General features: G+C 43.4%; 2 protein-coding genes across 3 annotated transcripts; one reads left to right on the top strand and one right to left on the bottom strand.

Moving 5' to 3' along the window:
- Nucleotides 1-70,309: 70,309 nt before the first annotated feature.
- Nucleotides 70,310-254,641, top strand: FNDC3B (fibronectin type III domain containing 3B). Its single transcript, XM_063167317.1, has 26 exons — nucleotides 70,310-70,463; nucleotides 107,844-107,982; nucleotides 115,658-115,733; nucleotides 161,541-161,617; nucleotides 168,955-169,198; nucleotides 170,490-170,774; nucleotides 189,276-189,334; nucleotides 194,888-195,045; nucleotides 197,203-197,262; nucleotides 199,976-200,114; nucleotides 200,438-200,491; nucleotides 207,800-207,924; nucleotides 210,742-210,916; nucleotides 211,583-211,669; nucleotides 213,292-213,430; nucleotides 213,971-214,042; nucleotides 214,512-214,630; nucleotides 216,023-216,128; nucleotides 216,931-217,103; nucleotides 219,154-219,267; nucleotides 220,286-220,435; nucleotides 224,231-224,511; nucleotides 231,080-231,292; nucleotides 241,106-241,272; nucleotides 244,066-244,193; nucleotides 251,124-254,641. The coding sequence occupies exons 2-26, from the start codon at nucleotides 107,872-107,874 to the stop codon at nucleotides 251,427-251,429; spliced, it is 3,618 nt and encodes a 1,205-aa protein (XP_063023387.1). The 5' UTR covers nucleotides 70,310-70,463; nucleotides 107,844-107,871; the 3' UTR covers nucleotides 251,430-254,641.
- An 8,717-nt stretch (nucleotides 254,642-263,358) lies between these two features.
- On the bottom strand, nucleotides 263,359-267,628 carry GHSR (growth hormone secretagogue receptor). Of its 2 annotated transcripts, none has more exons than XM_063167315.1 (2): nucleotides 266,875-267,628; nucleotides 263,359-263,729 (listed from the first exon to the last, which is right to left on the bottom strand). In XM_063167315.1, exons 1-2 carry the CDS (start codon nucleotides 267,626-267,628, stop codon nucleotides 263,425-263,427), a joined length of 1,059 nt encoding a protein of 352 aa, XP_063023385.1. In that variant the 3' UTR covers nucleotides 263,359-263,424. The 2 variants fall into 2 exon arrangements, with proteins under 2 accessions (XP_063023385.1, XP_063023386.1); XM_063167316.1 differs by having other exon boundaries at nucleotides 263,359-263,681.
- Between the last annotated feature and the right edge of the window lie 3,832 nt (nucleotides 267,629-271,460).

Here is a 271,460-nt window from a genome sequence, read left to right as displayed (position 1 = left end):
ATTTGGGAAGGAGCCTGCAGAGCCCCAGGGGAGGGAGGAATCAGCTGTATCACCCTTGGTGAGATGAGGGTTTACTCTGGCTGTGTGTAAAGCCAAGCTCCAGCTTGGGACACCACCGTGCCTCCTGCACCCTGTCCCCAGCCTCTGCTGAGGATGTCCTGAATACAGAGCAAAGGTTTATTGTGCCCCACAGCACACTGACTCTGAAGCTCCTTAAAACAAAAAAAAAAAAAAGATTTTTATTGTTTTGTCCCACAAGACCAGTATTCCAAAAGGAAAAGGCAGGGTTGCTTGTAGAAATCACATTGTCAAGTACTTTTTTCCTCCTCTTCCCTTCAAGGACCACTATTGTCCTCCTAACGCTGAGGGAACAGGCACGGGAGGAAGTTTTGTTTAAAGGCGCTTCAGCATCAAGTGCCTGACTGGGTCATGGTGCCTCCTGGGAGTTGTAGTCTTGTCTTCCCCCATAAAAACTGTTTTTTCTGGCAAAATTCCTCAGCAGTGTAATACCTCCCATGACACAGCAGCAATCTCCCTGCACAGTCAGGGGACTCTGGGACCCCTGGACTTTGGTTGCTACAAGACAACCCCGGGGACTGCTCAGGATCCAAACCTTATCAGATTTGGCCAGAATATTTCAGGTTTCTTTCACACCCTTCTCCTCTCATAGAATTCCCATGGAAACACAAACAATGCTCTTGCTGTTTGGGTTTGGCTGGGGCTTTTATCCTTCTCTCGGCGAGGGGGGGGTGTGGATCAAAGTGGTTAATTAAAAACTTAACTCTAAAAAAAAAAATTTAAAAAAAGAAGAAAAAAATGTATTGAATAATACATGAGATACCACTTCCAGCTTGATTTTCCCTGCAGCAGCGCATCTCCCCTCTGTATCACCCCTTCAGAGCCTCAGGGTACGGGAATGTGCCTCAGAACTAAAACAATACGTATTTCTGGTATCACAAACTTGCTTTTCGCAGGAAATGCCCGAATCCAAGCTGTCCCGCCCTTCTCCTCGCTGGCGCATCGTTCCGCAGATACCTGGATGCCACCGTGTGGCAGCTGCCCCGAGCTGCGGTGCAGGGACAGGGACAGGGCTGCGGGGAAAGGCAAGGCTTTACGGGGGAAGAAGAAGGGGGAAAATAAAATACAAATAAAATAAGGAGGGTTGGGGTTTTTTGCAGCAATTCACAAAACTTCAAGGAATGCCAAGCACGTCAGTAGATGAAGCACAGGATCTGGAGGAAGGAGAGAGTGCAAACCAGCTCCGTATGGTGTGAGCTCAGACACACTCTCTCTTTCTATTTAAAGCCCAGCAGGAACGTGAATGCCAGGTTTGAGTGAGTTCGACAAGTCCTTCTGAAAACAATTTACGTGGTCCTCTCTATCACGGGGTCTGATTATCTGACAGCTTCTAATGCCTTACCATTCCCACACAGCAGGATACAGCCCACCTTTTCCTACTGGAGGACAGAACTCAGGATTGAAAAGGTATTTAATTAATGACAGAGACCAGTGGGACTTCCCTGGGGTCCAAATCAACTTTGGGATGAGGACATGGGCTGCAGAGTTTAGTGCTGCTGCCTGCCCAGCCCTCCCTTTTCCCTCCACGTGGGAAACAATGCTGGGTGGAACCCTGAAGAGGAGGATTGTGATACCAACAAGGATTGTGCTGGGTCCCCAGGCACATCCTGCAGGCCAAACCATCCTGGCAAGGCCAGAACATCCTTCCTCCTCTACCAGCACCCTAAAACTGTCTCCTGCCAGGGGGCAGCAAGAAGAAAGCAATACACGGGTCAGGGTTTGGGTCTGCCTCATTGTTCCACTCTCTGCCTCTGGGGAATGCCTTATTCTCCCATTGAGTACCTCTGGGGTATGCCTCAGTTTCCCCTCCTCTACCTGAACAGCACTGCTTCTCATTTATTCCAAGGTGCAGTGCACTGAATGGAGAATTACACGTTTTATCATTTGTCCATAGCAGGTTGTCAAGTCGCCGTGTTATTATTAGCAACAGGAAAGGAACTGAGTAAATTATTCTTAAAGTATGTAATGAGCACTTGAGTAAGCGTTAAGTAATGAGCGTTTCTTTAGCAGGAATCCGAGCGAGACACGCTCCACCCATTTTGTTAACAGACAAAGGCTTACATAAGCTGGATGTTACATAAAACCCTAAAATAGGGAGCAGGAGCTCTCCCCCACCTTTGGGCGATAGCTTTGCTGCAGCCCACGGATACCTGAACTGACCCTGAACCAGCTCTGAGCTAGGAGGGAGCTGATGGCCAGGCCTGGAGCTGGCAGGGACAGGGACAGAGGTGTCCTGTGTGTGCTGCCACCAGCCCAGCTCGGGTGGCGAGTCTGGTTCTGCCCTCGCACAGCCCCTACAGTAACGCACTCCTAGCGGATTTATCATCCCTGTGATCATCCAAGAACGTGCCTCTGTTCTCGTGTGGCAGGGCAGGGTAAACACCGCCCAACCCAGGGTGTCATGCCCAGGGAATTATAACTGGTGCTTGGAAAGGAGCATACAAGCAGGGCATGGTCATGGGGAAGCCTCTCTGCAGCTCTTCCTGACTCCAGGGATCCACAGGAAAGGGACTTTCCAAGGCACGAGTTCTGTTTTGTAGTTTCCCAGCTCCTGGCAGCTGATTCTTTCAATAAGTTGACAGGTCAGTTCTTAAATTCTCATGAACTTTCTACTTCTGCCACATCATATGACAAAACCCACCACAATTTACCATAATTCATCTGAAGAGAAAAGGGGATCTACATCTTGCAACATCAATTACTAGAGCTAAAAAAAGCAGGCTTGTAGGGGGTGCAGCCTCTTCATCACATCTTGTGTGCCTGAAAGCCTGTCTGTCTTGAGAAAAATCATCTGTCTCCATAAAGAAATACTTTTCCTCCCTAGACATCTTGCATCACACCTTAAAATGCACAATTCCAACACTCAGACAGCAGATTCAACTGACAGAAGTGGTTGCTTCCTAGACACAAGGTTAAAAAAAATCTGAGAGAAGATAATTTGCAATTCTCTTCATAGCCCAGACACCAAATCCTCCAAATACAGGTATCAAGCGCAGTTGCATGAGAAGTCAGGGACACTTGTCTGGTGGAGGGGGGAGAAAAGGGGAGAGAAAGATCTTCAGGCACAGGATTTTGGGCCAGGCAGAGGAAAACGTGTCAGGAGTTGCTCTCTGGACTACAAGGGAGCCATTCATGGCTGCAATCAGTTTGCTGTGCCGTGCTTGCAGGAACATGCCAAGGCTGCTCTGTGATTCTGCCCAAATGACTTCGTGTTTGTGATTGCCCGACCTTTGCTCTAAATAAATCCCCCACACAGAGGGAATTTTGATGCAAGTCCCCTGCATCCATAGCATCCTCCCTGGGCTGCAACCCACTGGCTTCCTGGGGCTTTGTTTTAAAGGAGAGACAGACAGAAGGCAGGCAGGAGGGGAAAATGAAGAAATTAAATGCAAGCTGTCTGGCCCACACAATTAAAAAAAAAAAAAAGAAAGAAAGAAAAAGAAATCAGAATAGCTTGGCTTTGTTTTCTGTCACGTTATTTATCTTACTTCAGAATTAAATCCAGATGACATAGATAAGACAGGGGTGACCCCTAGTGCCCTCTCCAGCTGCAGCTTCCACTGTTATTCCCTGTATTGATATTAGACCATAAACAGAGGGAAGAAGCAGCACCTTTCAGATTTGTTCTTCATTCACAAAGCCTCTCTCTCTCTTCCCTTTCAGAAACAAGATCTCATTTCCTCTCACTACTGAAACTCTATCACTTCGAGGCATTCAGTGCAACATCCCTTTGTCGCTGTTGTCTGGGAACAAAATTAAACACATTTACTTGTGTAAGAACTTATTATATTCCATTGACTATTTATCATAGGACATTTATATTTATCACCTTACATAAAAGAAAGAAGAGCCTATTTTGCTAACTCCAGGCTTGTCAATAGCTAAGGAACAGCCATTCAAACTCCTGAGAAGAGACCTTTGTCTTACAAAAAGTGTATTTTGCAGCAGCAAGGCGCTGAAAGGAGCGAGTCTTTCCTGTGACAGCCATCAGTATGCACCACTTTTTTTTTGTGTCTTTCAGCAATGTCAAAACTCTCTGTTCTTGTGAATCAGCCTGCACCAGACATACCCTGCCCACTGTGCTGGGTGATGCTCATCACGGGCTTTTCCTTGTGTTATTGCGAGGGAACAGCTCCTCTTTCACAAAATCCTTGAGACACTCCCTCGCGGATTACTTTGGGATGCAGGATTTTTCTTGAGGAAATAAATGATCTTAGGTGCAAGGCTGAAAGATTTTTAGCTTCCTGTAATGTGAGCACTTTGGGCACTTCCTGCCCTGCTGAGGTCGGGGCTGTGCCCACCAGCAGTGTGGGTGCTGTCACATCAGCTGACATCTCAGAATTTCCCATGTTTAATGGGATATCATGAGGTAAAGAAGCTGCCTGCTAACAGTGCCCAGAGTGACCTTTCTATCCTCAAAAGTGCAGCATCACAGCCTGCCACAGACTCCTCTGATGCCTCCTCAGCTCTGGTTTTTTTGCCTTTCAGGACTGGCAGTCAGCACTGCAGCACCAGGGCTCCTCTGCAGAGCCCAGATCCCCAGAGCTGGCACCCTCGCTGCTCAAGCCCCAGGAATGCTCCAACACTTCCCAAAAGGAATTCCCCAGCTCAGCTTTGGGGAATCCTTGGGAGCCACAGGACATGGCATGCTGCTGTCACCCCCATCACCATTCAGCTGGCACCTCCTTCCCCTTTTGCCACTCACCAGCCCATTTCTTCACCAGAAACTATGTCCAGGTTTCAGCCAGTCCTTCCTCCTCAACAAGGTTTTGCTTTCACACAGCCCCTCTGGTCATTCATCCCCTGAGTTCATTCTTCAGCCTCCAGGCTTCCTGCTGCCCCCATCACCTCCTCAGGCAGACAACCACCACCACCCCCCTTTCCTGGCATTTACACCCATGACTCAGCCCAACTGAGGCTACATCAGCCACAGGTGAGGCTGCTTGATGCCTCTGTAACAAATGTTTTACTGTTTGTAGGGCTGGGCTGGCTGAAATTAATCAGCTGCATTTTTTCCTGTTTTAGTAAAAGTTCATAATCTGGTCCGGACATGGAATAATAGAATGGTTTGGGTTGGAAGGGACCATAAAGATCATCCAGTTCCAACCCCTGCCATGGGCAGGGACAAATTCCACTATCCCAGGTTGCTCCAGCCCCATCCTACCTGGCCTTGGACACTTCCATGGACAGGGCAGCCTCAGCTTCCCTGGGCAGCCTGTTCCAGGTTCTCCCCACCCTCGTAGGGGAGATTTTTTTTTCCTAATACCCAATCTGAACATGCCCTCTGTCAGTGTGAATCTAATCTCCCTTGTCCTGTGACTCCATGCCCTTGTCCACCATCCCTCTCCATCTCTCTTGGAGCCTCTTTAGCCACTGGACAGGGCTCCAAGGTCTCACTGGAGCCTTCTCCTCTCCAGGCAGAGCACCCCAAGTGTTTCAGCCTGGCTCCAGAGCAGAGGTGCTCCAGCCCCCTGAATATCAAGGATCTAATACTGCTCTACTTATGTGCCTGTTCTCTGAATCATTTTCCCCTGATCTGATATCTCTGTGTTCCCATGTTCCCTTGTTTACATTAAAAGCAACAGTTTCTGAATTGAAGTTTCTCCTAATGTCTTATTTTTAAATCAGGTTTTAAGCAGGGGGAGGGGGGTTAGGAATTGTGCTAGTCATTGCATAATTTTGGTTTTATCTGGTGTAAATCTCCCTTGCTTCTGAGCTATCCCATGCTTCCCAGCATGACACCAACTCTGCATTGCTCTCATGTGTCTGGATCCAGCACTGCTCCAACCTTCCCCCTTTATTCCTTCCCCCTCTGTTTTAGTTAAAAATATGCAAATATATCATCCTCAGAGCTACTGTTTGCTTCTTTCACAATATTCCATGTTCTTTCTCCTGTGAATTTATTTTCCTTATTTGCTTTAGTAAACACCTCTTTTATTCTTCATTGCTGCTCTGACTGTATTTGATCCCATACAGAGAAGGCACGACAAAATCTCTTTCTGTAACACACATATGTTTCCATAGCTGCATTTTCCCCTATATTCTTATTTTTGCTTGGTGTTAGCCCTGTGTATTCCAGTTATGCTCTGCACCTAAAACAATCTGTCAGCTTACATGTGCCTATAAGCAGTGGGAGTATTAGTTTTGAATATTTTCATTTAAACTCTAGCTTTGTTCCCTCACATTGTTAAAATGCTCAGAATTAGCTCATCACTTAAATATTTCATTATCACAGGAATGAGCTTATTTGCATGCTTTTGCAATATTCCACTTTCCAGGTTCCTCACATCCTGGTTCATACTGTTGGAAAATTACTCTTGTGAAATGAAAATGCTTTCTTGAATGTCACCTGCATGTCAGAATCTGATCCAGGCTATGTTGAATTTGACACAAATCCAAACACTGAACCAGTCCTTCATCAGTTAAAGTAAAATCATCATCATTAAAAATACTTTCAATAAAGACAGGAGGTTATTTCCTTCCAAAGGCTGCACTGGTTCAAGGAAACCATAAATCCTGTGGTTTGCCTGACACTGCAGGTCAGACTAGATGATCAGAAGAGTTTATTCTGGTATTCATGCTGAAAAACTTACAAATATCCGGGCAAACTGCAACTGCATCTGGTAGAGAGATGGTCAAACAAGATAAGGGAGTTGCTGCTTCTGCTCTTAAATGCTCAAAGTTCTCCTACAGTCCTGCTGAGACAGCCACTTCTCACCCACAGGTCAATAATGCAGCTGCTTTCACTTGCTTTCTTTTGTATCTGAGCTGTCTTATAACTTTCAAAACCCTCCTGTTCAAAATTTTGTAAGAAAACTGCACTCAATCCTGCTAGTGATGGAAAAGGAGTGTTTTATCAATGATTATTGCTGCTTTAGTGTCCTCCCAGCTTGTGACTCCTGTAAATCAGAAGTTGGCTCTCTCAGAGGAGTTTGGGAGGCAGAGGCATCCCCCAGCCCTTGCTCCTTCACACACTCAGCAGTGAGGGTTTCTGCTGAAGTCCCCATGCTGGGGCCATGGGTTTTTGGGTTTTGGCAGCCAGGACAGCTCTGTCCCCTCCAGCCACCTCCCTGACCCCCACAAGGCTGCACACACTGTCTACAGGGAGCCCAGGGGCAGGGAGGCCACAGGAAAGAGGATTTTTACGTGGTGGACCATTGGATGGATTGCAATAGGAAAAAAAAAATTGGGTTTGAATGAGTCATGAGACTTTTAACACACCATGAGCTGGAAAAACCCACTGGACACACCATGGCACCAAACCACACAGGGAAGGGGAACATGGGATGGAGCAGATCCCACCCCCAACTCAAGGCCCATGAGGAAAGGTTTTATTTTTCCTGCTGAAAATCCATCAGGAAGCATAAAGCTAGTCTCAGAAAAGTAATTTTCCTATTTGCCAAGCACACACGCAAAAAAGGCAATCAGAAACACTGAGCACTGCCTTTCCAGGGTTTAAACCAAGCTCAAAGCTGCCATCAGCCCCAGTTCATTGCACTCTGCTCCCACTTTGCTCAGGCCCTCCACTAAAACCAGTAGCATAATTCTCTATTCCTCTCTCTTTTCCCCAGCTTCCAGCTGTTTTGCACAGTTCAAATAAGAAATGTAAAACCAGGCTTTGCCATGGGGTGAAAACTGAAAAAGGAAGAACAAGTGAAAAATAAATTCCACAAAACAATGAAAGAAAGATAGAACCTGACAAACAAAGCCCCAGCAGAGTCCAGTCATTCATTTCTCATTCTCTCTTGTTTGTACTCACCAGCACAGGGCTGCACAGCCCTCACAATGCATCTCAGCTGGAGATATATTCTCACCCTCCTCTAACTCCGTCCATAAATCTGGGAAGAGCAGAGCATTCCCAATCTCAGCATGCTCAACAGATTAAAACACCCAAGTGTACAGCACAGGATGAGCTGCCTTCACGTGGAACCTTTCTGAAGGCAATAACTGGACACAGGTGGGGCTGGGATCAGCTTGTGGAGTAATTAAGAAGGGTAATTACCAATAAGAGTGAATCACCCATTGGCACAGCTAACCCATCAGGTCCTCTTTAAGCAGAGAGAAAAGTTAAAGAAAAAACTTTGACAATTTTTGCATTTCACCCAGTTTTTGCACCCCCTTAGCTGCCAATCGGTGTTCCACTGTAGATTTCTGACAATTATGAACAAAAACATGAACAACAGTAACAAACTGAGCAGCATTTTCGGATGGACTTCCACACAGGGGCACACAGCCTCAGAGGTGTTAATCTTTATTAAACCTTCAAATGAAAGTGGCCCTGAAGTGCCAGATTCCCATTTTACCCTCTGCCACACTTACTGAGGGAACATGAACCTGACCCAGAACCGGTTCTTCAGAAATTTAATTGTAAGGATCACAAACAGCAGCACGCCCAGAATGGGGACACTTAGCTTTTACTTTATTTTTTAAACAGTCTGTGGGTAACTTTCTATCAATCCCTAATGCATACCTGGACACCCAGAGAGGCCAGAGGAAGATCACTGCTGGAATTTTCTGGCTCTTCTGCATGTAGGTAGATGCCATGAACTCGAGGGGTTTGGTTGGCATTTGCTCCACATCCCTTGCTCTCCAGCTGAGGACACTGGAGGTTTCTGTGCTCCTAAAGGGGTTGGCATTTATTTGAGGGTCACACTCAAATAAATGAGTCAAGTCACATTCCTGGCATCTCTCCAGGCAGGTCCTTATGCAAATGACCAGCGTTTACTTGAAATTTGCATTAATGTGTAACTGAAAAGCTGCTTCAAAGGATGCCAGATGTTTCCAAATGTTTGGGTTCTCCCCATAACCAAACATCTCCAGGTTGGTTGAGGGGAGCAGAGGCTGCTGCTGGGTGTGATTCACAGCTGCATGTCAGTGTTGGTATTGACTCAATAACCCAAGGGCTGCCGTGAGCAAACTGCCCATCCCAGATCCAAACACCCTTATCTCTGGCAGTGCTGTTCCTCCCCCATTTAAAGCAAAACTATGCTTTGGAGCCAGGCATGAAATCAAGCCAACAAGGCAGAGGACAACTTCACAGCACTTTCTCCTGCTGTCTGTGGGATTCCCAAAACCAACCATGCCATCAAGGAGTACCCCACTGAGGCAGCCCCAGCAAACTCCTGCTCCTAGCAGCCAGCACTTACCTGGATCTGAGCTGAACTCCCTGCGAAGCCTCCAGGAATGATGCGAATGCTCTGCTTGGGCATTAATCCACGGGAAACCTGAGATGCCAGCTGTGCACACAGCTGTCTGTGGAGCCCTCCAGAGAGGACCTGTGAGGCAGCAGCTCTGCTCTGGGCCACAGATGGCCCAGAGTGGGTGAAGTGGGGAGATAAGCGGGCGAGGACACGGCGGTGCAGCGCGGGATCGCTCCAGCTCCGAGGCGCTTCCTCCTTCCAACGTCACTGCTGCTACACGGAAGGACCAACAGCAAGTGCTTCATGGCCCTTCTTCTTCTTCTTCTTCTTCTTCTTCTTCTTCTATAATAAGTAGTCCAATTCTTATTGTTTTAAATGTGGGAAGAGTGACTTTTTATCTCAGAGAAAAAAATTGTATAATATTCCTGCATCTAAGCTTGCTAAATGGAAAGGAAAAAAAAATCTTCTGCAGTTTTCAGAAAACTAGGCAAGGCTAGGACCCTGGCCAGCCATTCTTCATCATTTGTGGCATATCTGTGCTGTTAGGACACTCACACTGCTTTAAAAGTGGGTGAACAGAGGCAAGCAAGTGAGGGACTGCACAGTGAAGGCTGAGGAAAAGGTGCTTCAGGATTGTAAGTGCTGGCTCAGAGCACCCAGTACAGTGTGCTCCTGTGGTATGGAACCACTGGGGTGTTTCAAATTTGCTAAAATATCTCGGCAGGCTGGCTCTGCTTTTCTTCCGCTGTCGCTGGCGCCTGTCTGGTCCCAGGGGAGCCAGGTGCTCACAGCATCTTCTCCCATGGGACAGCCAGTGCCAGGCTCTTCCTAGGAACAAACTGAGGAGGGAGCACACTCCACAATCACTGAGCAAGACAGTTGTGGCATATTTAGGTGTCCAAATAGTGATTTTTGTGCAAACAGGTGGCAAGTGGGATATGTCTTATAAACTCTTCAGAATTGCTTCAATCTAAATGTTGGGAAGGTTGTCTCATCTTTATTCTGAATGGCTTTTCTTTTCCATTTCCTTTTTCTTTTGATGGGCTGAACTCACAGAGCTCTCCTTAAGCTCCAGTAAGGATGAAAAGGGATGCTGAGATCCCCTGGGACAGATCTAAATGAAAAACCACCTGGAAACAGAATAGTGGAGAAAAAAAAAAGGCAAGGGTTTGGTTTATTGTATTCAGGCTGGTATTTGTATCAGTGATAATATACAGTGACTGTTTGAAGGTCAGTATTTGTTTCAGCAAACTTGCTATCAGTGAGCAGCTGAGTCATCCTGCCTTGTGCAGGAGGGAGAAGTGTCCTTGTGAAACACCATGGCTGATTTTTTCATGTTTTCACCCCAAATCCTGCTGCATTTTTAAAGCACTGAACACATGATGCTGCTCTTTACCCAGCCCCTCTGGCTTGCTGAAAACCCATCCTGGCCTTTCTGCACTGCAAACACCAGCCTGGACCTTTTAACCTGCCAGAGACACACTCTGCTGATTTTTGGGAGGCTGCTTGTGACTCCAAAGTTAGGAGCTTGCAATCTTTAGAAGAATGTTGTAAAAGGAACACCTTTGCCTTCTGATTGCAAAAGGCCCAGGGATTCCTTCAGGAGATTACAGCCCCCCATTCAACCGGGGTTGTTTAGGGTCACTATTAATGACTTAGCTGATGGAGACAGCACTCACGCAATGATAGCCTGGGCAAAGGCTGGTTTTAATTAGCAACACTCAGAGTCGTTAAGTGACCAAGTACAGTTCTGAGTCACATCACAAGGAGCAGCACTGAGATTGCTTGGGGCCATGGACTTCAGTCCTTCCTTTAAACATTTTTCCTAAGCCTGTTGCCCCGGGAGGAAGAAGCCACTGGGGTGTTTGGCATCACCGTTGCAGAGGAACCACAAACGTGCCTGATCAGAGGCTACAAGGCAGGATTTTGTGGTCTCTTAAGAGCAGACATGCTGAAATATTACTTCAGTGGAGACACACAGCTGAGGAGGGCATTTCCAACATTCTCAGGCAGTCCCCAAAACACTTAAATTAACACCAGCCAGCCCTTTAATCACCACTTTTGCTTGGGGTGTTGTAGTTCTATGAAAGTGGAAGCAGTGCCCTCAGGCATTGACCTCAGATGCTCTCCCCTAGCTGCACAGAGCTGTGACATGGTAGGAGCTGTGCTGAGAAGGATGCTTTGCCCCCTCCTACATTCCCCTCCTGCTCCCAGTTTGCTGCAGGAAGGCTCATCCCTTCCTTACTCATGGGAGGAGGAAGGCTTTCAAAACATGCAACAGACCCAGCAAGCCTTGGCTCCTGGTTTGGGGGAAGATAAATTGTCTTCTGGGAATTGTAGTCCCAGGAAACACAAATTTGCAGCCTTCCTGGGAAGGTGAGCCAGGAAAGCTGGCAGCCTGCAGCTGTTTCCATAGCCCCAGTGCAAGGGAAAATGTGTTGAAATTGAGGGAAATTTTTACAGGCAACTCTGCTTGGAAATTAGCAGAAATTTCCTCTAGCGGGAAAACTTGAACATGTTTAGGAGAATTAGATACCATGAAAGAAACTCTTTCTGCCCTGATGAGGATTGGAAAAGGGTGGTATTTCTTGGAGTCCCTAGTCATAGGGAAACTAGCCTTGGGGTTCCACGGGAGGTTTGAAGGCTGCTTGAGGAGGGAGCATTGGCTGGCCAGAGAGCCAGGCACAGCTGAGCCTTATGGCTTAACAGGCATGAAAATATTCTGCCAGAGATGAAGAAAGTTTGCAAAATGGAGATGGAGACTTTGAACGCCAGTCTACACCAGCCTGGCAGAGGAGATCTGCTCATCCTGCTGCTTTTGCCTGGGGATGAGGTATGAGGCAGAGCATGAATACGCATACAGCTGGAAGATGAAGCCCTTGGTAGGAACGAAGAATTACTGACAGAAAGTGCACAGCGGTTGTTTGTGGTTTCCAGAAGCCACCGCAGTGTTTGTAGGCTCAAAGAGGCAGAGGAAGTGTTTCTATGGACAGAGAAACAAGAGCTGAACCCAGCACGGCTGTCAGGCTGGTAAATCAGAGAGACAACACTGCTCTTGCCCACAGCTCCAAATGCTGTTACAGGGAAAGTAATTTATATTCTTATTCTAGAAAAGGCTATTACGTCCTTGTTTGTGAGAAGAAATGCCGTCCTCTGGCTATGCAAAATTCTGCACAGCATGTTCTGTGGAAAGCCTAAATGCATTATCCAAAAGTCCTGGAGCCCACAGGGACAGCCACCACCTTCCATCCCTCTTGCACAGCTGCAGCCCTGCACTCTGTCCCCCTCCCCTGGGGCTGTCCTGGCCTTGGCCTGGTGCCCCACATGTCCCAGGGGCCCAGGCTGTTGCTAGAAAGTGATATTCTGTACAAACAGCTCAGCTGGGGAGGGCTTGGTTTCAATACTGACCTTGGCTCAGTGTGCCTGCTGCAGCGCATCCTCTGAGCTGGGTTAGAGGGCTTGCTTGAAAAACTGCCATAACTTATCCTGCTCTGGTGCTTTGGGGTGCAGCATCAATGGGAGTGCTGCTCTCACCAGCTGAACACTAAATAACTGGAAATAATAACCAGTGAAGACATTTATGAGCTGAGTGAGGCCCTAGGACAATAAAGGAAGCTTGATGGTAGCTCATTCATTACCATCTGCACATATTGGCAGTAAAGCTGACACCAGCAGTCAGAACCACAGGCCTACAAAGACCTCTTAACATTATTTTCCACTTTTACAAATTTAATTAGCTCCCTCCCCCTCAAGCAGCAAAATAAAAAAAAAATTTTCCAGGTAATATAGCAATTTTCTAGGTAAAGAGGCTCAGGGAACACCAAAGCAGAAAAAAAAAACAATATTAGAACTGTTATTCTCATTTTCTACATGGACATTTTGGCAATCATTTCTTCTCTGAAAGGAACAGTCTTTTTCTTCAGTGTCCTAACTCATGGTCTTCTAAACCAGAAAGCTGATGGATGGAGTCTCAAAAGGTGCAATTTAATCTGATTTCCCACATCTTTCTCTGGCTCCACTAGGCTGCTGTAAGTTTAGATAGGAATAGTCATAATTTCTGTTTCAAGAGTAGGACTCAGTGATCTCTGGTTCTCCTTCCCCACAGCTGGCACTTTCACAGGGCTCTTACAGTTTTGGGAGGGCATATTTTGCATTGTAGGAGAGCACTGAGCAGAACTGTAAGAAAATCTTATCAGAACGAGATAGCACCTCGGAGCCCAGCAGCACCTCCCCAGCAGAACTGGGCTGGTTCATTCTCCAGTAATCAGTGCTGGCCTGAGCAGCCTTGTCCAGCTGCTGTTGCCACGAGGGCTTTGGGACAGCTGTAGCCAGCCCCAGGGTGTTCCCAGATAACAAACAGATAGCATGTGCTGCTGGAGCCCTCAGTCAAGGTCTGGGTTTAGCCAGCAGCTCACGTTGGTATGTGTTGATTCCTGCAGGAAGATAGTTTTTGTGCCACTAAGGCAGATTTTGGTTTCCAGACCAACCTGGTAATGGAGATGTTCTTTTTGTTAGTTATGCTGTCCAAACAGAACCTTGTGGACCTGATTTTCTGCCTTTAGAAAGAGAAAGGTAATCATACCAGCACACAAATGATAAGATTGAGTAAAGTCTCAGCTATTGTACCAGCAGTTCGGCCTGTCCTTCCCAGAAAGAAAATGATTCACTTATCCCATGGCACCATCCCACCTTGCAGTTTGCCTGGGATCCTGGATTTCCTAACACTGTGACGTCTGATCCCAGTTTGTGGTGAATGAAGTGATGTTAACTGACCAATTATTCAGTCTATCATCTCAGGGGTAGCATTACACCTTCCCTGTGCAATGGTGCAGTATCTTGTGCACAAAATGAACCTTAGGCTCAGTAAGCCTTACCAGCCTCACTTCTGAGCCTTACAGAATCCTTACTAGGATTTGGGAAAACCAGCAGGAGGAGAGGGTACCAACCTTTCACCCATAATAAGCTTTCAAAGATGAATATTACTATTACAGCACACTCTGGGGGAGTTTGTTATGACTTCCCCAGCAATACAGGATGCACTTGTGCCATCAGATACCTTTTTGACCTGGAAACCCTGCTCATCCCTGCTGTCCCCTCACCAGGCTGCATTTGGGAACAAGTCATTGCTGTATTTAAACTGAAAGCATGGCCATGTCCCGTGAGATCCCTGGGTGCAGATGGGACAAAGGGGAACAGTTTTAAACCAAAAGAGCAGAGATTTAGACTGTGTATTAGAAAAAGGTTCTTTGTGAGGATGGTGAGGCCCAGGCTGTCCAGGGGAGCTGTGGCTGTCCCATCCCTGGAAGTGGCCAGGGACAGGTTGGATGGATCTTGGAGCAGCCTGGTCCAGTTGTGCTTGGAATGGGAGGATTTTTAGGATCCCTTTCAACCCAAACCATTCCATGATATCCAGAGTGAGCAGGACTGAGCAATAGGACAGCTATCAGCAGCTCATCCCAGGCTGCAATCACTTCATCCTGGGAACACCCTGGGTTTGCCTTCCAGCAGCACAGGGCTGGAGAGCACACGGGCACGTTTGCTTTACACAATAAAACAACAACCAAAAGGCTCCAGCTCTGCCTTTCTTCGACAGAAAGGCAGCCAGAGAACTGCCCTCTCCCACGAGCCTGGTGCTCAGCCTATGAGATAATTCAGGCTGGCCTTTTCTTTGCAGCTGTATTGTTTTAGTGCTTGGAACATAGCAGCAGGCTGAGCAATGAGTCATCTGTCACTAGATGGGGTTAAAGTAATTTCCGTTTTCTGTTGCCATGGGGAAATCAACGTCCCAAGATTTGTCCTTTCTCCCACTCAAACACGTGGGAGTAGAAAGCCTGAAACCCAGCAGGACTAAACTTTTTTTTTTCAATTATTTTTAATATTTTTTTTGTCCCCTTATAAACAAACGTCCCTCCGTGGCCTTGCAGCTGTCAGTCTGTTCCCGGAATTGTCCGGTTAACAATGTCATTCCCCTTGGATTGCAAAAAATCCAGAAGCAGAGTTAAGTAAATATTTGACATTCATACAGGAGTTGCTTCATGTTGTCACTTGAAGAGTCTCTTTATCTTGTAAAGTTTTACATGTGCATTCGAGGGGGAATCATAAACTTGATATTATCCAAATAAAGTTGAAACTTTGAAGGCAAAGTAAATTAAAGTTGCTGCTTCCGCAGCATATAGTGTCAGGATATAGGGACTAACAGAAACAGGAAAGAGGAAATTGCAGTAAATACCATTTAAAACCTTGCTAATGTATAGTTTATATGAGTAGCAGCACAGCAACATCTAGTGTTGATCAGGAATATAGCTGGAAGTTATCGCATGCTTTGTTAATGGTATTTCGAAGAAATTAATTGTTTCCTGGACCGTGACACCACCGGCCAGCCTCAGCTCCTTCTCCCCTGTGTTCCCTACTGTGTCAGCTCCTTGTCACTGCCTGGGTTAGCTCTGCAGAAGTGCAGACACCTGGAATGCTCCCAGTCTGCCTGGATCATCAGGAGAATCACTGGGCTTCTACTTAAGCACCAGTTAAATAAAGCTACAGACTTAAACGCAATTCAGCACTACCGTGGCCAAAACTTTGGACATCTGAACTGAAATAAGGAAAGTGACTCCTACCTCCGAGCTGATCCCTTTACCAGTAAATGCTGCTGTCAAACTGGCAAAGCACTCAGTTATTCCTTGCCCTAGAAATGAGTGTGCAAGTGTAAAGTGATGTCTTAGAGCAGGTCCTGCTTTCACCCTCCTGTATTTCCCACAAATGCAGGGATTACTCTGTTATGCACAGTTTAAGACAGTCTATAAAAAAATATAATTATTGAGGTGCATCTCTCATGCAGACACCTCTTTTTATTTAAAAGACACTTGAGGCTCAATGTTAAGTTCTTGCTACTTAGCTCCTCTGTAGGTATACATAATGGATGAGCATTCATTTAGTTTTGATTACTTAAAATTGACTAAGCTAATCAAGTCTAACTTAACATTAGTTTAGTTTTTTAGTTTAATTTTTAATGACTTTGTTAAACTCTCATAGAATTTTTTTTTTTGTATAAGCAAACCTTTACATCAGGATTCACTCACTGTGAACTATTTAAATGAAATAATTTGTCTACAGCTCCTACTACATGAAGTTTGCTTCATCTTCAGTAAGATAACGTCCTTTAGGTTTTCTCAAACAAAACAAAATTAATCACTGGCTGCTTTCCAAGTCCAGCTGTCTTGCAACCCCCTGTGAACAGATTTTTTGCCACATTTAAGTTTATTACATGATCTAATTAGCGTGACTGCGTAGGTGCGTGGAATGCACTGGAGGAGAGGAAAAAATACAAGTGTACAAAATTCCATTATATAATTTGCTATGGGAACGTGATTATTACAGAGACCTGGATCACTCTCTGGATTCTTTTGGGGAGGATTTTGGGAGCAAGCAGTTAGGCAAGGAAAAAGAAAGGACATTCAAGTCTATCACAGAGAATGGGGCCAATAGCAGGAGAGTCTGGCTACCACCTGACTTTTGTGGCTTAGAAATACAATCACAATTTTAAAAGGTATTAATTCTATGCTCTTATTTTCTGCTTTTGTCTCAAGAAAAAAACAATTCAGCAGAATTCAGTGCCTGACTGGAAAGGAAGACTTCAAGCTTTTCAGCTACACTGCAAGGCAAAGTCAGTATGAAATACAGCTTATAATTAACAGCAAGAAAACACAGATTGTTACCCACTCTGGCCCTGAAAAAGGCATCAGGGTGTCTATTGGAAACACACAGCCAGACCAGAGATCAGAGCTCTGCTTCATGTAATTAAGACATTCACAGCACCCTAACAAAATTAAACGGGCAGCTCAGTAACACGAAGCAAGATCAGACTCTCTTTCTTCCTGCTGCATGCATGAAATGACATTTTAAAGTGATGTGTGATCTTTCAGAGCCTCTAAAGGGGTCAGGCACCAAGCACATCTGGCATGCTGATCCTCTCATTCAGGGCCATGAAGTCATCCTCCAAGCTGCATTGCTGAGTCAAGAATGTGCAATTTTCCACGTGTCACTTTACTGACTTGCACCCTGAACACACATTAATATTAATTTCATTGAGGAACAGGCACATTTAAGAACTGCAAGCCCTGCTGATTGTGTGTTTAATTCAACTAGAAATAAAACAGTGCTTGGTAAAAGGGGCTGGTATTATTTGAACAAACACACTCCACCATAAATCAGCTCAGTGCTGGATTCCTCCTGACGGGGTCAATTTGGTATAAAGGGATCTTCAGAAGTGTGAGTTTAATTACAAAATTCCTACTAAATTTGTCACCCTGCCTTCCCCAGCATGCAGAGGGGGACATTGTCATCTCAGCAGCCTGAGGTGCCACCACTGTGCACACAGGCTTGGCCTGGAGCACAATTATCCCATTCCAGTCTGTTTAAGAGAAACAGGATCTGCTCTGGGGCACGTGGCTGTGCCCAGTGTCACCCTGGCTGATGGCAGCACCCAGCTGCAGCTGACGGGTCTGGAATGAGTTTGAGGATAGGATTGCAGGTGATAAAGAACACAATTGCATTGGATCCTGCAATCAAAATATTTGCTGTGGCAGGTAGGGAGAAACAGTGTTCCAGCAATGGGAGGGGCCCTGCTCTAATCCTGCAAGTCCTAATCAGCAAGTCCTGTCCCTCTGCACTGAGAAGCAGTCTCTGCTCTTGGTTAAAGAGCAATCCAGAAATCACAGGATGGGCTTTCTGCAGCTGACAGGGAAGAACAGCACATTTAGGGAAAAAAAAAAAAACAAAACCAAAAAACCACACATTTCTGGGTGTGAAGGAATATTATTTACCAGAGTGTAAAACCTCGTGTTTCTGTAGGAACATCTGAGGACAAACAGAATAGTGCTGGTGGTGCCAGGTAAACAGCTCCTGCATGCCATGGCTACGGTCTCTAAGGAGCTGCTGTTTATTGTGAGCCATCCCTGCCTCGGCCTTAGTGACAAACCCTCCCTGCAAACCCAGCAGGGAGAGGCTCACAAGGAAAGGAAGAGCTTGCATGGAGTTGCCAGAGGGATTTTCATTACCTTTGGGATTATAAGGCTTTTTTTTTCCCCCTGGATTTTTGCCTTTTCTCCTGTGTTTTTTCATGCAAGCTCTGGTTCTTTGGATGCAGTCTCAGCAGACCCATTTAGGATGGACCTTTGCTAGGCAGAACAAAAGTGTTATCAAAGATGTTAGTGATCCTACAGAGGCATTAAAAAGTCAACTGTCTGAATTATCTATTTTCTACTTTCTGTGAAATATATTTAAACAGAGAAATGCTCAGAATTACATGAAACTAGAGCAATGGCCTCCCTTGGGACTGTTGATAAGATTTCAATTTTCAGTAAATATTGGCATATTGATTATTATCATGACCTGCTGATTTTTGACTTCCCTTCTCAGAGAACCTCCAAACTTTCACTTTCTTACCCTGATTTGGATTGTTAAAAAGGTATAAAGGTAAATTAGGATCCCTCTGGCTGTGCTAGCTGTTAATGTGATAATTATTTAGTGCTTTTCTTTGGTCCTTTGCCTAATTTTTTTGCATTTCCAAAGGGATGCTTTAAGTGATGCAGTGGGACAAGCACAACAAGTTTAAAGCAGTAAAAGCTCAGGTGGGCACCTGGCTGGGGGATCCTCATCCTCCTCACTGAGGCTACAACACACACCTGGTGCCTCCTCCTGGACATTGCCTCTTTCCCCAGCATGAAACTGGTGAGGTTTTTGGGATGAGGCCCCACAGCTGCAGGAGCTCAGAGGGGCTGGTGGCCCTGTGGCAACAGGAAAAGCCCTGAGGAGGCAGAATCAAAGTGGGGTTGAAGGAAAGGTTCATCTTCTCCACCTCACCCCAACAGCTGGAAAAGGATCTCCAGGGGAATCCTACTCTTGGTTTTCCAGGGCACTTGAAGTTATTCTTGTGGTTTCAATGCAGTGATTGAGCCAGAGGGTTTTATACGCATGTACGCCCACCAGCTAACTGGTGAGCCTTGACACAGTTAATTCTTTTCTTTTTAACCCAAAAGGACAAAGAATTAATTGTCATTGCTGCTGCCTTCTTACCAAGGAGATCACTGCAGTACTTTATGGCTTCCCTACCATTCCATCAACCTTGGGATGTTTATTTTTCTTCAAACATAGCTGTTTGCAGCATGCTAACAAGAACTGAAGATCTTTTAACACCGCTATTTGTTTACTGAAGACATCAAAGCCTTTTTTCCCACGAGCCTCCTTTGAGCTGGTACGATCTGCAAACAGCCGTGCAACACCGAGGTGTGCTTTGTGCCTCCAAAATAAAACCACAGTGCACTGTGAAGATACAGGTATTTTCTTATCTCAGCTTCTAAATTTAGCTCTGCTTCATCCCTCACCCCTCAAACTGTTTTCCCCCAGCCCACAGCCCTGCAGTTCCAGCAGACCTTCCAGTTGAGTGGAGGGACACAGCTGCCAACGTGGACTGTGGCAGGGACAGCAGCTAATCTAAAGCAAATATTTTGCAACAGCCATGGGCAGAAGCATTACCCTGTTTCACTTTGATGGCCGAGATGCTGAGGGGAAGCAGCACTCCATTATTTAGTGTTAGGTCCTGTCAGCTTTCAGTTCAGACACAGCCTGTGGGTGCTGGGAAATAGTGCAGGAAATGACAGATGTTGGCAGCAAAATAAATAACAAGAGCTGCTGAAAATAAAGTCCTAAGAAATGCTGGTGTATCCTTTTTATGGATTTCCTAGATACATTGAGGCTATTTTAAGGCAGATTGAACTCCCACTCCTTGCAGTGTAAACAGGATTATTCCCTCTGTGGGACATATGGCAGCCCAAACGTCATCATTTGTGCATCACTGGCATTCCCAGTCATGTTTCAAGTTCTGCTCACCCTAAATGTGTGTGCCACCATTCAGAGCCTCCCAGCAGCCTTCAGGGAGCGTTAAGCAGTGCTTAAAAACATCTCCATGCAGGACAACCTAAAGCCTGAGCCTGGCCCCATGTAATATTACATGGGGCCATGTGACATGGAGTAATATTACATGGCCCCATGTAATATAGCGAGGCCCCATGTAATATGGCGTAATATTACATGGCCCCATGTACTATAGCATGGCCCCATGTGATATGGCGCAATATTACATGGCCCTATGTAATATTACATGGCCCCATGGAATATAGCATGGCCCCATGTGATATGGCGTAATATTACATTGCCCCATGTAATATAGCATGGTCCCATGTGATATGGAGTAATATTACATTGCCCCATGTAATATAGCATGGTCCCATGTGATATGGCGTAATATTACATTGCCCCATGTAATATAGCATGGTCCCATGTGATATGGCGTAATATTATATGGGGCAATGTAATATTCCATGGGGCCAGAGATATGGCGTAATATTACATGGCCCTATGTGATATGGTGTAATATTACACGGCCCTAGGTAATATACAATGGCCCCATGTGATAAGGCATGGGGCCATGTGTTATGGCGTAATATTACATGGGCCCATGTAATATAGCATGGTCCCATGTGATATGGTGTAATATTACATGGGGCCATGTAATATTACATGGGGCCATGTGATATGGCGTAATATTATATGGGGCCATGTAATATTACATGGGGCCATGTGATATGGCGTAATATTATATGGGGCAATGTAATATAGCATGGGGCCATGTGATGCGGCGTAATATTACATGGGGCCATGTAATATTCCATAGGGCCATGAGATATGGCGTAATATTACATAGGGCTATGTAATATTACATGGGGCCATGTAATATGGCGTAATATTACATGGGCCCATGTAATATTACATGGCCCCATGTAATATGGTGTAATATTACATGGGGCCGTGTAATATAGCATGGGGCCATGTGATGTGGCGTAATATTACATGGGGCCATGTAATATTCCATAGGGCCATGAGATATGGCGTAATATTACATAGGGCTATGTAATATTACATGGGCCCATGTGATATGGTGTAATATTACATGGGCCCATGTAATATAGCATGGTCCCATGTGATATGGTGTAATATTACATGGGGCCATGTAATATTACATGGGGCCATGTGATATGGCGTAATATTACATTGCCCCATGTACTATAGCATGGTCCCATGTGATATGGCGTAATATTACATTGCCCCATGTAATATAGCATGGTCCCATGTGATATGGCGTAATATTACATTGCCCCATGTAATATAGCATGGTCCCATGTGATATGGCGTAATATTATATGGGGCAATGTAATATTCCATGGGGCCAGAGATATGGCGTAATATTACATGGCCCTATGTGATATGGTGTAATATTACACGGCCCTAGGTAATATACAATGGCCCCATGTGATAAGGCATGGGGCCATGTGTTATGGCGTAATATTACATGGGCCCATGTAATATAGCATGGGGCCATGTGATATGGTGTAATATTACATGGGGCCATGTAATATTACATGGGGCCATGTGATATGGCGTAATATTATATGGGGCCATGTAATATTACATGGGGCCATGTGATATGGCGTAATATTATATGGGGCAATGTAATATAGCATGGGGCCATGTGATGCGGTGTAATATTACATGGGGCCATGTAATATTCCATAGGGCCATGAGATATGGCGTAATATTACATAGGGCTATGTAATATTACATGGGGCCATGTAATATGGCGTAATATTACATGGGCCCATGTAATATTACATGGCCCCATGTGATATGGTGTAATATTACATGGGGCCGTGTAATATAGCATGGGGCCATGTAATATTCCATAGGGCCATGAGATATGGCGTAATATTACATAGGGCTATGTAATATTACATGGGCCCATGTGATATGGTGTAATATTACATGGGCCCATGTAATATAGCATGGTCCCATGTGATATGGTGTAATATTACATGGGGCCATGTAATATTACATGGGGCCATGTGATATGGCGTAATATTATATGGGGCCATGTAATATTACATGGGGCCATGTGATATGGCGTAATATTATATGGGGCAATGTAATATAGCATGGGGCCATGTGATGCGGCGTAATATTACATGGGGCCATGTAATATTCCATAGGGCCATGAGATATGGCGTAATATTACATAGGGCTATGTAATATTACATGGGGCCATGTAATATGGCGTAATATTACATGGGCCCATGTAATATTACATGGCCCCATGTGATGTGGCGTAATATTACATGGGGCCATGTAATATTCCATAGGGCCATGAGATATGGCGTAATATTACATAGGGCTATGTAATATTACATGGGGCCATGTAATATGGCGTAATATTACATGGGCCCATGTAATATTACATGGCCCCATGTGATATGGCGTAATATTACATGGGGCCATGTAATATATTGTGGCCCCATGTGATATGGCGTAATATTACATGCCCCATATAATATAGCATGGCCCCATGTGATATGGCGTAATATTATATGGGGCAATGTAATATAGCATGGGGCCATGAGATATGGTGTAATATTACATGGGGCCATGTAATATTACATGGGGCCATGTGTTATGGCGTAATATTACATGGGGCCATGTAATATATTGTGGCCCCATGTGATATGGCGTAATATTACATGCCCCATATAATATAGCATGGCCCCATGTGATATGGCATAATATTATATAGGGCAATGTAATATTCCATGGGGCCAGAGATATGGTGTAATATTACATGGGCCCATGTAATATAGCATGACCCCATGTGATATGGCGCAATATTATATCGGGCCGTGTAATATAGCATGGGGCCATGTGATATGGTGTAATATTACATGGGGCCATGTGATATGGCGCAGTATTACATGGCCCCTTGTAATATTTCATGACAGAACCAAGAGATCAGCTCCCCCAGGTCAGCTGTGGTATGGACAACACGAAGAACAGGACAGCAGAGGAGGAGGATGGGACAAGGAGTGGCCAATGGGCGTTTTATTCCATAATGAAGTAACTCACCCTGAGATGCACTGGTTGAAGATAGAGCAGGCAAAGATCCAAGGTTTTCCAGGAATGGGCAAGGGTGATGGGAAAGATCTGCATGGGCAAAGTCCAGGTCAGGAGAAGCTCTGGCTGTCACGTTTGGGAAGGGTTCACGTTCCAGGGGCATTTTCAGGAACATGCAATTTACCTTTTATTCCCCTGCCATGAGTGTCACTCACCCCATCACAGGGAGACTTCCTGCACGGCCTGGGGCTGGTGGCAGCTTTGGAGACCTGCTGCAAGGAGGAGACCCACAAAGGAGGGGCTGGGTGGCAGAGGCTGTGCTGTTCAGCAGGTTCTAATCCTGAAAACTTGAAAAGGAGATGTAAGGGGAGAGGAGTCCAAACTTTTCTGCATCCACTAGCTTTAAACCAGGCCAGCAGTGCTGGTTCAGCAGGGTGCAGCCAAAGAGGCTGCAAGTGTGTGGGACGCAACAGTTTTGGCCGCTTCCCCGGACTCTGGGTGCTGTGACACTCAGGTACAGCACATGGTTCAGGATGGCAGGGCTCAGACTCTCAGAGGTGAGGGAGAAGGGGAGAAACTGTTCCCCCATAGGGTTCCCATGGAGATGGGAACAGGGCCAAGGCCCCCTTGGTGACACAACTGGGCTGCCCCTCCAGCCCCAGCACTCAGGTGCGTCCTGCAGAGCACTTCCAGAGTCTTGCCTTCAGAAATAAAAAAATGGTAGACTCCTAAAATAAAAACACAAGAGTTTCAAGCACATCCAACTTTGGGATAGAGCGTAAAATTTCTTGCCAGAAAAATTTAAAACAAACTGGAAACTGATCATCTACTCATTTAAACGATGTGCCTGGAGCTAAACCAGCAAGACTGAATAATCTCTGCACCCCTTTCATCTTCCTTCAACTTTTCCTTTGTTCCATCAGCCACATGTGTGTTAAGTGTAAATTGAAGGGCTCTTTGCTGGAAAAGCAGATTGTGTAAAGGGCTTGGCCCTCATCTTATAATTCAGCTTCAGTATTACAATTACTCTTAATAGCACTCTTGTTTTGTTGTATTATTTATCCTGGCTAGAACCCTCTAGGATCCCCTGAAGGGTTTTGTTTTTTTTTCTTTTTCTGGTGGATTTAGCCAACATCCACTCATGAATCCAGATGTTTCTGCTTTTATCCACGGGAATTTAATGGTATGGACATGCCAAGATCATAACTTCAGGCTCAGCCTCAAGACAAGTATTTTTCAAATTCCCTAAATCAAAAATGGAAAGTGCCACAAAAACCCCCCTGGGTCTTGCTGCATTTTAGCATGCCAGAATGGAAAACAACCACAGGACAATGCTGTCAATGCTCTCTGTTGGTAGAGTCTCCTACACTGAACCAGAAATCACAGCCCAGACTGTGCTGTTCTCAAAAAACAAAAAAATTCAACTCTTCTTCCCCTGCACAGCCTGAAGTCAGGAGCACAGACACACGTGGGTCCAAGATGCTTTCACTGGGAAAAAGATTCCACCCCACCAGGCAGAGCCAGTGCTGCTGTATTTAAATGAACAATTCCCTGAGTTACAGATACTCTCCCCAGACAAAACTGGCTCTGAAGTAAGGACAGGGATGAAACATACCCTGCCCTGATGGGGACCTAGTAAATAACACAGTGTGTCTGCTGGGCCTTTGGCAGCATTCAGGAAAAATAACCAACCCCAAACTCACTCCTTGCCCAGAGTGAAAAAAGCAGCATAAAGCAGAAATTGAAATAACCTAATAACCTTCCTTCTGCACTGCCCGGGGTTTCCTTCAGTTTGTGGCATCCTGAATTTCCTTCCTGCTCCCAATTTGTCAGCATGAGAACTAAGGTTGGTGTGTGGTGATGGTCAGTGCCAGTGTGGTGGTGCGGGAGGTGTCCTGTAGGGGATGGCTGTGTCTTTCCAAGTCCCCTGAGGTTCCTCAGGGTCAGGACACTCAGGAGCATGGAATAGCAAAGGCAGGAGAAGCACAGGACAGTTCTCAGTGGCCTTTTGGCAGCCAAGAGTAAACACCCTCTCTGTGACCACAGCAAGGACACAGTGCCATGTCAGAGTCCACAAAAGGTGAATTTCAGCCTTTCCTCCAAGGCTTTGAATGCTCCCCAGCAGAACCATGGTCCTGCCTTTTCTGTGCTCAATCCAATCCCTTTAAAGGCCTCCCTGAGCCCTGGACAGGGGAGGAACAAGGGACAGCCATTCCAGCTTGGCAGAGAAGAGCCCCTTCTGCTCCCCAAGGCTCCAGCACAGCAGCCAGCTTTTGCCTGCTCCAGCAGCACTAATGTTCTACCTGCTGGATCAAAGCACATTCAAATTATTCCTAAAAGCTCTTCTGAGGCTTCCCCCCGCATGGAGAGGCCTCTCAGCTGGCACAAAGGGTGGAACTGGCTCCATAGCAAACCCCTCCGGGGCAGGGATGTGCTGGGACAAGGAGGAGGCACAAGAGCCAGGCAAGCGGAGCACCCAGCAAAGCTTTTCACCCACCCAGCCCAGAGCTGGGCTCAGCCACCCCAAAATCCTGCTGAGGGCAGGGGAGGGGTGCCACCATGCAGGGGGACAAGTCCAAGAGTGTCACATGCAGGAGGCAGGAAGGGAGAAGCAACCTGGATGATGCATTTGAAAAGAAAACAACTTTTTTTTGTTAATATTGTGGGTCACATGCTCTCTGCAGGCCTCACTGAGGCTGCACATTAAATGTCCCACCAGCATAGTCTCCCACTTCCTATCACATCTTCTGTTTTATAACAAGAATTTTTTTTTCCATTCAAGTATGCAATTTAAATTTTAAAGGCCACCCATTGTCCTTAAACACTATATGACAAGCTGCATACCTGTTCTAACTTATTCTTCTGGTATTCTTAGTAAAATATAGTTTCAATGATTTGGTCTTCCCTGTAAAAAAAATGTTTAAATCTCCTTTTTTTTTTTAAATAAGTTCATGACATTCAAGCTACTAATTTTCCTTACCCTCAAATCCTTTTTTTGGACATGGAATAAAGAAGATTAAATATATTTTTTAAAAGAGGGTTCATCCAAGTTGGAAATGAAGAAACACAAAAATACTCTTTAAAGAGGTTGTTGTTTTTTGGGTTTTTTTTTAAAAATAAATAATCACTCAGCAGGTCATAAAAGTGATAAAATGCTTTTGTCTCCATTTCAGTGGGAAGCCAGCTTTGCCTTTAATATCCTGAGCATCATGGGAGCCCCAGTGCAGTTTGCTCCTGCTGTTACTTCCCTTCCTTGGCCCATCCTGCTACTGCTCCCTGGTTGGGATCGGCCCCTTAGGTTAGAGTCCTGTTTCCTTTTCCCTGCACTGGTTTCCCAAATCTCTGCAAACATTTTCATGTTGTGAGTGGTGCCACCTCACCCTGCAAACACTGGACCCAGCTTGAATTTGGCTGTGTTCTGTGCAATTCTGGGGTTTGTGAAGCTGCTCCAAGTTGCACATTTAAAGATAAGAATCAGGTTGGGAAGGTGGATTGCCAGGAGAGTGGCATGGCTGGGCCAGGACAGGTCCTGAATGAATTCACATTGGGATCAGAAGTACCCCTGAAGCTTGTGGTTCATTCCCTCAGATCATCTTATGAACCTTTAATTTGGCCCTTCAGCCCCATTTCACCTTTTGCATGCATAGCCTGGGCTTCTGAATTTAAAGGCTTGGCAAAATTTTATGGAAATGACACAGTTTGCTATTGGCATTACAGAAAGCAGAATCTGAACATTTTCCTTTCTGCTCTTCCTTGCGACTGTCAACATTGCTCTGCCAGTAACACCCAGAGCCATCCAAACCTGCACAGAGCTGGCTCTGAGGTAAACACAGCCACACAGACACCAACAGCAGGAGAGGTGTGAAGAATAACCACAATTCAGCCTGTGGCACCTCTGCTCCAGGCAGAGCCTTGGGCAGGAGCACCCTGACAGTGCAGGAGGAGGAATGGATGAGGCATGGCACTGATCCCCAGCCCTGTCATTCCTGCAGCCCACTCACCTTGGAGGGCTTGTGGTGGGTCAGATAATGACAAGTTTTGCTGTGCTGAGGGAAATCTCACCTTCTGTGCATGCCATCACTCAGGGCTTTTCTTCCTTTTAACCTTTGTTTGGAGCCGGTCTGGAAAACCCCAAAAATAACAGTGTTTCCATGGCAACAGCCCAGCAGTGGCCTCCTGTGGGACACCTGAGGAATCAAAACACTGCCAGGGCTTTCTCTGCTCCAGCATCACACCCGTGGCACCACAGCCACATCCTCTCCCCTCTGGTGCTGCAAAGGGCTTGGGGCAGAGCTCTGCCTGCTGTGGCAGCCCTGGCACAGTGAGGATGTGACAAGTGACACTGCACAGGGGCAGGTATGGCACCACAGAAAGGCCACAAGGGCCTGCAGCCCAAAGGCCTGGGCAGCTGTTGCATTTTATAATCCCCTAAGCTTATTAATCATATTAATCATTTTCATGCCCTCCTTGGTGTTTTACAGGGGATATGAAGGGATTCTTTGTCACTCAGGCCCTGCTTTGCTCCCAACACACAACATTTCTCTTGCCTACACTGAGCAAAGCTCTGGACCGATGGTCCAGCAGAGCACCCTGGTGTCGCAGACATCTTATAATGAAAAATCCTTTCTTTAGGATTTTTCCTCCTGAGAAGCTGAGAGGCCTCAGGAACAAAATGTAAACAATGGTTATCTGCTGCTGTGGAATGCAACAGGTGCATCTGTGATTGTTGTTTCTAATTAACGGCCCATCACAGTGAGCTGGCTTGGACTCTCTGTCCAAAACAGAAGCTTTTGTTATTTTTTTTTTTTTTTAATTTTTAGTTTAGCTAGTTTTATGATGAGACTTTTTCTTCTATTTTTCTAGTATAGTTTTAATATATATAATAAAATAATAAATCAGCCTTCTGAAACATGGAGTCAACATTCTCATCTCTTCCATCATCCAAGAACCCCTGTGAACACTCTCACACCCAAGGACCTCACCAAGGCCCAGAGCATCCCCATCCCTGCTTTCTCCCTGAGCAGGGCAGGGGATCAGCCCTTTGCAGGACCAGGCCCTGCTTAGCCAAGTGTTTATCCCAGCCCCTTCCCCAGAGACTGCCTCCAGCCCCATTGATCCACCCCTCCTGGGGCAGCTCCAAACCCTCATGCCTTCCCTGCAGCACTCTGTCTGCCCTCAGACCAAGATTTATGAGGCCAATCCATGGATGTGGCTGCAAGAGGAGCCCAAAAAGCTTTTGCTGCAATGCCACAGGCAGCACAAAAGCAGCAAAGTGCTCTCTGCATCCCTGATCCTCACCAGGATTTGAGCAGGAGCCTTGCCCGGCCAGCAGGCCCTGCAGTGGCACCCAAGGAGGCAGAGGGTGGATGGTGCCAGCCTGACAATGGGGTTTCACTTAACAAGCACAGATTGAAGTGTGGAAATCAAATGTGAAACAGTCATGGCCAGCATTGTCTGCATTCTTGGAGGGGCATTGAAGGAGCAGAAAGAAAGGAGCTGAGACACTGGCCCAGACATGCTCCAGCTGTCTGTGACTACCTCTTCCCTCCTCCACTGAATGTAACCTCTCAGCTTGTTTTCATTTCATTATTGGATGTTATTTTTGCAACCTGGGAAAAGAATAGAAAAATGGAAGGGGGGAAAAAACATCCTTCAAATGCTTTTAGGTTTATTTTTAAGAACTAGATCATTTCTTTCCTATCAGAGATAAGTACAGACTTTTAAAAGTGCACAGGGCCTGGGGTACCATTAGTTAAGCATTTGTTTCTCAAATAAGATCCTTTATCTCAGAGGCAGCAGCAGTTGGGTTGCTGTGGTTGTTCATGAAAGTCTCACTCATTTAGCACTGAGCAACATGCAATTAAATAGCCATAAAAACACCCCAGGCTGAGCAGCAGCTGCCTACAGGTAACCTTCAGCTCTGTGCACTCACTTGCCAAATGTTTCAGCTCTAGTCCTGAAAATCCTCATCTGCCTGTGTGAGCAGGGCAGGCCCTTTCCTCCATCACTGTGGGCACAGCTCAAACCAAGATTTTAATGAGCTGGTTTAAAGCCTACAGAACCCTGTAACACAACTGCTGCTCAACTCACTGCCCTCCCTCCCCTTCTCTGCCTGCCTCCCAAAAAGACAGGTTATCATCTTCAGTGTTCAAAATAATTCCCACACAAGATCTGATGATAATTTGTTTTCCCACTTTTTTTTTTCTTTCAGTTTTGCTCAAGGGGACATGGCAGCACACAGTGTCCATGCCTCAACTGGGGACACCCCCCCTATGAAAACATCAAACAGCCATCAAGAGAAGGGCCAGGTTATAAAGTTTCCCATTGGGGGCAGTGGGAATGCTCATTTGTGCTGGATTTCACTGGAAGGATCTTTCCTCTGTTTTGATGCTGACACATTTCAGCACAGCAGTGGTGTTCCAAGGGAGAAGCAGGATTCAGAATGTTTTCTGCCATTTAACTTTCTCTTCAGGACATCCACTAACCCAGGAGCTCCCTCCATCTCAGCTTTTGCACACTCCTGCAGTATTCCCAGCAGGATAAGGTCAGGTAGGATTCAGAGTGAGACATTGTCTCTCCATACATTGTTTTGCAACATCCAAAGCAGCTCTGTAATTTTAAACCTGGATATTTTAAGTTCCAACAAGGTATTTTGAAGTGCACGTGCAATAACTTCTCCCTACATCATTCCCTCCTAAAGAATGGCATTGTTCTAAGGATCTGCATGGAAAAGCTTTAACCTAATTTTACCTTATTCCATCTAGTTTTTCAGCACAGGAAGTGTTTTATATTTTGTTAATAAAAATTAATACTCCTACTAGAAACTAATTTCCACTCATTAAAAGTAAAAGATGATGATTTCAAGCAAGTTTTACCTAATCCAGAAACTGTAAACATCTGCTGAACACCAAGCCCAGAAGCAACTTCATTTACCTTAATGTGTGTGCTTATCTCTAAGCAGGCGCTTAAGTGGTTTGTTGGCAAGAGCTGGAGTGCTTGTGCCTTTCCAGGTGACCCTATTTAATAATTACCAGTATTAAAATGCTCAATAGCTATAAACACAGGCAAAAAACACCAGCATGGAATCAGCTCTACACAGAGCTTTCCCAAACATGATTTCTGCATTAGTCACGAGGGTCAAACTGTTCCATGCTCAAAGGCTGACCCCAAAAGCCACAGGAATCAGTGGAAGGGTGTTGACCAGTTACACCAGTTTGGGGATGGGATCCCCTGTGAGCAGAAACACCTTTCTGTCCTGGCACTGTGACTAAAGGGGACAACAAAGGCTCTGTGCTGACATTAAGAAAAGGCTTTCTATGGATTGACATCCTCTTAACCTCCAGCTCCCTCAGAGGAAGCTGTTAATTTAATGGTTGCCTCAGGAAGATGCAGCAACGAGGGAAACCTCACAGCCTAATGTCACTATTGACACCTGCACAGGGCAGCACTGACTGTGGCAGCTCTGTACAGGGCAGAAATTGAAATACCCTGCCCTTGACAGGGAGAACATCTTCAAATCTGTGATTGTAGCTGATACAGACTCTAGAGACAGAGCATGTCCTCCACAGCAAGGCCTAGATCCTACAGGTTCTTCCAGTTGAATTCAATGCAAAAATGGATGGATTAATCCACTCCCACCACTTGGAGGTAAGATGCTGCACACAGTTATCTCACCCTGATGCTAAGGGTTCTCAGCAGAAAAACTTATTTTACTATTTGATTTCAATGCTGTTAATTTGACTGTAGGCGGTGTCCATTTTACTGAGTTATCAAACTTACATTATGCAGATATGCAGAGGTAGAAGACACTTAAATACACTTAAGTGGTAAAACACCTAAAATTAGATGCTTGGCCTAAAAATAAGGGTGTAAATGCCCTGACTCCACAAAACTCTTCAGCACAGACCTGTAGCAGACACAGAGGTGATGCTGCTGGGCTCAGCATGACACAAGCGCTGTAACAAAAATGGTGACAATCAGGATGCAAGGTGGATGGGATTTAAAATGCAACTGTGCTGTAAAACTGTGGGTTTCATCTGGGAATGTCAGTACATCACTTCAGTAATGAAGTTACAGTCTTCCCATTGCCTGCCCAGACACTGGCTTTTTTATACACCAGAAAACACCTTAAGTTACAGCAGCAAAGTAGAGAGATCTGGGTTGTTGCATTACTTTCAGGAAGAAAACCTTTATCTCTGGGTGTAAGGTTGGCACTTGGACTCAAGTCCCAGGTCACTGCCTCACATTTTGATGCTTCTACACCACCAGATATGAGCATCACCTTCCAGGCATGAGATCACAGACTTGTGTCCCTGACTCCTGCAGCTCCAAACATCATTCCTGACCATGGGTTCCTCCCAGCTCTGACTCATTTTCTGTGAAACAGCCCATCACCTTCATTCACCCTGTCTCCCACACAAACATCACCGTCCTCTCCCCATATCTGCCCTCCCTGACTCTTCAGCCTGTGGCTCAGGGTCAGCATCACCCTGGAATCCTTTATCCCACTACTTAGATTTTCCATCCACCAGCTCCTAACGAGAAATGCAAAGGAAAGTTCCTTGCAGCTTCAGCCAGCCTCACCTCCCAAGGTCTTTTTGCCCAGAGGGACAATAACTACAGCTCAAGCCAAGATACTATCTCAGCCAGACAAGGGAAGTCTGGAAGCCCTGATAGCTAATGACCTACGTAAGCCTGTGTTACAATTTCACTCTCCATAATTCAGCTGCAGTTTCTAAACTGTGAGGAAATGCTGTGTGGTGTTTATGGAAACATTAACGTTACTTAGATTTTGGAAACAGCAATGCTCTTTTCAGTGGTCTTGGTTAACCACAGTCTTGAGCTGTCATAGTCACTGGATAAATCTTAGATCTGCTGAGAGACATTTCTACCAAAACAGAAAGGAGGAATTTGTGATGCATTTTAGGAAACAGAAACCATCCCTGAGTGTGGGTCCTGCTCCAGCAGCAGCCAGTGCAGGTGTCCATCTGCACACAGAGCAGATGGCACGGTTAAAGCCTAAACCCATAATCATTAGTCAGGCAAGATTGCAGCAGGTGATGGTGTGCAGAGCTGAGGGGAGGGTTTATGGCAGGTAATCAGCACACCCTGCCCCATAACCTCTGCTGTCCCTGGGGCTCCAAGTCAGCAGTTCTGCTCCTGGGGCAGCAAGCTCACAGAAGCCATTTTCTCTGCAAGTGTTATAATGTCCATCTCAGTTCAGCATGCCTCCTGATTGAGCTGTCAGTGCCCACAAATGGGGTTTCTGGGTAATTAATACCACCAGGGCTCTAATGAAGATGCCACAGCAGCTCCAGGTGACATGACCAGCCTGCCACCCTTTTCCTGCTCTTCAAAAACCTGATTCCTGCTTAGTAGGACAAACCAGAATCTAAATAGTGCTACAGCACTGAGACACAGGTTATTTTGCTTGCTTAAAAAATACCTTTGGCACTAAAGGTGTAATTCTTGACAATAAAATCCTGTTTATCACATCTGGAGGAAATCATTAGCACTCCAGCTTTCCACTGGATGCTCGAGTGTCTCTGGGTGGTGTTTTCATGAATTTAATGAAAACTCATGTTTTCATGAATGCCTCATCAACCGTGGTCACCTGTGTTGGTAGCAGGACAGTAAAAATGAAGTGCTGGCAGCTCCTGCTCTGGTCAGAGCAAGAGAAATGGAAGAGGCTTCTGAAACATCCCAGCGACTGTATGAATGCAAATGGCAGAGCAGGAAGGGTAACAATTGTTTATGAATGGAAGGGCTGGATCCAATTGCCATGACACATGTCCAGAGCAGAGCAGTGACCTGAGACTACTTGCTCCTTACACAGATGGAGAGGTTTAATTCTGATGATACAGCATGTATATGAACAAAGCCAAATAATCCTTACACAGGAAAAGCACTAAGGAAGCTGTCGTCAGCAAACAAGATATTTTACTGAAGACTTGGAAATATTGGCCATGTTTTCAAGTGTGTGAAGTGCAGTTGTGTTTCCTTGTGTGCAGGGAGGTTATAGGAGCTCACATTCCCCTGTGGTTGTGCTGGGGATGTGGGGATGTTCCACCACCAACCCCTCTGCCTGCTGAGCACACCCCAATGCTTCCATCCACTCTGAGCTTTTACACTGGACTCACCTCAGAAAACACCACACCAGGCATCAGTCCTACTGTGCAGGTACTAATAAGGAGACAAAACACCACTGAAGGCCCTGTCAGCTTTTCCTCCTTGGGACAGCTGATTTATTATTGACAAAGTGCTTCCTGCTCTGTGCTAACATCCGACTGCAAATGCCCGTCAGAACTCGGGAGCAGTTCATCTCCTCATCTCTTACCTTCAGGGCAGTGCAGGTTAAAGTCAAACCACATGAAAGGAAACAGTGTGGCTGATTTTACAGCTCTTTAAAAAAATGCCTTTTTATAATATTGGATGGAAATTTTTATAACTGCCTCTGATAATTAATTGGGAACCAATTGAAGAACAAATAAGTGTGCATGCCACAAGCTGTACATGGGAGAATGACTACACAAGAAATTCAAGAAAAAAAAATTGCTGGCAAAGATCAAAGAAAAGTAAAGGCATTAGTTAATGGCCATATTTTCTTTTAAAAAGAGAAGCCCTGTCTTTGGAGGCAATAGCTGATGAATAAGAATCCAATGAGCCAATTCTTATAAAGTTCCTTTGAAACAAGATACTCGGGCACACTCAGAAAATAATTTCAAAACAATGGCATTATTATATAGATCTTTTATAAACTGTTACAGTAACTTCCCTGTTTGTGAAGTAGGTGTGTGTCCCTCTCCTCAAAGGCTACAGACACAACAATATGATGGCAAAGCTGGCTTAGCAATTTCTATTTCCTGAAAGTTGCCAGCTGAGAGATTGAGCTCAATCCTGCTGAAGTCTTCCACTTGCCTTCCCTGAGCTGATGATTTGCCCAGTTATGGAGGGTCAGACCCATCAGAGGACCAAGATGCCAACATGAGTGATGCCTGGCTGAGGGGTGTCTGCTTCCCAGGGCAAATCCCCACTTACACCAGTAACACCAAGTTGCTGGAGTCCCCATGTGCAGCAGAAGTCATTTAGCTCATAGAAAGCCCAAAGCCCCAAATGCTGAGCCACAGGAGCAGGAGGATATTCTCCTGGTTTCAGCCACAGTAGAGTTGTTTTCTTCTCAGTAGCTGAGCCCCACACAGACTCCTGGTCTGAATCAGAACCTGCATTTTTGGTGTCTGAGCCTTTCCCTCTGTTCTGGCTCCAGCACTTGTCTCTAAGGGTGTCACGGTGTACCTGAGTCACTTCAACATCTCAGTGTCACCCGCACAGCTCATGCTGGTCCAACTCAACTGTTCCTACCACTTTGCTTTCACCTTGCCTGTCTGACCCCTGGGTGAGATGATTCAGCTCACAAAACCATCCAAACTATTCATCCCTGTGCTTTTGGAGGCTCCTGCCCATGCTCTGAGCCACAGCACAGAGGTGTGTGACGTGCACAGCCCGTGGGCCAGCTCCAAAACAAGCACAGCTTGGCCAGGACCTGGAATATAAAAACCTAGACAAATAACACAGACCTCAGGCACATTTTCCTACCTTTGGGGGATTAAAATGCCTCCCTGTGTGTCCAGTCCCCTGCCCTGAAGAGTGTTCCTCTATGTGCTTAGGAGATCCCCATTAAAAAAATGAATGCTCGATTATGAGGGAATTCCTGACTCTTCCTCCCTCACCTGCCTGCTTCTCTTGGAAAGATTGTGAGCCTTTTCTTGCCTTTCCTACAAATACTTCAGAGAAAAGCCCTTTTAATTTAAAAATCAGCCTCTCAACCCTTTCATGCGGGGGTCAATAAAGAGCTTAAGGCGAGCCTGGCACCCTTAGCCAAACCTCAGCACCTTCCAGCAGTTTGGTGACCCCACCCAAGGAAATCCCCAAAGGTTAGGGATGCTTTTGTTACCCTGTGCCAGGTGCAGCCTTTTCTCTTCTCTTTACACTTCCAGGGAGGGCACAGAAAACAGAAAAACAAGCCCCAGAACCCAAAAGGAGTTTGAACTTGACATGCCTGCACACACCCCTGTTAGTGAGCCCTGCCAAGTGAGGCTTCCCAGATTATCACAGGAGGCTCATACTGGGAAACCGAGCCCAAATCTGCTTTTATGAGGAATCCTCATCCTTCTTCCAAAGTGGAAGTTTGCACTTGGTGGGAATGTGCTAAGTCTCACACATGCTGTTGTTATTGTGCGGCTTTCCCTTCCTCTCACAGCTGCTAAGCCTTACATTCAGGTAATAAATATTGTGGAATGACTGCAGTCAGCTACGGCAGGGTATTAGAAAAGCCTCAGATAAACCTCCAGTGTCAGACATCTGTACTCACTGAAGGCCACAGAGAAAGACAGGCTTGGAAAAAGTGAGCAGAAAAGATGAATATGCTGGATTTTATTAGACTACACACACCAAGAAAGCACCAAAACACTGATTTCATGAGACTGTCTAAAAACAGACATGCAGGAATAGCTCTGAGCTGAAGGATTCCCACAGATAGCTAGACAAATACCTTATAAAAATACCAGCAATAAAATACAAGTGAAATGTCTGTGTTGATACACAAAGCACACATCATTAAGTAACAGTGCTATGAGGTTAGTGGTAAAGTGATTGTCTTGTTTAAATCTAACCTGGAAGATGTCTTTCCAATTTTAAAAAGCCTGAAGGACTCTTGAGGAGACTCGGATACCAGAAATGTCACTGCTAATTCTTTGCTGTGCTCAAGGCTCTGACAATATTGTTAAAGGATCAAAGATGACATTTATCCAGGGCACTCCTGTGGTTAACTCGTGGGTTTAGCGGTCAATATTCAGATTTCAAGCAACTTCTGACAAATCTGAAAGCTTTGGAATTTGGGGTAATATCCATGTTAGGGCTGGGAACAACCAAAACATGAATTCTGACTTCAAAGGCCATTGCCCTTCTCCCTCTCCATGGCAGTGTTCCCAGCTGAATAGTGACAGATACATAAATTCCTGTGATAATTTAAAAAGCGAATCTCAGAACACAGCAAGCACCAGGAGCTGCCATTATTGTGCTGAGCTTCTCTCTTCTTCATTCCCAATTTGCACAGACTGGAGCCAAAGGACTGAGGGGCAGCATCCTCCAGAATCCTGGGAATTGTTCTGGTGTTCACAAGAGCAGAGACTCACCCCATCTCACAGCAGTCAATGTTATAACAGTGGAATGCTCACAAGGCTGCAGAGACAGTTATTCAGAATTTCACACCCTCTGCAGGGCTGTTGTGTCCCACCTGGTGGGTTTGCTAAAGCCCTGATGCTGCTCTCTGCAGAGCTCCTGAGGTGAGAATTCCAATTTGGCTGTTGGATCAACGCTGGCCACCAATATTTGGCAACCACGAGCCCTTCACTGCCCTCAGCACTGACTGAGGGGGATCCCTGCTCCCAGCTGGAGCCAAGAGCTCTGGCTCTGGTGCTGGGGGCTCATCACAGGCACAGGGAATCCCACAGCAGCACTTGTTGCACAGTAGTCTCTGAGCACAGCTAAAATGGGAGCTGTGTTTTGCTGGGGATTACTGTGCTGTTAACTGCTTCCCCTGATAACATCAACTCCAAAGCATGGATATGGCCATGGGGAATGCTTAAAGGATCCAGATGCAGCCCTCAGCCTTAATGCATTTTCCTTTCCTCAAAGCACTGCTACACTTTTGCTACAGTGACAGCCATGACTCAGATACCTCAGCAGCAAAGAGGAAAAGGCATTTATGTGGTGTGTGCTTGCAACTGAACCCCAAAACCATGAGTAGAACACTTAGCCCTCAGTTCACCTTTTAATGAGAATTATTTTAATATACTGATATGGCATGCAGCAGCCTCTTGCCATCAAGAAGGCAACTTTTCTTAAAAGTCATTGAATATTAAGTGGAACAATAGACATCTTTCCCTGCTAACAAGCTTTACAGAGCACAATGATAAAGTTTTCTACAAAGTGTGACTCTGGACTAGTTCAGACAATTTTACATCTCAGCTTTAAGACCCAAAATGAGCTTCCACATGGACATGGGGGTGTCATAGGAAAAACAAACAGAGTAGGAGGCATTTGTATGAAAAGCACTTAAATAATCTAATCTCTGTAGCTAATTTAAGAACTCCCAGGGAAAGAGAAGGTAGAGATAAGGAATCTTAATGAGGCCAGGCCAAAAATCAACACATGAGCAGCAATCAAATGCTTGCTGACTGCTGGCTGTTCATTATACGTGATGAGTTTGACAGTTTCTCAAGAGGAGAGACCATTACAAAAATAGCAAAGACATTCCACTAAAAAACCCACTGAGCCACTATTAAAGACTTAGTCAACAGTAAAAGCCTCGTAGAGCATTGTTAGTCACTGCTAAAGTATTGCTAAGCAACCCTTTATCCTCCTCAGGACTGGGTTAATTTCATCACAGCCACAACCAAGAGCCTCCATCCTCACTCTCAGCTCCCAGTTTGTAGTGCTGGGCAATTTTCTTTCAAACTCAAGTGAGAGTTGCCACTCCAGCTCCTGCTGAAGAGCGAGGGGGTTGCACATCAGCAGGGGAACCCGTCTGCAGCCCCAGGGGCTCCAGAGCACCAGTTTATTCATTTTAAGGAATGAGCAATATTTATCCGCTCTCACACTTTAGTTCTTTGCTGATTGCAGTAGCAGCTGATATCCTGCTCAGCACTGATTTTAAAAAGGCCAGCCTTCACCAAATCCAGACCAGCTGCCATCAGGATTTCTGCTGAAATTCGATTTAACTGTAGGAAGAAGCTGAAACCAGGAAGCTCCAGGCACAGACCTTGCTGGATTATTGCTCCCAGGTAACAGCTCTCTGCCAGGCTTTGCCTCTGTCCTCATCTCTGTTTTGTACACCATTTGCATCATCTCTGCAGCACCTCCAAGAAGTTCTTTCCATGGATATTAGGAATAATTCACTCAGCAGAGCAAATTCAGCTGGGTGTTAATTCACCTAGTTCAGCCTCTCAGCAGCTCCCAAAGGAGGATGAGAGTGAGAAATAAGGGACATGAGCTGCCTCAACATTATCTGAAACTCAGCACATTGAGGGGTCAGCTAGACCCTGAATGAATCAAATGAGACTTCAGAAAAGCCAAGGAGCCCATGAAAAACAAATCAGAAGAGTCTTGTCTAGTGCTGGAGTCCCAGGTGTTGGAAAAACAGCATCCAGCAGCCACCCACTTCCCCAGACTACAGCCAGGAAGAGGGAGGACTTCCCAAACACCTCCCATCCATCCTCTGTCTGTCTCCCATTCCACTCTTAGGCTGGCACACACTCACAACAGCTCTCCCCAGCCTGCATGGTGCTTTAGCAGGGGAACAGACACTCCTTTGGCGTGACAGATGTGGTTTGTCGCCAGCCAGACCCACAGCTAGGAGTCACTCATAGAGGTGTGTGCTTCAGTTGGGAAGATGAGGACTTTCCTATGAACTAGAATTATTTGTTCACTCCAGAATTTAAAGTCAATGCCTACAAAAGCATTGTTTGCCAACAGTAAATTTTATAACAGAAAAAAACCCCAATTAGATGGTTAGAAATGTCACTCATCGGTGAAAGCAGGGTGACAAGTCACAAAAGTGTTCAGAGACCCTGCCTGTGCCAGAATGACTCTCTCAGAGCAGGAATGAAGGGCCACATAATCCAGAAATCATTATCTACTAGTTTTGGCTCACAGTTAAAAAAATTATGCCCCTTTCAGAGCTACTTACAGCAAGAGCCCAAGAATCACAGACAACACCCAAACTGCAGCACAGCTCAGACACAGGAAAAGGCCTTGGGCTGAGCTTAAATAGGGCCCAAGGTGGGGCTGAGGTGCCAGGTGAGGCTGCTCAGGACATCATGTTCACATGAGGTTCTGACAAATAAACCTGGTGATGATGCTGATTTTAAACAGCATGCACGAAACCAAACCGATTGATTCCTGTGTGAGACCAAAGGCAGACAACAGCCACATATCAGGACCTCTCCCAAAATGATCCCATGATAAAGTCCCATGGCTCTGCTGTACCACTGGGCTCTGGTGGCAGCTCCCTCCCAGATTACCCAGGATTATCAGCCACTCTGTTGATGGAAATGCTCAGCTGGCAACAGACAATAGCAGTGTGGTCAAACTTAGTGATTTAAAAAAAAAATTCCCAAATTTTCCAGGTTAATGTTGCCTTTGAAAACTCACATCACTTCTTTTAAAACCCAAGACTGTTTCAGTTGGTTTGGTTTCCTCACATACCAGTTCCCCTGGGGCAGATATCAGAGGAAAAGAAATGCCTGGCTTTAGGCAGTCAGATTTTTAAAAAGGCACAATAAATTAATTTTTCCTAAAACCCAGCATGTATAGACACTGTAGCCCACCCTTCCTTCCACATCTTCCCTGTCTGGGGCTGAGCCCTCTTCCTTATCTTCAGCCAGCAGCTCTGACATTCTCCAGATACACTCATGAGGTCAGACAGAGACTTTTTGGCTAAGTACCCTCCTTATCCATGATGTTTGCACGTAAAGGAGGTTGGGGACATCTTCCCATATTTGAACCAAAGGCAGAGTTTTATCTCTGCGGGAGCCCCAGAGACACAATACAAGTGTTTGCCTTGTGCTGCCCTGCTCCTTACAGCCTTTACAACAAGGTCCTTACAGCTTTCAAGGGAATAGATTGCGGGGCTGTGCCAAAACTGGCAGCTTCCTGCAGAATTTGCAGGAGATAGCTTAAAACTGGTTGAAGGTGAAGAAGACACCCAGGAAACCACGAGCTGCAGCGAAGTGGAATGCTAAAACACAGGACTGGGAAAAACTGTGTGCTAAAGAGATGGTTTTCAAACAACACTGATTGCTAATTAAACCGCTCCTACTCTTTGTCTTTTCTTTTTACAAACTTGCCTCTCTCTGGTATAGAGACAATAAAGAACAAAGCAAAAAGCCGATGTGCCAAACTGTGATCTCAGTGAAACTGGTGGAAAAGCACATAAAACATTCCCTTAGGGGACTGGGAATTGTGGGGTTCGGAAAAGAGCCCCGGTCACACAAATGGAGTTTCATTATTTGGTATGTGAGTTCATTATAAGTGGGCTCAATTATATTTCATCAGTGAAGAGAAAATGGCCTTTTCATCCAATGTATCGAGTTGAGTTGAATGCTAAGCACATCTGACGCAGCTTTTGGGAGAAAAACAAAACAAGAACAGTAGCCATGTGAAAAAACAAACAAAATGACTAAGGCATCTCGGCGCCTGGGCGAGCTCCGTTTCTCACGGAGCCATGGGATAAAGCAGTGAATGAAGTACAGTAGCTTAACATGCACCACATGAGTGTGTGCTGTGCCACATTTGCTGATTTACTAACTCGTTTTGTTTGAGGGGGCACTTGAAAGGCTTTGACATTTACAGCTCTGTAGGCAAATGTGAAAGGAAAGAATGGATGCTGTATCTCCGAGCTCCCAGCTGCTGGTAAATGTCTGCTCAAAGCCTCAGCAATCCACATGAAATCAGGAGCACTCTGCGCCCCCGAGCTTCCCAGGTCTGTCTGAGAGCACTATTAGAGCAAATACGTCAACAGTCAGTGGGGTTAAAAATGTAAATGTGCTTCTCAGCGAGATGTGAAGTCTCTCAATGGAAAGCTGTGATGCTTTTCCCAAGTTTTCTATTGGAGCACTGAGCAGGCTGGATGCACAGAGCAGCCCAGTGCCTGCAGTCAGCAGCATGGATCACTCATTGAGCCTGCACTGGGTATCCTGAGATGCTTAAGTCAAAGGGATTTAGGATGCTTTCCTGGGCTTCAATTGCAAGGACGGTTTTGTTTCTGTGTGAGTCACTCTCTATACAAATGTTTATTCTGCCCTGTGCCTCCTGCTTCACACGGGCCTCGCTGTTTTCAGGGAGGTGACACACACAGAGCCCCAGGAGCAGGGCAAGCAAAGCCTTGGGAAGTTCCAGACGCTGCACTCAGCCTTGTCAATTCTCACGGATGTCTCTGTGCAGTTTTATTTGTCAAGCCTGAGAGCTTTTTGCCTTTCTGAATCATTCAGTGGGACCCCTTTGATAGCGTGGGTGTTCTGAAGCTCTTCAGTTCAGCCTTGGCAGCCTTGGCTGGGATTCATGGGTACAGCATCATTTTCCTGCCCTGCCATGAGATGCAGCCCCTGCTTCCCTGCCACTCGCTGACAGGCAGCACTGTGACAGCCTGAAGTTGTCTGTACATCCAGTTATCCTCTGCCAGTTCCTCCTGCCTCTTTGGCAGCATCCTGCCTATTCCGTCAGGATTTTTCACCCATGTGAGGAGTGGAGTAAAGACTGAGAGAAGAAAGTGAAGGAGCAGGGTGGAGCAGGAGGGAAAATAAGATGGATAAGAGGAAAAAGCAGAGATAATGATGGAGTAGGAAAGCAATGGAAAGGTCCAAGGGGAGAAGGCAATGATTAGGGAGGGAGTGACAGAGAGATGATGATGTCTGTTGTCACCAGAGGGATGGGGTGGTGCTCATTCTGGTAATGTGTAGACTGTGTGTGAAATACTATTTAAAGATTTCTTCTGGGGTCTTGTTCAGCTGGAACCCTACCTTTCCTTTCCACGGAGATTGGAACACAGAGGAAGAGAGTAGAAAGCTGCTGGATGTAGCCCATAATTGGAAAGCAGCATTGGCCCTGTAGTTTGGGCATAGTCTGTCTCAAATCCTCTCACATGGACAAGGAATGCAAGGCAGCCCTATCTTCTGCCAAGCTAATTTGGAGACTTAATCTGAAAGCTGCTTTAAGGATGCTTTCAGAGGTCACTAATAGTATCCATTCTTCCAGTTACACTTGGTCCTCTCCACCATCTCAGAGGCTCATGAGCAAGACAAACCCCTGGTGAATGTACAGCGCAATTTCCACTTCTGCTCCTCCAGGAAAAGCTCAGCTAAAACCACTCAGCTACAAAACTCATTCAGCCTCCCATGGACCAGGCATTATTAAGATTCATTACTTTCTACATTCAGAGTCACCATCACTACACAATCAGTGTCAGAGGATGCCACAGGGCATATAGGCATTTGTCCATTGTCCTTGGATTTTTTTCCCCCTGATTTTTCTTTTTCAGCCTCACAATTTGTTCCCTGGTCCCTGCCCTTCCTGTGTGCTGTGGTCCTGCAAAGAAAATTCACCTTAACTGTTTACTGGGGAAGAGGCATCAAGGAGAAATTAATTCCCTTCCTCAAACTGCTAAAAGAATCCCTCATTTCTCACCCTGTTGCAGATGAGGACAGTGCAAGTCCATGGCTCTGGTAGTGCCAGGTGCAGCGTGGCCAGTTGTGACAAGGAAAAGTGTTACAGATTTCATCTCTATTTCTATCTAGGTTGATATTTTTTTAAAAATAAGGATAAATTCCTCAGAACTCTTTGTTGAATAACAACTCACACTTAGCTTGGATGATTATTGAAATATTCACTTTTTTTCTCTCCTTAGAGGTTCATATTTATCACATCTCACTCTCAAAATACATTGAATTAAGGAACAATGCTGTCACCATGTCCTTTTGCAGATTGACACGATGTGACAGTGTTCACAGAGGTCTTAGGATGAGGGAAGAGACGAGGATCTGACTCCATGTTTCAGAAGGCTTGATTTATTATTTTATGATATATATTATATTAAAACTATACTAAAAGAATAGAAGAAAGGATTTCATCAGAAGGCTGGCTAAAAATAGAAAAGGAATGATAACAAAGGTTTGTAACTGACTGAGAGTCTGGACAGCTGGATTGTGATTGGCCATTGATTAGAAACAACCACATGAGACCAATCCCAGATGCACCTGTTGCATTCCACAGCAGCAGATAATCATTGTTTACATTTTGTTCCTGAGGCCTCTCAGCTTCTCAGGAGAAAAAATCCTAAGGAAAGGATTTTTCAGAAAATATCATGGCTACAACATGACACAGTGGCAGGAAGGCTGCTTTTCCCTTGCAGATAAATATCCCCTAATGGCTAATGCTGAGGATGCCTTTTGAGCACACAGCTGACCAGTGCCACCCACCATGCACAGCTCAGCTCTGGTTCCCTCCATGCACAGATCAATCCTTGGGCTTTATGTTTCCTGGAAATCTGTGTGACATCTTTAGATTGCACAGAAGGTCACCACTGCATTTCTTGCCTCAGATGATGAGTTTCTAGGCTTGATCCATGTTGACTTCTATTAAAAGGTAATATAAAATAGAATTGTAACTGGCCTGATAGGAGAAAAAAAAATAAATTAAGTAAAACAAATCATTCTTTTCTTCTGCTCTGATGCTGGCAATAAACATCCCTGTAGCTGTGAAATGCAAATGAGTCAGGGCTTTCAGTCCCTGACAGCAGACATCACATCACCAGAGAGATGGCCTTGAGATCCCTGCCAGTCGCAGGCACAAGGCATCCCTATGGCAACTGAAGCAGAGAAACACTGGGAAAAGGCTTGTTTAATATGCTCCAGCAGCTGAAAATCAGAGAGGAGTCAGCACCACGGGAGCAGCCTGCCTTGTGCAGATCACATCAAGGGCTCTGTCCCCCACAGGCAAGAGGGGCTGCTGCTACCAGGTGACGATTCAGCTGAGCTGTGTGTGTGGGGATACACTCTGCGTGTCCCCTGGGCTTGGACCTTGATTGTTCTGCCCCAGAATCTGATTGCACCACTCAGTGACCTTAATCTGGCCCAGACATACAAATTTCCTTCCCATGGAAAGGAAAATACAGAGAAAGGCCTGGAATTTGGGCACGGAGCTGACAACACACCCAGGCTGAGGAGCTGTCTGAATGCTGTGAAACGCTTATTCCTCCTTCCAGGCATGAAACTGCTCCCAACGTGTCCTTTTGCAGCCTGCCTTCCACCCCACTGATACAGGCCTCTGCAGAACAATGGCAAAAAAAAGCTGAAATGCTTCAGAATCTCAGAATTTATTTTCCTGAGCTGGAAAAGAGTATATATGGGGTCAAGCAGAGCAGCCAGAATCTGTCCTGGATTTCACATTGATAGAGGTTGCTGCCAAGAGAGCTGGAAGAGTGGTCCCAGCATGTGATGCCACCACTCTTCAGAGAATAAAGGATTGCCATTTTTCCTCCCAAGATCTTGCAGCCAGCAATTGCCCTATGGATTGCTTTTTCCATAGCTCCACTTGAATATTGAACAACAGGTACCTGTAAGGAACCACTGTTTTTTCAACATCCTCCCCTAATTTTTTGCTATTGCTCATTACCACTGATTGTAGGAAATGTGATCCTCATGAAAAGCAGGAGTAGGATAGCAAAGCTGATGTGCAAAAAGGAAAAATGATGGACAAGAATTAATTAAACTCCCATAGGAAAACTGGTATTTGCTCTGGATATTCTTAATGGAGGCTTCAAAAAGGCAGGGGCTTAAATTTGCCATTGTGTTTCAGTGCCAATAGTCATATAAATTACATTTCTATTAATAATGAATAATTACAATATTTATAACAATATAATGAATATAGATTTAATTAATATAATTTTATTATAATAGATAACAATATAGTAAACATTAGCAGGGAATTAGCTGTATAGAAGACAAGTTTAATTAGGAGAAAAAGCTCCTAAAGAAGAAAAAGAAGGAAGAAAACAGAGGGGGGAAAAGAAGAAAAAAGAAGCAAAAAAGAAGACAAAAATAAGAGAAAAAGAAGAAAAAAATCCAGCCAGCGGCAGTATTTGTAGCAGTTTAAAACAAAGCAGTGAGATGTGATCAGCAGGGCAGTCCTGGAGCCTCCCCCCTGCTCCCAGCTCAGCTCCACTCTCTGCCAGCAGCAGGAAATCCCAGGGAAATTGTGACTGCCCAATGACAGGAGTGGTGGAGAAGAAAGAAGTGAGTTGGGTGAGGAGTCCAGACACATTCCACAAGGAAGTGGAGAACCAGTGTAAGGAATCTGCAGTGAATCACCAGCCAGAGCCACCTTGGAAAGAGTTTATTATCTGATAGCTGCAAGAGCTGGGGAGGAACTGGATCACCAGGGGACATCTGCACAGTGTTTTCATCAGCCTCATTGTGCCAACATCAACATCAGCCAACAGGAACTGAGCTCAGTGCATTAAATAAACTTGCCAGTGTTAACCTGTTGAAACTCTGGGTGCTCGGTGGAGCCAAGTGCTCCCTCAGCCCACCTGGAGCAGCACAGGGCACCAATGGCCAGATTAATCCCCCTAATCCATACATTGGGGTAACTGCTAATGAGATTCAGAGTTTTCTGCTGTTTCCCATTCACCCCTTGTCAGTGATGGTTTTCTGTCCTTGCTGCCTCATGGAAAGCTTTCCTGAAGTTGTTCCAGTGACTGTTGTGACTTCATGTCCTGGCAGACTGGAGATTACCAGTGGCAATGCTGGCACAGTGTCCCCAGCAGGGACAGTGGCTCTCCAGCCTGTGGGCCCCAGGTCAGATCACCAACACAGGGCACCAGCAGATGAAACTCCGGGGATTTTTCCCAGCACTGAGTCCTGGGAGAGACTCCAGTGCACCTCTGTGGCTTCTTCACGTGCACCTGAAGGTGCCACGGTGACCAACCCTGCTCTCGTTCCAGTGAGCAGAGTAGATGTGCTCACAGAGAGCAGAGAATGGAATTAGCCTTTCCTGGGACTGTGGTTTTTCCTTTTTGTCTCTAATTGTTTGTCTATAATAAAGATAAAAGAGGTCTTTCTTCCAATGGCAGACAAAAGAGCTCTGCTGTAGAGGGAAGAAGAAAATTGAGCTTCTCTGGAGGAATTATTCTCGCATGTCATGTATACCTGCTAAAATTCAGTTCAGTGAGCCACACACCATTCACAAGGCAGCTTTGGTCTGAGGACCAGGTGAACCAAATTTGCTGTCTGAGACCAGCTTCATTGTCAGGGACATTAAGTAGAGAAGAAAGATGACGAGGAGGAGAAGTAAATATTTAATCTGACTTCACTGTCCTTCCCAGAGAAACAGCCTCCTCCTCTGTGGCCAGGACTGGCACAGGCAACTTCCTCCCTCAGTCTTGGTTTTCTTGGCAAAAGCTGTTTGTTAGATTGCGTAATTTCTCTCCCAACAGGCCCAGTCCCTGACTTGTTTCAAAAGCATTTGGCAATCCCTTCCTCGTCACCCTCTGGGTTGCCTCTGTGTCCTGTGGCTCCCGTGGGCTGGTGCCTTGCTGCTGGGTGACATTTGCACACACGTTCCTGTCAGGAACAGGGAGCCACAATGATTTCCTGATGTGGAACTCCCTGCTAATCTGTGTGTCTGTGTTTGTGTTTGTGGATGTGTTGTCTCTTGTTTTTCTTTGTCTTTCATGTGATATCCGAGCTGTCCCAAATTACATCACCATCACGCTGATATTAATTCCAGTTATTCCCACTGCAGACAGCCCTGCTGCTCATATCTCAGGGCTGGGGCTGTGGAGTTTTCAATAGTCTTGCCCCAGATTTGAGTACTTGATTCAAGACCATGGTCTCTTGAAATCAAGGATTATCTCTAAAGATGATTTTGACAAACAGTAAGAATACAGAAGCAGCGGCATCTGCAGGTGACAAATTTCACAGTTTATTTAATCTCTTTAAATGAGGCTTCAAGACACAAATTTCATTTTCCTTGAAAAATGTTCCTATAAAGGATAGCTTTTACTCCTAACTTGACCAGTGAAACAAGGGTGATGCTGTGGGAGACTGAGATCACATAACAATGGGCAAAACCAAAGATTTTTTACATTGTGTGGTGTTCAGCAAAATGCAGAGATTGATGGATGCACCATGTGAACACTGCTGCTGAGCTGATGAGCCATCCTGGAGACTGCCTTCCAGAGCAGCTAACCTATAAAAAGACTTTAAATTGGATGAAAGACTCAGCTCCCAGCAGGAAAATAAGAGGTCCCTTTCAGGGCTTGAGTCATTGGATGTATCTATATTTAATGGTAAATATAGATACAAATCAAGATTACAGTATTTTATATTTATGCATACCAGATATTATATGTGTAATTTACACAAATTCTAATATGGGAAAAAATGGTAAAAACAATGAAATTTTATTTTTTTATGTTTGCAACTTACCAAACTGATAAAACCCAGTATCCAATGCTCTGCCACTTTGCCCCAGATCTCTTCCCATTTGACCTCTTTAGTCCCCACAAAACCCTACATGAATCTCCACAAAACTCCTTTTCTTAGCCATAAACCTGAGGAGCCCCTGAGGCTCATTCCAAGACCCAGATTAAGTCACTCACGTACCAGAAGTCACCTCCTTGATGAATTATCTAGCTGAGACACTCATGCAATTAAGACAAGTTCTATTAGTAAAGCCAGAAAAGGGTCAGGTTTTGAAAAGCCAGAATGGAGATGCCCTGGTTTTATGTTATTTGACCACAGTATGGCTGCAGAGTTTTGAATGTCTATGAAACTGCTGAGTCCTAAAGAAAACACTGAGTTGATGGCTGGAAGTGGTGGAGGAAGAATGGAAAACAAGTGGTACCACTTTTTTTTGCCACAAGTGTATAAAACTATTGTCAGAAAATATATTGACAGTATTGACAGAAGAATTTTGAACTACTGGTGGACAGAAAGAGTAAGATTGGATGTGATGCAAGGTACAACATGGTGTGTATGGGAATTATCTGCATAATATATTTTTTTTTTAATGTGCAGACAGTCTGGCCCAGAATTAGGAAAGTAAGTTGAGATGTTCTAGAATTAAGAAAGTAAGTTGAGATGTTCTAGATGATATTTAAGGCCCCTTCCAACCCAAGCTGTTCTATGACACTGTGTTTGACTCTGCCAGGGTGAGCTGGTAGTAATGTGATGAGGGATGAAAATTGCCTTGGTTAAAAATATAAACTGCATTTCCCTGTACTCTTCCAGGAGCCAAGGCAGGCTGGGGGAAAGCTGCAGTGATCAAGTGCAAGCTAACAAGAAGCTGTCGAATGAGAGCTGATCCATGGCCATGCTCATTTATAACTCTAGTTTCATAGCTTTTCTTTTCTATGGAGGTACAGTGATTTTTCTATGGGAAGAACACATCAGCCTGGAACAGAGAGCCCAGAGAGCTGCAAACACTGGGGTGACAGCACTGACTGCTCCCAACACAAACCACATTTTTTTCTTTGATTGCAGATCAAATTGCAAGTAGTACTTCAGGTCATTTCTTTTTCTGTCTGGGTGAGTCTTCCATCTCCAGCCAGCAGTTGGCCTTGCCATTTCCACGGGGAGTTGCTGGGACAGCAATGTTTCCTGCAGCATTACTTTGGGCTTGCTGTCACTGCTGCCCCTGCAGTGTGTCACTTGCAGTCCATCGCTCCCATTTCTCCCTTCCCCATTCTGAGACTTTTCCTAACGGAGATGAAGTGCTGGATTTGATAAGCCAAATCCATTTTCTTACAGACACCAATGTCATGACTGTCATCCATTTCTGCTGAGTTTTATAGAAACCCAGGCATTTCTTTAAATTCTCAGTCCTCAGACCTTTCTATGCACTTTGTTTATCCCAGTCAATAACACAAAAAAAGTCTCAAAACCCTCAACTGCCATTATGGAAATGGCACTTTTAATTAAGAGAGGAATTCAGTTCTGCATCAGCAGGAAAAAAAGAAGAAAAATACTTACTTTTCTTAATTGTATATGTATGAGGGATTTTGACATGAATTAAGGCCAATGAGCTCTCCTTTTTTTCAAGCAGAACTTGCAACACTTACTCTCTATGATTCTCCTAAATGGAAATATCATACAGGTAATATTCAAAACAAAGATGTTACCAAAAAAAGGCATGAAGCAAGTATGGATTTTTGTTAATGCTCTTAATTAGAGCCATAAAATTTCAGAGTAGAAAATTTCCATTTGAATGACTCATGTTATTAAGTACAGTACTGTATGTTCCCATGGCTCAGCAACCTTAGTAAATATATCATTAGTGGTCCACAGAGAGAGAATGGATAGTTTGGTGCTGGTGGCCTTATTTTCAGCAGCTTAATTCTCCAACGATACAGCTGCCATTATTTTTCCATAAATGTTGCTATTGTCCCTGCCAGACAAATGTTGTGTGATCAGAGATGCAAGGGGAAGGGATTCACGTGATTGTCCATGATTTCCATAGACTGGCTTTCCACAGCCTGTTAAAATCCACATTGTGGAAGGCTGAAAACAATTCATACAACACACATTAACCTTTAGCATCCATAGTATCCTGCAGCAAGGAGTTTCATATTTGATGTGAAGAACATCTTATTTGGTTTAAACCTCATATCTGCTCCCTCTGTGTGACACCCATTGCTTCTAAAGGTGATATAATGTGAACAATTGGGTTTTATTTTCCTCCTGTGTGTCACTTTACACTGTAAACCTCTACTGTACGCCTTAGTCATCTCTCTTGGGGCCAAAGAGTCACAGTTTACTTAATTAATATCATTAATTATTATAATATTTACATCACAAATGGATGCAGGCACAAGCATATGTGCACACACTCTTCTGCTTATTAGTATTGTCATTAATTAGGAGTTGAGGGATGCTGGAGAACTTGTCCCTCTGTGGCTGTGGGGATTTGATATCCAAAATTATCAGTTCATTGGTGTGGGTTTAAGCTCCTGCAAGCTCTCTTGTGCAAAGCAGAGTGAAAAAAGCCTTATTTACATCTGCCTTGGCAGCCCTGGGAGCAGCATTTGGGGAAGCACCAGCTTCTCCCCAGCCAGCAGGGAGGCAGCAGGGAATTCCATCTCTCCTGTGGGATGTGTGCTCCCTCCTGCTGTTACTGTGTAAGTGAAAATTTGGAGGAGGAATAATGCAAAGTCTTTAAACATTAATAATTAATGCATAAAATGTAGAGTCATTGTTTTTGTTAATAATTTGTTAATAATTTCTGGGCTCTATAAAGTCTTCTCTAAGTGAGGAACACACTGGGTATGAAATCAAATCTAAAAAGGGCATAGAGTATCTGACAAATCAAGCTCAAGTACAGCTATTCGATTGTGTATCTATATATATTTTTTTTTTTTTAATATGTGTAGATGGATAGATATAGACCAGGTTTTGGCAAATGCAACACAGACCAGACTTTGAGGTTGGATACTGAATTGGTTGGAACAAATACTGCATTGGGAACTGCTGTATGCTCAGTTCTAGAGGATTAATGAGAAGAGTGGAATCTGTGCTGCCCAAACTGTTCCACATGAACCCACACCTTGGGAAGGAGGGGATGGGCAGTGGGTCAGCATCAGCACTGTGCTCCTGCTGGGGAAAACACCACTGCTCTTTTCCTGCTGGCGCAGGACAAGGAAAAGCAGCACAGAGCCCTGTCAGCCTCTGCAGCCTGTGTGCCACAGTAAATATCCAACATTCCCATTCCAATGGAAAAATAAAGCCTCCCTGACTGAGGAGAGAACTTGTTGGCAGCTGTAAATTTGGTTTCATGACTGAGCTGTGTCACAGCAGCTCAACGGATCTTGCAGCCTGAGGCTGATCAAAGCCCCCCTTTTCCCAGTTACCTTATAACTGTGCGAGTTAAAATAACTTCCTATTCCTGTCAGGGGTGACCCAAGGCTCCTAAAACGAGGGGGACCTCTTGCTCTGCTCCACTCCTGGCTGTGTCTGCTGCTGCCAAGCTCAGACTATTAGTCTGTCTCCTCTAATGAGACACTTCAGAGGAAGGAGAAGAACACAAAGCAGCTGCTAGCATGAAATAACTTTGCAATAGCTGCTTCCTGACCCTGGTGAGCAGAGCTGGGTTTGAGGTATCCGGCAGAAAATCCTGTGGATCTGGGAGAACTACTGCTTCTGCATCATCTGACCTGCATCCATCTTTCAGCAAAAGTAAAATTCTCTGTGTTGTGCCCCACCACAGCTGCTGGCAGTACCTGGAGGTCAGAGCCATGGGACAATGCTGGAGGTGAACTCTTGTTTCATGGTATTTCATAGTAGTTAATAATGAGGGAAAAACAATACTGTAAACAAACCAGCATCCATGGCAACACAGCCATTCGCTCTTGAACCTTTCAAAACAGGAATAATTAATTTAACCTTTTTTGGTTTCATTTTATGCTTTTGGGGGTTTTTTTTTGGGCTTTTTTATATGATAAAAGCTTGCACAGAAAGATGTGGGTGTGTTCTGGCAATTAGTAATCAGCGGAGTCAGAGTTCTTCAAGGGAGCTTGTAGAGGACCTACCTCTTTTACATTTAAGTTCCTGTATCCAGAGTGCAACCTGGATTGCTCAGCACAGCAGCTTTGGCTTTAGGGGGCTGTATCAAACAGATCCATGCAATTGTTTCTAAGGAAATGCTTTTCCTATTGCCTTTGACGGTTAAAAATGAGGCAGTGGAGTGTTCATTTGCTGGAGTACCTGAGTGTGGAAGTCATTCAAGGCTGATCTGGTGGCATTTTCCCCAGGGAGGGAGTTTCCTGTCTGTTGATATGGTCCCTACAGCTAGAGCTGCTCAATACATTTGTGTGCTGGTTTTGAGTAACAAATGAGCACAAAGATCAACGAGTTCATGCTGGGAATAGGAAGTGAATAAGCACTCATGGGTCATAGCCTAATTCCCAAAACTGCATCCTCCTTTCCAAGTTTTTAGGTAGGCTCCTTGGCTGCAGACTAGATAGAAACATAAAAGGGAAGGTTTTGTTGCAAATGCTCCACTTCTGTGGCATTTTATCAGGACAATAAGGGTACAAGACTTTTCAAATGAGGATTTTATTCCAAGAGACCTGTGTTTGGGGTTCATGATGTGGATTCACACTTCCAAATGCACTAATATCACAATAACTCATAGTGCTGGCACAGCTAATGGCAATACTGCAGGTGTCTGAGACTAATTTGAGGACTCCACTTTATTGTTTTGGGGGTAAAAGATCTCCAACCCTGGGTAAAGAGTTATGGAAATACACGGATTAAATCAGGGCTCACGATTTGAATCTTGCTCTGCGCTTCACTGACCTGAATAAGGTAAAAGACAGTGTGATCAAGTTCATCACTTGGCTCAAAGAGCTTACACGGTTCCTTAGAGCCTTTATCATCCAGGCCTCCTTATCTTGCTCCATCTGCTCCATTCCAGTGATATTTTTAGCATGCATTCACTGTACAGTTTTTCCAGTCTGGCTGCCTGACCCTTTGGTTTCCTAACAATGCAACTGCGATGGAAGTGGTGCATGAGCAAAGGCTGCCACTGAAGTGGGATTTTTTCCAGCTCCCAGAATAACTCCCAAATTTGACCAATCCTCTCACCTTGGAGCTGTTTTTAACGAGTCAAGCTGGGAGGTTTTTTTTTTTTTCTGTAAGGTTCTGTTAACCTAGAAATGGCTTCAGCCCTGCTTTGAAGTTAACACTTCATTAAGATTAATTGGGGAAGTTCACACCTCTGCTGGGAGTTTGTCTAGCAGACTGTGAGACAGGAGCCGGCTGATTTACACGCCGATGCCTGGCTTTGTAGCCGTAAAAGGGAGGGCAGTCACTGCCTCCAAGAACAGTGCAAGAGCTGAAAAATGACCCTGCTTCCACAGCTGGGCTCCTCCTGCTGCTGAGCCCACCGCAGGGAATGGATGCTGATCGCAGCTGCCTTGAACTTGCGGCGCAGATTCAGGTGCCAACCTCGGGACACCAATGATTAAACCTTACATTACTGGTGGTGGGTAAACCAAGAGGTAAAGTTTTCCATTTGTCTGCTGCTGCCCAGTATGAGCTGGGGGTTATTCAGCACAAGGAGGAGGAGAAGGGAAATGGGGCTGGCTGCTGCTGGCACATGGGCCAAGTCCAGGGCTCTCTGTCCATGGAGAGGTCTCCAGGAGGATGTGGGGTAGGAGAGCTCTGTGAATGTCTCTTCCCCTTGTGTTAGGAAGACAGAACCCTGCAATGTGTCAGATCCATGAGAACCAGGAAAACTGGCATCCTTTTAGCTTCTTGGGTTTGGCTGGGTTAGGTTTAGAGGTGGACTCAGTGATCTTAGAACCGTTTAGACTGGAAAAGAGCATTATGAGACTGTGGCAGTGCAGGCAGGTGAGCTGAGTGGCCACAGCAGCAAGGTGCACATGTTCTTGTGTTTCCTCAGCTCTGTCTTCTTTCTCCTTGTGAGGATTCTCTTGGATAATCATCACAATGTAAATCATCTATGTTTGTTCCAGGTCACATGGTCACTTCTTTATGATTTTTAGGAGGCAATTAAAGTTGGGCTGATCCCAAGGGAAATAGCTTTAAGCAAATGGATGCTTCATCTTTATGTTGTATCTCATGTGCAGGGAGTTCACAGAATCAGAGAATATGCTGAGTTGGAAGGGACACACAAGGATCGTCAAGTCCAAGTCCTGGCCCTGCACATCACCATCCCCAAGGGTCACACCATGTGCCCCAGATCATTGTCCAAACACTTCTTGAGCAGACAGCTGTGACCAGTAATGTCTCAAAATCAGATCCCTCTGCTAGAGCAGCACAGTGTTAAGGACGTTGAGGAAAGCTGTGATGGAACCTTTTTCCCTTGCCAAAGGATGGAGGAACAGTACATCAGAGTATGGCAGTGTTACTTGTGGCACAGTAAATGAGTCAGATCTTTCAGTCTGTCAAGGTCCATGTTCAGAATAGTTTGTGCCCTTAATCAGGGCACAGCCTTAGCCCTTAACCTTCATCCTGAAGATGAGATGAGCTGCAGTGTCCTGTACAACACAGCTGAATCTGGAGTGAGCTCTCCCGTTGGGCAGCTTTTACCCTCTGCAGTTCTGACTCCCTAGAAGATGTGCTCAGTGTTTTAAGGGGTTCTGATGAGCTGGGATAGGACAAAATAAACAATGGTGTGTAGAGTTTGCACAAGGGCTCTGAGGTACTGCTATGTGCAAGATAATCCTGTGGCCTGAAGCCTGGAGAAACCTCCCTTGGAGCTCAGTGAGCTTCTTTGATACAGCTTTTATCTCACCCTTTACTGTGTTTATTGCTGGCAGAACACAAGAGTAAATGTATAGATAAACTTGAGGCTCTTATCATCTTGGCTACAAGGGTAATCCTGGCTCCATTCATGTAAACAGCTAAATTCCTTCTGATTTCATTTGTACCAGGGTTTCATCTCTTTGGGTGCGTTTTCCTCCCTCTGTTTGCAGTCCTTGAAGCAATCACAGACTGCTGTCTGCCACCTGCGTTCCACCAGGCACTGGGATTGCTGCTGAAGGCCCAGCACAAGGGGAAAACCCTCCTTGGAAACCCTCAGATCTTTAGACAGTTCAGGGACGGGGAGTGAGGTGGGGATTCCTGGACCAGGGGCTGAAAACCCATCAGGTGCTGGAGGGAACAGCTGGGGAAAGGGGCAAGGCTGCAAACTCCCCCTCTGGTGCAGCTGCTGAGATAGGCTCCATTCCCTGCACTGCCAGCAGAGCACAAAGCCTAAAATCTAATATTAGGGAGACACTGATGGGCATTACATCTTGAGGTTTTAGTGGTTTAATGTTGTTTCTATGGTACCAGTACCTGGAATCTTCAGAAAAATAAAATAAAATTTAATGATAACAGCCAGAGAGTCACTGCCCTACTTCTATATATAGAAGCCCTCTGCTGTAATATCATGATTTCAAATCTGATAAGGGTATTTCCAGTTCCATGAAATGTTTTTTGCTGTCTGTGGCTCATACAGGTGGAAAAACAACATGAACATTTGTAATTTAGTTTCTGAAATAAATATTCTACTTCACTGGACAAAGTAAAGCACTACTTTACAGATGAAGGTTCAGATATTGGCTGTCCTAGAACTTCAGATCTCCTGTTTGTTATAGGTCAGATATAGATCTGACCTATATATTTATATATTTACAGTTCAAATCACCCTAGCATTGACCTCAGCAACCAACCATGATCCAGTCCCATGGAATCTGGGCTGATATAAGTCACTATAAGTTTGCCATAGGAGTCCAGAAGCACTGGAGACCACACAGTTTTATCTGTATCTCCATCACTTGGAAATTGAAATGCAGCTTATTTTAGAAACAAGTTAGCCAAGTGCTGCAGCAGGACATTGGTTAAGATAAACAAAAAGTAATGTCCTGTGTGAAATAACATTGGAAATGGAAGTTCAGCTGCCCAAGTCTGAGTTCATGGGAGGCATCTGGCTCTTGAAAAACTCCAGTCATAAATGCATGAAGGTGAACCTGTGGGATTCACTAGCCCAGACTGGGCTAATCCAATGGCAAGGTCTTTCCTGACCTGGAGAAGACTTGGTGATTAAGGAGGAAGTGTCCTGTGCTACACACTCCATCAGAAAGACAGTAATTCCCCAAACATAATACCCCTGGCAGCATATAGGAGAACATCTTGGGTTTAGACTGTGGTGAGAAGAGTCTCTAGGGTTACTGAGAGATGTTCATCCCAGAGCAACAACAGATGCATTTCTCCTTAACTTCTTGAAAAGTGTCTTTCTGTGCCTTCTGACCAGTGGGCAGCAGCACATTTCACTCCAAAAAATTCTTTCCATTTATGAGGCTGCGGCAGAACTCAGAAATACTGCAGACAAGTTAACTGCTCTTGAAGATCAGACAGGAGGGAAAAGTATTCCCTAACTGACATGATAGGCTGTCCCAACAGAGGCTTTATTCTAAAATAGTTTCATCTTTCCAAATATAAAAATCTAAAACAGTGGTGAAGGAGGCTAGGGTTTCTTTTTTGGCTCAGCCAGCTAACCTGGAAAGGTATATCTGTGCAGTCGGTCAGGAAAGTAGCAAAAATTCCTGGTTGCAGCTCTTGGAAATCATTGCAGAAGCAAAGCCAGGTTATTTGTTATCATCAGAAACAGTCTGGAAAGAGCACGTTAAGATGTGGCTTTGATTTATTCTAGGACCTAGGGTTCAAGTTCAAATCCAAACCAGGATTAAAAAAGACTAGAGTATTCAGCAGGAGATTTTGGCTTCAAATGATAGAAACAGTGAGGGATCTTGCTGGCTTTGGTGATAGGTCAGGTTTTTAAATTACCTTGATTTTTGCACACCTCCTCTTCCAGATAATTGAAACCACATTGTGTTACATGTATGCAGCATGAATTTCCATTGGTAACATGTCTTTATCTTGAGACATTACTTCTTTTTTCTCCTGTAACTGAGACAAAGAACCTTCTTTTCTCTACCCCTGTCATCTTCCAGCTCCTGTTGAACAATCTGGGCCTAATTTGAATTCCAGTGATGAGGAATAACCTGATATTTTGCTTACCTTCATGAATGAAAGGTTAATTCTGTACATCCCAGATTTATACTGCATGCTAGTTTAAGGGCATTTCACCGCACAGCTGGTGAGGGATTTTCACAAATACAAGAGAGGACTGTATGTTATTTTACTTTTCCTTTCAACTAGATTTTTTTTTTTTTCATGAAGTTCCCAGCTGACTGCACACTCTTGAATGCAGCAATCTGTTTAATCTAGTTTTAGCCTTCCTTTTCCTGTTTTGCTGTTTACTTTTCTTCCCATGCCAGTAGCGATTGAGGCAATACTGTGGCTCCATTATTTGTTTCAGGCATCTTGGAATATATGTGTTGGCTTTGCTCTGTGTGTGCATGCATGAGAGAAAGGGAATGAGCATACATGTGCCCAATTAGTTAGTACACTTAAATTAATGAAGAGTAATCTGTGATTTTTTTTTATTTCTGAGAATTTGGAAATGCTGGGATCTTTTGCCATGTAACTTTCAAAAACTTCAAAAGCAGCTATAAGGTCACAGTCTAATACTCCCTTCTGTATACTCATGTCTTTTCTGAAAATATTTCCCAACTTAATCTTCAGTGTGTGGAGCAGGAGGGCAGAGGGGGAATGGCAGTGTTTACGACCAAAGTGCAAAGATGAGGAAGAAAATTAAATCCCCAACAAAGGGAATCTTTTGATCTCTGCTTCATTTTCCTCATTACCAACTTAACAGTACCAGCAGTTATGGTTTAACTAAACACTGAGTTTATGGACCCATGTCTCTGTCTACAGATAAGGGAAGGTCAAGGGGAACTAAGCTAAAGCTGTCTTTGCTTTTTGCACATTTTCCTTGAATTGGGACACCCAAACAAGTCAGTGGGAGTCTAAACACCACCAATGATTTGGGTGTGTTGCTTCTTGTAGTAGGTGAAATACAATCAAAGATGATTGCACTGGATAGACACACTCCTGAGAAGAAAGAGTCTCAGTAATATCACAGGTGAAGAGGCCTTTAGGGTCCATGAAACTTGAAAGAAAATACCACAGTAAACTGAACAGCAGCAAAATTAACCCAGCCAGAAGAGTTTGGAAGGAAGTGTTAAAATCCAGGCTTTATGTCCCTCTTTTTTTTTTTTTTTTTTTTTTTTTTTTTTTTTTTTTTTTTCTCTCTTTGGTTCTTGAATTGTGAGAAACCCTCAGGGGTCAGAAAAGCTGCAAATGAGAGGAGGAGGGAGGTGTATGGAGGATGTCTCTGTTCTCTAGGAAATCTGTCAAAGCACCCTCTGGAGCAGTGACAAAAACTCATTTCCAGCAATGTTTCTGCCTCTCATTCCATACAATAAAACCAAAAGAGAGACTCAGTTTCACCCCATCTCTCTACCTTCAAAACTAACCTTACTGACTCCTGCCCACCAAAGGAGGTCCTGTCAGGTTGATAAACACCCCCATTGTTTGAGAACTCAGAGGGATCACATCCTCCTCTTCATCACTGTCACTGTCCTGGCTTCACTCCTGCCCCAAACACCAGGAGAGGTGGTGAGCTGAGCCTGCACACTGTGTCTGTCTGGCAGCCCCAAGGGATGCCTTGAATGGCCCTTCCAAAACACTGACCTGCCACAATTCATCCTCCAGCTGGGATGAATGTCCTCAGGAAACCCATGTGCACCAGGAAGGAGTTTAGGTGTGCAAGGAAGAAGTTAAAGAAAATCCACAGGTCCCAAAGAAGAAATAAAATATGAATCAGTCTGCTACTAGCACCAATACCATCTGAGGAAAATGAAAACCTTTTTCTTTCTGTGCTTTCTTCCAATGTACAGAAAATTTACGTAGCCAGATTCTACCCTCCTGAAACTACTGAAACACATAAACAATAACCTGGGACTGGACGTTAGGGAAAACTTGTATTAGGGCAATTCCCAGAGGGAAATAGCACCCACAGGTGTGTGCATTGGAGAAATAAGGTTTGTCCCTTTTTCCTGGCATCATTTATGACTTTAGGTCTGAGTACACAGCTAATTCTGAAGTAGTTCCAAAAAAAAAAAGGCAAGAAAAGAATAATGACTCCTGAGAAGCCAGTATGCTGGCTCTGGCTGATGCTGGCTGCAAACATGTCTGGGTGAGCTGAATCTGGAGTTTAAGCACAGGCAGATCATTTCAGACTGTCCTGCAGCTAAGTAACATTTCACCCTGGGGAACTCTCCCTTCCAAACGCTTCCACTGTTCCACACAGGCTTCCTTTCAATGGTGTTGTCTGTTCTCAGTGGGTTTTCTTCACTTCACTCTTTCTGAAAATTTTGGGATATTCAGAGAAGCTGCTGAATTAATTTTTTTCAGATGTTTTGAGTTCTGAAAATCTTTACCTACAGAGGATTTCTCCTGATAAGGCATTAATTACAGCTTTACTTGAAGAAAGAGAGCTGTTCACAAAATGAAGGGTGCTCAGCTCCTTCTTAGACACTAACGGGAGCAATTCTGAATGGAGATCTGTTCAGGTGTTCTGGGCATTTGCATGTCAGCGTGCAGAAAAAGCAAGCAAATGCAAATGAATGTTCCTGAAACAGCAGTGGAAAGAAAATATTTTTTTACATAGCCTAAAAAGACCTTGTTATAAGGATCATGATAGCAAGAGCCCAATGGCAAGAGACAGCAGTGCTAAACTTCCAGAGCAGGAGATGAGAACTGGCTGGCTGACAGCAATGAACTGGGATTCACTCAGACTTCACCGAGATCCTCAGCCCAGTGTTTTATTAAGCATCCAGAAGTGCTTAAGCCCTAGAAAGCTCCTTTAGGTGTAATTTGGGCTGCATGACTCTGAATGCAGGAAGCCTTCCTGAACCCCAGAGTGTGGTTTGTGCACTTGTGCATGTGAGTGCAGGCATGTGCTCACCGGGGAAGCAAAAAGGAGGAACTGAGGCAGCAGACACATGACTCAGGGTGTGTGGAGATTGGTAATGTAATGTAACCCTGGCACTGCAGCAAGTGTGGATCCTCACTCTGCAGCACCTGGGCTTCCTCCCAACAGAAAATGCTGCAGGCTACACTTATGCTGAGCAGTTAATTATCTGTGGGAGCAGGTAAGGGATTAGTGACCAGGTAGAGTTTCACACCTGTCAATGGGGTGAACACTGTAGCTGCTCAGAAATATTTGGCAAGAGAGGAAATAATGGAGCTTTTCCTATGCTAAACCACAAGCCCCTTCCACATGAACTGAAGGGGAATTTTCTCCTGTTGGTGGAATTTGGTATGAGACGTGCCTGGATGAGATCTGCTTCCAAGTCGTGTTGCTGCATGAGCCTGGCAGTAATGCTGGCTTAATAAGTATCTGTCCTCCTCTTACAGCCATGCCTGCCTCTGTGCTGCAGCCCACACCCCTGCCTTTGGTGCTGCTGGAAACCAGCCATGGAGATACCTGGTTTGAACAGCAAATATAAACCCAAACCATTTAGGAATGCTGGCTCACAGCCAGGTCAATATCCTGACCTGAGTGGCAGCACTGATGCAACCCCAGGAGGGCCAGCAGGACGCAGAGGGCAGAGCACAGAGGTACCAGCCAGCAGTGAGGGGCAGCAATAGCTCGAGCCTAAATCCCTGCCCAAGGCTTTGCATCACAACCTTGGAGCTGGAGCCACGGTTTGGGGAGCAAAGCTCAGCCTAATCCAGTCTCTGTTCTGAACAATGCAGGGATAGCACAGGTTTAACCCAGATTTCACCTTTGCCTTTGAATTAAGCAGCATGAATTTAGGTTTGCATCTTACACCCAAATAAATCTTATTGAGCAGCTTGTTTCTGCCCAGGTAATTAATCAGGAGATGGCAAAAGATCACTTTGTTTCATCCCAGATTTCAAACCCCATTTGTCTACTGTTCCCTGGCCTGTCAAGGTTTTCCCACATGCTGTGTGTTCTGGACATCATATGGTCTCTTGTTTTTAGCTGTAGGTGATTGCAATACAGCCCCTTCAAAGACATCCCACTTATACTGTCTGTTAGTATTCAAAAGCAATCAGGTGTTAAGAGGCTTATACAAAAGTTTACCTAAATTTTTTTCTGCTCACTTGCTTAGCTTTCATTCTCATAACCTGCGTCCCAAGTGAAAAGACACCTGCTCACTGGATTGACCTATCACAAAACCAAAAAAAGGGTCTTGTTTTCACCTTCTTTAGCATTATCTTTTGGCTATTGAATATGTAGCACTTCTCTCAGCTCACTTTAACTGTGTTTCCTCCTTTCCCTGATTAACACATCTAAGTTTAAGTGTTGGCTGCATAATTTACAGATTGCAAGAGTTTACTCTTTTTAGATTCAGTAAATGGTATTTAAAGTACTCAGGTGTCATTTTTTTGTTACTAAGATGGAGTCACAAAGTCAACTGATGAACGGAACTGAGCAGTTTCCAGGGTCAAGTTCAAGCTTGTAAAAGATGAGTTACTAAAACTTAAAAATTCTCTGAAGCTCCAGTCTTTCCCTAACAAGAATAGAATCATAGCTCTTTTTCTCTCTTTCCATATGCAGCATTATGCAAGAAATGCAGAGTAAGATAGGGGCATCTCTTGAGCATTTGTTGAAATTAGCATTCTGGTCATTGCTGGATGTTCTTTGTGCCAGACAGGACTATGCTTTTTCCAAATAACTCCATCCTGGCCCCTGATACTGCATGTGCTCACTCGATTATTCTGAATACTTCAGAGTACTTTTATAGCTCTCTCATAATGAACTGCCAAGTCTGTTTTGAATATGTTAATCTCAGGATTAAGTTAAATATAAATACATGCCCCCAGCACTCTGAAGGATTGATGCATTTTCAGTTTAATCTCTGAGGATTTTAGTGCCATTCAGAAGAAATGTTCAATATCAATTCAGCATTGCTCCCAAGTAGGTGCACGCTTTCATGATGAATTTATATGAATCCCCTTATAGATATGCTGGGAACCCTATTTTATAGTTACAGAAGAACCAAAACACCAAAGGATGAAGGGAGTGGTGTGACAACAGAATACATTTATTTTTTGGACAGGCCAGGATTAAAAAGGGCTGCCATATAAGATCAAGTATTTACATGGTCTAAACTCTCTGCCAGTTCCAGTTTATGTTAAAAATTCTGATGGATTAACCCTGAACAGCCAAGCTGTATGCCAGACCAGTGCCTCCCTGCCACCCCAGCTGTAGGGTGAAGCTCAGGGCAGATGTGGGGTGAGCACAGAGGCGACACGAACTGCACCATGCACTCTGACAAGTTCAACAGACGTGCCTGCTCCAGGAGAAACGTGCTGAGAACAAATTTGGAGCTACACAGATGCAGTTTGTTTGCTCATGTAACCATGGCCTTGCAACTGGGACTGAGAAGAGCTGAGGGAGACCAGGGCTCCTTGGGCACCTGCGCCCTTTGCCATCCTCATCCCGGCAAGCAGAGCTGAGAGAGACCAGAGAAATTACAAAAACCACGGGCAGACCGTGAGGCCCTGAGGATATTTGTGAATTTGGGACAGTAAAACAGCGTTGGTAGTAAAAATGGACCCAGTGAGCAGCAAATGGATTGCTGAAGGCGTCCCAAGGGTCTGCAGCCCAGGTGCTGCAGCGCTGCTGGCTGCACCGAGGAGCAGGGCTGGGCTGGGGTCAGGGATGAGAGGGGGGCTGATGTGCCCTGCCCCAGTGGAGACTGGCTCTGGGCACTGGGAATCAGCCCTGCAAATCTCAGGGAAACAGAGCTGCAGGCTCTGTGGTGAGGAGCTGGTGAAGAGTGTGACCTTGCTCCTTATTTTGTGACTCATTTTTAAAGCTGAAGTAGTGTGGGGGGGGAGAGGAATAAGAAACATCCGAAATATGTGTATGTGAACTTTGTCAATCCTTCTAAAATGTCTATTATATTTCTCTTTATTGTATATGGAATAAGATTTATATTATAACTGGCATTTTTATGTCACCTTTCCTTCGTAACAACTTTCTTTCAGAAATCACAAAGCATATTTACAAATGCCCATTAATTAAGCCTCACACAATCATTGTGTGGGTAATGGAAATTATTATTTTTGTTTTCCCATCCCTTCTAGATTTGTTTAAATCACATGAATCTTTGAGACTTAAGAAAAACAGCAGCAGAAACATGTCAAGAATCCACTGTTTGGGTTTTTCTTCTCTTCCTTTTTTTTTTTTTTTTTTTTTTTTTCTCCTTATTTTAACAGGCTACAATCATTCCTCCATCCCTGTATCAGCTCTGTGGTCAGCTTTCAAGTGAGATTTAAGTTCATGTTTGACTTTTCAGCTGTGGAATGACTCGGGACTGATGCAGACACCACTTCACATCCCTGTGTGCACACAGGAAAGCAGGAGCTGACACAGCACACAGCCTGTATTACTTCCCTTGTTGCAGTTGCTCCTCCCTTAATAAAAAAATGATTCCAGGTTTCGTTGTTTTTTAGGGCATGTTGCTAGATCTTAACTTTGCTATTAAAAAAAAAAGTTTAAATTGTATAGAATTTAGGTGTGATAATGCATGTGACAGGGCATGATGGAGAGGGTAAGCCTGGCTATTTATTGTAGATAAAAAAGTAATAGAATTGTAAAATATGTATTATTTTTTAAATCATTCTAGCCTGAGGCAGGGTTAGCTGAGGAGGTTTTTCCAAGGCCGTACCAAAACGTTTATATTCCAGACTCAGTAATGTATCTATTTCATGATGATAAACAATCTCAGGCATCACCTTTGAAGTCTGGAAAAGTTAGAAGCTTGGTAAATAATTTTCAAAACGTGACTGCTTTTCAAAGTAACACTTGATGTATTTCCATGCAGCTCTGGGGAAGCTCTTGGAAAAGTCATTGATGAAAAGGAATCTGATGTGAAACTCTTAAATCGTTCAGTGGGCTTGTTTTTCTTTTTTCAGATAATGCACTTGAAGTTGGTGATATTTTTTTCATAGGGACCTTACACCTGGTATAAAGATTGTTGGTTTATTGAAGATACATAGAGCTTTTGAAGAATCTATCTTACTTCCATTCTGTTTTGGAAGAGGACTTGCACATGGGCATGACTGGGCATCTCCACCCAAAAGCACTGAGCCTTCTGCTTCCACACTGCCAGCCAGGCACTTGGAGATGCTCCCCGATGGCTAGACAGGAAAAAAAGGCATTGTTAAGTTTATTTTTGCTGCTTTTATGACTAAAAACACACTTAGCAGAATTCTGAAAGGAGGAAACCACAAGTGCACGCAATGTGGCCGAGGCTCCCCTGGATAAGAAGTGTTGGGAGCAAGGCTGGGCTGGCTCTTCCCTCTCCTCTCCCTGGGATTTATGGTCATCCCGTGATCCAGGGGCTGGAACTGCCAGCACCAGAGGGGCTTATGACTCCTGTTGTTTTAAAGTTATTTGTGCATTCACTGTAGGCATTATGAAATTGCTGTGGGCTTTTTTATCTCTGAAGAGCCAGACTTGTGAGCCACCGGCGTAGCTTCCTAATCACAGGCACAGAAACTCCTGAACTTTAGCTGGAAGTGTTATCTGGGCAGCCTACTTTTAAGTTACTTTGGGGAAAAAATCAGTAATTGTGATTGTTTAAAAAGCTTATATTGAACGCTTTGCCATTGCAGAGCAAAACCTGCTGAGTCACTGGTAACAGTTTAATTCCAAAGTTGGCAACATTTCTCATGGATTCCCCTGTACACAAAAATCTCTGTACTGCACATGTGTGTAGTTAACAGTAAATAAAGCTGTTGGACTTAAAAGATACATTATTATGTCTAGAATATAAGTGTTTTGGTATGGCCTAGCAAAAACATCTTAAGCTATGAAAAGAAGAAAAATCCTTCAGGTAGTACCTTGACTGAGTTAAAATGAAGATGAATTTTGGACAAAATGCCATTTGTAGCATGCAGTATGAAGATTTCCAGTGTGTGGCAAAATGCTTTCATGATACCACTAGAGAAATCGAACTAAAGAGCAGAAACTACTTAGGAATTCACTAGAAACCTTGGTGGGAGCTAGGAAAAAAGCCCCCATGTCTGGTGCTTCCACTCAGCAAGAAAAATAAATGTTTGCTTATTAAAGCATTTATTTCTAAATTGTTCAGGTGTGGCTGCCCTTTACAAGGGTGCATGACTGGCAAGGGAAAAGAAAAAATTAACTGGAAAAATAAATACTGTGAAAAGGAAGGATATATAGCACAGAGGAAAACTACTGTGATAGAAAAGGGCAGTGGATCAGCAGAAGTTTGCTGGTATGTGCAGAAATGACAACATCTGATTTATTCTTTTTTTACAGGGAGAAGAAGCTATTAAGCATATTTCAAGTCATTCCTTCTTGTATTTTCTCCCCCTCTTCTTTCTTTGTAGTTGTGGGTTTTGTTGTTGGGTTTTTTTTTCCAGTGACAAGAAGATAAACTGCTGGTTGTAAAGACTGCTGCAGGGGAAACACTGGGGGTACAACCACCTAATTATGAATTTCCTGAATGTGCAACATGACCAGGAGCAACTGGACAGGATTAGTGCTCTATGTTTCATCTCCAGCTGTTTCATGAATGCCAATCTCCAAACTCTTCCAAGAAGAACATTTATTTTTTTTTTGTCCATGGCCCTACTTTTGGATTTAACAATGCCAGCAATACTGCTTTGTTTTCTTTAGAGCCTGAACTGAAACAAGAGCTTTCAACAAAACAAACCCCAAGCAAACCTAACGAGCCAAAGAGCTGCACAGTGTTAAGGAGATTTAGCTGAAATATTTGCAAAATATCAAAAGGAACATCCTTCTTGTTGGCAAAAATGGAACTAGCACTGCAGAGATGCATGATTACGAGACAATAAATGAGAGTACTTTCTTCTGGTGCAGTGGTCAGAAGTTATTGTTTTGAATAAGCACCACTGGTGTGTAATCTTCACAGCAAGCTTCTTGAATTGGTGTAGTGCCAACCCTCTTTGGAAGCTCTTAGCAGACAGGAACTTATTTAAACTTATAAAACCAACGTAGACGAAAAAATGTAAAAAATGCCCCGTGTAAGGCCTCAGCTTGCAAACAGACAAATTGTCAAGACAATGGTGCTTCTCATGGAAGAGAGGGCAGCAGGAACCTTTTTTTACCATAATGCCTTTGTAAAGATTAAAAAACAGCTTAGAGAATAATATCCCTGACTAACAATAATGTCTAGGGTGTCAGAAATCATGTCTTTACAGTAATGGCATGGGTCTTTGGAGAGCTTCTTCTAGCTGCTGGTGAAGTTCACTGATCTCTGTGACTTCTAGTAGAGTTTGACTGGGCTTATTTGTTGCTTAGTAGTATCTGCATTTATTGCTTGGTAAAGTCTTTGTGAGATTCAAAGGCCAAATTAAAGACTTGTCCATTAAATGTAATAAAATGATGTCCAATGAGTAATTGATTTTTATCACACCGATATGCAGTGCAAAGTTACCATGCACTGCACGAACAGAAGAGGCAGAGGAATTTTATTTCGGAATCATACAGAGGTTACTTCTTTGATCTTTTCTTAACAATAAGATTTTTGGGGCTTAATTTCTTCACATATTATTGAGCATGAGAAATCCTGACCTGTGTTATCCTAAAAAGGAAAAAATCTGCTAATTAATAGCATGAGTACAAACTCAGTCAATTCATGAATGCAAACCTGTGAATATATGCTGAGTGAATAACTGGCATTCATTTCCTCCAAATAGAGAGGTACAGACAGAAATCCTGCTTCATTCTAATGTTTACATGCCCTACTTATTTAGAAAGACTGTCCTGCAGAATTTTGGATTCCCTGCAGTAAAAGTGACCATTATAAACTACACACACTTACCCAGATTTTTTCTTGCATGTGCCAGTCTCCACAGGCTCTATATTGAAAATAAAGCCTTGTAAGGATTGAAGGAAATTATCCTGTTTTAATCTGTACAATCTAATTTGCCTTTAGCTTTCCTTTTTTATTGGGTCACATAAAAGAGTGAGAAAAAACTACCATGACCAGATTGTACAGTGTGATTTTGAGTACTGTGTGATTTTGAGTACTCAATTGTTTAAGTTGCACTAACTTTATCCCTTTGTGGGGCATACTCACAGAAAAGCATTTTAAAACAAGAACAGATTATATGGCCTTCTCTTTATTCTGTGAGAGGAGTAAATTATGTCACCACAAGGAGGGGGAGGAGGGAGGAGAGGTGAGACATCATTTTGTTCTGGGTGTTTTTGTGAGGGGATCTTCCACGTGTGCTTTGAGCATCCTGCCAGTCCCACCTCTCAAGTGGCAGGGTGAGGTCCAAGTAAAGGATGCTTCAGGGCCACGTTCTCAGCCTGAGGGGTCACCAAAGACAATTTTGCTGAGTTCTTCTGTCTTTCTTCATCCAAGTTGCTGCTGGGGAAAAAAAAAAAAAAAAAAAAAAGAAAAAAAAAGAAATAAAAAAAGAAGTGTGAACCTGGAGCTGTTGCTATGGATGAATGTGAACTGTTAGGACACTGAGTCCTGAGTGCTCACCCCACAGCTGCTCAGAGGTGTGGTAATGCACATGGAGAGAAAACTCCTGGGGCCACAGTCCATCCAGGGTTTGGGTGGAAACATCCACACTCTGTGCTGGTGCTATGCAGGGTTAAAACTGACTGAGGGCAGTATATCCCAGGTAAAAACCAACACAGAATTCTGCAAATAAATCAATCAAAGCATGCTCTGTGTGCTGTCAAACAGCACCAATGCCAATATCTCTGCCTGCCTGCCCTCCAGAATTCAGAAGATGCTGCCTGTGGGAATAGTCACAGTTAAACTCAAATCCCATCAGAAATGTGAGGGGAAGTATCCTGAGAGAATAAAGACTGTCTTCACAGCCTTGGCAATGATGTCTGACCTCCAAGGCCACATCCCAATTGTACAGAGACATGGGCCCCTCTCTGGGTTTTGCCACAGAATAGGAGGGAATGGCTGATGGAGATGATGGCAGGATACAGGATTTGGAACTGGTTTGGATCCAGCCTCAGTCAACAGTGCCAGCCAAAATTGTTACTGTGTGATGGCTAAACAATTCCAGCCTGAAAGGAGCTGGGGGTTCTGCTGCATCTGTGTGACTGTCATGGGGACAAGAATCCAACAGAAAGACCAAAGGACAGAGCTCAGCCCCTGCACCCTGCTCCTCTGCAACAGCACATGAGGGAAGAGACTTTGGTCTGTATTTATTTGGATGATAGTTGATGTCAGTCATTTTCTCCAGTGTGGCTTGTCTGTCCCTGCTGTGTCATCACTTAACCTAATCCTTTTCCTTTTTCAGTGGCAAGAGACATTTCCTCTTGGTCTGATTAATGCTCTTCCTAGATGAGCTGGCTCAGGGAGTAAGCTGTTAAAGAAATAGTTTTATCTGTTATTTATGTAGGAACTCTCTGATGGAAAGCAATCTTTGCTTCACTCTCCCCTGCCCTTGGTTCCTGAGCCATGCCCTGGCTCCATTGAATCACTTTGTTGTTGCTGTTATCCATCTGCTCTTCAGTTCATCAGGGCTGTGGGGATGAACAGAAGGAGCTCCGAGGAGAAGGCAACATTTGCTCCAGGTCCAGGCTGACCTTGCTCTAGTTTTTGTGAGTCTGCCCTTCTGCAGTTTCAGGTGAGACTGGAAATGTCCCCATTCCTGAGGACCCTGTTCTGAGTTTCTGGATATGGACCAGACTTTTAGATAGATAGAAAAGCTATAAATCAGCCCTACGGTTCCATTTCTTTCCTCTTCTTTATTTCTCTTAATTTTGCTTTCTCCAGGTTTATTTACTCTTCAATTTAAATTTTATCTTTTTTTCATCCTTTTCCAAGTTGTGTCAGTGATTTTTTCCCTTCCAAACCAATGCCTTCACTGTCCCTTCTCTCTCTCTTTTTTTTCCCCCCAAAACTGTCTATGAGGCCAAGTAAAGTCTTTACCACCCCAGTAAATAATTAATCTCATCTGGTCTGTAACTCTATCCAGGACCATCAAAAACTTTGCATGTTTTGGGTCAATAGTAAAACAAAACATTTTTCTACTTTTAGATTTTATGCATTACAAAAGTTTTTGCAATTAACAACGAACAATACTTAGTGCTGGCTGACCATTCCACAATGAAAAATCTTTCCCATGGGAAAATTGCCTATTTGTTATTTTCGTAGGAATTATCTATTTCAGATAACTTTATTTTCATTTTTCTGGGTTTTAGTCATGTACAAAAAAGCCCAAAACCCAGCCTATGTGGCCATGATGCTTTTACTCAGCCTTGATGCCAAACTGATTTTTCTTTAGTGTGTGTTTCAGCAAGAAGCAGAACATCAAGGAGTCCTATGGGAAAAATGTTTGTGTTGATATTTTAATGGAAGCTGAAGAAAATACACCTGGGCTGCCTCAGACTCCTGAGGGTTGTAGGGGCCTGAGTGAATGTGTGTCTGGGGGCCTGAGTAAATGTATGTATTGTAAATATATGTATGGCAGTAAAAGATCTTTGTATTGTATTAGTGACCCTGCCCTGATTCTAGTTATTGTAAATGGGCTGCAGCTGTGATGTCCTTGATTGGGCATCAGCTGTAGCCCATGGAGGTAACTGAGATAAAAGGGGGCGGGGTGGTCAGGGAGAGCCTTGGAGAGGAGCCCTGACTGAGAAGCAACAACACCACTGCTGTGAAGATCTGCCGTGAGATAAACCACGCAAGAAGGTATGAGACTCAGGAAATATAATTATACAACAATATGAATACAACAGAGGGTTTTTCAGTTTCTGAAAGGAAACCTTGCTCTGGTGGATAAAGCGGATCAATCATTGATAAAAATTGTTGGGAAAAGTAACAGTGAAGAATAGAGTGATGGAGAGAAGGCAGAGCACAGGATGTGTGGGCAATGAGCTCCTGCAGAGGAAGGTTGGCTTCCCCAAGGACCACGGTTAAATCAAAAGACCCTTCATAGCACGGCTGTGATCTGTGGTGGGGGAAAGGCCAAGTCCTATTTTAAGCTTTTCCTGTAACCAGATTACAGCTCCAGTCATGATTCCCCCATGGCCTGGATGCAGTGCTGGGAGGTGAATGACCACCACCGTCCCTCCTCAGGGCTGTCTTCCAGAGCCAGGGCATAAACTCTTCCTTAGGGCTGCACAGTTTAATAAGTCAGAGCATTTCTTTAGCCCTGAAAACATTGCCTAGAGCTTTTCCTCCTGGCTCCCAGCTGATGGAAATGTAGGAATGACCACACTGATGGGAGCACAGGCCTTGGCATTGCAGCAACCTGCAGCAGGCACCAAGGGGAGGACACAGACATGGATGGGGACGTGCACTGATCTCATCCTCGAGCTGCTTGGGCAAAGGGCTACCCTGTCAGAAATGGCATTTTGGTGACAAGTTTCCAGCATCCATCATAACCACACACCCCTGCTAGGGCTGGGTGGACAGGAGGCTCCATGGGTGATGTGTGATCTAAGGATGATATCTGGCAGTAAGTGAAGGGTTTACAAAACATATCTTATGAGGAACAGCTGGGGGAGGGCTTGTTTAATATGGAGAAGAAGAGGGTCGGGTGAGAGCTCATCCCTCTCTACAATCCTGAAAGGAGATTGTAGCTAGCCGAGGGATGCTCTTTTCTCCCGCATCTGCAGTGAGAGGAAAACAGCCTTAAACTGAGATAGGGGAGATTCAGATTAGACATTAGAAACAAATGTTTTACTTTTAGGGTGGTCACACACTGAAACGGATGGAGGTGGAGTCACTGCCGCTGGAGGTGTTAAAGAGGCGTTCGGACCGGCCGCTGGGCGATGCTGTTCAGGGGTTATAGCGGTGCTGCTGGCCGGGCGGCTGGACCGGCTCATCTTCAACCCTGACGATTCTCTAACTCTATTATTCCGCGGTTCCAAGGAACGACGAGCGGATCGCGGCGGGCGGACGAGGCGGAACGGGAACCGGAGCGGCTGGGGCCGAAGGGGCCGGGCGCCGTGCCCAGCCCGTGCCCGCCCCTCACGGAGCGCCCGCCCCGGCGGCGCGGGGCGGGGCAGCAGCGGGGCTGGCCGGCGTCCCACGCCCGCCTCGGCCGCCTTTTCGGCGGGAGCCGCTACTCCAGAGTGCGCGGTAGCGTGGGCCGGCCGGGGCCCCATGTGGTGCCGACATCACTGACATGGCGGAATCCCCGCCGAGCCCTCCCGGCACTCGCTCCAGCTAACCGGGACTCGCCGCCCCGCACCGCCCTCCCGCAGGTAAGGACGCGGCGGCGCTGCGGGCGAACGGGTGCCGGGCGGGGAGACCCGCGGCTCCGCCGCGCTCCGAGCGCCGGGCAGCTGCGTCCCCCGCCCCGCGGCGCCTCTCCGGGTCCCGGCTCTTTTGTTCGGCGGCGGGACGCGGCCGCACTCGGTGGAAAGTTTCTCTGCCCGCCCCGCCGGCTCCGTCCGCCGCGGGGAGCGCCCGGCGGGCGGGCGGGAGCGGCCGCGCTCGGGGCTGGCGGCGGGACGGGCGCTCCAGCACCGCCCGGCTGTCCCTGGGGGCGGCCGGCCCGGCCGCTGTCATCGCCACCGCCCTCCCCGCCCGCTGCGGCTCCCGGAGGAGAAGTGCGGGAGCGGTCGGTGCCGGCGGGGGCCGCGGGCACCGCGGTGTGTGCGGGGCGCCCGCCCGCGGCACCCCCGAGCCGCGCCCCGCTCCGCAGCCCCCTGCCCGGCCGGGGCTGCGGGCAGGTGGAGGAACCGGGGGCTCCTCCGCCTCCAGAACGTCGGGATCCAGAGGGCATGTTGGAGAAAAAGCTGGAGAAAGGCGCGACCGTCTTCTCTTGGCCCCGTCCTCCCCGCCGGGCTCCTGGCAGAGGCGGCTTGGGGAAGGAAAGCCCTGGAAACTTTTTATTTTTGCTTGCCAGACACCTTTTTAAAATGGCATGCGACCAGCAGACGGAGTAAAAAAGAACAACCCTTTTTAAAAGCTTAACCTCTCTTAGGTTAAGACCACAGCTGCATCCCCCCCCTTCCCGGTTCTCAGAAATGTTCTATTTAAATAAGGTTTTGGCGGAGGTAGTGCGGCTTGGAGTTAAATGTAACGAACCATTTATCCCATCTATATTTGTAGAATAGAAGGCGCGGGCAAGCCTGCTTCTCTCCATATTAGTAATTTTGTATTTCATTTGCATTTCTTTGTGTCCTTTGAGTGTATAAAAGTACTGGCCTTAAAGGGGTAGTTACCCCATCACAGAGTGGGCGGGGGGGGGGAACTGAGATATGTGGAGATTAGAGTTCCTTGTTGGTGTTTTTTATTGTGGATTTTCTTGTTTTCTATTCGGACTCCGTGCTGGGTCTGTGAGAACAGGATTCACATATCCCAGTTACCTGTGCCCTAACCACAGCTGCTGTATCCCTTAACCGCTTACCCTGCAGAACACACAGTGCGTTCCTGAAAGGTGCCAAACCAGTCTAACTCGAGTTTAACAATGTGCTGGGTAATGGCATTTCAAACTTCCACAGATTTTTTTAAGCGTAGACCACTATTTCTCAACTTTTTTTTTTTTTTTTTTTTTTTTTTTTTGTGGCAGCAGAGCTTGCTTTAAAAGAGTTTGGGAGTGCCAGGCCTGGCAGTGCCTGTCCTGGTCCGGGTCTGCGCTTTGTTCCGATGGGGAGCGGCCGGTCTGGACACGGGTGACACAATGTGTGCTTGGCTGGGAATCCAGATAAAGGCATGGCTTCCATGGAACTCAGGAATGGCCGAGGGCTCCTCCTGAGTGGAAGCATCTTGCTCCCCTTGCCCCGTTCACCTGCGGCCCGTGTGTCTTTCTCAGCAGTCGCTGCCGGTGCTACCAGTAAGAAAATGATTCTTGGCCGAATTCCCGGGGTCATTTCGGGTCTCGCACAGAAGCGGTCTGTTAGTGCTTTTCTCTTAATCTTCAGCACTTCTGCGGTTCCCTCTCGTTAATTTCAAAGCTGTTGTGATTTGTGGTTGTATTGGGACCCTGCTGTGGCAGAAACGTCTGCTGCCCCAGAAGTATTGTGTATTGTTCCTCCCAGTTCGGTATCTTTCAGCTACTTTATGCTTATAATGTAGCTCGGAGATGAGTCTGTGTGGAAGGTGTTATATTTTACTTATTTTTTTTTCTTTTTTAAAATTTTGTGCCTTTGAGACTCATCTGGTTTGGGTTTGAGGTTTCTGCTGGGACAGCAATGAGAGGGTTTTTTCATACTGTTAGCCTATAGTTGGCCAAAGGATAAGAAATGAAGGTAGCTAGCAGCCAAAATAAGCTGATATTCTGCTATAGCCAAGAAGCTCAGAGCTGTAACTCCATACTGAAAGTATTTTATCTTTAGTCTCAGAGAAGTTTGTAACTTTCGATCTGAAATGTGTTTATCCTGGCACTTTTTTCCTACGTGTAGTATTCGGGGAACTAAAAGAAGTTTTCTCCATCATACCTGTGTCTTAGCAGAGAATTTGGGTTTTTCTTCTCCTCGCTTTATAGTTTTCTTTATGTCCTCTGAGAAAGAGAAGCAGTTAAGAGCAGTCAAACTTCTGCAGTTCATAAATCTGTTCAAGAAAATATGTACAGACCATGCAGCAAACTTGTGCATGTGTGTGGTTGTATTCATGAACTTTCTAATAAGTATAATTGACTTTTTCCCTCAAAAAGGTAGGCTGTCAGAACCAACCTTTACAGTGAGAATAAATGTTTGTAGCATGAGGATAAATGCCTGCTAAGCACATGTAATTAAATACAAGGCCCAGAGCCTGAAAACACCTGAATCAAACAAATTACTCTCCACAGTGCTTTTTTCTTCACTGTAGTCTGCCACTTCCATCCAAAGAAAAGACCTGGGGGGAGATGGAGTGGGGTGGCACTTTGGGACACACTGGGACAGCATCCTGTCACTCCACCAAGGCTGTTTGGTTTAAAGTCTGGAAATATTGTCACTGGAGTTGTTTTGAGCAACATGCCGCAAGTTATCGAAATTCCATTTGTTTGCGGCAGCCTTTGGTGCGCAGCAAATAAAATAAATAGCAGAAGAAGCCAGCAGAGCCCTGTGTAAATCTCAGCTGTGCAAAATAACTGGCGAGACAAAGTTTCCCAAGCGTTGCCCCGAGGATTTGTGCCTCGGCGATTGTCTCCGTGCTGCTGAGCGGTGGAGGATCCTCTGGAAACAGCAGGATCAAAACCCGTGTTGTTTACGGCCAAGGTTTGGTGTCCCTGTGTGATCCGTCCCTGGAGATGGAAGGTATGTGGGAAGAGGGAAGTTCTTCAAACGAGGCGGTGGAAATAGGAGCCGCTGGATGCACGGCGGTGAAAAGCCATCTACAGGCAGGAATGCTGGTGTGCCGGCGAGCAGATAACTCCGAGCAGCTTCCAGCGGGGACGTGGTGCTTGGCGTTTTTATCAGTTTATTCTGAGCGCCTCTTTGCAAAATTAAAGTTGGAAGCCTGCTCGCTGTTGGGTTCCAGACAGCCGGGGAAAAAAAAAAAAAAAAAGGAAAAAAAAGCACAAACTAATTAAATGTGATTTATTGCGGAATTTGCAACAGTGTTGGAGAGATGAGTTGCCTTTCAGAAATGCTGCTGTGGATGTTAAATCTGTGCTTTGCTCTGGATGAAAAATGACGGTGCTGTTGAGCAAGTTCTCAAGGAAAACGTCGTCTGTGTTAAAGTCTGTTCTCGAGCAGGAATATTCCCTGGAGGTCCCAGGTAGTGCAGCTTGGAGCAAATCTTTGTGGTGCTTTTAATTGGGAAAAGGATGGGTTTCCTTGAGCTTAGAAGTTAAAATGCAGGGCTTCTCCAGTGACATGCTTTCTGCGTTTCATCTGAGGAATTCTTTGTTTACAAGTAAATTGTGGTGTTTGTTAGCAGATAACAGACAAAAGCCAACAGCATATGAAACACTCTCTATTTGTTTTTCTAATGGTGACAGTTTATAATGGTGATATACTGAAAATTGCTGTGTGGATGCTCTGTTTAGTAAACTGCAGCTATGTATAGTGTTAGTTTTGTAATGTGAAGCAATAAACAATTCCTAAGTAATGAAATACATATTTTATAATTTCTTTTTTCGAGAGGATGAAACTACAGCTAATACTAATATGTGGCATTTGCTTGTTCTGGCATCTGCTCCTCATTCTATAAGATACTCAGTGCAATGACAAGATGGATTCAGGAGAGGGGTTTCTGCTCTTGTGGTTTTGTTTATCTTGTTATTTTTTAGATTTAGAATAACTGAGAGCAAACACTTGAATTCTCTGGAGATGAAGGTGATAAGCCTGTCTGATTTTTCTGTGTGGATTTAGTGTATTGCAATTCTGTGGCAGCAATGCAAATACCTTAAAACATGCTTTACATCCTGGTCTCTTATCATTGCCTTATACAAATTATGGACTTCTCTATTATTAGGTCCTTGCAGAGGACTCTAATAATAGAATGTGTGTATACATGTATTTAAACCTCTACTTCATGCTTCCAGGAATGCTTCATATGGAATGCCTTGGAAAGAGAGAAAGAAATTCCTTTCAAGAGGCTAATAAAAACGTCAATAAACAACAATTTTAGATGACCCCTGCCACCCTCAGAGATGCTTGGGATGTTGTGGACAGATTTCCCCATGCTTTTAATCTGAACTAGCAAAGCCAGTCTGCTCTTAGTTTGTAGGTTCTCTGGGCCTCTGTGCAGCTGTGTCAGTTTTACATGGTTGCTCCCCATTTTCCGTCACCCACTAATAAAAAGCCAGTGTTTATGACCTATATCTCCATGTTACCTTTTACCCCAAATATTTCTGCACAATTCTATAGTCAAACCCAGAACTGTAGTGAAGTTGGAATGATTATTTTGGACGTTGATGGAAGAAGCAGCGTTGGAGTAGAGAGTTGTCCTGATTGTTTCAGGATGACCTTACCATTTTCCTTTAGTTAGCTGAAAGAATTAATTCCACTTTATAACTTGCCTTTGCTGTAGAAGTATGTCCCTATTCAATGACAATTCAGGTAACATAAGTGACCTTATGCTTGCAGACTCTTGAACTGATCTGGGTATGTTACTCAGTGCTGGGTATTGCTCTGCTCCTCATTTATTTATTGATGTGGAATAATGCAGCAGAGAAAAAAGGATGAAAGCATTTGTGGATAATGAGAGCACTGGGTAGGTTTCTTCTGGTCAGCCTGTGTTTTTTGTGGACTCGTGTGATGTCAACTTGCAGAATGGAAAAAATTGCCTTCAGTGTCTTGTTACTAGCAAATGTGTGGCAACCAGAAGCATCACTTCATTAGAATGAGTTAACAGAGCAGAAGACATCCAGTGAGAACTGCAGAGCTTGTGGAATATTTTGGGGTCTGTAATGCCTGAATAGTGTGTTGTTTTTTTTTTTCCTTTGTCTGTAAGTACTGATGGAAATGGTGAGTCTGAAAAGCAAAGGCACAGCTTTGGCTTGACTGACTCCATCAAGGGTGTTGCTTTACTGGAGGACTCAGTATTTTGTCTTTCATATGATGCTAAAGTATCAGGAATAATGCCTTATGTTGAAGTGGGAAAAGTTCCTCCTTTTGTGACAAGACAAATCGGAATATACCATGTATCTGATTTTTCTAGGTATATTTGAACTGGATGGAAGTTTGGGACCTAGTTGCATACATGTTTGTGTGTTCTGTTCTTGTAGCAGATGGTAACTGGTGTTTGACTTTGAGGGGTGTGTTTGGCTTGAACAGTTGTAATGTTGGTCTTGTTTTCACCAGTTCTTACTTCATTTTGCTTAGAGCACACTCACGTCCTGTTCTTTTGTACTACTCTAAAGCTCTGAGGAAATGATTTTATAGGCTTGTTAGGAGATATATTTTTTATTAACTGTATTAAAAAATTGTAAAAAGGGCTTGAAAATAAGCTATAGATTTCCCCCAAAACCTGTTAGTGATCCTCTATTATACAGTCCTGTATTGAACTGTGGCTACCTTGGGAGGCTTGACTTTAAGGGTGAAGAATTTGTTCCTATTTGGTTGCATTGTCTGAAGGGTGGCAACATGTTTCTTGAGGGCTGATTTCCACTGAGTCATCCCCTGAGCAGGGCAGAGGGATGTTCAGCTGCTATCACATCTTCTGCTTTGGCAGGTTAACTAGGAAATTTGTTCTCAAAGCCTGCCTTGGGGAGGAGAGAGCAACAAGTCTTTATTTTCGAATGCTGGAAAGTGTTAGAAGCTGTGGCAGCTCAAAGAAAAGCAAATGAAAGAAAACAACGTTTCTTACTCTGGATTTTTATGGAATTGGCTTCTGCTTTAGTGAGGTTTTTTTTATTCCAAGGTCTGCTTTTCTCAGTGTCCCACTTGCCCATCCTTTCTTTTACATGCATATTCATTACCCACCTGTGATTCTTGATACCACAGTAGAGTTTTCCTTCTATTATCTCTCAGTATGATTTATATTCTGTTGGTTGCAAGGCTGTTAAAGGTGATCCTTAGCATGCAGTGAGGGTTTTTATGCTCCTGTGCTCCAGGCTGGAGGTTTGGGGTGCAGCATTTGGTCACAGGAGCAGCATTCCTCTTGAGCAACCCATCTGACAACCCCCGAGTCTGGGGAGCTGGGCAGCCAGAGACACAATCCTGAATTTGGCACAGCGTTTGCTCTTAGCCGGCTTTTCTTGAGCGCTTCAGATGTGGGTGAGGGAGGGGCAGCGGATCTGTGTTTGTGGTGGAACGCTGCATTCCCTTCTGTGCTCTTCCCTTTGGGTTCATGCGCTGCCCGTGGCGTGCGGCCTCTGCGTGGCCTGTGGACGTGGGGAGTGTGTCCATCCACACGTGCACTGGGCTGTGCCCAGCACTGCAGCCCAGGTGGAAGTGTCCTGGCCCCAAGGTGGCTGCAGGTGACCCGGGAGGGCTGTGCTGTGTGGTCCTCGTGTGCTTCACGGAGCTGAAGTGGCCTGGTGTGACAGGACCACATGTGCTGCTCCTTGGATCATTGGCTGAGGCATTGCTGATGGTACAGGTCCCAGCCAGGCATACTAGGAGGGAAAATCCATCTTAAAGGCTGGTTCTGAGGAATGGGTCAGAAGTTTCCTGGCTTGGTTGGCAAGGGTGTTATTACAAGGAAGGAAATGAGGGATTGGTGTAGTGAGGTGGCCTTGTGCTTTGGCTGTTGTGTTTAACTCCTTCCACCACTTCCACCTCTGAAACTGCACATGGTCTTTGGAGAACTCAGGCTTGGAGAATAACCCAGAAGCAGGATGAGCTGCAGAAAGTTGGTGGTGCTATGGAAAAGAGAAAGGGATGGTGGAAAAAAAAAAAGCTAAATTCAGTATAAATCATAGTTAAATGGTGCTTCAGTATGTCTGTGTTGAAGTCTGAAAATGTACATATGTTGTCTCCTTTTAAATGAATGACCTTAGTGGCTTGGAGGAGTGCAGAAAATGTCAGTGTCACAAATAATCCCCTGTAGAAATTGTGGAGTGAAACAACACTTACCCTTCTGGATCAATTGAAAATGATTCTGTAGCCAAAAGACTGACCCCCTGCTCTCTGTGTGCACTGTGACCCTGCAGGCTGTCAGCTCTGCTCTGAACAGTTCAACCTCCTTTTGTACTGGTAGGAAATGTAGGATGTTCTGAGGATAAAGGGTTAATTTTATGGCATTTCAGGGTGTCAGTTTGTATGTTTATAAGTCAATTTGTTTGAGTGTCAATTTCTTGCTGTTCTATAATCAGAAGTTTGTTATTTAGGCTGCTGTAGGTACCTTCCTGGTCTCTAATACTGACAAAACACCCAGAATAAGCAGAAGTGAAGCCTGGTTTTTTGATACTTCTGTGTTTTGCTTGCACTTAAGCAGGTAGGTGGTTCATTCCCACAGTGTTTCCTTGTGTAACTTCCTATTTGTATGTTGTCCTTTTGGTTTATTTGTTATAAAACTAAATTACATTAGAGTTCAGCAGGACCTCAAAACAACAACAGAAGTCAACAAAGAGAAACCTTAAAGGACCAAAGCAAAATGACTTTGTACTTCCCATTGTGGTTAACTTAGATGTTGGTGAGGTAATAATGTCATGTTCAGGAGAAAGAAATATCCTATGGATTACACCAGAGACCCAGTTAATGTTTTGTTGGATGTCTGTTGTGGACTACTGGGCAGCACTCATCTGTTTTCACCATGCTAGGAAGTTAAATAAAGTTCATTGAGAATTTTAGTACTAGATCATAGGCACCAGTGGTCTGGGGTCACACTCCTACCTGGTATTGAACATGCAGGTTACATTATTCTTAGCTGGCCATAACCAATGCACAAGAAATCTTACGGCTAAAGAGGAATTCTGAGATTTTTCCACAAAGCAAAAGTTCTGTAGAGTTTGATATAAAAGTGGAGAGAAGTGATTGAAAGGATAGATTCAGCTTAGGAAGAAATTTCTTAATAAGATTTCTTAGGAAGAAATCTTTTAATATGAGGGTGGTGAGACTGGCACAAGTTGCCCAGAGGAGCTGTGGCTGCTCCATCCCTGGAAGTGTCCAAGGCCAGGTAGGACAGGGCTTGGAACACCCTGGGATAGTGGAAGGCATCCCTGCCCATGGGAGGGGGTTGAAGCTACATGGTCTTTATGGTGCCTTTCAACCCAAACCATTCATGAGTCTGTGATCTGAGCCTTAATCCTTGTTCCTTGTGTGTCAGCTGGTGGTGAAATTAACTTGTTTCTTTCTGCTCCACACATGTTTATTTTTGCAGCTCCATATGCTGCCCTAACAGATCTTTATTACTGCTTGTTAAGTTCAGCGGTGCTTTTAGTGACTGCACAAAACATAAACATCCTCTGTGACTTCGTTAGGCATACAGTGCAAACTCTTTGTGGCCTTGAAGGCTGTTCCTCGGGTCAGCGAGTGCTGCGAGCAGCAGTCAGGGCACTGTACGCCCACGGCTGCGGGGAGATGAGGAACAGAGAGGAATTGTCTTGTTACCCAATTTAAGTGTCTTCTGCCTGCAAGCTCTCGTGTGTGTGTGGTGTTTTATCTTTACCCTTTCCCCTCTGGGTTAGCAGGGCTGGACGTGCTCGTCCAGCTGTTCCAGCTGCCTCGTTCAGTGGGCAGGAAATGGTGATGTGGTGGAAATTAGGCAATTCTGCCGAGTGCAACCAAAGGGATCTCTGATCTCTTCCACTTCTGGCTTCTGGGTAAAACGAAAGAGTCAAGTCATTCAGATACTTCTGTAACCACAATCTGTGTAAGGAATGAGGTGGCTACACTTGAATTTTTATGTGCCTCTGAATGGGTTGCTTCAGTGGATGTGTGAGAGCTGCTATGTTACTGTAAAGGCAATATTTGTGGGTCTAAAACTCTGAAGTTGGACATCAACGGTTTCACTTCCTTTTGGCATTTTGCGATCATTCAGTCCAACAGGATGATATTATGCCCGAAAATGCTGCTGTGAAAAGTTTTTTCAGTTTCTCAGAGCTTCTAGACTATTCCAGTCCTGCTCTTGCTAGCACATCTGAGTCCTTTCTTGTCTGTCCTACTAATTCCTTATTTGTCTCTTTCCGTTTTCCTTTGTTAGGTTTTTCTAGACTACAGTGTATTGATTTCAGTGTATGGGTTGGTGCAAGGGGAGGAAGGCGAGTGAAATGTGAGAATTGGGACAGAGAAAATAGGGATATGTGAAGACATGGAAAATAGTATTGACTGGATCAGTTTGCAAGTAGACCAAGTGTATTATTATTATTGGCCCTGCTATAATCTAAGGTTCCGTGACGTTCTCTCTCGATGAAGCACAAGGAAATACAGGAACACACTCGTATGTGATTGAGTTGACTTGGACAGTGATAAGAGCCCCTCTGGGCAGACCTGGCCAGCCTGGCTGGCAGCAGTGCGGTGGTGCAGCTGCAGGGCTGTGGGCAGCGCTGGCTGGGATGAGGTGCAGCTCCCTGGCAGCTCCCTGGCTCTGGTGTGGGCAGTGCTGGCTGGGATGAGGTGCAGCTCTCTGGCAGCTCCCTGGCTCTGGTGAGGGCAGCGCTGGCTGGGCTGAGGGGCAGCTCCCTGGCTCTGGTGAGGGCAGCGCTGGCTGGGATGAGGGGCAGCTCCCTGGCTCTGGTGAGGGCAGCGCTGGCTGGGATGAGGGGCAGCTCCCTGGCTCTGGTGTGGGCAGCGCTGGCTGGGATGAGGGGCAGCTCCCTGGCTCTGCTGTGGGCAGCGCTGGCTGGGATGAGGGGCAGCTCCCTGGCAGGGCTGTGGGCAGCGCTGGCTGGGATGAGGGGCAGCTCCCTGGCTGGGATGAGGGGCAGCTCCCTGGCTGGGATGAGGGGCAGCTCCCTGGCTGGGATGAGGGGCAGCTCCCTGGCTGGGATGAGGGGCAGCTCCCTGGCTGGGATGAGGGGCAGCGCTGGCTGGGATGAGGGGCAGCGCTGGCTGGGATGAGGGGCAGCTCCCTGGCTCTGCTGTGGGCAGCACTGGCTGGGATGAGGGGCAGCTCCCTGGCTGTGCTGGGCCACGTGGCAGCGGCAGATCTGTCCTTGCACTCGGGAGGGAAAAGCAAAGCCTTGGCCTGCTGCCTGGACTAACCTCACATGGCAGGCAGAGGACTTGGGTTCAGGTTAGGAAGTGTATGGGGATGGCAGATTGGATCTGTCAGCTTCCCTCCTCTTCTGTCCTTGGAAGAGTTATTTTCCATTATTATGGATACGTCGATTTTTATTTTTTTTTAAGTGTCCTGGCTCTGTGGAGCATGTGAGATGTAACTGTGGTCTGCTGGCTCCCTGAAGGGTTCCCCGGCATGGCTGGCTGGGCAGGAGGTTTCTCTCTGCTGAGGTCCTGCTTGTGCTCCCTAGACTGTTCCTCCTCCTGCTCCTATTGCCTGGCAAGTGCAAGACCATTTGAGGAGCTGTATGCAAAGTGTAGGTGATTCACATGAAGAAAACTTCCTTAAAATTTTTGAAGAAGATTTAACTGGTTCTTCAGTGAGTATTTTATGTTGGCTGCATATTGTATAAAGTATCACTGATTTACTATTTTTTCATATCCCTACTTTTCTCAGAAAATGTTTTGCAATATTCGACTTGTGCATTTTATGAAAGGATTTGGCAGATGGGAAGGGGAAGCAACAACTCTTCTCTCATCATACACAGAATACACAGTTGGAAAGAAGAAACAGATAAATACCTTTTTTATCTATTCTAGTATATTAGACAAAGGTTTTCTTTGTTTTTCTGCCAACAGCAGCTCTTCCTGACCTTTGTGATCAATATTAGCAGTGAAGTTTCTTTGAGCAGATGTGGAGACTTTGTTGTGCAACTGCTCAACCAGAGTGTGAACGTGGTCTGATAGTGGTTATACAGCCATGAAGAAAGGTATCCACCCAAGAGGGGAATCTTACTTTGCCTTTAATAGAGATGGGAAGGGAGATTAACAGTATTTTGCAAGTCCCTCTGGGATTTGTTTTGGAAAGTGTATGCTTTCTGCTCGCCTTTGTTAGTGAAAGATGGGTAAATTGGAAGTGGTAGAGTTACAGGCGAGGGTTACAGGCATGACTGGAAGTGTGGAAAGCCTTTCTCGTAAGATGAGATGGAGAAATGTTTAACAGGAAAGAAGTTCCAATGAACTTTACTATCTCTAAATCCATCAGAGAGGTAAACATGGGATGCATACAGGACTGTTTAAGCAAAAAGCTGGTGCTGGCAGATGATTGTGTAGGCACAAGACGTCAATAAATAAAAACTTATTCAGAATTTGATTGAGCAGCTTAGTCCAAACCCAGCCCAGCTATCTAAACAGGAGCCAACTCAGGGCATGCAATAATACCTCAGTACTTTTAATGTACAGGGCTTAATGCAAGGCTACTAAAGAGTATATGCCTGTGATATTCCCATATATGAATAAGGAGTTTACCAGTGGCAGATGGATTTCAAGGGAGTGGGAGAACAGAGAACCTGGAATACAGTCTGATGAAAGTACTGTGGGCATTCAGTGCAGCTGCAAAATTTATAATCTAATCCTTATTTCTTAATGAACTGGCATTCAGCTTCAACTGGCATCTTCTTTTCAATTCTGCTTGCCCCTGAAGTTGTGCAGAGCTGTGCAATGCTGGTGGTGCAGCTCCAGTATGGCTGCAGTCCTGGCGGAATTTCGCTTTCATGTCCTGCTACTTTTACTGGTAGAAGGTCCTGATGTAACATGGTTCCAGGAAAGGAGATGGGCGGCTTTCAAAGAGCTTTGAACATCAGGTCAAACAACAAAGGTGCTTTCCAGAAGTGGTGGATCGCTTATCAAAGTGGAGAGGTTTGTATCCAAAACTTTACCAAGGATAATCTCTAGGAAAGAGTATGTTAATTCTTCAGATAATCACAGGCTTCAAAGCAAAATCAGAATGCAAGATAAACTTTTGTTTACACTTTATCTAGGGGGAAAAGAATGTAACAAGGTCAGGCTTATACAAATGTGAATTTAAATATTTTAAAACGCTTGAATTTGTGTGCTGGTAGAAGATGGAAGCTATACTGAATTACAAGATAAAAGCTTTTTATATAAGTGAAATCAGTGAACAAATGTGCAATGCCAAAGTAGAAATACTTTCAGTGATAAGGAAAGGAAAATTTAAATTTGGTCATCTGCAACTTCACAAGTGGCTGTAAAAGCAGCAAATTGCTAGGTCTGCTTGCACCAGAACTCTGGTAAAGGAAAAAGCATGTAGAGAAGGCATTATCCAGCTAATTGCTTGGTAGCTACGCTGAAATTTCTTGAATACTGACCTATGCTGTTCCCCTTTCCCAGCAGAAATGCTTTTGTGTCAGAAGTTAATGTTTCTTTGGAGAGAGGAGGATGCAGTGAGTCCTGCACACTTTCATCTGTGCCTTTTCCCCTGCAACAGGAGTCACAGACCTTGTTGGCAAAGGTGTCTTCTGTGATACAACTGAGATTTTGGTTTGGGGTGGAACTTTTTTTTTGTTTTAGAGGCAGGTTTTACTTAAATATATTATCAACACTCTTATGTAAGCTTGTGACGTGCTTTTTCCTGAGCTGCTTGGGGGGTACAAGTTGTTTTAATTATCTTTATGCGAATTCAGAAGAACTGGGAGCCTTGTTTCCATCCATCAGCGCTGGAAAGTGAAACAAAAGCCAAGCAGACTTGCAGATGGTTGCAGGTCCTGGATCCCAGCCACTGCCCAATGGCTCTGTCATTTGCTGCTTACAAAACACTGTGCTGGGTGTGGGAGTGTGGGCTTTGCCTTGCCTGTGCTGTGAGCATGGACTTTGCCTTGAAGGTGAAGCGCTGAAGGTTCCCCGTGGGGTCCCCAGCCTTTGGCCAGGGCTCCCTGCCAGCCACGTAAGGATTGCCTTGGGAGTTCTCCAGGGTTATAAAACACCCAGCTGTTGAACTTTCAGGAGTTGTGTGACTGGGCAGCTGGGAGCTCGGATGGGCTGGAGGATGAGCTGTATGTGACGGGGGAACAATGGTTTCACAGGCGCGCACACGTACTCCCCTCACCCCCTTCTGGGGCCATGGGTGTGCACTATCTGAAATCCTGGTGCTAATTAAAAATCACAATAAGGCAGGGCACTAAGTGGCTTTTGTTGGTTTCTTTTTTTTTTTTTTTTTGAATTTAAAACTGCTCTGACTGGGGAGTTAATGAGGTAACTGGGAACAGCATCTCGCATCGTGGCCACTTGCCTTGGTGAGAAGTATGTTGGAGCTGGTTTTTATTGTTCCAGTGGGATTTCAGCCTGCTGTGGCAAGGGAAAAGTTAACGTGGGCAACAAGAACTAGCTTCCAGAGGGGAAAGTGCTGGTGGGAGGCCAGGAGCTGACTGGAAGAGCCTGGCTGGGAATGGGGCAGAGGGAGCATCCCCGGGCAGGTTGGCAGGGCCAGGAGCACAGCAGAAGTGATCAGTGGGGCTTTATTTAATGCTGGCTGGGTAGTATGGTTTAGTTTCAGTCTCACTCACAAACTGCTAAGCATTTCCTGATTTAGGAAGGTCAATATGAAAAAAACTTGCAGTGTAAAGCTGTAGTTTTTTTTATGTGGACAGTCAAACAGATCCCATGAAGTGATAATTAGTGTTACTGGCCAGGGCAGGCTGTCAATTTTAGTAGGAAATCATTAAATAAACACTGGTGAATAACCAGTATGCTGGTTCTTCTTCCCTTGGAAGAGACCAGGGCACTAACAGAAGTGATGTGTTTCATTATCCCCATTTTGCAGCTGAGAAAACAAGACACAGAGGTGAAAATACTGGAGATACTTTGTCTGGGGCTTGTTTCAGTTGAGGCTGGACTAGAAATCTTACTAGTGCTCTGTAGATGTGCGGGGGTTTCCCTCCCCAAGGCAGCTCTTGGGGAGTGCCTGTGTGCAGTTCCTACCTCTGAAAGCCTCTCCCAGAGCAGGTTTCCTTGGCAAGAGGGCAATGACTACTTGCCTTCTGCTCAGCAAATTATATTGTATCTGTAGGAAGCCTTTGTACAAGGGTGACTTGCCATGGATGGGGGGGCAAGGACAGTTCCCTTACAAATGCCAACTTTGCAAACTAACACAATTGTCAGCAGGCAGTACAGCCTACACTTGGTTTAGTAAGGTTATAGTTCTTTTTTAGAAAGGATAAAGTTATCCTGGCTGACTTGTAATTTGTATTTCTGGTGGGTGCATGAAGTCTTACTTCCATAAGAGGAGGGACTACTACTCACTTCCCCTGCTGATTCCATCTACTTCAGTAGCTAATCTTTGGATTTTCATTTCTAATGTTGTGCCCAATTCTGACTTTCCTGGCTCCTGCATCTGCTCCTGTTCATTAGTGTCCAATCCTTGTTGGCCTGGGACCACATAAAAATACCAACCCTTTGAGAGGGCTGCGGTGCCATGTGTTGGGCACTCGCTGTTATCAGCTCACAGATTAATCTGTGGTCACTTGGCTGGCCAGCAGCTCTTGATACACTGAAGATATTTCATGTTGATTGTGTAGAGTGAGCTCTTTTATCAGTGTTGTGTGGTACCAAGTCAGAGGCTGGCTCAAGAACACACATGTGCTAACACAGCTGTCTCTCCAACCAGAGGTGTAATCTCGGCCGAGAGCGCCCTTGGATTTGTTTGACAGGGCCTGTTTTATAGAGAATGACAATTCTGATTATGTTCCTATCTTTGCATTCCTTATCACTGGAATCCTTCATTGACTTTTGATTGTTTTATCTGAAAGCTGTGTCTTACTAATGGGATGTAATTGCGCTGGGCAGCCTGCTTCCCTCTCAGCTGCTGGTGCAGGGCTAACACAGTATCTCTCTGCTCCATCCCTCTGCATCAGTGTGTCCTGTTGTTGGCAATAGGTCAGGCATTTCTTTAAAGGCTCGAATCAAAACTTAATTGAAACATTTTGGGCCTGGCTTGCCCACTGGGGTAAGTCAACAAGTGCATTTTGTAGCTCTTCCAAATACCAAACAGAAGAATTCATTAAATTCTTTTCCTTTGCATCATTAGCCCTTTTTTCACTTCTGTTTTGCAGTGGGGTTATGCTGCTGTTGGAGTTCAGTCCTCCTTAGTTTATTTTAGAATGCAGCTCGTTTTCTGTTTTCTTGCAAGTCATGGTTATTTTTCTTTGTCTGACTTGTCTTGACTTCAGCCTTGGTTTCACTTACCAAATTTTTGTACTACTTTCACTGGCTATTCTTAGCTTCTCTCTTTTACCCTTTTTTATGCTGCATTACATTTTTGTCTTCTTAGCATGGTATCAGGATAGGATTTTAGTTGAAGTGTCCCTCTTTCTCAAACAAAGGAATCAAAATTTTTCAAGTTGCCTTTTGTGGAAAAACAAAAAAGACCTTACAGTTGTAGATAAAGTTTTTCAAGTCTGTTTTCCCCCCTCAGTTTTGGGAAATGAGCAGTTGTTGTTCTAAACCTAAACTGCACGTAGTGACTCCAATTAATCTCCCTCTAATAACATTTGATTGCTGTGGCGACTCAGAAGTTCTCATGGGATGATTCTGACTGGCTCTGTGAAGATGAAACTTGCAGCTGTTGGGTATTGAGTGCAACACAAGTCACAAGGACAATGAAACACTGAGGTTTTTTGTCACACATCTCATATAGGTTGAGTGTGTATGGTGCAGGAAGTTTTGTTTGCTCTTGAGCTATGTTTGAATTCCCTTTGTGGTGTAAATCAAATAATTCTCTAAGTGCTGTCGTCAGTGGGGGAAGGAAATGGTTTCACAAGTGTTTGCTGCGCAGAACTTTGCGGAATAGTTCAAGTAGTTAAACAAAATGATATTAAGGAGCTGCTGGGATCCAACTCCATGTGCCTGTCAGTAGAAGCAGAGTGTGAGTTTGTGCCCTGATGACACAGCCCTGCGTTGGTGCTGCTGCTGAAAGGTCAGTCCTGCCTCTCACTGCCTTTATTCTTGTTTTGGCTCAGTGAGTCAAACTCCCTGGGCTGCTCTGGAAGTCAGCCTTGAATCTGCCTCTCTTTGTTACTGGGTGAGGACATCCTGGCCCAGGCAGTGAGGGTCCAGTGAGGCTCCTGCTGTACCTGAATTGTGCACAGTGTGTCCTGGGGCATCTCCTGCACCTGCTGCCCCAGGGATGTTCCTGCTGGGGTGGACTGCATCCTTGTTAAATGGACAGAAAGTGCATTGGGCTTTGCCTTTAGTCTTTTGGTACTGATGCTGTTTGAAATCAGTGTCAGTGGTTGCTCTCCCTGAGCACCACCTCCCATGCTGAAGGAGAAGGGAAGTGCAGAAGTGCTGCAGGTGCTCCTCAGTGCTCTGCTGTGTGTGTGGGGCAGCTTGCTCTGAGCTGTGCACATCCTTAGCAGGTGATGTGCCAGTCAAAAGAACCAGCTCAACTACCCGGTTTTCATTTAAATTACATGTTCTCCTTTTAGCTACCTGTCCCAAGAACTAATTTTCCCTCCTTTGAAGCTGTCTCTGCTCCTGTTTCTCATGTTTGAAGAGGCGGGCTTGCACATTCCCTGTATGAAAAGGCATCAAGAAAGATCTTCCCTTTCTCCTCTCAACAGCTTGAGGCAGAGATCTGTGCTTTTTCATATTTACTCACTGCAAAGCAGGTTGCACTGGGTAGCAGCCTGGCTGTGACCGTGTGTGCAGCAAGAGCACATTGAGCCTGTAAAAAGGGACAGGGCTTCATCTTGGATTCTCCCATGGACAGGGCATCCCTGGCAGCCCCCATGACCTGCATCTCCTGCTTTGTTTGAATTCTGCATTAACTCTGTGTGGTAAGAATATCTCCTAATTACTCACCGCTAAAACTTGGTGTTTAATAGCTACTCAGAGGCAGAACTTGGATGGGAAGAAAGAGTTTATAGATAAAAGTTGGTCATTGCTTGTTAATTAAAGTCTGTCTTTTCTCAGGGATAATTAGTGCAGCATTGGCAAGAGAGAAACAAAAGTTCAGACAGGACACAGCTGAGCTGTAATCTGCTTATGTTGGAGCCTGAAATAGCAAAGGGTGTGTTTGACTTGAAGTGCTTGTCCAGGGATCTTTTACCCCTGTCCTTATGGGGGAAGGGATAGCAAGCTTTGAAGTGCAGGCACAGCTCTAACGCTGGAATTCCAAAGTATGAATGGATAACAGAAAGGTAACAGGTACCTTAGAGCTGTGTCCTGGATTCCAGGTAGTGGAAAGAAATACTGGGTTATTGACATATCCTTTAATATGCTGGTTGGAAATCTCAGCTACTGGGACACATCCAAAAACAAACAAACAAAAAAAAAAGAGTGCTGAGATCTGGGGCAGCAATTAATGAGATGTGTTTGGTTTTCCCACCCGAGAATGTGGCTCTGGGTTGTGTTTCCCTCTCTCTGTGTGTGTGTGGAGTTCTGTCCTCGCAGCAGTGGCTCAGCTGGGGTGCCCAGGTCTCCTGCACCGGGGCTGCTGTGCCCTCCCTGTCCCCTGTCACATCCTGGGACGGGGCTTTGCCTGCCCAAGGCTGCCTGAAGGAGTGCAGTGCAGGCACGAGAGAGGGCTGGGATGCCAGACTGCAGATGGGAAGGTCTGTGTAATGCAGAAGGAATTCCAAGCATCTTTTTGGTTAATTCTGTTTTTTAGAGGACTGCTAATGTGGCTTGATGGGAACTTGCATGTTGAGTGCAGCTTAGGGCTTCTTGAGTATTTCTAAAAATGGTTTTCTAAAGTCTCACTTAAAATTTCTTTAAATTGACTATTATTGTACTTAAGGCAACTCAAAAAAGCCCAATCTTTTAACCCTTATTAATTTCCATGAAACTATTGATAATACCTTGGCAAATAATCTGACATTTAATCTATTTTACTCCTAATGAGAGAGACCCCGGAGTCCATCTGATTCAATTAAATTCATGTATTCCTACTCAATAACTGAATTTTACTGAACTTAGTATACTGTACTGAAAATGCCTTATTGTTAATAACAATTGCTTTGATTTTATAAGGAAAGGCATTTCCATTGTATTTTAAAATGCTACAGCATTTCTCTGCAGAATGTGCTGGTGCTGCTTCCAGGACACCTGGGAGGATTTGGGATGCTAAGTGTTGCTGCTGAAGTAGTGATGGTGACATATAATTAAAAAGAAAACAACTAAAGCCAGCCTATCATAAACAAACTTCAGACGTGTTCATTGTATTTGGCACTTAGTGTTGAAACGGAATTTGGACAAATGTCTGAGGGGACTTTATGTCCTCTGAAATGCTCCATTACCTGTTTTGTTTCCCTCACTTTCCTACAGATGCTTGTTTTCTGTAGTGGTTGCTCAGGTTGGAACAAAAATGGGAATTTGACAGGCATGTAGGTGGCCTTTTTCTCTGATGCATATCAGCAGAGCCTCATTGTTTCCAAGATATTTATCCCTAAAACACTTAATGTTTCTAAGCTGTTAAAGTTGTCAGTGATCTGATCAGCTTGGATGGCTCGTGTTCAGATTGTACAATCATGACTGAGGATGTCAGTGCTGGAGTGTGTTTGAGTGGCAAAGAAGTGCAGTAATGGGGATGAAGGTTTTGAAAGGAATTATCCCCCGATGAATTATTACCTGTCCAATTTCTCAAGAGGCTTAATGACTTTGCAGATTGAGATGCTGCTGTGAGAGTAAATGCTGCGTATACAGGAGAGTATAGAATTTCTGTGGATATTGGAGAAAACCTCAAAAAGCCTCTGTTTTTTGGTATAATGTCTTCAAATGAATTGTGTTGCATGAAATTGTCTTGAAGGAGGCTTTGAATCTTGTCAATTTCGTTCAAGTTTGTCATTTAACTTCAATGGACTAAAAAGATTTCAGTGAAATTCACTGGGAAGACTTTAACCATTTTGTTACTTTCCTAACTTTTTCTCTTCAGTTTTACTCAGCAGTGGTGCTTAGTTGGATTGTTGAGATTAAATTAGCAAGTGGTATGGTTTTTTTATAGGTTTGTAGTGTGTTGTACACTTGAACTGGAGTTATATAATTAGATACTTCATTTTGCTTCCATTCTACATCTTTTAGCTAATTAGCTACTTGGGTTGCTTTATTTTGCATTACGTTGTTTTGATTTGATTAAGTACACTTCTCTGAGGGTACAGAATTAAGAACATACTAATTGCACAACGATTTTGGCATGTGTAGATTGCCTCAGTGTCACCTAAGGACAAAGATTTCTCTGCTCACATAGTTGGCTCTATTCTTTTTGTGCCCCGTGGGCAGATGTGTCAGAGCAGACACTGTGCTCTCCAAAATCCCTTCCTTGCTCCTGCAGTCTAGTCAGAGCTTGTTGGCAGTGTCTAATGCAGCTACTTGCCCTTGGAAATGTCTTGATTTCGACTTTTAAATGTTCAGACCCACTAGTTTGGTGAAGTTTGGAGGGTTGGTGGTGGGATGGAAAGGTGATCTCAGAGCACAGACCCAAAGGTGGTGTGAACCCAACACAGTGAGTTGTGCCTGGAGAAACCAGCAAGCTTCACCTGCCATGAGGTGGAAGGGCAGTAGTGATGCTTTATGCTGGCTGGGAGTAAATTTTGATTGTGGGCATTGCTGGGACTACAAAACATTTGAGCACAATATTTCTAGAAGCAAGTTTCCCCCAGGCACTGAGTGTTCCAGAATAAACATGACTTTATAATAAAAAGTGCTTGCTCTGTGCTTGTGAGCAGATCAAGACGTCCTTTTTTTGCATTTTACTTTGAACATCAGTTATTGATGTGAGGCACCGAGTAGGCTCTAACCTGTGCCAGCTAACAAGGGGAAGCCAACAGAAATGAGAAACATTACAATTAAACTTTTGTTGCTGCAGTGCTGACTGAAGCCTGAGTGTGTCCAAGCATGTGGTGTTCAGACAACATACATATTTCTCTCTGTGGAACTGCTTTTCAAAGGAAATACTTGCTCTTATGAAAACTCTGGCCATAGTCTAGTAAATATCTTTAGGTGTGCTCTGCCACAAGAAGAGGTGCAGGTGGTATCTCTTGTGAAAGTCATGATTTCTCTCTTCTCTCCCATATTGCAGTTTAAAACTTTGCTGTATGTTTATATTTGGTCTCAATTAGTCAAACTCCCTTGAATATACTTACACCTGTGTCAAGGTTGGTGTCCAGGTGTATAGTGGGCAGTGTTGCTGGATGTTGTGGTGGTCATTGGGTGTGGAGTTGAGCATTGCCCTAAGGCAGAGTTAGGAGAGTCAGCACCTCCGTGTCCATGTGCTGACACCAGGGCCAGTGTGCAGGGACCTTCCCTTGGAATGGATCTCCTCCACCCATGAACTTGTCAGATGTTGCAAGTGTAATTAATTGGAATGAGAATATCCTTTGGCTAAGGCTGTATTAGGACATTCCAAGAAGTTCATAATTTTTGGCATTATAAAAATGGTAGCTGGCTTTGAGGTCTTCTCCAGGAGCACTAGCCTCTTGTTGTCTCCAGTAAAACCACAGTTATTTGGTGTTCTTGTAAAGAAAAGATATTTGAGTAGAGACTGGGGAAGATGTAAAGAGTAAGCGTGTTTTATTACTGAGGCTAGATTTGGATGCCTATTAAAAGAATAAGTGACACTTAAAAACTTTCAGAGAAATGTATTTTAGAAAGGTCCAAATGTCATGGCTGCAGTTTCGTGCTGTCAGAATTAGTGCTTTTATTTCTTGAAATGCTTTCTCTTTTTTTCCCTGTGGAACAGATGCCCTCATTCCCCAGTTGGCAGCCTTGGCTCTACCTCAACTGCTCCTTTGCATTTAGCTTTAGATGTTGCCTGTTCTCTTCATAGGAAGGGACAGAAAGCTGCTCAAGTGTCAGAGTCCCTTAAAGAGATTGAATCCTGATTTAGTGGGTGTTTGTAAGGATTTTTCTGCCTTTGGTTATGAGATGTGAGCTACTGACTACTGCAAAGATGTTAGATGTGAATTGTCAACTTTGATATTGTTTCATGGAGCTTACAGGTGGTCAGGCAGGGAAGAGTTGCTCAGCAGGTCGTGGTGTGACTATCCTCAGTATCTATGTTGTGTAATTTAGGTGATTTCATTAAAAGCTTGAGATTTCTGTAGAGTTGCTGTTGCCCACAGAAGCGCAGTTAATGTGTTCAATCCCTAACTGGTCTCATGGGGATGCCAGTTTAGGGGTGGGAATGCTTGAAAAGCTGTCAAACTTTCCTTTACAACAACCTGGCCCATTCCAGTGGGTGAACTGGCTCTGTAACACGACAGTGGTGGGGCTCCCCAGCATGAACTGGATCCTTGCTGCTCGTCCCTTGCAGCTCTCCTGGTGCCTGTGCTGCTGGCAGCTGCCTGCCACAACCGGGATCTGGCTCTGGAAGTGGGACAGGATGTTTGCTTTTGTGGAGTGCAGTTGTTGAGGAAATTGAACGAGGGGATCTCTGAAAGGGCAAGCCACCTACATCAGATTAGGCCATTAAGATGAGGGTTGTGGGCATACTTTAAAGCACCTTATCAGGAGACTTTTGGGGAGGATGTGCTCCTTCCTGATAGCCAGCGGTGCTTGGAAAGCTGCATTACATCACATCTCTTTGGGGCTGAGTACACAGAGAAGGGAAATCTTGAAGAATTCTGAAGGAGCTGGTCTGTCCAAAGCTGTGATGCTGGAATCCTGGGGGGAAATGCAGGGGGAGGCCCTTCCTGGCCACCCCAAGGCGTTGCACAGGCTCTCGCATGCCGGCCGCTGGCCTGGGCAGTGACAGAGCGGGAGGAATGCGCAACATTTCAAGTGTCATAAAGCTGGATATCCTTTGCTCGGGATATTTCCTGTCCTCAAGAATTTATTTTTCAGCAATATTATTGCCAGAAAATCCACAAAATGGAAGTGGGGGAGGGAAACTTGTACGCTGCAGAAGATGAGCTCCTAATTTTCCCATCTTAAGTGAAGAGATAAGCTTTGGATAACAGAAAAACACACACCCCTTATGTAGAGGTAAACCACCAGCATGCCCAGTTGCACATGGAATATTCAGTGAATTCTGTTTATTGCTGTCAACAATGTACAGCAATTAACCACTAGTTCCTTATAAAAAGGGGACTTTTGAACACTGTTGATGAAAATGGTATTTAATCCCAAAGAGGGCTGAGCCTTGGGGCAGGGACAGCCACAGCAAAGCTCTCCCCACTGACTTCCACCAGGCTCTGTTGCATGTTTTACCTTTGCGTTGGTTAATGAATTAAAGCCTAAATCATAAAGCAAGATTTAATTGGTGATTTGTGATATGGTTAATCCCACAGTGAAAGTAAAGTGTGTTTAGCACTGCTGCCACGGCTCCCCCATTGACGGCGGGGCCGGAGCAGCAGAGAAGTGCTTGTGGCTTCCTGCTAGGAAAATACCTTTGTGAGGCTGTTTGTATATGCTTCCTTCTGTAAACTTCAGATAGAATTCACTCGATCCCATGAATGTGGCTGTGTGTTCTGGGGTAGCTGTTGTGAACAAAGACCTTCAGCTATTAAGTACAATGAGAATTTATTGTTTACCGTCTATTTTCCTGTTTGTGTTTCTAGCAACGAGTATTTTCATAAAGGATTCATTTTCCTGTAAGTTTCTCAAACTTAGCAACGCGTATTTGGCAATTCAGTAGAATTTGTGGGAGGAAGGCAGTGTAATGAAGAGGTGAGGCATTAGTGAAGTACCCTGTTCCTATCTTCCCCGTGCTAATAAAAAGAGAGAAGAATTTTGTGTGGCATTCTTAAGGTTTATAGCTGGAATTTGGTTTTGGAAACATGAGGATTATGGTGTGTGTTAAATTTAACCCATTCTCCCTGCACTCCTAGCACCCCAGAGAAGGTTTAAAGAAAACTGAATTTATACTATGCTGAGGTTGCACTTTTTGAGGCTGGAGCAACGTGTTATAACAGAAATCCAAGTTGATGAGAACGTTTTAGTCGTGATGCAAAAATGATCTGGAATCCTTGGTATGTGCCAGTGGCAGGAGCTGTGCTCCCTGGAACGCCTGTGAGGCTCTGGCATGCGGGCGTGCTGGGAGTCAGGGCTCAAGGACACCCTGGCAGCCCCACGGGATTTGGTACCAGGTTAAATCCAGGGAAAAAGGGAGGGAGAACTCGAGATTTTTTTCTCGGCTGCTTTAGTGGTTCTTTGAACTTGCTGATTTCTGAGCGCGGCTTAAAGCATTCCAAGGGTCTTAGGATAAATGAGGTATTTGTACCATTATGTAGGTGAAGGTGTATATATGTGTGTATATGTATGTGCCTTGTGACTTGTGAGGTGATAGCAAACTGCTGTGATTAGGTATGGGAAGAGCAGCACCCTGAATGATGCCCACAGGAGATAAAATTGCCAAGGGAAGCTGCAAAAGTAGTTACCAGATTTTATTACATTGATGGAGAGTGGCCTGACACCTTTGTACTGAGCAGAACCCACCTTGATTTGGTTTTGGTTCCACTGGAGATACTGAGTTTGGAACCAGCTGTGATTTCTGTGCACCTGTTCTGCATGTTCATATCTTCTTGCCACTGATTAGGTTTCTTGAATTCATGCTCTAAAAAAACCTTTGTGACCTCTACCTTGCGTTTGACTATGTGCTATACTGATTTTCAAGTAAGTGCCTAAAATAAAGACTTTATCCTTTGTCTGGCATAGCTATTTCTGTTTGGGATGGGGAGCTCACTTGCTGTAGTTCTGCATTACCAGTTTGCCAGTGACTGAGTAACTTGATGACAAATGTAGATCCCTGTTACAGTATCAGTTTCAGGTCTGACAGCTGGTGCATAATGTTTTACTGCACTACATTTCTTTTCCTGTGCTGATTCTTCCTTGAGGGAATGGTGACTTCTGAGGGTGAAATTCCAGTCTGTTAGCTGGTCTAAAAACCCTACTGGCTCACCAGCTGAGTATCTGTGATGTTAGATACCTCCACATTTCTGCGTTTTTTTGAAATCAGCTTTCTGTTAATCTTCAGGAATTCTTAATCCTCAGTGATGCTTCAGTATTAATGCTGTAAGCAGGATGCAGTCAGAGATTGTACAACTGCCTTTTCTTTGTTTATTATTAGCCTAAGTACTCTGTCTACAGATAGGAGGCTCAACCCACTACTGTTTGTCATAAGAAGTAAATTACTAGTAACAGAGTGACTTTCCTTAATTTGATCAGTTCAAGAAGTGTTCAAAAAAAGCCTTGAAGACTAATGTACCTTGACATGTTCTTAATAATAAACATGTTACAATCTGCTCAATTTAGATTAATATGGGTAGCTCATCTGTTAGTTCAGACCAAGTACTCTTTTGAGATTTCTGTCCTACTAATGTATGTCCATGAGAAGAGGGGAAAATCACAGCATCTCTTCAGCTTCAGATTTAAAGACAAAAGTTGCAACAAGCTGAGGTTCTGATGGAATTAGTAATAAATCTTGTTCTGCACTTCCTTGAATAGAGAATATGCTAAGGGTAAAGCAGCTGGTAGTTGTGCTGAATTTCACAGCACTAACTTGTGAGTATTTAAAACTGTGGTGCACAGTGATGACTTTGTGCAGAGCTGTAGCACTGATTTAGGTGTGCTGTGCTCTGTCAGGCTCTGCGAGCTGTGAGGTACCTCTGGCCCCTGTGGGATGGTGAGGGGCAATCTGTGATTTAGATTGTTCATAGCAGGGCTTGATGCAGCAGCACCTGGGAACGCAGAGCAAGACTAGAGAAAAATCAAACTGTTGAAGTTGCATCTGGGGTGATGGAAAAAAATAGTCCAGATTCATTAAGGATGAGGGAATTTCCTTAGTGAGCACTGGGAGGAGGATGAGGCACTGAACAAGTGTTTGGTTTTGTGGGTTTCTCTGCAGCATGCACCTCTGCTCGTGTTCTCACCAGCAGGTTAAACCTCCCCTGAACACCCAGGCTGTTCTTCTGTACCAACCTGGAGGTATGATTAGGGACCAGAGAGAGAAATGGGAGGAGGAATATGTTCACATGAGAGAGAGTGTGGGAGTGCATTTTTTTTTTTTCAACATGGGTCTATTACTTTTGGGAACATTTATAAAAACTGTTGCATGGACATGTCATCTTCCTCCCCTGCCCCGAGAGTAATATGCCATGGTGTAGGTAGAGAATAATATCAGCTTTACTTATTTTTTTAAACCCGATATTGGCATGTTAAATGATGACAAAGTGTCCTCCCCGTGGAAATGGGGAACAAATGTAATCTGCTTGAATCTCTGGATCTGTGAAGCCTTCAGCTGGGAGAACAACTGGTGTTAATGGGTAGGTGTTTGCCACTGATTAACTGTGTACTGCATTGTTAAGGTGGGTATCTGTGTGGGCTCTGTGCTGCCAAAATGTGACTGAACTGGGTCAGAATGTAAATATTAAAGAGTTGAGATTGTGCCGTACTTTTGGTGATAACACCTGGGTGTTCCAGCTTATTCACACAAACTGAGTTTGCCTCCATAGAGCTCCCTGGGAGTAAAACCTTGTTGGGTCATGTGTCAGTTAGATCATTCAGGTAAAATTGAGCACAACTAAATTTGACTGGGAAAGCTTTTTTCCTTGCTCAAGTCCTGTGCTAATGTGGTCAAAACCCTACAGGCAAACTCCTGCATTTGCTGATATTCTGATCTTTCTGCCCCCACTGTCAAAAAAGAGCTGCTGTCAAGCCACATCGAATTTTTCAGATTTATTTATATACGTTTATACTATATTTGACCTCGACTCAGTGTAAGTCTTTGCTCCATCAGGATTTCTATAAATTTTTCTTGCAGTAGGCAAAGTGAGATGCATGTCCAATGAAATGCAAAGGCTGTCAGGGCATGTGGTGGTAAAATGCTTTATATTTATGAAAGGTACTGTAGGGAAAAACCTCCAGAGAATTAGCCTTTCTTGTCATTTCAGTGTTTTTTATCACTTGGCTTTCTTCCAGTTGAGTTATGAGATGGGTTTTCTTATATTTGGAAGACTTGGGTGTTTTGTTCTCACCTGTTTATTGAAATTCTGTGGGTGAAGTATATATTTGTATCTTTTCCCTGACCCCCCCAAAACTGCTTGCTGTTAAGGTAGTTTTCCCCACTCCTGTATGCTAACCAAACTCATTTCTTGAAATTCAGCTTTACATATTCTGGGATGCAAGGCTTATGTTTTTCTGTGCCTTTCTGAAATACTTTAATTTTTGAATTCTAGCTAGAATTATAAATGAAAAATTCATCAGTGAACATGGTATAGGGGCTTTTAAAAATTGTCTTCCCAGAAAGCTGAAATCCTGTGAATGGTTATTGCTAAAGATTTTGTGTAACAAGACTCAAAGATAAGCTCTGCTTTATTAATGATGAATTCATTGCTGCTGGTCTGCCCTGAGCTTGTACAATGGATCCTACCCCATGTTATAAAGTGGCAAAGAGGTTGTTTATGCCAGCCTGGGAAACAGGTGAAGTTGGAATGGTGTGGTGCATCCGTGGGACTGGGGATGCTGTTACAGAGCCAGGGAGAGGGAAGGACGAACTCTGGTGTCTCACAGAGCAGTGATAAAAGTGCATCTGTCTTAAAAAGTCACAAACTTTTTTTTCCTTGTGACAAACCTCAGTAAGACCAACCTCTACAGAGAACAGCTTGGAGCAGGCTGCCCAGGGAAGTGGTGGAGACACCAGCCCTGCAGGCACTGAAAAGATGTGTAAATATGGCATGTAAGGACATGGTTTAATGGTAGAAGTGGAACTGCTCAGTTAGCAGTTGGACCCAGTGGTCTTAATGGTCTTTTCCAACCTGAACAATTCGTATTTTTCCTTTCTGTGGTTTTCTTTTCTGTATTCGAATAGACTCTCGACTCCTGCACCTCTAAAATTTTGTAACTGGTTACAGAAATTAATTTCTCTAAGTGTAACAAGGGCAAATGAAACCTCAGGTACGTGTGACATGAAGCTTGAAAGTTGGTTTGCTTTCTGCTGCTTGTCTATTTAAGTTTTTTTGCTTGACTGGAATTTTGTCATCTAAAGGATTTGGAAAGTTCACTTGAGCTTCAAGGGTTTAATTAGCTTCATTGGAGCTGTGTGTGCTTGTATCAATAGGGAAATATAAAAAAGCATGACTGTCCCCTTTTTGATTAAATACAAACTTGGCATTAAAAAAAATTCAGTCTGCAGGAATTTACGTTCCTTTACTTAGCTCACCTTGGTTCTTATTATTGGAAATTATATATATATATATATATATATATATATATATATATAGCTTGACTTTCCACAGCTTTCTTTGAAGCCCCTTAGTATTACTGCTCATACCTGAAAGCTGTAGTACCAAAGTCAGTAGGTGAAATATTAGGAAACTTTAATTAACAAAGACTTGTAACTTATTAATGAGTAACTCCTGTAAGTGGTGGGATTGGGGCTGCTCTCTTTTGACTTCACCCAGGGTGGGAAGAGCATCTGTCCTGCTGGCACCATGCCTTGAGCCTGCCTTTCAACCAGCACCTCTGGGTTTGGTGTAGGTTTAAGTGCTGTAGGTTTCCCAATTCATAAGACAAGCTGTTCAATACTTAAGTGTATTTATTGTTATCAAAGACCAATACAATTTATGGAGAATAATTTTCATCTTTCCATTGCCTGAATGATTTGGCTGAGTATGGGAATGCATTTAGGAGGGTGAGGATTAACAGTGAAAGTGGATATGGACCCCCTGAGTGCTGGGACACCCCACTGGATTCTCCTTTCTGTATAAACAGAACTTGGTTTCTCCTCCAGTCTGGGTTACAAACTGTGCCCCACTTCAGACAGGTGGCAAACCCCAAAGGTTTTCCGTTTTAAACCATTTAATCAATAACCTGAGCTTTCTAGCTGCAGCAGGTGACGCATTCAGCACAGCATTTTCTGTCTAAATAGAGACTCATTGTCTCCCCACCCCAAAGAAAGCAACCTGCCTGGTATTGTGCATTTAGAGATTTAGGGTTTTTTCATTCATTGATGGTTTATTATCATTGGAGATAAAAATCTGATGCCTGGAGTGGGAGAGACTTCTTTCCTGTAAGGTCCTGGATACCAAAATTACTTAGTCAAAAATGGAACAATGACTTGACTTTGTGAGTGTGGTTTCTCTTTTGCTGGTGAGTTTCAGGTCTTTGTTTAATGTGAATTCCTGTCTATCTCCAGTTAGAAGAAGCCTTCATAGGTGGCATACTGTCTTCATTTTCATGAAGCAGTTCAGAAAAGTAGATAAATCCTGATAAATGTACTTAATGCTGTGTGAAAGTGATGGTGTATTAATATTTTTTCTCTTGATGCTGGAAAGTTATGGCGTGGTAGAGTTTGGGTGGTGGGTCTTGGGTTGGTTTCCTTGTTACTGGTGTGGTTTAAGCACTTGGATTTTTCAGGTCTTTGTTTAATGTAAATTCCTGTCTCTCTCCAATTAGGAGAAGCCTTCATAGGTAGCCTGTTGTCTTCATTTTCATGACACAGTTCAGAAAAGTAGATAAATCCTGAAAAAATGTGCTTAATGCTGTGTGAAAGTGAGGGATGGTGGAGTAAAACTTTTGATGCTGGAAAGTTATGGCATGTTGGAGTTTGGATGGTGGGTCTCAGGTTGGTTTCCTTGTTAGTGGTGTGGTTTGAGCACTTGGGTTTTGTGAGCAGGATGACAACGAGGGGCTCAGCTTTCCTCCTCCATGAGAAAGCTCTGGGGCAGCCTTGCAGAGGTGCTGCCCCGTGTGAATGCTGCTCCTGACTCCCAGGGAGGAATGGGAGATCTCTGTGGAGCTCTTTCCCACAATAACACAATGAGCCACTTTGTCAGCCCGGAGTCAGGTTAGCGGGGAATGGCGACAGCAGCCCAGTTTGTGTTGCACAAAGGTGTGCTGAGACCTTGTTGGAAATGGGATTTGGTATGCAGGCTTTTCAAGAGCTGCAGATTGATATGGTAGATAGCCTTTTTTTTTTTTTTTCTCCTGCCTCGTAGTTTAATTAGGGGTAAAAAAAAAAAATAATCCCCACCCCATTGATTCCACTAGATTCCCCATTGCACAGGAACTCCAGGAGAGATAACCAAGGTCTTTGTGGTATTATTGCAGAGAGATTATTATTTGAGAGAGCAGACTGGAAGGGGAGGGTATTTATCGACAAATGCTGTGCTTATCAACCTGTAACCATGATTAATACTTTGGCTATTAAGTGGAGGAAGAAAGCAAATAGATGAAGCATACCTGTGCCTTATCTGACTTTCACCTTTGTGCAAGAATGTCTCTTTGCATAGAGGTTCTGCCCGTGTCCCTGGGCACGTTCCTGGGCTTGCAGCCCTGATCTGGGGGAATTCAGGACTTAATAAAAGTATTATGAGTGTAAAGATGTGCTCTAGTGCAAATGTTTGCAGGATCAGGGCCCAGCTTGTAGACAGGTGTAGGTCTGGGTTGAAGGGAGTTTCTCCTCCTCACACAAATTGCTTCAAGCAAATAGAAGGTTATTCCAAATGTGTTTAAACTTACTGAAGATCTTGCTAGAGCGTGTGAATTTTACTTGCAAATTGCTTTTGTCAGAAGCAGTGCAGAGTACAGAGAACCTGGAAGGGGTGATCATTTCGTTAGGAAGTGTGCAGTTTGTCTCTGCTGCGTAGATTGGCTCTCTGCACTTAGGGGACCAGTTTGTGTGCTGGGTGTCCCAGTTTGTGGAGGGAGGGCTGCTGGGCCACTGTCATCCTCCTCTCCTTGCCCTGGCAATGGGGCACCACGGCTGGAAGAGCTCTGTGCTTTCCTGACCTGTGGAAGGGCAGATGTCATCAGAGAATCACAAGAGTGGTTTGGGTTGGGAGGGATCTTAAATCTTCTCATTCCACCCCTTGCCATGGGCAGGGATGCCTTCCACTATCCCAGGTTGCTCCAAGCCCTCTCCAGCCTGGCCTTGGACGTTTCCAGGGATCCAGGGACATTCTGTGCCAGGGCCTCACCACACTCAGATGGAAGAATTTCTTCCTAATTATATACTCTAGGTCTACTCCTCACTTGTGATCTGGAAAAGCACAGATATGCTGAGTGTGGTTGGGAGAGTGTGTTGTACAGTTGGCAATTAAACAGCTCCCAGAACTCTCTTAACTCAACTGTCTCTGAGGGTGGACAAGCAGCAACAAATAAGCTCGAAATGTTAATTGCTGCTTGTATTTTTGGAAGTGCATAAGATAATTTCCCTTGAAAAGAGAAAAAAGTTTGAAGTAGTTGCTATTTTAAAGCCGAGTTGTGCCAAAAACAACACTACCAAAAATATTGGGGGGAAAAAAAGGAATTGGCTGCTATTGTGCAAGAGGAGTTAAATTCAGCCTATGGCTGCTTAGAAGAATTAGTGTGAAATGGTGTGAGAATTGTGTGCTTGAAAACTTCGCTATTTTTGCAGCTACATCCCTCATGAGTCCCTTTATCCATTGTGATTAATACGGAGGAAGGTGAGGAAAGAAAGGTGTGAGAACAAAGAAGGAAAGGAATATAAATAGCAAATACGACTGACTTAATTTTCAGATTGAAGAAGCAGCACAGAAAACCCCACATGGTGAGAGTGAGTTGTACACAAGTTGTCTCTGCAGCTTGCTGTAGCCGTGATGTGTTTGCATGTTTTAGAATTGATTTTTGAGCAGCAGATGAATTTGCTGCTCTGATATTATTTGCAGAAGTGAGAATGCTGTGGAACCATTGGATTAGCTTGTCTGCCTGTGGCTTTCTGCTCAGCCATATCTAATATAAGCCTAATAAAAATTTTGAAGGTCTGTTTCACCCGTGGTGTATTTTATTCCCTTAAATGTAGTTACACCAGGTTTGCACATGGATGTGATGGCCCTCTGGCACTGCACACCCCAGGCGTGGGTGGTGCTGGGAGGAAGGCAATCTTGCTTTTCCTACATGAGTTTTCACAAGGTTTCCCCCTGGAAAACCAAGGGGGAAAACCCCTAGTGGGGTGAGGTTTTCCTTTGGTAAAAGACTCCTTTGTGTGCCAGGTTGCTTTATACCAGTTGTTTCATCAGAGCTATTATCTGCTGATTAGTTGTACTTGCCTTGTGAAATAAGACACTGCTGCGTGATGTAGTTTGACCTGATATCCATATTCCTGATGCTCATTTCTGGTATGTATTTCAAGTTATTTGGTTATTCCATTTCTTCCTAGGGTTAAGCTAGGAACAAATTCTTAGTAGTTTTTCTGTTCCTGAATGACAAACATTTCCTATGAGGGGTGTGCAGCTGGTTACAGCACAAATTTGTTGTTCTTTAAGATAAAGGAGTTTCAAGCCTGGAAAATTTGAGGTCAAATTTTAGGTCTAAATAAATGCAAACTACTGAAAATCTTCTTATCGTTACCCTCTGGATTGCTGCCTTGGGAATCTAACCAGTGTGGGGAAAAAAACAACGTTAACTTTCCTTGATCCTGCACGGAATTGAACGCTGCTGATAATTCCATCTTCAGAGATGGAATTTACCACGCACATTGAAATCTGTTGTTGTTTAAGTAAACTAGAGGGGAATAAACCCACTGATTAATGACAGTGGTTAAGTTTTGAGAGGATGTTTATGCTTTTCAGCTTGCTGGAGATAGGCTCCAGCTACTGTGGCCTTTTTCTGTGAAATGGCACAGAGAGCAAGCAGCAGGCATTTCACTACCTCTTCATAAAATGCCAGTGGACTGTGTGTATGTATTCCCTCTAATCTGTTTTCTTTTGTCATAACAGATTTTTAGAATTGCATGTATTTCTTCAAAATTGTTATGAAGAAGCCCGGCTGTTTGGATGCTTCCAAATTAATCTACCGTGTTTGTAATTAAACAGAGAAGGAATGTGTTCAGGTTTCAGTGGCGCTGCAGGCGGATGTGATTTAACTAAACTAATGAAGGCACATCAGACAAGACAAATTCCAGACTGTTTGTGCCTTGACCAACCATCTGTGCACATACCTCCAGGTACTGCTCATGTCTCAAGAGGCTTTTCTACATGAACAATTATTACCACTCCTCTTTGAATTGGAGTGGCAAGCCATGGCAGGAGTCTCCTGAAAGCAGCTATATTTACCACTCTGCTTTTCAGTGAAAAATAGAATTGTGATGTGTATGTTTTAATTAATCCTGAGTTTCAACTTGTGCTGTGCAAAATACAGTAGGAAAATGGGGCAGTGTGTGAGTTTTGGCATCTCTTGCACATGAATTCCAGCATCAGCAGGAATGTGCTCTGGAAGGAGCACTCCTCATTCAGAGCCTTCCTAGTGGGTTGTAGATCCATATTAAATTCTTAGTGTCTGGGAATATGTGTGTACAAATAAGACTGTGTATACATATTCTCCTTGTACTAGCAATTTTTTTCCTAGTTATTTTTCTTTCTTATTCAAAAGGTTATTCAAAATTACTCTGGACAACCAGCCATTTCTTCAGCTATATAATAACCAGCAGTAACATGATTTGACATGCCAGACTTTGATAGGATTCTTCAATTGCACATATAATGTCCTGGAAAATAGCAAATAATTTCAGGACTGTTTCTCTTTATGGAAGAAGAATAAGATATGCTGCAGGTAATGGCTTCTGTGAATATTCAATGACTTTTTTAAAAAAAATCTCATTATGTTTTACTGTCTATGTTTTCCAAAGTGAGTTTTTGTCTAGAAATATGAGTCTTCCCTATTTTCAGGGCATGTGTTTCTGAAGATGTATTTAACTTCTCGGTGTGCCAGGTGGGACTCCCTCTGACACAAACCAATGATTCCATACACATCTTTTCACCATGGCAAAGCCCTTTTTAGCAATTCCTCCTTCCTCTTGTCCTGGTTATAACAACACAAGTGTTTGAGGGTTGGTGCAGTGCAGTGGATGGGGACCCCTCCTGTGTTCACATCAGCTGTGCTGGCCGTGCTGGAGGTTTTGGGCTGGCCATGCTGTCAGGATGTGGTTTGGAGGATGCAGATCAGATGTCACAAATCCTTTTCCTTTTGGGTCAGAGAACTGGCAATTTCTGGGCATCCTCCCTGCAGAACCTGCTCTGCCAATGTCTGGCTGGGGGGAGGAACAGTTGCCTTGTGGCTGCTGGTCAGCAGGGCACTTATCAACAGACTTTGGCTTTTGATAACACCAGAACTGGCCTGGCCCACGGCTGTAAAGGGCTAAGTGGGTTCCTACAGTACGTGTATTAAAGCAGAGGTAGAAAGGAGTATATTGGACTGTGTAACGCTGTGTGTGCCATCTGTGTGTGAACTTTGTAATGGGGAAGTGGTAAGGGTTTTTTTGGTTAGTTTTTTTTCAGGCTGGAAAGAGAAAATTCTTCTATTTTAAGTTTATACTTGTGTGTGTTTCAAGTATTTTTTTTTAATCAAGGCTAGGATTGAAGGTGGTGTAGCTTTTTACTCTTTTTGCAGTGTGTTCTCTTCTATTCAGGCAGAATACCCCTAAATATGCACTGCAGGAGTAAAATGTGTGTTCAGCACTGAATTTTAGTTGTATATTAAATAAACCTGGGTATGTGGCTCTACTTAGTATTGAAAACTCTGTCCTTGCCGAAGTACAACTTCTGTAATTCCAGATGATTGTGATAAAAAAGCAGAACACTTTGTTCAGGAACTTTTAATGGTCTGCTGCAGGGAAATAAAAATCCAGTCTTTGCAAAGAACAGTCACAGGACTCAATATTCACAACTCCTCTTGCCTCTGCCAGGTTCTCTGCATTCGTCTGCCATAGCTGGAATAGGTTCTTTGGCTTTGTAGAATACAGAAGGTAGGAAGAAAATCACAGAAAGAAAAATGTTCTTGGCTTCCAGCCCTATAAATAAGCATGGGTGAAGAAACCTTCTAGGAAAAGTAGCATTGGGTATCTTGATGTGGTTCACACTGCTTTAGGAATTTCAGGAAAACTGACGTAACCTGTTGGGTCACGTTGTTTGACCATACATGGACATTGGGTTTCAGATAGTTACACTTCATTCTTCTGTGTGTTTTAATTTTCTCTCTGGTGTCATGTGCAACTAATTTGTGTATTGCTAATTCACATATTGAATTAATTTAAGGAAATGGAGTCATCTCAGGGATCAGTAGAAGGCTGCGGTACTGAATTGAAAATCAAGTTTGCAACAGTAACTTGCAGACATCAAAAGATTTGGAAGTTTTGTTTGGGGGCAGAGACATCAGACTTGGATGGTTGTTTCTTCCTTGCTCCACAGCAAAGTGGAAAGCTGTGATTTCCATATTCCTGGAGGAAGCTAGACAGGGAGATGCAGCCTCTCACTCCTTGTTGGCGTTGTTGTGACCTGTCCCAGCCAAACCTAGGGAATGTAGACGCACAGGAAATATCTTTTTAAAATTTAAATATAGTCATCTTTCTAGACAAAACCCCAAATTTGAGTTAGTACCTGAAAAAAAGGGCTGTGGGTTAGTATTTGGCAGTTCATATTTTAGCTAAGGAAGAATTCTCATATCCTGGAATGTGACCTGGCTCTTTGAGCCGTGTCTGGTGTTTTCTTCTATCGATGTTCCCAATTTGCAGGGAGAAAAAGAAATTCATTCAGACCTCACTTTCTTTGTATTAATCAGCTTTGCATCCCCGGAGGGAGGAGGAGCAGTGGACTTCAGGAGGGGTGTGAAAGCACAGCTAATAAATCTGTTTTAAGTAGGATGGGTGAACAAATAAGCTCAAGAAGTGTGTGAGGCCCGTGTTTCCAAAGGGTTTGGCTTTGCAGTGATGTCTGCCAGCCTCATGGCAGGTGTCCTCACTCTGCCTGGAGTACATCTTTGTGAAATTCTGCCAGAATTCCTGCCAGTGGCTGTGCCTTGTAGCCAGCCCTGCTGCTGGTATCATCTCTGGTGGGGTGGTACCGGACCTGACAAATAGAGGAAGCCCTTTTTATTTGTGTTTTCTTTTTCTTTTTGTTTTCTCCTTTCAAGTGAAGCAAGTGTAGACACGGCTGTAGTGACAAACCATTAATAAAGCAAAAGGAATGTAGCTGCAACACTTTAAATAATGACACGTAGCAAATAAATGTCAACATATCCGTTGTTGTGCCTGGAATGGAAATATTACTTGGAAAATATGTTGCTTCAAGCTACAGTATGGGTTTTTTTCCTCAAGAAAATAGTATCAGTGTGATGTTTAAACTGTTAAAGCTTGGCTTTTGGATTCAGACTAAATGAACGTGTCATTTGTTTGGGGATTGGGGTTTTGTTTTATATGGGTTTAAAATGGTTTCTATGAATGTTTTGTTCTTTACAAATGAACTTTGAATGTGAATATATACATTTGCACACAGGACAACTATAGATGCATAAATAACTGCATGTATAGCCAGAATAGTTGGAGGTACATCTGGCTATTGACTAAATCAGTCTGTTTCCTGAAAGCTGTTCATTCATGTGCTCTCTGGTGTTCATTACTGGGCTCTTTCAGTCCTTTTCTTAATCTCAAGCAGTTAAGAAATGGCTCAAAATCTCACATACTCTCTTTTTCCTTGGTAAACAAACAGAAACCCCAAAAAGTGAAGTCACACTGCCCCGCTCTCCCTCTTCTACCCCCAAATCCCAACACCCGTGAATATTGTTGTTGGACTCAGATGTTTCTCAAAATTAAAACCTGAAACTGTGGAGTAATGAGAAGCAAAGGCTTTAGGATGTACCATTCTAACAACAGCTGTGTCTCAGGCTTCTGGAGAGCTTCTGTTCTGTAATTGAGTCTTGGATAAAAGGAGGGATTTAATTTAAAGGTGGATGAAAATACATTGCCTCTGTTTATGTCTTGGTGAAGTGATGATTAGAACAGTGGTGTTTTCTCACAGATGAGAACAGTGGAAAGAGCTGTGAGAGTTGTGCTAAATTTGGTGCTGAGTTCAATTAAAATGCTGGTCTTGAGCTGTGTGGCTGGAGGTCACATTGCTGGGTTTGCACACCTTCTGGAAAATAAATGTACTTTCAATCTTCTGGTTCCCCTTTGATGTGAAGGGGCCCATTTGATGACAGTGAAAGGATAAGACACGTGATTCAGTCTGTGTGGGCACAAGTGCTTTTCCTCAGGAGCTGGAGGAGCTGCTCTTGGTCAGGCTGGTGTTTCTGGTCATGAGGCTGTGCAGGTGATGGGATTGCAGAGAGCTCTGGAAGAGGTTGATGAAAATGAAGACAGTGTATTTCAACTAAAGTAATAATTTAGTTGTTAAACTAAAAAAAAAAAAAAAATTAAAAAAAAAGTTCAACAGTATTTGGGGCCAAGGAGATATAAGATATGCAACATCCAGCATCCATGGAATGGGATGCTCCAGCCCTGGTGAGGCTGGCTCAGTCCTTCATCCCCTCTGAAGCAGCTGAGTTAAACTCCTGGTTTATGGCTCTTTAGTTATGTCCCATGCTCTTTGCCAAAAATTCCTCTTTCTGTACTCTGGAGTACTCTGATCATCTTGTGCCAGCTGATCACCTATGCTGCCACCTAAGCCACAGCATTTTTTTTTCTAACCTGAGTTTGGGATGTATATGAAATGGTTCAGGATGACATTGGGATTCTCTGGCAGGAGGTGTACTAAGGAGGCTGCTCACCCCTGGGCATGTGAGGTTGCTTTGCTTTAGGAGCTGTTGTGCAGAAGTCGAGATAAGCTGTGTGATGAGATCATCCATGTTATTCACTAGAGCTGTGTTATTGCCCCATAAACCAGCATGATGATACCCTTAACACTGAATTAAGACTTGTTTTTACAGGGCAGCTTCTCATGGCTTTACTGATGCTCGTGTATCACATCAGTTAGCTGTGAGAGGGTGTGCTGGAAGTGATGTGTGATTTTTCACAAATCCTTACGTGATGTCTTCATTTTCTGTTGCCCTTCCTGGAACGGGGTGTTCAGAACATTGGGATGTGCTGTCCCTCCTGCTTCAGCAGAAGCCTTAATCCTTTTGGGTCGTGATTAAGTGCAAGTCAGGTGTCTGGTCTGTGTTTTGTAGTGGCAGTTCCCACTGTTTACAGGGCCCTAGAAAGAAAATAAAGATGTTTGGCTTTGAAGTGTGGCTGTTGAGTGAAATTGCTGTAGCATCTTAACCCGTCTGGGTAATTCCAAGAGCTGTGGCAGCAAGCAGGATGGTGATTTAAGAACAAAACTCTGCGTCTTAGAACCTGCCTATTTCAGCAATGAAGGCTGAGGTTTATAACTGTGGGAAAGAGTGGAAATCTGGCTACTTGGTTTTTGGAATTCTTGCATAGAAACTTGACTTTCCATGCTCTTGTTCTAACAGTTAAAACCTGCATTCAGAGCCTTGAGCTCCTGTTACAAAACCAGGGCTCCTGCTGAAGTTCCTGAATGGCAGAACGACCTTGTGAAGGTGCAGCAGGGTTTCTGCAGGGGTTTTAAATGCTGTTTTCTCTTGCAGGAAGTCTGTTGAGGAAAATTCTCCATGAATGTACGTCACAATGATGATGACCGACCAAATCCCGCTGGAGCTGCCGCCGCTGCTCAACGGGGAGGTGGCCATGATGCCCCACATCGTGAATGGCGATGGATCTCAGCAGGTCAGAAACTGCCTGCCTTAAATTAACTTATTTCTGGCTCAACAAGACACGTTCAGTGTAGGGAAGATGGTTTTCCATAGCACTAGGGAGTGCAGAGTGTTTCCTGGGATGTAGAAATCTGCTTTTCCGCTGAAAAGACTTAAAAAACAATGATTAAGGTGTACCATTAAATTGAGTGGTTTTGTTTGCATGTGTGTTCATTGAAGTAAAAATAGTGGAAAATGGCTATAAATGCTGCATATTTGAGGGCTTTGCAGGAAGTTAGTCTTATCATTTAGTTGTGCTCACTCTTGTCCAGACATCTTACTAGCATTTGTGGTGAGATTTTAAGATTTAAAAAATGCTGATCTGAGAAAAAAATGGAAGTAAGAAAAAAAGTGGGGAATAGCAGTGATGTCTGATATTCTTTGCTTACCTCACTATACCTTTCCCAGCAGGCCTGTGTGCTACCCTGTGCTTCATTGAAAGAAGCAGGTGTGAATTTTGAGTGGGTTTTTGAACAAAGGCAACTTTACAGTTTGCTTTTATTTTTTTTCCTGGGAGATGCTCTCTAATAAGCTTGATCAGAACTTGGTGGAATGATCCTGAGACCACAGCAATGCCTTCATGTCACCATACAGCCTGGAGGTTCAAGCTGGCTGGGTGGAACATGCCCAAATGTGTCATCTGGGGTCAAGGAGTCTCTTTGGAGAACATCTATCTACCCTGGCAATATTTTTGTGCTGCTCAATTTGGTTCTCCCCTTAACATGAGAAATTTCAGCCAAGTATTGTAACAAAGGTAGAAGCAAGCTGTCCTTCTTGAATCAGTATAAGAGGTCATTTTGTTACGTCTTGTTCCCTGGATCATTTGTTCCTCCTGCCAAGCTGTGTTTTGAGTTAGACCAACCTCAAGAGGAAGAATAATTTCTGCTTTCCTGCTGAGCTTCTAAGTATTTTTAGTTATCTGAAATCTCATTATGATGTAGACTTTCATTGTTGTGATGAGTTTAGTTTTTAAGTCATTTTTGCGAAGTGTGCTTTGATTTGAAAAAAACCAGAAAAGAATGCTTTCAGTGGCTGTATTTACCAAATCCAATATTAGTACATTTAGATGAAGGAACAATCTCATTCGTACAGAAAGGATAATTGTTCTTTAAGTACACACTTTCCTCCTTGCTGGAAACCACTTGCCAGGTCAGACTGTCCTGTCAGTGTGTCCTGTGTTCCAGAAAGAATAAGTGAAATCTTTTGAGCTCTCCTTTGAGATGGTGCTCTAAGCCCAGTCTTTCCATTTCCCCATCTTTGGTGACTCAGCAGCCTGGCTGGGCAGATGCCTCTGTTGCCTTTAAAGCAGTTTCTCAGCTAATGTTTTGCATTAAAAAGAGTTGCAGGTGCACTGGAAGCAGATTGCTTCTTGCTTTTGCTGTGTTATGCAAGCACCACTCAGTAGAACAGTTCTGGGCTGGGTCCCTCTTCTGTGTGTTTGCTGGATGATGCTTTTAGATCTCATCTCCTTATCTCTTGAAGTACCTGTAGCTGAAATGCCAGTTTTCCATGAGACTTTTTTAGATTCTAGTCTGGATGTGCCCTTCTCTGTTGCAAAGCTTAACTACCTCTATGCTTTGTCATTTTCATCCTACTCCTGAACCTTTAGGTGATGTCTTTGCTTTTTAAAAGTACAGTTCTAGAGATGGAATGAAGTTGGAATAAATGCTTTGTTTGATCTTTGCAAATGAACTATGTTAATTGCTCTTAACGTGGTTGTAATGTGGAAACAAGTGATTGTTGAAAGAGATTTATTTTAGGTACTTGTAAGGTGGGAAGAGGCTTCAGGATAGATTCACACAGGGACGACTTCCTTAAGAAAGATGGTTTGTATCACTCCATAAATAGGTCCTAGCTTTAGGAGGACACCCATTTACAGGGCGTAATTACAGTCTCCATTAGAAGCTGGTGGTGAGAAGGCATCCTAGCAGAGCTGGGGAAGGATGAGGAGTGTGGGGTTTTGCAGGCTGCAGGTAGCTCAGTGCCCTGTGCTTTGGGGCTGACAGAATGGAGGTTCTGATGGAGAATGGAGGCTCTGGGCACCCTGAATGTTGCTCACCCTCGTGTGTTACTGGATTTGTGGAGCCTCAGCTGTGCCAGCACCACAGAGCTGCATCAGGAGCTGTGCCTGGAAATGCTGAGCTCCAGGGAAAAGCCTTTCCTCAAAGGACCCGTTCTTACACACAGAATAAAGCAGACTGGAGCTGGTGAAACACCTTGGCCTTGCCAGCAGCCAGCTGGAGAGTGATGCAAAAGGCAAATCTGCCAGTGAACAGGCCTGCAGTGTAAGGCAATTGCATGGGAACATTCCCTTTCTTTATCTTCCTGAGAGTGAGGGCTGCAGAGCTGCACAAGGCAGGGCAAGGAATGTCTCTGCCTGCTTGACAGTAATCCCTCTCCTCTAGACTACCCAAAATGGCGTTTCTAGCACTGACTTTTTTTCTTTTTAGTTTCCCACACTTTATTTCCACTACTGCCGACTGTGTTTAATGCTTTCATGTTGCTTCCAGAGCTGTTTCTGCTTCTAATCCACTTGTAACTCCTTAGGGGATTCAGGGAGCAATTATTAACCTTTTGGTCCAAGAATTTCAATGGTTTCCTGTAGGTAGTACTCCACTACAAGCTCTAAAAAGCTTGGAGTATAAAGTGAAGGGGCAGCTAGCTGTGCTACAGCACATCTGTACAGAATGTTGGGCTAATTAATGGGGAGGTTTTATTTCAGCTTGGTTCACTCATTGCACCTGCAGAGGTACAGCAGGTTTTCTGCTTGCCTGCTCTTTGTGAAGCTGTGTTTACCTGCCCTGTGGTTTTACCACTTGGCTTGAGCTTAGGCACTGTGCACAGTGCTGTGTGTGCTTGTTCTTGTCCTTTAGGGTCACAGGCTTCAAATGAGGGAGACAAGAGTACAGCTGAATGAGGAACAAGATTTGGTGCTTTCCTGTGCACCTTGCAAACAACTGAGGGCACTTTAGCTGGGTTTTGTACTGAGCCACAGCATCTGAGCTGAGTGAATGAACTTGCTGCCAAAATTTAGTTACTTCTTTGTGGTTTCTCCGTTTATTAATTTATTTTTACTGCTTCTTTGGTGTGTGTCTTTTAAGGTTGGATACATCAGGAGGTTCAGGATCTGCCACTTGTGGGTTTTGCTGTAAAGAGCACTCATGGTAAAATGACTGAATTGCTTCATGCCTCTATTAATACCTTTTTTTGTCCAGTCAAAAAAAAAAAGTTTTTTTTCAGATGCATTTGAAGTATTAATTTTAAAAAATCAGCTTTATTGTTTAAGATGTAGCATGTTCCCTGATTTTTCTTACTGAAGAGATGCTGGAAGTGTTTAGCCTACCTGCTCTGTGTGACTGAGGGATGTGTTCCTGAGAAGAGTATTGCACACAGAATGCTGTGACTTCTCTGGTCCTTCCTTAAATTTATTGGGGCACAGTCTTTTGAAGTAGATAATGGAATGGATACAAGTGATTGCTTTGTTGTTTATTTTCTCTTCCCAAAAGATGCAATGCATTCCATAAGTTATGTGCTGTAGAAACTGCAATTACAATACATGTTAATGGTTTCAAGCATTTGTGAGGAACCTGTGGCTGGATCCCAGGTGTTGCCTGTGATGTTGTGATGGGGAGCTGTATGAAGCATGATGTATCTCATGGAAGGGAAAATTCTCCACACAGGAATATGTTTAATTTGGAGTTTGAATAAGCCCTGCAAGCTGCTCTTTGTCTTCAGTGAGGAAAATGTTCTCATAAGGGGGAAATACTTTAGGTGAGCTCTGGGGCTGGATAGCATCACATGGATTCAGGTGAACATCATCCTTCTCACTGCTGTGAGAGGCCACAGAGCAGGTGAGGGATGATGGCCTGCCTTGAGTGTCAGTTTTCTGCTGTGAGCTCAAAATCTTGCAAAAGTAAACAAATAGTGTACAAAAGAGATAATAGTGTATGCCCTTGGTCCTTATCAGGTTGCGTTTTGCCTTTGTATAAGCGTTTCCTCATGGTATTTGTAGTTTTATGTCATGGGGTGGTTTGGATGGAAGGGACATTAAAGCCCATCTCTTTCCATCCCCTGCCATGGCAGGGACACCTTCCACTATCCCAGGCTGATCCAAGCCCTGTCCATCCTGTCCATGGACACTTCCAGGGATCCAGGGGCATCCACAGCTTCTCTGTTCCAGGGCCTCCCCACCCTCTGAGTAAAGAAATTTCTTCCTGATATCCAATCCAGAACTTCCCAGAGTCAGTTTATTTATTTGTGAACCTGAGCTTATGCCTGCATTGGCTTTGTGGGTGCTTCTTTAGCCTCTTCCCCTGCTTCCCCTGGCCATGAGAAATGGATATTGGGAGCAAGGGAGGCACAAGTGACACGTGCTTGGCTTGTCGTGCAAACTTAGTCTGGACATACTCTGTGGGATTACAAATATTTATAGTAGCTATGCAACTCAGTAACATTCATCACTCAACAAACATGACTTTCAGCAAAATAGAATGACATTCTTAAACGCAAAATAAGTGCAAAAAGAGCTTTATGGAGATAACAAGCATTCTCTGAGGATGCAGCAGGTATAGCTGTGCTTCAGCCCCACATGGATTAAACTGCTGAGTTAAACATCAGAGTACTTTTTAGGAGAAAGACAAATCCTTTGGGGTTGTGCTGCCGACGCCCTGCTCCCAGCTGTCCTGTGCTCCAGCTTTTTGGATGGGAGGAGGCCAAGGACTGGAAGTGGGCTGGGGTGACCTTGGACATGAGACCACACCCTGAGATGCTGCCAGCCAGCAGTGAGGGCTCCAAGTGACCCTTCAAATTCTTCTCCTCTGTTGCCATCTCATAATTGGGCATACTTGGGATGATGAATATTGGAAGAGGCATAGCACAATTAAAGATCATCTGGGTTTGTTTTCATTAAAATAGAGATGTTGTCTTTACACTTTTTTTTTTATTGCTTTCCTCAGATTTTTTAATTAAAAGCTTTAGAAACGAGGCTTCTCCTGAAGATCCTTTGTGTGAAAGGAAAGGGGGGGGAAGCTGTGTTCCAGGCTGCAGAATATGGTTTTGTTGTTTATGAGGAGTTGGGGAAAAATAAATCAGGGAATTAGTTTTATATACGTAGTGTGTATAAACAAAAGAAGTTGCAGTGTGCCTTGACATTATTTGTCCCAGGCAACTGGGACAAGTCAGGGGTGTTGGCTGGAAGGTGCCCTATATATAAAATACTCAACATGTGCTGGCTTCAATGGTTTGGCCCCATTCCTGCATCTCTTTGGTCAGTGCTGTGAGGCTGTGAGCTCTGGGGGTTGTGTGCAGCATGGGGGGACTGGGTGGTGGGATGGGTTGTGGGGAGCACCCCAGTATTCCAATTTTGGGAAGGGAGGAGCTGGGGAGGGGTTGCAGCCTCTGGAATGATCGTGCCTGAGGAGCATGGGTGCTGCTCCCGGGTCTGAGCCACTTTGGTTTCGTGTCCTCCCTCTGTGCCCAGCCCTTGCTCCGCTGTTGACCCACGTCAGTCACACCTTGGCTATTCCTGTTTGCTCTTGATATTGCTGCCTTCCCCCAGCAACAGCCTGTAAATGTTTGCTTGGCCTCCAAAGGTGGCTGATTTGAGCATCTGTCAGTAAGGAGTTATTTCCATACCTATAACATTTTAATAGAAGCTATTGTAGATAAGTGCCAGGCTCTGCCCACAGACTCTGATGGAGGGACAAAGCCGTGTGGCTGCTGCTCTACAGGAAACAAATTTGTTACTGGAACAATTTGTTTGTCTTTAAAGCTCCTTAAGGATGATGCTGCTTCATTTTGACCATCAAAAGCAACAGTTGTGAATGGGAATATCACCTTTTTTAATGCAGAACCACAAGGAATTATTGTAAAGGGACAACTGCAGGTGTGCTGATGTGGACACTTGTGCTGGTGATGGACTCCAGGGACAGGAATCTGTAAATTTTCTGATAACTCTGGGGTAGGCACATACCTTAAGTAGGGAGAGGAATCTGTCTGTCCTGCTTTAGGGAAAGGATGCAGCTTTACATGCATAGGGCATCAGTCTTGAGTAGAGTCTGTTTTGAGGAGCTGGACCAAGTTCTTCCAAGTTGTAAAGGTCTTCTGATTTATGTTAATCCAATTTGCTAGTAAACTACCACCTTTAGGGCTGTTGGTTTAGACAAATGTTGGTTTAATGCAAATGAGCTGATGAAATATTTCTGATTCTTGGCCTCTTTGAGTTCTGGTTTCTTGTTGATTGGTTGTTTTGGGGTTTTATATTAAGCTGGATGACATTGCTTTGCTCTGCACATCTTTTGACCTGCTGCCCATGTCCTGTGGTGGATAATTCACGCCTATTCATAGCAGAAGAGCACTTAAATGCTGTCACTTAAATGTTGATTGTTTGGAGATTAGGGATGGAATGGCTTTGTGCCTTTTATCTTTTCTGAACCGTTTATTGTGCTGTGTGCTGGACCAGATCCATCCTGATCAGTGCTCCCTGAGAAATGATTGTTCCAGACAACATAATGGCTTTCATATGTCATTTTCTGATTTCCAGCTTGAGCTTTAAAAATGTTGGCGAAATAATGGGTTTCTGTAGGATTACTGTAATTCAAAAGGTCATCTAGGTAATAATTATCTTATGCATTTGGCTTAAAAAATTCAGAAACACAACATGAATTCAAATTCTCTCTTTGCAGATTGAATTATTGAATTCTGCATGCAGATGTCCCACAATATAAAGACCAGACCTAAATTTAGACAGAGCTTTCACAAAAAAATGTAGATTAATTTTGGTACAAATTGAAAATTTAATTTATGTCTTGATTGAACTTCTGACAAAGCAGTTAGCAGAAGTGTGTTTAAAGTATTTTAGTGACAGTTTCACCAGCAGCAAGGTGGGATAAATGGTCTCTAGTCCTCAGTGACACTGTCCATTTAAGAAAGGATTCTAAATCACAGGTTTTAAACCCATTGTTCCAGACACCTGCAAATTTATAAAGGTGATAGAGCATACTGTGAACTGGACTATTTTGGTGCTTCCTGGTCCTTGTATTATCCCATCATCTGCAGGATTCAGCAATGGGAGACTGGGATGGTCGTGTTATTATTTTAAAGATATTATATTTGTTAATAAATAGTTTATTACTGGTTCTGTGTGCAGCTGTTGAACTGTGTGTGTGTCTATGGGTTTTGGTTAACTGAGATCTGTTACATGCAAGACTGAAATATAAATTGTTGAAAACATAATGGATCAAACCTCCAGAGCAAAAAAACTTTTATTCCTGAACTTGAAACCCCTTTATGGGTTGGTGCTGCATATTGGTGTCTGTGAGCTCGCTGTTCTCGTGTGCCAGTGGTCTGAAGGTTTGTGTCCTTAGCTACCAGCATTTGGCCAAGTTAGACACACACCAAGATTTTGGTGTGGGACTCAAAGGCATAATTCTCACCTGTATGCAATTCAGTTACATCTTCATTTCAGCTCCAAAAATGCAGGTGTGTTTCAGATCTCTGCCTGCTCCTGCAGTCTGGGGTGTGATTATGCTGGGCTGTGCCCTCCCTGTTTCACCACTCATTTCAGAAAAGGGATAGCACAGTCACTGTTTCTGGGAGATTTCAATTTTTGGACATCACAGTGAAACAAATGTTTATTTTTCTTTCTGCAGGTCTTTTTGGTTCAAGTTAATCCAGGTGAAACCTTTACAATAAGGGCTGAGGATGGAACCCTCCAGTGCATCCAAGGTAAGAGGATGCACAAACACGTGGATATCATTGCTTTGCTTTATGGAATACCTGTTCTGCTCCATCTCCAAAAATGTGGTTTGCAGCTCTGAGCATGCACTGAAGCACTGGGGAGTGAGAGCTTGCAGACGTGGCTGCTCTCTGTATTCTAGGAGCTCAGCATCTCGGAATGAGTCATGCATTTCTTGGAAGTCCAGGAGGATTTCTCCCTTCTGTTATTTATCAGGCCCATCTTGCAGCCTCTTTGCATCTTCTCTGTGACACCCCCTCCATTTAAGCACTGGAGGAGTGGGTGGTTCTTGCCTGAAGTTCCATCCCCATGGAAATGATGAATTAATAGTTGTTTGAGATAGATGTTACAGAAGCTTCCCTGAACACCATCCAGGGTTATTTGGTCTTGATGAGCAATAATAACAGCAATTTAAAGCTGCTTGTTGAGATTTATAGCCAACATGCTGTGTGGTAAGAAATTGGTCCATGTGGCAATTAACAGAGGAATAAAGCTGGCTACTCCTTTTATTTGAGAAGAATGCTTTATTCTGGCTTAGTACATGAAAGATTTCCATTACAAATATAATTATGACCCCATTTATTTATAATTTTGTCCATACTCAAAGTGGTGTTCAGGCAGTGTATTTAAATGAAGGCAACTTGAAGCCTCATGGTTCTGTATTCCCAGTAATTTAACATGTTTGTGCCAGTGGGACTTGTTTGGTACTCATCAGCAGTCTTTCATAAAATTGATTTAGAATTTCTAGCATAAGATTGTCTCCTTTTATTTGCTATAGCTGCAGAATTGACTGCCAAAGCTCATGTTTATTTGTATACACCCTTTCAGTTTGGCCTGAAAATTCTTGATGATATTTTCAAGCTAAAGATTCTGATCCTGCTTTATTGTAAAATATTTTTATTGCTGAACTAAGGACATGCTTCAAACACAGGAAAACACCTGACTGTGCTGTTGGTGTGTTTTTTTTTTTTCTTTTGGTGAAGCAGCTCTTACCATGCAGTTGTGGTACTTGATAATGATCTATTGCAGAAGATCTGTTGTAATCAGCCTGCAAATATACCAAGATTTGGATTTGTGACAGTTCTGGTTTTGTGCTCTGAGGTTGTTATAGAAGACAGGCTTATTTTGTGCGCAGTGTTTTTGGAAATTACACACCCCCTTGCTGCACAAAACCTAGTGTCTTTTTTTTTTTTTTTTTCCCCTGTGGTAGAGTTTTTGGTGTGTTTAAAGGTTATGGAGTGTTTGGTGTGTTTAAAGGTTATAGATGTTTGGTATGTTTAAAGGTGAATGTATTCCCTGTACATAGGGCAGCACCCAGACAATAATGTTGCATTTTCCAATGCTCCCACACTGCTCTATGATTAGCAGGATAAGGAATAATTTTAGCACTGTGTTAAGGCAGCATGAAAGTCTCTTTTTGGGCAGTGCCTCTCAGCTGGTAGCTCCCTGTGGAATAGATGATACTTGCTTTTTCCTTACTGCCACGTACTCAGGGTTATGACATCAGATGTGCTGCTGAATATTCAGAGTGTGAAGGATGGCTTTATTACAAATTGGGTGATTCTCCTGAGTGCAGGGAGTGAACACTGTTAATAAAAACTGGAGATGTCAGACTTGGTAACACTGAATTCTTCAGGATATACGAAAGCTCTTCCCATGTGACTGTTCTGCAGGGACAGCTAACTTTGCTTATGTAGAATAATTTTATTTTTTTTTTGCTTTTTTGCATATGACTTTTTGAGCAGTATGAAATCTTCAGGTTGTGCTCCTGGAGCCAGCTCTGGAAGCCCCACTTTGTGTCCAGAACCCTGTTTGGCTCCACAGCTGTGGTGTATCTGTGTGTGCTTTAGGGTCTGAGGCAAAAACAACACAGGAGGTGATGGCTTAGTGAATCTTCATTTGTCTTACCAAGGTTGGAAAAAAGACACTTGCATGAGTAAAACCTCTGTGGAATATCCTCTGTTTTAAACACCCTGAAGTGTAATTAGGCACTAATTGAGTAATCACTGTTTTAAGCCAGAAAGAACAGATGCACATTTGAATGTTTCTGACGTTTTGGAGTGGTGGAGAAATCTCAAATACAAAAAACTTCTTCCAGTTCCTCGAGGTTGCAGCAGTAAGATAATCAGTGAAAACTTTAAAAAAAATATAACCCCTAAATAATAAAAAACAGAAAAAAATTTACATTTTTAGCTGAGGATGCAAGGTGTTGCAGTAAGTGCTCTCTTCATTACGTACTTCTTTTGTTTGCATATAATTGAAGGTGACTTTTAAAAGACAATGATTTATAAGCCCAGTAGATCCCGGTGTGAACCTGGATTAGGCAGCCCTTGGAGATGATGGTGGCTGGGAGAAGTTCAGCTGGTCAGTGGGCATGGAGAAGGGTCTGTGATTTCCTTGGGAAGACCGATTTAAAGAGAAAATAAATAAAAAACCCCACAATAAATCTGGTCTCCTGGAGAAATCCAGCCCTTGAGCGCACAGCCCGTGTGGTGATTTGTTTAAGGAAGCATCTGAGCAGTTCCAGGTGCTCTCAGCAGGAGTTGTGTTGTTGTCTGACTTCCTCAGGATTTGCCTTCTCCATCCCACGTGGTAGCAGAGATGCTGTGCTGTGACTTTTGTAGCCTTTATAACAACAGCCAAATGAAAGAAGAAAGAAAAGGAATGTCGGGGATTAATTGAGATTAATTTTTTTAATAGTTGCTAGAAGCTGACCCAAGGCCTGGGGCTGCCCGTGTGGGTGGGAGGCACAAGGTGCTGCCCAGCTGGGCTGTGCAGTGCCCCAGGCCTCGCTGCATGCTGGGGCTGCCCACCTGGCCTGTGGGACGGGGTGGAAGCATAAAGCACATCCTTTATTCGTGTGTGATTCCAGTCTTTGTTCCTTTCAGTCCGTGTGGGTGTTGATGACAAATCTCTGGTGTGCTTCCTTTGGGATTTCCCTGCTCACCCCGTGCCGCAAGCACCCAGAATGAGCTGGGGGCTCTGCCTGCAAAGCTGCTCCTCTGGGGAGGTTCAGGATCTCCATTCTGTACCTTTGCAAGATGGAGCACGTGTGTGTGTGCTCTGTCATCAGTATTTTAAAAGCTGCCCTTTGCAGAAAGTTTGACAGGTATTAAATACTTCATAAATGTGTCGATACTTTAAATGCTTCATTTCCTTTTCGCATATTCCCATTTTATTTGTCAAAAAATCAGGGCTTGGCTGTTGCTAGCTCTGCAAGAAAAGGACAAGGGCAGGGCATATCCTCAGCCATTTCTTTACTCAGCTGTTAACTGTGGACCTTGTATTTCCTTTGTATGAAAGATTGCTTCTAGCTAGTGCTTTGTGGTAACCACAATAAATGAAATATGGAGCAGAGTGAGAGCCTGGATCTGGTAGGAATTGAAACAGACCCCTGAATTAAAAAAAAAAAAATATTCTGCTTTTTAAATTTCAAAATAAATAGATCTCATGTGAAACTGACATGTTCAGGAAACTCACATTTCCCTAGTGGCTGATTAAATATGAGGTTTTTAGTCAATATCTTAAGATCTTTGGTAGGAACTTTTGTTGCCGCCTGAGAGTTTTGTCATTCACACTTGAAAAATTCAGTGTTTGTGCATAGTTTGGGGCAGTGAAGCTGTTCTTGAGAATCTGTTCAGAGCCTTTCCCTCCTGGAAGGCAATCGTGCCAAGCTGTCACACCCCCTGTGGTAGGAATAACATGGGCAGAGTGATTGTTCTGGTGCCACCTGACCTTGCTTGTCACCCACATGTTGAAAATGTGTACAGAGTATGCAGGCTGCATAAAGCTTCAATCCATTGATCACACAGAATTGCCCAATTACTGCTAAATGTCCTTTTTATTGCTATCCATGTAAATGGTCCTCAAGCTGGATCTCATTTTCTGCCACAAACCAAACTGAATTTTCTGTGTGCATGTAAAGCTGCAAAAAGCCTGTAAGAAGGTAGGAGAGCAGGTAGCAGGAAAGCAGCTTTTGGAATAAAAAATTGAATTCCTGGTAAATTCTGCCAAACCCATGCTCCTGGAAACGATCTCTTGAAACTTGCCTCTTTGTCCTTGTATGTCAGCACAAGGTTTGGAATAGTGAAGAACAAAATTTGCCTGAAAAGAAAGCAAATATGCAAAAGGGTTAAAAGTTCTGCTTTAGTTCTGGCCTGGAGCAGGGGGAATTCACCCTTGCATAGGGTGAGCAAAGCTCTGCATTAAACTGGCTTTTGTGATTTATTCAAGGACAAGGCTCAGATGTGCAATGGCATGGAGGGGGTGTAGTCATGTTGTAGCATAAATATCTGGGTTGCAGGCAAGGACCTGAATTGCTTTTGGGTGGTTGCATTTTGAAATGAAAACAGGATAAAAACATAGACAGTTTACTAATACTGATATTTGTTTCAAGGGATGTTTTCAAGTGTTTTGAACTTGAAGTCTTTGCTGCTTCTTATCTTGTAAAACAAAGAATGCAAGAATTCAATTTCACTGCTGCTTTTTCTGTCTCTAAAAGTGAGCAGCTCAAGAAAAAGACCAGAAGTATGCAAAAACTTTAGCAGTGGTTTCTCAAATGAAAGATTTCCTGGAATTATTATTCCCTTAATTTGGTGGGTGGGTGTGGTTTGGTGTGGTAGTGCAAAGGAATGGATAATATTAAAGGCTTAACAGCTGTATATTTGTGTAGGAAGAGTGTGTGTGTCAGTGAAATAAGGCTGCTAGTACAGTCCAAGCAAACCAAGCAAAGTGTGTATTTTCTTTTTCCTCTATGGTATGAGGTTTGAAATGAGGAAGTGAGTCAGTTTCTTGCAGGGGAGGAAAGAGTTGAAAATAGATGGGACTCAGTGTGAGCAAGTGAGTGGTACCTGTGGGGTGTTACTGGGTGGGGACAGAGGCACCGGGATGAGAGTGGTGATGGGCACATAAAAGGGAACAGATGGATCACAGAGTCCCAGAATGGTTTGGGTTGGAAGGGGCCTTAAAGATCATCTCATTCCAACCACACCTTCCACTATCCCGGGTTCTTCCAAGCCCTGTCCAGCCTGGCCTTGGACACTTGCAGGGATGGTGCGGCCACACCTTCTCTGAACAACCTGTTTGTCTATCGATACCTTCACATAAAGAATGTCTTCCTCTTATGTAATGTAAACCTGCCTTCTTTATGATTAGAGCCTTGTCCTGTCACTCCATAACTGTGTCCAAAGTCCCTCTCCAGCTCTTTTTGAGCCCCTTTAGGCATTGGAAGGGGTTCTGAGGCCTCCTCATGGCCTTCTCCAAGGCTGAAGAGTTCCACTCAGCCTGTCTCCACAGCAGCCTTGCCATCATCTTCCTGACCCTCCTCTGGACTCTATCCAACAGTTCCACCTTCTTTTCACACTGGGGACCCAGAGCTGCATGCAGCACTCCAGGTGAGGTCTCAGGAGAGCAGAGTAGAGGGGGAGCATCACCTCCCTTGATGTGCTGATCCCACTTCTGGATGTCACAGCAGAGGCTGGGGAGATGAGCAGCCTGAGGAGACAGAAGAGAGAGGTCCAGGCTCAGGTAGCTGGCTGTGTTCCCAGTGCTACCAGTCCATCAGGAGCTGGGGGCACCTGCTCCATCACTCTGCAGGGGCAGAGGCTGATGCTGGGCTGTTCGTCAGTGGACCTGGCCTGGTTTCACTCTGAGATGAAAGAGCAGCAGCACCTGAAGTCCTGCTGCTTTGTAGAGGCTTGAGAAAGCTGGAGATACTTTAATAAGGAGCAACTGGTGAAATCTGCAGGTGGAAGGTTCTTTGGGCCCTCCGGGGCAGGCACTGCCTGTGTGCTGGGGAGATCCAGAGGCTGGAGTTGGAGTCCTTTTGGTTCAGTACCTGCTTCTATCCAGAGCATCACCTGGATTATCAGAATTTGGTTACAGTTTAAGAAATACGCTTGTGACCTTATTCTTAATATGCTGCAAAGCACTGCATTGATCAGAACAATGTTTCTTTTGCTCTTACGAATTCATTGTCCTTTCTCAGCTGTGTCTCCTGGTGGTTGGGAGCTGCTTGTGGTCAGGCAGTTCCTGGGCAGAGGCTCTGGGGACATCTGCCAGGGTTCATGGCAGCAGGACAGGAGGGACGTGCCTGGCTGTGGCAGGGCAGGGAGGGGTGAAGTGCTGGGTGAGCTCTGGTTCTGTCTCTCCTTGTTTCTGCAAATGTTTCAGCTCTTTCCACCTACGTGCTGGTTCCAGGGGATGGAAAACTCCCTGTAGGAAACGCAGCCTCGGTTCAGACTGTTTTGGTCATTAGGGCTTGCAGCAGAGCAGTCTGTGTGGTGGTGTTTTACAGCATAGCTCTTGGTATTAAATAGCTTCTGTTTACACTTTGTTTATTAAGCTTTGGCTCAGTTTCTTTCTGTTTACCAGCAAAGGCCCTTTTCACCCTATTAAGTTTTAAAGCATAACTCTTACTCCTCATTTGCATCACTTTACTTTGACTCGTGGTACTTGGTGTCTAGATTTAGTGTTTGATGGAAAAGCCAGGCCTGCAGTACCCACTGCTCTCCCATAGCACAAACAAGTTTTTGATGTATTAAAGTTATTTCTGTTAATGGACAAATGAGGAAATATCTGCATAAACATCTTCCAGAGCAAAGCTATGATTGAGAATAACTGAGAAGAATCTCATGTCAGTGTCTAATCAGCCTCTGTATTGACCAAAATATTTTTTAATATCTATAACAGAGTCAGTATTATCCTTTAGAGGCATTGTCACCATCTTCTGGGTTTGGTCGCTTGAGTGTTTCAGCAAACTGAGCTCTGAGCACAGGCATGTCCCCAGGCCTGGGATCAGCTGTGCCTTTCCTGTTGGGATGTTACCCATGGTGCACTCCATAGCTGTAAACCACCAGCTGTTAATCATATAATCATAACAGGCACTGTTAATTTATTTTCACATTGTTGCCCAGCTAGAAAATACCTGAATTTGCAGAGGAACCTTTCATCCTCTGTGTTATTTCTGATGTTTTTGGTGCCTGTCAGAGAAAGGTTCTTTGCCCTTTTAGTGTTTGGTCACCTTAGAAAACTGTGGTGTGATGTGTCCTTTATCCCTTTCATGTGCAATAAACAACTTTAAGGCTTTCATATCTTTGTGAAAAGATGAAATGTTGAAATCTAAGAGAGAGCAAAGAGCTGCTAACCCAGAGTAGGTTTTTCCCATGTTATTGTCAGTGAGATCACCCCACCATTCCCCACTCATCTCATGGTTTTATTTTTTTAGCACACCACAATCAAGTATAGGAAGCCATGTAAGAAGCCAAGAGTAAACAATGGGATGCTTTGTTTACTGTGTGAATAATCTTAGCTTCTCCATTTTAAATCCGATAATGCTAAGAATAATTATGGAAATTTATTTTGCATGTGTGTGATTAAATCTTGAACCAGATGCACCTGCACTTGTAGCTTTGCTGGGAGGAATATCTGGTTCTTTACAGTTGGTAGCTGTTATTTGTTCTAGCTCCCCTGATACAAGACAAAAGGAAAAAGAATCTTGGCATGTCGTTAAATTTTAATTTGGCTTAGTCTTTCCAAATGCTAAATTGTGACCGTTTTGTAGTACACTGAGAGAAAGGGAGAGTGATACAGCTAAGGTGGAGATATTTTGGGAATTCTGTGAAATGTGGAAACCAAGGATTTCTTGAGACCTTTGCTGATGGTCTGTGGCCACCTGTGCTGGAGAAGGTGGCCAGAGGGTCCCCCAGCCCTGCAGGCTGGTCCCTGGGGAAGCCACTGCCCTGGCCAGGCAGGGATGGAGCTGGCAGCCTGTGCTGTGTCCTGCTGACGTGGCCTCAGGGCACTGGAGCCCTGCAGGAGGAGAAGGGCAGGAAAAATAAATGAAGGTTTGGACCGTTCTGATTTGTACATATGTAAAAACCAATCATCCTGCTTCCCAGCACAACAGCACCCAGATGAGCAGAGGTGCAGTTCTTGAAGCGAGTCCTTTGCTGAAATTGAGATATTTTTGTGTACTTTTTTGGAATGGCTAAGGATCTGCTGCTGGGAAATGCGTTGATCTCTAGAATTAGGACAGCAGACTTTAAAGACAACTGCTAGAGCATACGGTCTGGGCTGTAATTTCAGACTTTTTTTGGATTTGTAAATATGCAGGACTTGTGTTTGGGGTTTGTGTCTGTCCTTACTTTCCTTGTGTATGTTTATATATATATGTATGTATCTGACAGACTCAGGAATCGTGGTACATCCAAGGGCCCTCGGGAAGGCTGTCTTGTACCAGCATCCTGTCAATTTTTAAGTTTCCCAATATCTCTGGATCTCTGCCCAAAACACAGGGAATCTGTGTGAGTGTGTAGGTATCTGCAGGAATGCTGAAGTTGTGTCAGCCCTGCTGAATGCAGCTGATCCCCCTAGTATGGACCCAGTGCATTCCAGTCAGTGGTGGCAGGGTTTTCAAGTCCAAGATCCACAGGCTACAGACATTGCAAACCCATTAGTCAATGCTTTTAGTCTTTTTACAGTGTATTAGTGCAGCTATAGTTCTGAATTAGTAAGGCAGTTGTAGTCAGTTTTCCTAATCTGAAGTAATTATATTTATTGGCCAGAAGAATCATGAAATTATTCCATTATCCTTATTAAATTCCGTTTCTCCTCATCACAAGCAAATATTTAGTTTCCCATGCTTTTTATTCTTTAATGTCTGTGATTCTGGTTCATGTTTGTTGTTCATGGAGATGTGGATTAGGGATGGGGATGAAGCACATTGTAATTTAGAGTCTTTGCAGGGCTTTTAGTATTATGCTTCTCATTTTTAATTTTGAAACAGATCTCAGCTTGGATAAGTGATAATAATGAATTGACTTTAAATGGTAAAGAATGTGAATTGGATTGTTGGTTTTGCTCAATTTCAAACTGTACTTATTCCCACCACAAAAAAACTAGTGTAGTGGTTGTTGAAAGCTGTATGGAATCAGCTGTTGATTCTGCTGTTATCAGGCTTCTGGGGCTGGGTAGCTTTCACTCTGACAGTCAAATCCCTTCTATATTTAGATACAATTTGTGTGATCATATCTTAAAGAGTCTTGTTTGTTCCTCCTGCACCAATGTTTCCCCATGCTCACTGCCATAGGGTGGATTCTGTGCCTGTGACATCAACAGCTCGTTTTGTGTGTTGTGAATATTTTCATTATTAGGGGTTTGAGGAAGAGATGATATTGCAGAAATAAACTGCTGAGTCAGCCTTGTAATCAAAGTAATGTAAGCATCACTGGCCTCAAAACAAAAAGGAAAGGAAAAAACCCACTCAACCACATAGACCAGTGTGAAATTGTATAACTGTGGACAACCTCAAAGTGTGTAGACTGCCATCCAGTTGTATCAGTAATACTTGTTTAACAGTAAATCTAGAATCTGACTTTAATATTCCAAATTATTTAGGACAAATATCCTAGAAACAAATAAACCTACACTGTGATTTACTCATTTAAGCACCACAAGAATTAATTTTGATTTTTCCTTTCTGGGTCAGAGAGCTTCAAACACTACTTAAAAATCAAGATGAGTGGGAGTTTTGTTGGGGTTTTTCTTTTCAGTGTTCAACAAAATCCCAAGTTGTCATAATTGGTGCAATTTAGTTTTTTATTAATGTACCCCATGTGTTATAATGTAAAGCTGCAGGGTTCTGCACACGCTTTGTTTATAAGCTGGGTTTGATTACTGCTTATGACTTTTGCCTTCCTGATTATATTGTTAACAACAGTTTTGATGGTGTGTTTTGTGATTTGGTTTGGGGTTTTTTTCCTTGCTCTGCTTTTTTTCAAAGTTTATTCCTCTTGTTTCCGTTGGGGATGAGATGGGGGAACATTTGAGTGTGGTTGGGTTGTCACAAGCAGTGCCTTGCTCTCTGGGCTGCTGTTCATTTCCTCTCAATGCGCCCCATATAGGAGATGTTAAAAAGAACTTGTTAGCACAGAGCCATGTTAACTCAGTGTGTCTGGGAAGGATTGCAAATTACTCACCAGCAAGGTTTATTTTTGCTTCTCCTGACAAGTGAAGGGCTTGTGGCCCTGCAGGTATGGAAAAAAGAACCTGAGCAGAAGTGGTGTAAGGCTTTAGCAGCAAAGTATGTTATAATTGTTACATTATGGGAAGGCTTTGGTATTGCCAGCACTGACAAGCAAGAGCTTGCAATTTATTTATTTTTTTCTCAAAATAATTTGGGATTTTTTTGACCATACAGCATTCAAGGAGAGTTTTTAGAAGTGACCATTTGGTCTATAACCATCTGTACGCTGTTTGTGCAAGCTTCACCTTCTAAGTGGTGTACATGTTCAGCAAAGCTATACTGTGTTATTTACAAAAATCCAGCCTAGAATTCCTAGAAGCTCTGTGAGTTTGGGTTACCCTGCCTGCTGCAGAGGGTGAGGCTCTCCACATGCCATCCCGGCGAGGTCGCTCCAGATGACCTCTGGGTAACGTAATAAAAGACTATTTTTGTCTCAGCAGACGATATTATCTCACCATAACATTTTTTGAACATTTCTGGCTGGATTGTTCTGAATGTTGGAGCTGTGCCTGCGGAGGGGCCCGAAACACAATGCCTGCCATTCTCAATTGTGTGAGCACTTGGGTTTGATGATGGGGCTGTGCTGAGCAGGGTGGGAGTGGGGCATTAATTGGGCCCCTCCAGTCCAGTTCCCAGCACCTGTAGCCTTGAGATGTACACTGGCTCAAATGTGTTTGATTTCTAAACCAAATATTTGTGTACAAGTGTGTATGTGTGTGCCTCTGTATATGTTGATCTACTTTTACATAAAAGAGGCATCAATGTACGACTGTAAAAATATCCATAAATATTCAAAAATTTTTAGTATTTATTTATTTATTTGTATTTATATATGGTCATTTTATCACCTTAAGATGGTCACTCATCTCTCCAAAGCCATTCCAGCCATGACTCTTCTCGGAGTGGAAGTTTTTCTAATCCTTGGTGCAAGCATGGAAATGGCAAGCAAGTGCCTTGGGTGATTTGCCCACAGGGTTTTTTCACTGAGGCTTCATTAAGGTTGCTTAAGTTAGAAGTAATTTGCCTCCCTTGAGGGAAAATTCTGATACTTGGAATGTTTATCAGTCATCTGCAAAACGAAATGAACATAATTGGTGGCTAATTGTTTGCAAGAACTGTGCAATACAATTACGAAGAGTTAAGCTGAAACCAATTGTGTTTATGAAATCTAGCATAAGAAACACTGTATTAATCCTGCCTCAATACCAGGAAACGCAATTAGTGTAATTAAGACTATCATATTGTAATTTTCTTGGCGACTCTGTGCCTTGGCAGCCGCTTTGCCCTGCCGGGCTGGAGCGGAGCGCGTCCCTGTCGCGGCTCCTTCTGCCAGGACAGCTCTGCAGTGACTTTGCTCACCCTGTGGTGGGATGCTGCTGCTGGATGGGGAAAGTGCTCCAGTTTCTGCCTTTTGGGTGGCTGAGCTGTGGGCACGGTGGCATTTTGCAGGCTCTGTCTGTGCTGGCTGCAGCTGCATCCCCACCTTGGGTCCAAGGGAAGCGCAAGGTTTGGGATCCTCGCTGCGGTTCCTCCAGCTGGGATTTCACCCAAGGCACTCCTTGGGATGTGCTTGCTGCCAGTTCTGCCCTGACAGCACAGATCAAGTTCTGCCACCCTCCTGTGCCACCCTCCTTGCCACTCTGGGGGTCCTGAGCCCTGGGCAGGAGGGTGCAGTGCAGGAGTGAGAGGTTGCAATTAGGGCAGAGTAAACAGAGAGATGAGAATTGCAATTAGGCTCTCATTAGCATTGCCTGCTCTATCACAAGGACATAAATAAATAGCTTTCTCTGTTTGTATTGAAATAAACTTAGGCACGTTTAACTTGGTTTTAGGAGCAGCAATCATAGGTATCTTCATGCTAGTAACAATGTGGACCATCACTCTTAAATCAGCTTGAATACACGCCGCTGATGGATTTGTTGTAGAACGTGCCCAGGTCAGGAAAAAATGAGTATGGTAACATAGTTGTTATTGCAGTTTGTCTGTCACTGCTGTGAATGCACGTAATTAAGGGATAATCAGCATAATGCCTACTTTGAGCTCTTCTTAATGGTTTAATTGCTTCTCTGAGTTAAATAAACACTTTATGCTTATTTTACAAATTTTTCCCCGGGGAGCTTGTCACATGGAAGTGTACGTGCATGTCTTTATTTTTTAAACATAAAGAATAATCGGTTATTTAATTAAGCTTCTCCTGAAGTTCTCTTTTGGGATATTCTGTGTTCTTACGAGCTGCTCTGATAATGAATGTGGCAGAATAGGCTGGATAAGAGAGGTAATGAGTCAGTGGGAAAATGCATGTGCATATTAATGCTATTATTCCAGAGTCATCTGTGTGCCCATCCTTTGTGGACACAAGTGCCTGTGTACATTTTTCTGTGCTTTGTGAAATGCTTTAACAGTTTCAAGGGGCTGTGGTGGCTGCAGAGCATGGCTGAGGACTGTCCCCAAGGAAAGTGAGCCTCTGGGTACCAACTGGTGTGAAACCTGAGCAGATGTGGGGTGTCCCTAGAGATCTCACTAGGCTAAATAAGAAACTGTCTAATTGCTTTGATCCTTTTTTCCTACTCATTTTCATTCTGTACATTTGTCTTTTTAAAGACACTTTATTGCACTGCATGCCACATATATCACATGTCCATTGGAACTGCCTGGTGACTGCAGAAAATTTTACCTGGCTCTTCATTGTACTGTATAAAAGTCTTCATCTCTTGTAAAAAGATTACCTGCCCCAGAATACTTACCAGGGATATTCAGTATCTTTTTTTATTACCTGCATTTCTAGATCCTGTCTGCTCAGTCATTTCTGCTCCTACAGCTCACTTTGGGTATTATTGGAATTTGCTCCTTACAAAAGGCCAGAGCAGTGTGCAGCCTGGCTAGCAGGCTCTTTGGTGAGCTGGTTCAACAGTGACAAATTTTAATTTTTAAAAATGTTTTTAAATTTGTAAAAACTTTCTTTAGTACAGGAATTGAATGTTTTACTGGTAAATGTCTCAGCCAAGGAGCCTTGGTTTACAAAAGAGTTTTTCTGCTCCTCTCTAACAGCTTCTCTTCAAGTGAGGCTTAACTCTACAGAAAGGTAGGGGTATGTTCAAAGGCTTTTCAATTTATTTATTGATGCCTTGGCTTTATTTGAACTACAGCCTTTTATATGTTCAAATAACAGAAGGCTAGTTTTCCTCAGGGTGAATCTAAGACTGAAATTGTGTTGTTGACAAACACAGCAAATTGAATGAATTTCATTTTTAGGGCCAGCACAGATACCTGAGCATCAAATTTGAGTGCTCTGCCCTAAGTACAATATAGCCACAAAAGAAAATGAGGCCTACAAGCTGATTTATCACCTGCTGCTCATTCCCAGTTATTTCCATTCTATATGTAGCCAGAAAAGCTCATGCACAAGATGGGTTAAGGGAATTAGGCAGCTATTTGAGCCAACTGCTATGTCAAAAATAGAACTGTAGCTATTTTCTAAGCTCAGACTCTACAGTTGCAATATTACTTCAATACTACTCAATTACTTCAATCTCTCCTCTGCTTGCAACTTCTGAAACCCCTTGTTTCATCATTTTAGGAGCTGTATGGCAAGGACCATTTTAAATACCCAATTTGGAGCATTGTTTTTCTTGCTTTATTTTTGCTGTTAAGATAGATGTGCCAGGCAGGCATAGTGGTTAGTCTTATCTGCCTGCGTTTAGTGAGCTGCTGAAAGCAGTTTGTGGAAATGTCTGGGCAATTTTAAATTGAACTTTTTATAATTAAAAATGTAATGAGAGTCATTAAAGCAGCAGTGATTCTGTTCTAAGTACAAATGCAGTTAGAGGCTGAAAAATTGCCTTTCAAACCAGATAGCCCTTAAAAGCTGGCAGCATGCAGCACTGCTGATAAGGAACATGGAGCTCTTTCTAAGCCTGCATGCTTCCACATGGGTTTTGCTGCTCTCTCCACAGATTTCCCACCCTCCCTCAGTAAAAAGTGATTCTTGTACATGTGTGGAGATGACTTTGCCTCCCTTTGGAGACAGCTGATGTGCCTGGGAAATGTGGCCCGAGGAGTTGTGTGCTCAGTGGGGTGAGAGCTCTGCCTGATTCCAGGGGACCAGACACCCTCCAAATTCCTCAGCAGCCAGTGCAGCGAATTTTCCCCCTTTCAGAAGGATTTCCAGAGCTCATAAGTGACCTGCATGCTCTGATTCACTGTCTTTTTGAAGAGTATTTTTGAGTGAAAGAGGGAAACTGCATGCTGCAAGTCTGAGAGAGTGTTGGCCAAAGTAACATCCTCCAGACATGAGGGGCTGTGGAAAATCATGCTCGAAATTTTAATTGTATTTTTCTGGACAGATTCAAAGTGAAAATAGTATTTTATTCCCAAGTGTCATTTTATTTGGTTTGCTGGCATCCACCAGTGCTGTTTCATTGTACACAAGGAGCTCTTTTCTGCCCCTTTCTGATTTCTTTCTCTTCTGTATTTTACCTGTGAATTACTACATCTTCCAGTATGCCTAACCTACATTCAAACCTTTATTTTAATTGTCTCAAACTGGATAATGGTTCTTCAGCCTTGGTGTGAATGTGTTGCTACTTGTAGAGCTTTCAGTTCAGTAGAGTGACTTTGCTGTCTTGCACTGCTCTAAAGTGCTTCTCTCCCTTGTGATTTTTCTATTAGTAGAAGACAGTTTTTACTGGTAAAAACAGGGGTTGTTTTTGACTTTAGTTTGATACAAATGACCTGATCTGATGGAGAGCTGCTGCTGCTGAAAGACATGACCTCATGATGTCCTCTCCACCCTCTGCATCATTTCCCACTGTTTCCTTTGCCTGGTGCTGGCATTTGCCTGACCCATTAGCCAGGTCAGGAAGGAAAAACTGATCTTCTGCCATTTAGTCTCAGCTCCCACAGTTCAGGAGCAAAAAAGAGGAGGAGGAGGTCAGGAGGAGGAAGAAATGAGAGTGATACTTCCACTTTAGTGGCATTAGCTCACAAACCTATTTATCCAGTCACTAATTATGCACTGTGGTAGGAAAATGATGAACTAATGTGAGTTAGGAACATGAGCTGTGTGTTATGGGGTTAGAACACAAGAAAACCACTTGTTAAATGATTTTGTTCAGTTTTAAGTGCCTGCTTTTCACTGTTTGTTGGGTGTGTGTGTGCCACAGGCTTTGGGTGGCCGAGAGGCATCATCACACGGGCACTCCAGAGGAGAGCCTGGGACCCTCTTGTGTGTGAGACCCTTTTTATTGTTTCTCCTGCATATGGTCTTGCTGGGGGGCTTTTGAAACCCAGCCCATAACGAAAATATTCATTATACTTGTGTCACCTCAGGCTTCTTTCTGCTGTGAACTAGAAGTGATCATCTGCTGAGCTGCCCCGAAAGAAATGGGAAATGCAGATGGCAGAGGAGGTGCTGGGCAGTTAGATGTCACTTCAGTCCTGTGGAGATCTTCTGGCAGGGCTGTGCCTTTTCTTTGTCTGGAACCATTTAATTTATTTTCAGGGAAAATTGCAGATGCTGGTTGGGGATCAGTAAATTGTGAGGGGTGCACAAAGGGGGGGTTATCCTTGGAGTCCCTGCTCCTCCCTGGCCTCAGCTCAGGAGCTCATTCACTAAAGGATGCTGTGTGGAGAGGAAATCGCTCCCTGATTTCAGAGCAATATAAATTCTTCAGTTCAGAAACAGTGGCCTCTCCTTCTGTTGTTTGTCTCATTCTTCTGTCCAAATACCAGGAGAATCACAGTGTCTTTTGGCCTTCATAGAGCTTGGCACGTCTTATTTCAAATTCACATGAGGAACGCCAGTTTGCCCTGCTCTGCATCTTCCTGCCTTGCTTACAGCTTGACCTGCATGTTTTGTGCTTTCCCATGTCAGTGCGTCCATTCTGCAGGAAACACTTGTGGCTTCTGTACCTGCAGCATTTTTCCACACTACAAGTCAGCTTTGGCACCTTGGCAGCTGTGACTGAGAGGGCACATCTTGGGCTAAAGCCTTGGGGTGGATGCTGTCATGGGCATCCTGCACCCCCAGCCCTGAAGCTTCACAGGCTGACCACAGCTGAGGGTCTGGTCACCATACAAATGCCTTTTTCTTGGTCTGTGCATGAGGCAGAGAAGAAGCATAGAAGAACTAAATTGGTGCTTAAGTATAAATACATGTACTATCTGTGCAGGTAGTGAGTTTTACCCTAGCACTTTATAAAAGTGGAAATTTGGGAATTTCCAATTCAGGAAACCAAGTGGGAATTTCATCCACTGGATGTTTCTATTTGTACTTAAATGAGAGCATCTCAAAAATACACATCCAAATAGGTTTGCATATCTGGGAATTATTTTTTTTTCCCACCTGGCTGTTTCCCTTTTTCAAGTTTTTGCTGCAGCCTGAAAAATCTTGTTGGCCTCTAAGTGTCTTCTTGAAACCGGGGTGGGATTTTTTATGGGTTTTTTTCCTTAGTGTAAAATGTCACCATCAACTTCATTTCACCGTTGCTCATGCTCTCCTATCCTGTTAGCCATTGTGCTGTATCTGCTGGAAGCAGAGGGTTTTGTTACCTGTGGACAAAGAGAGGCTCCTTGGAGGTGTCTGCCAGCAGCAGGACCCAGCTCCCCACCTGGCCGTGCACACAAAGGGCCACTGTCCTCAGGGTCTGTCTGTGGCTGCTCACAGTCTGAAAGCTGAGCTCCGGGGGGGAGAACTGACACAAATTCCACATTCTTATTGCAGGATGGCAGTTTCAAGGGTGCTGCACCTGTAGCCTGGTTTAAGGCATTATTGTAATAGTGACTGTCTCAGTAGACTTAGTATTTTGTGTTGGAAATGACTTTGTAACAGGGAATGTGTTTGGTCTAACATCAGCCTCAGATGTGACAAGAGGGTAGTAAGCAAAAACTGTAGCCTTGAGCACTGGGATGTTCCTTTGACTTTCAGTTAGTCTGTGAGCAGTGATAATCCTTTACTTATTTCCATTCAGGGATTTATCAAGGGGAGGAGGATGATGATATTTTCCTTTACTTAAGCCTTAAGTTGAAGCCTGAGGTGGTGATAACTTCTCAGGCTCTCATGTGTTTATGCTAAAACCTTGGTCAGCGCTACGTTTGCTCTCAGCAAAGCTGAAGAGACACTTGGCTCAGCTCTGTGTTACCAGTGGGCAGTTGCCCTAATTTCAGAATACGTTGTGATTTCCAGTGAAAAACACATACATGGCAGGGAGAAACGATTTATTTTGACATTCCTTGAAGCACAAACAGCTGTGTTCAACCTTTTTTTTTATTTTAAAAGCACAGTGGCATCTCCCTGGATAATCAGAACTACAGCTGAGCGTGAGCAGCAGGGCATAGTTGTGCGCCGAGTCACTTAGCGGAGTGTTGCAACACAGATTATCCGATGTGGAACAGCTGTATTCATTACTAATAGAGCAATTTGACAAAACACCAACATGGCTTTTTCCCACAATAACAGATGTGTGCAGCAGGCTGCCACCCCCTCCCCAGATTGCCAGCATCTGTGCGTCATGTCGTGCTCCGAGGTGCGGCGTGGCCGCGGCGCTGCCGGAGTGGATGCGTTTATTTCACCCTCTGATGAAATAGTTTTGTTGTGACTAATCGGGACCCATCGGCTGGAAAATTTTAACAGCTTGGAAGGAAAGCTTTTCTGCCTTGTTATTGCTTATTACTTAATAATAACGTTTTGTGGATGCAAATGTATTGTAGCTTCCCAACGCAAGCCAAGCACATCTGAGCTTCCTCCTTTTTTTCCTTGCTGTCAGCTGCGAAGCAGGCATAAAGGATTTGTAGTCCACTCTGCACCTCTCAGGTTCTCCCTGAGAAGAGTGGAGCTGTTGCTTAGCTTGCAGATGGGAAAATACATATTGCAGCCAAATAATGTGAGGTCGTGGACAGTGAGAATCCATTTCCCTTCCCTCCCCGCCTACGTAAGTCCATTTGTTTATTCCATGTTTAAGTTCTCAGTAGCAGCACCTGTGATTACAGTAACTTGTTTACAATTAACCTACTACATTATAGGAGCCACCTAAACATACTGAATAGAATCAGAAAGCTTTTATTGCCTTTGGGGGGTCATTGGCCTGTGGAGTAAGAGGAAAGGAGGAGGGAGAGCAGCAGGGACTGTGTGGGGAGCTGGGGAAGACACGTGGCTTCAGACAGCTCAGAAAAAGAGCTTTGATTTATTTCTGTTATTGAAAAGAGCTTTGATTTATTTCTGTTATTGGTTAAAAATATCAAACAGTCCTCCTTGTTGAAATGCAAAGTATTGAATAGCAGAATGTGATCACAGTTATTTTTTTTAGCAGACAGGATAGTTTTCTCTGTGCATCAAAGCACAGAGAGGACAATTCCATTTCCCATGTCCCTGCAGTAAGTTGTTTTTTTTTTTTTTCACCTAACATGCTGACAGTTACTCAGTTTCTGAGATTTTTTTTGTTTTGGAGAGATTTCTCAGGTATTTGGTTTCCATGTCGTAGAAGCAAATAATTTCAAACCCCTGTTTTTGAATTAGCCTACCAATAGTTGTCAGGAAGTATTTCACTGGAAAGAAGTGAAGAGCACAGAAGGTGAGAAATCTGAAGAATCTGAGAAATCCCATGGAAGCTGAGAATGAAATAACTGTGAGACAGCTTTATTTCAGGTGCACTTGTTAGTCTGATGAGTGTGATCCAAGACTTGCAGTGTTTCATGTGACTCCAGGCAGTCACTGGGGGTGGATCCAGCACCTCGGTTCCCTCCAAAAGAGGAAAAGCATCCCAAAGGGTGCATTGGACAATCACAGGCAGGGACAAGGGTGTTCATGGGCACCTCAGAATCTGAAAATTTGGTGAAATGGATCTGGATTAAGACCTTTACAGAGAATTGATTTGTGTGAAGCTGGTGGGCATACTCAGTCCTTGCTCTTTTGGCACAAACTGGGGAGCACAGCCAGAAAGAGGTGCAGGCACTTCATTTTCTAGAGAGCTAAGGATGTGCTTGTCATATTCCATCAATTAAACAAAATACAGTTAAGGTGTAAAGCAAGTTTCTTTCATATGCTGATAATTTTGGGGGCCTTGGGCAGCATGTGGTTTTACAAAAACAGTCCTTTCTTAGTTACTTGTAAAAAAAATCTTGAGAGTGCAAAGAGCTTTGCAACGTGGAGTTTTTGGGCAGCTCAGCTCTTGCTGAAACACACATATTTTGTGTACAAAGAGCATTTTTAAGCAATCACAGCACATGGGGATGGTGCTGGGCAATGCCAGGAGTAAGTGCTCCTGTGGCTCTGGGAAATGAGCAGGACAATACCCAGGCAGAGCCCCTGGCAGATCAAACATACTAAATATGTGCCTGCTTTCATCACAGATCACTATCCTTAGCCAGACGTGCTCTTGGCACAGGAATGCAAAAACCCTTGTCACAAGGAGGCTGAAAGAAACTGTCTTTCAGCGTGGTCATTTTCCCCTCACCTTGAGCTTTTTCAGCAGATGTTAATAAAGCTCTAATAAAGCAAATATTTGTTGATTTAAAATTCCCTAGCTTGATACTTGGAAGCAAAATTATGTGAAAATATTTTTCTGGTTATTCCTGCTTGCAGGTTTTATAATGTAAATTATTTTTCAGTGTTTCAGGTTGCCAGGATAGCTCACCACATTCCTTCAGTAATGTGGCAAAAATGTGTCCTTCAAACTTGTTAACCAGCCCTAGGCTTCATAAACACCACTGGGGAGACAAAAGTATGTTGTTTTGAAACAAGACAATATCAAACAACCCATTCATTTTCAAGTTAGCTGGAGAAAGTAGGGAGTGCCTGCAGGTGGTCTTTCATGTTTTGGTTTAGGGACCTGATTTCAAAAAGGAATATGAGTCAGCTGGGCCAGCCATCATGGCAAATCCACGCTGCAGGAGATGCCCTGTGTCCTCCAAGGTGCTGGAATTTAAACATTTCTGTTAGAGCTCCCTCCTTCACAGCCTTGTCAACATTTTGAATGCATACAGAGTTTTAAAGGGAGAGTGTGTGCAGCTGGAGAGCAACATCTGTGATGCTCAAGTGCTTTCCTCTGATGTCCAGCTGATGCAAATAAATGCATAGCTATGGTTGTCTTCCTGCTGGCTTATTATCCACATGAGCCCTTGGGAGTTGAAGGCTTTGTTCTTCTTTAAAAGCATAGCTGTTTCTTGCATTTGCTTTTTTAAACTTTGTTTAGGGTTTTGTCTACTGTCTGTGTTTTGTTTCAGCCTTCTAATAAGATTATTTAAATTTGACATCCTAACTGTTCTAGGACAAGGTTTTTAGAACAAACCCTAACAAGTTTAACATAAACATACGCAAACCAGAAAATCCATATTTTCCTTTACTATTCTGCCAAAGCTTATGTGCCTTTCCTTTTAAAGTATAAGAATTCAAGCAGTAAAAGTTCCTTGATTTGGAGCAGAAGCTGCTAATGAGATTGTTAATGACACAATGATATTAAAAGTAAGGAAGTTAGACTGCATCAATTAACTCCTTTTATTACTTCTCTGGTGTTTTCTTGTGTTAAGGACATGGGGTTCTTTAAATAAACCTATGAAAGTACTTTCTTCTCTCAAAGTGAGATTGGTTTCTTCAACTCCTTCACATCATCTTGAGTCTATAGGCGGCTAATGGATCATGATCTGTATCTCTGGTTCAAAATTCAAAGTAGAAGATTGAAATGCACACTTATAGATTCATGCAAGTATTAAAAATCAAGGATTGTGGTTTGCTTTGAAGGAAAAATGCATCTGTTAAATCCAACATCAGAATACCGGACATTCACTTAACATTTGTGGGCTTGTTTACACCTTTGATTTTCCTTTTCCTTGTTATAACCGTAATAAAAGGAACATTTTTATAACTGTGTCCTAACAAATACTTTGTTAGAGGCTGACCTAAATCATTAGACCAAAGGAGTAGAAAATGAACTTGTTGGCGGAGCTTCTCTTGGTTCATGATTTCTTGTGTTTCGTGAGGGAAGGCTGAAAAGAGAGAATGTATCCACATTTGTAATGTTTTACATGCAGTGTGCCACAAGGTTGGTTACACACAATATCTATAAATATATAAAATTAGAAGACTAATTGTTTGTATCCTGTATTTGTGGAAGTAAAAATTTACAAACAGTTGTGTATGAAACCATTCTGTCTTCAGCAACCAGTTCAGTTGAATGAGAAGTTGATTCATGTTCAAGGTCTTTGATAATCAGTAATAATATTCATCCTCCTATAATAAAATTTTAGAAATAGTACTAAAAGTGTTAAGGCTTCTTCTCCACTTCATTTGTGTGTTAATGCTATTAATTTTCAGTCTTCTAATCTGCTTCCAACCTCAGGCTGTTGGTTGAGTTTTGTGACAGCCCTGTGTAGAATTGTGTTCTCACTTTGCAGTCTCTTTCGGTGAGTAGTGAAAATTAAGGATATCAGTTGATCTCTGTGGGGAGAGATAGTTTATAAAATTCTTAGAAACATTTTATGCCTGCTTAGGGTGAGTCCAAAACCAGCCCATCCTGCCTGTGTGCCAGTGGACCCACTGGCCTGTCTGTGCCCTGGCAGTGCAGGAGATGCTGCAGACTGCTTCAAGTTGGTGTTGGAGCTCCTCTTTTGTGAGCCTATGAAATCAAACACAAAACTGTGCCTTAACTGCACCTGTTTCACTGGGTGTGTTATGTAGGATGACATATTGCAAAGGTATCTTAGCAGGCGGGTTCGGGTTACCTGAAACCCGAGCTGATTATTAGATACTGCATTACAAGCCAGGTTAAAGTATAATTTTAGCTGCTGCTCTAACAGTGAGTGACCCAGAAAGACTTTCTAAAATCTCACCCTCTTGATGCTTTTCCACGTTGTCTTTGTAATGCTGCGTGTAGCATTGTCTGTTTGGCTTTCATTTCTCTCGTCACGGTTTTGATTTTGGGACAGTGCTTTTAATTTTCTTTAGTTGCACATAGTATGGAATATATAGATGGCTATGAAAATAATGTCATGTTAATTAAAACAAAAAGGAGCTTGAATACCTATTGAACTCAGGTTTCTAAGACTTCGGGTTTTTCTTTTCCATGAAACACCATGTAAGTAATAATTTGCAAAATGTAATGTATTTTGCCTTAGAACAGCTTGAATGTATGGATTATTTTGGTAAACCACACTTGCAGACAGTTCATGCCAAATCCAAACTGGGACCAGTCTATTTCCATTGCTCTCCAGTTAGACATCCCATGCAGTTGATTTCTTCACTGGCTGGGAATGCAGAGCGCAGTGGGCTGGTTGTGATGAGAGAATTGATCAATTTCTGGTTCTCCACAAGACTGTGCCTGCTTGTGCCCAGAGCAGCCCCTCCCTTGATTTCTTATTATAACTTTCTCTGTATCTCACAGACCTTTTGAATATAATTTAGAGACAGAAATAGTTTTGCCTGGTGTGATATTTGGGCACTAATCTCCAGGTGAGAGAATGTTGTGTGCAGCACGGGCAAGGGGTGATGGAGCTCTTGGTCCCTTCCTGAGTGTACAACCAAATAACTTTGGAAAAAGGTGCTGGCACCCCTTCCTTCTGCCTGGGAGCAGTTCTGTACTGACTGAGCCAAATTTATTCAAGAATACAGGTGAAATTGGTGCAGCTGGTGCTGAGCAGAGGGAATGCTCTGTCATAGCAAGAAAGTCAATGGCACAAAATTGTTCCTGGATCTCTTTCCAGTTGGGTCACTGGTCACAGTGGAAACCACAATACATGGAGTCTTTCCCCCCAGTTAATAGCAATTGTGAGAATTAGTGCACGTTCGAGCTTTTATTAATAGAGCAGAGCTTTCCACTTCACGTGCTCTTGTTATTTTGCTATATGGAATCTCTTGATTTCAAAACCTTTCAGACCATCCTGATTTCACAGTGTTTTATCTACACAGCCACGTATCATTATTCCTGCAGTTACTTTTGCCCTGATGCTGAAATGATAGTGCTCAAGCATCCAAGGAATTCTAAACATGGAGTGGGGACAGTCCAAGGAATAGCGCTCTTGCCCGGATTTTCTGTAAAAACAAAAATTCCTTGGATATTTACATAATGGTTATAATAGCTGGCATATAATCTCTGCTGAATTCTAAAATCAGCTTTTAAAATAAATGCAGAAATACCCTTTTATTTACCAAAGAGATGAGGTGTTTGGTAACCAATCTGCAATTACAAAAGGGCACTGAAGTGAGGCTGCTGAATATTTAATTTGCTTAATGTACAACTGCCACTGTTAATAGCTTTGACACAACTAAAAGCTTTGCTCATTCAAAAGGCAACAATTAATAAACAAGATTAATTTTTAAATAAATTATTTATTTACCAGAGGAAAAGCCTTTTGTTCTTTTAAAAAATAGGTAGACAATTATCTCCTTGGTGGGTATATGCAGAAGCAAGCGGGCGCCTTCAAAAGGTGTTTGTGTACTTATTTCCATTTTTATGAAGTAAAAGTGATTTAATATAAATAGAATTTATGGAGAATAATTTAGCTTTAAATTACTTTTCTTTATGAAAAAACACGTAGTCTTTGGTTCCACTTGCGGGAAGAGTACTGCTGAGGAGGAGAGAGCTGAAAATTCAGCTGGTGTAGGGGTTTTTTGGTTTGGTTTTTTAGTGTGGTTTTTTTTGGTGTGGGCTTTTGGTTTTTTGGGGTTTTGTTTGAATTTTTTGGGGGGGTATTTTTTATTGGCTGAAAAAAAGCATATTCTGTTCTAACTACTTTTTGTAGGCAGCTCCTTGGATGATTTTACTGTTTGCATTTCTCCCCCTCCAAAGGGCTTGTGGCAGGATGGAGACATCCCACAAAGATGCCATAAAACAGCACCTGGGGGATTTTTGGCCCTTTGTCACAGAGGTGACTCTGACATCTCTGGGATTTGCCTGTCCTCCCATGTCATGCTTTTACCAGATTGCTTTGGAAGTCTCCCTGCTGCTGCATGTGCAGGATTTTTGCAAATCATTCGCTCTGTCCCACATCTCAGAAAAAAGGAAACCTAACAGAAGGATTTTGTACTTAAAAATTGAATGTTTTTGCAATGTGTTAAGTACTCTTGCTGAGCAAAATAACCCTCCTTTATGGGGCTCTCCCAGCTGGAGTAGGGATGCACATGGATATCGGGTTAGTGCTAACCCAGGACAGACAACCATTGGTAGTTTCATACATTTTATGGTTAAAAGAAATATTGTGACCTTTTAAAACAGCACTCTGGTGGAACTTGTGCTTAACAAAGCCAAAAATCATCATCTTGTGCCTGGTTGGAGGCACAAAGGAAGAGAACCTTGAACTTGGAGAAACTGCTGATCAAAGACTCATTTCCAAATTTGTTTGAGCTGCGCTTGTCCCGTGACACTTGAGAAGGGGGGTCGGTTTGTTGGGGTGACTGGAAGTCTGAATGCCTGGTTTATTTAGTAACCACTGACCCAGTAAACGTGTCAGATGGAGAGGATGACTCTTGTGGTGCAGCCTGTGTGTGTAGGGAACCTTGCACCTCTGGGGTGGGAACATTGTCTTTGGAGAGGAAGATGCCTCAGTGCAGGCAGAACACTTTCCAAGCCAGGAAGAGGGTTTTTATTTTTTTAAATCCTGCAATCAGGAGCAGGATTTAAATCCTTAGAGCACCTCTTCTCCTGAAGTTAAGAGTCCTCACAGAATTATCATGGAAGTAAATTTTGAGAAGTTTAGGTTGAGGGTTGTTTATGCGTTAGTCCACCAGGATGAACTTGCACTGCTTGTGTTGGAAACGTTTCCAAGAATTAAGAAACTTGGGTATAGAAAAAATGCATCTTTATATACAAGGAGTAATTGAACAAATGTTACTGGGATCAGTCTCAAGGTGGTTGGTTTTTCGCATATTTAATGCCAAGCTCTTAAACCCTCTGAGTCTTCTTAGTCTGGTCTCTACCCCATCATGTGAAATCTCATTTATATTGTAGTACATTACATTTATGTACAACATTAATGTTGTAGTTCAGACTATTTTGGTTGATCCAGTTGTTGAGGACCTCAATAACCAGTGAAGTATTTCTGTGGAATGGGAAATATTTGTGTGACAGGGCTCCTGCATGGAGGTTTTCAGCCTGTGCCACATGGATGCCACTCCTGGCGGTGTTCTCCTGCCACCTGCAAACTGCCTGGCTATCAGCTGTTATTTATTAAGAGCTTTTTTAGCATTTGGACCTTATTTGTTACTAAAATTGGTACATGGCCTCTAAGATTAGTTTTGATGATTTTATAGTACAAATTCCTTCAACATTTATAGAGTTGTGCCTGATTTACTGCAGCGTGGTCAGTCCCCAGATGGTAGAGCATGGTTCCCTAAAGCCCTGAAATTATCTGATTATAGTGGTTTTAATGCTGATCATGAGTAGCACTGGTACAAAGTATCCAGCTATACTTTTGAGAGCTTAAAAAGATCTTTCTTAAGAGGCTTTCTTACTGGCAGCCTTAAAATAAAAAAAAAAAAAAAAAAAAGGGCAAAAACAATTTCAATGTTCAAAGACAAATGCAGGCTGGGTAATTTTTATCCAGTGGACTTCATTAAATAACTGTGTGCTGTTTGATCATATCAAAAGTGACCTGCCAGGTTTAGGAGCTCTTGCTAATGACAGGAATATTTAGAGGCAATGCTTTCAAGAGAAAAGTTGCTTTGCCCACACTGTTTACCTTACATCAGAAGAAAACTGAGAAGGCAGCAGGATTAAAGTTACAAAAATGAAATGTCTCAAAGATTCGTAGACTTTCCTTGGTACTCTGGTGCATTCCTGTATTTATTTTTTTTTTTTATAAATAATTCACACAGTATTAGCAAGTGTTCAAACAAATTGCGGCAGAAGAAATTTCCAGGTGTTTTCTACCTGATATTCCTCACATTCTTTTCATGCCTGGTGGGTTCATAAGAAACTGGCTGCCATGGAGTAATTAACAGACCGTAACTCACTTAACAGACATGAGTAGGAACCTTGTACTGCCTAAATGTTCCTCATAATTATGGTATATTTCATGCTCTTTGCATGTCTTTGTTTTTTAATTCTTGTATTTTTTAAGAAGCCTTTGTAGGTAGAACTCTCCAGGCTTATGTGCAGCATTAAAGCTTTTTCCTTCAGAATTGAATCACAGAATTATTTAGGTTAGGTGGATCTCCAAAGGCCATCCCCAAAGCCAAACAGAGCAGGTGCTCAGGGACTTCTCCAGCTGAGTTTGAACATCTCCAAGGACGGGGATTCCACAGCCTCTTTGGGAAACCCTGATTTCATCACACTCAAGGACAGTGATTTTAAAAAAAAGTCCTCATTATGTGTGATTGGAATTTTATGTGTTTGTCTGTTGCCTCTCATCGTAGTGCTGTGCACTTTGGAAAAGAGTCTGGCTCCATCTACTCCATATCTTCAGTAGTAATGGGTTTTCCTTTAGTTACAAAAGCTATTTTCTCCATCTGGACAAAAGCAGAATTGGTAGTTAAACCCCAGGCTGTATTTCCTTGAAGACCTTTCTGAAGTTACACATCACAAATTCCCAGCTTGATGTTTTGAAGGTGGGAGTTGGAATGTGGGTGGTTTTCCATTCCAGTTACAGCTGATCTGCTTCTGTCCATAAATATTCAACAATTCCATTCAAGAATGTTTTAAAAATGCTTTCCACTTAGCAGCATTATGCATTTTGTGTTCTCAGACTTTTAATTTGGCAGGTCTGATTCAGACACCTCCCCAGAATAGTCGACGAGGCTGCAGATTAAATTAAGGTGTAATGACCTGGCAGAAGCTCCTGCTGTGTTCTGCTGGGACATCTGCCCAGGACCAGCTGCATTTGGGAACTGATGGGTTCTCTGTGTTGTTCTGCCCCATGGAGACTGGGATTCTGTGCTGTTAAAACTGGAAAGTCAATTGGAGAAGTTTCCAAAACTTCACCAAAGATCACGTGCTTTTCAAGACTGTGCTGTTCTTCTAACCAGATTAAGTTAATTTATCATTTACACCTCAAAGATGGGGTTCAGCCCCATGTGCCACCTGACAACACTGGAATGATAAAATTAATCCAAAATCTTGGATGGATGCTTCAGTGCCTCTGTGCAAAGGGACCACATGGACTTCTCCATCTAGTGCAGTGTTCCTACCCTACCACTCTGTATTTTTAAGCTACACACAGTCCATGTAATTCCATACTTGTGAGACACTGTGTGTGCCTTTGTGGGTCGGTCAGGTTTCTAAAGTCTGAGAATTACATGTGTTCAGGATCTTGCTGGATCAAACTAATTGTATGTATTTATGTAAGTGATTGACAGGCTCACTTAGCGTGCTAAAAATAATGAGGCTCCCTCAATTTATTCAGCAGGAAACTTGATATTCCTTTTCAAAAGAAAGGCAATGCTGTTGTTTAAAGAAGCAATGTGATGGCATGTTATTACTTGTGGATGTGCTGTTGTAAGTCTGAGTGGTGAGGCTTGCAGCAGCTCCCAGCAGATCACGTACCTTCTCGTGCCTGAATAAAGCATGGATGGGTTCTGTGTTGGAATTCCCCCAAACAGATTTCATCTCCTCATTTCAAACAAGTTGTGGTGTCTTCTTTGAATTTTGTTTTCCATTGTTCATTGTTAAACCTGCCTTCAAACCCAGGGCCTGTTTCATCTCAGTGGCAGATTGTCACCTCTGGGTGCCTGGGCCACACATCATTTGGTGGCTGTGATCCTGTGGCAAAGGAGAGATGGTTTCCTTCCCTACCCTCTCTCTTCTTTTGGGGAGTATTGTGTATTTTGGGTTTCTGAGCAGTTTTTGGAAACAGTTGTTTTTGAGATGGGAAAGAAGATTTTAGTATGTCTTTTTTTTAGCCAGGCACATGGTTTCTTGTCCTCAAAGATGAGGAACATGCAGAGTTGAGTCTTGTACTGAAATAAGGCTTCAGGTCTGGTAACTTAAAATCTCTATGGTGAAAAAATGATCACTTGGTGCTCAAACCTGTCTTCTTTCATGTGCAACTTATTTCTTAGCCAAAGTGCAGTAGCATCTGAATGCAGGGAATGGATAATTTGGATGTTTGCATATGTGTCTGAATGCCTGGATTTGCCCTGGAGTAAATTCTCAGTGTTCAGGTGTGTTAATAGAGGCTCAGTGTCTGGCCTAATTTAACATTTGATGAAGAGGGGAGTAAAATGGGCTGGAAAAAATATAACAGAAAGAGAAGGAACTAGGTAACCTTGCCTGTGAGGAAGACTATTAATGTAGAATAATCTCAATTTTTTTCCCCCTACCTTTCCCCTATTTCTGTGTAGTAGCCTGATGATAAAGGGCTTTTCCCAGAGTTATTTTCTGTTTGAGTTTAATGTCAGTGTGGAGATTAAAGATGTTTGTTTTCCATTGGCTTAGTAAGTCTAAATCCAGCCTTTGAAGTCAGGTCATTTGAGATTCTTTAGATGAAAAATCAACTCTTTATTTGGTAATCTACCCAACACCCTCAGATTTCAAGCTTAAATAAAATGCTGCCTTTGCTACAAATGATGTCAGTATTGCCTGAGGTTTGTTTAAGCAGAAAGCTGAAGTCAGCTTGAACAAAACTTGGCAAAAGTGGGATGTTTTATTCATGTGGATGATTTGAATAATGTCCCAGAGTTTCCATGGTATAATTTTGTTGCGCTTAATGTTTAAAGAGACCCCCATCCCCTTCATTTAGGGAAAGCCCTTTGGTAGGGATTCATGTTTAGGCTTATGGTGAGTGGTGTATTATTGCTGTGTAAATACAGACTTTTTCCATCCCTACAAGCTCTCCTAACGTTTATGGAGCTCTGCAGGGCAGTACCTGAGAGACCTGAGTGCTGCTGCCAGCAGGCAGCCTTGGAAGCTGGCAGGCAAATGGAAAAATCACCCCACGAGTTTCAGGGCTCCCACTCACCCTTTTCCTCCTGCTCCTCCTTTGCAGGACCCCTTTTGAAGCTCCAGAGGAGGGATTCACCTCTCTTCACTGAGCGTGGCAGGGAGCTCATGGAGAGGTTGTTCTCCAACTGGGGTGGATTCACCTCTCTTCACTGAGTGTGGCAAGGAGCTCATGGAGAGGTTGTTCTCCAACTGGGGTGTATCAGAGTAGGAAACTGTTCCTGCCTTCACTCTGTGCTTCTCCCCTCCTGAAATCCCAACAACACGCAAACCAAAAAACCCACCTCCAGCCCAGCTGCTGACTGAAATGGGGTCAGGCATCAAGTTCAGAAGAGAAGGTGGGATTGTGCTGATGCAAGGACTTTGCCCCTTTGTAGCATCAGTGTGTTCAAGCAGGGCTGTTCTCGTGGATTTTCGTAGTTTTTTCTCAGCATCTGCCACTCCATGAATCTATTTGAGGCAGGACATTTGATTAAGGATGTAGAAGTTGCAGATCTCTCTGTTAGGGCTGAGTTAATGAATTCCACAAGTTCAAAACAGCGATGGTTAAGATGGAGCACACGTCGGGCAGAGAAAAGCTAATTACTTCCATTGATTGCTTGGAGGCCTGGTGCCGTGTGTCAGAGTCTCTCTGTTTTACAGAGACTTCTCAGCTTCCTGCAGCAGGAGCTGGTGTTACAACCACAGATGGGGATGAAGCCCTGGCTGGTTCCTGCAGGGATGCAGCGATGTGGGAGGGAGTGCAGCCATGAACCTGCGATTCCCTGCCCTCACCCCTGCCAGAATGGGTGGCAGAAAGCTGGTGAGGGTGTGTGAGCATCTCTGTGCCCACCTGAGAGGCAGATGTGCTCAGGAGAGGCAGAATCTCTCTGTGCATTTCTGGGGAAGGCTCCCACTGCTGGCTGCTGACCCTGGATAAAAGTTGCAGTTTGCTGTTCCTTGGCCGAGGGTATATTTCAGTTTTAATACCCACTGCTGACTGCAGCCTGTTTGTCCCTTGGCGATTGTGATTAGCTCCTTTAGAAACACTCAGACAGCCATAGCATTAGGAACCTGATAAATATCCAAAGGCAGATTTTTAACATTGCCCAGAAGCTTGCGCTCCCGAAGATACCGCGGAATTCCATTTAAGCGCGCTTCCTCCCCATTTTCCAGCTTTGGAATAATTCTTTGGATCCCAACCCAACTCTGAGTGGAGGGAGACAGCTTTTTTTTCCTAGTGGAGCTGCGAGCAGGGCACAAAGGGGTGCTTGTTCTGGCCGGGCGCTGCTGGGCCGCGGGAGCCCTGACAAGGGCCCGCAGTGCTCCGCGCGCCGCGTCCCAGGAATGCCGCTGTTTGCCCAGGGGATGGCTGGGCTCGCTGTCCAAACAGATCCCTGCCTGCCAACTGGGAACATATTGCAGCCTCTGTGAGGCACTCCACCGCGGCTTGAATAGCTCCTCTTGTGCTCGGGCGCTCTGAATGCAAAAGAGAGAGAGAAATATTCCTTTCAGCCTTCTGCGATGTCAAAAAAAAAAAATCTTTAGTGACCGTATGAGAGCATCGCCTTAATGCAGGGGTTCAGAGAGGGAAGGAAGTTAACGAGAAGGGATGGGGTTTTTACCGTTTGTTGCTATATTTTTAGATTTAAACTTTTCTTCGCATTAAAATGTTGCTGTGTCTGCTGTTTCTTGGAGGGAAAAAAAAATTGTAAATGCACATTTTTAACATACCACTCTGTTTATTTTGAAAAAATGTTTGCTGTCACTAGCAAGTTCATCCCAGCTCTTTTCTAGGAGATTGGTATAGAGCTTGTAAAATAATTCTTGTCATCTTCTAAGCCTTCAGCTGTAGTTTGTAAACATACTTGTGTTTTGGAAAATTACCATAGTAAAGGCTGATTCCACAGCAGCATGTGCATTTATTGATCCATTACCTGTGTGAGCTTATTTGGAGTCAAAGGATTTTATACAGGCTTTATTCCATGCTTGTGATATTTGGTTGTAGATAACTTGATATGATTTTTGGTGAATTGATCTGAAAATTGTAATACATCGTGAAGTAACTTGAGGCTCTTTGCAGCATAAGCAAAATTTCTCCCTTGCTCCCTTCCCTCCCCCAAGCAGCATTCTCCCATTCCTGAACTATATTTGTATCTAACTTAAATAAACATGGATTATAATTCCTTTAAGTGCAGTGCTCATCTATTTTTGTTTTCAGAATGCTTCACAAGCAATTTTGCAATTCCAAAGTGGGGGAATGTTTTACATGGAAGGAAAAGCTGTTGTGAAGACTGGAAATAAAAATGCACTTTAAAACCAAGTGAAAAATCCCGAGTTTTGCTCGGGACTTGACAGTGTGCACACATTATCTAAGAAATAACAAGAATGTGTTTGTTCTGGGACTTTTGTGTGCAGGAGAGGGAGGAAGGACTTCACTGCTGTCACTGTTTCTATAGTGACAGCTCATTCTCCAGGCAGTATTGACACAAACTATAGTGAATCATTTATAGCGAGAAAACGTAAAGGGCAGAAAAACCCCAACCACTTAGGAGTGTTTATAAGCTCTTCACAGTATATTATAAATTGCATGTGGAAGTTATTCAGTCTCTGAGGTTTGTGTAGTTTGCTGTACTATGAGATGCTGATAAGGTATCCGGATGTGGTGCACATTTTTATGAAATACCTGTAAATGGCTCTGGCTAATGGGTTCAGTATGGTGCCTTGCGTTGTAAAATATCTGTGTGTGATGGTAAGAAACTTATCTTAAAGCAGGCAAAGCTACATTGCAACAGCAATTTTTACCAGATGTTCCCTTATCTTTTATCATATATGCCTTGATAGGCAGAAGCCAAATTCTAAAGCAGAGCAAGCTATAAGGAAGTGTTTAGTTATGGCCACATCCCACTGGAATCTCATTTGGACTCCATGGCTGCCCCTTGAAAAGCCTGCCCAGTTCTAATCAGAGTGGCACTGGAGTTGTCCGTGAAATATAGTTTAATTTTGGTAAATTTGTTTTTTCTATAAGAAAAGCCCTCTTGGAGAATGATTTCAGCTTGCTTGGAAGTTGCTGTGTACTGATTTGGCATAGTGATATCCTTGGGTTTGGAGGAATGTTGGAAAAGTGAACATTTTGCTGTGCTTCCAGTCACTGTAAACATTTTTCTAAGTAGATCATTGTGGGGCATTTTACATTCTCTGGGATTTCACTTAGGAATGGGATAGATGAAAGTTACCTATGACCACAAATTTATGGGTTAAATTTCACTGTTCTTAATTTTTCAGAATTTTAACCTGTATGACAGCATAAATGTTTACTATAAATTTGGCTGTAATTTTCAAAATTAGTTCATGTATTACAAGTATGTGTCTAACTGTGCACAGACATACAGAAATTAGAGAAAGAAAGGAGGGGAATATTTAAAACAGGTGGTGTGGAACAATATTTCTATTGCACTGACACAGCAGAGTTTTTAGAAAAGACATTTTCCCTAATGCAAACGATATTGATTTAATGTAACTCAGATGCAGGGCAAAATGTGAAGTGACAAACCACATTTTTCAGAGAATTTTTTGTTCTTTATTTTCACCGTGGCTCTGGGTTGTTATGACTTATTGAATCTTAGGTATTGAGGGAGGGTGATTTAGTAATCAGAGATCTGAACATCACTACAATTTATTTATTTTCCTAATTTTTTCTCTTGCTCTCTGATAGTTTCTCTTCTTTGCTGTGCTCTCCTATGAAGGGGAGCATTAGAGCTTACAAGGTGATGTGTGATGGGATTTGCAGGTGCTTTAATGCTGTTTTGTGCCAGGGGGAATTTTTGACGTTCAGCTTTCTCTTGGTAAATAAATACAACTGATTGTGTTGTGCCAGGCTGTTCTGCCAGCTCATGCCTGGAGTTCAGCAGAAAATACTGAATATCTTATGTTAAGTTCTCTGATGGACAGTGTAGTTGCCTACAAACCAAAGGCTCGTTTGCCTTCCAAGGCTGGGGTAACCTGGACAGAAAATGCAGCATCAAGAGTGTGACAGAGAGAGTGTGCACAGAAAGAAGCAGAAAGAAAAGGAGATGAGAAGCTCCTGGTCAAAACTTAATTTGGAAAAAATCCCCGTATTAGATCTTCAAGGATGCTGCAAATAAAGACAAGAAGCTTTTTTGGAGAAATACATCTCTGTGGCATGAGGTAGTTTTTTCTGAATGCATCATCTTCCTTGGCCAGCACCCCATTTCTAGGTCTGAAATAAAAGCAGACTTAGAAATCAGACAGAAGTTGAGTAAAACTGCTCTGAGTTTAACACAATGAAATGAACCTGTTAAGCAAATAAAGCAGCCAGTGGTGTGTTTCTCCAAAATGCTTTTTTCTGATATTTTCCAAATCAGTTGCTGAAGATCATTGCAATCTTAACATCACAAAGGCTTGTGGTAAACAAGGCAGTCTTTAACCAGAAAGTTCAGTCAGTGTTAATTTCTGAGCTTCCAAAGAAAAGATATGAAATATCATTTCTAAAGAAATTATATTGGCTTTTTTATGTTTTCCATACTAATTTCTCTAGATGATTTTCTTCTTAGCCAAACCTTCTGATGCTTGCAGATTTCAGTAACTTCTTGATGGGCAACTGCATGAGCAAATTCAGGGGAAAACAGTTGAGTCACGAGCCTGAGCCCCATGAGAATAGATCAGAAGCCAGCATGATGCAGTGTTACAGAAACAGGGCTTTCTTCGAGCCGTGGAGACTCTGAGTCACCAGGACAAATTGTTTTTGTTATTTTATTTTTTTTAATTGTGTGCTGGGAGGGCTAATGCTCAAACTCGTATGACCCAGTGGGTTGTTTTGCTGCCTGTTGGATTCTGTTGGATGTGCAGCAGCTCTGACTCCAGGTGTTCCTGTCCCTTCATCATCACTGCAGTGCTGCCTGGTCACTGAAATGGTGTAGAAACAAATAAATGCTGTTCACTGCTTGTGTGGAAGTGAGGAGAAAGAAAAGGAAGAGCACACCTGTGGGATCTTCCCTCTTTTGAGAGTGAAGCACTTTGGTTGTAGGTGCAATGCTCAAGTTGCACAGTTATGGGGACTTAGAAGCACCATTCAAACTTGAGAGGTTTTGAACAGAATTTACGGTTTCTACCTACATCAAAAGTAGATAGTTGTTTAGGTGCAGAAATGCTATGAAGAAGGATTTTCTTTAATTTTTTTAAATTGCTTAAAAATGAATGAAATGAAACAAGGTGGGTGAGATTTGTGTTTTAATCTGTCAGTTTATCCCAACTCTGGAAGTGTTCAAGGCCAGGCTGGATGGGACCTGGAGCAACCTGGTCTAATGGAAACTGTCCCTGCCCATGGCCGGGGGTGGAACTGGATGAGTTTTTAAGGTCCCTTCCATCCCAATCCATTCTGTGATTCTAAGATTAAATTAAGGCTGCTGTGATCCCCGTTTCTGTCAGGGCACACACATGCTTGCACGTGCAAACCACAATGACCAAAGATACGTTTTAGAATTCCACCTTTTGAAAATTACATCTTTTTTTTAAAACAACACACTACCTATGTTTTTTTAGCTGCCACCTCCCTTCCCATTGGACTCTTCACTTCCTTTACTAACTGAGATGTTAGATCCCAGCAACAGAGCTGAAGCAGAAATTCAAATAATTCCGAGGACAGTTTCCCAACCTGAGGTTGTTAAGAGGAAATCAAGAGCATTCCTTGAATAGCTGCGAAGCGGCTGAATCCCTTCTGCCCAGCCCCTCTCCTCTCTGCAAATTCCAGGCCCCGCGGGTGCAGTTGTCACGGGGGGCTCCTCTGCTGTTGGGTAACCCCTCTGCCAGCCCCCTCAGCCTGGGAAGGGCCCCAGAAAAGGGATTATTCCAGCAGAACCGAGCCAATGGAGCCTCCTGAGCCCCCGGCAAGGCGCGGCTGCTCTTCCTCTGCGGGGACGGAGACCTGGGAATGCTGAAGGGAAAACCTTTCACTAGCAGTGTTTGAAAACTTTTTAATAAGCCCTGAAGAGTGATGGCCAGTTGAAATGCTCGCTCCCTGGAGGACAGGGGGCTTTTAATCTCTATCAAGCTGCACGATGGATGTTTTGGGTTGTAAATTAGTTTCGCAGTTGCTGTGGCCAACGAGAAACTCCCTTTGTTGCACCTGGAAATTCAGAGTGTTTCAAATGTGCTGTGGAAAAACTATCTTAGAACTGTTCTGTTCTATTTGAATAATTAGAATAATTTAGTTAATGACATGATATTTGGCTCCCATTGACAATTAATTTATTTAGAAAGGGCAGAGTCTCACTCTCCCACTCCATCATGCTGTGTGCTTGGATTTTTTTATCTGGGGACATGGGAAAATAAGAATTTATGGCTTATTTTCTGAAGGATGCAATGCTGTCAGTAGCCCAGAGGCATGTTTTAAACACAACTCAACTCATGTGCTCCGTGCAGGGGCTCAGCTTAGAACTATGAGAGATGAAGTGAAAACGAGGGGAGGATGACAGGGCCCTTCAAGCATAACCTGGTGACTCACAGCCTTCCTCCTCACCTTGAGTGTTTATAAATGAGAGCAGGATGTGGAAAAGTGAGTTAGTGCCTTTTTGGGAGAGCTGAGGAAGAGTCTGCTGGGGTCAGAGCTGTGAGGAGCAGCCGGAGTCAGCATAAGCAGCTCCCCGAGCCTCGCTGGGGTTCAGGTGCCTCTCAGGTGGGGTTTGAGCACCTTCCTTACTGGCAGGATGTGCAGGGACCAGCAGCCAGGAGAATGGGGGCTCTGTGACACGAGCTGGGAGAAAAGCTTGGGAAATGGGTTTTGCTGGGGCTAGGGAAGGGCAGGCTTGAAGGAGATGGGGCAGGGAGGGGTTTCAGGAGAGGCTGTTGGAAGGGAAATAACAGAAAGCTCCTCTGTTATGAGAAGAGAGAAGAAGCAAAAGTGTTGAAGGAAAGAAGTGCAAGTTTGTTTCAATGCAAAGGCAATGGGAGACACAGGTGGGGATTTCATGGAGCTTCAGTCGCTGGAGATGCTGAAGAGGCAGCATCAGTCAGGGGAGGCTCAGGTGGAGCTGGGGCTCTGGCAGCTCCCTGTTTCAGGGAAATTCTTGGCTGCTGCACCCTTTGATCCAGGAGAACAGTGCTCTGGTTGAGACGTCTCCATTTCAGATGCAGCATCTAATTTTTTAGTTCTTAATGGGAATTAAAGTGTGAAACCCTTGTGAAGGAAGGAGGAGATGGCTCTGCCTCTCATACACAAACCTCAGCTGGGAAAGCCCTGGGCTCACCAGCAACATCTCCAAGCCCTGTGCTGAATATCATATTTTACATTTTAGCTTGTTGGTTTTTTTCTACCTCAGTTCTGGTGTAAGTGCAGTGCTGTAATAAGACACCCAACAGAGCGACACAGAATATTAATATGTAGTGAATATATATGCATTAACAAAAACTATGTATATGTTATGTATATATGAAATGTGCCTTTACTCCAGGGACATGGCAGGTCACCACAGCCTCACAAAATAGCCCCACACGTACCTGAGAGCCACCAGTGCTGATGATTCTCATTCCCTCCCCACCCTCACAAGATAGAGAGTGCTTGTTTGTGACAGGTGGATATTAATTGCTGTGTTTTTGATGAGCACATTCAAACAGAGTCTCTCAGATGATTCACTGAAGTTCAGGATCCAAACATGTCACAAACAGAACTCGTCAGCTCTGTGATGGTGATGGCTGGCAGTGCTGGGTGGGGAGGGAGGGCTGCAGGTTTGGTTTAGCTCAGTTTCCCCTGGCCGGCTGATGTTTGTCCCTGTGGGTGGACAGGTGAAGAATAGCCACCACCCAATTGCTGCCTTGTTTGGGGCAGGTGGAAGGGAATGTTCTGTGTGACTTCATTGTTGGCCAGGTTTGGGTCTGTTGCTGATTGTACAGTCCTTCTGGTGTTGCCATGGGAATGAAATAATTATATTGTGAATAATTGGAGCGTTTTCTTCTGCTGTTGCAGGAAAGTGGTCGTGTATAATTATTGCTGCCTTTGATGGAGGTTGTGCTCAGAGCTGAGTGTTCAGTATTTGTATAAACCTGTTGCAGAGAACAAAACTTTCTGCAAGTGAATGCCCTTTTGTGAATGTGGCTGAAGGCTGACACATGCACACACACACACGCTCCCCAAAAAGCATTTATATCACTAGAATGTGTTGAAGAGCTGTCTCAAGGTTGAAAAGGAAAAAATAACATTTTGTGTGATGTTCTCATGGTTTGTTGTTTGTCTTTCAGGCAAATAGTGTCATATTGTATGCAAATGGAAATGCTGTTGATAAGTGGTGAAGAAGTAAAATAATTCTCATTTCAGGACATCTGTTTCCCTTGAAACTGAGTTCTGGTTAAAAGTTAGCCCACTGGTTATATAGGTCTGGTGGGAAGCTGATCTGGAGGGTCCCAATCCTCCTTTAGCTGTTCATCACTTTAGCAGTGTAAAAACTTCATAAATGAGATTTTTTTTTAATGCCAAAGCGAAGCCTGATGCTGACAGAGATCTCCCATCATTTGTGTGGCTTGGCAGTAGTTGCTTGATGGGTTTTCCCCATTTCTGAGTTCAGCTTTGTGGTCTCTTTTTCTCTCTTGCAGCCTCATGCAGGGGCTAGGCTTGCAGTTTTCTGTGCAAAGTCGCTTCTCTCCCACATTTCTTGGGAGTGCTGTTCTCTCTGTTCATCCATGGACATTCTGGCATATTCCTGTCATAAAACAAAGTGTTATGCAAAGGAAAAAGAAGTTGGTAGATATGAGGAAGACTTTTTTTTTCCAAAACAGATTATTTTTTCTGCGATACCCTACAATTTTTTTTGCAGTCTAAAGTTTTAGTCAGGCTTAAGTATTGCTTTATGACCTGAATCCTATTCTGGGTTTGTGTCCAGTTGCGTTTTCCCACAGACTTCCTGTGTGACCCTGCATCGGGCATTTCATTAGTGTGTCCCACAGTTTCACTTGTGCAGCGAGGGGAGACGCAGCCCTGCTCCGGCCAGATGTTCTGGGGATGGATTCGTGAGTGCTCGCGGGGTAACGCGGTGCTGGGTCACAGAAACGCTTTTGTGCTCCTGCCTCCCATGTCAGGGTGTCATCTCGGGCTAGTGTTCCTCACCAAACGAGTGTCTCCCCAGTTTCAGGTTGTTGTGCTGTGGCTTGTGTGCTAATGGATTCGTTTCAGATGTTTTCAAGCAGTTGGTTGTTCTCTTTGTTTCCAAAGTAGTCCTAATTTATTTAACAGTATTTGCCATTCAAGTCAACTGATTTTAGACAGATGTTTGTCTCTTGTGTTTCAGTCTAGACATTTATGATTTACAATCTGTAGCCCATCTGGTGAATTGCCATGGGAATATGCTTATTTTCAATGCTTGAAGTATTGCAACATACTCTTTGCAAGTGTTTTTGCAGTAGCGACTGGTGAGCCAACCATCAGAAAGGGTTTATTTTAGCAAAAGACTCTGACTTGTTTGTTCACATTAGGGCAGGAAAATACTCCATTTCTGTTCAAAAAAAAAAAAACAACAACAAAAAATGTTCCTCTCCAAAATGTTGCCTGTAAGTTGAAACTTTGGAGTGACAGATATATGGGTCTAGTTTAAAAAAGAAACAAACCCCACCTGAAGAACAGCAGGAGACCTGAAGAATCCCCCTTGTCCAGCTCCATTCTCTGTGGCTGAACAAGTTTACTCGTCTAAACTTTTTGATGGACTTCAATGAGCTTGAGGTTGTCTGAATTTCTCATAGTGTGTAAGTTTAAATGTCATCACTGCAGAATATGGTCGCTGGTGTGGGGTTGCCATATGCTCCAGGACTCTGGGGTCCTTGTCCCCAGGTGCTTTCTCCTTTCCTTCCAGCCCCATGGCAGGAGGAGTAGTTGTGGATGCACCAGGAGAGGATGTGCCAGGCTGCTAAACAGCCTGCTGGCCTTGTCTGGACTCTTCTCTGCTTGTTAAATTAGTCAAGTGTGGTGAGCCCCAAAACCAAGGTGCAGGATGGCAGGTGAGGAGCGGGACAGCTCTCAGGATGAGTATCTCCAAATTCAAACCACTTCAAAAACAAACGTTTGATGCTTGAAAAGTTATTAATTCATAGTTCTGTGGTGGACAGAAGTGAGCATTTTACCCGAGTTCCTTTCAGAATTTGGAATGGTGCTGCTGTGTGACTGCTGTAGTGCTGTGGTAGCTTTGGACAGGGCATGTTTGGGGCAACTGATAGCTTTTAGTTAATTTCCTGTTTTTACAGGTTACTGCATTATTTCAACAATATGCCCCAAACCAGAATACAACATCTGGGAGACACACATTGCAAACCAGCACGCTGCTGAGGAGGAATCTTGTGGTTCTGACATGAAAGGGTGGGATGCCGTTGTTTAACTCCAGGTTGGAGGTGCTGGAGCATGCAGCAGGTCAAGCAGCAAACACTGGCCAGGGGCTTCCAGGAGGCTCCAGAGTAAACAGCAAAGGTGCTGTTGTGTAAATAAGGCAGAAAATGCTCCAGGAGCTGCCTGCTGGATGTATTTGGCACAGATTTCTGAGCAGTTTGATTGGAGTTGGGTTGAGTGAGTCTGTCTGCACAGCGTTTGATGTTGAAAGCATCAGCCAGACCCAGACTGGAGCGTGGCTGGGGCTGTCGGGTCTGTGGCTGCAGAGTCCAAGGGCTGAACGTGTCATTCCAGCGTTTGGGGTTTGCAGTTTGGGCTTCAGAACAATTGTGCACTGGAACTCCGAGACACCAATGTGTTTTTTATAACATGCTTCGGTTTGGCATCTTATTTTTAATTATATTTATGGCAAATCAACTTGACAGACTGTGAGAGTGAGTAGAGAGCTGTTGGATTTGTAGTCCTGGGATTTAGAAAAAAACATTAAGTGGTCATAGAAGTCACAAGGAGTTCAAGAAGTGTGTGTTACTTGCTTCTGTCTCCACTGTCAAACCCTGTGTGTGCACATAGGGAGGTGATTGTGCTCAGTGATTAAGCCATGCACCTGCAGGATTTCTCAGGCTGATTTTTCTTTTTCCCTTTAGATGTTCCATTTGCATTTGTTGTGGGATCCAAGATAATTTGAAATTCATGGAGCCATTTCTGTTAAACTTGAGGGTTTTGGTGATGTTTCTGAACTCTTCAAAGGTGAAGAAATCACTTCCCTACTAAACTGTGATTTGAATAGAAAATAATAGTTGAGGTGCCAGAATGTGAATGGGCATGTGGTAGGCATCCTTTTATTCACTTCTTTATGTGTAGATGAGGTAATCTTAAAATTATTGACAAATCTATAGGGAGAAGCAGGATAAAACTGCCTGCTGCCTATCTCAGGCATGAGCTGGTGCCATGGGGATGCCCAAGTGCTGGACACGTTGTTTCTTAGCATTTATCAAAGCACAGGTAACATTATTTTAGCACCTTTCACTACCCTGCCATTGGCAGGTTGAAGCACAGGTAACATTATTTTAGCACCTTTCACTACCCTGCCATTGGCAGGTTGAATGCAGCGTGAATGGGACTTTTTTCTGCCATTTCAGACTTCTCCAAAGGTATTTTTTAAAGCTGTCAACCCTTCAAGCACTTCATATTGCTAAAGCTGCTCCTTTTCTCTCTAACGCTGAGCTGCTTGAATCTACAAATTCACATTGATCTAAGGACAAAGTATTTAGATCTTGATCAGCAGCAGATTTAAGACTCTGTCCTAGGGACTTGAATAGACACCTGGGAGTTGGCTCTGCCTTGTACTGTAAGTGAGCAGAGTTAAGTTAGTGGCCAAATTAGCTCTTGTCCAGGAGAGAGTGCAGTTCGGAATTGTGCTGATGCTGGTATGTGAAAGCTCTTTACATCCTGTTTTAAAGGTTTCCCCCAAATGCTCTGATATGCTCATGTGTGCTAGTGCTAACTAAGAGTTCTAGGCTGCGGCCGAAAGGCTGGGAGAATGCTCACCACAGCTCTGCTGTGGAGGAAAGAAGATGAATGGAAGGATCTGGGGTTGTTTTGTGTTTTTGTTTTTTTTTTTTTCTTGTCATCACCTTGTTTAGTCCGTAAGCTGCTTTGAGAATAACCAAGTGGAGGGAGAAGACACGTGTGCCTGACAGGGAGCCTGTTTGTGCTTGTTTCATTGAGGAAATTGTTCCGGAACAGCTGCTCATCCATGTGAAAATGCAAACCCTTGGGTCCCAGCCAAGGTCAGCAAGCCCTGGGTCATTTGTTTTAGCAAAGCAGACCGATTTGCCCTTAATTATCTCTCCTTTTCATTCTGTCACACCTTTTGCTCCATAGATTTACTTCCTGAGAAGGGCCACGTGTGAAGGATGGGATACTAGTTTTGTTGAGGATAAGGGAGAGGCAGAATAATTTTTCTTGGGTTAATTTTAACTGTTAAGCTTTATAAAATTTAAGGCATTTACCTCCCTGGATTTAATTTTTCACTTAGCTAGTTCAGTAGGTTCTTGTCATTAAAATGTACAAGATTCTTAACTTGCAAACTCAAATTGCAAAATCCCTAAATTTCATATTGTTTCTCTGCTAGTGCAGGTATTGTGGTGTGAAATGGTAAATTGCCATGTGTTTGCTGGGAACAGTGCTGAGAAATTCCTGAACTTCAGGAAACTTCCAGTAATTGCTCTCAGAATGGGAACTTGATAACAAAGCCTGGTAGAGTTTGGTAATTGCAAAACAGTCACTAGAAATTCTGTATAAAACATATGCCCATGTGCTGGAGCTGGATGTGAAATATATTCTACAAGGGACATCATAAAGAAGAGCAATGCTCTTTAAGCATGATGATAATGGTGTAGTAAAATGACTTCTTGCCCTATAATGTTATGTGGAAGGAGAGAAATAGGAAAGAAGTGTTGGAGGAAAGAAGCTGGAGGAACTGAAATGCCAGATTCTGGCTTCTGTAATTTAAGGAAAGAAAACTGATTAAAGTGATCTTTAATGCATGCATTAAAGGTCACTGGGGTGAACAAGGAAAAAAGCTTACTTAGTCCAAAACTGGTTTTGTACAAGAATTTTGAAAGTGTCACGGGTTGCAACCCAGGCTATAATTAGCCTTGAAAATCTTGGGACAGAAGTTTCTCAAGTACATTGTGACATTATTCCAGGAGGAGTAAAATGACTAGAGGAACTGTCAGTCTGTGCCTGACAGGAACATCCTCTCCAGGGCAAGTGGGAGACAGAGGTGGAAGGGAGCCCTGTTTTGATGTGCAATAAAATCACCCAATAAAACATGGTGCAAGAAAATGGTGGTTGTTATGTGAGACTGAGTGTGCAGGTGTTTTTTTTTTGAAAGGCAATAGATTCACAAAACCTTGCTGGTTATTTGAAATGGTTAAAACAATCAGCTTTTATGCCATCAGAGGGGTGACAGAGCAGCACAAGGGAATAGGTGTTTGGGAAGAGGAGGAGAGGCTCAGACTGGGGTGTCAGGGTGTTAATGAGTTCTGCCACTGTATAAGGCTGAGTTGCTTCTTTTGCTTATTCCAAGTTTTATTCTGTTAAGTATTAATGTGTTGGAAATAGGAAACTGTGTTCTGCCAGCTGGGGACAAGTGGGGTCTGTCCCTGCCTGCTGAGGTGGACATTGGTGGCTTCTGCTTTTCTCTTCTTTCACAGGAGGGGGAATAATCTCCTTGCACCTGCATTTTGGACAGGGCAGCCCTGCAGGAGCCAGAGCCGTGCTGTGTTCCTGGGAAGGGAGCTCGGGGTGGAATTTGGCCACTGGCTCTGTCAGCAGAGGTGGCCAAGCTCTGCTGGCTGGGTTTCATGAGGAGCTCAGCAGACAATCTGCATCTGTTAACAGGTTTGAAAAGTACTCCAGCCAGCTCACTTCAGTGTGCAGCATCTCTGATAGCGTGCAAGGACCTTTTCTCCTTTGCTTTCCTTTAAAGTAAACTTTGTATTGAGCCACAAGCTTCAATTAAAACTTGCAAAGTTGTGATTCCCAAGAGTATAAGGTACTTATATTCAACCTGTGATTACAAGCAGCTGAGGAACAGCCACCTCTAAAGTTCTGCTTTTTAATAGGTCAAAACTATTTGAAATAATAAAAAATACCAAAAAAAAAAAAACCAAAACCCCAAACCAACCAACCAAAACTCAAGCCAAACAAGATATGGCTTTATTTTACTATTAATTAGGGAGTGGTTGGACAACAAGAAGAATCTTTAATAATTGCTGAGACTCACTGAGCTGTGGAGATGGGGTCTTTATTTTACTACCACTCGAAGTTGTTTTGATACCATTGATGAGAGGAATGCAATAATGTGTGCTAAAGTCATTTGGCTAACCCTGAAATCAAAGCAGTGGAAACAAAATCTAGCTGCAAATCACCAGGCTGTCAGTCTTTGAAAAACCTGTTATCCAAATGACTTTAACAGTTTGTGGGTCATATGCAAGGTTAAGACTCCTCTTGCACGGTGCACGTTTTGATGATAAAACACAATATTGCCTTTTTTTTTTATTGGAGTGGAAGTGTTACCATCAACAGTATCAGTGTGGGAGTTTGATTTCTTCCTGCAAGTAGATCACTACTCCATATGAGCAGTTGGCACAAAGTTTGGAAGGACAGATATGAGGCATGCCGTGCTGCTTATTTGTTGTATATTTCTGCTCTCTGTGTAGAAACTCCAAAACTGTTCCATTTTAAGTTTATTTCGAAGTCAGAGTAGCTATTTTTGAGAACAGCTAGCCAATACATCTATAAGAAGTTTTGATGAGGGGCTGAAACAGGTTATGCATAAAGATTAATTTTACTGAGCAACATTGACATGTAATATTTAAATAATTGTCTATTTAAATGGTGAACTCAGGATTTAAAAATTTATATCAACAGGTTTTTTGCAGTTTTTTGAGTTTGAGAAATCACTGACAAGGAATGTGTCACATAACAGTTAACTATTCATTTTACACATTTTCAAGCATGTTCTGTTCTGAAAAACTGAACAGCTCTTGGGATAATCCAGTGTGGATTAAATCCTGAAAAAAGCATCATTGCATGTTCACAATATCAGCCTTTACCTTTTATGAACTGTCCAGCTTACTGTGGAGTAAAATTTGGCAGTGCGTACAGAGCAAAGCGGATTCAGAGAGAAATAAAAAACTCCAAATAAGTTTGGTGAGATTTTTTTTTGATTGGGAAAACACATTTATTCAAACAGTATTTCTGTTCTGAACCAATTGTCACTTCATATTTTTGATGGATTTAAATAAAGCCATTTAGATGGCAGCTCCTTCCCAATAATCATATACTGCTCAGGCTGAATTTTTTCCATTGACACTACAATTGTTGGCTGTCTGTGGAGACAAATACTGTTGTGAGGGTCATAGGCCAAGAGAGAAATCCATATGAGCTGAATAATAAGTAATAACTTTTTTCTCCTTACTGGGCCTGTAGTGTAGGTAAATTTCCCCACATAGTTAAGTGTAGGAAAGTATGAAGTCCAGCAAAACCAGATCCAAAATATTTAAGTTTAAGCTTCAGAGTTCCCATTTGCCTTATACACTCTATGATGGTTTGCCATATTTCAAATCTAGATGTGATTAGTAAAAGCTGTAGGGGCTGGTTAGACTGTAAATAACTGGATAGAGAAAACAAACCAAGATAAGAGGGGGTAAAAATAACTCAGATGGATTCCTGTGTGTAACTTGGATTTTGGGAGGAGGGAAGTTCTGCTGATTGTACCAGAAGCAGCAGGAGTATAAAAATGCAGATGGAGAGGGAATGACTGCTAATTTAATGTGGACTGGTTTTGCTGATATCAGACAACAGACTGTGACTCAGTTTGTTGTTGGAGGTTTCATTAGATGAGTCTAAAATTTAGGAGCAGTCACTCCTACGGGCCATTGCATCCCATCTGTGCCTGAAGTGCTTCATATGTTTTAGTGTTCAGCTTCCTTCCCTAGAATGTGATATGGTTGGGAGATGTTGGATGGCTTCTCCATCAGAGAAGGTGATGGAGTTTCCTTTTGTGTTGTCAGTCAAAGCTGAAATGCAGTTTGCAGTGACAAAGAGCAGGGTCCTGCTGAGCTCCTCTCAAGAGCTGGACCATGGGGGCAAATGGGCTAATTAACAGTTCAGTGTCAGATTTTAATATGTAATAAGGAAGGAATGAAATTAATTTTTCTTTTCCAAGCAGTAAACTCTGATTGCAAACATCTGTCTGATGTTTGGGGGGTTTGCTTTACTGACTGCTGCATGTGATGTTCCCAGAGTTAATGGGTGAATCAGTCAGCAGTTGAGAGAACTATTTCCATTTTATCTAGACACTTTCTTTTAGCTGTGAGGCTCCATTTCCAGAAGCACAGTGGTTATGGCACTTGCTTTGTTGTACTTGTACTCAGTGCCTCAAAATGGAACTTGCATGTTCAGGGCTGGATTTCAGAGTGGAAACCATAAGCTTCTTGCTTGTATAACCACATTCCAAGGTTAGTCTGAATAGCTGAGATAATGAATTTGGTCTTTGTGCGTTCTTAAATAGATAGATAGTTTTTCACATATGTGACTTTTCTCTTTTTTTGCTACAATTGGACGCTTTCCTTGGGAGCTGCCTAATTCCAGGCTACACAGTTTCTGCTTTGTTCCCTGCTCCTATGTCTTTGACAAGAATAACTTAAACAGAGTTCAATATAGGAATTGTGGGCTGCTAAAGAACATATTGTGTTACTGCTTAATGCTGTATAAGTTGATCAGTGGGTAATATAAAGTCTATGTTCTAGCTGTTTTATGATGAAAATATTATTTCAGCAGAATATATGGTAAAGTCATTGAACAATGATCTTATTCTCAGAATGATGGCACAAGGCATTTTCCATATACCAGAAATTAGTGGAGCTGCTCATTTTGTTATTGCAGGCTTCAAAAGTAAAGCTATTTTTAACCTTTTCTAAGCCATCATGCTATTTTTTTAACTGAAAAAACTGATATCTTATTACTCTCTTTCTGTTAGGACCAGCAGAGGTTCCCATGATGTCACCCAATGGATCCATTCCCCCTATTCATGTGCCTCCTGGTTATATCTCACAGGTATGCTTCTTGAAGAATTAAAACTTTTATTAACAAAATAATAAGAATTTTTAAATGTAAAAGCAAAATCATTGGTCCACATGGAGAAATCTACTTGGTTGAAGTTTATTTAGAAATTTTAATGAAAATGGTAATACACATCTTCAGGCCTCATGCACTTGACTGATAGTCACCCACATTTACACAAGTGACCAGGGATGTGCACCTTCACACCCTGGTGTTTGGGGTAGATTTGGGTGTGGGCACCTGCAAAAGCTCTGCACACAGACTGAGCCTATAAATGCAGCTTGGATTGTTTGTGAGAGGGGAAGAAGTCCTTGATGTTGGCGAATGCCTCAGGTTCTTGTGTGGCAGTCAGAAAGGGGCAGGAGACCATGGAAGTGAGAGAAGGAGCCACTGTAGCTGTAAAATATGCAGAGTTGATCCTCAGTAGCTTCCCAGTAGAAATCCTGCAGCATACCAAGAACTGGGGGTTTTGGTCTGTTTTCAAGAATAAATGGGATTTAACTACCTATTTATGGGAAAAAAAAATGGAAAAGGTTTCACAAACTGTTTAGGTTTTGTAGCTTTTGTGCAGCTACTGCTCTTCTGTGTAAATAACCCCAGGTTACCAGTCTGTTCCTTCCATCTTCTGCAAAGCTTGGACTCTTTCTGAGGTAAGGAAAAAAACCCAAAAAAACAAAACAAAAGATTGATATAAGGCGTAACAGCTGTGATCAATACAATAAATCAAATAATGTCACCATTTTCTTGAGACCTGGACCAAAAGCTTCCTTAAAAGTACACAAAGTATTTCAGATATCCTTGATGAATAGCTTAAGAACTCTTGATAGATATAGTTTGGCATCTTGTTAAGCAGAAAATAGATGATGTCCTGGAGTCTCTTCCCCTCCCCAGGAAACATGTGAGCTTGTGTAATTCTGAAAAATTGTGGATGGCGTCATGCTTAAATCCCACAAAATACTGCAATCACTCTGTGGTATTTTGACTTCTGAACAGAGTGAAAACATGCTTCAAGTGAGAGGGAATTTGTTAGCCTCGGAGAGAGGGCAGGATGTCAGGGTGGTCCTCCTGCTCCTCAGCCCTCCCAGGGGGAGTGGTTGGAGTTCTGAGACAGCATTTGCTGCTCAATGCTCCTCAGGGGCTCACCTAATTTAATATACTGGCCCATGTCACGCAGAGGTTTATCTGAAGATTTATTCTTCCTTTGCAATAACTTTTAACACCTTTTTAATATTAAAATGTTTAGACCTCTCCACCTCTGTGCTGAGATAAATGGTTGGGTATAATTGGAATGCTTTCCAAACCAGAGGGGTGAAAGTCTTCCAGCTATATCTCTGTCTGAGCTCAGTTCTTCTGTAAAGCTTTTTGTGGGGCACCATAATAATTCCACTAAAGAAGCCTTTAAGTAGTTTCTTAACCAGAAAAAAATCCAACCAAAAACCCGCTTCTGAAGCAGTTTTTCCAGGGAGCTGGAAATATGTTGTAAAGTTATAGGGGGAAACTCTGTATTCTGCACTTTTCTGCAGTGGAATGTGTGTTCTGCTCTGTGGTGAGTCTCTTGCCTTTTTAGACTGCTTCATATTAACTAGGAGTTGAAAGTCTGCAGTAATGAAACTAGCTCTTTGTTGTAATAAATGTCTCTGCCTTATTTGCTCTTGCTTTTTTTCTATTGCTTCAGAGTTAAACCCAGTCTTTTATGATAAACAATTAGAACACAACCTAAATTTAACACATCAAGGGAAAGGCCATAAAGCAAATTAATGCACTCTAGGATATGAATCAAAATATATTTGATTTTTTGGTTTGATTTGTCCCCAAAGTGTACATCTAAGAGTCCGGCAGACTGCAATGCCCCTGCAGAGAAGCAACAGTGCCTATTAAAAAAAGGCATGAAATCTTATTTCCATTTTGTTATGCCAAGGCTGTGTGAGCTGTGTTAGCCCTGAATATTACATGAGTTATCGAATGATTGCAACCCTGGATTAATGTGGTGCTTCATCACCTCTCTGGAAAAATTGGCAGCAGGATGTGAGCCCTGCAAGGTCAGCCCCACTGGAAGCAGCACAAACACAAACTCTCTCTCTAGACTTCAAGGACCACGTTAATAATTGTGACTAGAAGCTGGGTTTGTTGATGTTGAGGAGATGTTCCCAATGATGAGGCTTAGCCAGGGCAGGAAATGATCCAGGAAAATAATAGAAAACAAAGTCCTGTTCAAATCTTTGATGTTATGGTTTTGCTCTCAAAAGAGCAGCTCTTGAAAGAGCCAGAATTTTGGATTATCTTTTCAGCAGACAAACCTCTGTGCACCCCTGGCAGATAGGAGCTGTCAGATCAGGGTTCATGTCCCTGCAATTCTTTATGGGCTAAGGGTTAGTTAAATATGGACCAGAGGAGAAGTTCCTTGCTGTGCTCCTGGTGGACAATATCTCTGCTGTAAAAGTTGGTTCTGGAGGGTGACATGGCAGAGAAATCCGCATTAAATGTGTGGGATGTCAACTTTTTTGGCTTCAACTGTTAAGTGAGATTAAGGATTTGAAGGCTAAGGTGTTAAATTGGGGGACATCCTCATGGGTTGTTGTTCCTACTTTTCAGTGTTTATCTGGGAGGAGAGGAGGAGGGTTTGAAGTGCTCTAACCAGGAGAACTAGAAAAATTAAAATATCAAAAAGCAGGATCATTAATGTGTCTGTTTAGTGCTGCTGGCTGAGGACTGCTCTCTCTGAAATAAATCTGGAGCAATTCTTCTTGAAATTGAGAAGCTGCTTGTCTGTAGTTGGACAAAAAATTTGGCATGAAACTCCACTTTTTATTTTATTTACATGTTTGTTAATATGAGCTCTCTGCCACAGAAATTTTAAGGCTAAAGGACAAATTTACTGGTTGGACCATGAGGTGCACATGTGTTGAAGAGCCTCCACAGGGCTTCTATGGTCTGAAGTTTTCCATTTGAGCCATGGTCCTGCAGTTCAGTATTCCTGCACCGAGCACAAGGCATTTCACAGAACTAAAGCATAACTTCTGGAAAGAGGAATGTCTTTAAATGACATTTAAAATGGCAGAAAAGTTATCCCATCCTTGAAAATCAGGATTTTGGTCCTGGGTAGATCCTGTCCCCTAGGAGAGGTGTTCTTCTCCAGAAGCATGTTTGGCTAGCATCAGGTTTGAGTGACAATCTCCTTGGTTTTGTGTGGCTTGCTGCTCACAGAGCTGCTCTGGGGGTTCTGTAGGCTGCAGCCAGTCCTTTAACAGGGTGATCCTCAGTAAAGCTCTGAACAGGAGGAAGGTTGTGCAGATCTCATGTGGAGCAAGCCATGAAGCGATGCTCCTTTTGAGTTCATGGGCTCTGGTCCTGAAGAACTGTATCATTCTAGATTTGAATTACCCCAAAGTGCTTGCCAGCACTCTAGATGTTTATCTGTCTATTTTCCACACGGAAGGTATAGATGTAATTTGGTGTTTGATTTAATAGTGATGGATTCTGAAGATAGTGATGCAAACTTGCCACGACTGGCGTGAACTCGGATTGGCATCTTTAAGAAATTAAACGAATAAATAAAATGTTGACATCCAAGTGCCTCGTGGATGAGCTCATTCTGTACTGGTTTTGGGTACAGATTGATTTATGAATGAAGTTTCAAATTAGTTTATGAAATTTCTGAAGTATTGGTTGTAGTCCACCAAGTGGCCATGCTCCAGATGTCTTTGCTGAATCTAACCTATTAAATTTAAATTAAAATAAGGGTTGTTTGGGGTTTTTTTTGAAAGTGGAAATTACTTGCATATTACCATATAAACTCATACAGTAAAGGTGTGTTACAGAATGAGGGTGGTTGTTTCTTTAACTGGATCTCACAAAATACAGATGCAATTTACTTGTGCACAATTAACATGCCTTTTTCCTTACAGTGTAATATTAAAATTCAGTGGAGAAAAATGAGGCAACATGGAGCAGTGTGATGTGCTTTGAATACATGAATTATCTCTAGTTACTACAGTGATATCTGCGCTGGAAAACAAATAACATTTAAAATGGCATTCCCCAAATGTGGCAACCAATGGGGGAGGCAGTTTTATTGTGTATGAGTAATGTTAGCCCAGACAGCCCTGAAAGATCATCACCTACCTCATGTAGCAATTAAGCTCCCTAAAATATGGGAAAAAAACCCACACAGAACTATGCTATAATAGTATTGTTACTGAGGTGGCATGCCACTTACACCAGCAAGCACAGAAAAAACCAACAAAAAACAATTTACCTACTAACTGTCTGAAAAAACCCCCACAAAATAATGGAAGTTAATCTCTAGGTGCAAAATGACCAGAGATATTTGTTTTCTGTAAATACAAAGTGCTAAAATTAGTAGTAGCAATTACTTTTAATATTCCCATTGCATCTAGAGACCTCAACAGGGATTAGGATTTTGATGATGCTTGGCACTGAAATAGAGACAGTTTAGCAGTTTCCAGATGAATTCATGATATTTGTGACAAATGGTTTTACGCAGATACAAAAATTGCAGATTTCTTCTTAAAATAGCAAAGTTGAACCTCTCTGCTAATTTATGTTTTTCTCATTAATGGATCAAAACTGATTTTATCTATCTTTGATGAACTGAGTGTTGTCTCTCAGAATGGGACTACTACAATCTACTCACTGCAGGTTTTACAGATCCAGGGGTATCTCCACTCTTTTATAGCTACCTGATGCATATAACACGTAAATCAGATTACCAACTTTGATTTCTTAAGGACAGAGTAGTGTATTTAAAGATTGTGTGTGCAGCTTCAGAAATGTACATGTATATCAATAATTCCTAGTTTAGAGAGAAAATGCCCTGTAGGATTGGGAAATAAAGTGGGTTTTGCAAGGTCCCCTGTGTTTTTGTGCTCATTTGTAATGTATTCACGTGGAATAACAAGAATACTGTCAGCATTCATGGCCTGGGAGGAAACAAATAAAAGATATTAGTGCCTTGGCTTTTCAACTGAAGTAATTTGGAAGGTTGGCTGATTCTTTGAGTTGGAGTAGTTGGTGGTTGTAGGTTCCTCCCAGCTGAAATTTTCCATTCTATCCCCTCATCTCTGGCTTCTCTCAGTCCTGTTGATATTTTATAGCTTCATCTAGCAGGGTAATTTCATCAAAAAGGTCTTTGACAGGACTCTGAGCTTTCCTCCCTGCTTTATAGATGATAGTTCAGGAAGCTGAATCCTAATAATTTAAAATATGGTTTACATTATGTGCTGCTCAGTGTACAAGCTTTCTGTCTAAATCTGTTCCTTAATATATTCATCTTTCAGCAGAGCACAAAAGGCACATGTAGCTGGTCTAGATGCAGAGATAAGAGCTTGGAGTTGGCTTTGAGGCTTGGACTAGTTAAAGCCACGATGTAAACCTCTCACATCACGGTGTAGGAACTTGCTCTCTCAATTAAGTTACATCATAATCTGAGTCTGGAGTTAAATCCAGCATTTCTGTGCACAGTCCTTGATAAATAGGTCTGTTTTTTCAAATATGTGCTAAACGTAAAGGATTTTCCTCTTTTCCAGGTTTTAGAGTGCAGGTTTGAGACCTGGCAGCAGGACAAGAGATGCTGTGGAGCAGAACCAGTAGCAGAGATAGGAAGCATGAAAATGGAGCAGTTGAAAGGATGTGATAGTCTAAATCTCTGAGATTCAGCTGTCTTCTGAGGACTCTGCAAAGTCTTTGAAATTTAAAGCTGGCAGCTGACAAATTGCTTGTGGAAGTCGTAAATTCTGAGGGTAGAATCAAGTATGTTAAGCCAAACAATTACTATTTTGGTTACTCAGCAAGCAACACATTTTTAATGTGAAATGTTACTAGTGACTGAATTAACTTTCTATAGAAAATTGTCTTGCGTAGAGGCCAGCCAAGCCACAGGAATTGTGTGTGCATGGTCACCACATCCCATAGCTAACAGGCATAAATGCACAGACCCTGAGGGCACACGTGGCCTGGGGCAGGAATTGGGTCAGCCATTCCTGGGTGGATTTTCCCCTGTGATTCCTTGCTCAGCTGGTGCCTGGGGCAGGAGGTGCTGTTTGCTGGAGCAGTTTTTCTGCTTAGGGCTGTGGGCATTGCCCCAGGGCAGGGCTGGTGCTGTGTGGCACAAATAGCAACCTGCCTGTGCCCCGTTCCTCTGCTCCAGGGTACAGATTTCTCCTTATGGTTTAAAGACACTGGGATGTGATGGGAGCCTCTGGAGTGTGGGCAATCCACAGCAGAGTCTCTTCTGCTGGTGCTGTACAAATGTGGGAATCAGCTGAGAGTGGCAGCATCCTGCAGCAGGTGCCTCTGGTGCACGTTCACTTACCTCACACAGCATATTCATCACAGGTACTGCTCCATCTGCGTGCCACCAGTCGGTTTAGAGAAAATGAGGTTCTCAGCAACTGTTTGTTGTATGAAATTAAATCATGCTTCCTTCATGCTTTTTTCCACCTCGTCCATGCCAGCATCCACAGTCAAATGGCTCTTACGTGGTTGTATTTTTTAATTTAAGAAATGGCAGAAGTTTTTTGGATGAGCTTCAAGAAAAGCTTGGTTCCTAGGTCTGGATTGAAATTTGGCTGGTTGACTGTTCTCCAGAAATACAACTCTGGAAAAATTATAACCTGAAAAACATTTTTCAGCCTAAGCACATTTCCACCTTCCTACATCTGTTTTTACATGCTTTGCCTGTGGTGTTAGGGGCCAAGTTATGCATATCCCAGAGCTGATTTGTGTGGATGTATAGAGCAGCTCTGTAACAGAAACAAACCCCCTGCCCTGTGATTTGTCCTGAGCAGCTACCTGCTATGAACAGAGCAGCTCCTTTGCAAATGTAGGCCAGCACAGCAGGTTCCTGCAGAGTACATGTCTGTGTGCACACACACAGCCTCTCCACAGCAGCAGTGCCAGCTGCTTTCCAAAGTGTTGCTAACTCCATTCTCAGGGCGCTGTCAAAATCCGTGGTAGAAGTGTTATGGGCAGAATGCAAGGTCAGTCCCAAAGAGAATGCTTATTTTGGTGCCTTGTGTTCCTTTTCCAATTGTTTTCCTCCCTAAATGCAGGTTATTTATTCTGTCCCCTAACCCACATAGTTATCACTAGCAGCACTACGGCTCCCAGTGATTACTGTGGATATCTGAGTCTCCAGGAAAAGCCACATCACCACCGCGGTCATTTCTGCTGATATTAATTTTAGAATTGTGTTTATTCCTGAAGCTAAAGCCCGTGCCCAGCTGTTTTGCAGCGGGAGGACGAGCTGTAAACAGTGCTGTTTCAGAGGTGTGCCTGTTCCAGATGCTGCTAACGTGCTCCTTTCTCTGCAGGTGATAGAGGACAGCTCGGGCGTCCGCAGGGTGGTGGTGACGCCGCAGTCCCCGGAGTGTTTCCCTCCCAGCTACCCCTCGGCCATCTCGCCCACCCATCACCTGCCCCCCTACCTGGCACACCATCCCCACTTCATCCACAACTCCCACACAGCCTTCTACCCTCCTGTCACTGGACCTGGGGACATGCCACCACAGTTTTTCCCGCAGCACCATCTTCCCCCAACAATATATGGAGAGCAAGGTGAGCTGGGAGGAAGGGGCTGGGACTGGCCTTTCACACCTTGTTCAGCAAGGTGTAAGGGCTGGGGGAGCCAAGAGTAGGAGTGAGGTGGAGAACTTTGAGAGTGGCTTTCTTACATGGATGGAGCCTCCTTTAATATCCTGAGTGGGGGGCTTTAGCTGTGAGTATCCATTTTTAAAGACAAAAATGTTTTGGGCATGATATTTTTCAAGGTTCACACTCAAGGTGAAGCACAAAAGGGAAGACTGAATTATAGAAAAAATCAGGAAATACTGTGATCCCTGCAAGCTGACCTGCCTTAGTTTAAGACAGACTCATCCTTGGAGGGGGAAGTGGGGATTGTATTTAACGAAGTGTATCCAAAGAATGTACATGATATTTGTAATAATTCTGAAACTTTTTTTGAGATAGTTTTTAATTCTCAAAGCTTCTACTTCACGTTGCACTCCTCTCCTTATGCAGCACAACTGACACGATTGTTAAGTCTGTTTATACTGGGAAGTTAAATTGCATGTAATCCAGGGTTGGCAGCTTGGAACCAGCACATCTCAGCTTGTTCTGTCCAGTCAGGCCCTGAGGAAGAAAATGCTAAATTGCTCTGAGCTTATGAAGGCTTTTTCCAAAAGATCAGTTCTGTCTGGATTTTTGCTTGTAAGCTGTCCCTGAAACACAGAAACTGAAAAGGAAGGGAAAAACATCAGCCTAATAGCAGTATTTTACACATGCATCCAAAGTAAAATTCTGTCATCAAAGGAGTGCAGTTAATACAAAATCACTGCAAAAAAGGGTTTTCTTTTAAAAACCTCCAGGAACATCTGGAGTAATTTCATTTGGAGATAACCAGAAATTTGGTTTTCTGGGGGGAAAAAACTCCTCTCAGTTGTTTTGTTGTTCTGAGTTAATGCGGGTGAACCGCTCCGTTTCAGAAATCATACCACTATATGGGATGTCCAGCTACATCACCAGGGAAGACCAGTACAGCAAACCACAGCACAAAAAACTCAAAACCAAGCAGATTGGATTTTTGCTTGTAATCTGTCCCTGAAACACAAAAACTGAAAAGGAAGGGAAAAACATCACCGTAATAGCGGTATTTTACACATGCATCCAAAGTAAAATTCTGTCATCAGAGGAGCATAGTTAATACAAAAAAAAGGTTTTCTTTTAAAAATCTCCAGGAACAGCTGGAGTAATTTCATTTGGAGATAACCAGCAATTTGTTTTTCTGGGAGAAAAGCCCCTCAGTTGTTTTGTTGTTCTGAGTTAACGCGGGTGAACCGTTCCGTTTCAGAAATCATACCACTATACGGGATGTCCAGCTACATCACCAGGGAAGACCAGTACAGCAAACCACAGCACAAAAAACTCAAAGACAGGCAGATTGACCGCCAGAACCGCCTGAACAGCCCTCCCTCCTCCATCTACAAGAGCCATATAGGCAGCTGCACCACGGTGTACAATGGCTATGCCAAGAGCCACAACGGGGCCAGCAGCGGCGGCGGGGCAGCCCCGGCCCTGAAGAAACCGGAGCGCAGAGCAAGGAGCAGCCCAAAGTCAAATGAACAAGACCCACATGGTAAAAAAAGAGGGCTTTATTTATTTATTTTTAATTCCTTTTTTATTGCACCTTTCCGGCTTGTGACCTCCTCTGTGTGGATCCAGTGGCCGTGCCAAGAAACACTCCCACCCACGCGTTAATACGGTGTGAACTTAAATCCCAGCGCTGGGCTTGCTGGGCTGTGTTTGTTTTGTAAGGTGAGCCCAGTGCCTCCCCATCTTTTGTGACTGCTCCCTTGGTAGATGCTGTATAGAAAAGCATCATTCTCTTTTTATCTGCTGGAAGCAGAAATGTGTTTTATGGGTGAGGTCTCGGTTAAATTTTGCTTTTCGGAGAGGCATCTTGGCACTTCACAAAAAACTTCATCATGGACAATTGAGCTATAACCAAAATTTGACTACTAGGAACCACTATTTTGCATATCCTAGGTTAACCTGGTAAAGTTACTAGAAAGTTTAGAAGTGATGACTGAAAAACCAAGGGTTTTTTTAATGTGAAAATTCAGTGAAAGTAAGATTAGTTGAAAACAGAACTGAGAAGAAATTTCTTAATTTTAGCCATTGGAAATAGTGGTCAAGTAAATCTGGCTACTTTTGAAATAATTTTCTTCAGCATTTTCAGAGACTTGCCATTTAAAAATTTAAAACTTTGGATAACAATCCAATGCTTTACTGTAATCAAATCTCATTTATCACAAGCCATTCTGCCCACAGCAAGTTCTACCTAAATTCAGTTTAGTAACTTGGTATGATCCCTTATTCCTACCTGCCTTTCTCCTCTCTGCTTTTCTCTTTGCTGACTGCTGCAGCAGCTGCCTGAACAGACTTTGATGCAGTAACCAAAGCAGCATGTCCAGGATATTCATATGTAGCACACTCTGAAATATCCTGAGTTAATTGATGCATAAAACACAGGTTTTCCATTACCTATCTCTAGTATATATTTATACGCCTCTGTACTTTTACCTGTGAGACATAACTAAAAGAAATAGTTACAAAAATTAACTGTATCAATAGCCAAAGAGGGGGAAAGAATGCTGCTGGCATGATAAGGAATGAGGATTTGCAGACGTGCTTCAGGGTCTTTAGACTTAGCAAGGAGCTGTATTTGGGAGTGCTGTAATCCAAGAAAATGAATCACTGCATTAGACTTTCTAGTTATTTCTTGCCAATCAGCTTATGCAACTTTAGTGTTCTTATTTATGTTTAGGTGTTTCTTTGAGGTAGAATACATGGGGTGTTTGAAGCTTGGATGTAAAAGACCTGGAAAAAGTATAGTCTTTCAATTTCGGTTCAGTTGCTACTGAGTCAGCCTGGCTGATCACTTCTGAAATAATCCAGAAATCATTTAAAAGCATCTTATCTGAGGGTTTCCTGCAACCCCTGTGTTTGTCTTATTCATTGCTTTGGACTGGTCTGCTGTGCTGCAGCTGAAGAGCACGAGGGCTTTTAAAATGTCAAGAAAATCAGTGGAGTCAAGGCTACAGCACATCCAGTCCTGTCAGGCAGAGGGTGCCTTCAGACTGGGGACAGCAAGGGATGGAGTCCTCCCCCAGCTCTGGAAAAGGCCCTCACAAGAGGTTCTGCAAATAAGCATCCCTTGTCCCACCCTCCTGCCTTTTAAAATTAGGTTCTCCATCTGCACCCAGAAATGGCAGCCCTGGAATTGATTCAGCTGCTCTGCAGCAAGTACGTGGCCAGGGCAGGAATGGGAGAATTGTTTTCATATTAAAAGGAAAAAAAAAAAGATACAGTGGGCTCACATGTGAGGTTTTTGACATCAGTGGATTATTATAGTCATACATGCAAACTTAGATTTCTGCAGAAAGGTCACGGGAGTTTCTTAAAGGCTCCCATGAAGCAGCTCCCTAAAATAAAATCAGTTCCCACTTGATATTTACAAGCTTCTAATCATATCTGTCACTTTATATTTATCTTCTCTGTTTCTTCTTTAATTATTTGGGGATTTATTGATGAATACCTGACTAACCTGGCCACACAGGTAATTAGGGTGAGAGTTAACAGCAGTCTGGGCACAGTTGCTAATTGAATATATGCTGCTAAGTGACAGCTTTTAGAATAGCCCGGAAAAAATGAATGTGTCAGAAGCAACAAGTAGCAAAGGAGTTTAAACTTGCAGGTTTTGTGTATGTGTATCTGTTCAGCCTGCTAATAGTTAAAACTTGATGGTGCTGTGTGGCTGCTTCCAAAATTGCAGAATAGCCTGGAAAACCTATTTTTAGCTACATAAATATATAAAAATTTGTATATACATGTATAAAACTTGTGGATAAATCTTTATTTAGAAAACCACTTAAACCAAAAAACTCTATAGGAGAGGAGTAGTAATGTATGAATTTGCAGTAAAACTTGGAATAAGGTGAGGGAGAGCTGGAGCTGAGGGCTTTGTTTGCGTGGATTTTTGAGTTGGGATTGTGATGTGCTTGATGGCCTGTCATTTGCTGTCTGGCTGTGGGGTGTGCGTGCTCCTGCAGTGGAGCTGGCTTCTTTGGGGTGTTTGGATGATGGAGCAATGCTGGGATCCAGCTGCTGGCAAGGCAGGGGGCTTTAGGAGCCCCAGACACAGCTGGAGCAGGCGCTCGCTCAGGCTCGGCTCTGCTCGCTGCAGAGAACAGCCTGTGTCAGTACACAGTGCTGCAGCCTGGCAGTGATTGCTGTCCTTAGGGATTGGGCTGGATGAAACGAAATTTGGGAGCTGCCTGAGTGCTGGAAGTGTGGGTGGGAGCTCTCTGCAGGAGCACCTCTCCCCGCAGTCCCAGCTGCTCCTGGGCTGATGCTCAGAGAGGCAGTTGGGAGGGTCTGCTTTAATCAGCAGGGAGAGATGATCCCACACAGGGGATTTGTGACAGGGAAACGGGAGTTTCTGTTCTTGGATCTGCTGCCCCTGTGCTTAAGGTGATGCTTGTCCTGCTCCTTGCTTTTTGGTAGTGATTTCTCTGAGGGCTGTGTTCCTCCTTCCTCAGCACACCCACTCTGCTGGGGCTGGGCTTGTTGCAGGGCTGCAGGAACAGTGAAGGGGATGGAACACCTTCCTCATCAACACAGAATGAGAGGGTTGAGCCTGGGGAAGGGGGAGATCTTAGACCCCATAAAGAGATTACAAGAGAACTGGAGAGGGGCTTTTGACAGCGGCGTGGAGTGACAGGACAAGGCAAATGGCTTTAAACTGAAAGAGAGCAGGGTTAGATGGGATATTGGGAAGGAATTCTTCCCTGTGAGGGTGGGGGGGCCCTGGCACAGGGTGCCCAGAGAAGCTGTGGCTGTCCCATCCCTGGGAGTGTCCAAGGCCAGGCTGGATGGGGCTGGGATAGTGGAAGGTGTCCCTGCCCATGGCAGGAGATGGAACCAAGAGCATCTTCAAGCTCCATCCCTAACCACTCTGGGATCATGTGAATTATATTGAAAAAAATGTCCTGCATACAATGTAAGGACAACTCAACTCTTTTCCCTGAAAAATCACAGTATGTGTGATAGTTAACTTAAAAATTTAAAAAAAAACTTTTTTCCATGCAAATCTATTCTCCGATGGAAAATTCTGCCATATATCAATAACTTTCAGCTTCCTTCCAGTATTAAAAGAAGGAAGGGTTCCCAAAAATCTGCTTCACCGCTCGTAGAAGAAATGGGGTTATAGATCATCAATTCTGAATGTGATCAGTACTGAAATTAAGTAAATTACTCTGGATTATTGTTAAATTATTGTTCAGTCACCTCTCCAGTTGTGGATCCAGCCTGTGCACCTCTGTACAACATGATGGTACATTAAAAATAAGGTTTTGCTTCTATAATGCCCCCTTATCCCAGGGTGGTTCTCTAACAGCAGCATCCTATTTTTACTAGGAAATTCATGGCTTCAGATTGGGGATATAAGTGCAATTCTGACCTTTTCCATTGACTGCATCATGCTGTGTTGGGTGGTGCACTTGTAAATAAAGATTTCTAGTTATGTTGGAAATAGGCTGGTTTAAGGCAAAAAAAGAAAAAAAACAAACTGATTGCTTATAATTGACTGAAAGTTAAACAATTCTTCTGTTTCTGGTAGGATGATGGATGGTATTTTGTGCAGGTAGAAGGCTTGGAGATATGATACTGGGATTCTGATTTAAAATCCATATTGGAGCTTTTCCACAGAGCTGTTTCAAAAACTGAATGGGACAGGAGGGAGAGCAGGGTTGGGTTTTTGTTTTTTTTTTTTGTAAAGGAGCCTTGCCATGTAAAAAGAGCTGTAAGAGGAAATCCTGTCCCATTCATGCTGTCCTTTATGAATTTCAGTCTGAGTCACTTCCTTCTCATGCACTCAGTGGCTCCTTCTTGGCCATGCAGTGATCTGGTAGTTCAAGAAGTTCTGTGTGTGGCTGCAAGTGCTGTGGGAACATAAGCAGTTTTGAACATTCTGACAATGCTTTTTGCCTATTTCCTTATAAAGCATCTTTTTTTTTTTTTCCTCTCTTCAAATGAGATAAAATATTTTTTTTTTAATCCTTTTTGAAGTTTGAAGAGCTTAAGATGGCCAAAAGTAAACCACTTGAAGTGGGTAAAAGTGGGAAGTGGGCAGTGGATTGTTGTGTGCATCCTGTGCGGGAGCTGGGTGCCAGGACAAACAGACCCGGCCTCCAGGCTGCTGTGTGCCATTGAGAAAGTGTTCCTAAACAAGGTTTTATCCTCATTTGAGAAGATCTGGCTTCAGATCAGCCCTTCTAGCCCAGAGTGTGAGGAAGATGATGCTGAGGAGGAGCCTGCAAGGTTGAACACATCCCACACGCTGCTCCTGGCTCCTGCCGCAGCATCCAGAATTCACTGACCTGGTGTCTGTGAATTCACTCAGTTTTGAAAAGCACATCTGCTTTCCCAGTGAGAACACTGAGTTTGGTGTGCACTTACCTGCTCTGTGGCGTTGATGTGCTTTTTTCACGTGGAGAAGGGAGGAGAAAGCATGGGAATCAATTGACAGTTCAAAGAGCTGCTGCAGACTATTGACAGATCACAAACTTCCACTGTGTACAAGCCTCAGAGGTGCTGCTTTCCTGTCGTGGAGGTTTTGTAAATCTGATTTTGTAGCAGTCTCCAGCTACTCTGAAAGATGAAAACCACAGCTTCAAATTGCTGCTGCTTGAAGTTTCTCAGGAGATGTGGATGATAGCTCTGTGTGCTCATTTCTTTGAGGGCAATGCATTGGGAATACACAGAAAATGGGCTTGGCAAGAGCACCTCCTGACAGTGGTGGTTTTAATTTGAAAACATTTTAAAGTAAGTACTTAGCTTGGCAAAGCAGAAGTTGTGAGGTGAAGAAGTACCCTGAGATATCCCTGAATGGGGAGGGATGTGCTCTGCAAGAGTGGGTGAGGGATGAAAAACCAGAGCTGAGGCGTTCTTGGTACAGCCCCATCCTGTTGTCTCTCAATCTCCCGTGTAACATTTAAGTATACTTAGGAAAAAGTGTGGTTTTTTTCCTATTTTTTCAACTGTATCAGGTTGTTGTTTTAATCCAGAGCCTGTGAATTAAAGGTAAATTGTAGGAGCTGTGATTCAGTGCAGACAGGAACAAGGCGAAGTTCCTCTTCTTACTCATTCTAGATCCTGTCAATTCTTTTCTATTTTGGTCCTGAATCCATTTTGCTTATTGAGTCATACATTTATCTGTGCCTGTATATCCTCTAGATTTAAAAGCTTAGAAGAGTAGTTTCATCACTTTTGATCCATGTAAACTAAGAGGCTGAGAAACACTGGCAGTACATGTAAATTTAATGTTCTTTTAGCTGGGAACTGATGATTTGGTACATGCTAATAGACATTTTTTATTTCATTGTAGAAATGTTCTGCAGACAAAATTGGTCATAAGTGTTTTTTCTGCTGATATACAAAATACCCCTATGTTAAATGCAGCTTCTCTGGTGTCCCTAAATGTACCTGCATGTATAAAATAAGGAGTTTCAATAAGATTGTCTCCTGAAAACAATCTGTCAAAACTGACACAGTGATTTTATTAATAGCACTGAAAAAAACACACAGAAGAGTAAAATACATCTGTCAGGTTGAGTGAGTTTTAGTATTATACCAAATAATGCAACATGAAACATAATATTTAGTGGAACCAGAGGCGTGTGGAATCTTGAGAGGATAGATCAGCATCAAACATGAACTCTAAATGGTGTTACTGTTCCTACTGCATTTTTTTAAGTTTTAGCCATTAATACTACTTGTCTGAATTCTTCAGACTTATATCTCATTAGAAATAGATTTTTTGTTCTGTTTTCCTGTAAGTTTTAATGCATGAGAGGAAATAGGATGCATTAATTAGGGCACAGTCTGAGCTTGAGAAACCAGTGTTCATTTGTGACACTCAGAATTTCCAGTGTGATATTCTCGTGCCTTGACCTTCTCTCCCACATCATGACTGAGCTTGTGCCTTTTGTTTGTTTCTATTTGGAAATATGCCTGCTTCTTCAACAGTCTTTATCTTTGGTATTTTCTCTAAAATAATGGGCTGTGAAGTGCCTGTTCAGGCAGTAAACAAAGTGATTATGAGTGTCAGATACGCGTTGTGTACCAGCTTGAGCTCCATTAGCTGGGCCACACAGATTCTCACCAAATAATATTTTTGCCTAATAGTCACATGAAATAACCACTTAAGTGAGCTTTATATAGACTGATGGCTGTATTAGAAACACATTGCAGGGTTCAGGTGCAGTACATTCCCAAGTTCTGTGTGCCTGCAAGAGTTTATCCAGATCAGGCCTAATTTGTGACTTTTCTTCAGCAGAAAGAATGGCTAAAATGTTTATCCAGCATGGCTGAAATACACTCTGTTGGGGGAGAGAAACAAATCTGTTTCCTCTGCTGTCTTGAAGCTTAACTTAAATCACGGGGGCTTTGATGGAGAAGGGTAAAAGCTAAATATCACAGATGGTGCTGGAAAGCAAATCCATGCCCAGTGCCCTCCCTGCCTCAGCTTTGCCCAGTTCCAAACCCAGCAGTGTTCTGCTCTGAGCTGCCTGGGGGTTCTTCCTTCCCAGGCATCTTGACCAACTCTTTCCCAGAAGTTGCCTGTGTGCAGATAATTTCCAGGAATTTGCCAGCCTGCGAAATCTTGTCTGCATGTGACCGGTCACAAACAGGGAGGTGTTCTCTATTCTCCTGCTGTATACACACTGCAGGAGACAAACCCAGAGTTCATGGGAAGCCTGAGTGCCATGGCAGTCCTCCCTTCTTCCACAGCACAGAGCTCTGCAAGCTGGGAAGGGCTGACACAGGGAGGGAGGAGATGCACTCTATTTTTATGCGCTTATCTTGAAAGACTGAAGAACCAGCTTCACAACTTTGGCACCAGAAGTTGTAGATAAGGGATTCTCTTCATCAGCTGAGTGGGAGCATCTCCTAATTTAATTGCGCAATATTCTCCCATGTCAGCTGTTTTTAAAGGCGAATGGAAATGCCTCAAACTTGGTTTTGTTCAGGCTTTTTGTACCTGAAAATGCAAAGAGAACACCAGGGCAGTGTGGATACAAACGATCCAGCATGGTTATGAGGTGCTCTGAGAGCTGGTGGTCTGGGCATCCATGGCTCTGAGCCGTCCATGGGGCACCATGGGTCACCACAGCTCTGGCTACACTTTTCAGTCTCATCACAGCAGCTGTGGCAAAATAAATCTCATTAGAAGCTCCCTAATCTTCCTAAGTGTGCCAGCTACAGGAAACACAGCTCTGAGTCCACATGTAGGGCACATCTAGTAAAGAGTGAGGGAATCTGGCTCCAGGGCTCGTGTTTGACCTTATTAGGGCTCATAAACCCTCTTGGCAGTGGCTGGTGCTTTACCTCAAAGCCGTTTTTCCCAATCTGATCAGTTTCTGTAGGCTCTCATATTTTTATTCCCATCTGCTTTATCCCTCCCTTGCCTCGTTTTGCCAGCAGGATCTCCTTGGCAGGGTGAGCTGGCTAAACTGTCTGCTCCATCATTTATCAGGAAGTCAGTGCTGAATGATGTAAGGCACAACCTCTTCCCCCAGAGGATCTTCATATTATCTCAGGAATTTGCAGCTTCTGCTGCAACTGACAGTCATATCCAGAAGACTGAAATCCGAACCTTTTTCCTAGGAGTTTACATAATTTATGGATACCCACCCAACAGCAAAAAAAAAAAATTTAAAAAGTCGTACAAAGTACATTTTCATCCTGATTAAATGCCTGTGACGGGGAGAAGAGTTACACCAAGATCTGAGAGCCTCAGAGCAAGATAAGCAGTGTATCCTCACCAGTTAGGAGGAGATAACATGGACCACCGACAAAGGAAGGGAACTGTGATTCCCTTATTTGGCAATATCTGGGACATGGAGCCAAAAGGGACAGGGTATTTATAGGGAAGAGGTAGAACATTTCCTCCCTCCAGACTATAAAAAACAAAACGTGTTTAAGTCTAATGATTTAATGAACAACACTTATTTGTAGAGCCAGATGTTCTGAACAATGTCCGTCTGTGTTTCCAGCTGGGTTTGCAAAGGTGGTGAAATGAAATTTCATGTCCTCCTGAAGTTAATGGGATTTGTTTGCTCAACTCTCTTAGGCTGCGCTTCAAACCCCATCGGTTACTCCTCCTTTTCTGAGGAAGGGTGGAATTTGATTTCTGAAGTTTTTGTGACCTTCAGTATATTTGCTTTTAAGGGGAGGAGGAATCTTAATGCAGGGTGATGCTTTGAGTGCTGCAGTTAACAGAAAGGTTAAACTGTTCTAAAATGAAGCAGCCATTTCAATTTTCTCCAAGGTTTATTATAAAAGATGATGTCCTGAAGCTTGAGTTTGGTTTTTGTGTTGTTTTTTTTTTCTTGTTTTTCTTTTCCCCTCTAAGGAGCTGTGCTTAGAAGCAGCTGCTTTGGTTTACTGCAGTTCATGTGACTTGTCCCTGAATTTCATCTCAGCAGTGAAATCCAGAATGAGCTGAAATTCCTGTAGCTTTGTTGAATCCTCCCCAGCAAGCAGTAATCAGGTGGCTATTTCTGTGAAATGTTTTAAATATTTGGAAGGCTTCTTAGTGGTCAAACTGATTGTGCCAATGTCCAAAATCACATTTTGGCCTTGTCCCATACAGCACTGCTAATTGCCCATGCACTTCCTTCAGCTCACTAGTATGAAGTTGGTACAGACATTGTAGATCAGGTTTTTTAAACATTCTTGAACTCATTCCTCCCATCTCAGGCATGAGAGGGCACAGATAAGATTACATCAGCCTTTTTGACTTCTGCATTTTATAAATTTAGCCCCCAGTCTTTATTAAACGTTCTGTTTAATATCCTTCTAGCTCATATAGTCATAGTTCATCCTTCAGACATGACTGCAAAACAATTTAGGCTGGGATTGCTTGAGTCAGTTGATTGTCATATGTCATGAGGAAGATAATTTATTTCTGTTCTGCTGTCAGTCTGGAGGTGTTTGGGTTGATTTAAAGAAGGGAGGGGAAGCTCTTTGCCTTCCCCCATCTCTGAGCTGTGGAAAGAGACAGATGTTATTTGGTTTCTGGGATTACTGTGATCTCCTCCACCGCTCCTTGCAATTTCATTGTACCATACTTTTCACCTGGAAAAATAGGTCAGTAATTTACATTGGTGACAGAAGAGCTTAGATTGGGGTTCATTTAAAGAATGCTGTAACTGCAGCATCTCACTAGGTTGCCACTGAAAAATCCCAGTGCAGGTTTCATGAAAAATCTTTGCCTTTCTAGCACCATTATTTGGAATGGTTGTATTACAAAAAAAATTTAAAAGCCCAAACTTTTTTTCCTGTGGAATCTAACATCTTTTAAAGATGTGTAAATCGTGCATAGAAATAAAATTTCTGCTTTAATGTAAATGCTTGGACAAAAATCAAGAACAGTGAAAAGGTGACACACTTTTTACTTTTATCCAGTTTTAGGGCAAGTTTTCCCTGCTTACTTTCTCAGAGGATGAATAGCTTGCTTTGCTGTTACTCTATTCCTGAGACTGAAATAGTGATTATTGCTCAAACCCAGCATCCCACAACACTTTGCATTGCCCACCATGAAATCTAAAGGCATTTCTTCTTTGATTCCAGCAAGGCTGAGGAGTTGTGACTGAGGGCAAAATTTAGCCTGCAGTTATTTTCTTGAATTTTTTTTTTTTTTTTAGTTCACGATGGGTTCTGCTGTGCCTCTGCAGTGGGGAAGTGCTCTGCTGCCTCCCAATTGTTGCAGCAAACTCGGTGGCTTCATGAGGTTCACTGCCAAGGAAGTTGTTAATTTTGGCTGAGGAGCTCTGTTTAATCCCCAGCAAGTTTGGAACTCCTATGGAGTCTGTTTTGGCTGTGCTGTGTGATTGTTTTTCTGTGCAAATATGCAGTTCTGCAGGTTATTTTGCTAGTTTTGTGTTTGATCAGGAAAACGCTCTTATTGTGTAATAGGCAGATTAGCAGAGGGTTTTATGGCCAGAATTGCCTGTGGTCATATTTTTGAACATCAAGAAGAAGTAAGTTTTGTTTTTGTGTTCAATACTGGTGCCATTGTCCTCTTACACTGGGGATGGTATTTCGGAGAAAAACATTTCCTCACTGGCGTGGGGCAGGATTTTAAAAGGCACTTTAAAATGGCACTCTGGAGAGTTGTCCCTCTGTTCTTTAGGGACCGTGCTTTCCACCTCAGTTATTGGAGGGTGCAGGACGTGGTGTGACTGTCCCAGCAGGGACACTCAGGGGTGACAAAGCCACACCTGTGCTGGGATGCAGAGGAGCTGTCAGTGACCCAGCTGGGAAGAGAGGACCAATCCTTGGTGCTGTCAGACTTGTGCTTTTGTCAGTGCAAGGAGGAGTGGTGAGCCTCCTTTGCTGTGTGTTCGTGGTGCTCAGGCTCCTGCTTTGCCTGGCTCTGGCAGTCAGGACTGAAGGGAACCTTTTCCTTTGGAGGGGAAATCTCTGTAAATGTAAATGTAAATGCCAGGTGGTGTAATTTCATGGCTGGTGTCAGACATCCTTTTGAGCCAGTTTCGCATTTTAAGAAGCATGGGTATCTCAGCCATGCTCTGACCATCCCCTGCTCCTGTTTGAGCTGGGGAAGCCTCTGGAGATTTTCTGGCCAAGTCACCTGGGGCAGCCTGGGGTGCTGCTGACAGCAAGGTGCAGCTCTGCACAGGTCACATCCCTTCCTGAGTGACCACGGGGTTCCTCAGCCTGGAGAACAACCCTTGAGTGTGGCAAAAGCTGGACAGGCTGTCTCAGGGAATGAGGAGAAATGAGAGGGACAAACCATGAAGCAGCACAGAAATAAATGGAAGGAATTAAGCATAAGGAAATTCCATGCATCCCAACTGTTGTACAAAACTCTGAGGAGTGTGAAGAGCATCATTGTTCGTCAGAAAAGGTTTAATGTTAGTTGGCCAAGTTTGTAGTGAGAACAAAGCATCAGCCTTCTCCCTGGAAACTGGGAGTCAGGAGCTCCAGGAAAGTTTTTGGAGGGACTTTCAGTCTCTCTGTCAAATACATGACCAAAAGATGGAGGGGTGGGCACTGCTTGGTTTATCTGCAAAGCTTTTATTGTCTTCCCAACCCCACATAGCATGCCAGCTGCTGTAGCAGCATAGCAAGAGGGAAGCTGCCGAAAATAAAAAGAAAAAATATTTTGACAGAGAAAAGAAGCTAAAGCAGGTCGAAATGATGAAAAGAGAGCGCTCCAAGAGGAGGCCCTGTGTGTAAGTGGTTTGTTGTTGCAGCAGATCCAGCTTGGGCTTCCTCTGTTGCTGTGGGTTATGTCATTGTTTGGTTTGGTGTTCCTTCAAGCCCGGCCAGCTGCAGCCATCCCAGTGCCCTGCCTCTGTCATCTGCTTTGGGAGACGCACAAAGCGCTCGCTCACCGTGGCACAGGGATGTGCTGGAGATGGGGGGCTGCTGTGTTTTACTAAGAAAGCCTTTTCTGCCTTCTAATGGACCAACTGCCTGTTCACAGTGGGAATTCACTCAGATCTCCAGCCAGTAAAGCAGGAGTTGTTTTTGCTGTCTTCCAGCAGTAGCAGCGAAGAAGCAGAGAAAAACAAACTCAATGTGTCACTTACCCTCCATTTGTCCCTTGCATCCAGCCTTTTATTTCCCTTGCTGGTTGCTACTGATCTTATTTTCCTTCCTCCATCCCAATGGAAAACAGATCCAAACAATAAGGGGCTACAGGGAGGACTGGATGCCCTTACATTTATTTTTAAAACGCTTTTTAGCCCAGGTGACTTCACTATGTACATCTGAATGCTCCCACATCTGATCCTGATCCATGTGATAGGAAGTGCCTTTGGTTAGAGAAGGATGAGCTGTAAATTTGCACTCCAGGTGTTTTGGAATATCCTGTCCCATGGACAATAGGATACTGAAGCAGTCCAGGTGAAACCAGCAGGTCAATAGATATGGACTGAGGCCAGGACATCTCTCAAGCGTGGGATTAAATTCCTGCCTAAATCACAGAGGCAAAGCACTTCAGTCATCCTTTGCTTTATTGAATCAGTGAATCAGGATGACTAGAGATTTGATTTTTCTGATTTTACATCTGAAAATACGCCTTGTTGTTGTTGTGGGGTTTTTTGCCCTTTTTTTGGGTTGGTTTTTTTGTTCGTTTGTTTTTCTTTTTTCTTTTTTTTTTTTTTTTTTTTTTTGCTATCTATATATAGTTTGGTCTTTAAGGATAAATAAAGAAGGATAAGCCCCTAGACATTAATAAATGTATGTTCACAGGAGAAATCAGATAGCAACAGTAGGAAGTCACTTAGAAATGGAAAAATTGTGATACACTCATGCATGCCGGTTTTTAAAGAATTAGAACACGTTTTAACAATTGTATCTAAAGTAGATAACATCAATCTCTCTGCCTTTGTCTGGGGAGCCATAGTTGTGTTTTATCATTGATGTTTTTTATTAGCTTTCATGTAATGAACAGAAATTTGAAATATTTAACATTTAGAAATCTCATCCAGGCTTAATTAATAATCTTCCTTGGTGTATTGCAGGTCCACAGGATTTGATTGACTGCTTTGAATAGAAATTTTTTTTTCACAAGTTTTTTATTCTGAATGGCTCCTGTTGTGTCCAGCTGGGAAGAGTTTTTTGAAGCCCTGTGTGTTCAGTGTGACACTGGCTTTGCCCTTGCCAGTGTCACATCTGTAGCCTGGCAGTTTGTCCATGACCCTGCCCTGTCCCTGACAGACCGGAGAGCTGCACCAAACTGGATTAGGCAGGAATTTGCCCTAGATCTGATTTTATTCAATATTTTCATTAAGGGCTTGAAGGATGGAATAAGGATTGAGGCTTATTAAATTATAGTCCATATCAGGCTCTGATGGGGTTGAGAGTGCTTGATGGGTCAGGGAATTATGACCAGACAGGAGGAGAGCTCTGTAAAAGCCTTCAAAGAAAAAGTTTGATCAAGGCAAGAGCCATCTACTCCACTGCAGATTGTTGTTCTCAGACCTGCTGTTTTTTTAATTAGGTGTTTTAGATATTTTAATTTTTAATATTTTTTTTTTTTTTTTTTAGTTCTGGGAGGAATAGGAGATTACAAACCCCAAGAATCAAGTTATTCTGTAGACAAAGAGAAGAGTAAACTTCTAAGCAAGCTCTGTAAATGGGTCCTTAGTTCTGGTGCTGCCAGGACCTCAGCTGGGCAGGGATGTGCCACATCCTCAGAAGGATGGAAACTAATTTAAAAAACAGGGGACAGCAGCAGGTGGGGTCTCTTACAGACAGGTATGGAGAAATGAGCTTGTTCTTGTTAAAGGAGGAAATTTCCTGCAAGTATGTGAAAGGTGGCAGCAAAGGAAGGGGTGATGAACTCTCCTGAGGCGGATGTGCAGGAAAGAAGGAATAAATTTCAGATGCAGCAGGGAGAGCTGAGATGATTTTCCCTGAGATGAAGAGTTAGATGCTGTGCTAGTTCTCCTAGCTGAGAAGTTTGGAGATGACCATGATCATGGGGCAGGAGGTCATTTATTTGATTTATTTAATTCTCGTCTCAGAGAAGTGGTTTGGGTGCAGATGATCGTGTCTCGGTGTGGGAGGACGGGCTCCGTGGCTGTGTCACATCCCCTCTGGTGCTGTGACTCAGCTGCTGCGTGACATCTGCGGCGTTGGGGTTGTTCTTGTGCAAAGGAGCTTATTAACTCACATTTCTGCCGTTCCCTGAAAGGCTGGATGCGTTCTTCTTGGTGCCTTAAGCTTTGACACGGGCAGGCAGCTCACAGAGGAGCTGGGCTGTGTCTGAAGAGCTCGTTTTCTCGGGGGCTGTAGGTTGTGCTGTACGTGACTGATGAAAGATCCTTCCCAGCGCTGAAGCCGGTCACAGCCCCGATAAATCTGGAACAAATTCTGAGAAAGCATGTCATGTTGTGACTGGCATATCTGTGAGCATGGAGCTCTGCTTGAGAATTAGGCTCGGAGTTTGCAAAGTGCTGGTGCTGATGTCATTCCCTTGGAATGGAAGGGCTGTTGAAACAGTAAATACTTTCTGTGGCCAGAAGCTAAGTCTTGAGCTGGACCTTTTCCTCTCTTCGAAGGAAAGAATGCAGAACAAACCTAAAATGTGTATTTGCAATGGGAAAATCTTAATTAGTTTAGAGCTTTTAGCTCTTTCAAACCAGTTACATACACAGCTGCTGTTCATGCAAACATGTAAACTATTGATGGAAACTTCAAGCTTACCTTGAACTGACATTTTTTCCCCCTGTTTTTTAAAGCTGGGCTTGGTGTTTAAAAGTATGGTTGGAAAGGTCTGAAAATTATATTTGTGCTGTACGTGCAGAAAGGAACATAGACACAGGCTAACAGAAGCATAGAATAAAAGGCTTTAGTTCAGCAGGGCTTGACACTGAAACCCTGTTGGCACCAAACAGCTGCTGAGAAAGTGTTTAGATTTTAGGGGCATTTACTCCTGGTTGTATCTATAGAGTTTTGTTTATGATTCAAAACTCTGAAAAAAAAAAAAAAAAGAGGACTTGATGTGGTCCAGGTCTTTCAGCTGGCTTTTCTGCAATAAAAGATTAGCCTGAAACACTGCCTGGGAATTAGAACCTAATGCTGGGAGAGCTATAATGTCTCTCAGACAGTGAGATTAGCAGGGTAACTCAGATTTTTTGTACTGTCCCTCAGAGGACCCCATGGAGCATTCACAAGGAATTCATCCCCACCCCCAGCTTCCTCCTAGGAGGAAGAGTTTTGCCATGGCAGATGTGGGGAACAGATGTTGATGGGAAAAGTTAAAATGGGACAGTGGCCTGAAGTGTTGGTTGGGCTCTTCTTGACGTGGCTGAGCTCCTGTTCCCTGTGAAAAAGGAGGAAAGCAGCTCCTGCTCCTGCCAGCCCCAGCCTTTGGGGGGTGACATACAGATTTTGTGTCTGCCTGTCAGATACTCAGTGCTCAGTCAGCTGAGGAAGAGGAAGGGACAAAGGCTGAAATGCAAATCCACTGCCTGCTATTCAAGGACAATGAGTCCCAGGTAGGTGTCATGCTCAGCCACCCACCACCTCTCCTGAGCACTTCTAGGTAATTGTTTTGAACCTGACTTGCCTGGTTTACATCAAGATTTGCCCATTTCTTGCTGCTGTTCTTGCCCACTTTTCCACCACTGCATCTGGGATGTCCAACAGATGGTCCTTGTCCCCCAATGCTCCAGTGAGCTAATTTAGAATATAGTCCTTGGTAATTCAGAATATAGTCCTTGGTGGCTGCTGAGTGACAACAGAGCCAGGAGGAAAGACTTTCCAGCAACTCTGTGCTATCAGATAGAGCATATCAGCATATCAGATGGTTTCTTTCCTTCTCTATTGTCTCCTGTTTCAGAAGGCTTTCTGCTCTTTGCTGGCTTGGAAGGAGGATGTTGAGCTTGATAGTCAGAGATTGGCAGGTCAGAGCAACTTCCCTACTGAGGGAGGGATTTGGGACAGGTCTCTCTTCTCCTTAGCTTAGTCTAGCTCAGGAGACTGTGAATAATCATGTTTATTACAGAAAGGAACTCAGCCATCCAGAGAAGCCTGAGATTTTTTTTTTAATTCCTCTTGAAATGGGAAGCTAAGGGTTTGAAATACTGTAAATACTGTAATTGTTGATAACCAGTCCTGAGGTCCCCTTTCAACCTGGGCTGTTCTCTGATTCACTTGTGGATGTTTATTGCTTTCTGCCTTTGGTATTTGTTTTATTTTCACAGGGCATTATTTGCTACATGTATCCCATTCCCTCTCCCCAAAGTCTTTGAAGAAGAATTGTCTTCTTCCACTTCCAGCTTATCTGTATAAACACTTGGTGACATAAATATCCATACTGACCTCATGAATGTCCATATTGCCCTCAAAAATGTCCACATATCTGTAATAACCCAAGGCCTCTGTGTCTGGTACTCAAGCCTCTGTGTGAACAAGATGCATAACTGGGACACCAATGTAAAAAATTCCCTGAGTGGGGACACTTCATTGAGAAGTTGGATTGAAGTAATGAAATTTTTATTTATTTGCTGGGCATACCCACCTCGCTTAAGCCTTGGAGAGTCAGTTCCTGTGCCTGGAGCAGTTTGAACCCTCAGCCCTGACCTGCAGAGGGTGGGAGTTGCTGTACAAAGCAAGCACCTCTCATGGCAGAGGGAAATGAGATTTCTTTGGGCTCCAGGGTCTGTTTTCCTCTCCTGCTCAGTGTGACAGAGCATCCTTGCTAGAAAGCAGAGAGAGGGAAGAAAATTCAGTCCACATGTTTGGGATTTAGGGTTGAGCGTGATTCACGCTCAGCTTCTGGGGGTTGTAATTAGGGGTGACATAATAACCAGAAACTTTTGATAAAATAGTAGCAGCTTTTTTGTTACACTCAGAGCTGCAGAAGCTGCTTCTGATTAGCATCCCTTCGAGATAAGCCTGCAGGATCTCCACACTGTGCAGATCTGCCTCCAGGCTTTTGTGGCACAGTTCAACTTCTTTACTGATGCTGAAAGGAACCCTGCATTCTCAAATGCCCCAAATTTTGACGTTTTCACTTGGATCGGCATCTCATCCTTTTCCTCAGCCATTTTAGTCCATCTGTGAAATTTTGAAATCAATATTATCATATTCTGGCTCAATCCTGCCAGTTTATGCTCTTTATAATACACTCTGAGGGTTATCTGCTATGGAAAAACAACAATCTTGCTATCCTCAACTTCTCCTCAAATATTACTACTCCTTTTTTTTCCAAGTGGCTGAGACTAAAAGGAATCCAGGAATGTGTGCAGCAGGAGATCTGTCATTCCCAGTCCACACCAAGGTGCATTCTTGTAGGGAGAGATGGGCATTTACACTGGAATTCTGCCATCAGCATTCAGCCAATTCTATTTTTTGGCAGTCGAGCACATGGAATTTGTAAAAAGAAGATCTACTTTTTTAAAGCAGGTCACAGACAAAAATAAAGACACATTCTTGGGCTAGGAGAAGTAGGTCAGGTTTTGGGGGAATCATTAGTGAGAGCTGTTGATCTGATCCCACCTGTTTATTAATGTTTTTTGCTTCCTGTGCCAAGGACGTCTGGCTCATTTTGCTTTAGGTGAGATATGTTCTTCTGCTTTGGTGAGCAAACTTTTTGCATTAACATTTTAAAGAAGAAAAATAAGAAAAAAAAAACAAAACAGGAAAATATGTTCCTGGTTTTCCATTAGAGAATACTGTAGTGGAAAGTGAGGCCTCTGTGTGCTGTGGTCCAAAAGGAATAAAGCTGCTTTGTGTCACCTCATTACTCTGAGCTGATGTTTCACCTCAAGATTGCTTTGAGGGGGGAAGATGAGGGAAAGGCTGATTGTTCCACTGCTCAGAGGATGGCCTCTTGTGCACAGTTATCCCTGTAATTTAGGAGGAGCTTTTCTGTGGGTGCCTCTGTGCAGCCCCTGCAGGAGCTGCTGTGCCAGGCAGTATGGATTGCTGCTGCTCAGACTCTGGAATTTACTGGCCTCACTTCAGTGCCTCCAGCTGCAAGGGGGCTGCAGAAGAGCCTTGGGCATTACCCAGGTTAAGGACAGGTGGCTGGACAAGAACCTTGGGCATTACCCATTTTAAGGGCAGATGGCTGCAGAAGAACTTTGGGCATTACCCAGGTTAAGGGCAGGTGGCTGGACAAGAACCTTGGGCATTACCCAGTTTAGGTACAGGTGGCTGCAGAAGAACTTTGGGCATTACCCAGTTCAAGGACCGGTGGCTGCAGAGAACCTTGGGCATTACCCAGTTTAGGTACAGGTGGCTGCAGAAGAACCTTGGGCATTACCCAGTTTAGGTACAGGAGGCTGCAGGGTGGTGCTGGGGCTCAGGGCAGACTCCTGTGTGGCTCCCCTGGGTTTTCCCTGCGTGGGACAAGGACATTTGTCCTCTCCAGAGCCCTGGTGGCCAGCCTGAGGACAGCCCAGTCTGCAGCTACTCGTGTTGTGATGTCTGTTTGTCCCCCTCCCCTGTTTTTATTTATGTGACTGAAATTTTTGTTTGATTTTGGTAATTTATTTCTCATCCTCTTTCCACATTCTCTCTTTTACAGAATTTGATTCAGAAACAAAAAGGGTTCAAGACATTCTTTCTGGAATGGAGAAACCACAGGTATGTGATCCCAAATTGCCACACAAACGTAACAATAGCCAATGTGAAAAGTGGATTGTGTCACAACACACTGGTGATTTCACAGGGGAGCACCTCTGATTTTTTCCCTTAGCAGATTGCTGCCACTAACTCATTTTGCTGGGATATAAATCTGAAGGGTCTTTTGTGCTCATGGGTGTTTGAGGGCTCTGCCCACTCCAGGAATTGCACCAGTTGTCTGTTTCCAGAGGACAATTCCCAGTATTCATACTGTAATGGGGAGCTCACTGAACTGGGCTGACTTGCATAGCTCTTACCCCCCTCTCCACTGGGTTTAATTTTGTCATGAACAATTTATGTCTTTAATCATGATTAAATTAAGCTAATTCTATTATTCAATGGCAAATTACTATAGTCTGTGTTTGTCTGAGGCATAAAAGCCTGTAAATGATGATGGAATTAAATCACCCTGTAAATAACCCTAATGCTGAGTGCGACTGCACTCAGGTGAGGTTATTAATAAACCTGCTTGTAAGCCCTTTTCCAGTTTGGTGTGTCAGATGAGAGCCAGAGGAGCACTGTGGGTCTGAATGAATGGTCCAAGCCAGCACTGGGAGAAGCAGCCATGGGGCAGAGGAGGCAGAAATCCCAAAGAATCCCCAGCCCATCTCCTGTGCTCTCCAGAGCACTCAGCACAGAATTATTGTATAGAGTCAGTATTTTTGTACCAAGGACCCACCTGAGTGTTACTCATTTGGTCAATAGCCACAGCCAGGTGATTTACAAAAATCCAGAGAGCTGACAAGAAAAATGTGTTGTTCATACTTTTATCCTTAGAGGTAGGAACAGAAGCTATTAGAGCAATTTGCAGGATTCTGAGATCTGGACAATTAAATTTATGATAACCAGAGCCCTTAAAGCAGAAGGAAACAAAGAAATGAAATACAGACAAAAATATTTTTCCTTTAATCACACCAAAATTGGGATTAAAAAGAAATCCAAACCATGGCAAATGCTGGTTCAATAATAATGACATTTACTGAGGTGAAGTTGGAGATTATCTATTATTCTCTCTCTGTAACTTTGACATTTGTGAGTAATTAAACTCACGGGACTCTCACAAATCATGAATTGCTGTGAATGGTTCTCTGTGTGTACAGTCAATATTACATCTGATAGAAATCTATCATATTATGCATAAATAGTCATCTTGGTCATGTTGCTTGGCAAATCTTATTCAAGTGAAAAATAAAACAATGTAAAGGAAAAGAGCACAGTGGTGAGTCAGTGACAAGTGAGTGATGCTGTTTCTGCAGCAGATGGATTTGATTTGTCCAAGTGGGCAGCTCTCTCCATCCATGGGGGATGAAGCCATCCAAAGGCTTAGCCTTGTGAGCAGATCCTGCATGAGAAGTATCACTGGGAGGTGTCTGGATTATACAGGTACCTCTCTGAGTACACAATATACACAATTTTAAAATTAGTACTTCATGAAAGGTCTTTTTTCAATAATAGGCATTGTTACCTGTTTGAGAAGTGTGCAGCCAAGCTGTAAATTTAATCAGGGCTTTGTCCCTCTAACAGCCATAATTTTAAAAAGCACCTTTTGGTTTTAATCCCCCACGGTTTTGTGTCAACTGAAATATGTTTTTAATTCACATTATCACAGACAAAGTAATCATTCTCCGAAACAAATTCCTCGGTGAGGGGAGGGAAACTTGACTCTGGGTTTGTGAAATGGCTGCATCTGACAGCCAAGGGGCTTGGGGGGACACCCCCCCCATGGGGAATCACCAGGGCTCTGTCAAAGCCCAGCTCAAACATCAGCCTGGCTTTCCAAAGGCAGCCTGCTCCTGCTGACTCGCTCTGCCGCAGAACTCATATTTAATCACTGGGGTTTTTTGCCTAAAATTGCAGGATTAGAGCCATAATTTAAAAGCAGAATCTCAACCCAGTAATAAGTGTGAATTCATTTGACCCCCAAGCCTTTCAAGCCGTGCCCTGGAGGGAGTAAATGAATGCTGCTTGCAGTGTAGTTCTCACACACACAATGAGCCCCCGACCACACGATGCCTGTGAATGCTAACCCGGAATTTGAAAGATAATGAAAGTTGTACAGAAACATTTTTCATTACCTGAAAGACGGGAAGGGCCGATACTCATCAGTCTTGTAACCTTATTGAAGTGGTGCAGGAGTTGGATTCTTTCCCAGGGGCTTTTATGGAATAATTATTTACACCGCCGAGTTTTGATAGAGCAGAAAGGAGGCATTTACTGTGTAAACGGAGAAGTTTTCAGAAACTAATTAACTCTGCTTTTCAGCAGACCTACAGAACTCCTTGTGGGAGAAGCTTTTGTTAGGTCTCAGCTTAAAGGCCAAGCCAGCCCTCTTCAAAGCAGGCACAGTGATTTTGGGGACAGATGAGACAGGCTGGGGGAACTCAGAGGCAGCACCAAGGTTTACCTGCCCAGCCTGGGAGGAGATGCTCTGCCTGCTTATATTTTATCAGATGAAATTAGTGCACTGTTAATGAACGCTGAGCTGGTTTTAAGTGGTGGTGAAGTATTTCTGTCTGCAAGTTCAGAAGGGCCCATTAAGCCCACCATTGTGATGGTACAGCTTACATCCTTACAGCCTGGAGAGGGCTGGTGCAGGTCTGCACCTTTGGAAAGGTATTTGTCTAAGTTAGAAAAGATGGAGGCAAAGATACTGAACTGCTTTACAAGTGCCTGCTCGTTATTCTCAACATATCATAACCCCATTTATTTAACTAAGCTTTTTTCACAGCAAAGCTTAGTGCTTTCTGCTCCAGGTAGGAGTTCCTTGGTAAACTAAGTGGTGGCTTTGGCCATGGAAGGAGATTCTGGCAGGTGACTGTGATATGGTATCAGCCTGTTGGTCAGGGAGCAGCAGATAGCTTTATCTCCAGCCACACAAATAAATCCATTCCCAGCTGACGTGCACAGCCCAGGGAGGGAACAGATTTGCCTTTTCTGACTTATCTTGCAGACAGTGACCCCTCACTTGCTTTCCCGCGCTTGCTGTGTGTGCTCAGTGCAGCCAGGGCTGGTATTTAACCATTTCTGGTGTTTTTTTCTAAGCCTGCAACAGCAGTTGCTGTGTACCTACGAGCTCCAAGGCAGCCAGCAGCCACTCTGGGTGCTCCTTCCCTCTGAAATTAATGCTGCAGCAGCAGCTTAGCAACTGGGCTTGGACTTCTATCCTCTGCTGGCTTCAGAGTAACAGTCTGACAGTTCCTAGCAGTTAGCCCACAAGATACTTTCTCTTATTTTAAGAAACACAAGCCCTAACTTTTTACAGATTGCTGAGGTTCGTGGAGGGCCAGAGTTTGGCTGAATGTGGAATATATACGTGTGTCCTTGGGAGTAGTCATAGAGAAAAACATTTCAATAGAACATTGGCAGCGTAGCCTGCCTCCAGCTCCAAGTCTGTCTGAATTTATGAAAAACAATTATGCAAGCATATTTCCATAATAAAAGAAACTGCATGTTGATGGGCTGAGCTGGCATAGTCTGTTAAAAAACCCTAAAATTTATTTGAATCTTGTTAATCAGCTTTTTGATCAAAATATTATTTTAAATGCAGATTTTTAGCTCTTGCATATCTCTGCTCCAATTTCATTTACATATGTGTGTGTATATACATATATGTGTACATCTCAAAAAATTTAATTTATTTGTCTTACTTGAATCATTCAAGATTCTTATAAGGTATCTTATTCAGTATCAGGGTTGACTGCTCCAGGATTTTAAGATAAACATTGATTTCATAGCATTTGAAAAATATGATAAGAAAATGCCATGAAAGCAAGAAATGCCATGAAAATTCATAAAACAATTTGCACGTCCACGTTTTTTACAAAGAAAGCTTGATGCTGTTTAAACCTTTTTGCCTTATAACTTATTTTTCACATTAGCTTGAATAAGGGTTTTCTTATTTTGGCAAGATTTAAATGTGCTGCTATAAATTAAAATCTCTAAGTTTTGAGATCATGGTGTTTATGATGAGACGTTTCATGGTGTCACCTACTTGTCAGGCTGTTAAAAATGGATTTATGACTTGCTCAGAAAGAATCTGGTTGATATATGGGTATCAGACACAACAGTTGCAGTGCTCATCAGCTGGAAGCAATGCGTTTCCACACAAGAAGGTAAATATTCTCCATTATATAAAAGATATCCAGAAGCTGGATTTGTAAACAAGCAGTCCCTGAAAGCTGGTTGCTGATACTCCGTTCCCCAAGTAATTTGTGGGTAAGGGGTTTCACTTGTCTCAACAAAAGTTGGAAAATGTGTAACTGAGCACCTGCAGCATTCATGTTACACCTTCTGAAATAACAACATCTTGCTCTTTGTGTTGCAAAAATCTGTCAAAATTACACATGCAGTGAAATTTGTTGCATAGGAAAAACAAAGAATATAAACCCTCAGTGTTTGATTCCTCCATATGGAGGCTAACTAAAAAAATACTCTGTATATATTCACTACAGTTAAGAAGGAAAAACACCGTGATTTTCATGATGAAAAGTGGAGAGTTGGTGGCAGGGCATTTGAGTTTTTGGAGACTTTGAGGCTTCCCTGGGATATTTCAGCAGACTACTGTGAGAACGTGCTGCCTTTCCCAGATAACAAGTGCAGCTATTGCTTTTTATTTCTTTTTCTTTTGAGACAGTGGCAGGGGGATTTTTTATTCTTCTTTCCTGGCCTGATAACAAGGCTGCTCTCTGGAAGCTGCTGCTGGCTGTGCCAGTGGCTCTCCTGGTGAGCAGGGTGATGCTGGTTCTGCCAGCTGTGTCAACCTGGCTCTCCAGCACAATACAGTGGCACTGGTGGGGTGATAAAATTGGTTTGGTGCAGGAGTTTGAGGTACTTTTTCCATGTTTTATTAAAAACAATTCCTTACCCCTCTGCCATGGGGCTGTTGCCTGCAGTGGTGACTGCAGATCACACACAATACTTCTAGCAAGGCACAAAGTGGTTGATTTGCAACGTAGTTTTTAATTGACAGTCTGGACTTCTATTATGATTTTCCCTTGTGATTTTGAGCCAACATAAATTTTCAGGTTGAATTGGGTTTTTCTACTTACTTGCTGTTGAGTTATTGTGGTTTCAAGTGGCAAGAAGGAACAGGATGACTGAAAAAGCCATCAGAGTTTCATTGAAAAAGCTCCCCAACAAAAACTTTAGAAAAATAATTGTGCATAAAGCAATCTGTAGGTTGAAGTCTTTGTTCCATTTAGTTTTAGACACCTTTTGGGAATGGCCACAGCAGCAGGTACCTCCAGAGGCATCCTTTGCTGGATGCTCAGACAGTGATGAGCCAGTTCCCTGCAGGGGAACCTCTCTCTGTATTTCTCATCTGTTATAGATATTTTTTTGCTATGAATATGTGTTTTTGTTTGTGTTGTTGATCATTTCTGACCCTTTACTTTTCAACTCTAACTCAGAAATTTCCATTTTGCAAGAAATTCTGTAGATGCAAGCAAAAAGCAAATGCTTACAGAATAGTGTTTTTTCCTCAGATTTCAGGTTAACTGATGGTTTTTTTTATAGGTTACAAATATTCAAGCAAGAACAGTTTTGCTGTCCTGGTCACCTCCCTCTGGCCTTCTCAATGCAGATAGACACAACAACGGTTTGCCTTACACCTGTACCTACGAGGTTGCCTTATCAGATAAAGGGAGGGATGGAAAATACAAGATCATTTACAGGTAAAAACCAGCATTTTTACGCTTTCTTTGTTTCATTAGGAGTGAATCCTCTGAGCTTTTCAGGATGTATCCTGGCATGGCCATCAGTCACAGAGGAAAGGCACGTTTCCTCACCAGAGGAGCTTGCAGGGATCTGGTGGAGTGCATGTCACAAGGTCCCTAATTGCCACCCCATCCCACCTCCCTGGCACATGGCACATCCTGCCTGCCATGCCATCACTCCCATTGCCAGTGAAAAGGTTACCTTTTCTTTTATGCTAAATGTCAAAACCTTTCCTGTACACCATGCAGGCAGGAGAGCTGCCTTCCTAATGGGCTAATTTTGCGTGGACTTGCAGAATTTAGAAGAGTAAAATCTTGTTATTTCAGCTAACAAGAAAAATGTGAGGGCTTTGTTGCCTTGTGGTGTCTTAGATGAGCAGAGGAGGGAGTGGAGCAGTCAGTAGGTTACAGAGGCTCCCCAGAAAAACCCAAATACTTGGCTCTCAGCAGGCTTCAGTAAAAATTCTGAGGGATTTCTCTGTGTCTCCTTGCAGTGATCCTCTGAGCTCACTCTGTGATCAAGCACATATGGTGTTGTGCCTTTCTTTTTCCCCCACTAATGACGTCTAGGAAAGAGAATTTGGAGATGTGACCTTGGCTATTGTGAAATAGCTAATCCTTCCCAAGTCTCATTAAATAAAGTCCAGGTGATAGCGCATTTAAGGAATTACCTCTTGAGACCAAGCCATCTCCTTTCTTAAGATGTCCTGTGAATTAGGGTATTCCTCTTGGTATGCTGAAGGCAGCTCTTGGATAATACAAAAAGGGGGTATTAACCAGGGAAAGGCTGCCTGATTTTACTCTGTTTTTCTGGCATTTACAGCAGCTGTTTGTGAGCCAGTGTGAGCATCTCCATAGTCAAGTGTGTGCTGCTGAGCTTTTAAAGTGGGAAGGACACTTTTCTAGTACTTCTTGTGCTTGGTGGCTGCACATTTTCTCCTGGTTATGAAATGTTGTGCATCTGTTTTAAAGCTGCTGGTGGTGATGTGTCTCCTGCTGCTGGCCAGAGTGCAGCCCTTAGCTTGATGTGGTATGTTCCATCAGGAGCAGCAGTGATTGTTATTACTATAGGCAAAAGAGAGTCTGCAATATGCTGAATACATTGTCTTTGGAAGGAGGTGCACTCGTTTCAGAGGGGAAAAACTGGATTTTCAAGCATTGTATTATATGAAATAAAAAATAGAAGGCTTGCTAGTGGATTTCTGGGGACCCAGCAGGTGTGTGCTTTCTGGTGGATTTTGTTCTGTTGATTTTGAGACATCTCCCTGTATTTGTCTGGGTAGCTATGAAATATTTCTTTATGCTAAATTGAGAGCTTTCTTGTTTCCCATATTTTAATAAAATCATGAATAAGCCAAGCTCTTACATGAGATGGCTATTACTTATTAAGCACTGACCCGTACCTTAATCTTCACAGATTTGGCAACACATGACTGAGCAAACAAGCCAGAAGGAAAAAGAATAGCCCTAACTATGTTGGCTGCTTTTGAAATTAATGGATTGTATGCTGGTTATTTCTTAAAATGTCCAAACCACTTTGCTTTGAGTTGTCTTGGTATTGAAAGAGAGCTGGGTCCAGCTGTTTGGGTGTTAATTAAATGTCTCCTTGCTGTGGTCCTCACAGGGAGTGTGGTTCTGGAGGAGAGAGCAATAAGTGAAATGGTTGTGCAAGAAACTGTGTCTTCCTCTGAAGTTCAGTGGGTCACTGTGTATGAAGTATTTTGAATAGGAAATATGCAGAAACTACAACAAGAAATGTTTGGGTTTCGCTCTTTTTGGCTCTGGGAGGGTTGAAAACCACAATGAGCTTTATACAAATATCAACAAAATATGAGGTAGCATTGAAATGAACCCATATATTTAGTTTACCGAATAACTTGGTGTGATAAATTCTTTTCTTCTGTGCATATGGAGCTTTATGAAGTTTTCAGGAAATGTGAAGTGTGTTGACAAATTGTTGGTATATGGTTTCTACTGTTTCTCTTTGGAGGGATTATTTTTCTTCTTTCAAATTCTATCACTAGAAAATCACTAGCTGTGCTATGTGGGATATTGCTTTTCATAATTTATTGATTTACTTGGTTTTATTGATTTATTTGGATTTCTTTCCTGTAGTGGAGAAGAATTAGAATATCACCTGAAGGACCTTAGGCCAGCAACAGATTATCATGTCAGGTGAGTCAGCATGATTTGAATGTCACTTAAATATAAACTCTTCAATGATATGAGAATAAAAGTGAAAGACTTTGAAGTAAATATACAGCGTAGTTCAAAAATTTCTTAGTCACCTCTGTAGTTGGGTTTTTCATTGGTTTCTAAATATTTTATCATAGATTTTATCTTGGACTATGAGAGTGTTTTTGAACAGTATCTTTCATTGTGTTGTCATTACTTTAGTGAGAGATAAAAATAAGTTTATGATCTGTATTTCTGTATAGATAACAGGCCTGGAAGTGCTTATGTATGAAAGTAGGATATCTGAGGTAATTTAAAAATTTGGCTCAAGCACCTGGTGTTTCTTCAGTTCCTGTAAGATGAACACTGGAAGTACTCCACACTTTTTTGATAAGGAGGCCACACTTTGGGAAGTAAAGCTGCTGCATACAGATCCATCTGACCATAGTCACTTCAGCATTTGTTCCAAGAAAAAAATGGATTCACACTGAACTGTGTTGATGTTTTCATAACATATTTCTCTTTGATTCTGAAGATGTGTTTTACACATTCATTAACTATTAACACATTCTATTTTTGTTCTCTGATGGTTTGAACACTGTGTTACCTGCTCATGTTGCTTTTTTTTCAAAGACTTTATGAACCAAGACTTTGAATTTACATCCTGTTCACTTACCTTCAATATCCTTTAAAAAAAAAATCTGTTCACTCTTGTCTATTGTTCCCTTCTGTTTTTCCAGATAAGGGCTAGGCACACTGTTTCACATCAAGGTTGCTCCTGTTTGTAAAACTAAAGAACCAACACATTGCTTCTGAGGGTTAAAAGAAACCAATCCAACACCAAAATGTGTCCATCTAGCTCTGCTACTGTAGATTATTTTTATTTTTAAGGATTGTTTCTAGTGGAGCCCTAAAATGAACTTTTCAAGTAGAAGCACAAGACCAGAAGGAACTTCTCATAAATGAGGAAAAGATGCAGCTCCTGAATGGGGCAGGAGCCTTGTCCTTAGCAGCAAAGGGATGGTTACAAGGAGAAGGTTGTAAAACACTACTGAGCTTCCTTTTGAGCATTGAACATCTCTTTTGAAGCCAAATTCAAACACCAGAGAGGTCACCATGCACAGCTGAGGTCTCAGTCATTTTTAGGGGTGTTGTGGGTATTTGCCCCAGGTCCTGGCTGACTTCTTCCTCCCTGCCTACAGTTCCCTCCACCTTCTTGCAGGTTTGCCAAATACAGGTTGTTTGTGAGAAGTTAACAATAACTTCTGTTTAAAAAGGAGTGACTAAATACAACAGACAGCCTTGCAAAGCAGCAGCAGTGTTTGTAGTGGAGCGAGCTGTCACTGAAGCGGCGGCTGTTTGCTTTCCACCATAGTTTTTTGGTTTTTACTTCCTTCAGCTGAAACTGCATTATGTATTAATGACTGTGAAGAAATAAATCTGTTGAGGAAAGAAATTTATGGGGCCAGCAGTTACTGGGCAGATCGCCTTGGGTCTCCTTGACCTTGGCAGCATCCCTCGGGGCTTTGTCTCTGCTGGACAAGGTGCTTGTGCTCCAGCCTGGGACAGCCTGGTTTGCTCTGAACCACCACCTGCTTCCCTCCAGGTGTGTTGCTGTGGTGCCCTCAGTGCTCAGGGTTTCAGTGGCTTGCAGGAGATGCCCCTTGAGCTCATTTTCACACGGTTTTATTTCCCTCGTGGGGTGTGTTGGATGCCAGGCCACGCTCATTTCCAGCACACACATGTGCCACTTGCCGGATGCAGGCTCAGTTAATTAATTGCACTTCTTGTTGCTCCTGCTTGCTAACAGGTGATGTGTAAAGCAGCACCAGATCTTGTCTACCTCCCCCAGAGGGTTTGATTCTATGTAGGTGGCCATTGTGCATAAATTACTCTTATCTACTGAAAACAAATTTAGAAATTGCCCTTTCTTAAGCTCTGCATTCAAGCACACAATAGCTACAGCCAACTCAGAGGTCATTGTCTGGTCATGGCCTGAACTTTGCTTTGAGTAGAAGACTCCCAATTTGCACTTTCTTTTGCTGCATGGAAAATGTGAAGGGGAAAAAATGAAGGGGAAAAATAACATCATTACTTTTTCAGAGAAAAGCACCTCATGAGGAAGTGCTCAACTACATCCCATTTGCTTTCCCATATTATTTGTCACTGCGTGTTCTCTGCTGACATATAGAGGATTTGCCTGAAATGGAATTTGCTTTGAAGAGTTTTAGTTTATCACAGCAGTGTTGCTGGCCTGTGTTAGTTCTAGTCCATGGAGGTTCAGTAAATGTTGATTCCCGAGTTATGTAGGAAAAAATTGTAGCCATGGGAGGAGACCAGCACTCAACATGGTACATGTGGATCAGGTGTAAACCAGGCATTAAAGTTGATACCTTTTTTCTCTGTTGTGTTTCAAGGAGGATTGTGCCACAGTGTGTGGAAGCCTGGCAACAGGCAAGAAAATATTGGTGGAAAGAAAAGATTATGAAGATATCTCAGTGGTCCATGGGAATATTTGCACAAAACACTGTTCCTCTTCTGCTGTAGTGTTTTTTGCATTCTTGTATAAGTGAAGCAAAGCTGGGATAGCCATTGGGCTGTGAAAATTCTGCCATTAGTGGATGGTGCTGTGGGTGCTTTGGTGGTCACTGAGGCCCAGGCAGTGCCACTTGGTGTGTCAGCACATTTATGACCCATTTCAATTCTGTTCCAGGGTATATGCAACGTACAACTCAGTCAAAGGATCCTGCTCAGAGCCAGTCAGCTTCACCACTCACAGCTCAGCACCAGAGAGCCCCTTCCCTCCCAAAGCCTCACACAGGACCAAAAGCTCCTTAACCTTGCAGTGGAAGGTGGGTAACGCTTGGTTCGGGCAGAGCAGGGGAAAAGTTCTGACAGTGAGCATAAATGTTGGAAGTAATTGAAAGCTGAGGCAGTCATTTTGCAGCAAGGGACTTGAACTTGCCCTGCTCTGACAAATCCCTTCCTGTGCACCGACCTGACTTTTAAAATGCGTGTGTTTCATTATGTCCAGCTCCTTCCCAGCATTGGTTAAGAGGTTGCCAAGACATGTGCAAAGCTTTGGTTTCACTTGAAGCTGTGCTCATTTGCCTGGGGGAGGTGAAGCTGTTTTCTCTTACTCCCCAAATCACCTTTTGTTTATTTTTGTTCATAGGCACCCATTGATAATGGTTCAAAAATCACCAGCTACCTTCTGGAGTGGGATGAGGTAAGTAGTAACTGGTTGAAATAAATACACAAATAAATGGCACTCAGACTTTACAAGGATTTGCTGAGTAAAGAAAAGTAATTAAATACAGGAGAAAGTAGAAATGGGAAAATGAAATCCTGATGGCATTAGGTAAAGAGTTGGAAAGGTGAAAGAGGCAGTGGGGGGAAAACTTTCCATTCAATTTATTTTGTATAGAGACAATGTTCTGTTTCTGTGCCCTTGAAATCTTTTATCGCTCATTTGGTGTACTTTATTTAATTAGCATTACTTGCTATTTAATTACTTGTGATGTATCTTACAGTTCTGTTCATGATCTCTTTCTTCTGCTGCTGAGTGCAGAACAAACACTTGTTCCTGTCTTAGAGAAATAGAACCATGATCTTGCAGACCTGTCCACAGAAATGTACTCAGGGTCAAAATAAGTGTCCTTTGTGTACTGGCAATTACCCTCCCTCCAGACATAAAAGGAAATAAGTTTTCTCCTAATTATCTTCCATGGTTAGTGAGCACTGGGCTGTTGGGAGAGTGCCCTGAGAGATGATGTGCAGCATTTGTTGGGAGTGTATTCTGGTCAGTCCTCCCTCTGTCCCCTAATTTCTGCCCCCTTTCCTTTCTGCAAGTCATATTTCTGCAGAAAGCATGAGTCAGGGAGTTTTATCTCTAAAGGAAAAGAATAAATTGGATGACAGAAAGGGCTTGGACAACATGTAAATAAAAGTCATGAGTGGGGAAATGAAGGGTGTGAAAGGGTGTTTGGTTGTAAAGTCTGAGGAATGTCTCTTGAGGTCTTTTGTAGTCTAAAAATACTCTAAAGGGGGTTTTCTGTTATGGATAGTTTTCCACCGTGGCATTAGTGACACATTCCCTGCTCGTTCTGCTGCTTGTTGGGTGTTTGGAACCACTCACTGTGCAAACATTGCTGTGTGCACTGTCTCAGCTACTGGGGTCTGCATGGTGAGAAACCCTCAGAACCTGAACTAAAGATGAACAACAACTTCAGAATGACTTGCTGTCCCTCTGCTCGTAGTGGAAAACCAAAGGTTGTCACTGAAGAAGGGAAAAAGGGGAGTGTGAAGTCTGGGAAAGGATATAAGGAGAGATTTCTCCATAAGCTTGGGCCAGGATGGTCCTGTTAGACCCATGACACTTGGATTGTGCACTTGTGATTTCTTCCAAAGCTTCCAGTAACTTGGAGCTGAAGGAGCAGAGCAGCACAGAGCAGTGGAAACATGGATGATTCCAGTCTGCAAAGGAAAGGGAAGCTACAGAAGTCCTGTCAGAAGGACCATCAGCAGATAATTATACAGTGCAAATACTGTAATGTTCATTTTGACTACATGGAGCATAGGCATACTTTTGGATATATATAGGGCAATTCTAAAGTCCTTATAATTCTTTAATAAGAATTTTGTCTTCAGAAAGAATACTTATGGCACCAATTTTTCACAGAGCAAAAGCAGTTTGGTTTAGGGTAGTTCAGCTCCCAATGGGGAAAAAATAAGGCATCCAGATTCCCTTAGTCTACCTGTTTTAATTACCTTGTTTTCTCAGTAACAGCCCTGAAATCTGAGATTATAATGGATAGCTGGCCAGCACAGATGAAAGAATAATGGCCCTGCACAAATTAATTTGGTGCATCTCCAATGGTTTGACAGGACTCCTGGCTGAAATGTAGCTGGCAGCTTCTGACACCGTTAATGCCACAGGTGTAGCTTCTCTAAAAATTTTTTAGAAAAATAAGAGATAAGAGATTTCTGTCTCTTATTTCTCTGATGAGAGACAGAAATGCAACGTTAAGCCACTGAAATTGAAGCCTGCTATTAATGCCTGTGAAAGGAAAAGTCTGGGGATGCAGGCTGAGTTTGCAGCAGCCCCATGCCATGCGGTGGTGGCTGGCAGGATGCTGCAGTCACTTTTCCATGGGCCATGGCAGGCTGTGCCTCTGAGGAAGAACACAAGCACACACCTCTGTTCTCAAGGTGAAGGAAAAAAAAGGAAGTTTATTTTCTGACCCTAACATTTACAGTTTTTCAGAAGTGACAGCAGATTGTAGGGTGACAGTGCCACCTCTCCAATGACGCTGGTCAAACTAACAATCTGTCAACTCTTTCTTCTTCCATAAAGGAATGCAAAACAATGAGTTATTTACAGAGAGTGTGTGAGAAAGTTCACTGCAAGAATGTCAACATTAGAAAGCTTAGAAAATCTTAAAAAAACAGAGGGACAGTGAGGTGCACTCAGCTGCTGGAAATCTGGCACCCAGGTACAAAAGAGAATTCACTTGCAGTGCCCTGCAGCCCCGAGCTTGGTTCTGTGCGCTCCACATGAGCACAAGCACTGCCTTCTCCACAAGGCCACCCTGTGTCCTGCTGAAATCAAGGAATACACACATCAGGGCACAGGAGAGGGCTGCCAGGCAGCGGGGAGCACACTGCCAGAGCTCAGCTGGAGCAGCATTCATGAGCTGTGAGGCACGGGGTAAAATAACCAGCCATCAGAAGGAAATGTAGTCGTGGCTGCAAAGCAGAGAGGGCTTTGCAAGAGCAGAGAGCAAGAAGTCTGTCAGATGATAAAGGTGGAGAAATACCCTAAAGTGGCAGCCTGCCTAGGAAGTAGAGTCCCTTCCTAGGGAAGAATGGTGTGAAAATTTTTAAATAGGAGGGTAAAAGATCAGTTCAGCAAATTGTCACTCAGATACACTGGAAGTATCCTAGGAAAATTTCCACTGACTCTGAAGAAGTAAGGATCAGATCCTGTCTCAGGTATTCTGGATTTCGTTGGGATTTTGGAACATGCTTGCACCACAGGTGCATTAGTTCTCTGGCAATAAAATCAGTTAAAATTGGTAATTAAGGAAAACTTCACCTTCTGGCTCTTTTGCTATGAACTTTGAACTCAAAAACCTGAACTGAATTGATGACTTGGTGCCAGGATTGATTATTCAGGGTAAGCAAAAAGCTAATCAGGGGAAAAAATAGCATTAAAAATATACCAAACAGAAAACATGACTGTAAAGGAGGTGATGCTTTCCCTGATGCCAGCATTCGTCAAAATCACTAAACTGTAGCTGCACTGAAAAATGCTGCTGGCACTGCTGTAAGAACCAGGCCTTTGTTGCTAATTAGATGTGAAATGCTTGTTGTGTGATTAAGTGGTAGTAAATAAATGTTTCTCTTGTGTATATGGATAGCCAGAGTATCCTATTCATTCTCGATGGGAAAGGGCAGGAATGTTCTGAGCCGGAGACAAGGACATCCCTCTCACACAGTGTGTGTTCCTGTTCTGTGCAGAGCTCAAAGCAGCTTTAATTCTTACCCAGTAAGCAGCTCACTTTAATTTACTCCAGAGAGAGACTGATACAATACCACACTACTTAATGATTTGATGATGGATAGTTCATAGTGAAGTTTACATAGAGATAAATGGGGATGATTTTGTTCTGCCACAGAGTTTTAAATTCCTCGAGGTAGCAGAGATGTGCTTGTTTATACCAGCTGATAATGTGAGCCCAGCACCTCAGTGGTGATTTACCAGGGCTGGGTACAGGGAGCTCCATGTTTGTGTTTATTCCTTGAGTTTGTTCTGTGGCTCTGCCACTCTTGTGAGACATACAGGAGGAGAGCCTTGCATAAAACTGGGGTGTGGGTATAATTCAGGGATGTTTTGTAGATCCTTTTCTGCCTCCTGAGTGTTTGTGTCTAGAGAAAACTCAGTTACTTGCATAACTGGCACAGTAAATCCTCTGCAGAGCTCTGAGGGTGTGTTGCACTAATTGTTGACAGTTTGCTCCTCAGCTCTGTGTCAGATTGAGTTTCAGTCTGTTCCTTTTTATTGCCAGCACGACCCGAGCCCGGCAGCCGGTGCTGGTGTGGCTGCAGCAGATGCCAGTGCTGCGTGCTGCTCACAGATGTGTGCTGGGCTTTGCTTCAGCCCTGTGCAGGGCTGTGCTGCTGCATCCCTGCCCTGCTGTACCTGCAGCCGCCCCTTCCTCCTCCCGTGTTTATTTACTGCGTCTACTGCAGGGACCTCAGCCAGCAAAACCCATTTCAAACCTCGAATCAGCCAACAAAACCCATTTCAAACCTCGAGTCGGCCAACAAAACCCATTTCAAACCTCAGATCCCTTCTTCAGTAAACACACTCCAAAGAAAGCCGTGCACCCTGCGCTGGGTGAGCGTGCAGCTTGCAGTATTGCTGAAAGAGCAGCAGAGCCGTGATGGTGTTTAAACACTGCTGGAGCACTGTGCAGTGCAGGATGGGTTTGTGGGGCTGAGTTGTCTCCTTGTTCCCTCAGACAAGGACGGTCCAGCACAGGGTGGGCTGTCCTGGAGGACAGAAGGCAGGAGAAGCCTCCCCCAGGCTGGGCAAGGGGAAAGCGCTCTCCCTCTGCAATGTGGGGACTGCAAATCCTCGCAGAAACGATACAGTGTATTTTAAGCAACTTACGAAACATTATTTGAAGGATTAAAAACTTGGATGCCGAGTGTACAAAGACTAGGAGAAGGATTCTGGGAAAGCTGTAAGGCTCTTGGGTGGCAGCCAGTACCAGCCTGCCAGTTGTTCCTGTCTATAATTATGCCAGCATTAGTGCTTTCATAAATCTTGGGAGAGAAGGAGCAGAGAGGCTATTTCCAGGCTATTAATGCCAGGATAATTAGAAATATCGGCCAGCCTCTCCAATTAGTGCCAATAGAATCCAAAATACCAGCCAGTCTGAGTAATCTGAATACCAGTTGGTCTCTGAGTGAGTCTGGGGAATGTACAATACCAGTTCTGGAAGAGAAATATATACAATATCAGGGTTTGTGCTGTTATAAAGTTAAGGATACCTTAAATGTTTGGCAGTCTTGGCAAAATTTTAACCAGCCAGGCTGACAAATGAGAGTTTGGCCCATTGCTCTCAGTTCAGGCATTGTGCTATAGGTGAGATTTTCCATGATTTCCCTTTTTTTTGCCAGCATTGTTTTATTGACCATATGCTTAGCAATTGGTCACTTTGTTCTGTTGGAAAAAAAGCATAGGAAAATTATTTTTTAAAAAGGCATTCTTAAAGAGAAATCCAAAATAAATTAAATGTTTTCAATTATTTATAAGCAGTGAAGTCATTAAAGAGTTGAGGAAAAATTAATTTAAAGACAACTCAACCTGTAAAAGAAGAGTTTGCATAGGGGAAAAAATCTATTTTTAGTAGTGCTGAACTGATGAATGGATATTTTACTGAAACATAAGATTTCTAATTAGGTTTTATATAGTCTGCATTTTAAATCTGTTGCTGGTGAGCTGAGAAGTATGCTCACCTGTTATTTTTGTGCTAAAGAAATTCTACCATAAAACTCTGTAACTAGGAATTCTACCATAGCACTCTATGGCTAGGGATTTTAGATCTGTAAATATTTTCCTCATTTACAAACTGTTTTTGCTTTGTGTTTCACGATTCTTTTCCAATTCCCCTTCTGAATTTACCTGAGCTGTGCAGCAGTGCTGGAGCAGGTGGGTGAAGCTGAAGGAGGCTGTGTGTAAAGGAGTTCTAGAACAAGTGTAGGCTCCCACTGTATAAATAAAAGCTCTGGCTGTTTGCCAGCGTGCTGAACGTCCCTTCAGTGCCTCCACACTGCTGTGCTGTGCTGGAAATCATCTCTGTGGCTGTTTCTAGCCCGATAAACACATCCTGGAGATCCACTACAAACCTTTCAGGGAGCTTTTCCCTTCTCGAGGGAGAAGAGGTGGAAATTGGCAGGGGCTGGAGAGTGGGCCAGTGAAAAATGCGTGTCCCACTCAGGCATTTTGGAGCTCTTTAGGGGAGATGTTCTGAGCATGGAGGAGGAGCAGCGTGTGGGAGGGCACAGTGAGGCCAAGGAGGCACAGCAGGTGGGGCTGCTGGCCTCAGCGGGACTCCCATGTGAATGGTACAGTAAAAATTAAAAATGGTACATAAAAATTAAAAATGGTGTGTGCCAAAACTAGTAAATGGCTCAGGAGAACTTTTCACTCAGAGGAAGTTGCAGAGATGGGCATAACCCTGTCTTCTGCACGTGCTGGAGCCCATGGGTGTGCTTTGTCAGACCTCCATTCTGGTGGGCTTTTGGGTACTTCACAATGTACCCAATTTTAAATTATTTTCATAAATAACATGTATTTTAAATATTTTTATATATAAATAACAATAAATAATGACATAATGTCCAATAATTCTGTATTTGAGTACTGAAATTAAAACTCCTTTCGGCTGTTCCAGTACTGGTAGATATTATTTTTGAGGAGCTGAGCAGTCCATGCCTTTTCTCCTGAAAGATTTGAATGTGACCATTTTCCATGTGTGGCCTAGAATGAGTCCAGATATTCCCTGTTACTTTAGGGAATAATTATTCCTTCAGTTTACTCTGTCCTGCAAACAGCTGGGCTTTATTCCTGCCCCAGGGTGTGCCAAGCTGGGCTGCATTGGTAAGGGTTTGGTTTTGTTTTAAATATGGTGGGGTCAGGGAGAGAACTTCTGAATGTCCTTGTGCTCGGCAATGCTGATATATAAACCAGCACCTGAAGAAGTGTTTGGGAGCTGGAGAAGTGTCTCCATGTCCTCTGGGATTCTGCCTCGTGTTTGGGAGCTGGAGAAGTGCCTCCATTCCCTCTGGGATGCTGCCTCATGCTGCCTTTCCCAGGATGGATCATTGCTCCAGGTCACGGTGATGTGAAGCTCCCAAACACCATCCCTCTGGCAAACAAGTTCCTTTACAAAGTTCCAGACTTCCCCAGAAATCCCTGTTCACTGCTCGCACGCGGTGTGCTCGGGGCAGTGGGTGGGTGCAGAGCCTGGCACGCTGGATATTCCTCTGGGATGAGGAATTTTGCCTTGGAGAGCAGGGGAAGGTCCCAGCAGCTTGTCCTGCTGGCTGTGCTGGAGCGTGGGGAGCGAGAGCCCTCTGGTGGGATAGGGAATTGCTGAGACAATCCCAGCGAGGGATGCTCGGGGGAGAACAGTGCTTGCAAAGTGTTGGCTGCGCCTTTATCCCTGCTCCGAGGAGATGCAGAGATTCATTTCATTCATCATTTTCCCACTTTTTTTTTATTATGAGTGGGATAAATTATATTTCAGTGTGCTGTAGACACATCTCACAACTCCCAGAAGGTGAGAGGAGAAGGGATGTGACAGCAGACTCTGCTGAGCTGTGTGATTTTCAGAGCACAGCAGTGCTGTCAGCGCTCGCACAGCTTCCTTTACGGAAACATCTCATTCTGATAGCGCTCCTGAAACCAGCATGGCGTGGTTTTGTTTCATAGCAGTCCAATCACAGATTACTCTCTTTGCAGGGAAAGAGGAACAGTGGTTTCAGAGAGTGTTACTTTGGGAGCCAGAAGCATTGCAAGCTGACCAAGCTGTGCCCGGCTCTGGGCTACACCTTCCGCCTGGCGGCCCAGAACGACATCGGTACCAGGTGAGCTCCTCAGAGAACCGAGAGCTTCCCTGACAAAAAGGGCTGCTTGAAAAGTTCACCCATCAGTAAAGAGGAATTTCTGGGGGGGTTTTCGTTTCTTTTCTCTTCGTGGTGTGAAAAACGCCAATTGCTTGTTTTTAAAATTTTAAAAGTTTAATGGTAATGAAATGGTTATAAAAATAGTAATACGATTAGAGTGATAATACTTTGGGCAGTTTGAATTGGGACAATATGAGACAACAAATACAAAGAGTTATGGATGTCTGGGTACCTTTTTCTGGGCAGCACAAGCCTGAAAAAGGACACCTGTTAACAAAGGATTAACCCTTAAAAGCAATAGCCTGTTGCATAGTCATACACTTCATCCATGATGCATAAATTCCATTCAAACACAGGATTCTGTCTGGTCATCATCAGCTTCTTCCTCCCAATCCTAACAGTGCCTTCGAGGCAGGAAGAAGTTCATTTCTTCTGATAATGGAGCAATAAATTCTTTTTCTCTGAAAGATTCAGGTGTCCTGTGGCTGCTATCTCACTGGAGTCCTGTCTTTAAAAAATGTATCCTACACAGCATAGTTTCTATTTTAACAATTTTTATTACCTAAAACTATATTTAACACAGTACTTAAGAGAATTAATACAGCATTACTTTCTAACACAACACATATAATATTCATTTTAATATTTGCTAAAAGCCAATCGTAAAATACATGCATTTTTCACAATGGTTTTGAGTTTAGTATCTGACATTTGCTCTGTTGTTAATGCTTCAAGGTAAGTCAGGCTTTCCTTGATGATATCCTTCACCTCCCAGGGAATTGCTGTGTACCTTCAGCTGATGAGATCAGCCTGAGCAGATAGGCTCCTTTTGAGGTGTTAAATGGTGTTTTGTGGTCTGGTCCTAATGCGAAAAGAATACATCTGTTATGTAAAATTCCCACTGGGGACCTCTGTGAACCAAGAAAAACAAGCAAGGGGAAGTTGAGTTACAGATTTTGAAAGGAATCTTGATATATTTATTTTTCTGGTTTAAAGCAAAGCCCTTCTGTCTCTTTTCAGCAGTACAGTCCCTTCCTTCTTCAGGACTGGCAGGGCTGGCTGATGGGGTGGGAAGGAAGGGAGAGACAGGCAGGACTGGGAGAGGGCATCCAAAGCTCTGAAAGATGGGGTTTAGCTTCTGCTTTTCCTTGCACACACACTGATGCACTCACATGAGGATGGGTGAGAAATCAGACTTAGTTCAGTCCTCTGGGAGCTGCTGGGGAGCGCTGGGGTGAAATGTTCTGCAGCTGAGGGGCAGAGTGTGCCCGGAGAAGGGACACTGTGCTCCTGGGCTCAGGCAAGCAGGGCAGGCCAGGAAAGGTTCAGCTGTGAAGAAGCCAAACATCCAGTGCCCTTGTGCACTCCTTTATTGTCCTCCTTAGCTAAACAGGATCTAATCATTATTGCAAGGACACAAAAGAAACAGCACTGGTTTATAACAATGTGTTTTGTGGAGAGAGACTCCTGCATTGTTCTGTCTTCTCGAGCACAAGCCTCTCAGTAATTTATAGCTTTAGAAAGCTGCTTTATTCAGGTTCCTGTGTTTTCCCTGACATGGACTGAGACCACTCACATGTGCACAGAGTCCCTTTTCCAACTTCTTGCAAGATTAATTCCCTCCCCATTGAAATAATGTGGAGAGAGAGGGGGGCTGAGCTGGACCTGCTAAGTGTAACTGGAAGGGAATTGGGTTTGTGCAGAGTTCCCAGTTCTGGCAGCTCTTTTCTTTGCCAGATTCCAGATTTTTAAAATATCTTAGTGCATCTTTCAACACTCCTACCCCCATTTGTTTTTTTTTTTTTGTTTCTTCTCTTTCTCCCTTTTTTCTCTCCCCTCAGGCTATTGAGGAAGGAGTGAGCTAAAAACTATTTATGGTCAGCTGTTCTGTGCTAATCTGTGAGATAAGCACCAGCAACACATGCCTTATTTTTATATATAGCACTCAAAATTAAGGCATGATAATGTCATCTAACACTTCATGTCATGAGATGGCTTTGGTTTGTTGTAATGCTTTTATGGACTTACCATGTAGGATGATTTTTGTCTTGTTTGGGTTTTCGTTATAGGTGCTTTATTTAAATGTAAGTGTATTTCAATAAATAGGTTATTTTTGAGAAAGAAAATTTGGAATAGGGAGATTTGGCTTTTTCTGTGTGTTAAGTTCATGGTGTGACTTCAAGGTACAAGGTATGTTTTGTACTTTGCAAACAGATTTGAAAATTGCAGCGTCATCTTCCTTTGAGAGCTTGATCAGAGTTTATAGAACTGGTATTCTGCACGTCTCAGGTTCAACATCCAAAAGTTGAACACTTGAGACTTTCTTTCCTATACTTTGGATCCCCTTTCTTAAATGAGATTTTCCTCCACAGTTAATACCAAGTTAATTTTTAGGCATTCAAATATTTTTTTCCAGTGTTATTGTGGTAAGATCTGTAAAAATGACTGTGAGGACACATTATCCTGCATTTTTTTCTATTCTTAGTTCTGGCATTTCCTAACTGGATGTTCATCTTTTCCACCTGAGAAATTTGAACTTCGTCCAAATTTTTTGAAAATGTGAAATATTTCTCTAAATACATTGAGGTTTAGGTTTCTTTAGCTTTGTGTTTTTGTGGTGGTGGGGTGGGTTTATTTGGGTTAATTTTTGGATTTTTTTTGGCTGTTGCTGTTGTTTTGTTTTTGGGTTTTTTTTTGCTTGGTTCTTTGTCTCGGGGGGGATTTGGAGGTTTGTTTGCTTGTATTTAATATTTCTCTGTGTGCTCTGTCTCTGAGCAGTGGGTACAGCCAGGAGGTGGTTTGCTACACTGCAGGCAATATTCCTCAGACCCCTTCTGCACCGCGGCTCTTCCGCGCTGGCGTGACGTGGATCTCCCTGCAGTGGAACAAAGTAGAGGGATGCACACCAGAGGAAGTGATTTCCTACACCCTGGAAATCCAGGAAGAGGATAATGTGAGTGCTGTGTTGCCACGAAGTGCACGACTTAAACTGAGTTTTGATTTATTAATTGGAGATGACTGAGAACAGCATGGACTGTTCCTTTGGAGGGCCTTCCAGGAGTCCTGGGTACTTGGCAGGGTGCAGCTCTGTGATTTGCTCTGCTGCACAGCAGAATTGGGAATCCTCAGCTGAAAATCTCTGCTGTCATCTGTGATTATTCACGAAGCCACACAGGATTCTGTGAGGTACAGGGCAGCTTGTCCCTGGCCAGGTCAGAGTGCCATGTCCTCCTGGCTGCTCCTTGGTGGGCTGGTGTTCTGTCATCTGTCACTTCCAGTTCTGTAGCAGGTTAAACTGCCACAATTGGTTTTGTGCTGATTTTGCAGCAAAATAACATTATTCAGGGCAGCTGCAAAATGTCTCTTCTAAAAAAAAAGTATTGTGGCCTTGCAGTTAAAAATAATAGTAGTAGTAGTAGTAATAATAATAGTAGTAATGATAGTAGTAGTAGTAATACTGTTATATGTATTATATGTTTGTTTTTTCTTGTTTGTTTTCTTTTTTAAAGCACTCAGCTCTAAAGCCCTTTTGCTGTAACGTTGTAGGCACAGACTAACACAGGGAACACTTTCACACACTCCTCAGTTATAGGAATTTGTTTGATTTTTATTTTTTTAGGACAGCGTGTTTCACCCAAAGTACACTGGAGAGGAGCAAGCCTGTACTGTGAAGAATCTCAGAAGAAGCACACAGTATAAATTCAGGGTAAAGCCTTTTTCCTCTTGTCATGGTGTAGTGTTTTCTGGTTTGGGCTTTTTCCAGGCACTACAGGGATCCTTTAGTGCTCCCTCCAAAACTGAGTCATCAAGTACAAATTTGCTTTATACTGTGACCTAATATATGAAACTGTTAGTTGTATTTCTGCCTTTATCACACAGGAGAGCCTGTTGCTCAGACTTTGGGGATCAATCACAGTTCTCAGTACCATGTGGGAGGATGTTGTAAAAATGTAGCTCGGGGTGTGAGGTGGTCACAGTCAGCTGCATTGCTCCCAAGAACCTGGTGACAAATGCCATCTCACTTGTACAGAATGCAGCAAACACTGTCAGGTGCCCCGCCAGCACAGGGGCCTGTGTTCCCCTGGCAGCCACAGAATGAAGCTTTTCTGTCTCACATATCAATGTGTGGCTGGTTCTGGAGCTGGATTTTAGCAGGTGTTGGTGTCCTCTCCTCTGTGGATGCTCAGAGCCCCTGAGAGATGCTCTGAGTCTTCCTGCAAACACCAAGTTCAGCGTTTTCTTCTCTGTGCTGCGGCCTGTGATCAGAGCACAGTGCTGGGTGCTGCTGTTGAGGAGAAGGCAGTGGGGTTATCCAGGATCAGCTGTGGTGCTGCTCTCCATCCATCCCTGTCCACAGGAGGAGCCACCCATGTGTGGTGTCCCTCTGGAGATGGCCAGAAGCTGTGTGTGAGGCCAACACCTGGATTCTCTAGGTCTTAGTATATTCAGGAGCAACAGAAAGAAAAAAATCATAAAGTCATAGAATGGTTTGGGTTGGAAAATCACCGGATTCCTGCTGTGGACAGGGACACGTCCCTCTAGACCAGGGTGCTCCAACCTGGCCTTGAACACTTCTGTCCATGGGGCATTCACAGCATCTCTGAGCAGCCTGTGCCAGGGCCTCACCACCCTCACAGGGAATGCTCTTGTCCTGCTCTCTGGGACACAAAACCTTGTGAAGTTGCCTGAACTACCCAAAGGATTGGGAAGTTTTTGTGCTGTCACTCTGAGATGATGCCTTTTAGCTTAGTGTTGTAAAGGCTGCTGTGGCAGGTGAGAGGAGAGATCCCTTAGTGCTTCTTTGCAGACCTGCTTTCAAATTAAACATGGATTTTACAAAACTGCATTGGTATCAGAGCAAATCTCTAGCCTGGTGTCACTGGCTACAGGCACAACTTTGATCTGACTTTTAATTGTGTGATTACCGATAGTCTGAATTACTTTATAAATAGCAGTTAGAAATACCTCCAAAACAAAAATACCGAAATTATTGTTATAGTTTTCTTATTTTGTTATTGTTATAGTTCTTTTATTTTTCTTTTATGAGAAAACTACTTGTTGCGAGTTGACCCAGTTATTTTTAAAAAGTGACTTTTTTTTAAAGGGAAAACCAGCACTGCGTTTATCCTAAACATGTCATGATGGTGGGAGTGGAAGAAATCACTGTGGCTTGTAAAGAAACATCATGACAATCTAATATCTGTTACTGCAATCCCACACACTTTGGGATGTGACATTTGTGCAATTACTGACAGAAGTCTGCTGCAGAACTGCCAGGGGAGCAGTTGCAGTGTGAACAGGGGTAAACTCACTGTGGTTTTGTTTCAGCTGTTTGCTTCCAACGTGGAAGGGAAGAGTTCTCCCAGCGAGGTGTTGGTCTGCACAACCAGCCCAGACAGGCCAGGACCTCCCACCAGACCTGTGATCAAGGGGCCAATAACCTCTCATGGCTTTAGTGTGAAGTGGGGTAAGCCAGCTCAGACTGATGCAGCAGAGCTTTTTGGGGTCGTAAGAAATGCAAATAAAATGGCATAAATGTGTGTTAGAACTTAGATTTTTCATGCTCCTTCTCAGCCCAAATTTGAATGTGTTTGGAGAACTTGACAGCTTATTTTTTTTAATATTCTAAAAGGTCTGTAGAGGCTCTTGTGTGTTCAGAAGCAAAAATGTTTTGGTTTTGATTAATTCTCACTCAAGTACATCTTCAGGCTTTTCACTCTCCATTTCATGTCCCAGTGCAGCTTCATTCCAGCTGCTTCCCTTATTAATGGGGCAAACTTCTGCACAGCCTCCCTTTCAGTGCTTTTTCCATACATTTTGTTTGGATCATCATTATCCAGCACCTTTAGTCTGATTTATGCTGAAAACAAATGTCTGTCACCCCCTTCTGCTGCCCATAACCTGGTGTGGTTACTGTGGAGGAGTTTGTGGAGAAGGAGGTGGATCAGGAGCAGGTTTGATAATTGTTTTGTCACCTTTCACTCATTTTCTTGTTTTGTTTTTCCAGATCCTCCACAGGATAATGGTGGTTCAGAAATCCTAAAGTATCTGCTGGAGATTTCTCAAGGAAGTCCAGAAGGTAAACCTGAGACAAGTTGTCTCAATTTCAAAACACTGTGGCTACTATATGGAGGTCCTGACTCTTTAGGTCATTATAATTAATGCCTTAATAATGTGATTTAAACAGTTATGTACTTTGCAGGATTCCTGGGTGAGCTGGGGTTGGATTTTGGGAAGGTTTTGTAGTGGGTTTTTTACTAATAATGACAAAATTTTAGGTTATATTGCTAAATCTAGAAATATTTTTATTTATATTTGTGTGCATATATTTGTGCATTTATACATTATATATAATACTCATATTTATTTTTAAGTATATGTATTTGCATGTATGTCTATGTGTTATGTCTTCAAGTGGAAAATAACATTCATAGTGATAATAATGATTTTCCTGAACTATGTCATTTGGGGAAGATTTTCCTTTCTCCTGGACACTCCTAAATGTGTTGCTTTCCACTTCTTTAAACTTGGATATATCTTATTTTTAGCAAACCAGTGGGAAGTGGCCTATAGTGGCTCAGCCACAGAATACACCTGTACTCACTTGAAACCAGGCACTTTGTATAAACTCCGGGCGTGCTGTATCAGCACTGGTGGACACAGTCAGGTGGGTGTTATCTAACAATTAGGGCTATTGGGTTTATATTTTTCAGAAATTTATCTGCTAATTTTGGTAAAATACTTCTGCTTTCAAAAGAAGGGAAGTATTACCGCTGTAGCACAGTAAAACTACACTGATTGCAGTTAATGTCATGCTGCAAGTTGCTGAAATTTAGATTTCTGTGTGTACATAATTTTCTTTTCAGCAAGCTGCAGTTTAGTGAGATTTGGTTTCCTCAGAAGCAATCTGTAGTTGTTTATATTTACATTAGAAAAAGACCATCTGTTTATATGATGTGGCCACTAGCTTGAAAAAGGCCACAGACTCTCATGTGCTTGACCCTGTATTGACTGGAGGATGCAGAAAGAGATGGTTTGTTGGAGGGCTGAATCCTTTAAGTTTTTGGGTTCCTTATTTCAGACCCCAATTCCTGTAATTCCCCTCTTTGATTTTAATTCAGTACCTATACACTTATTCCTCCTGCTTTGATAAGTTTTTTTCTCATTTAAGATTGAGTACTTTAGGCCTTGACATTATTTTCAGACTGAGGAAAATTAAAACAGAGAGCCCAGTATTGAGAATGCTAATGAAGGAACTCCATTAATTGTATTTGTACTGACATGCTTGATAGCATCTCCTCTGCTTTACTGTTTATATAAATTTCCATGAAGTGGTGGGGGTAGAAGACAATTTTTTGTGCTGTTCCATATCTGTGGCTCACCTTGAAGGTGGTGGCCGTGGCAGAGGTGCCTCGGCTGTGCTCCTGTCAGGTGTGACTGAGCTGTGCTCCTGTCAGGTGTAACTGGGCTGTGCTCCTGTCAGGGTGTACCTGAGCTGTGCTCCTGTCAGGTGTGACTGGGCTGTGCTCATTCCAGGGTGTACCTGAGCTGTGCTCCTGTCAGGTGTGACTGGGCTGTGCTCCTGTCAGGTGTAACTGGGCTGTGCTCCTGTCAGGTGTAACTGGGCTGTGCTCCTGTCAGGTGTGACTGGGCTGTGCTCCTGTCAGGTGTGACTGGGCTGTGCTCCTGTCAGGTGTAACTGGGCTGTGCTCCTGTCAGCTGTGACTGGGCTGTGCTCATTCCAGGGTGTAACTGGGCTGTGCTCCTGTAAGTGTAACTGGGCTGTGCTCCTGTAAGTGTAACTGGGCTGTGCTCCTGTCAGGTGTGACTGAGCTGTGCTCCTGTCAGTGTAACTGGGCTGTGCTCCTGTCAGGTGTAACTGGGCTGTGCTCCTGTCAGGTGTAACTGGGCTGTGCTCCTGTCAGTGTACCTGAGCTGTGCTCCTGTCAGGTGTGACTGAGCTGTGCTCCTGTCAGGTGTGACTGGGCTGTGCTCCTGGCAGGGTGACACTGAGCCGTGCTCATTCCAGAGTGTGTAACTGGGCTCTGTTTTCCCCCAGTGCTCCGAGAGTTTACCTGTCCGCACGCTGAGCGTGGCGCCGGGGCCCTGCCGCCCGCCCCGGCTGCTGGGCAAGCCGAGGCACAGGGAGGTGCAGCTGCAGTGGGGTAAGCCATTTTTTGTTTTTTAGCCCTGTCCCTATCAGGGCTATTAAGGATCAGCTTCATTAGAATATCTCTCCTTTTATTTCAAAAACACCGTGTGACTCAAAATCTTTTTTTTTTTATTCCTTTGAAATATTGGCTTGGCAGAAGTGTTCTGGTACTTCTAATGTATAACTTTTGTTCAAAAATTTATCTTAGGACATATTGAGAGTTTGGGTGACATTTAAATCTTGATCCACAATATAACGCATAATCTATTGGACCCCTGTTATTGTGCAAAGATGTTGGACTACACTCATGGCACTAAGTTGTCAAAAAATGAACATTTTTCAGAATGCAAGAGAGATGCCAGTTTCCAACAGAGTGTTTTCTTTGCAGTGTTAATCTTGCAGCATCCAAGTATTTTTGTGGCATCACTTGTTAAGCCAAATTCTGGATCAGTAAAATTTCTAACTGTCAAATATATTTCAACACCAGTGTAAAAATCCAACCAAATGATTGCTGGAAGCATTTTGGTGGCTGCTGTTTTTCTGATCCCCAGGCAATTTGATTCTGTGCTACTGACTTGTAACATAACATGCAGGTATCATCAAATACATTGTTTTCATGGGTAAAAACAAAGATGCCCACAACAAAAGGGAGACACAAAATTTGTGTCTCTATCTATATAGATAGACTATATCTGTGAGATATCTTCTATCTATACACAAAAGCAGAAATACACACTTCTGTGGCGTGTGCAGTAAAAAATGGCCGTTCTGGCGCACGCCCTAACGCTACTAACGAATTCCATGATTTCTTTTAGATGTCCCTGAGTCGGAAAGCGGCTGCCCTGTCTCTGAGTACAGCGTGGAGATGACGGCCCCTGAGGAGGTGGTCTCTGAGGTGTACCACGGGGCTGAGCTGGAGTGCACCGTGGGCAGCCTCCTGCCCGGGGCCACCTACGGGTTCCGCGTGCGGGCCCTGAACGACGGCGGGGTACGTGGGCACCTCTGGGTGCTGCCAGGGCTGCTCCTCAGCTGGGCAAAGGAAAAAAACATGTGATAAATGCTCAAAAGTAACGTGGGAGGAGGAGCTGCGGTTTTAGACCTGGGTCTCTTTTAAAAGGAGATTTTGAGTACTGGTAGGGTTTGGCCAGAATCGGCTGCTCCCAAGTGTGCCAAATCCCTGCTGAAAGTCACAGCTGTTCGCAGGGAGGATTCTCTTCATCCTCATTCTGTTGCATTTCCTTCTTTTTTGTTTTAAATCTAAAGTGTCTAAAAACAAGAACTGCAGTTTCACTCAGGTGGTGTGTTTTGAGGGAAACGCACACTCCTGGTGACTTTTTTGATTTAATTCCAAAAAAAATGTGTGCTTTATAGATTCAGTGAGACTTTTCTATTAAATTATTTCCTTGGAAGAAGTGCCTTCCTAAATACATCAGAAATTCTGTCTGATGTCCACAGAGATCTGTAGAAAGATCTTTTTCTTTTTCATTGAGGTTTGGGTTGATTATGCTTTCCTTTGTGTCATTCCAGTGGTGTTTTATATAAAAGTCCCAACTAAACTACATGCATTGATGTGCTTCTCCCCAGGAAATCTTGTTGACAAACATAACACAAAGGTTTGAAGTTACTCACTTGCAGGGAGAAGTTCTGTTAAGACTTGAGTTTTAGAAATATCTGCAAGACTGTTTTGGTTTAAAAGCACCCACTGTTTTGTTTTTGTGAAAAATTAATTAAATGCACATGGAAGGATAAGATTTGCTTGTTGGAGTGAGAGCCATTGCCTACCTGGTAGCTTTGAGTATGTGATGCTTTGCCTTTTTTTTCTTTTTTTCCATTATTTTTTCAGCAGAACAGTTGCAAAGCATTTCTGATTCCACCCTTTGTTAAATGATGGAGTTGATTCTGGTTTGGCTCTGTTTTTCTACCAGGTGCAAAATAGGGGAGGATGTCCTTTACCGGATTCTTCCTCAAAAAGAGCAGAAGTCAATAAATTATATTTTTTGACATGTACATTCTTTGTAGGACAAAGCAGTCAGTGTTGGCCTTTCTTTGATGGCAGATACTGACACGTCTGCTGAGAAGTTTTCTGGGGTTCATAATTTCTGCGTCGTTTGGCCTTTTTATAGTGGCTCTTTTTTTTCATGCTCATTAATACTGCATTACAAAATAAGTAAATACCAGTGTTTTTCCTCTAATTGCTTCCAAGTGAAGCTGCTTTGTTCTGGAGAACGATTTCTAATTAACTCGGGGATGTACTGAGCAAACCTCGCTCTTCCACTCAGGAGGCCTCAGAAAGGCTGCTTCAGTGCTATCTGCTGTCCTCGCACTGCTGGATGAAACCAGGTTCCCAGACTGCTGAAAATTGGCTTTTTTTTCTCTTTTGCTAATCTGCATTTAAATTATTCTGCTGCCACGGGCTCAGAGGCTGTGTCTGAGCTGAGCTGCCCGTGGAGCCGAGCGTGTGCGCAGCGTGTCCCTGCACTTTGTGCCAGGCTGGGGTCCAGCACATCCTGTCCTGATACAGTAACTTGGGGCAGGCATTCTGTGTAAGAGAAACTGGAAATGGACTCCAATGTGTGCCTTGGTCTTTGTGCTCCTCTTTGTATCCATGGGATGCTGGTTTGGATGCGTGAACACCCTGTGCTAAGGTAAGGCAGAGGGACACAAACTGTTCTTCGGTTACTGTGTGCTCATTCTCACTTCTGGGCAAATTGGAGGTGGTTTCTGCTTTCATGAGCACTTGCTGCCACACAGGAGGATGCACAAAGGATGTACCTGCTCTCTGCTTGTTCCTGAGCTCACCTCACACTTCAGCTCTGAGTCATTTGTGTGGGCTCATCCTGAGCTCTGGTAGTTGGTGCCGGGTGTTGGAAACCCAGCCTGCCTTTGAGAAGGTTTAGTGTGGTGAAAAAGTTCGTGTGCTGTTTTTGGAAAGCTCTTGAGGGCTTTGAGATGGGTGTACACCTGTATATTAATAGTAGTAGTAACAACAAGAACAATAATAATAATAATGATGATGGTGATACCTTGTTCCCCTGCAGTACGGGCCGTATTCGGAGGTGACAGAGGTCACCACAGCAGCAGGACCACCAGGCCAGTGCAGAGCACCTTCCCTGTCCTTCCTGTCCAACACACGAGTCCTGGTCAGCTGGGAGGTGAGTCAGGTCCCTGCCTGTTCATTCCACCTTGCTTACCCAGACCAGTATGCTCAGCACAGAACTCAAAAGTGAGCTTGAGAGCTGTGCACTGGGCTGGAGCTATCTTGTTATGCAGGGAAACCCTAGGTAGAAACTACTCTATTGTAGAACTACTGCTCTATGTAACTACTCTATGCCAGGATCACACTCCCAGGTCCCATTGTGGGTGTGAACGTGCCAGGATCACACTCCCAGGTCCCATTGTGGGTGTGAATGTGCCAGGATCACACTCCCAGGTCCCACTGTGGATGTGAACACGCCAGGATCACACTCCCAGATCCCATTGTGGGTGTGAACATGCCAGGATCACACTGCCAGGTCCCATTGTGGTTGTGAACGTGCCAGGATCACACTCCCAGGTCCCATTGTGGGTGTGAACGTGCCAGGATCACACTCCCAGGTCCCACTGTGGATGTGAACATGCCAGGATCACACTCCCAGGTCCCATTGTGGGTGTGAACATGCCAGGATCACACTCCCAGGTCCCCTTCTGGCACTGATGGGTGACCTCCACAGGAACCTCGGGCCAGCTCCTCCCTTGCTGAGGTGGGTCTTTCCTCAGCACATGAGTGACTGCTCCAGGCTCTGCGGCCACTGCTTCCAGAGCTGTGTTTTGATCTCTCAGCTAGGCTGTACTAGATTGATGCTTTTTTTATGTTCTCCACGGCTGAGCTTCTGCCAAGCCAGTGGAGAGACAATTTATTCCTGAGTGTCCTGATGGAAGGCAAAGTAGCTGTGTACACTCATTTCTGTGAATTTCAATCAGGTAATTTTTGTGCAGAATTGTCCTGTTTCAGTAACCTCTTAGGGAACATTAACTCAGTACATTTCTATTTGCAGCAGTAATGGTGTATTAATTTAAAAATAAGGGTGGTTGTTGGGCTTTTTTTCCATGTACTTCATTCCTTCCCCAGTGAAACACAGCGATCCAAAGTGCTCATTTCTGAACTGAACCACATAAATATTTGTGTTGCAGAGTCCTGAATGTTCTGGTACTGACATCTCTGAATACAGATTAGAGTGGGGAGAAGAGGAGGAATCTCTACAGCTTGCATATAGTGGCACAGAAACCTGCTTTGAAATCAGTGACTTGTCAGCAGCAACGCATTACTGCTGCAGGCTACAGGTAAGGCAGGGCTGCATGCATTGCCCTCTGAGAGCCAAACAGAGTTTCCTTCCACTGCTGTTCTCATTTTTATCATTACTCCCCTCTGAAGTACTCTGTAAGGCAGGAGGAATGCACATTTATTTTAAGCAATACAGACTGATGTGCTACTTAAAAATTGTGTTTTGTTATTTTTGGTGACGAATGTTTGTAAGGACCACCTTGCCCTCTGATACCAAAACAAAATGGTAATGGTTTAGAAAATTTAAAAAATAATAATTTTCTTCATGGTAAGGAGAGGTAAATATTATCCACCTCCCAACTGGATATTGACGATTTCCCTGGCTTAAATAATGAATTCCAGCATCTGTTTAATTTATCCAGTAAGGCAAAGCACCTGAGTAAATTCCTGTTTGTAGAGGAGTTCCCATCTTTGCCATTTTGTCTCTTAGATTTGTGAGACAGGATCTCATATAGTCTTTACATTATTTCTTTTGCTTGATCTCTTTATCTCCTATATTTTCAGTAAAAAGTAGCAGTTAAAAAACATTTTGTGTATCTGTATGAAATTAAAAAACCAGGACTTTTCATCCTTTATGTCTACCGATAAATAAATGGAAGGTAAAGCAACTGGGAGTGAAGTAAAAATATTTTACCTAAGATACTCTTCCACAAGATATATTTGTATGTGAAGGCAGAACACCCCCACTAATCCAACCCAAACACCCACCCAGCTGGTAGCATGTGGACCACCCAGGGTAATTTCTTTGATCAAGGACAACGTGCTTCTGTTGAGTGTTCCCTTATAGTTTTGGGGTTTTTTTAACCAGGATATTGAATTTTTTTCATTTTTTAGGGAAGAAGGTTTGGAGGAGCTGGCCAGCAGCCCAAGAGCTCAGGCCCCACAGCTCAAATGTATTTTGTGTCTTGGCCAGAGCTGGTCTGTGCCTTGCTCTGGCACTCTGGGGAAGGAGAACGAGGGAATGTGTGAGAGGCTGGGAGGTGTGAGCCAGAAAGTGCCTCTTGTTTCTGCAAGAGGGAGAGCATTCAGCATCTGCTGGGCAGGGAGGGGGCTCTGAGACCACTGCTGTGGGAAGCCCAAGGAAAATTTTGTGTTAAAAATGGAAACAGCCAGCTGTATGGCATCTTTGATTTCCAGTGGGTGCTTATTTCAAACTACCTGCCACAAAAATGTTGCACAGATCTACTCAATTTTTAGTGCAGCCAGTATAATTTAATCCATAGGCAGAAGTTACAGGAAAGGCTCAACAGCAAGAAGATATTTTATTGAAGTTCATCAGTGACTCAGGTATTACTTTCTAGAGAGCTTCATCCTCTGGATCTGATCCTTTGTATTATGTGAAGAAGAATTTCTTACAAGATACACTGTAATCTTCAAACAATTGCACAAAAATCTCCCCACAAAGTAGATGTAACAGGCAAAGAAAGTTAAATAGTGTTAGAAATGTTTATTTTATCTGTTACCAGATTTAACAGAAAAATTTCCTTTTTAAAAATAAAAAGCTCCCCTAACCACATTTATTCAGCCTTCTAATAAACACACAGTATTGCTATCTCAATCTACAGTAATTCAATAAAGGGGAGAATTGAGGAATCAGGCATATCTAACTGCAGGGCAGACAATTGTCTTAACTGTTGCTCAACTTTTTTCCTGTAATGAATATTCCTGAAAACAATAGTGGCTTCTGCAGAGGGAAATATTGTGTCACTCGGAGGTGGCAGGGGAAAGCAGCTAGGCTGCAAAGCCCCATCAGTTATGGTGATGAGATTGTCCAATAAAACAGTTAAAAAACACCACTGACAATAAATTGCTTGGAGCAAGAAACAAATGGCCAAACACTGATTTAGAGGCAAGACAAATCATGTCATTGGCAGAGCACAAAACAGGGCTCACTTCTAACAGCTCCAGGAGTGCTGCATTAAATAGAAGATTTCCCTGGAGCAGGATTTGTTTTGAAGGGCTTTTTAAAGGCTGACAAATGTAACTTTATTATCTCTTTCTTCAATTGAACAAAATGTCTCCTGGAAAAACAGAACATGGCTTTGTGTTCGTATTATGCAGAGCAGAAATAAGTTATTCACTGCAGTTAAGCATAGATTGGAAATCAAACAGTTGTTTGATGTGTCCTGTCATTGCCCTCAGAGTCCTGCTGGTAACATGGTAAGGCTTTTTCAATTAATTGTAACCTGATGGGAGAGTCTGGGCGAACTTTTCCAAATGTAAAGGAAATGTGGAGGGTGCTGGGCAGCACTGAAGCTTTTTTATGAGGTCTGTGCCTTGTGGACTCGTGTAGTTTCACCTGTAGCATGTTCTGTAAGCTCTCCCCATACCTTGTGTGCTGGCAAGGATGCTGGGCTGTGTCAGGAGGAGCCCAGCAGGCAGATCCAGGGTAGGTGGTGTTGCCCATTTCATGCCATTCCTGATAACCTGGAGTGCTGCATCCAGCTGAAATAGGTCAAAATAGGGATGTTCAGATGAGATACAAAAAAAAAAAAAAAAAATATCACTGTGCAGGCTATTAAGGATCTAAGTGGTCCAGAGGGGCTGTGCAATCTACATACCTGGAATTTTTCAACACCCAACTGGAAAAAAAGCCTGAGCAACCTGGTCTGCATTGTCTGACCCTGGCTGGAGTGGCAGGTTGGACAAGATGAGTCCCACAGTCCCTTCCAGCCTGTGTGGTTCTGTGATTGAGTTTATGATAACCCTGAGGAGGTAACATCAGTCATTCCCTGGGCAATTCCAGTGCAGTGGGTACAGCTCTTGCCACTGGCTGAGCATCAGCTGGCTGATAAAACCCCAGGCCTGTACAGCTGTGCACTCTTGGGCTTGCTAAGACAGCAGCCTCTAATTAACGAGCAGAAAGGGACCAGGTTTTGAAACTTGGTTTCCTCTGGGATTCAGGATCTATGGCTTAGGATGAGAAGCTTGATAAATTACTGCTCTCCTCTTTGGTGAGAGATACTGAGCTGTGTGCTTTGGTTGTGCTTTGGTGGTGAATTATGACTTTTCTAACTGTAATGATTTTGTGATTCTGGGGAAATGTTGAGTCATAAGCTTAATGCTGTGCTGAGGTCCTATATTCTTATTTCAGAAGCTTTTTGGCATTAAATTAGTAATCTATTTTCCAAATCAGGAATAAGGGTAGTTTTTAACAAGCCAAATATCCCCTATCTTTAGAGATATTTTGCTTGCACAAAGCATCTGTTGGGCCACCCTGCAGTATACTGGGGACTTCGTGCTGGGTGTCTCAGTAATTTTGTGTAGCCAGTTTGCTGATGTCACCTGTCACTGGCAGCATGCCTGTGACATTTTCCAAGGAAAATTAGGAACCAAATTAGGAACCAGGGTAGTTTTTAACAAGCCAAATATTCACTATCTTTAGGGATATTTTGCTTGCATAAAACATCTTTTGGGATATCCTGCAGTATACTGGGGACTTTGTACTGGGTGGCTCAGTAATTTTGGATAGCCAGTAGTTTCGATGTCACCTGTCACTGGCAGCATGACTGTGACTTCTTCCCTTACCAACCAAAGTTTGCCACTGATAAAAAGGGAAAGAGAAATATTCTGTTAGGGAAAAGAGATGTATTCTCCAGTTTTTCTGAGACATTCCTGAGTGACCAAGGAAGATACTAATTCCCTAGGATAGCAGAGGTATGAGTCAGCTTCAGAGGAAGCCAGCAGTGCACATCCTCTGAAGAACTCATGCAGCTCTTCCAGCACATTCATCACGATGAAGTTGATCCAGATGTGAAGGAGAGCACTGGTAAATGCCCTTTGTTTCCCCCCAGGCCATTAACCAGGCTGGAGCTGGGCCCTGCAGCGAGCTGGTGACCTGCAGAACCCCCGCGGCCGTGCCCGGCGCCGTCTCCGCGCTGTCCGTGCTGGAGGACAAGCACGGGGCTGCCTGCCAGCCCTCACCCTCCGTGTGCCTTGTGCTCAGCTGGGAGGAGCCCAGCAACAATGGGGCTGAGATCACATCCTACAACATCGACCTGGGAGATGTCAGCATCCCCGTGGGCAACGTGACCAGCCACGTCATCGAGGGCTTGCTGCCCGAGACCTCGTACCGGTGAGTGCTGGGCACGGGCATCACACAGCTCTGCTTCACTCAGGAGATGCTCCTGCCGTGGAGGGGGGCTGAAAATGCCAACCAGCAACCCAGACAAACAGCCTAGGAGCACAGGAATCTGCAGTCGTTCCTTGGTGGAACTGCAAGTTCATGTTCAAATATTGTTTTCTCCTGCCTTTTTTTCCTCTTTTCTCCTCTCCTCGTATTATCTCTAACCTCTCCTCCTTTTTGAGTTCCTCTGCTAAGGTAAGTTTACACTGGTAATAATAAATATTAAAATAAATACATTTTAAAAATAAGAAATAATTAAAATGACAGTGTTACATCTCATGTTTTTTCAGCTCCTTTGAAGTACTGTTCCAAGGGATTAAATTATTAAGTTATTGATCCCTGAGCAGGGTTAGCAATTTTCACACAATGAACTTTTATTTGTAGAGCTACAGCTATTTTTTGTCTCTGCTATATGGAGATTAATGAAAACATGATCTGAATTTAAAACCAATTTATATTGCTTCAGAGTCTAAATTGCTGTGGCATTGCCAAAATTTTATTAGTTTAATGTTCAGGCTTATATGTTTTCTCCCTAATTGCTAATTAAGAAAGAAAAATGGTTCCATGCAGGCAATGAACAGCAATACAACAGAATATGTGACAAAAGAAATTCTATTCTAAGTACTGTTCTAATAAAGACCAAAATTTGATCACAGAGTTGTAAAATTAGATGCCACAGACTTCCTGTAACATTTTTCTTTCTTTTAACTTTGTATTCAAGGTCACAGTTCTACAGATCTTGTAAATTATAAGTTCATAATTCACATTTTATCCTGTACCAAAGAAAGAACTTGTTATACCAAGGATAGAAATACATACACTAGAAGTTACTTAAAGTGAGGAGCACACATTGCTTGCTCACAATCATTCATATAAAGTTGAAGAGTTTGTTTATGGATTGGTCACCCAGCTGTGGAAATGCATCACCTTTGGGCAGTCTCATATTCCCTGGCTTCTCCTGAAATGTTTGTTCAACCAAGACCCAAAAAAGCTGAAAAGGGAACTTTGAGCAATTCACTCAAGACAGAATGTGGCATTTAAATTCTTCACCAAAGTCTTATTTCAGTCTCTTTTTTAGCTGGTTCTCTTTTTGTCTACAGCTTCCTTAAGGGAAATGTCTTCTTCTAGACTTGGAAACAAAGATTGGAATGATACTTTTTGCATTCTTGTTTCATTATTTTGTAAAAAGCACCATATTAAATCACATAGTTTTAGTCAAGGATTTGTCCTGTCTCTGGTCCAAATGAAACAGCCAAAACCACAAGCATTAACTGTTCTAAATATTGTTGTAAGACTAAGCTCCTACTAAAAAAAAAACCCACTTGAAGAACACAGACCAGTGGGTGGCTGATCAGAAGTAAGAATGTAGGAAAGCTCTTTTGTTGAACAAGGTCAGAGGAAAAAACCCCAGATCTTACATCTCATTCCTGTAAGGGAAGACAAGTGACTGCAGTTGGATTGCAAATGCACCTCATCAATAGTTTGAAGTATTATTTTGCTAATCAAAAATAGATTTGTCAAAGTGCTTTGATCATTAACTTGTTGACTGATATTTCTTCTTCAAGCATATCTTGACACCTGTCTTTGATCAGGCACTGTCTGCCCTGATAAATCCTTAAGGATTATCAGGCTCTGTGCTAAATGTTGGTGCATTTTCTACCCTCCCTGGCTGAATCAGAAGAATGTTTCAGAACATCACTGATCTCATTCTCTACATTTCTCCACTGATGAGTCTTCTTTTTGTGTCACACAACTTACTCTTCTCCCTCTCAAGTGTTTATTCCCTGCTGTGTTTAAAAACACAGTGAACATATTTTTCCTAGACTAAACAAGCCAAGTACTACTGGGTTGGAGGCTCTGAACTCCCTTGCCAAAATTTCAGCAGAATTTGAAGTAAATCAGCAAAGGGTTTATATGTTTCAGTTGAGTTAGAATTCCAGTATCAATGTTTTTTGGTTGTGGGAAACCAGAATTGAAAGCAAATCTTGGTTATTATAAATCCAGCAAGTCCAAAATTGGGAATTTAAATTGTTTTGGATAGGGGGTGGTTGTGAAAGCCTGGCCATGTGGGCCCACCCTGTTAGCTTGGGTCTGGCACTGCTTTGCCTCCAGGTTCTCTGTGGGGATGGCCATAACAGGAGCAGCCCAAGAGCACACAGGGGAGCTCCAGGCAGAGCTGGGCTCCAAGCTCACAGGCTGGGTGCTTTGTGTCCTAGCAGCAAATCCAGCCAGCACCCCAGGAGAAGGATTTCCATCCCAAAATGCATTTAAGGCAGGAGGAGGTGGAGGATGCCTCTGCCACGCTGCGAGTGGCCATGGTAGGGCTGAGTCAGAGAATCCCTGCTCAGACCCAGCCCAGCTCTGCTGCTGCACAGAGCAGATGCCTCCCCAGAGCGCTGTGTAAACATCCTGGCTGGTGAAATATGTCTGAGTTCTGCAGTCCCTCTGCTTTATTGACACAGCCACAAAGCTCTGGAAACTCAGATTATAGGGTAATATACTTGGCCTGGTTTTCTGCGAGCTGATGTAACTAGGAGTGAGTTAATAAATATTCCACAATAAATAAGTATTCAACAGTCACAGAAACACCAATTTTCTATTACAGTCTGTTCCCAAGCTTCACTTAACACATTCCATAGATAATTGTGTTCTGCTGTTGAGATACTTCACTGCAAAACAACTTCCAATTTTTAAGAATGTTTCTCCTCTGAAGTTACACAGTGTACAGAAATATATAGTAGCGTTATTAAATTTCAATAGCAACACTTAATTTGGTTTAGGAATAAAAATTCTATAAATGTTTTAGATTTTTAAACTGCATCAAGTGAAAGTTGTGTTGGACTCAGTCTGGAAGGTCTCTTCCAACTTAGTCATTCTGTGAATTCTGAAAGATCATCCAAGATGGAGGGAAAAATTCATGTGGATGCTCAAATTAGCAAAGTTTAAGCAGGCTGTAAAACAAAATATATTTCAGAGTGTCAAGCTAAGTCTTCTTCCAGGAGTTTGAGTGGGGATTTGTGGGGCAGTGTGTGATTGCTCTTCATCATGTCCAGGCTGCTGCTGGTGGTGGAGGATGCTGCTTCCCCTCCCCTTTGGAAGTCCATGGCCTTTTAACTCCCACAGGTTTCCAGTGTATTGCAACTGGTGGCATTCCTCTTATGGGAACCAGGGAATCAAAGTCTTCTCATGTCAGACTGTAAAATTAATTCAAAAGTTGATTTTCCAGTTTGTTGGAATACTATACAAAGGATTTTGTGACCAATCTGAAAATAGCATCCTGTTTAGTGTGTTTATTTTCCTGGGTCAAGAATCTCTTAGAAGAGAATGGTCTGTTAAATATCATTTCATGGTTTCTAAATTTGCCTAGTCTGATTTATGATTTTTCTTTCTAAATGTTTCAAAGTTGTAGTGGGAAAATGTGAGAATGAATACAAATATTATTGGTCCAGGGTCTGCAGAATTCGACATATTCTTAAATACAGTCTTTACATTTTCAAAAAACCTGTTGTCAAATTGTGATTGTCAGATGGTTTAACAATCTTTCTTTCCAAGAGGATGTTTGGGGTATTTTCACTTAGAAACCATTAGTGGAAGAGTTGAAAGGAATTCAGGAAGTGCTTTTGCTGCAAATATTTCTACTTGTCTATGCTATACTTTTACATGAAAATAGAGTTGATTTTTCCCAGTACCGCTTCTGTAAACAGGAATTGGTTTCCAGTTAACTCTGGATGTTCTCTTGCCCACCCTGGCTGTGCCACCCAGCTGGCAAAGCTCACTGTCACAGGCTGGGGCAGGACACTGAAAAGCACCTGAGCAGGAGCAGAGATGGTGCATTACCACCTGCTCTCCCACCAACATCTGCTCTTCCCCTTCTCCACGTGGTCCTTTCTCCTTTTCTGCTTCCCTTCTTCCTCCTCCCCTTCCCTTTGGACTTTCTGATCCCCGTGGAGCAGACGCTGCTGGGGTTCAGAGGGAGGTGGCACCAGGGTTTGGGTTTGCACTGCCATGTGCACAGGAAACACAAAATGAGTTGTTTGTGTGTGTCTGATGAAGCTCAGGCCCTGGGAATGATAGTGGCAATTTACAGAGCTTTATGGTGGTGCAATCAGCAGCAAAGAGTGGCCACATCAGCCATGATAGTCAAATAAATCAATTCCTGCTTTCCCAGTGTCATCACTCATTTTTAAAGATGCCTGTCTCTATTTTGAGGCTTAAGAGTTTCCATCAGTGTTACAGTGATGAGAGTCAGGAGGGGAGTGTGTGTGTGTGCATATTTGTGTGTGCCAGAAGGGGGGAGCAAGAACTCTGTGCAGCAGAGGAAGGCAAGGAAAGAAATGAATGAGGAGACACAATTTTGCCTTGTGCAAATACCTGGCAAAAGCAAGACAAGGAAGTGCAGGTTTCTGTGCATGCATATATCTAAAAAGTGTGATATTAGAGAGAGATTCATCTCACTGAGTGTTTTCAGGTGTGGTAGCTGCCAGTTGGAAACCAGCTGAGTGCTTGAGGAGAGGAGAGGCTTTGTTGTTACTGGGACTTTAAGTAATACCAAACAAAACAAAAGAATATATACTCTAGAGCATGCTGCTGTAATCAATCTACAAAAGCAGTAGTACCATTTTGTGATATAGCTGTTACTGTTTATATGCACATGCTAATGTGAGCTTGCTAGAATCCAGTGAAAATACAGGCAGGCTCTGTTTTTTTTATTGGAAATACCATTAGATATTGATGTAATGACTCTTAAATGTAAAGCGAAATGGTAGCATAATGTGAAGTAAGATCAATGCTTATATTAATTACACTTCTTCAGATACTAGAAAAGCCTGTTGTTCTTCCTGTGCTTGCAAGCAGCAGTTGAAGGAGAGGCTCCCAGTAGATCTCTGTGCCATCCACCCTTAGGGAGGAAGAGGAGGAATGTGGTGATTTAAGGTGGTCAGGATGCATTTCCTGAAGCCAGAAGGAAGGTTAAAGGGAAAATGCAGCTCCACACCAAGCAATGTTACCCCTGTTAGTGGCTGGGTCAATAAGCAGAGTTTTAAGCATACGTTTGCCTATGACTGCATACACACTGCATTCTCAGTGTGCAGTGGCTTTAGCTGACTAACCAATAGATCAGACTTCATTATTTTACAATATGTTTATTAACAGTGTAACCTTTTATGTTCTTGAAAGGCAGAAAATACTAGTTTTGGGTTTTTTTCGAATGAGGAATACTCTCTGGAGAGTGTTTTTCCCCTATCCCTTTAACATAGTCTTTTCCTGATGGTAGAGCTGAAAAATTGCTCTTAAAAGCAAAGTAATTTTTCATATGTTTGTGTGAACTTGCATAATTTTGTGTTCTTCATTCAAAATAAGTATCTTTGCCAAGAAAAGACAGTTCTTGTAAAGTCTGTACCCATGAGAAAATACAAGGCTGCTGTGCACAGGATTTCCAAAGTAAATGGCATCTCTCCAGCTAACTAAATTAGGGTGAACTATCTCAAACTTAATTAGTTTTCTCCATCCTGATTTCTCATATTTAGTCTTTGATTAACAAACTTCTGAAACCTTTCAGGCTCATCTGTACCAATATTTCTATTTACAAATCCTCAAAACTGTTTGGAAATACAAATTTCCTCTTTTGTTACGGTGCTGTTGATGTTACCATAGTCAGAGACTGCTACTCCTCACTCATCTCAGTGTTAGACTGAGGTGCAGACAGGTAAGAGAAAATTAGCAAAGCAGAAAGCAGGAGTCATTATCTTAAGAAAGAAATAAGAAATAATAACTGGTTCAGTCTTAAGAACATTTCCAAATTCAAGCTGCTGTGACCAGGCAAGTGCTCTGCTTTTCTTCTTGATGTCCTCAAATGGCTCGAGGGCCTTTGTGCATCTTGGGAGGGTGACTTGGGTCCAGCATTTATTTGATCTAATGGATGGTTCAGTGGCAGTTAACATTTCTGCACTTTGTGGCAGAGTGTAGGAGGTTTGTGGATTTAACCTCCTTCATTAGTTCCTCCCAGCAGAGTTTCCTGTGCTTAAGTAGTGTGCTTTGTGAGACTGAGAGAGCACTGCTCTGGGCTTCAGGGTGTTTGCCAGCATGGGGATGGGTTTCATGGCAGTGGCACCAGTGCTTTCCCTGAATGATTTCACCTAAATTAGTCCATGATCTCTGTTAGACAACCAGAACACACTTTTGCATTTTATTTACTCATGGTTGAGCACCTCACATTTTCCAGGCTGTGCTTGTCCTGTGCTGCTGCCCCTTGTCCCTGTGGCTGAAGGAGCTGTCACCAGGTCCTGAGACCCAAACCTTGCCCTCTGCAATTCTGACATCTGCACCTCTTACAGTCTAAGCAGGATGATTCCTGTTGTGCTGACAGAACCTTCCAGTGTGCCACAAACAGCCCTGGCAGCTGGGTGGGCAGGGATGGGGCAGGCAGCCCCAAAAGCTCTCTTGTTCCTTGGGTTGTGTTCATATCAAGAACCTCGTGAAAACACTTCATTTAACATTCATCTTCTTGCTTTGTTTTTAGGATCAGGATCCAGGCTGTCAATGAGATTGGAGCTGGACCTTTTAGCCACTTTATTAAAGCAAAAACCAGGCCATTGCCACCCTTACCTCCACGGCTGGAGTGTGCTGCAGCAGGGCCTCAGAGCCTGAAGCTGAAGTGGGGAGACAGCAGCTCCAAGCTCCACTCTGCTGATGACATGGTCTACATCTTGCAGATAGAGGACAGAAATAAAAGGTAAGAGAGATGAATCTTTGCCTTGTGCCAATGGAAAAAAATTCTGGTTCATCATAACACTGTCGTGAGTGAAAGAAAAACTCTGTTTTCCTGATTGCTTTGTGCCTACCAGTTTGTACAAAATACTGTTTTAATAGGCTTCCTGTGCCTGTAGTCTGAGCAAGTTATGCAGTAAAGCTGAGAGTGATAAAGAATCATGGAATCATTAAGGTTGGAAAAAACCTCTAAATTGTTGGGTCCAACCATTAACCTAACACTGACAGGTCTAACAGAAATCAATCCTGTGCTGGTGACATTTCAGCAAAACCCTTGCCTCTCTGCCAGTAAATTTAAAATCGAGTTTCAGGGCCACAGTGCTTTGCCTTTTGGGGTATATGAAATAAAGATACTGCTTTACTACTGTAAAGATACACCCAGCTTGCTGTGTGTATTCATAAAGCCAAGGGTTACAAATCAGATGTCTAGGTAAGGTAAAACTGAGCAGAACAATGTTTTTTGGGCAAGTTGGTGGTCTTCATTTTATAGCTGTAATGTTTTACAGCATTAGAAAATACAAGCTTGGCATCAGCTTGGTAGCTCCACAATAATTTTGAAATAAGGTGTGCAAGAAACAAATATCTCTGTTTAAATGAAAGAGTCAGTGCTAAGCAAAAACTTATCTTCCCATGTGAGCTTTGTATGGGAAGATTTGCTAATGTAGATCCAAAGTTGTGATGAGATATATTCATTTAAAAAAGGGAAGGGAAGAAAGACAATATGCAAGTTATGCCTAACACTCTGAGCTCTTCAATGAATAAATATCATAGATGGTTCATAATTTACTAAGAAACACTCTCAACTACTTCAATTAGCTAAAATAAGTGACTTATCGAGTAGATAATCCCTAGAGACCTCCAGCACAGATCATAATTTGCTTCAAATTAGCACAATTCCTTTCATTTAAATGGAGCTGTGCTGAGTTTATGCCAGCTGAAGATCTGGCCCAAAAGCTCTAATTTTAAGTAATAAACCCACCATGAATAATGCCTTAATACCTCCCAGTATCTCCACTGTACTGCTGCAGAGAGGGTACACTGTATTAATCCTGAGAGGTGTCCAATGAATATAAATCCCCATTTGAAAGTCTGCCTGCTGCAAGCAGCTCCCTCAGAGTGCAGTGATGCTTGGCAGGAGCCCATCACCTGCAGCACCCTGGGATTCAGGCAGCTCTGAAGACACATCCAGCAGGCTGCTTTGCTTTGCTTTCATGTAGCACTGCAGGTAGGAGGGTGAAGAGCTGTAAATTGTTTTTAACCTGTCTTTATACCCGGGAAAATAGGAAGTTGCCTTGTAAGAATAAAGTGTTATCTCGCAGCAGGCAAGGGAGGGATTTTTCTCCCTTGCTTTGGCACACAACTTTAGCATGATCCTTTGCTTTTGCACAAGCTTTTCCCACTGCAAATGGTCTCTTATGAGCTTTTAATTGGGAGCCATTTGGACTTGATACTCTGCTGGATCTTCTTAGCTGTGAATTTGACTTAGAGTCCGCATGAGCTCCCAGAGATGCAGAGAAGCTGCTCCTCTACATTGTGCTGTCTCCTCCTGCCTGAACTGAGCCATTCCATGAAAAGGCTCCCTTTGGTGGTTGGGTTTGGAGCAGTTAGCCCAGATGATTCCTGAAATGAGCCAGGGCTGGGCCGTGGGCATGGCAGAGGAGTGGGATGGGTGCACTGTTGTGCACTGTGGAGAGCAGCTGGAGCTGGCAGGTCCTGGCCGTAAGATCTGTGCATTTGATCCCTGTCTGGCAGTCTCTTTTTGCTTTCCATTGTGTGCATGGATCACAGTGAGAGATGGCCCTGCAAGGTGCAGTTCTGTACATCCAGGAGAGCTGTCATCCCTGCTGGGCAGGGAAGGGAAGGACAGCCCAAGCAGGAGCTGGTAGGAGCAGCAGGTGCTTACAGAGGTAGGAGTCCTCTCTGAGATCATTCCCATTAAACAAACCCTGCTGGGACTGAGGGGTTGCTCACCCCTCTGTGTGATTGTGGAAAATGCTGGAATACAGCTCTTTGAGCATCACATCTCCAATGGCACAGTAAACTGTGCACAAGTGAGGGGGCAATTAAATGGGATATTTTAGCTGGAAGGGACCTGCAGTCCTGCAGTATGAGTGCCTGGCCAGTTCAGTGCTGGCCAAGTTAAAGGGCATTGTCCAAATGACTCTGAATCACTGACAGGCCTGGGACTGACCAGCCCTCTAGGAATCCAGTCTCTGGTGAAAAAATGACACAGAATAAATGATCTGGAAGGATGTTTTGGAATATTTTATGGTTTGAAAGAGTTGTAGGAAGGTGCCATGGTGTCCCCTCCGTTGGGAGAAGAGATAGTACTTGATTCAGGGAAAGAGGCTGTGGTTTAAAATATGGGTAACTAAGAAGTGACCTCAGTCGTATCCCTGGTCTTTCAGAAAACATTGTTACTGTATTCCCTGAGACACCTGAAATTACTTATAACAGCTTTATATCCGTTTTAAATCCCTCCGTTCAGTACTATGATTGTCCCTTCTTTGGTTTAAAATGGAAGTTACCTTTAAAATGCTGTTGAAGCATTTTCACAAGCAGAAATATAAAGATGAGTGAGTTCTTTTAAGATGAGAAAATAATCAGTAAGTCCCATCCTGACCCAATAGCTTTAATGGCCTTTTGTAAAGACTCAGCTCTGGCTTTATGTAATGACAGCCAGTGCTCTCCGGTGTGTCCTGGTCATTAAGGAGTGTTTTCAACTTTTCCTTTCTGTAATGAGGTGTAACAGGCCAGTTGTTGGAGACCAAATGTTTCATTGATTGCAAGACCTGTGAAGCAAAATACTTGGAAATCTTGTGGCACTGATTAGTGTAAGGGCTTGAGGAGGTGTGCACATCAGAGATGTACCTGCGTTAGCTCCCATTAGCTCTTCGGGGTGTGACATTTAGGAAGATGAAATTAGCATCACTTGTCCTTTCAATTATGGGTAGCACTGAGTGGAAATGAAGAAAAATCTGTTTCTGGAAAGCTCAGTACATAGAAACGTTAGTTGAGAGTAAGTGACCTTTATGTAAGGAGGACTATGAAATTCCTTTCTTTTTTAAATAAACTAGCAGTTGTGACTTCATTTTCTAATTGTGGTAATGTCAAGAAATTTATGTTAATCAAATTGCACTACTTTCCAGAATACTATGGATTTTTTCCTCTGTGGAACAAGTGAACTTAATTAATGTTTTTTATTTTCTTCCTGCTGTACTGTAATTAATCTTTAGTTGTTCCCACAACTAATTGCACCTCTTAGTGTCTTAAAATGCTCACAATATCCAGTCTGAAAGGGAGAATTAACAAGTAAATTAGGAGTGGGTCATTTATCAGTTGCTTGTGTTCATTTTAGATGACTGTACGTTGCAGCTGAGGTAAATTGTGTGATTTTTGTGTGCGTAGAGAATCACAATCAATATATACACATGTAATTACATTTTTAGGGAGGGCCATTGGTAAGACTGACTAAGAAACATCCTCAACATATTCTTTACAACCATAATGTAAAGATCATTTACAATTGTCCCACACTTCTGTTGCCTTCAGTTGGTGGGAGCAGGGAGTGGTTTAATAGATGAGCCTCAACCTGGGTGTTTGCTCTGCTGTAACTTGAAGGCAGAATAGAAACACAGAGGGATGAGTTGCTGAATGTGCTGCCCTTGCCTGATGACTTTTGCATAATCATCCCCTGGTTACTGCAAGTTTCAAGCAGTCTAATTAAAAAATTGTTTACACTCCTGATTTGATCAAGACAATTTACACCCGTTTTAACAGCAATTACTGCTATGTATCAGTCCTACTGGCTTGCGAAATTCTATTAAAATGCAAAATCAGATAAGTTAACGTATCCTTGCAAAAACCTGCAGGAAAAAATCATTTTCATATTGGGTAGAACAGTGATAAAAGGAAATTAGGCATGAGCACCAAGACAGATGGCATGCTACAGTTTGCACTGCAGGCCTGGCTAGATAGAAAGTTAATGTTCAGGAAAGTTTTCAAGCTAGCCTGTGTTCATATTGCTGCATTTTGTAGGTGACTATTGTTATTAAAAATAGTGATATTTATATTAGCAGCATTCTGATCAGATACCTGGGGCTTTGCAAATGAAAAAGAAGAGGGAGAACTGTTCCCAAGCGTGAGAGAGTTAACTTGTTAATGCATTTCGTCTTTCTTCCTGGAAGCAGGAGTGAACCAACATTTGTAATAGGTGTGAGTTAAATGTATGCGTGTCATTATTTGGAACAAAGTGAAGCCTCAAGAAACCACGTTAAATGTGTGAGATGAGGTGCTTCAGCTGTGAGGAAGCTGGCAAGACACAGAGTAAAATGCTACTCCATAACTATATTCAAAAAATCCCTGCTTTGGTAAGAAGTAAAATTTTCTCCTTTATTTTGATCTGTGCACATCTGCAGGTCCTTCAGACTTGATGGGTAACTGAATATTCCAGACAGCAAATCATAAATAAGAGCAGCATCTAGACCCAAGATTGTCACTGTAATAAAAACCATTTTCTGCACATCTGTAACAACCCTATAAGAAAAACAACACCTTGATTGGAGTAATGACTCTCATATTTAATCTTTAAAGTGCAATGGAGGCTCAGCTTAGTGCAGCAGGATCACATTGGCCAGTTTTCCAAGGGCACATTTTGAGGTTCCAGCTTCGCTTTGCTGATGTTGGTGAAGCAGAGGCTGAGCTTGGCTCCCTTCTCCAGCTCTGCCCAGGTTCCTGGGGCTGTCACAGCAGCAGCCTGGACCCCATGTGCTCAGTGAGCATCATTTGAGGGCCATAAACTCTGTTAAAACTCTGGGAAAGGGGCTCTGATGCTGCACAGGGAAGATAAACACATGCAGGGCTGTAAGAATATTGGTTTGCTGCTCTGAACTCTGCTCTCTTTTGGTTTCAGCTTTAAGTTCACTCTTATTTATTATTGTTGGTTATTGACAGGGTGTTGTCAAATCATCTACTTCTTCTTGTGTAATTTCAAGAGGCCATTGGGTGCTCTCTGTGATTTCTCCCACATCTTCCATTCAAGTGCTGTTCATTCCCATTTGAGCTGTGCTCAGTATTGCCCTCCCTGCCTGTTCCTTGCCCCCCAGATGTGGCTGCACACAGCAATCTTCAGTCAGGCACTTGGCTGCTCTGTCTTCCATTCCTGTTGAATGTGCCCAGATGCTTCTTGCAAAAAAATCAATTTTTCTTGTTGTGGAGGAGCTCCTGTAGGCTGAAATACTTCAACTCTCAATAATTCCAGATGTCTGACAAGTGACTGTCTGTTGTGAATATGCGTTACAAACTCAAATTCAGCAGCAGATGAAAGATAATCTAGTAGAAACAGGCTAAAAATCGATTTTTGGCAGCAAGTACTCTTTGTCTAGCCTGCAGATGTGGTAGATAACTCAGGGAAGAAAACCAAACTCTTCCCATCTGTTATCACTTCTCTTCCTGCCTTTATCTGTTCTTCACTTAGTTTTGCTTTTCTAAGTATAAGGAAGGAAATGTTTCCTTCACTGGGCCCTGATGTTACTATTATTATTAAAAACACCAAAAATCATATCAGTAGTGAGCATACATTATAATACAATTAAAATATATAATATGTATTATAAATAAAACTTTCCCAAATGGAATCTTCCAGAAAACAGATCTTCTGGTCGAAGGGGCCAGTGCATCCCACCTGTTTGGTCCACACCTCATTTTAGGACTGGAAGACAGAGTTGTGAGAGGCTGTGGGAGCACAAATCTCTTTTGGAGAGCTCTTGTTTTATGTTTAATTTCCCTCAGCACCTGCCTGCAAAAGGAGATCCCAAAGAATGGCTTGGAAAAGTGCCCCAAAGCTGAAAAGGTTGGGTCACTCTGGAACTGGTTGTAGGAACAGTGATGGATGTGGGGATGAGAGATGCTGCAGATGGGAAACTTTTCCCTTTGAGCAGAATGTTTTAAAATACAGCAGAAATGAAAAAAAAAATTATGTCAATTTTACTTCTGCATCTCTGAATTAGGTGGTTTTTTGGTTTGAAGCTTTGCTTTCCTTGTTGCCACAGTACAGAGAGCTGCTGGTGGAGAGAGAAAATCACATAAATCAGTGAGTGTCTGATAATGTTGTGCAACCAAATTAGAGGAACAGTCTAAGAAAGTAGGTGGGGGCAGTAAATGTGTAGATAATGTGATGCAGCATTAATAATATTAAAAGAGCTGTTGGTTTGTGAAATTCTTGAAATTTAGTTTCTAATTAGGCAGTTGCCTTTGTATGCTGCTGTGAAGCCTCAGGTCACCAGGTTGGACTGTGTGTTAATGATGCTGTGTTAATGATTTCTCTCCAGCCAAAATCCTGACATCTGACCACATATTTTGAGAGGCAATATCAGAATCATTCAAGGCTCTTTCAGCCTTTGTGCCTTCCCCCAAGATTGCCATCTTCCTTAGTGCTGTACAGTAGAATTTCTTCCAAATTAAATTCTTGCAAGAGCCAACAGGTTACCAAAATATCAACAAAACCCAAGAGTTTGAAAGGGAACCTGCTGCTCAAAATGTGCTGGGAATTAATGAGCAGAGGTAGAGCAAGTACACTGATATTCTTCTGCTTGACTGGAAGTGACTGAAGTGGAGGAAACAAAATAGCTGCGAGATGCAAAATACTTCCAAGAAGATCTTCACTGGGAATAAAAGGGTATTGATGAAAATACACACAGCAGTGGTGTCTCCCTAACAATTGCTGTAGGACACGATGTTCTCTCTCCACTGCTGTGTGCAGGTAAATGAATAATAAAGTGAGAATGTCTGGGAAGGGAGTACACAATCTCTCTGTGAGATGAGGGAGAAGTAACCTCTGGGGACTGCTCCCATCCCTGGAGAAAGTTGCTTTCTTTTTGGTCTCTGCTGTTAATTTAGTGGAGAGGAGAGGCAATACTACAGCCTGGAAAATTAGAATAAATCAGGTTTAATTGTGGAATGTGCAAACTATAAAAAAGAAAATTCAGCTGTACTGGGAATGCCAGTAACCAGAGAGGCTGAATGTTTTCAAAGGCAGGGTGCCTGTTGAGTATGTAGCCTATTGTCTTTTGAATTCAACTGAGATTTGAAAATGTCTTGTTTTGAAGAAGGTGAGAAGGAGATGGAGCGCAGGGAAGGTTTCCATACACAGATTAGGTCACCATTTCAATGCATAAGAGATTAAGTCCTTGCAAACAGGCTCAGAGCTGACTTGTTCTTGAGGCAATATATGGAATGAGGCCTGGATGGAGCACAGTGAGCAATAACAGGTTTGCCAAGGAGGCAAAGGTACATAGAGCTCATGTTCAAATGTGCTTTTATAAGTAGATTTAGATTTTAAAAATGAAATTGCAATCATATGAAAATGTTACCTTAGTTAAGATAATTTTAATGCATGCTGCCTCACAGTAGCAATGGGCAGTTACACTGATTGACTCAATTCTGAGTTCATTGTGGTCCTCCAGAGGAAAGTCCAGGAGAGTGAAAAAAGACTGCTCCATACCTTTAGCTACCTACATTGATTAACTACAGTATTTTTGTAAATAACAGAAAAAATCCTGGAGGATTATGAAATGCCTGCTTTACACATGAGGAAAATACTACCTTATCAGAAAATCACAAGCATTTTGAAGTTAGGCTTTCATCTTCATTACATGACTTACATAATGATCTGCATCTTCCAACACAATTACAAAGCATTAGTGTCACAATAAAGCCCAACAGCAACTGAATTTGGCTTAGCCATCAGTGTTTCTTCTTGGAAAATTGAAGCCCTCTTTCTTCAGAGATGATCAAATCTCAGAAGTTTTAAATGTGCTTCCATTGCAGTCCTGTGGTGCAAACTTCTCTGTGACAGTTCTTGCTTTCCTGGCAGATGTTTTTAGAGACAGAGAAGTAGAAATGAGTGGAGATGGGAACTGGATGGGAGTACTGATATTAACTTAACTGGGAGTATTAGTCCAGTTCCCAAATGACAGAAAGAGCTCAAATGTTTTTCCAGATCAGTTCCTCAGTGTTAGGAAGTGTTGGTGACCTTAGTCATATCCAAAAGGTTCAAATGTCATTTGAGTCATTGGTATTGGTCATATGAATGACTGTAAATGTGTAAATATACCTTAGGCCCAGCCTGGGGTGAGAGTGTGCTTGTCTATTAGCTGGGAAGATACATTTATCCTCTCTTGCTCACCTTACTCCAGAAATGATTGCAAAGAGATCGTCTAAAATAGGCATTGGATCTTTTTTGCTCTCTGCTGCCCTTGGATCAGGGTCAGAGCCAAATCTCTACACTCCTGTGAGTAGTGCAGTGGTTTTTGAGCAAGAAACTGCCTGATTGAGCTGCAAGAAGTGCAGAAGGAGAGTATCTTGTCTCTTGAGTCTTAATGCTGTCCTGAGTATGTGTTCATTGCTCATCACCCAGTGAATCTCAAACGTTATTCCCTGAGCGCAGGTTTGTGTCAGTCTTTTGAAATGTGCTGTGGCTGCTTACATGAGCCTCAGAAATATGAGATAGCAGGGAGCTCTTAAACTGGGTAAGCATAAGGTTAGGAAAACAATTCTTTGGAAATTGGCTCTAAATTCTCCTCTGAAAAACGTGTGTGGACAGATCTTTAGTTTCCTATCAAGGTGTGGGTCTCACTAAAACTCAGTAAGTCACATTAGTCCTCAGAGTACATTTCCAGCAATTTGAATTACCTGAATATTCCCTTTTATTACAAATGGTTCTTGATCTCTGTTTGTACTTATGTGGATTGCAATCATAACTTAATGCAAATTGATTTCTGTCCCTGGGAGCTAATGACAGACCCAGTTTCTTTGAAATGCTCAAATTGGTTGTACTCTGTGTCTCATGCAAAGCCAAAGGATAAAGCTAGCACCTAGATAGGGAGGTCAAAGGAAAATATCTCTCGGCTTCCTGGTGATTTAAAACCTTCTGAAATGGCTAAGATACTTGAATTAGGGTACTAAATAATAAAAAAATGGTATGTGATCCTACGCAGCAAATTTTCTGTTCTCCAAGGCCAGGACTATTTCATGCAGGATGATCCCTGGTGGAGGCAGAATGGATGGATGCACAGTCTGGGTGCTTCCTCTTTATTTGCTTTCATCCCCACTGTGCTCAGCTCCTGGGGGTCTGGGGCTTAGCTAGAAATTGCTGGCTGGCATAAAACTGTTAGTGAAAAGCATTTATCTGAGCAGAGCAATAGAAGTCAGATTCTTTTAGCAACTGTATACTTTATTTTTAAATGACATTGATTTTGTTCAGTATTACATTGTTGGACAAGTTTGTGTGTGCTCTTGTTTAGTCTTGTCAATGGAAATGTTTTGGAAGATGACACAGATGACTGCAAGACACGGCCTTTGTGTCTTAATGTGCAAAATCCATTAGAGAGTCAACATATTAATTGTGTTTTCACCATGCATGTAAACCAGCAGCACACATGGTGTATTGTAGCAGGACACAGGCTGAATCCATTTGGATTCCATGGTGGTAGGGAGCCCACTGACAGATGTTCTTCCTGATAATTCATGCAATCATTTTGCAAGGTAGTAGTAGTTTCAAAAGGGACAATGAACTTCTGCTTTCCCTGACCTCCTCATCATCATCATCATCATCATCAGTGTGTTATTAATGGGACATTTTTATATGTGTGTTTAACAGCCCTGCGGGGCACATGGTGCCAGTTTTCACAAGGTGGGTACTTCAAGCTGGTAAGTGCAATAAACAGAGATGTCAGTGCCATTCCAGTGTAATTACATGCTCTCATTTTTATTGTTTCAGGTTTATCCCAATTTATAGGGGACCAAGTCACACGTACAAGATACAGAGGCTGACAGAATCCACCTGTTACTCGTTCAGAATACAGGCAGTCAATGATGCTGGGGAGGGACCTTTCTCAGAAATCTGTACCTTCTGCACAACTAAGTCACTCCCACCTGCAATCAAAGGTATGTAGTATGGTTTTTTAATGTGTAAGTAACTTGTAACTATTTATGTAATTGGTAAGTATGAGGGGAGGTTGTAAGGGTTACCATAAGTGTGTAATAACACTTGTGAGGAACCAGTTTGTGCTGACTATAGGTTTCTCTTGAGTTGTGAAGTTACTTAATGGTGGGAAGCTAAATTACCACCCAAAAAAATCACACAAGCAACATAAAGGTTATGTCCCTGTTGTAATAAAAAACTGTTCAAATGCTGCTGCTATCAATAATGTTTACCAGGGGATTGCCCTGGATTACCACAGCATTTATACAAGGGATCTAACAGCTGTAGTGTGTGTGTGTGTACCCACCAACTTAAGCTTTAGTAAAGTTCAATTTTTTTTGTTATGTATCTGATATCCAGTGTAGACCTTCAGGGTTTAGTTTTCCTTTAATGTATAAAATTAATTATGATATTTCACATATAGAACATTAGACTTCGAACTCAGCATGTGTTCCACTAGGAGAGCTAAAGGCCTAATTAAATGAAGTTTTATAATGAAATGTCTTTTACTGTGTGTAAATTTTGTCCTAAGTAATTATGCTCCTGAGGAGGAGGAGGAAGGAAGGAAGGAAGGAGGGAAGGAGCAAAAGTAAAGCCCACAGTGAAAGATGTTTCATTATAAAACTTCATGTAATTAGGCCTTTTGTTTTAGGCCTAATTAGTCCTTCTTTGGCCTGTTACAAGGGCAGTGGGTTTGCTCTATGGGCTGTCAGATCAGCTGAGCTGGAATCAAATGCACCTTTTCTCCTGGGTGCTGAAGGCTTCCCTGTCAAGCCCTGTGATTTTCGGAGAGAAACGACAACTGTCAGTTTGTCAGAGAGGTTTTGTTTTGTTCTCTGTATTTAAAATCCAGCTTTGGTGATTTTAACACCTTTTGTAAGCAAATATTTGTAGAGGGGAGAACACTGCTGGGGGTGCCTTTCCCTGCTACGTCAGTCACCCCCAGGCAGAAAACACTCTCCAGCAAAAAACTCCTGTGTGATTGAGGTGAGGATGCTTAGCCAGGGGTGATTTATCCTGATGCACACCTTCACACAGGTGTGAGCTGTGCTGCCCAGCCAAGGGAAGGGAGCTCCTGTGGCATGACCCAGGATGTCACTGTAGTCAACACTTGCATTTTGTTGGCTATAAATCCATTTTATTCAGTTCACCTCACCCAGGTGTTTGTTTTGACCTCCCAGTCTGCCTGTTAAGTTCCTGTTAAGTGTGACTCATCCCCTGGGCTGAGTTTCAAGCTGAGAATCAATGGTGCAAATACCAGGGTCGTGTGTGGGCTGGGACCTCGGGTACCTGACAGAGCACTGGCTGTGACAGAGAAAAGGACATGACAATGCTGTGCTGGTGAGCACTGCTGAGGGGAGGTGATGCCATGGGGAGGACTGGTCTGATGCCACATGACAGTGTTGATTCCCTTCTGTGCTCAGAGAAATACAAAGGAATTTATGTGATAAACTTAATTTGGCTTTTTATCTAGCAGAAGAAAGTGTGTGTTCTCCTGTAAGGTCTCCTAATTACTCTCTTAGTGATGCCAACCCTAGAATAGCTTTGTTGTTAATGGCAGTGTTTTGTAAGTGTCAGACAAAAATCTTCATGTATTGAAGTGAGAGATGGAAGGAGAAGGAAAAATAATTGAGATTGTTGTCAGCTAAGATAAAGGCGTTTATTATCAGTCTCTCAACACTAGCAGATGTGCAGAGAGAAGTAAATGGATATTGATTACATTTGGGCCTTCATGATTCAAGTGTTCCTCTTGGGAAGTAACAGATCAGTCTAAAATTTGTGTAATGTATGCAGCAGCATTTGTTTCTTTGGTAGACCCTCCTGTTGTCTGTTTTTGTGGGGTTGGGGATCTGGATTGCCTTTAACAAGCTCATGTCCTTGCACGTGCACGTGTTAACCACCTCATACAAGTGCTCAGCACTTGTTTCTCCCAGCTTTATTCTTTTTTTTTTTTTTTTGGCATTGTGCTTGCTGGCTCTGCCTGATCAAGAGGTTGGTGAACCCTGGATGCTGTTGCAGTTTTCTTCGTGCCTCCCAGTGGCAGATGCTTTGTTGTACATAAAAATGTGCTGCCCCTGTCTGTGCTCTGCTAGACTGAGCTGTGAGCTTGCCCTGGGTCAAGGCACAGCATCCCTTGGCTTTCAGCTGCTGAGAGAGCCCCTGCCAAGGACAGCAGCCTTGGAACAGCTGACAAATTGAATTTCTCTGGAGTTCTAGTGAGAGCACTAGTCTTAAGTCTGGCTAGAAATAGCAGCTCTGATCAAGTGGGTGTCAGGCTCAGATTTATATTCAAGTCCAAGTCTTGAAAATATGCCTGTCCTTTTGCTTCCCAGGCTGGACTTCATATGTAATACAGAAGATTCTTTAGCTTCTCTTCTCACATTCCTTCTCCTGTTTTTCCTGAATGAAATATTTGATATTATTTCTCTCTTTCAATGGCATGTAGCAAGGGAGGGATGCACAGGCATCTCCACTGGCACAGGTGTTTGCTCAGAACTTCACAGAATTGCTGCTTTTATGAATACCTGTGCAGTTTGTGCCTTGGCTTCTGCTTTGAAAAGATCAGTGCACAGCACTGCAATTAAGTTTTTAAAGTTTTCTCTAAATCCACTCCTCCTTTGTAGCAGCTCACGGAGCTGACTGGTAAGAGGTGCTCCAGCCTTTTTAAAATGTTCTGGTATATATTACAGTGCTCATAAAATAAGATTTTGGTGCAGTCTTTATATTAAACAGTAACACATTTCATTTTATTGTAGCCCCTCGAGTGACACAGCTGGGAGGAAACTCCTGTGAGGTTACCTGGGAAATGGTCCCACCCATGAAGGGAGATCCTGTTGGTTATGTTCTGCAGGTACTGGTTGGAAGAGAATCTGAATACAAGCAGGTAGGGAAATGGTCTGGATTTAATATTGTTAAATTGATGGCATAATGGAAATGGTTTTGAAAATCCACTGTGCTGCTTCTTTGTAGTATATTGAATTACACCCTATGGTGATGTGTCAGGTGCACTTTGGTAAAGGCTGAGTCAAAATTAAGAGCTGTAATGGGCTGTTTTCTCCCCTAAGGGAGTATATAGAACATCATTATTTTATTGGAGTGATTTGTGTTCTTTCTGTGGTTAATCACTATTTTTAACTGTACTAACCTTTAAAAAGTTACAATTCTGTCCACCCATGCTTGCTTCTGAGCTGGCTGCTCTTAACCATTATCTGGAGATGAGATGAAGTCAGAAGATGACTCTTTCTAAGCCAGTTCCAAGACTGTCCATCAAGGTTTTCAGTCAAGTACACCTTAAGTGATTTGTTCATCTATCTCATTCGCCGCTGAGGTTTTGATGCACATGTAACTGCTGTGTATCCTTTCTGTCACTGTGGAAATATAGGCAGTGAAGTACAGCTGATTCTTCTTTCCTTTGTCTGTCTGGATTAGACATCACAAGTGGATACTTCCCCAGAGCCCCTGAAACAGAACAGCTCATTCACAGTTGAATCTTTTATTTCATCTATCACACCTCTGGCTGTGTGATTTGCAGTGCACTTCATCTGTGTGATCTCTTTTTCCTGTGCTTCCTTTCGTTGTCATGCAGATTCCAAATAAATCCAAATTAGGGAAATGAGATATACTATGCTAATTAGACTCTTTTGCTGTGCTCATTAAACTCTTAAAAATACGTGTAAGTTAGTGCTTTCTTTTCAGGTGTGTCTCTGTTCCTCTTCAGGCTGTTCTTGGGTGCTGCTGTGAGCTAATGAATTATCAAAAACAACACAAAGCATGCAGGACAATTCATGGGGACAGTAAAGAGAAGACTAATGATTGTTTTTGTCAGGAAACATTTCTGGTGCTGGTGTAGGTAATGAAACCCTTGTGCACTGTGTTGTGTTGGCCTCACAATGTCAGTGGCAAGTGGAAAAGTGGAACCATTTTGCTGTTCCCTGATGTACAGAGAGGCTTTGGTGTCACCTCCAGGTACAGCTTCAGTGAATGTATCCCCAGTGTTTAAAATGTTCTGGAGTCCTTGGGGAGAGCTGGGCACAGCTTCATGTTCCTGGCACATAAGTGATGGCTTCATCTGCACAGTTCAGAACTTGTGGTGTGAAAAAAACCAGCTGTAAAGGAAATAAAAAATACTTTCAGAGTCTTCTTACGTTGAAGGTCTTCATTTCTCATGAGGCACAGCCTGAGGAGGGGTTTTTGTGTGAGTTGTCAGCAGTAACTGCTGGAGGAGGTTCCTGGCTGGGATGCTCCAGGTGACACTGGGACTTTTTGGCTGATAACCAGCCATGGGACAGAGGGAGACTTCCACCGTTTCACCTTTGCCCATCAAGGTGTTTTTCCTCCATCAGGACTGTGGGTGGTGTCTCAGCACTGGGTGTCCCTGAGCTGCAGTGGCTGCATGCTCTGAGCTCCTGTAATGTGCACAGAAGATAAAATACAGAAACGCGTTTCAGTGATTTTCTGGCTAATACATTTCACCTCTGCTTTGACGTGCCTGTGATCACCTTCATTACAGTTATTATTTAACTGCAAAGTACTGGCACCAATATGTTCATTAATGTTAGTGATATGTTATTACCTTTGAAGTGCAAGTCCTAAATTTATTTTTAAATATGTTTAGTTCCCTGCAAGTGACAAATATATTTTGCATGTGCATCTAAAGGGGTATATTATCTAGAAACATTTTGCAAGTTGTTTTGAAGGGTGGCACCAATGAAATATACTCTAGATTTTCAGGCATTCATGGAATGCAGCATCAGCCACTGATATGCTTTTGGGTAAATCTGTCCTTTCTCTCTAGACTGTCACACTGAGCTGTCTCCCTGCCCTGCACCCCAGTGTTTGCAGCCCTCCACAGCCAAAGCTGATGATTTTCCACCATTTGATCTAGCAGAGGTGATATGAAAGTACTCAAAACCTCTTTTTTCCAGACTGGGAGTATAGCCATCCCTGCCCTCCTCTGGGAGAATATTTTGTAAATATTTCTCTGCTGAGAATTGCCTGAAGAACTGGATTTGCTGGAGCTAAACAGAGAACATTTTAGCTCCCTGGAGAATGTATTTTAAAAAATGCTACATACTCCTTTCCTTGTTTCTCACACAGTGTGTTCCTTTTTGTGTCTTTGTGTGCTTTATCTTTACAGATAATTTTTAAAAAGCAATGCCATGGGACAGTTCTTTTTAGGAAATCAAATCTTCCTTGTTTATGAATCAGGATGTAAGCCACAGGAGATTCCAGGAATCAGTGGCCTGGATTTGTTTTTCTATTTCTTGCACTTCTGTCCAGCACAGCTCACTCAGGCAGAATTTATCTCCAAAGTGTATTAAATTGTCTCTGTGTTTGCATAGCTTTAATGTGGATTTAGGGGAGTGGGCTGGAGCAGGAGCTGCAGTTTGAGATAACAGCTGGAATGCCCAGCATTCTAAGGTTTGGTTCCCAGTTGAGCTGCTCTGAGGATGGAATCACCCAGGAACCAAATCCTCTTAAGAGCTGACAATGGGAAGTGAGAACTGAACTTTTTAAAGCTTCTTTATCCTTAAATTGTTTGCTGCTGAAGCAAAATGTTCTACCTTTGAAATTTCCAAGAATTTGCAGGCAGCAGTGTTTCATCAGCTTCTGCCACGTCTCCTCTGAGAAAAAAAACTGTCTCCAAATGCTTTCCAAAAGAAAAAACAGTGTTGGTAGGATACACTGGGTGTGTGAAAATCCCCTAGCAATTCTCAGGTCTGCACTGAGAGGTGGGTGCCTGGGGCCTCACCAAGCTCTCACTTTAATTATTGTTTTTTTATTTTGATTAGATTATGTAGACAAACACAGAGACATTCTGAAACCCTTTAGTGAACTGATAATTTCTGTAAAGCTTAGTCAGCCAAAGATTCGGTTTCCTTCTCTATTTCCAATAAGTCAAAGGCACTTATGCTGGTTGTGTGTCAGAATATGACAGAATTACACAGGACCTGTTGGCATTTAGCTTTATAACCCAAACCATTCTCTGATTCTGTCTTTTTTTCAGTATACAAAATAGCCTTTTATTAACTATTAAAGACGTTGGCCATTGCATCAGGGTGCAGCAGCCAGGTGAGGTTACCTTGCACTTTCCAGTGTGTTTCTTATAGGGCAATTATGGCTGTCAGTGTTATTGTTTGGAAAACAGGGAGATAGGGTTGGAATTATTTAATGAGATCAGTGAAATTGAGAAATCCTTGCCTGCAGGAATTCTCTGTCTCTCTAGCTCCATCAGTAGGATCAAATACCATAAGAGTCTTCAGCAGCAGTTTATTACTTGTGATGATATTTCCATTGAGAGAGCCAAGCAAAAAGCTCATCACATTTTTATTGTATTCTGAAGTGTCCAAACCAAAAAGCTGTTCTAGGAACTGAAAGGGATAAATTGGATGGGCACTTCACTTTGGCTTGTTGGCCACCAGAGCATAATGTGCTACATATAAAATAATATTGCTGCTTCATAGAGTTATATTTGATTTCACATTTGTTTGGCAGATTTAAAGACTTTATTCATAGTTGTCAAGGGTTTTTTCTGTTGTGTATGTGAGATCCACTCACATATATCAGTGTTCACAACCAAATGTGTTTGTGCTGGGGGTATCCTGCCACAGCTCTGAGGTGCTGCTGCAGAGGGTACAGAGGCTGCTCTCAGGAGTGGGTGACAATTTAACAATTGTTTACCTGTTACTGATAGGTAGGTCCACTCAGGTAAATACCAGACCACTGAAAGCAGAACAATTTCCATAACCATCCTAGTGCTACTACAGGAGATGTTTTGTCTTTATCATTGGTGAATATTAATGCATGTACTCTTATCTACTTTCAACAATTTTTCAAACTTCCTTTACAGATACACTCTTCTCTCACTTGGCTGTCTGGCTTTTTATGAGAAGTGCTGTTGAATAGCTGGCTTGAGTGAACTTGGCCATCTGTACTTGTTAGACTGTGATGAAGAGGTCTTTGATTTAGCCAAGCCTGGCCTCCAGTTACACTGGTGTTCACCACCCTGACAGAACAAAACAAGTAAAAATCCCAGGTTTTTTTTAAAACTGGACAGGATTTTTTTCAGTGCAAAGACAGGTTGTATATATGGAATTGCTAGTATCTCTTAATTTTAATTTATGAAGTTTAGATTGTAAATTTTTTAAATTAAATGTCATTATTTGGATTTTTAATTTTGGTTCAGAAGTGGTCATATTGGTTGCAAAAGCTGGTTTGTGGCAAAGGCAGGTAGAGCTTTTCTGGCTGTATGTTTTAAATGAAATTATTAATTACAGCAGCACCAGAAAGCAAATCTTGCTGACAGTTATTTTGTGAGGGCTTGGAGTTGCCCTGACTCAGAATCTAAAGAAATGGGAGCTAGGTGGAAGAATCCTGACAGTCTTGTGGGACGACAGAGTTGCCCACACCAGGTGGGTATTAGAAATGGAATTGCCATTGGAGAGCAGGGTGGCAGAGGTGTTCTTGGGATGGGGACTGCTTTGCAAACAGATGTTTCAACCCTCACATCACTTCTGTGGCCTGCCACAGCACTTTCAGTTTTGTTTTCCCTGCAATTACTGTAACCCAGTGACTCACTCCTCATTGGCATTGGGAAGACAAACACTGGAGGAAGGGCAGCTGTGCATGGCTGTGGTGGCCATTCACAGGGTTTGTGGGATGAATTTGTTGTAGTCCTGTCACTTGACCTGGAGGGAACTTCCTGCAAATGCTGAGCAATACTTGAGCAAGGCAACGTTTATTTAAATGTTGTTTCTTGATCTGTGCCTCAGGTCCAAGAAACATGAGCCAGTTAGAGGACTTAGTCTGGAAACCCAGACTTGCCATCATTCAAACTGCATTTGGAAAAGCTGTGAAAGCTGAAAAAAGAAGGAGAAGACAAAGAAAAGAAGCACCTTAATCTTTTTGTCACAGACCTCAAAAAAATCAGCAACTGACTGTTTAACCAAGGGATGAGTCTCAGGGGCCAGCAGGGCAGGAAAGCTGGGAAGCTTGGGAGCTCTTCAAGTGGTCTCTAGCTGAGCAGGTTTCTTCTCTTTCTTCCTTATTTCTAACTCCAGAGTAACACACAGGAAATCCTCTAAGGGCTTGGGACGAGTTTCCCACTTGCTCCCCTTGTCTAAGATGAGTTCTTGCCTCTGGGAGAGCAGAGATGCTCTCAGCCTTCTGTTCCCACAGCCAAGAGAAGGGAAATGCTAAATGAGCAGAGGAAGAAGCATTTGAAGTTCAGGATGTTTTCCCAGCAGACACAGGCACTCTGAGACACTTCTTTCATTTCATAAAATACCAGTCTCAACAACCCTCCATTATATAAATTATTTGTTTTCAGAGTTTGTGAATATTTCCAGTGGGTTTTTTTCCATTTAAGTCACAAAATTGTCTCAGATACTCAGTTTTTTCTCTCCTTTCTGATACTGTGACTTGTGCTTTGAGTCATGTGGTACCTACATTTGATTAACATAAATAGGTGATGGGTTTGGATTAGTAAGCAACCAAATAGAATGCAATCAAAAGAAATTTTTCACACCTTAATAATATTTTATTATTTCCACAGTCCTGAAAGTGCAATTTCTTGTAAGACTGCTGTTTCTTGAGAGAAATGTGAGGGGAAAATACATAAAAATTACATTTGTAAGCAATTTTACAAGTACACATTGAATGATTTCCAATAACCTCGTTTGCAGATTTTCTTCCTTTTGAGGCCAGACAGGGTGATTATGTCCCAGACATGTTTTAGGCATCCAGTCACACTTTCAGAGTGCAGAAGTACGTTTGTAGCTTTTATCACGCCCACAGAAGATGAGTGTGTGCTATCATTGCTGCTGAGTGATGTGTTTGTTGTCTGTCCTGTGTTGAGACTTGTTGAGAAGTCCTCTACCTGCCTCTATTTTTCTGAAGTCTGTGTTGACCCAGTGAGTTCCTTCCTTTGAGAATTGTTTCCTTTAGAGACTTGATGCCTGGAGAGGCTACCTAGAACAGAGGCCGGGCAGAGTTAGAGAATTAAATAGGTATTTATTAAAGGCCTTCAGCAGATGGACCTTGGGCAGTGCAAAAGCCCCATGGAGGCCAAGATGGACAATGGTCATGAGTTTCTCCGACAGATCTAAGTTTGATCTCTTTGCATATCAGAGGCTAATTGTCCTTCAGGTAATGAAGTCACATTTCCCCAGTTTACTCCCCCAGAATTCATTTTTGTCTATATTCTATTGTATATATTTGGGGGGTTATTTATATTGTTAAATCTACATTGATATTTTGCTATTATATTATTTCATATTCTATTATTATTAGATTATATTATATTAGTTTATATTAGTTTATATTACATTTGTTTATGTTATATTATTATATTGATATGCTATTATATTAATATTATATTAGTTTATATTAGTATATATTATATGTTTTATATTTGGTGTTTGTTTATATTATTAAATTTATATTATATTATTATATTATCTATAGTAATTTATATTATATTAGTTTATATTGTATTTATGTTATATTTGTTTATATTATACATTATATTCATTTTTTGGGGCCTGAGGCTGCAATGACAGCCTTGGTTCTGAGGCCTGGAAGGATTGTTTTGTTTTCTCAAACTGTGGGGAGAGCTTACTAATACTCTATATGAAGTTCAGAGTTATTCACTAATGCAGGAATCAATTCACTAGTACAGGATCTGGAAAATGTACAAGCTGGAGTTGTAAGGCCTCAGACTGAGGCCTCCCACTGAGGCCTTCATGGCAAACTCCTCGCACGCCCGCTGTGGGCTGGCGTTGTGTCTGACGGCGCTGCCTGCTTTGTTTTTCAGGTGTACAAGGGAGAAGAAACCACATTCCACATCTCAGGCCTTCAGGTGAACACAGACTATCGTTTCCGCGTGTGCGCCTGCCGCCGCTGCCTGGAGCCGTGGCAGGAGCTGAGCGGCCCCTTCAGCCCGTCGGCGGCGTTCGCGCTGCAGCGCGGGGCCCTGGAGCTGCCGGGCGGGCCGGGCGCCGAGGCCAAGGCCAAGGCCGCCGTGCCCACGGACGAGCAGTTCGCCGCCCTCATCGTGCTCGGCTTCGCCAGCCTCTCCGTCATCTTCGCCTGTATATTACAGTACTTCTTTATGAAGTAGGCAATCCAACCGGAGTTTAAAGTACAGATTTAACTAATGCTACGCATTATAATCCACACATTTATTCAGATATTCCTCCTTTTTTTTTTTCCCTCCTTTTTTTTTTTTGTTTCGAAATCCTTCGTTCTACCATGCGTTTTATATACCGCTCTTGTTTTATACAGTTAAAGATAAATCAGTGTTTTGATGCACCTTTTTGAAATTCAGAACTAGGAAGTGGTCAAACTGGAGAAACAAGCAAACCAGATACCAAAAGCAAGATTTCTTTTTGTTTTTCCTTCGCGATTTCAAAATTGTCAACAATTGCCTTTTCGACGTTGGTTTGGCTTTTTTCACTGAAGTTCATGCAGTCTCTTATTTTATCTTACTATTTAGGAAATTTTAATAATGAGTCACTTTTTTTGTCTCTTCTTTTTCCTTCTAAACCTTAGTCACAAGTATGTATAGTGGTAAGACTAGAATACAGTGTTAGTCAAGTACCAGTTTTTCCTTGAACAGTATTAGCAATGTTGCCTACAAATTATTCACTACATTTGCCCCAGTTTTTCAAGGTAAAACCTAAGTTTTTATTTTAACTGTTTAGTGCATTTAAATTGGAACAACATCCTGCATTTGAAAAAGGTTTTTAGTTGCCTGTTTTTTTTACAGTTACAAACACTATAAACTGCCTGTATAAGAAATCAAATAACCAAACTACGTATAAATTATGAAGCATTATAGATCTTTTTTTTACCATTCTGATTCCTAGCAGTAATTTTAAGTAAGAGGGCATTGTGCAATAGTTAGTTATTCCCATGTTCAGCTATTTAAAAGCTGCTTTAACTTGTCTGTTTGTCACTGTATATAACTATTCCTAATCTAATACTAGATATTATTCTATTACGTTCAGCCTGATTTATATGATTCGAGCTGGTGACAGCTTATTGCCTCTACTGAATTAGGTGAGATTTACACTCAATGGAAGCAAACTTTACTGTCAGTTGATCTTTTTTTTTATTATTAATATTATTGTTATTTTTTTGGAGGGGTGTCTATTTTATGGAACTTTTTGGAGGTATCAGAAATCACATCTGTTTTAAATGCCTTAGAAGGGTGTCTATGCTGTTCTTACCACGGGGCTGACTGAAATAACTTGGTACCTGGCAAAAGTGAGATGAGAGTCCTGCAGAGGAATGGTCCCTGCTCTGGTGGCAGTGTCCCCCTCCTGCCTGCCCCTTCCCAGACACATTTTAATCCATCGAGACACTAGGTTTTTTAACTCTTGAGTCATGGGGTTATTTATATTAAGACAACATTGTGCGAGTACCTCAGGGACATAAATGAGCTGGAGGTGCAAATAGATTCCAAAAGGGTGCAACAGACACAGTGTATTTCCCTGCCTCTTGTTTTTGTATATTTTTGCTACTTGATTTTGCTTTTGTCCTATCTTTTTTTGTGCTCTGTCTCCATCGTCTAAGATTCAGTGTCCTGTACTAGCATAATATTCCCTTAACCAAAGTAATGGGGAAAAAAACAACATTATTTTTGTTTTTAGGTTTATTTATACTATATACTGCATACAGTACTTTAAATACCAATTACAGTGCAATCTTTTTATTTATTGTAAAAAAATAAAAAATAAAAAGTGTACTTATGTACTAATCTAATCCCCCTCTCCACCCTTCCCATAGCATGTTACATTTTGTCTGTTTTATACTGTTGTACTTTAGGTCAACTTTTTACCTGGCAGCATTCCTAGTATTATTAATCTTCTTGCATTTTCTTGTGTTTTTGAAGATGGGAGCATCTAGTACATTAAATGCCAAAAATACCCCATTATCAGTGATTCAAACGTTTACATGTATCCAAAAACAAAATCATCTCTGGAAAGAAAGTGCTAAGATCAATGAATTATTCTGTGTGCCTCTCTAGATGTAGCAAATATTAGAAATGTTCTGTATTTTGTTATTGACTATAATTAGTTTGATTTAGCCTTGCAAACTAATGGCATTGAGCTAAATATATATATTTTTTTGTTTTTTGCCAAAGTCATGGCTTGTCAAATTTATTTACATCTTATTTAAATTTATTTGTGATATGAAACTCTGTGACCTTGCATCTGTATTTTGTGAGCAAAAAGTATACAGCTGTTTTCATTGGAGGGGAGAAGAGTGTATTTTTTAAAAAGATGAAAAGACCGCTAGTTTGGGAAAACCCAGAAATTTGAATAGATTGCCTCTTTTTATTTTTGGTATATTGTTTGAGCAGTGCTGCTATGAAATCCAAGCTTGACACCTTTTTTTTAAGAAAAAGACAAAAACTGCTTAAATAAAGAAAAGGAACAAAACCCCAACATGCTCTAGATTAGCCATTTTGAGAGTTTGAAATGCGAGTGCTACTAGAAGCAGTGAGCAGAGTGGAGGGGAGAGCAGTCAGTCACACTTTTCAGTGCATCTCTGTCACTGCTGATCTCTTGGGTCCCCTGTGACCTCTCCAAGCCAGTCCAAGCCTGAGCTTTTGGGAGATGCTGCTGGAGCAGCTGGGACAGGCCCAGTGAATTTGGCATTTTCAGCCTCCGTCTCCTGCCTTAGTGATCTGATGTCACCCGTGTGTCAGTGACAAGGGTCACTGGTGTCACACCCTCCTGCTCTGAGGGATGTTGTCCCTGACCCAGCACTGCTGATGATGCCTTGGCCCTTCCCAAACCCCTGGTGCAGCAGTGGCAGGGGTTGGATCCAGCCCCAGGGCGCTCTGCTCTCACAGAAATCACCACCACCAACAAAGGTAGAATGGAACACTAAGTATTTAATACCCTTAAGGAAGGAGAGAGATGTTTTTATATTGTTCTGCCTTTTTCTTTATGAACTTGAAGTGTTTTCTAATCCTGTTTGTTGGCTCCAGTAGCTCAGTATTCAATGTCACGATTGAGAAGTGCCCTAATTGAATGTGTATGAACCTTATCCTTGCACAGTTCTTTAAATTGAAAAAGAAAAATAAAATGTTTTTACCTCACTATGGGAACATACATTCCAAGCTTTTCAACTTTAAAAAGAAAAATAATCAGAAGTTTTTCTTGTATTGTAAATTTTAGACTATTTCATATGCATTATATTAAAACTGCCATATCAATTTTAATGTATAGATTTTGCAAATACTACACTATGTATGTAAGACTTAACTGTATCTGTAGTGTATATGTAATATATTTATGCCCAATAAATGTTTTAATTCTTTCTGTTTTAATTGTTTATTTTAATTGAACACAGCCCTTTGGGTCGATGTGGCCCCTTCTGGCAGGTCAGTGCTGTTGTGCATCCTGGATCAAGGGTGGGAGCCCTGAATTTACCTCAGCATGTTTCTGCTCTGTAATTGGAGTGATTTTTGTGGTTTTTGAAGGGTAAGTTGGTAGTAATAATCTGAAAGTCAGGTGTTCTAATGACTTCTTTTAAATAGCTTGCATGGAAAAGTAAGGATTTATATTTATAGAAACATACCTAGGTTTGTTCTTGCTGAGTAATTAAACTCTTGAAATACTAGAACTTTTAACTTACTAATTACATGCAATGAATTCAATTCCTCGTCACGATGAGATAATCTAGTATGCATACATGTTTCTTGTCAAACACATTAATGTTAATTTGTTAATTTTTTTTCAAGTCACTGCATAAATACAATTGATTTGTTTGCTTTTTTAATTACTGCAGTTTACAACAAGAGTGGGGTTTTCCTAGGGGAATACTTTCTTCACTTGATTGCTCAGCTTTTTTGTTTAAGCAGTGCTTGCCAAGACAGTCTCTTTAACAAAATCTTTTAAATATGTCTACAAAATAGTAATCAGCACTTTGACATCTGAGGAGATCTTTTATTTTCAGTGCTCCCTGGTTGATTGCCAGGGGTGTCTGCAGAGATGCTGGAGGGCAGTGGGAGCCCATGGGAGAGAAGCAGGATTTAAACATTTGCTATTGGAGTTCTGGATGTTACCTTGTGCTGTTATCACCCACAGGTGTTTGCAGAGGTGCTGGGTGCCTTTCCCACACCCGGGCTGTGCAGAGCTGGGTAAGTAGCACTGAATTTACCACGGATTTTGTTTGGTGAGGAAGCACGGAGCGGGTTATACGCGGGCTTGGCTGATGCTGTATTTACCAGCAGCTCTTAGCTGCTGGCAAGAGAAGTATCAACTTTGAACAGTTCTGTGGGAGAGCAGAGGCTGGTATTTGTGTGTTTTGGGTGTTTCAGTGGTGGCCCACAGCAGCGGGCTGGGGCACAGTGTGAGCAGTGCCAGGTGTGCCCGGCACCTCGCGGTCCCCGGGCTGGCGCTGCCGTTTCTATGGCAGCGGCGATTCTCTCCTCGCAGTAATCACAGAGCTGCTCAAAAACCAACGCCTGGAATTTGTTTTGCTCCTCACTTCAGCCTCTCCTGCCGGCTCAGAGCACGTTTGGTGTGGTGCAGGGGAGCTGGGCCCCGCTGGAAGGGGGGGTTCCTCTGAGGAACCAGGGGGTCGCAGCCACGTGTGGCACGAGCTGAGCCACGCGCTCCCCAGAGGAGTTGGGACAAACAGGACCTGGAGTGACACCAGCCCCTGCTGTTCACCTCCTGTGGAGCTTCTCACAAAGACTCACTGTGTCTTTGAATTTTGGGAGATGCTCAAATGCAGTGTGATATTAAAAAAAAGCTGAAGGGGGTGGGTCATAGTGCCAGTGCTGTGCCGGAGGATCAAGGCTCTCCTGCCTGTCCCTCCCATCCTGAAGCACAGATGAGGAATTTAAAATCCCCCTGAAAGTTAAATACTTGGGCTGGAAGCAGATGATCATTAAAGCCCCTTCCAACCCAAACCATTCTGTGATTCCATGCTATGAATTTATGGCCTTTGAACGTGGAGTGGTTCTTCTCCACATTAATGACATTTACATCAACAGGATGGTTCTGTTAGACCTGTCTGGCAGCCAAAGGTGTCAGAGACAAGAAGAAATTTGTGTGGTAGTATGAAGTATAAATTATATTTCCTCTGCAAATCCTTTTCTAGAATTATTGCAGAGTTCATGATGTATTGTCATTTATTGATGTGATGTAGAATTACATTCTCTGTCCTTAACCTGGCCTGGAGTAAAGATGCAAATGTTATCTTTATTTTTCTCAGAAGTAAGTAGAGATGAATATGGACATTTTGTTTCACTGTTTTTATGGCTGAGCAGAAAAGCCAGCTGAGATCCCCTGAAAGGGCTATTTTATTGGTAGTACTTTCTGAACAATTACATCTATTTTTGCTCTTGACAATTGCTCTTACAATGCCCAGTTTCTTGGCTCAGTGAAATAAAAAGAAGCTTCACACAGTGGATTAGCCTGGGATCTGCTGTTATCTAAGTGAATGTGCTGTTATTGGTTTGAGTAGTTACATTTTCTGCACTAATTGGTGGCATAGATGGTCTTGCATGCAATCAAAGCTATTTTTAGGTCTCCTGACATGGTTAATAAAAAACTGCTTGGGTCAGTGTGCTCAGTGGATGTCATTTCTTAGTAATTTTATTAGCTCATCTCTCTCACTTGCTGTCATATGAAAGCTATTACTCTCTACAAATAAAATGGAGCAAACAGTAGGGATGCAGAAGTCTTGTGAGGATTAACTTGTGAATAGAGTCGAGAAATTTACCCTAATCCAATGCAAATATTGTCTTCTTTAATTTCTAGCGCAAATGCCCTTCTTTTCCTTAAATTGTGAGCTGGTGGTGCTGTCCTGGGCTCAGGGGTGTGCAGCACTGGTGATGTTGGTGTTCCCTGGCTGCGCTGGGCAGGATGCACTGGCTGCAGCTCATCAGGGTCTGCTGAGAAAATCAGGTCTTGGCACTCAGCAGGGCCAGATATCCCTGGAATGCTGCTGTGTGCAGTTTGTATGGCTGGATGGAGCTCTGGATTGGGGTTCTCTGTGCCTTGTTCTTGTGCTCTCTATGGCTCTGTCCTGTGTCTTGCTTGAAGTGTCAGGTGATTGACTTCAGTGTTCTGAAACCAGAAGCATCCCAGCTGCACAAACCCCTGGTTATGCTCTGGATGAGCCTTGTCTGGGCAGGGATGGTTCCTGGTTCCCCTGGCTCACCTCAGGCAGGCTCACGGGAGGGGATGTTGGACACAGCTCTGGCACAGCTCTGGCACAGCCTGTGGCACTGGCACTGCTCTGCCTGCCTGGCTGAGTGCAGGTTCCACTGCAGTGTGGGAAATCAGGCAGAGCCCACAGCAAGGGCTGAGAGGAAGCAGGTAAATACAAACCTCTGATGGGGTTAGACAGCACAGCTGGTCTGAGGTGATTCCCTGTGTGCCCCTGGCACAGGCTGCCCACAGAAGCTGAGGCTGCCCCATCCCTGGAAGTGCTCGTGGCCGGGTTGGGTTGGTTCTGAGCAGCCTGGGATAGTGGAAGGTGTCCCTGCCCGTGTCAGGGTGTTGGGACTGGATGGCCTTTAAGGTCTCTTCCAACCCAAACCATCCCGTGATCCCACATCCCAGCATGGGACCAGGGATCCTCAGGCATCTGAGGGACGAGCCCCGCACCAGCACTGCTCTCCTGGAGCCAGGGCACACAGAAACCCTTGTGCTGCCACCCACTCCCCTCCCTCCTCACAAACTAACAATAGTTCAGTGGGTTCAAAACTCCCCATTCAATCAAAACTAACTCAGGTGATTGCACCTTTCACAGCCCCACCAGCGTGGCACAGCAGATTTTAGAAAAATCAATCTCATTGTCACTGCTTGATAAAAACACCAAAGTGCTGTTGACTGGGCAGGATGTGACCATGAATCTTGGCTTTGTTTTGTGAGAATTTGTAGCATGCATCGTTGCTGTCTTCTGTCAGACTGCTGTGTTAAAGCTGTGGAAATCCTGCTCCTCAGAGCCCATGGTGCTGTCTCGCTGCAGAGCAGGCTCGTGGTGTCAGGTTCCCTGCCTGCCCACATTAATTGCCATGATCTGCAGCCCCAGGTCATTAGTGAAAGGAGGCTGTGCAGGGAGAGCAATGTGGATAGGGGTTTGGAAATAGCCATGCCTTTTCTTTCTCACAGACAGGGCTGCAATCATGTGAAAATCAATCAGAACATGAGAAAAAAGCAAAGGACCTTTTGATCCAGTAGCATCAAAAATGGGGGCAAGTGCTGGGAGAGCATCTCCTGAGCCCTCAGAGCAGCCTCTGAAGGGGAGAGTGGGGTACTTTACTCCTGAGAGCAATTCTGCCTTATGGACTCACACACATCACAAAACCATTATTTTGCTGCCCGTGACAGAATCAGAGCAGGTGTGGGAAGCCATAAAACGCCTTTATTTGGAGAAACACAAAGTGGTTTATCTGCAGGTACAACGGGAGGAGCAACCTGTGGCTCTCAGGATGTATTTGTACACAGAAATGAGAGCTGGGATTGGCAGCTGGGCATAGAAAACAGAAAACTGATGCTGGGAGCTGCCAGACCCAGCCCAAACCCAGGAATGACATCCAGAGGGTGCAAGCGGATCCACATCCCATCACTCTGGGATGGTAGGGTTTGAGCAAGGGTTTAAAATGCCAAGGGCTTTGATTTAATTTCTGTAAAATAGGGCTGGTGCTTTTTATTAGGAGTTGTGGGGGTAAAATGTAGTTATGGTGCTTTCAGCTGGGGGTGAGGAGGGTTATTGGTTTGATTTTTTTAAGATTTTTTTAAGATTTTTTTATGTTTATATTCTTGTAACGAACTTTCTCACACTTTCTGTAAATAACACATTGTTCTGCATTCTTTTATAGAAGAAGAAAAATTTGATAGACTGTTGGTTTGTTCAGTGTAATTGGAGAGGTGGCACTGTCACCCTCCAATCCACTGCCACTTTTAAAAAACTATAAATGTTAGAGTCAGATAATTAATTTCCCTTTTTCCTTCACCCTGAGAGCAGCAGTGTGTGCACTTGTGTTGTTTCATGTCCTGTAGTGAGGGTGGTTCAGGATGTTACAGCAGGGCCATCCCTGGGAGATGAGTTAGATTGTTTTTTGTTCCAAATTTGAATTTACTTCTCAAGATGTAATTTACCTCTTCAAGACCATGGGATTTATGCAAAAGATCCAAGCTTTATGGAAGCCCATCCAGAAACACCCACTGGGCCCAGAGTAGCAGCGCCCTAAAACCAGGAGATCCATGACAGAGAGGGGTTTCCCTTGGGTGTTTAGATATCTAAAAACTGCTGATTTTAATGGGCTTATGCAAATGTAATTTGATACAAGCTTACATAACTGCTGACTACCTATCAATTCAAATTTTGACAGAAAGTGCTGGTTTTCCAGTGTATTTTATTTTTGGCAAGAAATACAATGGGACATGATTTTCTGCTTGTGCGTGCCTCCATCAAAGGTACTTTTGTAAAATGAATGGTAAAGTCCTTTTGACCTATTTCATCACCAATTTAACTCATTGCCAAGAAAGAAAATGCAGCCAAATTGTTCTTGTTTATTTGTGGAGCTGTGATACAAAATGTAGAGGTAGAAAAGCTTTTAAAACTGGGACTGTTTAATGAATGAACTTTCAGTTATTTTCCCTGTGGGCTGCTTGCATTCAAGTCAGTAAGAATACAGCAAAATTTTGACTCTTACAGTCTCTATGCTTTTTTTTCCAGTTGGAACTGGCAAGGTTTGTTCCCTCAGAGAAGAGTTTCCAGAAATGGAAAGATCCAAGCCTGAAAAAACTCCTCCCTGCAGAGCTGCCCTGTCTCCCACACCAATGAACTGCAAGGCACTCTTGTCTGCCCCCCGTGAAAAATGGATCTCAAAAACCATATCCAGGCCCAAAACTGGATGGGAGGCACAGCTTTGGCCCTTTGCTGTGGGGAAGGCTTTGGGGAGAAGCTGCCAGGAACACGAGGTGCTGCAGAATGCCCTGGGAAGCAAAGGAGAAAGGCTTTGTGTGTGCTGGGAATGTTTGCCAGGACAGCCCAGCATCTCTGTGCCAGCACAGGTTGTTTGGTCACTGCCCTGTGCACCTGCAGCATCCCCTCTGCCCCTGTTCATCCTGCAGAGACGAGGCAGGAGGAGCCTTTCCCCTTGCTGGCACCTGGCACAGATTGATGATGCCAACCTTGGACTGACCTCACTGCTCTTAGGTAAAAAAACACCCTGCAAATCTTGCTCACATTTTGTTTTCCCCCATGAAGTTATTTCTTACACCTCGGGCAGGGTCAGGTTGGATGGAGCCCTGAGCAATCTGATCTAGTGGGTGGCATCCTGCCCATGGCAGAGGGTTGGCACTAGAGAGTCTTTAAGTTCCCTTTTATTAGAGAGTCTTTAAGGTCCTTTTTATGTTCTGTGATTCTCTGGATAACACTCAAGACAAGCAATGCTGGGTTCATCCATCAGTGCAGGTAGATCTTTTTGGAGGCGTCAGACAAAAGTTGATTTATGATGCCAAAGTGAGAGTTATCCAGGTTTTGAGGTGTTTTTTTTTTCCTACTTTCCCTATAAAAGCAGTTCATTGTGTACCAGTTTGAAGCAGCAGTTCCTCAGCCCATGCTGGTGTGACCCCAGTGGCTTTAGAGAAGCCATATAGGAAAGTTTTGGTACTGAGGGCAGCAGCACTAATGGCTGGTGTAGTGACAGCCTCAGTGTGTTAAATGTTTGTGTTCCCTGCTAGATATGAAGTTTTTTCCTGCTTGTGCAAGAGTCCTAAAAGCTGGCTAATTTCTTTAATAATAATTTGTGTATTTTGCTAGATTTGTCCAAAGACTGGGAGAAATGGGTCCATCTCCTCAGCTAGAAGGAAGGAAGTCCTGTCCTCCTTCCCAAGGAGCAACCAATGCCTTTCTGACTTTTATGACCTCCAATCAAATGTTTTAAATTTCATTCTGTACACAAAATTGTGGAAATTTTACAGTGTTGGTAGAGCTAAAATTTATGTTTTCTTCTGGTGAAATGTTTTGGCTAAATGAAATTATTAGTATGTTTGTGGTTTGTATGCACAAATGTGTCTACACAGCTTTAATGTTGCAGATACTCTGATTAAACAAAACAGCCTGATCAAGTTAGTTACACAGATTTGGGGAACAAAGCTAAAATAAAAATATGAAAAAAAAAATTAAATCCAGTTGTGTGAATCACACTGGGTCCTCCCCCAAGACAGAGCCACAGGGTTATAAAGGGTCTGATCACTTTATTTCTTTTTCAGTTCACATTTAACAGCACAGACACAGCTGAGATTTGAAACACCGATGTGACGCCGGGTGTGTGTGTGTGTGGTTTGTTTGTACAGACATTCTGAGCTCACATCTGCACCCTCTTTCCTTGGTTCCCAAATGTCTTGTTTCCCTGAGTTGCATGAATTCTGCCACCAGAGCTGCTTTGCCAGCCAGTGAGTGGGAGAGCAGCGGGGACAGCCAGGTGCCTGTGGGCAGAGGTGGAGCAGGAGGTGATGCTGCAGTGCTGCAGTGCCTCGGTGTGGGTGTTTGCACTCCTGGAGTGGGGAGGGGACAGGCTCAGGTGCCACCAAGGGGCAGCAACCAGCCCCTGGCCCCAGCAAGGTGAGAGAAAAGACACTGAATGTACAGAAGAGGCCAATTTCTCTGGTGAGTTCAACCTGAGCAGCTGAAGGTGTAACAGGGGAAGTGGCCCATCGGTGTGAGCGGGGGGTTGGAGGCAGGAGAGTTCTGCTGACACAAAATTCACCAGGGACAATTAAAATTCATCAGCAGGGACAGGGGGCTGTGGGCCAGCTGGGGATGAACACTAGAACCAAAGGAAGCTGCTATCACACATGCATGCTCCAAAGCTCTGTCAGCTCTGTGGGGCACAAAACCCACATGTTGGTGAGACAATATAAGCCACATTCATTAGCACAGTAGATGGAACGTTTTCCGGTTTGCCTTGAAATGGCACTCTTGAGGTATGAAAATCTAATTTAAGGGGTTTATGAATCAAGTATGAGAATGTGTCTGCCTGTGTCCTTTAATGCAGATTTTTCTATTATTTTCTCAGGTCACGGTGGTTAAAAAATGCAAAATGTTCTCAATTCAACACTGCAGCAAACGAGCACAAATGCACACCAGGCTTTACAGGGGATGTGGCACTGGGACAGCCTTTAAACAGAAACGTGGAGGGTTTACAGGCAGGATACCTGTCCTCAGCAAGCTTTGGGGTGCAGTTAGGGACAGGTAGCCATAAACTCTTTACAAATATTGAAACAATTAAAAGCTTCCAAATTCAAACACGTCAAGTCATTCACAGTCAGAACAGAACAAGTACAGATGATTTAGCTAGTAAAAAAAAAAAAAAAGAGACTTTGGTGGGTGATTGCATTCCACATTTTTATAGCATCACTGCAGGTCTGAAGCCAGCACTGTCCTTGTCCCGCTGATATATATTTTAAAAAAGTATTTCAGTACAGTCACATTCTAAGCCACTTCTGTGAAAGCTTTTTGTTTTGTTTCCTTTCTACTTGGATGTGACATGGAGGTTATTCTTTTTTAGCATGTTTAAAAATTATCCATTTTATATCTCTTTTTTTTTTTTTTTTAGAAATAATTTTCCTCATTCCAAGAAAAACATGAGCTTACTTAAAAATTGATATTATGAAAAGTGTATCAAATTTCCTGTTTACTACTCCAAAAAGGCAATTCAGTATCCTCTCTCTAGATCCAGATTAGATGCTAGCAAAATTCTTAGCAAAGCTAAAGCTAACTCTGAAAAAATTCAGCTGGAATTGGCGCTGCTGAAGTCGTACAAACTCTCGAATCAAGTGGGCCACGTTTGCCTGCTCAGGACGGGTCTGGGCTAAAGTCAGCATTAAAAAATCAAACGGGCAAAAGCAGCACAAAAATAACACCTGGAGCATTGCCATGTTCTGTGACCGCCTCTCTCCTCTCAGAGTCCCAAACTTCAGGTTTTTCCCCTCAGCTCTTTAACTGCTTGCACCGCGCCTCTCATCCCATCCGCGCAATGACCCAAGCGGCGCTTCCAGCGTTGGCGCTCCCATTCCTTGCCCTGTCCCCCGCCGCCGTGGCTGGCTGGGTGGCGCGGGGTGCCCCGCGTGTCATGTGGTGCCAGCGGGCTCTGTCCAGCCGCGGGAGCTGCCCTGCTTGCTGCCGGAGAGGCTGTGCTGGGGCAGGGCGCGCAGCCCCAGCAGGCGGCAGGCGGCCGCGCGGTACTTGCGCGACATGATGTTGTACAGGATGGGGTTGATGGCTGCGCTAAGGTAGAAGAGCACAAAGGACACCAGGTTGCAGTACTGGCTGATCACTGCTATCTCCAGGGAGCCGGCTTCGAAGGATTTGGAAAATAAGTAGCGTCCTACGTGAAAAGGCAACCAGCAGAGTATGAACGCAAATACCACCACGACTAAAACAGAAACAGCAGGAGAAAGCGTGTTAAGTGTGAGTATCAACATACAGGTGATTAACATTCTGTGCTGCAGCTCTGTTCCTTTAAACAATTAATTACAAAGTGTGAAAATGCCTCCCTTAAGCTTTCACTTGTGTCTCAGTACACTGAAAATATAAATTGGTGATACTTGATACACTTGGATCATATCTAAACAGCCTGCTTGAATATTGCCCAACTAATCTGATGTAGCAAACTTCTGACCTATAAAACCTATGTTTGCATCAACAGACTGTTAAAGAATTCCAAATGGTGACAAAATATAACTATCTATCATCTACAGTGTTTAACAAAAGCAAATTATACGTGATAGACTCAACACTGTGGTTTATAATGAAGAATGTAATCACTGGGAAGCTAAATTATTTAAGACAAAAAGCAAAATTGTTAAAGGCAAAGACCCCAGAATAAAACACAGAATGGGAACTTGTTGAGCACATATGCCAAGATAAGGAAAGTAGTTCATCCCTCCAGTTTGTCCATTTTTTGGAAGATGAGTTACTCCCAAGAAGAGTAAAACTAAATGTGTGGTATATAACTACATAATTATAGTTATACAGTATATCTGTAATACTGTATTACTAGAGTGGTGGCATTTGCATGTAAATATCATGTCTGTAGAATAATGGGAATGTGTGTATCCCTGAACACTGGCCCGTTGGAATTTTCATCTGAGAGAAAGGGAAACAGTTTCTGTTCATTTCCTGTGTGCCTTTGACCTTTATCATTTTTCATATTGCTCCGAGTGTATCTATTAATATAATACAGGGAGAAAAACCAGAAAACTCGAGCAAGGGTTTCTGACATTCTTAAGCAATTTTTACAGTTAACCTGTTCATGGAATCACAGAATTGTTTGGGTTGGAAAGGAACTTAAAGAAAATCTTTTTCCAAGCCCCCTGCTTTAAGCAGAGACACCTTACATGAGACCAGGTTGTTCAAAGTCCAGTCCAACCTGGCCCTGGTGGGCAGGTTGTGTTAGCAACCTGCTTGTGTTAGCTATGCTCATATCATGTCTTAGAAGATAATAAAATTCAAATTACCAAGAGGAATGGTTATAGGTATCTTTCCCCAGAAATTCTGCACCAGCATTCCCAGGTTTAAAAGGATGCTTACACAGGATTTGTGGTGGAGTGGAAAGCACCAGAGCTTGAGGTTCAGGTTAGGTTTTCCAGCTCTGCATCTTCTTGAGCCAACCACTTCCAGTTTTCCCTCACTATCTCCGCTACAAAATTAATTTGATTCCCTAGCTCACATGGGGATTTGAATCCATGTAATGAATATTACCATGATGGCCATTACGAATGAGCAGAGTTTAAAGCACAGCCTATTAGGACTAGAATTTTAAGCACACGTAGGCAATATCCCAAGTCAGGCTTTTGACAGTTTGATCTTCATGCATGCAGAAACGCATGGATTTCAATAGGAATGGGATGTGGTAGCTCCTTTGCAAGTCAGGCTGTACATTTAGGTGTTTAATTTCAGTCCCAGAAGCATAACCTGTCTTTACAGTTAAAAGAACTTCTGATGCTAATCCCATTTACTTGATGTTCCATGACATGATAAAGCCTCAGAAAGCACCTTTTAAATTTTGAGCAGAACATTAACACCAGTGAGAGCTGACTGCATTGAGCATCTGCTGCCACTGAGCCCTCACTAACTTCTTCCCATCCTTCTATCAGGCATCAGACTGTTATCATTTAGGGAATATTGGCTCTCTGTCAGAGGAGAGTCTTGCCACTGCCTGCCTGTTCTCAGACCTTGTAAAAGGAAAGAAAAGAGTGCCTGAAATGTAGCAATGCTTGTGGCAACACTTCAGAGCAGAAATAAGCATTTTTTATTTCAAAATTCTTTACAGTTAAGTATACGGAAATATAAGCATGGTAGTAATATAAGTAATTTACTCATAGTCAGTGGAAGTTCATAATCCTGGACCTCTAGAAGTGTGAGCAATTAATTACTTTCAAGGTCACGCTTACCAGACTGAAGTAATTCTATTGATCATAAAACGTAGCTGAAAGGGCATAAAGAATGCTGCTGGTTTTATTATTCCTCCTGCTGTTGCATAGTAATAAATTAGGACATGAACAAAAAGATCAGATAGGCTCCTCTCTGATAATTAAGGTACTTAGGACTCACTGCCACCTCTTGTCTGCCTCATTAGCCCACCACTTCAGCCTTGCTGAAAGGAGCCTGTGAAAGCTCCTTCCTGCAGAGCATCTTGTCCCCCCAAAATCCACGGGATGACTTGCACTGCAGAGGACTTTTGGCTTGGGTAAAAGCACGCAGCAGCAGCAGGATTCTGCAGTTTTCAGACACTAAACTGCAGGACAACTTTTTGGGGTTGTGTTTCAAACTACGTGCACTGAGTTAGTATGTTAAAACTTGTGTTTCCGTGTGCCAACCACAAGTGCTGTTTAAAGCATTCAGCAGTGTCGATACACAAAGTTAGGAATGACAGTGTCTGTTGTCCTGATCCTGTTTTCTTACAGTCTGTGAGATTTTACAGCATCACAGACCACAAAGGAGACTCGGTGCTCCTGGTTCAGCATATCATTTTGGTTTTGCCAATGTGAAAATGCAGATACATTTTCATAAGCTTACACAGCCATGGTAGGAAATAACCCCAGTTTGCTAAAACCTTGCTACTCTTTTCCTATGAATCTTAGTGCACATCATGCCCTGCCTGCCTGGCTCTAGTCTGCAGCTCAACTTCATGGCTTGAGAAGGGTTTAGTTTTGTTTAAAAATGAAATAAACTGTTCTCTGTAAATAACATTGGTATCCACAACCAAAGAGCAAAAAAGCTCAAAAATCTTGAGGGCACAAGCTAATTATAACTGTAGTATTTTTCCTTATCAGGGATTTTTACTAATGTTTGTTTAACTGTTTGGGAGTCCCCAGCTCAAACCAGTTAGAAATAAATCTAAGGGAGGAGGAGAGTTATCCTACAGCTGAGGTTTAGCCTTTTGTATGAAACATTTTCTTTCCTTTGGAAGGAACTACAGCAAACTACCCGAGAGCTCCCTGTCTTTTTCTCTCTCTCACACACACACACACAAGCACACACATCCTTTTGGAAAAACAGAGCAAGAGGACTCGTACCTAACATTTTCACAGTTTGCTTGTTGTTCTTATCCCTGATGGCAGTGTTTGGACCGATGTTCTTCCTCTTCCTCCTCCAGAGCTTCCTCCCGATGAGGCTGTAGAGCACGGTCAGGCAGAACACGGGCAGGAAGAAGAAGATGCTGGAGGTCCAGACCATGATGGTGAGCAGCCCCGAGCGGATGGCGTACTCGGTGGCTCGGCACTCGTTGGTGCTCAGGGGGTTCGTGCCGTTCTCGTGCTCGACCCCCACCAGGATGAAGATGGGGCCGGCGCTGATGAAGGAGATGGCCCAGAGGAAGAGGATGACCAGCTTGACCTTCCCCTTGGTGATGATGACTTTAGCTCGCAGGGGGAAGCAGATGGCGACGTACCGCTCCACGCTGAGCGCCGTGATGTTGAGGATGGTGGAGTAGGTGCAGCTCTCGCTGATGAACTGGAAGAGCTTGCACAGGAGGTTCCCGAAGTTCCAGGGCCGGTACTGCCAGAGGCGGAAGAGGTCCAGGGGCATGCAGAGGAAGATGAGCAGGTCGGAGAAGGCCATGCTGGACAGGTAGAAGTTGGTGGTGGTCCTCATGTCCCGGAACCGCGACACCACCAGCATGGTCATGAGGTTGCCGACGATCCCGATGACGAAGAGCAGGACGCAGGCGACGGTGATGCCGGTGAGCACGGGCACGGGGAACAGGTGCAGCGGGGGCTCGGCGCCCGTCCGGTTCTCCGCGCCGCGGCCGCCCGCGCTCCCCTCCCGCATCCTGGCGCCGCGGGCTGCGCATCCCCGCCCGGCGCGGCGCGGCCCGGCCCCGCGCGGTGCCCGCTGCGCGCCCGGGCAGGTGCGGGGCCGGGGGCGGGCAGGGACGGGCAGGGACGGACGGGCGGCCCCGCTCCGCCTCTCCGCGCTCCGCCGCTCCCCCCGGCCCGGGGCGGGCGGGCGCTGCCGCGCGTCACAGGAGACGTGGGCACGGAGCGGCCCCGCTGCGACCCCCGCTGCTCTCCCGAGCCGCCAAACTTTGCTGCCGAGCCCCGGGGGGAGCGGCACGGCTCGGGTCCGCCCCCGCTGCCTGCCCCGCCGCCCGCCCGCTTGGGCAGGTGCGGGTGTCGCTGCTCCGTGCTCCCGATGCCCCGGTGCCGTGCCCAGGTGCGGTGCCGCCTGTCCGTGCCCGCGGAACTGTGCCCCGGTGCGGTGCCGCCTGTCGGTGCTCCCGGAGCCCCGAGCCGTGCCCAGGTGTGATGCTGCCCGTCCGTGCCCCTGGAGCCGTGCCCAGGTCCCCGGGTGCGGTGCCGCCTGTCCGTGCCCCGGTGCCGTGCCCCGGTGTGATGCTGCCTGTCCGTGCCCCGGTGCCGCCCGTCCGTGCCCCCGAGCCCGGGTCCCTTCCCGCGGGCGCTCTCAGCGCTCTGTCCCCGCACTCCTCGCCCCGCACTCCCGGCACTCGCGGCCGGTCCCGCAGCCGTGGGTGCGATCGCCGCCTTGTCGCTCCGTATCTTTGCTGTGCCCTTGGATCTTGGCAGGAGCCCGCTCAGGCTCCTGCTCGGTGAAGCTGCAGCAGCCACCCGCTTCTACTTGATTTACCCGCAATTAAATTTCAATTCAGCGTGTTACTGCTGTCCTCTGCTCTGCCCTTTGCAGGCACGGACAGAACCCTGCTTCCCCAGCTGCAGACTGCTGAAGGAGAATGTTGGACCCAAGAAATAAGATCTGAGCAGAACAAGGTGAGATCAGAGGCAGTAAAGTAAGTTCCCACACATCTGTATAGGGTGTATCTCTCCAGCTTTCCAGCTTGTCCCCACAAACTCTAAGGGTATGTGTGCTGCAGCACAGTCCTTTTTCACTCCTGTCTGTTCTAGAGGGCCTGGATCTCTTGTGTCCCATCTCTCGGGGGGCAGCCAGTGCTCTGAATCCGTGTTGGCATCTCCCTTAACCATAGAATCATGGAATGGTTTGGGTAGGAAGGGATCTTAAAGCTGATCCCATTCCACCAGCCCAGGCTGCTCTGAGCTCCATCAGCCCATCAGGTTTATGCCATTCCCCTTCCACGGCTGCAGGGCTTTGCTGGAGGGTAGACAGCACGAGTGTGATGCGACACAATGCTGAGTTACTCTGCCTGTGCCAGTTTTCTGTAATTTGTGCCTTCTGTAATCGTGCAAGCATTAGCCTTTGTGCCTTGTCCATATCCTAATTTGGATTATATATTTCTGCAGTTTCACTGGAATCAGTATTCTCATTCCTGCTCATGAACTGTGAGACAGTTTTGCAGCAAGTTACTCAACAGTTGCAAAATTTTATGAGGGATGGCTGCACATTATTGCAGTTGAAAAGGAGAAAGAGTCTAATGTACTTCTCACTTTGTCTACCCAGCTGCCTATATAGTTGTGTTATATGTTTCTGAATAAAAATCATGGGCTTTGTGCCACTAAAAGACAGTTATTTCATATTAGAACTGTGTCCCCAGTCTAATTTACATGACATTGCTTTATATTATGGAGGAGATGGCAACTGCGTATGTGGTTAGGCTGCCAAATACTTTGCATTATTACAAGGAATTATCTCACTCCTTTTTAAAATTTCTTTTCCCTGATACATTCCCAGGCCAGTGATGTTAGCTCCAGGATGTTGATATTTACCAGAGAAAATGGCCCAAAGCTATAAATGTGACTTTCTATGTAGAGGGGATACTTCATGTAAATTATTTTTGGTTTTGCTCAACTGTGTCTTGTCAAAAACGACAATTTATCTTTCTCCAGGAAGAGAAAAATGTTGAGGTTTTTAGTTTTGTGGTTTTGTTTTTGTTTTTTTGTTTGTTTGATTTTTAAATTTGGTTTATTTGGTGTTTTTTTTCCCCAAGAAAATAATTAATTATTTTCTGGAATAATAACTTATTGTGGTGTCTATACCAAAATCAAGTACCAGCAGTGAGTGAGCACCAGATCTGTACGCTCCAGACAGCCTGAGCTTGCAATGCAATGATTTAACCCTGAATTTCTTGGGAGTTGGATGTGTTTTGAGCCAATTGGATCAGAACTGGCAGTTGCACTTCAAATGCAGCAACATTGATCTCCTTGATCTCCTTTTTGAAAGGGTATCATGAGTCAAGGGCTCCTCTGGCTGCTTTTCCTGCATGGGGTTGGATCAGGGCCAGAAAAAAATGCCAGCTGAGAGAGAAGAAGGGCAGCTTTAGTTTTCTTTTTAATTTCTTTGGTGATTGCAGGCCAAATTTGGATGGAATTTATAGATTTGTCATCCACAAACACTGCATGATAATGGATTCCTGCTTGGGCTTTGCATTTGCTTAAAGGCAGTGGTGCAGAGAGTGGTGACAGAAGAGGCAAGAACTGTGAGAGAGGATGGCTTTAGGCTCACAAAAGTTATCTAGCAGCCCCCAGCTGCAAGAACATTAGTTTCATGTTGCCAACAAGACAAGAGTGAAGGCATTGGTCTTACTGCAATGAGGGAAAGGGGCTGAAGTTAAGGACTTTTTATTCTATTTATCCACTAGCTGCATGTATGAGCAAACCAGATATTAAAAAGATAATTTAGAAAACACATTATACTAGACATTTACTTTTCATGGAAATCTTAAATTATTTGTGTTTTTCTTCAGTAGCTTCAAAACTGCATTGAGCACTGGAGATGAAATAGAAGAGTTTCTATTTGTGGCTCTTTGAGATTTCTCTCCGATGTTCCATTCTTTCCATTTTCTTCTTGTCCAGTAAAGTTCTAATTCTTGTTTATATCAGTCTTTGTTGTCATGGAAATATCTGAAGGCTTTGAACCTACAATCATTATGTGTTTATTGTAGAGAGAAGAAGAAACTGGAAAACAGATTGTAAGGTAGAGATTCATTTTAAAATGATGCATCTCCAAAACAGAAAAAAGCAAATTCAGGTTTTTTGTATTATATCCAGGGACAGAAGGTGTTTTGACTGCTGTTATAAATGTGGTTTAGAGCAGGAGGTAGCACCTGGTGTATGCTTTCAAAGGTTATGGTTTAGCAACTCTCATCACTGAAGAGTGCAGTTGGAATAGCACTAATCCAGCTTAATAAAGTCAAACACAGAATGAGCTCAAATTACTTTACAGATGTTTATATAGCAGTAGTATCTGCAAGCAGACTTCAAAACTCTGCTAGTTTATTAATCAGCAAGGCTGTGCTCTGCAGTCACTAATTCTGAGGTTTAGACTCAGCTCACTGGATCCCACCTGGGCATTGTGTTCCTCTTCCTCAGCCTCACTCCCAGCTCCAGAGAGAACCTGGGTGCAGTGGTTCCACCTTCCACCACCCTGGAATGGCTTGGGCACTGCCAGGGATCCAGGGGCTCCACAGCTGCTCTGGGCACCCTGTGCCAGGGCCTGCCCACCCTCACAGGGAGGAATTCCTGCCCAATATCCCATCCAGCCCTGCCCTCTGGCAGTGGGAGCCATTACCCTTTGCCCTGTCATTCTGTGCCCTGGTGAAAAGTCCCTTTCCAGCTCCCTTGGAGCCTCTGGAAGATGCTGTAAGGTCTCCCAGAGCCTTCTCTTCTTCAGGCTGAACAAACATCTTCTACTGTAGCTTGGTAATGGGTAAAGATCAGATGTTTTGCTACTA

The sequence above is a fragment of the Melospiza melodia genome, chromosome 12 (assembly GCF_035770615.1).
Source record: "Melospiza melodia melodia isolate bMelMel2 chromosome 12, bMelMel2.pri, whole genome shotgun sequence".
NCBI lineage: Eukaryota > Metazoa > Chordata > Aves > Passeriformes > Passerellidae > Melospiza > Melospiza melodia.
The sequence above is the reverse complement of the archived record's forward strand: the minus strand, read 5'-3'. Positions and strand labels throughout refer to the sequence as shown.

Bases quoted from the DNA above. Each gene is read 5' to 3' on its own strand.
- FNDC3B (XM_063167317.1), top strand. From the start codon at position 107,872: ATGTACGTCACAATGATGATGACCGACCAAATCCCGCTGGAGCTGCCG. The intron at 169,199-170,489 runs GTGAGCTGGGAG...GTTCCGTTTCAG, and splicing joins AACAATATATGGAGAGCAAG to AAATCATACCACTATACGGG. The intron at 211,670-213,291 runs GTAAAGCCTTTT...GTTTTGTTTCAG, and splicing joins GCACACAGTATAAATTCAGG to CTGTTTGCTTCCAACGTGGA.
- GHSR (XM_063167315.1), bottom strand. From the start codon at position 267,628: ATGCGGGAGGGGAGCGCGGGCGGCCGCGGCGCGGAGAACCGGACGGGC. The intron at 263,730-266,874 runs GTACGAGTCCTC...TTTCTGTTTTAG, and splicing joins GCAAACTGTGAAAATGTTAG to TCGTGGTGGTATTTGCGTTC.